At 46.4% G+C, this 288,358-nt stretch overlaps 1 protein-coding gene across 1 annotated transcript; it reads right to left on the minus strand.

The window, feature by feature from the left end:
- Positions 1 to 29,580: 29,580 nt before the first annotated feature.
- LOC141048874 (uncharacterized) lies at positions 29,581 to 213,633 on the minus strand. Its single transcript, XM_073544963.1, has 17 exons — positions 213,575 to 213,633; positions 187,299 to 187,386; positions 178,898 to 178,933; positions 113,039 to 116,243; positions 111,908 to 111,980; positions 110,159 to 111,312; positions 108,506 to 108,578; positions 104,791 to 107,838; positions 100,621 to 100,682; positions 95,793 to 95,956; positions 71,341 to 80,297; positions 70,318 to 70,379; positions 59,373 to 59,536; positions 38,294 to 43,927; positions 34,281 to 34,375; positions 30,831 to 30,906; positions 29,581 to 30,346 (listed from the first exon to the last, which is right to left on the minus strand). The coding sequence occupies exons 2-16, from the start codon at positions 187,339 to 187,341 to the stop codon at positions 30,850 to 30,852; spliced, it is 22,827 nt and encodes a 7,608-aa protein (XP_073401064.1). The 5' UTR covers positions 187,342 to 187,386; positions 213,575 to 213,633; the 3' UTR covers positions 29,581 to 30,346; positions 30,831 to 30,849.
- Between the last annotated feature and the right edge of the window lie 74,725 nt (positions 213,634 to 288,358).

Below are 288,358 nucleotides of genomic sequence, written 5' to 3' on the forward strand. Positions count from 1 at the left end.
AATGGTGACTAAAAGATCATGTTTGTGGAAAAAATACGAATTTTTTATTTTCACGCCCGGGCGTTATAAACTTCTGTGAAGCACTGGGGGGTTCAAAGTGCTCACCACACTTCTAGATAAGTTCCTTGGGGGGTCTAGTTTACAAAATGGTGTCATTTGTGGGGGGTTTTCACTGTTTAGGTACATCAGGGGTTTTCCAATCGCGACATGGTGTCCGATCTCAATTCCAGCCAAAAACGTCAAATGGCGCTGCTTCCCTTCCGAGCTCTGCCATGCGCCCAAATAGTGGTTTACCCCCACATGTGGGGTATCAGCGTACTCAGGACAAATTGCACAATAACTTTTAGGGTCCTGTTACCCTTGGAAAAATAAGAATTGAGGGTGAAAAGATCATTTTTGTGGAAAAAATATGATTTTTTAATTGTACGGCTTTATGTTATAAACTTCTGTGAAGCCCTTGGGGGTTCAAAGTTCTCACCACACATCTAGATAAGTTCCTTAGGGGGTCTAGTTTCCAAAATGGTGTCATTTGTGGGGGGTTTCCACTGTTTTGGTACATCAGGGGTTTTCCAATCGCTACATGATGTCCGATCTCAATTCCAGCCAAAAACGTCAAATGGCGCTGCTTCCCTTCCGAGCTCTGCCATGCGCCCAAATAGTGGTTTACCCCCACATGTGGGTTATCGGCGTACTCAAGACAAATTGCACAATAACTTTTAGGGTCCTGTTACCCTTGGGAAAATAAAAATTGGGGTGAAAAGATCATTTTTGTGGAAAAAATATGATTTTTTAATTGTACCGCTGTACGTTATAAACTTCTGTAAAGCCCTTGTAGCTTCAAAGTTCTCACCACATATCTAGATAAGTTCCTTGGGGGGTCTAGTTTCCAAAATGGGGTCACTTGTAGGGGGTTTCCACTGTTTAGGTATATCAGGGACTCTCCAAACGTGACATGGCGTCTGATCTGAATTCCAGCCAATTTTGCATTGAAAAAGTCAAACGGCGCTCCTTCCATTCTGAGCTCTGCCATGCGCCGAAACAGTTGTTCCCCCCCACATATCAGGTATCAGCATACTCAGGACAAATTGCACAATAACTTTTGCAGTCCAATTTCTCCTGTTACCCTTGGTAAAATGAAAAAAATTGAACCTGAAGTATTTTTTTTGTGAAAAAAAGTTAGATGTTCATTTTTTTTTTAAATATTCAAAAAAATTCATGTGACGCACCTAAAGGGTTAATAAACATCATGAATGTGGTTTTGAGCACCTTATGGGGTGCAGTTTTTAGAATGGTGTCACTTTTGGGTATTTTCTATCATATAGACCCCTCAAAGTGACCTCAAATGTGATGTGGTCCTAAAAATAAAATGGTGTTGTAAAAATGAGAAATCGCTGGTCAACTTTTAACCCTTATAACTTCCTAACAAAAAAAAATTTTGGTTCCAAAATTGTGCTGATGTAAAGTAAACATGTGGGAAATGTTAGTTATCAAGTTTTTTGTGTGCCGTATCTCTGTGATTTAAGGGCATAAAAATTCAAAGTTGGAAAATTGCGAAATTTTCAAAATTTTCGCCAAATTTCCGTTTTTCCCACAAATAAATGCAAGTTATTTGAATGAAATTTTACCACTAACATGAAGTACAATATGTCACGAGAAAACAATGTCAGAATCACCGGGATCCATGGAAGCGTTCCAGAGTTATGACCTCATAAAGGTACAGTGGTCAGAATTGTAAAAATTGGCCCGGTCATGAACGTGCAAACCACCCTTGGGGGTGAAGGGGTTAATTTTGCTTCTAATAAAATGTATGTGATTATAAATATTTCTGTTTAGGAACTAGTGGTGCGGAGGTCAATTTTTGTGTATCGAAAAACACAAAACTATAAATTAGACCCTATAAGAGGAGACTGGGAACCATCCCCATCATGTGCAGTCTGTGGGACACAATAACAGCGGCCATGAGGAGGCGCAGACTCCACCATCATTTACCTCAATTTCAGGGTAAATTATAGTAAATTTATCAGGCCAAGGATGGATGGAAAAGTGGAAAACGTCGCCAGTTTCTGCACAAGTATGGCTTCTGTAATAATATGCTATAATTGATGTATACAGCCCTTCATAAAGTCCTCGCCATACTGTAGCAGGTCAGGAAGTTACTACCATGTTGTCATTTATATATCTTATATACATGGCGGTGGCCGGCGGAGCTACACATGACACCAACACCAATATCTAGCGGCAGTGATTGGCGCTGGCTATAACCACTGACAATGGTGTGTAACTGGCGCAGTCCCTGTCAGGCGTCCATACGGCACCCTTCACCCTACCTCTCCTTCCCCATGAATGACACGATTGTAAATGTCAATATATTGCCTTGACAGCCAGCCCCCATCGGTGCCATCTTTGTACCCCCATGAACCCAGCCTACAGCTGCTGATATCTTAGATACAGCGACTGAATACGCTTAATGTGTGCATAGACTTATATAGACCCGATGCGTGCCTAAAGAGTGTAACTTTGATTTTATACATCAGTATAACTTTTTTTTTACAACATAGGAAAGGTACAGACTTTTTTTTAACCCTCTAACTCCTTCCCGACCAACAATTTTCCAATTCTAGTTTTTGATTGTTTTTCTTCCCTTCTCCCAAGAGCCCAAAATTTTCTATTTTTTCTGTAGACATAGCCATCTGAGGGCTTTTTTTTTTCCAGAACGAGTTTTAAATTTAAATAACATTCATTTTATTATGTGATGTTCTGGAAAGCGGGAAAGAAATTCCAAGAAGCAGCAAATTTACAAAAAAAAGCCCAGGTCTGCAATTGTTTTTTTTGTGGGCTCTTGTTTTTACAGCATTCATTATACGGTACAAATGACCTGGCAATATTATTCTCCATGTCAACACGATTATGGTGATACCAAACATTCATATATATTTTTTTCTTTTTACTTAAAGCAAACCTGTCATCAGGATTTTGCTAAGTAACTACAGGCATTGTCAGGTTGGTGCTGTTGCACTGATCAAAATGATACCTGGGTTGAAGAAATCCGTCTTGTGGTTGTTGTTGTTTAATCTTTGTTTGCAGTTTTCAGTTAATGAGATTCTCGTACTTCAGGGCGGGCCTATGGGCAGGGCTTTATTTGGTGCTCTGGCCTCATCTTAATCCTTGTGGGCTTAAATGAAAAGTCACTGAACCTTTAGTGATCTGCCCCCTATTTTGAATACTGCACTTACCACCCCAAAGCATGAGAATCTCATTAACTGAAAACGGCAAACAAAGATTAAACAACAACTACAAGATGCATTTCTTCAACCCAGGTATAATTTTAATCAGTGTAACAGCACCAACCTGACAATGCTGATAGTTTACTTAGCAAAATCCTGCTGACAGGTTCTTATAAGTGGTAAAAAATTATTTGGAAATTCATAAAAATTAAATTTGCCTATGTTCGATTTTCAAAGAACCATACATTTTACATTTTTAGTTGATAGGGCAGAAAGAGGACTTGTTTTTATTGATACCATTTTGGGGTGGATACAATGTTTTCATCATCTCTTTTTGGATTTTTTCAAGTGTATTGGTGGTTGAAAAAAACATTTTCACTTTATTTATTACTAGCTTGGCCCGTGCGAAATTTTCTCACATTGGTCGTTGGGGGCGCAGGCAATTTCAGAAAAAGCAAGCTGGTCAAATGTAAATAGATGATGAACACAGAAAGGTAAATTTTGTATATGTAGCTTGGTAATACAATAAATTGGTTTGATAAGTAGAGGCCAATAAAATGTCTTGCAATTGAGGTGCCACCTGCAGGTCATTGTGTCTTTCTGTAGGTTTATGAAAATAAATGTTTAAACTGTATTTAGTGATAAAATCATGAATGTGTGGTTTGTTTGGCTCTTTTCTTACTGAAGTGAGCAAGTTTACCTTTCAAATGGTGTATCATTTGTGAGTGTGGGTTGAAGTAATCAGCGAAAAAGCAGTACATGTATACAAATATGTTTGCTTATGTGACTCACCTGCAGTGAAGTGTGCAATTCTCCATTGTGCCTGAAATAGGCTGGGCAAGCACTTGAGCAAGCTGGAAAGACCCCAAGGCAAATTTTTGGATTTGTTTGTGATGTCTGTAAGCAGCTTTGTGGTAGTGTGCTTTGGGGTAGTGTGCTGCCACCTGCAGGTAATTTGACCTTTCAAATGGTGTATCATTTGTTTGTGTGGGTGGAGTATGAACAGAGCAAGTCTGCAATTCAATAGGCAGTGCATGTTTACAAATGTGTTTGCGTATGTGCCTCACCTGCAGTGAAGTGTGCAATCCTCCAATTTGGCTAAAATAGGCTGGGCAAGCTGGAAAGCCCCCAAGATAAATGTTTGGATTTGTGATGTCTGTACGCAGATTTGTGGTAGTGTGCTTTGGGGTACTGTTGTGCCACCTGCAGGTAATTTTTCCTTACTGCAGGTTTATGAAAATTAATGTTTAAACTGTATTTTGTGATCAAATCGTGGATGTGTGGTTTGTTTGGCTATTTTCTTGCTGAAGGGGGCAAGTTTACCTTTCCTATGGTGTATCATTTGTGTGTGTTGGTGCGGTATGAACGGAGATTATAAAGTAATCACCGAAAAACAGTGTTTAGAAATAATAGAATAGATTACGCCATTTACTGATTTAGTTTATTTTATATTTTGATAGATCACATTTTTTGGATGTAGTGATAACACACGTGTATTTTTTATAATTTTTTCATCTCTTTTGTGTTGACTGGGGAAAAAGATATATACCGTATTTTCCGCTTTGTAAGACGCACTTTTTTTCCCCAAAAATTTGGGGGGAAAACAGGGGTGCGTCTTACAAAGCGGACATGCCTTACCTAGGCTGTGATCGGGGGCGTCCGGCGGTTGCTGGCCGCTGCTGCGGGTGTGTCCGGTGCCGCGTTGTGTGCCCGTCGATGCCCGGGGCTCTGCCAACATTGTGCGACAGGCCAGAGCCCCGGCATTTCCTCAGTTCCCTGTGTGCTGGTAAAAAGATGGCCGCCGGCGCGTGCGCAGATGGGATCTCGGGACCCAGTTCTTGAGAGATGAGATTTGAAATCTCATCTCTCGAGAGGTGGGTCCCGAGATCCCATCTGCGCACGCGCCGGCGGCCATTTTCCCTGGGTTCCCTGTGTGCGCGCGGTGGTGCCTGCAAAAAAATGGCCGCCGCGCGTGCGCAGATGGGATCTCGGGATCCAGCTCTCGAGAGATGAGATTTCAGATCTCATCTCTCGAGAACTGGTCCCGAGATCCCATCTGCGCACGCGCCGGCGGCCATTTTTTTTTTACCGGCACTTCAGCGCACATATACAGGGAACCGAGGAAATGCTGGGGCTCTGGTCTGTCGAACAATGTCGGCAGAGCCCCGGGCATCGATGGGCACACAACGCCGCACCGGAGCACCCGCAGCACCGGCTTCCAACCGCCGGACAAGTGGAGAAACCTGACACCAGCACAAGACTCTGCAGCAGCAACAGCACACATCGGAGCCCCCCCTCATCCCTGAATGCGGCCTGCAGCATCACTCCACGCCTGCCTCCTCCAGCAGCGAGCCTGGGACCCCTCTACACCGCAGCCACCAACCCCGGTAAGCAATAAGATGCAAGGATTATAAGAGGCACCACCATTTTATTAAAAAATATTTTTTTCTTATTTTTCTCCTCAAAAATTGTGGTGCGTCTTATAATCCGGAGCGTCTTATAAAGCGAAAAATACGGTATGTTTTAATATTTTAAAAACTATTTATTTTTGTATGTTTTTACTGATAGTTTGTACTATACACTGCAATTGACATCCACAGGCTGACTCTCATAAGATTGACATCATAACATCCACGGGGGTCTTCAGCAGACCCCTGGCTGTCAAGCCAACCTATCAGGTTTTTTTATTTTGCCATCTTCATAGATGTATGAGAGCTTGTAATTTATGTGACAAGCTTCAGTTTTGAATGACACCTTTAATTTTACCATATAATGTACTGAAAAACTAAAAGGTTTTTTTTTCATGAAATCACATCCAATTTGCTTGGACATTTAGGCCGTATTTACATATTGTGTAAGTGCTCCTGTTTTTCTGCTGTGTTTAACTGTCCAAGCACAGTGGATGTGATTTCATGAAATCTGTGCCCACTGTGCGTCTACAGACGCTGCTGAACTGTGAAGTTGTGTTGCTTTTTATCTCTATAGGCTTCTATGTAGCGCCTAAAAAAAAAAAAGCGCATAAAAAACTGCAGATACTTTATAAGTGCAAATCAAAGCTTTTCTGTACTATAAAAATCACATTAAAAACATTGATTAACACCTGCAACAAAAACACATCAAATAAGGGTGAAAAAGCCTAAAAAAATGCAACAAAATGTAATAATTAGAGAAGATCGTTATTCCGTAGTTTGGTTCTAACATCTTCAAAAAAACAGTGTTTATGCAATGTGTGAAACCAGTCTTACATACACCTAAAGTGAGATGTCATATAGTGAAGCTTACATAAAAATGAAACAGTCTTGGCTGCTACGATTGTGAATAAGTGAACAAAAAATAAATCCATAGGTCCCAACTAGAGATGAGCATGACGTACAAATGACGTTGAACCAGCCCGGGCTAATTAAAAGGTGTGCCAGGGATGCTGGAAGGAAAGAGCTTTGCATGCCTCCCATCTAGCCTCCAGGTAGCACTCACCTGGATGGAGTTCACTCATCACGATCCTCTCATCTCTAGTCCCAGCCATCCTGGATACAGTGGACAGTCCTAGATTTGGGTCTGTGCCCTGTAGTCCCGAGCATCTGCTGAATGTCCTTCACTGTCACCACCCCTCTCGCATCTCCTCCTGCTATGGTAAAAAGAAATGGTAAATAAGTCTAGCTATGGCCGTGGTCAAAATTTGCACATAGCACACTGTATCAATTGTATCTTTTACGCCAGTCACTCGTACACCTAAGCTCCGCCCTACTCACCATGTGTTTTGCTCTGCTCCATCCAATACCTGACAATCGCCCTGTGTTGCCTTGTGTTGGTTGTGAGTCATAGAGGGCGCAGCAGAACTCTGCAGGAATTTGTATCCACCCTGCAGAGATTTGCATCCCTGCCCTATGATATATCAGGTGACTTCACCTCGCCTGAACATTGGTTCCTGGCATGCAAGCACCACTCACTCTTAGAAAAACTCCACTTCTGCACCACGTGCTCACCAGTCAGACATTAACAGTTCCCATCAAACACCATATCTCATACATAGCCATCAGGTTTTGTTTAGGCCGAAAGTCTTTTTAAGCCAGCACCACAACTTGGTAGTCATTTTTGGCAGTACCCTACTCTACTCTAACCTACTAAACATTTCTTAAAATATCCAATACTCTTTTTAGGTATATCTTTATTTTTCTTTTAGGGAATGAGTCACATACATTTTTTAAAATGACCAATAATGACACAAACAATGGGCAAATACTGTCATACCGTGACCAAACCACATATTACCATCACATAGTGACAAAATAATACCACATACAGGGACAAATTCCACCACACCATGATCAGACCACATATTATTATTATTTATTTATATAGCGCCATTAATTCCATGGTGCTGTACATGGGAAGGGGGGTTACATACAAAGTTATAGATATCGTTACATACAAAGTTATAGATATCGTTAACAGTAAACAAATTTACAATGATGGACTGGTACAGAGGGGTGAGGACCCTGTCCTTGCGGACTTACGTTCTTGCCACCACATAGTGACCGAATAATACCAAATACATAGTAACATAGATAGCAAGGCTGAAAAAAGACATTTGTCCATCCAGTTCAGCCTATATTCTGTCAGAATAAATCCCCAGATCTACGTCCTTCTAAAGAATCTAATAACTGTAAGATACAATATTGTTACGCTCCAGGAAGACATCCAGGCCTCTCTTGAACCCCTTGACTGAGTTGCCATCACTACCTCCTCAGGCAAGGCATTCCAGATTCTTACTGCCCTAACAGTAAAGAATCCTCTTCTATGTTGGTGGTAAAACCTTCTCTCCTCCAGACGCAGAGAATGCCCCCTTGTGACCATCATCTTCCTTGGTATAAACAGATCCTTGGAGAGATATTTGTATTGTCCTCTTTTATACTTATACATGGCTATTAGATCACCCCTCAGTCATCTTTTTTCTAGACTAAATAATCTTAATTTTGCTAATCTCTCTGGGTATTGTAATTCCCCAATCCCCTTTATTAATTTTGTTGCCCTCCTTTGTACTCGCTCTAGTTCCATTACATCCTTCCTGAGCACAGGTGCCCAAAACTGTACACAGTACTCCATGTGTGGTCTAACCAGGGATTTGTACAGAGTCAGTATAATTCTCTCTTCAAGTGTATCCAGACCTCTTTTAATGCACCCCATGATCCTGTTTGCCTTGGCAGCCGCTACCTGGCACTGGTTGCTCCAGGTAAGTTTATCATTAACTAGGATCCCCAAAAATACAATGAACAAATACTGCCACACCATGAGCAGACTACATAATACCACCACATAGTGACTGAATGCTACAATACTGATCATTAATTAAAAAACACAATACTAATATTATTATGAGTGCCATTATACACAGAAGCTCTGTACATAGTATACAGTGTATAGTGTCAGTGTACAGGTAATAGTGATTCACCAGTGACATTATACACAGGAGCTCTGTGTATAGTGTCAGTGTACAGGTAATACAGGGATCACCAGTGACACTATACACAGGAGATCTGTACATAGTATACAGTATTTAGTGTCGGTGTACAGGTAACACACTGACTCACCACTGACATCTCTAGTAGAAGATATTCATCTTCGCTTTGCTTATTCATCCAGCGCAGACTGCCATCACTTCTTCCAGCCAGGACTCGTCTCTGCAGAAAATAACATAGTTAATTAGAACACATTCCCCATTTTTTCCCCAACTTGTACACTACACCAGATGAAGAAAAAAAGCGACAGTGTAAACCTGCTCAGTAACAGGAACCCTCCACTGAAAGCAGCATCCTCAAAAGGAAATACATCACACAGTAATAATATACCTTAATTAGCCCTTCTAGCAATAATGTCCCACATCCTGGCACCTTCCTGTAATAATGTCCCACCATCCTGCTCCAATATGTCTCCATCCTGCCCCCCCATATGTCTCCTTCCTGCCCCCATATGTCTTCATCCTGTCCCCCATATGGCTCCATCCTGCCCCCTATATATGTCCTCTCATCCTGGCCCCATATGTCTCCATTCAACAATCCATATGTCTCCATCCTGCCCCCTCATATGTTCTCCCATCCTGCCTACCCATATGTCTACATCCTGCCTCCATATATGTTTCATTCATCTTGGTCCCATGACTCATTTTACTCCTCATATGTCTCCATCCTGCCCCCTCATATGTCATCCTGCCTCCTCATATGTCTCCATCCTGCTCCCTCATATCTCCATTCTGCCCCCCATATGTCTCCATCCTGCCCCCATATGTCTCCATCCTGCCCCCTCCTCATATGTCTCCTCATACTGCGGATTTCATTAAAAAAAAAAAAAAAGTTTCTCCTCTTCCTGAACCCAAAAACGCTGATGCTCAGGCACATGACGGTGACGTCATACGCCGCCGACCTCTGATTGGCTAGAGGCTCCAATTGCAGTGCAGGAAGCGGGTCCTCCACGGCAATAGATTGCAACTGAATGTGCTTCCAAGGACGCAGGCGGCGCTTGTGCTATGTGCATCGAGCCTTTGCTGCATGCACTGACATCAGATTGTCTGACCATATCTTTGTCTTTGCCCTCCTGTACCATGTCCCTGTTCCTCTGACCCTCTGGTTAGCTGCTTCAGTCCTGGGGACTGCCCTGCAGTGGTACCTGTTGTTTACCGGCAGCTCAGTCTATCTTCACCATCAGTGGCTCTAGTGAAGAGCCAGTAAACATTTAGTGGGTCCACACCAGTGTTACATTTCCTCTTTCTGTTATGTACAAATTGGGAGGTTTGGTGTAGCAGCAACATTCTTCTGATTTCTTACAAGATCTGTTATAACAGAACGTTCACCCTATGATTGTACGTTTTGATTTTTTGTAACATGAACATTTATTGGCTCATCATATTATGATTGCTGCTAATAAAGATGCAAAAGGATTCCAACTGCAGGGCAGAAATCATATCCAGCAACAGATGACTCAGCCACTTGTCCTAAGGTGCAATGGTATATGTTAAATACAGGTTCTGCCCCCTGCTGGTCAAACAATGCATAACAGCAAGTGTATGTACCGTATATCTGTGTACAGATAAATATGCCTGTATACAGATATGCACCTCTATCAGCCATAACATTAAATCCAGACCAAGGGCACAGCATTGTTTATACAATGACACTTGATCCGACTGGTTCAGTGCATCTTCATAATGGCAGGCCTACGTTATTCAGTATACAGTGTTCAGTGCCTTCCAAAAGTAGATGTGTGAGCTGAAGACAGGGTCATGCAGTTTCTGTTACCCCTGGCTATGATTGAAAGTTGCGCACAGAGATGCAACTATGATAGAAAACTGTCAGAATACACAGAGTATCACATCTCCCTGTGTATAGGGCTACAGAGGAAGCTCTGGGAAAACGATTTCTGATCCATGGAGGTTGCACCATACAACTTACTGGAGATAAAGCGTCTGCTGCTATATTCTGGTGATAGATGCCACAGGGCTTCTTTTAAGATTTTGTTGAGTCCACACTGAACTTTGTTAGATATAGTCTGGGATTTTTAGGTTTGACAATGTAACTAACCATCGTTTTCCTTATCCAGATGTTTTAGCCTGATTCATCATTTGCGACTTTTCAAAATATCACAAAATGTTTGTGTAAGCAGGTTGCGGAATGTGGTGACAGACAGAAGGCAGAGCAAGGGTTAACAAATTTAACAGTTTAATGAAACGGAATTAACTCCTCGCAGGGAGATAAATGGTTAACGGGTATATAGAAAGAACGACAAGTGCAGAACAATAGCAGTCCAGTTATTAAACTTATTGTGTCCTTTATGCTCCTCCACCGCAGATGATCCCGCTGGGGTAGTAGCACCGGCAACGGCCAGAAAGATGTCCACAGAGAGGGTCCTTTGAACGGTGATCTGTCTACTGGCGGCAGCGGTCGGTCTCTGGTACCTTCCGTTGAGCCCCTAGTCCATGAATTCGTGTGGCCAAAGCAAACCAGGCCGCAGCACTCTCGGAGTTGAATGTAAGATGACGTCCAGCAAATGGCAGGGAAGGCCGCAAATGAGTGTCCGGTATTCGGCCTTCTCTCCTCCGCGTGTGTGCAGTACTCAGTCTATGGGTGCACGGTACCTTTCTCTCCCTCGGCTCCGCTGGTAATCACGGGAGCCGACAAACGCAGCCTGTCGCAGCGCCGGTGCTCAGAAGGTGGAGCACGCTGCTCACACTGCTGCGCGCTGCCTGTTCGCGTCAAACTGCCTGTCACTGCGTGCACTTTTGCTTTTATCACACCCCTCCTACCCGGGTCATGAGATTGGTCCAGTCCCTCATTCCTTCCCCCGGGGAACATTGGAGGCAGCATCAAGAATTCCGGACCCAGCTCAACACAGGTACCTGCAGCCTGGTCTTCCTCCTTACATTTGCACAATTGTACTCCAGTCCTTTACTAGCGTATACTGTACATTCTGTCTAATTTCAGTTTGGCTCATTTATTATGACAAAGAAAATATGGGAAAATTTTCTCTATCAAAACTTAAAAATAGGATCCCAGAGTGCACCACAGAGATGTGAGAGCCTAATACATCGCTTTATCCTTATCTTATACAAAACATGCTTCTTTTCATGTTACATCTTGTTTAATGACTATCACAATATCTAACGTTTATATTATCCTCCTCAGCCTTCTGTTGTTTTATTGGAAAAATTATAGTTTACAGAGAAGATTTATTACTAATCTGCATGTTTATAGTATTAGTATTGTGCTACCACCGCCTGCTCTTTTTTAAGGGCTTTTCCTACCTCAGACACTCATGACTTGCTCCCATTTGAAGCCTTCCTGCTGTAGTCAGTTTTTGTTTTCCAGACCAACCACTGACTCCATGGACGTTTTCTTGCATCATACTTTGAGTATATGATTTAGTCAGTTGGTCAGAGAAGCTCCCCTGAGAGGGATGGATGAAGGAAGTGCTGCAGCAGACCTCAGTGACCTGGGTCTGCTGGCACAGGAAGGAGATATTCAGGAAGCCTAATTCTCCATAAGAAAGATTGATTAGTACGAAATGTAAGGAGAACTAAGGATTAGGGTTAGAGCAGAGCCCTTCCTCAAGTTCTAAGCGCATGGCCGGGGTCCGGTCCCCGAGGTTGTATGGATACTAATGGTCCTGCAGCAGACACCGGAGGAATAGAAGTTGTCACCACTTTATTCCCACACAAGACTTGGGAGCACAACAGCAACGAGAGTGAGCCGGGACTTAGTAGCAAGGAGTCCCCGAAGCAGGCTACAGCTGTCTGCCATACAAGTAGAGTTCATAGGAACATCTGACAGGAGGAACTCCAGTGTAACTCAGTACTGAGAGTACTTCACTATAGGCGCAAAAGGGAGATGTTCAGAAAAGGCACATATGTTGGTGGAGTGTTGGAACGGAGAACTTCATCTTGCCTGGATGTTGACTGAGCTCCTGAGCCGGAGGACACGGCACGGATGCGGGCACCTGTACGCACAACAGACTGTGAGTAAAGCTTTGGAACTACATGCCCTGGTGTCCTCCGCTTATTCCTGCGCCAACACCCTCAGCACTGCTACATCTCTGTGCTCAACATCACACTGTGCCCCTCTCCTCCCTAACTCTCTATCTACACTGCCCTGGGACTACAGCCCTGCCTGTGGAGGGCTACACCATCATTGCTGCACCATACCATCGGTCCCAGAGGATCTGTCTGCAGCGTCGGCTTAACATCTCCATTGCCGAACACCACAGGTGGCGTCACGAATCATTCACTCATAAACCTTATCCCCAACATTCAACCCCTTTTACAATAAACGCCCAGGGCCACGGACCTGGTCACAGCTGCCGTGACAACTCCCATTGAAATCCACCGGGCCCGGCTCCGAGTTCCCTGGCGACCCCTGGGGGCGATCCATAAGCCTCCGGGGGCAGGGTCCTCTCCCCTCTGTATCAGTCTGTTATTGTTAATTTGCTTACTGTAAGTGATATCTGTAATTTGTAGGTAACCCCTTCTCATGTACAGCACCATGGAATCAATGGTGCTACATAAATAATAATAATTTTACCTATGCATTATAAGAGCTGAAAGCTGCACTGTGATTGGTTGCTATGGGGAGTAAAGGCAGATTTTCTTTTAGACAGAGTTCTTAAGAGTGTGGTGGTGTATTTACCACAATTCCTTTCGGCATTTAGTAGTTGTGGTGGATTAAACTTCTGTGGCTAACAATGTGATCGAAATGGCTACAAGGGGGTGTCGTAATTCAAACTACAACTTTTGCTAATTTGCAGCTGTTTTGCAGTGAAGAAAAAACAAAATAACATTACGGACTTTGAAAGAAAAGTGTATTATGCATACTTTGGTGTAAAGCTAGGCGATCAGGACAAGCCGTGGGCTCCACATGTAGTGTGTTTTGCTTGGGTAGAAGAACTAGAACATTGGTCTAAAAGGAAGAAGGAGAGCTTTTGTTTGGGCGTTCCTATGATCTGGAGGGAACCACAAAATCATAGTAATTACTGCTACTTTTGTACATGCAACGTGGAGGGATTCAACCTTAAAAATAAGAAGGAACTTACAGTGCCTTGCAACAGTATTCGGCCCCCTGGAACTTTTCAACCTTTTCCCACATATCATGATTCAAACATAAAGATACCAAATGTAAATTTTTGATGAAGAATCAACAACAAGTGGAACACAATTGAGAAGCTCAACGAAATTTATTGGTCATTTTAAATTTTTGTGGAAATGCAAAAACTGAAAAGTGGGGAGTGCAATATTATTCGACTCACTCCAGAAGTTCATTGTGGATCTCTGAATGATCCAATGTTGTCCTTAATGACTAATGATGATAAATATAATCCACATGTGTGTAATCAAGTCTCCGTACAAATGCACCTGCACTGTGATAGTCTCAGGGTTCTGTTTGAAGCACAGAGAGCATCATGAAGAGCAAGGAACACAACAGGCAGGTCCGTGATACTGTTGTGGAGAAATTTAAAGCCGGGTTTGGATGCAAAATGATTTCCAAAATTTTAGACATCCCAAGGAGCACTGTGAAAGCGATCATATTGAAATGGAAGGAGTATCATACCACTGCAAATCTATCAAGACCCGGCCGTCCGGCTAAACTGTCATCTCAAACAAGGAGAAGACTGATCAGAGATGCAGCCAAGAGGCCCATGATCACTCTGGGTGAACTGCAGAGATCTACAGCTGAGGTGGGACAGTTTGTCCATAGGACAACAATCAGTGGCAAGAAGAAAGCCATTTCTCAAAGATATCCTTAAAAGTGTTGTTTAAAGTTTGCAACAAGCCACCTGGGAGACACACCAAACATGTGGAAGAAGGTGTTCCGGTCAGATGAAACCAAAATCGAACTTTTTGGCAACAATGCCAAACGATATGTTTGGCGTAAAGGCAACACAGCTCATCAACCTGTACACACCATCCCCACTGTCAAACATTGTGGTGGCAGCATCATGGTTTGGGCCTGCTTTTCTTCAGCAGGGACAGGGAAGATGGTTAAAATTGTTGGGAAGATGGAGCCAAATACAGGACCATTCTTGAAGAAAACCTGTTGAAGTCTGCAAAAGACCTGAGACTGGGACGGAGATTAGTCTTCCAACAAGACAATGATCCCAAACATAAAGCAAAATCTACAATGGAATGGTTCACAAATAAACGTATCCAGGTGTTAGAACGGCAAAGTCACAGTCCAGACCTGAATCCAATCGGGAATCTGTGGAAAGAGCTGAAAACTGCTGTTCGCAAATGATCTGCATCAAACCACATTGAGCTCGAGCTGTTTGCCAAGGAAGAATGGGCAAGAATTTCAGTCTCTTGATGTACAAAACTGATAGAGACATACCCAAAGCGACTTGCAGCTGTATTCACGGCAAAAGGTGGCGCAACAAAGTATTACGTTAAAGGGGCTGAATAATATTGCACGCCCCACTTTTCAGTTTTTGAATTTCCACAAAAATTTAAAATAACCAATAAATTTTGTTCAACCTCACAATTGTGTCCTACTTGTTGTTGATTCTTCACCAAAAATATCCATTTGGTATCTTTATGTTTGAAGCTTGATATGTGGGAAAAGGTTGAAATGTTCCAGGGGGCCAAATACTTTCGCAAGGCACTGTATGTACCCAGACTCCGGTTAGTGATTTGCCCTGTGCCTCACGGTCCAGCAATAGCTGTCCCTTCACCTCCGGATAAACTTAAAGATACACCTGATTCAGAATATTAAGAACAAGAAGAGAAGGATTCTGATTATGACTTTCACGCTAGTCCCAACGAGCCACAGCTTTTTTCACAGTTCAAATTAAATGGTTTAGGGCTGAGCCAAACGGCTGTATTTCTCGTGCGAGAATCGCATCGCATCACACTGCATGGATTGCCCTCTCCTGACCTGAGAAAGACAGTGTGATATATTTCTATGTAGCTGTCAAGCTCAGGTCAGGCGAGCAGACAGCCAGTACAAGTTTTACCATGTGATTCTCGCACGAGAAATACGGCAGTCTGTCTCTGTCCTTAGTCAGGGATTTGGACCTTCCTAAAGTTTCTGCAGAACTTTCAGGCTCTAGACTAAAGAAAAGAACGTGCTAGCTCCTGGTATCTGTTTTTTCATGGTACAGAAGCAGAGAAAAGGAATTCCTTCCATACTTTTCTCAAGATGGTGCTCTAGTGTATTTGGAATGATGTTCCTGGGCTGATGGAAAAATTTAACATTGAGTACAATATGAGAGAGTGAAGACTCTTTATTGATTAATCCAATTAGGGAGAGAGACAGGGAGGGAAAGATTTTTCCAGATCCAAAGTTTGTGTCTCCATTGTTTTCAGTGGGGTCTTTTGGGTTCTAGTTCAAGTTCGGGAACAGTTCTGGTACCCGAACCGAACTTTGCACAAAGTTCTGGTCTGTTACTAGAATCGCAACTTCCACGGGTCCGCTCAGACCCTAATCAGAATATCAAGGAGATGGAACGACAATACCAAGGTAGATGGAACGTGCAACAACGTAACTGGTTGGTAGTAGAGTTGAGCGACTTTTGGTTTTTTAGGGTCGCGTTTCGTTTCGTGAAACCCGACTTTTCCAAAAGTCGGGTCGAGCAAGATCGTCCGATTATAGGGAAAAGTCGGGGTTGTCCCGAAACACGAAACCCATTGTAAGTCAATGGGGAATAAAAGTCGGCAGTGAGAGGACAGGAAACACACCAACAGTGCCCATTTGAATGCCAAAAGCATCAATTCTTCTTACTTAAGCTTGTCAACCTTAATTAACTTCATAATACAAGTTACGCACTGAAAAATGGGGGTTATTTGGCTACAGTTGTGGGGGGGGAGGGCTGGCTCCAGGTTTTCATGTGCCCTGGGCGAAAGTGCGCCCCTTTAACACATACCACAACTCATCATGCTCCGATACGGCAGAGAAATAGCGGTATAGTACAATGAAAAATACTTCACTTTTTACATCTCATGACGAGGCCCATCTATTTCTCCATACAGAATCATTGGTCCCATATAATGTTTGAAACAGTATATGATGAGCTCCACATAATGCTACAGTGTATGTTGGTCCCCATGGATGAAGCTCCACTGTCTTATGGGCCCAAATAATGCTCCAAACATAATGGGCCCCATTTCTAATGCTCTAGTGTATAATGGGCCCTGTAAATGCTGCTCCAGTGTCTGATGTCCACCTTTGGAATGTTCCAGTGTATGGTGGGCCCCATCTATCATTCTCCAGAGTATAGTGCTCCCCAAAAATTGCTGTCCCAACATTGAAAACAATCAAATAAGTCTCCTCGCTAGGGAATCCCTGTACTTGTCTGGACTCCTCGTCGTCCCCATCTTCCAACTCACTGCACAGTATTTCAACTTTGCAAGTGCTGTGATCCTGAGCAAGCAGGGGGGGCCCACTCGTTGGCGACGGCACTGGCACAGGGCCCCTGATAGTACGGTGGTGTGTCTGATGGCGGGTGGGCCGAACCTGCACTTTCATCTGCAGCTTCCTCTTTGTCACCGTGTAAGATGGAACTGTATATGGGAAGGGTAATCTGAGTTTCATCAGGGTCAGATTCAGGCCGTGTAGCGTGCGAGGGGAATGTAGTGGTCTGGGTCAATGTAAGAGCAGATTCATCGAGCAGTGGCTGGGCATCAGTGCACTTGTGTCGCCCCCAGGAGTACGGTCGCCACAGTGGCATTACCTTCTTCCTAGGGAGTGTGATGTCATGCTTGGGAGCAACGAACGATCTCTCTAGCAGGTTAACTGATTGGGTGGCGTTATTCCCACGAGTCATGACCCTCCAAACAGCGTTCATGAAGGCAAAGTGTTTGTTTTACGTGGGCAGTATGGTTGCAAAGCTGAACCTTAAAGGAATGTCCAGAAGGGCACCACCAGGAGTGGAGCCTACGGTTAAATTCGACTCCACCTGGGAAACCTCAACCATGCCAGCTACAGAACAGATGCACACATTGCAAGCTTAATTCCGTTAACGAACGAGACTCCGTCATGCCCCGCGGTCCGAGTCCGGCTTACTAGAGGGACACGTGAGGCTCTGGCACATGAGATTGGCCAATAACTGGTGTGTCGTGCCCTTACATGTCCGTGGCTGCATGTGCGCTACACTGAAAAGGCCAGCGTTTGTCGCTTACAGGTGCAGATAACCCGCTGAACAACGTTAGTGATGGGGATCACTGATTACAATTATTACCCGCGAACAATGATTTCCCAGTAAGTGCAGGTCAACCGCAGTTCCGGAATTAGGCCTAACCGTCATTCCTGAAAAAATGAAAAACTTACGTGTGCAAACCACAGGTGCTGTAGCTTGCTTAACAGCTCGCCAGCCGTTCTCACGCCCAGTATGGATTGCACGTGATTGCACAAAGGTTAGAAAGGGTACCGTATCCCCAGATAACATGTATGGATAGTGTACACATTCAAAATATATGTCTATACATCAGGAGGCAGGCTCAGACGGTGTTAGACCCAGTATGGATTGCACGTGATTGCACAAAGGTTAGAAAGGGTACCGTATCCCCAGATAACATGTATGGATAGCGTACACATTCAAAATATATGTCTATACATCAGGAGGCAGGCTCAGACGGTGTTAGGCCCAGTATGGATTGCACGTGATTGCACAAAGGTGAGAAAGGGTACCGTATCCCCAGATAACATGTATGGATAGCGTACACATTCAAAATATATGTCTATACATCAGGAGGCAGGCTCAGATGGTGTTAGGCCCAGTATGGATTGCACGTGATTGCACAAAGGTGAGAAAGGGTACCGTATCCCCAGATAACATGTATGGATAGCGTACACATTCAAAATATATGTCTATACATCAGGAGGCAGGCTCAGACAGTGTTAGGCCCAGTATGGATTGCACGTGATTGCACAAAGGTTAGAAAGGGTACCGTATCCCCAGATAACATGTATGGATAGCGTACACATTCAAAATATATGTCTATACATCAGGAGGCAGGCTCAGACGGTGTTAGGCCCAGTATGGATTGCACGTGATTGCACAAAGGTGAGAAAGGGTACTGTATCCCCAGATAACATGTATGGATAGTGTACACATTCAAAATATATGTCTATACATCAGGAGGCAGGCTCAGACGGTGTTAGGCCCAGTATGGATTGCACGTGATTGCACAAAGGTGAGAAAGGGTACGGTATCCCCAGATAACATGTATGGATAGCGTACACATTCAAAATATATGTCTATACATCAGGAGGCAGGCTCAAACGGTGTCAGGCACAGTATGGATTTGACGGCCCAGACTACACAGCGGAGGAGCAGGGAGAGGTAAAGATTGCAAATGCTGGGGCCCTGCCCAAGCAAGGGGGGCCCACTCGTGGGCGTCGGTACTGGCACTGGCCCCTCATAGTACGGCGGTGTGTCTGACGGTGGGTGTGCACCACCACCGTCAGAGACACTTGATTGCACTATGAGGGACCCTGTGCCAGTGCCCGCGCCCAAGAGTCGGCCTACCCACCTGTCCAGGGCAACGGCACTCGCACGGTGTTGTGCGCTAGGTGGTGTCCCCGGCCATGGGGGGGAGGCAGCACAGTTAGGGAGTTTTAGAAAGTGGCATATGTTGATGTTGGACATTCAGCTGATGCAAAAGGTGAAATAGGTCAAGTCCCAGGAAGAGGTGGACCAAAGCAAGCCATTTTTCTGTCACCCTATGTGTCATCAGGGGAAGGTGGGACAAAATCCTTGGAAACCCATGCGTGGTTCATTTTAATGAAGGTTAGATCATCCACATTTTGGGTTGACAGACGGGTCCTTTTTTCTGTCAGGATTGATCCAGCTGCACTGAAGACTCTTTCCGATAGCACACTTGCAGCTGGGCAAGCGAGCTCCTAAGGCATATTGTGCCAATTCAGGCCAGGTGTCCAGTTTAGCGGCCCAATAGTCAAAGGGGAATGACCTGTGTGGGAGAACATCGATATGGGAGGAAAAGTAGTTTGTAACCATAGTTGACAACTGCTGTCTCCTGTCACTTTCCATCGATGCAGTATTACCAGTTGTGTGAGTGGTACTTGAAAAATCAGTCCACAACATTGTCATGAAACCCCTGTCTCCAACGCCACTTCTGCTGTATGCACCACGAACACCTCTGCCAAGCTGACCCCGGCCCATACGGCTCGTGTGAGAACCATCACCGCTGCTGTGTGCTGGGAATGCCTCAAGCAACCGATTTACCAGAGTTGCTTGCTTATTAGCCAATATTAGGTCAAGGTTCTCCTGTGGCATGATGTTTTGTAATTTGCCTTTATAGCGTGGATCCAGGATGCTGGCCAACCAGTAGTCGTCATCGTTCATCATTTTGGCAATGCGGGGGTCCCTTTTTAGGATCTGCAAGGCATAATCTGACATGTGGGCCAATGTTCCCGGTGTCAATGATGCACTGCGAGTGCTGGTTGGAGGAGCACTTTCTGGCAAATCCACATCCCTCCAGTCACGCACAAACCCTGTACCAGACCTTGCCACGTCAACATTTTCACTTGCCCCACGAGATGCATCCTCCTCCCCTAAGTAATCATCCCCATCATCCTCCTCCTCCTCTTCTTCCTCCACCTCGTCCAGGAGAGGTCCCTGAGCAGACAATGGCTGAATGTCATCAAGGATTCCCTCCTCCTCTTCCTCCTCATCAACATTGGCTGCAGAAGCCTGCTCCTTAAGGTGCGTCAAAGTTTGCATGAGCAGACGCATAAGTGGGATGCTCATGCTTAGGATGGCGTCGTCTGCGCTTACCAGCCGTGTGCATTCCTCAAAACACTGAAGGACTTTACAGAGGTCTTTCAGCTTCGACCACTGCACACCTGTCAACTCCATGTCTGCTCTCAAAGTGCCTGGCCGTGTATCCTCCCACAAATGCATTATGGCCTGCTTCTGCTCGCACAGCCGCTCCACCATGTGCAGGGTGGAGTTCCACCTTGTTGCAATGTCGATAATGAGGCGGTGGTTGGGAAGGTGGAGCAATCGCTGCAGCTTCTGCATACGAACGGAGTGTACAGGCGACCGGCGGATGTGCGCGCACAGTCTTCGCACCTTCTGGAGCAGGGCTGTTAACTCCGGATAATTTTTGAGGAAGCACTGCACCACCAGGTTCAAGGTGTGAGCCAAGCAAGGTATGTGGCTGAGTTTTGAAAGGGCTATGGCTGCCACAAAATTATGGCCGTTATCACTAACTACCTTGCCTGCCTCAAGATGTACACTGCCCAGCCATGACTCAGTTTGTCGCTTCAAGTACTCGGCCAGCACCTCGGCGGTGTGTCTGTCGCCCAAACACATCATCTGCAACACAGCCTGCTGACGCTTTCCACTAGCTGCTCGATAGGGGGACACCTCGTGTGCAACAGTGGCAGCTGCAGATGGAGTGCTCGTACGACTGCGCTCTGTGGACGAGCTTTCGCTTCTGGAGGAGGAGGAGGGTCGAACGCCTACAGCCAACTGTTTCCTATACCATGGGCTAGGCAGCACTGTCCCACCACCGCTGTCCCCTGTGGACCCTCCATCCACCACATTAACCCAGTGCGCAGTGATGGACACGTAACGGCCCTGGCCATGCCGACTGGACCATGCATCAGTTGTGAGGTGCACCTTTCCGCTCACTGACTGCTTGAGTGCATGGACAATGCGGTCTTTCACATGATGGTGGAGGGCTGGGATGGCTTTGCGAGAGAAGAAGTGGCGACTGGGTAGGTCATAGCGTGGTACTGCATAGGCTATGAGTTCGCGGAAAGCTGCGCTTTCCACCAACCGAAAGGGCATCATCTCAAACGAGATTAGTTTGGCAATGTGGGTGTTCAAACCCAGTGTACGCGGATGAGAGACTGAGTACTTTCTTGACCTACTCATAGTGTCTGGGAGGGTGAGCTGGACTTTTGAGCTGCATATGGTGGAAGTAGCGGTGGACAGGGCGGACTGAGAGAGGGTTGATGATGGTGATGGAGTTGGTGTTCTTTCTGATGGCCTAGAATCAGTCTTTCGTTGATATAACAGTGGGATTCCCTGACTGCTGTGGCCTTGCAACGACACCTCAACATTTGCTGCTGTGCTAACCGGTGGGCTTACAGTGGGGGAAACAATGTAGCGTTGCTGACTACCTTCGTTGTGATCAGTTGCACATGTGGCACTTGAGGTTTGGTGTTGTGTCCACGCTTGCAAGTGCATGCTGGTTAAATGTCTAAGCATGCAACTGGTATTCAAATTTTTCAGATTTTTCCCTCGGCTAAAGGTCTTTGCGCACTTCTTACAGATAACCTTGGCCTGATCATGAGGATTTTGTTCAAAAAAGTGCCACACTGCACTCTTCCTACTTTGGCAGACATTTTGCAGCCTAGCACGCTGTGATCTTTTGACCCTCTGGACAAGCTGTCCAGCAACTCTGTTGATTTTTGGAACCTGTCTTTGGAGTGCTCCGGGCCTGCCAGATAACAGCTGTTGCGATGTCGATGTCTGCTGTGGATGCTCCTCATCTGAGCTATTGGAAGCAGCACCCTCTTCCCCCAATGGATGCCAATCTGGGTCAACAACTGGGTTATCCATCACCTCCTCTTCAATGTCATGTGCACCTTCCTCTGTGTCACCGTGTATGGTGGTATAGTGTGCTGGAAGGGGCACCTGAGTCTCATCAGGGTCAGAATCTGGCTCTGTACACTGCGAGGACAATGTAGTGCTCTGAGTGAATGTACCAGCAGAATCATCCATCAGCGGCTGTGCATCAGTGCACTCCATGTCAGATTCATCTTGGCCTGGGTAATTCACCATTTGACTTGATAATCCAGGCATGGTATGTGAAAACAGCTCCATGGAGTAATCAGTAGTATGGCCTGCGTCATCCTTCAATCTTGGTTGGGGTGAAGGACACAAGGAAAGGTGTGGTTCATGAACATGAGCCTCCAATGACGACTCAGTGCTTTTACTTTTTACAACTGAAGAAGAGGAGGTGATAGAGCTGGAGGCTGAGTCAGCAATGTCAGGCTGGTTTCACATTTGCGTTTTTTTGCGCTGGAAAAAAACGCATACCCGCGCATGCGTTTTTTCCCCTATATTTAACATGGGTGCGCATACCTGCGCGCTGGTAAGCGCACGTATGCGATTTTCATGCGCTGCGTTTTTTTGGGGTGTGCGTTTGTATTTTCCAGACGCAGCATGTTGCATTTTTTGGCCCTGCAAAAAAGCGCATGTGCACGTATGCGCACGTTTTGCGCTAAAAATGGCCATTATAGCCTATGGATGCGCATACGTGCGCACTGGCATGCTCATGTATGCGTTTTTTTGCACATGCGTTTTTTTTTGTTAACCATGGAATTTAGGGGTTTGGGTTAGAGTTAGGGTTAGTTAAGGGGGTTTAGGGTTAGGGTTAGGGTCAGGGTTAAGTATGGTTTGGTTAAGGGTTAGGGTCAGGGTTAGGGTTAAGTATGGTTTGGTTAAGGGTTAGGGTTAGGGTCAGGGTTAGGGTCAGGGTTAGGGTTAAGGTTAAGTATGGTTTGGTTAAGGGTTAGGGTCAGGGTTAAGTATGGTTTGGTTAAGGGTTAGGGTTAGGGTTAAGTATGGTTTGGTTAAGGGTTAGGTTCAGGGTTAGGGTCAGGGTTAGGGTTAAGTATGGTTTGGTTAAGGGTTAGGGTTAGGGTCAGGGTTAGGGTCAGGGTTAGGGTCAGGGTTAGAGTCAGGGTTAGGGCTAGGGTCAGGGTTAGGGTCAGGGTTAGAGTCAGGGTTAGGGTTAGGGTCAGGGTTAGGGTCAGGGTTAAGGTCAGGGTTAGGGTTAGTTAGGGTTTAGGGTTTGGGTTAGGGTTAAGTATGGTTTGGTTAAGGGTTAGGGTCAGGGTTAGGGTTAGGGTTAAGGGTTAGGGTCAGGGTTAGGGTTAGTAAAGTCATGGTTTGGGTTAGTGTGAGGGGCCACCTAATGTTGGAAAAAAACGCAAACGCGGTAAAAACGCACTAAAAACGCAAACGCATAAAAACGCTGCGTTTTTTTCATGCATGCTCATAAAAATGCTTGAAAAAAACGCAGCAGTTGTATGCTTTTGTATGCGTTTTTTCAATGCGTTTTTTGTGGGAAAAACGCGCTGCAAAAAAAAGCAAGTGTGAAACTAGCCTAAGACAAAACTTTTTCCTGATGCTCTGGCTTTAAAAGCGGTTTGCCAACTCCTAGAAAACTAAGCCTTCGAAGCCTTATGGAGCCAGACGATGACGCAGGCTCAACACCTCCTGCATTCGGTCCTATTTTGCTCTTGCCACTACCATCAGATCCACCACCACCATCATTACCAGCTGCCAACCCCCGCCCAATTCCACGACCTCTTCTACCAGCCTTCCTCATTTTTGGTAGAAATGTAGACAAAATCCAACAAACTATATAGTAATGTAAAACAAGGTACAAGGTGTCTATAGGACAGGGGAGATTTTGAATTTCTGCTCACACTAGTGGACACTGGACACTTTTGGATTGTGTGAGGCCCACTGAATATCTGAGCGCTATGTCACAGGCTCAATGGCACAGCTGTGACCAAAGTGACTAGAGGATAAGTGAGATTTTTAATTTCTGCTCACACTAGTGGACACTGGACACTTTTGGATTGTGTGAGGCCCACTGAATATCTGAGCGCTATGTCACAGGCTCGATGGCACAGCTGTGACCAAAGTGACTAGAGGATAAGTGAGATTTTGAATTTCTGCAGACACTTGTGGACACTGGACACTTTTGGATTATGTGAGGCCCACTGAATATCTGAGCGCTATGTCACAGGCTCGATGGCACAGCTGTGACCAAAGTGACTAGAGGATAAGTGAGATTTTGAATTTCTGCAGACACTTGTGGACACTGGACACTTTTGGATTGTGTGAGGCCCACTGAATATCTGAGCGCTATGTCACAGGCTCGATGGCACAGCTGTGACCAAAGTGACTAGAGGATAAGTGAGATTTTGAATTTCTGCTCACACTAGTGGACACTGGACACTTTTGGATTGTGTGAGGCCCACTGAATATCTGAGCGCTATGTCACAGGCTTGATGGCACAGCTGTGACCAAAGTGACTAGAGGATAAGTGAGATTTTGAATTTCTGCTCACACTAGTGGACACTGGACACTTTTGGATTGTGTGAGGCCCACTGAATATCTGAGCGCTATGTCACAGGCTCGATGGCACAGCTGTGACCAAAGTGACTAGAGGATAAGTGAGATTTTGAATTTCTGCAGACACTTGTGGACACTGGACACTTTTGGATTGTGTGAGGCCCACTGAATATCTGAGCGCTATGTCACAGGCTCGATGGCACAGCTGTGACCAAAGTGACTAGAGGATAAGTGAGATTTTGAATTTCTGCAGACACTTGTGGACACTGGACACTTTTGGATTGTGTGAGGCCCACTGAATATCTGAGCGCTATGTCACAGGCTCGATGGCACAGCTGTGACCAAAGTGACTAGAGGATAAGTGAGATTTTGAATTTCTGCAGACACTTGTGGACAATGGACACTTTTGGATTGTGTGAGGCCCACTGAATATCTGAGCGCTATGTCACAGGCTCGATGGCACAGCTGTGACCAAAGTGACTAGAGGATAAGTGAGATTTTGAATTTCTGCAGACACTGGACACTTTTGGATTGTGTGAGGCCCACTGAATATCTGAGCGCTATGTCACAGGCTCGATGGCACAGCTGTGACCAAAGTGACTAGAGGATAAGGGAGATTTTGAATTTCTGCAGACACTTGTGGACACTGGACACTTTTGGATTGTGTGAGGCCCACTGAATATCACAGCGCTATGTCACAGGCAGAAATTGGCTAGTGTATCACAAACTACAAGGTGTATGTAGAATTGGGCAGAGTAGGAATCTCCCTAGAGTGCAGGTCTGTAAGAACGGAACATGTCCTCAACTTATTCTCACAGAGTGACACAGATAGCTTCACTGTGGCTGTGATAACAGCCGTTACACGGTACTGTGTGAGGAGCGTACACCGCTGTATGGTGTGAAAAAATGCACGCTCAGTACCTCAGCAGGACAAAAAAAAAAAATTGGGATTGCTTTTAAAAAAGCAGTTTGCAGCTCAGTACCTCAGCAGGACAAAAAAAAAAAAAATTGGGATTGCTTTTAAAAAAGCAGTTTGCAGAGCAGTGGGTAAACAGCAATGCAGCTGTCAGGAAGCCTTAGAAGGCAGCCCAACAACCAACACCACTGATACACCACAATATAGCCTCCCCTTGCACTGCACACACAGTGACTGGTGTGTTGTACAGGCACAATCGCTAGCAGCAGAAGCAGTTTTTTTTTTCTTCTTCCCTGCCTAACACTCTCCCTACAGAATCAGCAGCAACCTCTCCCTATGCTAAGATCGGCAGAATTAAGATGGCGGTCGGCGTGCACGCCCTTTTATACCCCCTGTGACGCCCACCAAAGCAAGCCAATCACTTGCATGCCCTTCAGAAAGATGGTGGTGACCCGTGCCTATGTCATCACGTTGCCCACAGTGTCCGTGGATCCTGATTGGCTGAAAAAGAGCGCAAAACAAACTTTTGAAACGCGACTTTGGCGCGTAAGTCGCCGACCTCATCCTAGGGTCAGGTTTCGTTTCATGAAACCCGACTTTGCCAAAAGTCGGCGACTTTTGAAATTTTTCGACCCGTTTCGCTCAACTCTAGTTGGTAGTAAATGATGTATGTTGAGTCAGAAGTGAATACACGGCTTCTAAACCCTCTGACCAATACTGGTATATAAACTGTCCACGTAAAAAGTTACCAGCGGAAGCACTTACATTCACCTCCGCTCGGGCCATTAAAAAGCACACCCACACGACTCTGCACATTAACGCACGGGACATTTTCCTACCCGGGGACCCATAACCTTCACAGGTAAATTGATTCACCTTTTCATGAGATAACGGATTATTTCCTGCTGGTCATTTCTTCTTTATATTTCATCTTTATATGCCATCTTTGACCGCTATATCAAACTTACTGTGACCGCTTATTTATGCATGTACCATAGTTTAGGATAGGTGTGAGTGTGTATACATATGCACTCCCTCAATGTTACAATAGGCACTTTTTGTTTGCACATCATATCTGCTTCTCTGTTAGCATACCTGTATAGCCTCCAAACATTAAGGAAGCTCCATATTCCTAAAAGTGAATTTATGCATGAGTATTTTTGTTTTTCTTTTTTTCCCTTTCCCTTTTCTTTTGGCTACCATACCCTAACGCCTTTATTTTTCATCATTTTTATTTATAGATCATTGGATAATTATTTAGGCACATGTGTATATACTGTATAGATATATTATTTTCTGAACATTGACTTATCCGAAAATAAAACATTATTAGTTTCACAGATGTTTCTTGAAAAAGGCTGTGTCATGCCGAAACGTTGAATCATTTACATTTGTATTCACTTTGGGTCTATGATTGTGAATTTTTCATATTGATGCATTAATACATTTTTGACCTTGAGTGCCGGAGTTCTACCATTTTATTGATCTTTTTTCTCCAGAGCACTTATTTTGCAGTGAGCACCCCATTTTCTCTATTTTTTATTTACTATGAGAATTATGAAGTCACATTTACACGTTCAGTATTTGATCAGTATTTTACATCAGTATTTGTAAGACAAAATCAGGAGTGGAACAATCAGAGGAAAAGTATAATAGAAACACATCATCACTTCAGTATTTTTCATTCACTCCTGTTTATGGCTTAAACATACTGATATAAAATACTGACCAAATACTGAATGTGTGAGAGTGGCCTTGGGCCTCTTTCACACGTCCAGATATTTCCGATACCGGAGATATCCGTGTGTCCGAGTGTATACGTGGTACATCCGTGTGGCAACCATGTGCTGCACGTGTGCTGCATCAGGACCACACGGACGGTCGCAGGGGAAGAAGCGGCTACAGTAAGCGCTGTTCCCCTGCCTGTGGTGCTGAAGCCGGCTGTCATTATTCTCTCCTGCTCTGATGGCAACAGCGAGCAGGGAGAATGAATGAAACACAAACCGAGGTGGGATCCCCCTTAGTTTTTGAACCAACCAGGCAAAACTATATAGGTGCGGGCTGCTATGCTCAGGCTGGTAAGGGACCATGAATATGCCCCCCCCCAGCCCAAAAACAGCAGCCCGCAGCTGCCCAAAAAAGGCGCATCTATTAGATGCGCCTATTCTGGAGATTTGTCGTGTTCTTCCCACTTGCCCTGTATCAGTGGCAAGTCGGGTCAATAAGGGGTTAATGTCACGTTTCTATTGTAAGGTGACATGAAGGCCGGGTTAGGAATGGAGAGGCGTCAATAAGACACCTATCCATTACTAATCCTAGAGTTACTCAAGGGTTAAATAAACACACACACACACACAATAATAGTAAGAAATTATTTTAATGAAAGAATACACTACACAGTTTTAAAATCTTTATTATACTCCTAATCCCATATCACAGGCCTTGATCTCCTGGAAAAAATACAAAATAAAAAAGCAGCAATATACCCATACCTGTCCGCCATACAGTCAAGTCCCACGGCACAAGGGGTTAATCAGTTTGCAGCCGGAGCGCTGCTAATGCAGCCGCTCCGACTGTAAACTACTGGGGAATAAATGGAAGCAGCGCGCACAGGCTCAGTGACAAGCTGTGATGTCACTGAGTCTATGCTCGCTGACAGGTGACACCTGAACTCCTGTGACCTCAGCACCATCATTTTTCCACGGTGCAGAGGTCACAGGAGTTCAGCTGTCAGCGAGCACAGACTCAGTGACGTCACCGCTTGTCACTGAGCCTGTGTGCGCTGCCTCCATTCATTCCCCAGTAGTTTACAGTCTGAGCGGCTGCATTAGCAGCGCTCCGGCTGTAAACTGATTAACCCCTTGAGATGGATTGCGCCATGGGACTTGACTGTATGGTGGACAGGTATGGGTATATTGTTGCTTTTTTATTTTGTATTTTTTCCAGGAGAACAATGGCTTCAATATGGGATTAGGAGTATAATAAAGATTTTAAAACTGTGTTGTATTCTTTCATTAAAATACCTTCTTATTGTGTGTTTATTTAACCCTTTACTTACTAAAGGATTAATAATGAATAGGTGTCTTATTGACAGGTGACATTAACCCCTTATTAATGACAGAAAAAATGAAATATATGAAATGTGAATAGCATAATGGCTTTTGGAATTGCTATTCACATTTCATATATTTCATATTTGATATGCCTTAATGCAATTGAGTGCAACCATTTCCTTATTTTGATATGTAAGCTGTTTTTCGGTATGCACCTATTCAGAATAGGATGTGCCGTCAGTTTTTTCTGTCATTTGTATGTTAGCTTTCTGACTGATCACTCCGCCCTTCATCAAGCTGTGATTTTAATTACATCCAATCACCTTTTTGGTTCCTATCTTCCTATAAATACAGGCTTTATCTTGTTATTAGCCAGTAGTTCACATGAGGCAGTTAGAATAGGGACCCGTTCAATGAGATCACCTTGACGTTGGTGAATGGGCTCACATCTTTTGGCCAAATTTTGTGCTAAGTATCTCATATATTTTTTTCCATATTCCAAAAGCCATTATGCTATTCACATTTCATATATTTCATATTTGATTTTCCTTAATGCAATTGAGTGCAACCATTTCCTTATATTAACCCCTTATTAACCCCACTTTCCACCACTACAGGGCAATTGGGATAAACCCGACAAAGCTCCAGAATAGGCGCATCTGACAAGGTGGAACAAATCCAATTTCTAATAAATCACAGGCTAGTTAAATCTTATGATTTCTGCATTTGTGTATTTGTATATACAAGATGTAATCCAACATTTCATGCCAGATTATCAAAATATATTACGTTTCTTGCTTTGATTATCATATTTTTTTTTATTTATAAGGCCACAGATTATAAAAATGATGAAAATGACATTTATATGTACAGATATCACGTTGCTCTCAATAAAACCTTTAAAAAAGAGAAATCATTCAATAAATAGACATATAAGATAAATAAATGAAGCGCTCATGGGTGTGCTTGTGTTATTCATCATGTGCAGCAGACGGGTATGATATTGTATGTAGAAATGAACAGTTGTCCTGTTTGTCATATGATGTCATGTGTGTGATATCTGACCATCCATTGACAAGGCCAAAACCACTGTAGACATTAGTGCAAAGCCACAGACCTGCATTACATTTCTGACCCTCCTTTCATCCCAGACATTTACCAGTGACCACAGCTATGTGCATATTACATGTCTGCAAAATGTGGGTGGTCACCAATACTGGAAGTGAATCTGGGGAATGGCAGAATCGTGATGCAGGGTCTTACTAGGAGATTATAGAGCAGAGGACGTATAATAATGGTCTTCATTTGGCATCTTTCCAGCTGTGGAAACAATAACTCTTAGAATGGCCTGATAGTCACAGACTGTATGGAGATTGTTTCTCTTTTCTCTTGTATTGCTAGTTTTCAGGTTTTTGGATTTATCAGGATCTCTGGATCAGAAGTTGTTCTTTCATTACTGTTGCAATGTTCTGTGAGACATATTGGACGTCTCTCGTTGCTGTTTGTCCCTTTTTTTCTGGTTTATCGGTTGATCAGTGAATCGCACATCAACATCTCTGCATGAAAAAAAAAAATTACATCACTGAATAAGATGGATACAGGACTGATATACCCGCCATTGTCTGTAGATTTGTGCATAAGCATAATTCCCAGCTGTTCTGTATTTTTGAGATATAGCCACATAATATTTGTCAATGTGGGTGAGGTTAGTGCAAAGTGACAATAAGCACGGTGGCTCAGTGGTTAGCACTGCAGCCTTGCAGTGCTGGAGTCCTGGGTTCAAATCCCACCAAGGACAACATCTGCATGGAGTTTGTATGTTCTCCCCGTGTTTGCGTGGGTTTCCTCCGGGTACTCCGGTTTCTTCCCACATTGTGAGCCCCATTGGGGACAGCGATGACAATGTGTGAAAACTGTAAAGCGCTGCGGAATATGTTAGCGCTATATAAAAATAAAGATTATTATTATTATAATAATCCGACTGGATCCTGACACAGTCACTTAGGACATGTGGGTAGAAACCAACAGAAATTCTCTTACCTTTGCAACTGTCAAAACTTTAGGTGGGGATCCGAACTTTAGGCAAGGTAAAGGACACAGTAGTGAATCTGGCAGCCTGAAAATAAAAAATGAGATGTATCACACTGGTATGGAAAAGAAAACCTGAAAAACAGCCAAGAATTATATGTGCCACTATTTTGGACCCTGTGCACCCTGTACTTCACATTAATCAGGTAATGTCATGAACCACACGGATCAGTACAGCAGACGGCACAACAAACACCAACAAGAGGGATGGAAAAAGGGAGAGGTAAAGGCCTTAACAATAGGGAAAGGGGGATGGGGCACCTCCTAACACAGCCTGTGCCTATCCTTAAGCTATCCTAATGCCCTATGCGGGTCCTTCCCCCTCCCCACCGTCACATGCCTTGTCCCTAGTTGTCACCTTACTATACCCTTGTTAGTGCACTGGCCGGCAAGGACGCTAGCATCACCACTGCAGATGGTGTAAACACAGGGGGTAGTGACAAGCACGAGACAGACAAAGATAGGGAACAATAAAAATTATCTTTCAAACTTCTGCTGCAAGCTCCACACAGCAGAGGATACGGAACCAGGACCTCACTCAGATGATACCCGCTAGCACCAGAGAGCTCCCAACTCCTTGGCTTGTCTCCAGAGAAAAACTCTATCACCAACAGTCAGCTGATGTGTCAGGTGACTATTTAAAGGATAGTGGGAGTGGTCACCACCCACATCAGCTGACCAGCAAACACAGCAGCTGCCAGCAAGGAAGCTGACATTAACCCTTGCTGACCCAGAAGGAAAAACCATGTTTAAGTTAAGCAGAACCAGAGCTGTCACTACTTCCACAAAAGTCTTGACAAGTAATCCCAGTATTAAATGAAGAGGGCAGTACATTATAATAACCTCTGTGTCTTTAGGACCATTGCTCATTGTCAACATTCAGAAGCTTCTTTCCTGATCTAGTCCTGCTCCACAGCTGATGGACTTCTACAATGTGGATGAATGTATGCCACTCAGGATGTGGTGCTGAAGAATGGGGTCCACTCTGTATCAATAATTATTATATAAATACTTGGCACTCAAAAAAACAGGGAAAATATGGATTTTATTTATAAGGCAATCCCAAAAATAGTAGTAATGTTTCGACCCTACAACATGAGCCTTTATCAAACTCAGGTTGCAGAGAAAAACGCGAGTTCCATATAGTATTTGTGCTATGTGTTGCGAAAAAATCACGTGGTGCTATGTGAATAATTTTCCTGACTTTTTCTTCAAATTATTTTTATTAATTGTATAGGGAAGGGTTACAATATACACTTGAGTGCCGAGCTTCTACAATGTATCAGTCTAGGTAAGGCCTTGTGCACACACTGCAGATTCTGCTGCGGATCCACAGCAGATTTGGCCGCTGCGGATCCGCAGCAGTTCTGTAGACAGTGTACAGTACAATGTAAGTTTATGTGATTTACAATCTGCTGTGCACATGCTGCGGTTTTTCCACCGCGGAAAAGCTGCGGTTTTGAATCCACAGAAATAAATGACATGTCAATTCTTTCTGCAGATTCCGCTGAGGTTTGCCACCTATTCCATTGTCCTGGTGTCAAAAACTGCAGGTGAAAACCGCTGGCCAATCCGCAGGTCAGATACAAATCCGCTGGTGAATCCGCAGCGTGTGCACATAGCCTTAAAGCTATCAGCCTGGTCTAGGACAGGGAAAGGATTTATACTGCTGCTTCTCCTACAGTAGCTTAGAGAATTGTTTACACTGGATACATTGTATCAGTTTTATCAGGCGTGTGAAATACTAGGCCGGTGAGTCTGACTTCTATACCAGGAAAGATCTTTGAACAAATTATTAAACAACATGTATGTCAATACCTGGATAAGAATGAAGTGATTAAACAGAGTCAGCATGGGTTTGTAACTAATAAGTCATGTCAGACTAATTTAATTTCCTTCTATGATGGTATTACTGATTGGGTGGATCAAGGAAATGCTGTAGATATAGTATATCTTGACTTCAGCAAAGCATTTGACAAAGTCTCTCATACAATCCTTATTGAAAAAATGACTAAGTATGGAATGGACAAGGCAACTGTTAGGTGGATTCATAACTGGCTTAGTGATCGGACCCAAAGAGTGGTCGTAAATGGCTGCACATCCAGTTGGAAGAATGTCTCAAGTGGGGTACCACAGGGCTCTGTCCTGGGCCCTGTATTGTTCAACATCTTTATCAACGATTTAGATGAAGGAATTGAGGGTAAACTGATAAAATTTGCTGATGACACAAAGCTAGGAGGGATAGCTAATACTAGAGAAGAGAGAGAGAGGATTCAAAAAGATTTAAATAAACTGGAGAAGTGGGCAGCAACTAACAGAATGGTTTTTAACAGGGAGAAATGCAAAGTACTACATCTGGGCAATAAAAATGAAAAAAGCATATATAGAATGGGAGGAATAGGGCTAAGTGACAGCACATGTGAAAAAGACTTGGGTATACTAATAGATCACAGACTGAATATGAGTCAACAGTGTGATGCAGCAGCAAAAAAGGCAAATGCAATTCTAGGATGTATTAACAGAAGCATACAGTCTAGATCACGTGAAGTAATTATTTCCCTCTACTCCTCTTTGGTCAGACCTCATCTGGAATATTGTGTCCAATTTTGGGCACCACATTTTAAAAAAGACATCAACAAACTGGAGCAAGTTCAGAAAAGAGCGACCAGAATGGTGACCGGTCTGCAAACCCTGTCTTATGAGGAAAGGTTGCAGGATTTGGGAATGTTTAGTTTGCAAAAGAGAAGACTGAGAGGAGACTTAATAGCTGTCTACAAATATCTAAAGGGCTGTCACATTGTAGAAGGATCAACTTTATTCTCATTTGCACAAGGAAAGACTAGAAGCAATGGGATGAAGCTGAATGGGAGGAGACACAGATTAGATATTAGAAAAAACTTTTTGACAGTTAGAGTGATCAATGAGTGGAACAGGCTGCCACGAGAAGTGGTGAGTTCTCCTTCAATGGAAGTCTTCAAACAGAGGCTGGACAGACATCTAACTGGGATGATTTAGCGAATCCTGCTTTGAGCAGGGGGTTGGACCAGATGGCCCAGGAGGTCCCTTCCAACTCTACGATTCTATGATTCTATGATTCTCCTACAGTAGCTTAGAGAATTGTTTAGACTGGATACATTGTATCAGTTTTATCAGGCGTGTGAAATACTAGAAATACTTTCCCTAGACGTGAAATACATTTTAAGGAACCATGTTGCCATAATAACTATTTAATTCTGCAGATCTGAGCTTTCCTATAAGGGAGAGGGTTCTGAGAGGCTCTCCCGTTTAGGAAATATGCAGAAGGGTTTGTTATAATGAGAAAGGTATAAAATGCTCCCCAAACTAAGCAGGGGGTAATCATCATTATATTGATAGGAGCCCCAGTAATATTTGTCTACATACCACAATAAAGCATACAGGTACAATAACGATAGCGACAATGGCCAGAACAATTAGGGCAATCCCAAAGGCAGGGATAGAGGCTGGAGCAGCAACTCCTGTAGAAAAACAAAATGGAGCAAAATTATATACATAATATACACCCCCAGAAGCTTTAATGTAAAACGGCGTAGGGGTTGGGGAGGTGCGACTGTACTAAGTCTATTCTTGGACTGCATTGCCCTATTTACTCAGGTGAGGTACCTACCTTTATGGGTTATCTTTAAATGTTTGCCTACTACTGGTACTTATGCTATATGTAATTTAACCATTGGCAGGTTTACAAATATTTAGCATTCATGCTTCCTTTCATTATTCACAATGCCTATGGTTAAACATTTCCTTGTTTAATACACATGACTGCTAAGTCCTGTTTCTATATATAATAATTAAAAGTTTACAATAGCACTTTATATCTTGGCAATACTAAAACTTATTTAGCTTTGATACTACTATTTTTACCTGTCTAAATTAGGCTCCATTCATTTGGGATTGCTGTGGGGTCAATAAATAGCCTCTCTGCACTTCCCCCCAGGAGGTCTTTTCACCACCTGTTAATTAATTGTTGTTTGTATTGATTTTAATTATTCATGTTAATAAAATCAATTGCATCTATTACCTAAGCTAGAATCTCTTTTTTTGGTTGACGGCCAAAAAAACCTAGCTGTTAGTGTGGCGCCCCTGAGGGTTCTGTCGCCACAGAGGTACTGCACCTCAACCAGAGGTGCAATTTCCCACTTCCCAGGTAAGGTGGATGCATCTCACAGAACTCTAACACCTGCATCCAACACTCACTTATAGCAGCAGGGCATCCTGGATGGACCCTAAAGGGGGCTTTACACATAGCGATATCGCTAGCAATATCGCTAAAGCGTCACCGATTTTGTGACGCAGCAGCGATATCGCTACATGTGATACTTACCTCCGACCGGCTCCCCTGCTGGTTATCGCTGATCGCACGAGAACGTCATGGGCCGTTTCTCGTCGGCCGCTTCCTGCTGGCACTGACGAGCAACGCGTAGACGCGGGCGGAGGAGGTCATCATCGCCGCATCTGACAGGCGAGTAACGACCGCTGCTCCGTCGCTGGTGAAATCTGCCTGTTTGGCAGCTCACTAACGACCATTTAATGATGCACCAGCGATCCTGACCGGGTCATATCGTGGTTGGGATCGCTGGTGCATCAATAAATGTAACGGCACCCTAAGGGAGGATGATCTCATCTCTGCTGGGTAAAGAAAGGGTGTTGGGAGGTGGGTGGAGCTAGTATGTTCAGAGGGGAGAAGAGAGTTAGGCCGGGGTCACACTAACCGACGCAAAATACGGTCCGTAGTTTACAGGCATAATACGGATGAATGACCCCTAAATAGTGCTCCGTATGTCATCCGTAAGCAAGGTGTGGTTGCGTATTTTGCGCATGTCTGCATCCGTATGTAATCCGTATGGCATCCGTATGCAATCCGTATGGCAAGATTTTCTCGCCGCCTTGCAAAATGGACATATAATGGAGCCCTATGACAGGGTTTCTAACAGAAACGAAAAAATAGATATAGACACATAGAATGCATACATATATATATATATACACACAAGTCATTGAGAAAAACATATATATATATATATTTATATTTCACATAGCAGAATAGCTGCTAATTAAATTGCCGGCTTCTATCAAATCATTCCCCAACCCGACATGAAATGACACATGGTTTACATTCAGTAAAGCATTTCATTTCATGTTTTTTTTATATGTCCCTGACTAATAATTAGATGAGGGTTTGTGTGCAAAATTTGGGAGTTGTAGTTGTTATTTTAAGGGGTTAATTCATTGTTAAAAAATGTGTGGGCTTCCCATTGCCCTGTAGCGGTGGTGAATGGGTTAATCTAACAAAGGGTTAATGTCACCTTACAATCAAATGGTGACATTAACCCTTTGTTAGATTAACCCACTCGCCACCACTACAGGGCAATGGGAAGCCCACACATTTTTTAACAACGAATTAACCCCTTAAAATAACAACTACAACTCCCAAATTTTGCACACAAACCCTCATCTAATTATTAGTCAGGGACATATTAAAAAACATGAAATGAAATGCTTTACTGAATGTAAACCATGTGTCATTTCATGTCGGGTTGGGGAATGATTTGATAGAAGCCGGCAATTTAATTAGCGGCTATTCTGCTATGAAGAACTCTGTGAAATATAAATATATATATATATGTTTATCACAATAACATGTACTGTATGTATATATATATGTATTCTATGTGTATATATCTATTCTTTCATTTCTTTATTAAACCTGTCAGTGTGAGTTTACTGTATAACGAAAAAAGTGGTTTGTTATTTGTTAGCCATTAAAAGGTATCATACCCACAAGATTCCTATTTTGTTTCTCTCACTGAGAGCACTTTATATATTTTTTAGTTTACTGTATAGCGCACTGAATTGCCGGATTTTCTAAACGACACCGGGTGCGTATTTCTCGCAAGTCACATGTGTGTTCCATGTGTAATGCGTATTTTTAGCGCGCCCATAGACTTGCATTGGCGTACTACGGGCGTAGTACGCTGACAATCGCAGCATGCTGCGATTGTCACGGACCGTAGAATACGGCCGAGAAATATACGGCTGTTGGGAGCTGCCCCATAGAGAATCATTTGTCCGTGTGTAATGCGTGCTTTTAACGCCTCTCACTCGTATTCCTCGCCAGTGTGACCCCGGCCTTAGAGCTAGATCAGTCTTCCCTGAGGGGAGGAAGTGAGAGGACATGTGCAGCAGCTCCCTGTCAGCAGGAGGTGCTGGGAGGGAAAGAGACAGAAGAAAGCTCCCTGAAGAAGGAAGGGGTCTTAGGGGCACGGATAAGCAACCATACTTTCCGTGGGGCCCGATCCATAAGCGGAGGGACCAGGTTGCACGGGTTTGCTGGCACCCTAGCCTAGTGGAGTGAACAACGGACTCAACTAGAAAGCCGGAGGTACAGTGCTGTGCAATTTAATTGGGACAAAGCATTTTTTTAAAGTAAAATCGTAAGTTGGTTACCAGTCAGTGATTCAAACCAGTTTTAACTGCTTTGAACAGGCACTCACACCTGTTCAAAGCAGTTAAAACTGGTTTGAATCACTGACTGGTAACAAACTTACGATTTTACTTAAAAAAATGCTTTGTCCCCATTAATTTGCACAGCACTGTAGAGGCACCTTTAGTGTACCTCAGCCACAAGCCACAGTTATCTTCTCCGGAAAGGCAGGCATAAGGTAGCAAGGGAACGCAGAGAGGACGTTACCCGATAAGGTCCGCGGCTGCTGGCCTTTAGACACTGACTGTGAGGTGCTGGGAAGGAAGAGGAGTAGAAATCAGCACAGAGACACGGCCAGGAAAGGAACACATTGAGGGGAGTTCTGGAAAGGTGTTCTCCATCTGCCTGGAAGTTTGCTGAATCTCTCACCTGGAGGACGCAGCACCAAGTGGGCATCTGTGCACACCAGAGCTGTGAGTAAAGCTTTGGAACTGCATTCAGCTATGTCCTCTGAATTCTTTCTGCAAAGCCTTCTCAGCACTGCTACATCTCTTGCCTAATACTACATCATCATCTCCCTCAACATCTTTCATCTGCCCTGGGACTAAGCTTTGCCTGTGGAGAGCTATTGCAACCCTGCTGCATCCCACCATCAGTCCCAGAGGATCTGCACTGCAGCGCTGGTCACCTCTGACCAGATACCACAGGTGGCGTCACGAACACTTTACTATAAACTCTTTATTTCCCCTGTAAATAACCCTTTTATTGGACGCCCAGGGCCACGGACAGGGTCCCTGTCACTGTGACACATCCCTTTAAGAACCGGCCAGTACCGAGTACCCTCGCTGCCCTGGCAGGCGATGCATTAGCAAATGGGTTTTCAATATATTTTTTGTTAACCAAAAATACTTTAAAAATTACCAGTGCTATGTATCTGTGTTACTGGTCTCTTTACCTTGTGGCTGATTTGATGCAGTTGGAGCTGAACTTTGCATTGTTGCCGTTCCCAGAGTTGGTGTTGCCGGTCCTGGGGTTGTTGCAAGCACCTGGGTTGTCGATGAGGGCACTGGGTTTGTTGTTGCACGTCGTGTGGTAGTTGAAGGCTCAGTGCTGGTGGGAGGCTGTGTTGTAGATGGAGGCTCAGTGCTGGGGGGAGACTGTGTGGTAGTCGGAGGCTCACTGCTGGAGGGAGCCTGTGTGGTAGTCGGAGGATCAGTGCTGGTGGGAGGCTGTGTGGTAATCGGAGGCTCAGTGTTGATGGGAGGCTGTGTGGTAGGTGGAAGCTCAGTGCTCGTGGGAGGCTGTGTGGTAGTTGGAGGTTCACTGCTGGTGGGAGCGTGTGTGGTAGTTGGAAGCTCAGTGCTGGGGGGAGGCTGTGTGGTAGTTGGAGGCTTAGTGCTGGTGGGAGCCTGTGTGGTAGTCAGTGGCTCAGTGCTTGTGGGAGGCTGTGTGGTAGTTGGAGGCCTAGTGCTGGTGGGAGGTTGTGTGGTAGTTGGTGGCTCAGTGCTGGTGGGAGGCTGTGTGGTAGTCGGAGGCTCAGTGCTGGTGGGAGGCTGTGTGGTAGTTGGAAATTGTGTGGTAGTTGGAGGCTCAGTGCTAGTGGGAGGCTGTGTGGTAGTCAGAGGTTCAGTGCTGGTGGAAGGCTGTGTGGTAGTTGGAGGCTCAGTGCTGGTGGGAGGCTGTGTGGTATTTGGACGTTCACTGATGTTGCGAGACTGTGTGGTAGTTGGAGGCTCAGTGCTTGTGGAAGGCTGTGTAGTAGTTGGAGGCTCAGTGCTGGTTGGAGGCTGTGTTGTAGTTGGAGGCTGTGTGATACTTGGAATCTCAGTGCTGGGTTGAACCTGTGTGGAAGTCGGAGGCTCAGTGGTCGTGGGAGGCTGTGTGGTAGTTAGAGGCTCAGTGATGGTGGGAGGTTGCATGGTAGTTGGAGGCTCAGTGCTGGGGGGAGCCTGTGTGATAGTCGGAGGCTCAGTGCTGGTGGGAGCCTGTGTGATAGTCGGAGGCTCAGTGCTGGTGGGAGGCTGTGTGGTAGTTGGAGGCTCAGTGCTGGTAGGAGGCTGTGTCGTAGTTGGAGGCTCAGTGCTGGTGTGAGCCTGTGTGGTAGTTGAAGGCTCAGTGCTGGTGTGAGCCTGTGTGGTAGTTGGAGGCTCAGTGCTGGTGGGAGGCTGTGTTTTAGTTGGAGGCTGTGTGGTAGTTGGAGGCTCAGTGCTGGTGGGAGGCTGAGTTGTAGTTGGAGGCTTAGTGCTGGTGGGAGGTTGTGTGGTAGTTGGAGGCTCAGTGCTGGTGGGAGACTGTGTTGTAGTTGGAGGCTGTGTGGTAGTTGGAGGCTGTGTGGTAGTTGGAGGCTCAGTGCTGGTGGGAGGCTGAGTTGTAGTTGGAGGCTGTGTGGTAGTTGGAGGCTCAGTGCTGGTGGGAGGTTGTGTGGTAGTTGGCGGCTCAGTGCTGGTGGGAGGCTGTGTTGTAGTTGGAGGCTGTGTGGTAGCTGGAGGCTCAATGCTGGTGGGAGGCTGTGTTGTAGTTGGAGGCTCAGTGCTGGTTTGAGCCTGTGTGGTAGTTGGAGGCTCAGTGCTGGTGTGAGCCTGTGTGGTAGTTGGAGGCTCAGTGCTGGTGGGAGACTGTGTTGTAGTTGGAGGCTGTGTGGTATTTGGAGGCTCAGTGCTGGTGGGAGGCTGTGTGGTAGTCGGAGTCTCAGTGCTGGTAGGAGGCTGTGTGGTAGTTGGAGGCTCAGTGCTGGTTTGAGCCTGTGTGGTAGTTGGAGGCTCAGTGCTGGTGTGAGCCTGTGTGGTAGTTGAAGGCTCAGTGCTGGTGGGAGGCTGAGTTGTAGTTGGAGGCTGTGTGGTAGTTGGAGGCTCAGTGCTGGTGGGAGGTTGTGTGGTAGTTGGAGGCTCAGTGCTGGTGGGAGGCTGTGTTGTAGTTGGAGGCTGTGTGGTAGTTGGAGGCTCAATGCTGGTGGGAGGCTGTGTTGTAGTTGGAGGCTCAGTGCTGGGGGGAGCCTTTGTGATAGTCGGAGGCTCAGTGCTGGTGGGGGGCTGTGTGGTAGTTGGAGCCTCAGTGCTGGTGGGAGGCTGTGTCGTAGTTGGAGGCTGTGTGGTAGTGGGAGGCTCTGTGGTAGTTGGAGTCTGTGTGGTACTGGGAGGTTGTGTGGTAGTGGGAGGCTGTGTGGTAGTGGGAGGCTGTGTGGTAGTGGGAGGCTTAGTGCTGGTGGGGGGCTGTGTGGTAGTTGGAGGCTCAGAGCTGGTGGAAGGTTGTGTGGTAGTTGGAGGCTCAGTGCTGGTGGGAGCCTGTGTGGTAGTTGGAGGCTCAGTGCTGGTGGGAGGATGTATGGTTGTCGGAGGCTCAGTGCTGATGGGAGACTGTGTTGTAGTTGGAGGCTGTGTGGTAGTTGGAGGCTCAGTGCTAGTGGGAGGCTGTGTGATAGTTGGAGGCTCAGTGCTGGTGGTAGTCTGTGTGATAGTCGGAGGCTCAGTGATTGTGGGAGGCTGAGTTGTAGTTGGAGGCTGTGTGATAGTTGGAGGCTCAGTGCTGGTAGGAGGCTGTGTCGTAGTTGGAGGCTCAGTGCTGGTGTGAGCCTGTGTGGTAGTTGGAGGCTCAGTGCTGGTGGGAGGCTGTGTTTTAGTTGGAGGCTGTGTGGTAGTTGGAGGCTCAGTGCTGGTGGGAGGCTGCGTTGTAGTTGGAGGCTTAGTGCTGGTGGGAGGTTGTGTGGTAGTTGGAGGCTCAGTGCTGGTGGGAGACTGTGTTGTTGTTGGAGGCTGTGTGGTAGTTTGAGGCTCAGTGCTGGTGGGGGGCTGTGTGGTAGTTGGAGGCTTAGTGCTGGTGGGAGGCTGTGTAGTAGTCGGAGTCTCAGTGCTGATAGGAGCCTGTGTGGTAGTTGGATGCTGAGTGCTGGTGGGAGGCTGTGTTGTAGTTGGAGGCTCAGTGCTGGTTTGAGCCTGTGTGGTAGTTGGAGGCTCAGTGCTGGTGTGAGCCTGTGTGGTAGTTGGAGGCTCAGTGCTGGTGGGAGGCTGTGTTGTATTTGGAGGCTGTATGGTAGTTGGAGGCTCAGTGCTGGTGGGAGGCTGAGTTGAAGTTGGAGGCTTAGTGCTGGTGGGAAGTTGTGTGGTATTTGGAGGCTCAGTGCTGGTGGGAGACTGTGTTGTAGTTGGAGGCTGTGTGGTAGTTGGAGGCTCAGTGCTGGTGGGAGGCTGTGTGGTAGTTGGAGTCTCAGTGCTGGTAGGAGGCTGTGTGGTAGTAGGAGGCTCAGTGCTGGTTTGAGCCTGTGTGGTAGTTGGAGGCTCAGTGCTGGTGTGAGCATGTGTGGTAGTTGAAGGCTCAGTGCTGATGGGAGGCTGTGTTGTAGTTGGAGGCTGTGTGGTAGTTGGAGGCTCAGTGCTGGTGGGAGGCTGCGTTGTAGTTGGAGGCTGTGTGGTAGTTGGAGGCTCAATGCTGGTGGGAGGCTGTGTTGTAGTTGGAGGCTCAGTGCTGGGGGGAGCCTGTGTGATAGTCGGAGGCTCAGTGCTGGTTGGAGGCTGTGTTGTAGTTGGAGGCTGTGTGGTAGTTGGAGGCTCAGTGCTAGTGGGAGGCTGAGTTGTAGTTGGAGGTTGTGTGGTAGTTGGAGGCTCAGTGCTGGTGGGAGGTTGTGTGGTAGTTGGAGGCTCAGTGCTGGTGGGAGGCTGTGTCGTAGTTGGAGGCTGTGTGGTAGTTGGAGGCTCAATGCTGGTGGGAGGCTGTGTTGTAGTTGGAGGCTCAGTGCTGGGGGGAGCCTGTGTGATAGTTGGAGCCTCAGTGCTGGTGGGAGGCTGTGTCGTAGTTGGAGGCTGTGTGGTAGTGGGAGGCTCTGTGGTAGTTGGAGTCTGTGTGGTACTGGGAGGTTGTGTGGTAGTGGGAGGCTGTGTGGTAGTGGGAGGCTGTGTGGTAGTGGGAGGCTCAGGGCTGGTGGGAGGTTGTGTGGTAGTGGGAGGCTGTGTGGTAGTGGGAGGCTGTGTGGTAGTGGGAGGCTCAGGGCTGGTGGGAGGTTGTGTGGTAGTTGGAGGCTCAGTGCTGGTGGGAGACTGTGTTGTAGTTGAAGGCTGTGTGGTAGTTGGAGACTCAGTGCTGGTGGGAGGCTGTGTGGTAGTTGGAGGCTCAGTGCTGGTGGGAGGCTGTGTGATAGTTGGAGGCTCAGTGCTGGTGGTAGTCTGTGTGATAGTCGGATGCTCAGTGCTGGTGGGAGGCTGTGTGATATTCGGAGGCTCAGTGATTGTGGGAGGCTGAGTTGTAGTTGGAGGCTGTGTGGTAGTTGGAGGCTCTCTGGTAGTTGGAGTCTGTGTGGTAGTGGGAGGTTGTGTGGTAGTGGGAGGTTGTGTGGTAGTGGGAGGCTGTGTGGTAGTGGGAGGCTCAGTGCTGGTGGGGGGCTGTGTGGTAGTTGGAGGCTCAGGGCTGGTGGGAGTTTGTGTGGTAGTTGCAGGCTCAGTGCTTGTGGGAGGCTGTGTGGTAGTTGGAGGCTCAGGGCTGGTGGGAGGATGTGTGGTTGTCAGAGGCTCAGTGCTGGTGGGAGACTGTGTTGTAGTTGGAGGCTGTGTGGTAGTTGGAGGCTCAGTGCTGGTGGGAGGCTGTGTGATAGTTGGAGGCTGTGTGATAGTCGGAGGCTCAGTGCTGGTGGGAGTCTGTGTGATAGTTGGAGGCCCTGTTCTGGTGGGAGGCTGTGTGGTAGTTGGATGCTGTGTGGTAGTTGGAGGCTCAGTGCTGGTGGGAGGCTGTGTTGTAGTTGGAGGCTCAGTGATTGTGGGAGGCTGAGTCGTAGTTGGAGGCTGTGTGGTAGTGGGAGGCTCTGTTGTAGTTGGAGTCTGTGTGGTAGTGGGAGGTTGTGTGGTAGTGGGAGGTTGTGCGGTAGTGGGAGGCTGTGTGGTAGGTGGAGGCTCAGTGCTGGTGGGGGGCTGTGTGGTAGTTGGAGGCTCAGTGCTGGTGGGAGCCTGTGTGGTAGTTGCAGGCTCAGTGCTTGTGGGAGGCTGTGTGGTAGTTGGAGGCTCAGGGCTGGTGGGAGGATGTGTGGTTGTCGGAGGCTCAGTGCTGATGGGAGACTGTGTTGTAGTTGGAGGCTGTGTGGTAGTTGGAGGCTCAGCGCTGGTGGGAGGCTGTGTGGTAGTTGGAGGCTCACTGCTGGTGGGAGGCTGTGTGATAGTTGGAGGCTCAGTGCTGGTGGGAGGCTGTGTGACAGTCGGAGGCTCAGTGCTGGTGGGAGGCTGTGTTGTAGTTGGAGGCTCAGTGATTGTGGGAGGCTGAGTTGTAGTTGGAGTCTGTGTGGTACTGGGAGGTTGTGTGGTAGTGGGAGGTTGTGTGGTTGTGGGAGGCTGTGTGGTTGTGGGAGGCTGTGTGGTAGTGAGAGGAGCTATGGTAGTGGGAGGTTCTGTTGTGGGAAGTTGTGTGGTATTGGGAGGCTCTGTGGTAGTGGGAAGCTGTCTGTTAGTTGGAGGCTGTGTGGTCGTGGGAGGCTGCGTGGTAGTGGGAGGCTGCGTGGTAGTGGGAGGCTGCGTGGTAGTTGGAGGCTGTGTGGTCGTGGGAGGCTGTGTGGTAGCGGTTGCTGGTCCCGTAGTAGTTTGTTCTATGATCGGTTCCATTGTGGGTATTGTTGCTTCTGCAAAAATAAAAAAATTGACATTTACAAACTGTTTTTCTCCTTTTGTTATTTGTGGATCTCACTATAAAATCTCCATGAATCTCATCCTGGATTATAAAGAGAATTATACAGATCAGACCTGGGCAAAGTGCGGTCTGTGGGCCACATCCGGCCCTCTGTCTGTCTCAGTTCAGCCCGTGGACCGAGACAGCCGTGGGGATGAAAACCTGAGGTCTGCACCATGCCCTTCTGCCCGCTATATCTTGTCCGCTGTCTCTCGCCCGCTGTCAGCATTGGTGGAGAAGGGGCCTCTGGCCACTTCCTCCACCAATCAACGTGTGAAACAGCTGACGCGATGACGTCATGTCATCGCGTCAGCGTGTACCGCCGGAGAGTCAGCACTCCGGAGGCAGAGGCAGAAGCAGGGCGCCTGGGACAGGACCGAGGTGGGTATGTGGTGTTTTTTTCCCATGTGTATGAATATGGGGGTGAACATGGGGATACTATGGTGGTGACAGCACATGGGGATTCTATGGGGGTGACAGCACATGGGGATTCTATGGGGGTGACAGCACATGGGGATTCTATGGGGGTGTCGTGCAGCACATGGGGATTCTATGGGGGTGACATGCAGCACATGGGGATTCTATCGGGGTGACGTGCAGCACATGGGGATTCTATGGAGGTGACGTACAGCACATGGGGATTCTATGGGGTGTCGTGCAGCACATGGGGATTCTATGGGGGTGACGTGCAGCACATGGGGATTCTATGGGGGTGACATGCTGCACATGGGGAGGCTATGGGAAGGCTGTATACTGTCATGCAATATATGGGGAGGCTGTCTGGGGCTCAATCAGTATATCGGGAGGTTGTCGGGGCCTCTTGCAGTATATGGGGAGGCTGTGTGGGGCCTCGTTCAGTATATGGAGAGACTTTAGGGCTCATGCTGTATATAAGAAGGCTGTGTGGGGCTCATGCAGTATATGGGGAGGCTGTGTGGGGCTCATGCAGTATATAGGGAGGCTGTGTGGGGCTGATGCTGTACATGGGGAGGCTGTGTGAGGCTCATGCCGTACATGGGGAGGCTGTGTGAGGCTCATGCCGTACATGGGGAGGCTGTGTGAGGCTCAGGCCGCATATCGTGGAGCCTGTGTGGGGCTCATGCTTTATATGGGGAGGCTGTGTGAGGCTCATGCCACATATGTAGTAGGCTGTGTGAGGCTCATGCTGTATATAAGGGGCTGTAGGGGGGTTAAAGATATATAGGGGGGTGTCAGCATACTTAATTCTGCTCAATATTAAGTGATACAATTAATATTAATAAATTAATTGATTAGAATTAATTTCAAGCTATTGGTTCGGCTCTCCACAGTCATGTTCAGTTCATCTCCGGTCAGGTGGGGTGGCTGTGCAGGCAGCTTCTCAGTCATTCCTCCGTGGTTTACAGCCGGGACGGTTGAATTAGCACCGGTCCCGGTTGTAAACTATTTAACCCCTTGAGATGGATTGCAGCGTGGGACTTGACTGTACGGTGGACAGGTATGGGATATTGTTGTTTTTTATTTTGGATTTTTTTTTTACAGGAGAACGATGGCTTCAAATGGATTGGAAGTGAAATAAATATGGAAAAAATGTGTTTATTTATTTCATTAAAAGTCTTTATTCTTAATGTGTGTGGTTTTTTTTAACCCCTTTCAGATGGATAGGTGTCTTATTGACACCTTTTCATTATTAACTAGGCTTAATGTCACCTTACAATAGCAAGGTGATATTAACCCCTTATTACCCCATATGCAACCCGCTACAGGGCAATGGGAAGAGAGCGGGTAAGTGCCGGAATTGGTGCATCTTACAGATGTGCCTTTTCTGGGGTGGCTGGGGGCAGATTTATTTTAGCCAGGGGGGCCCAAAAACAATGGTCCCTCTCTAGGCTATTAATATCTGCCCCCAGTCACTGGCTTGCCCTCTCTGCTGGAGAAAATTGCAACATGAGCCCACGCCAGTTTTTTCCATGAATTAATCCTTTAATTTAACACCTACAGCTCCAAAATTTAACACACACACTACTAACATTATTAGTGAGGGACATATATAAATCTAACGGATGTGCAATGGTTTACTGTATGTAAACCAAGTCTCACATCCTGTTGGGTTCTGTAATGATTGTACAGATGCCGGCAATTGAATTTCAACCTATTCTGCTATCTATATCTCTATGAAACTTAAATATATACAGTATATATATATATATGCTAGCTGAAGAGCCCGGCGCTGCCCGGGCATAGTAACTAACTACGGTTAGTTATAACAAATTATAATGATTATTCTGGACCGTGAAGAAGGCGGGTTCTACCGCTGAAACGCGTAGTCCTATCTGCACGACTTTCCTGCGTTATTGCTGTTTTGAACTGCTTGGACCATTGCATTTTAATGGATTTATGAATAAAAAGAAAAAAATTTTTAATAGCATCCTGGATTGCTCACGTTATTGCTGGACTTTGCTTTGTCGTTGTTTATATATATATACACGAGTGTAGATCCCCGCCCACTCCGCATAGCAACATTCACTATATCCCACATCATCCCGTCAGCCAGAGCCACCGGACTACTACCCCTAATATCCCACATCATCCCGTCAGCCAGAGCCACCGGACAACTACCACTAATATCCCACATCATCCCGTCACAGCCGCCGGACTACTACCCCTAATATCCCACATCATTCAGTCAGCCAGAGCCACCGGACTACTCCCCCTAATATCACACCTCATCTCGTCAGCCAGAGCCACCGGACTATTACCCCTAATATCCCACATCATCCCGTCAGCATGGGGTCAGAACCAGAGCACTGAGTGGAACAGTCCTAACTTCAAAACCGGGGATCCCTTTAAGAGAGGCCAGGCATCAAAACCAGGGCGCTGAGTGGATTTGCCCTGACTTCCATACCAATGATCCCTTTTATAGAAGCTTGGGGTGAGAATCAGAGTGCTGAGGGATTTACCCTAACTTCCATACCGGAGATCCCTTTAAGAGAGGCCTGGGGTCAGTACCAAAGCACATAGTGGATTTGCCCTCACTTCCATACCGGGGATCCCTTTAAGAGGGGCCTTGGGTCAGAACCAGAGCGCTGAGTGGATTTGCCCTAACTTCCATACTGGGGATCCCTTTAAGAGAGCCTGGGATCAGAACCAGAGCGGTTGAGTGGATTTGCCCTGACTTTCATACCAATGATCTGTTTAACCCCTTCCTGACATCCGACGTACTATCCCGTCCACGGTACCCGGGCCCGTATGACCGTGGACGGGATAGTACGTCTACCGCGATTAGCGGCGCCCACGTGGTGAGCGCCGCTAATCGCGGCCGGGTGTCAGCTGATTATCACAGCTGACACCCGGCACAATGTGTCAGGGGCGGTCACGGACCGCCCCCGACACGTTAACCCCTTGCACACCGCGACCAAGCATGATTGCGGTGTACCGGGGGTTAAAGGGAAGCATCGGCAGGGAGGGGGCTCCCTCCGTGCTTCCCTGAGCCCCCCACGGCAGCGCAATGTGCAGCGCTGCTGCGAGGGGCTCCTTTCCTCCAGGCCCCCGAATCCAAGATGGCGACGGGGGCCTGAGGAAGCTGGCTTCCTCAGTGCCTGCAAAGCGCAGGCATGAGGAAGCCTTTTGCAGTGCCTGTGTCAGATCGCTGATCTGTCACAGTGATCTGTGATGTGACAGATCAGCGATCTGTCACAGGACAGTGATGTCCCGCCTGGGACTATTTAATAAAGTAAAAAAAAAAAAAAAAAAAGTGTTAAAATAATTAAAAAAAAATCGCCAAATAAATTAGAAAAAAAAAAAAAATATTCCCCCAATAAATCAATTTTTTGGAAATAATAAAAAAAACAAAACAATAAAAGTACACATATTAGGTATCGCCGCGTCCGTAATGACCCGCCCTATAAAACTTTCCCATTAGTTAACCCCTTTAGCGAACCCCTTAAAAAATAAAAATAAAAAACGAAGCAAAATATAATGATTTATTATCATACCGCCAAACAAAAAGTGTAATAACGCGCGATCAAAAAGACGCATATAAATATCCATGGTACCGCTGAAAACGTCATCTTGTCCCGCAAAAAACGAGCCACCACACAGCATCATCAGCGAAAAAATAAAAAAGTTATAGCTCGCAGAATAAAGCGACGCAAAAATAATTATTTTTTATATAAAATAGTTTTCATTGCATAAAACCTACAAAAACATAAAAAAAGACCTAAATGAGGTATCGCTGTAACCGTACTGACCCGAAGAATAAAACCGCTTTATCAATTTTACCGCACGCGGAACGATGTAAACGCACCCCCCCAAAAGAAATTCATGAAACGCTGGTTTTTGTTCATTCTGCTTCCCAAAAATAGGAATAAAAAGCGATCAAAAAATGTCACGTGCCCGAAAATGGTACCAATAAAAACGTCAACTCGTCCCGCAAAAAATAAGACCTCACATGACTCAGTGTGTCAAAATACGGAAAAATTATAGCTCTCAAAATGTGGTGATGCAAAAACTATTTTACAATAAAAAGCGTCTTTTAGCGTATGACAGCTGCCAAATATAAAAACCGCCATAAATAGTAAATCAAACCCCCCGATATCACCCCCTTAGGTAGGGAAAAATAATAAAATTAAATAAAAAGTATTTATCTCCATTTTCCCGTTAGGGTAAGGCTGTGTGCACACGCTGCGGATTAGGTTCGGATTCATCCGCGCGGATTTTGTAAAATCAGCAGGTGAAACCGCAGGTCAAAAGACCTGCGGTTTTACCTGCGGACTGCTCTGCGGTTTTGTCCTGCGGTTTTTCATCTCTTCAATAGAGGAGATGGCAAACCGCAGGAGAATCCGCAGAAAGAATTGACATGTCAATTCTTTCTGCGGATTGAAAACCGCAGATAATCCGCGCGGAAAATTCCGCACCGTCTGCACTGCGGTTTTTGATTCCCATAGGGAATCATGGTACTGTACACCGCAGCAGAAACTGCTGCGGGTCCGCAGCAGCCAAAACCGCTGCGGAACCGCAGCAAAATTTGCAGCGTGTGCACACAGCCTTAGGGTTAGGGTTAGGGCTAGGGTTAGGGCTAGGGTTAGGGCTAGGGTTAGGGCTCAGATTAGGTTTAGGGGTGTGTTGGGGTTAGGGTTGGAGTTATAATTGGGGGTTTCCACTGTTTGGGCACATCAGGGGCTCTCCAAATGCAACCTGGCGTCTGATCTCAATTCCAGCCAATTCTGAGTTGAAAAAGTCAAATGGTGCTCCTTCCCTTCCAAGCTCTGCCATGCGCCCAAACAGTGTTTTACCCCCACATGTAGGGTATCAGCCTACTCAGGACAAATTGCAAAACAATTTTTGGGGTGCAATTTCTCCTGTTACCCTTAGGAAAATAAAAAATTGGGGGCAAAAATATCATTTTTGTGGAAAAAAATGATTTTTTTATTTTCACGTCCGAGTGTTATAAACTTCTGTGAAGCACTTGGGGGTTCAAAGTGCTCACCACACATCTAGATAAGTTCCGTGGGGGGTCTAGTGTCCAAAATGGGGTCACTTGTGGGGAGTTTCAATAGTTTAGGTACATCAGGGGCTCTCCAAACGCACATGACACCCGCAGACCATTCCATCAAAGTCTGCATTCCAAAACGTCACTGCTTCCCTTCCGAGCCCCGACGTGTGTCCATACAGTAGTTTTCTCCCACATATGGGTGTCAGCGTACTCAGGCCAAATTGGACAACAACTTTTGGGGGTCCAATTTCTCCTGTTACCCTTGGGAAAATGAAAAAATTGGGGACTAATTGATCATGTTTCTGGAAAAAATACGATTTTTTTATTTTCATGCCCTGGCATTATAAACTTCAGTGAAGCCCTTGGGGGTTCAAAGTGCTCACCTCACATATAGATAAGTTCCTTAGGGGGTCTAGTTTTCAAAATGGGGTCATTTGTGGGGGGTTTCCACTGTTTAGGTACATTAGGGGCTCTCCAAAGGCAACATGACACCCGCAGACCATTCCATCAAAGTCTGCATTCCAAAACGTCACTACTTCCCTTCCGAGCCCCGACGTGTGCCCATACAGTAGTTTTCTCCCACATATGGGGTATCAGCATACTCAGGACAAATTGGACAACAACTTTTGGTGTCCAATTTCTCCTGGTACCCTTGGGAAAATAAAAAAATGGTGACTAAAAGATCATGTTTGTGGAAAAAATACGAATTTTTTATTTTCACGCCCGGGCGTTATAAACTTCTGTGAAGCACTGGGGGGTTCAAAGTGCTCACCACACATCTAGATAAGTTCCTTGGGGGGTCTAGTTTACAAAATGGTGTCATTTGTGGGGGGTTCCCACTGTTTAGGTACATTAGGGGCTCTCCAAAGGCAACATGACACCCGCAGACCATTCCATCAAAGTCTGCATTCCAAAACGTCACTACTTCCCTTCCGAGCCCCGACGTGTGCCCATACAGTAGTTTTCTCCCACATATGGGGTATCAGCATACTCAGGACAAATTGGACAACAACTTTTGGGGTCCAATTTCTCCTGTTACCCTTGGGAAAATAAAAAAATGGTGACTAAAAGATCATGTTTGTGGAAAAAATACAAATTATTTATTTTCACACCCGGGCATTATAAACTTCTGTGAAGCACTGGGGGGGTCAAAGTGCTCACCACACATCTAGATAAGTTCCTTAGGGGGTCTAGTTTCCAAAATGGTGTCATTTGTGGGGGGTTTCCACTGTTTTGGTACATCAGGAGTTTTCCAAACGCGACATGGTGTCCGATCTCAATTCCAGCCAAAAACGTCAAATGGCGCTGCTTCCCTTCCGAGCTCTGCCATGCGCCCAAATAGTGGTTTACCCCCACATGTGGGGTATCAGCGTACTCAGAACAAATTGCACAATAACTTTTACGGTCCTGTTACCCTTGGAAAAATAAGAATTGAGGGTGAAAAGATCATTTTTGTGGAAAAAATATGATTTTTTAATTGTATGGCTTTATGTTATAAACTTCTGTGAAGCCCATGGGGGTTCAAAGTTCTCACCACACATCTAGATAAGTTCCTTAGGGGGTCTAGTTTCCAAAATGGTGTCATTTGTGGGGGGTTTCCACTGTTTTGGTACATCAGGGGTTTTCCAAACGCGACATGGTGTCCGATCTCAATTCCAGCCAAAAACGTCAAATGGCGCTGCTTCCCTTCCGAGCTCTGCCATGCGCCCAAATAGTGGTTTACCCCCACATGTGGGGTATCAGCGTACTCAGGACAAATTGCACAATAACTTTTAGGGTCCTGTTACCCTTGGGAAAATAAAAATTGGGGTGAAAAGATCATTTTTGTGGAAAAAATATGATTTTTTAATTGTACCGCTGTACGTTATAAACTTCTGTAAAGCCCTTGTGGGTTCAAAGTTCTCACCACATATCTAGATAAGTTCCTTGGGGGGTCTAGTTTCCAAAATGGGGTCACTTGTAGGGGGTTTCCACTGTTTAGGTACATCAGGAACTCTCCAAACGTGACATGGCGTCCAATCTGAATTCCAGCCAATTTTGCATTGAAAAAGTCAAACTGCGCTCCTTCCATTCTGAGCTCTGCCATGCACCGAAACAGTGGTTCCCCCCCACATATCAGGTATCTGCGTACTCAGGACAAATTGCACAATAACTTTTGCAGTCCAATTTCTCCTGTTACCCTTGGTAAAATAAAAAAAATTGAACCTGAAGTATTTTTTTTATGAAAAAAGTTAGATGTTCATTTTTTTTAAAATATTCAAAAAAATTCCTGTGACGCACCTAAAGGGTTAATAAACTTCTTGAATGTGGTTTTGAGCACCTTAAGGGGTGCAGTTTTTAGAATGGTGTCACTTTTGGGTATTTTCTATCATATAGACCCCTCAAAGTGGCTTCAAATGTGATGTGGTCCTAAAAATAAAATGGTGTTGTAAAAATGAGAAATCGCTGGTCAACTTTTAACCCTTATAACTTCCTAACAAAAAAAAATTTTGGTTCCAAAATTGTGCTGATGTAAAGTAAACATGTGGGAAATGTTAGTTTTTTGTGTGCCGTATCTCTGTGATTTAAGGGCATAAAAATTCAAAGTTGGAAAATTGCGAGATTTTCAAAATTTTCGCCAAATTTCCGTTTTTCTCACAAATAAACGCAAGTTATTTGAATGAAATTTTACCACTAACATGAAGTACAATATGTCACGAGAAAACAATGTCAGAATCACCGGGATCCATGGAAGCGTTCCAGAGTTATGACCTCATAAAGGTACAGTGGTCAGAATTGTAAAAATTGGCCCGGTCATGAACGTGCAAACCACCCTTGGGGGTGAAGGGGTTAATAGAGCCATGGGGACAGAATTAGAGAGCTGAGGGATTTGCCCTAATTCCGTACAGGAGATCCCTTTAAGAGAGCCTGGGGTCAGTACCAAAGCATTTGAAGGCAATTGCCCTGACTTCCATTCCAGGGATCCCTTTAAGAGAGGCCTGGGATCGGAACCAAAGCTCTGGATGGATTTGCCCTGACTTCCATACCGGAGATCCCTTTAAGAAAGGCCTGGGGTCAGTACCAAAGCGCAGAGTGGATTTGCCCTAACTTCTATACCAATGATCCCTTTAAGAGACCCTGGGGTCAGAACCACAGAGCTGAGTGGAATGGTCCTAACTTCCATACCGGGGATCCCTTTAAGAGAGGCCTGGGGTCAAAACCAAAGCGCTGGATGGATTTGCCCTCACTTCATACCATTGATCCCTTTTAAGAGGGAAGAGGTGCCTATGGGATGGAGGATTTGTGATGGGGATATGGGCAGGGAGGGGGGGGGGATTCATTTCTGTCATGTACTCACTCCTCCTTTCTGGGGGCAGACAATGGCCGGGAGCTTATGCTCCCAGGGATGCTAGATTTCTCCCACCAGGTCAGTGTCTGCTGAGGTGTTGTCAAGTGGGAAAACTTGCTCATAGCAACCAATCACAGCTCAGCTTCTTTTAACCAGCTCTGGTGAAATGAGAGATGCTTAGTGATTGGTTGCAAGGAAAACTGTTGTTAATAGCAACCAATCAACGCTCTGCTTCTTTTGAACAGCTCTGGTGAAATGCAAGATGCTTCGTGATTGGTTGGTGATACACACATACATACATACATTCACTTTTATATATACAGATATATACCTATACTATGTGTATACATGTATTCTATCTATTTTATTTTAACCAGTCAGTGTGATTTTACAGTATCGATTTCCCTCGCATGTATAATACGGGTGAGAAAAAAACGGATGATGGGAACTGCTCCATAGATTAACATTGGTCCGAGTGCTATGCAATTTTTTTCTCGCATGGCACTCATCTGTATTTCTTTCTATTGCGACTCCGGTCTTAGGGGGATTCAGGTTCATGGGTCCTCGGCTTTAAAGGGAACCCGTCACCAGAAATACTGCTGTTAACCTGCAGATATGCTGTTAATCTGCCGATTATCAGTGTTAGGCCGGGGTCACACTGGCGAGGAATACGGACGAGTGAGAGGCGTTAAAAGCACGCATTACACACGGACCAATGATTCTCTATGGGTTTGCTCCCAACAGCCGTATATTTCTCGGGCGTATTCTATGGTCCGTGCCAATCGCAGCATGCTGCGATTGTCAGCATACTACACCCGTAATACGCCAATGCAAGTCTATGGGTGCGCAAAAAATACGCATTACACACGGACCACACATGTGACTTGCGAGAAATACGCACCCGGTGTCTTTTAGAAAAGCCGGCAATTCAGTGCGCTATACAGTAAACTCACACTGACAGGTTTAATAAAAAAAGAAAGAATAGATATAGACACATAGAATACACATATATATATATATATATATACACATACATGTCATTATGACAAACATATATATATTTATATTTCACAGAGTTCTTCATAGCAGAATAGCCGCTAATTAAATTGCCGGCTTCTATCAAATCATTCCCCAACCCGACATGAAATGACACATGGTTTACATTCAGTAACGCATTTCATTTCATGTTTTTTTATATGTCCCTGACTAATAATTAGATGAGGGTTTGTGTGCAAAATTTGGGAGTTGTAGTGGTTATTTTAAGGGGTTAATTCGTTGTTAAAAAATGCGTGGGCTTCCCATTGCCCTATAGTGGTGGCGAGTGGGTTAATCTAACAAAGGGTTAATGTCACCATTCGATTGTAAGGTGACATTAACCCTTTGTTAGATTAACCCACTCGCCACCACTATAGGGCACGAAAACCTTAGACCAGCAGGGCACCCACTATGACCCCTGCTTGGTTCATGAAGGGTGCTGGGAGGTGGATGGAGCTTAGTTTGCACTAGAGAGCAGTAAAACTGATAGGATGTCAGGATCAGTTCCCTAGAGGGGGAAGCAAAGAGAGGATATTTATGCAGCAGCCTCCTGTGAGTTGGAGCTGCTGGGGAAGAAGAGGAACAAAAGGATTAGTTCTTCAGAAGGATAGAAAGGAAAGGACGGAACATGTGGTGGAGAACTAGGACTGGAGCAAGAGCAGAGCCCTTTCCCTAAGTTTATGCGCCAAAGTCCGGGCGCCAGTATCCAAGGCTGTTTGAATGCTAATGGTTCTACAGCAGAAACTGGAGGAATAGAAGTTGTCACCACTTTATTCCCACCTAAGACTCGGCGACTCAGAAGCAACGTGTGTGAGCCGGGACATGATTGCGAGGAGTCCCTGAAGTAGGCTACAGCTACCTGTCATGCAAGTGGAGTTCTAAGTAACAGCAAGAAATAGGAACTTGAGTGTAATTCATAACTGCAAGCACTTTAGATTAGCGCTATTAAGGAGATGTTCAGTAAAAGCACAAACGGAAGGGAGTGATGGAAGGGAGTGCTCCATCTGCCTGGGAGTTGGCTGAGCCCCTCACCTGGAGGACACGGCACTGAAGGGGGCACCTGTGTAAGTCAGACATGTGAATAAAGCTTTGGAACTGCATTCAGCTGTGTCTCTGCCTTCTTCTTGCATATGCCCTTCAGCACTGCTACATCCCTTGCGTGCACACTACACCATCTACCTCAACATCTACTACAACTGTCCTAGGACTACAGCTCTGCCTGTGGAGAGCTATTACACCTCTGGTGCATCACACCATCTGTCCCAGAGGATCTGCACTGAAGCGCTGGTCCCCTTCTGACCAGATACCACTGGTGGTGTCACAAACTTATCTACACATAAACTTTATTCAGCATCAATCCTCTTATTTTACATGGACACCCAGGGCCACGGACTGGGTCGCTGCCACCGCGACACATCCCCTTTAAGACACCGGCCCAGTACCAAGTAAACCCCACAGCCCTGGGGGTGATCCATATAGTTTTTATTAGCATTAAAAAAAAGTGCACAAAACTGCTAAAAAAAAAAAAAGGTCATATGCACTGCAAATGCCAAAACACTGTGCACATGTTCAGTCTTTTTGAACTTCTTTCATCCTCCTTAGGCCATGTGCACATGCTGCGGTTTTTGCTGCGTTTCTGCTGCAGTTTTGACCGCAGCAGAACTGCAGCAGTTCTGCAGCCAGTGTACAGTAGCATGTTATCCTATGGGATTAACATTCTACTGTGCACATGCTGCGGATTTTTACCTGCGGAAAAGCTGTGTTGCTTTTTTTTTTCCGCAGCATGTCAATTGTTTCTGCGGATTCTGCTGCGGTTTGCCACCTATTCCATTGTCCAGGTGGCAAACCACAGGGCAAAACCGCAGGCCAATCCGCAGGAAAAACCACAGGTCATTTTACCTGCGGTTTTACCTGCGGTTCCGCAGATATGAATCCGCAGACGAATCTGCAGTGTGTGCACGTAGCCTTAAGCTTCAAAAGCCACAAAGCAGTTAAAACCTTAAATGTGCAACAAAAAAAGATACAAAAGACACCAAAAAGATGCTTCAGTAAAAACACCAAACACCTCCTGCATTTCCTGAAGCATCTTCCTATTGCAAAACTTAGCGGGTACCCGTTATCTAAAACAGGGTTCCCCAACTCCAGTCCTCAAGCAATTATCACCTGAGCAATACTTAGACTAAGTGCACACGCTGCGGATTAATCTGCAGATTTTTCTGCGCGGATTTGGCAAAATCCGCAGGTAAATCCGCAGGTCAAAAGACCTGCGGTTTATCTGCGGATTAGCCTGCGGTTTAGCCCTGCGGTTTCACACCTCCACAATGGAGAAGGTGTGAAACCGCTGTGGATTCCGCACAAAGAATTGACGTGCTGCGAATTTGAACCCGCAGCAAATCCGTGTGGAAAAATCTGCAGCATGTGCACAGCGTTTTTTGTTTTGCATTGATTTTCATGGTACTGTACAATGCAGAAGAAACTGCTGCGGATCCGCAGGGCCAAATCCGCTGCGGATCCACAGCAGAATCCGCAGCGTGTGCACATACCCTAAGGAAATCCTGAAAACATGATCTGTTGGTGGGCCTTGAGGACTGGAGTTGGGGAACCCTGGTCTGAAAGATGCTGTTTGCACATATCCAGAGTTGGGGAACCCTGGTCTGAAAGATGCTGTTTGCACATATCCAGAGTTGGGGAACCCTGGTCTGAAAGATGCTGTTTGCACATATCCAAAGGCTGCAAATATAATTCTTCACCAATAAGAATATTATTTATTTGAAATTTTCTGTCTTTTTTACTTGTATTATCTATATAGATTTTTATGGCCAATGTGAAATGCAGAAGCTTTAGAAAATAAAGATCTCCACCACACCTGGAAAAGGCATCTAGTCTCATGGGTGCCCCGTGTCCATGGCTAATCTTCACCTCTCTGTGTTTATACAGTCCTGGGCGCCACTGCAGATAAACTCTGTGTTAGCACCTTGTCTGTAGCAGCACCCAGGAGTGATGAGAAACGCAAGCTGCAGGAACATGGCGAGGAGAGTATCTACAAAGTCTGGTCTGGAGTTTCAATTCTTTGTGGACAAGTTGATTTTTATTGAAGTAAATAAAACAAGAATCAATGTATAAAAAGTGGTAAATGTGTCTGGTACGTCACCTTTTTACAGCAAAATATTAGTCCACTATAAACTTCATCAGCTGTTACGTGTGGATGCATGAACTAAATTCTTGTATTAGAAACTAATTCTAATACAATTAAGGCAAAAAAGGCCACAGACACAAAAGGAAGATGAAGAAAAATATGAGCTAATGCATAGGTTTAAAATAAATAAATGCGATCAGAGTCTGCAGAAAACTATCAGCGCAAATTCAACTTCCAAGTAGTTCTAAATGAAAGCTATAGTTTTCTCCATAAACAAGCAGTATAATGCTGGGTCCATATGAGTGTATGCAAAATACACTTTCCTATCTGAATAACTATAATGTGTCCATTAAACATGCACGATATACGGATGGTAACTCATATGTGATCTGTTTAATAGCCATTGACTTATAATGAGCGAGTCTGATCCAGAATATGGATTAAAAGAGAGCATGCTGCGATCTTTAACACATAGACCATCAGACCATGTGTAACACCCTTCATGTGAACCAGCTCTTGACTTACAGTGCATAGTGTGCTTGATACAACAAAAAGTAATAGGAGCGGAAGCTCACCAACGTGGTCAAATAACATATCCACTGAAATAGTGCTGAGCGGCAGGTGCAGTGTTCAGCCGGCAGATTTCAGTGGTAATAGGCAATGGAAGAGAAATACAGCACATCCATCCATAGAAAATATAAAAGAGTTAAGCTACTGTTGGTCCATTAGATTAGAAAAACACATACACATATAAAAACATAATCTGATGCATTTTGAACGGTGAACCGCTCTTAGGTCGGTATCACACGTCCTGATATTTCCGGTACCGGAAAAAAAATGGTGCCAGAGATATCTGTCCGTGTCTCGTGAATGTGATTTTTGTGGCACATGTTTGGCAACCGTGTGCAGCATCAGTACCACACGGACGGCCAGGGAAGTAGCGCTACAGTAAGCGCTGTTCCCCAGCGGCAGGTGCTGAATGTGGCTTTCATCCATCTCCCCTGCTCACTGGCAGGACAGCTTCAGCACCCGCCGCCTGGGAACAGCAGCTTACAGTAGTAGACAGTGTGCACTGTTCTCCGTGTGCATGTGTGTAGGATGTTTTGCGGCCCGTGTGTCCCGGTAAACATGGACATGTCTGCGTGTTTTGCACACGGACACATGGTCCGTGAAAACACGATGACATGTGCATAGACCCATTCATTTGCATACCAGTGTCTCTGGTACGTGAGAAAACTGTCACTACACGTACCAGAGACACTGACGTGCGGAAACGCTTAGCGGTAAAAAACGCAGCATGTTCATTAATTTTGCGGAATCGCCCGCGATTCCGCATACCATCCATTCTATGGGCAAAAACGCATGGAAAAACGCTTGACAATCGCGTCAAAAACGCGTGTCAAAAATCGCATGCGTTTTTCATTTCAAGGGCATGCGTTTCTGCTCAGGAAAAAAATGCTGCAAAAACGCAACGTGGGCACATAGCCTTAAAAAGTATCAGATAACAACAATTCATTCAGCATTTTTACTGCAATTTTCCCCATTAGGCTGGAGTCACACTGGCGATAAAAACGGTCGAATACAATGCAATAAAAATCGCATTGCATTCTAACCCATTTTATTCTATGGGACAGCTCACATCATGCGATTTTTTATCGCATCCGATCGTCGGACCGAGACAATCACAGCATGCTGCGATTGTCACCGATTTTCGGATCGGATTCCTCAATGCAAGTCTATGGATGCGATAAAAAAACGCATGAAAAACGCACCACACGTGTGACTTGCGATTAAATCGCACGACTTCTCCAAGTCAAAAGAATAGAGCATCAGGCATTGGCATTGGATGTCAATTTGATGCTTAGATGCGAATAAAATCGGTGCCTCGCCGGAAAATGGGATGACAGACGGATATCTGGCCAAGAATTCTTTGTGCGATTTCGTACCGTTAAAATGGGACCAATGTTTTATTGGTTGTGTGTGACTCCAGCCTTAAGATCAAAATGTCTTAGCATCAGAACTGAGTAATTTCCACTGCAGTTTTCTGACCATTGCCTGAATCTTTCATGCAGAAAAAAGTGTCAAAGCTACATGTGAACATACTCTAAGTGAGGGCACATATCTGTATATTAGGGTTTGCAACTCGAGACAAAAATTAATTCTAGGGATACACTGGAAAAGCTGCTCTCAGTCTTCCTGAGATTCTATATACAATTACATACAGGAAGTTTTCTGTAGAGGCTGAAGTCAGTGAGGCCAGAACCTCCACCTCACCTAAATCGTCCAAAAATTGCCTGCTCGAAAATCGAATATCATAAAAAGAGCCTGGTTGGTATTTATTGGGGGTCTGGTGTGGGGTCTGTTTTTGCTTTTGGAGTTAAGTTGTGACTGTGACATAGTTCTGAATAATCCCAGCGTAGACTTACCTCTAGACTGAATACTCTGAGGATCAATCAGTAAATCACCCATGGTGTTCGGTGGGGTCGTCTTTTTCAGTTCTGCAGCGACTTTATCCACCATCTGTCTGTGGGTCGGGGTTACTGTCTCATTTTCAAATTCTACATCCATGAAGGTCACTAAGGAACCGTTCCTGCAGAAAGGATCCGGAAGAGTCAGGTTAAAAGTGTGGAGCATCCAGTGTATTGTATGTGACAGTAGAATGGGGGATGTAGAGGAGAATTATTCCATGAGAAAGGTTCTCCTACACCAAAGCCTACATATTCTATGTAACTTATTTAGGACTAAAGGCCCCGTCACACACCGCGATCTCACTACTGAGATCGCTCATTTTGTGAAGCCACAGCGATCTCACCACCGAGATCGCTGTGTGTGACGGGGATCAGCGACCGACCCCCCCCCCCGCGCCGGGTATCACTGATCATGCACTATCGTCCTGGGCCGTTTTTTGATCGCTGGTCTCCCGCTGGCCAGCACGCATCGCTGCGTGTGGCAGCGACAGACCAGCGATCAGCGACGCTGGACGCTGGTTTCCAATATAAACATCGGGTATCTAAGAGCCACGCGGATCTTAGAAACCCGCTGTTTACCTTAGATACCAGCGTGCACGCTGGTTTCCAAGGTAAACAGCGGGTATCCAAGAGCAGCGCGGCTCTTAGATACCCAATGTTTACATTGGAAAAGGAAACCAGCTTGCTCACTGGTCCTGATCGCTGGAGTGGCTGTCTAACGATGTCCCAGTGATCCCATCCATGCCGGATCGTTGGTGGGATCGCTGGGACATCGTTATGTGTAACGGGGCCTTAACTTTGTTTCTTTGCATCCCGCCTCCACCAGTCATCCTCACACCCATCAACCTTCCATGAACTAGACATTTTCCTGCGACTATTCCTATTGCAGAGCTGCAGTCTGTTTTACCTGAGGACAAGAAGTTGCAGCCATACTTGTCCTTTTTGGTGGCCATCACTTCTGTATTTTTCATCCACTCCTGATTTTGGCTTACAAATATTGATGCAATGTACTGACCAAATATTGAACGCGTGAATGTGGCCTTAGACTGCATTCCCACGATGAGCTTTTAGTGAGTTTTTGACGCTGCAGAATTTCTGAACCATTTCTGCACCTATTATTTAAATTCGGTTACTTGTGGACTTTCATTGCATTTTTAACAAATTTTTTGACGCTGCGTTTTTTGTCTCTTTTTGGAGTGTGATGCTTTAAGGAAAGCTGTTTTTGATGCTTCCTGGTATTTGGCTTTGACAAAACTTTATTGATATACAAAGGTGTGGATTACATGGGTTTTTTTTATGTGTTTCTGCAGCGGAAACACGTTAAAATGTACGTGCATTTTTTGCCTGCAGATTTTACTAGTCTAATGCAAGTCCATGGGGAAAATTCGCACAGAAAACTTGGCATACCCGCAATAGAAATTGACTTTCTGTCGATGTGAAAAACGCACACCGCAGGTCAGTTTACTCTGAGTACAAAAAATCACAGTGGGAATGAGATTTCTATAAATCCCATCCACTTTTCTGAAACTGTAAGATGCTGTAATTTTGATGCAGGAAAAATATGCAGCATCAAAAACACACCAAAAGCTCATTGTGGGAACATAGCCTTACTTTCTTCTACATGGAATTACTGCATGATTCAATTCAGGGTTGGACTGAGCCACCGGAGAACTAGAGGATTGTCCAGTGGGCCCAGGCACTAACACCTGCTGGCATATAGGGCCGGCAGCTACCTAGGGCACCTGCTGCTCCAGGGGCCCTCAACCAGTGGCATGTTGCTAATAGCGGCACACCATGCAGCTGCTATGGGGCCCGTGAGTCAGGGGGGCCCACCTGGTGCCAGCGGAGCAGCAGCGGATTACAAGAGGCAGAAGCCGGCTGCTGCGGCTAAAGCCTGTCCCTGCTGCTAAAGAGAAATGAATATTCACTCTTCCCAACACCCACATGGGTGTGGAGAGGGGTGAATATTCATTGCACTTTAATAGCGGGCAGTGTTAGCCGCAGCTGACTGCTATCAGGGCCCGCAGCTCACACGGCCGCTATGGGGCCCATAAGTCAGGAGGTCCCTCTCCAGCGCTGCATCCCAATGTGCGCCGCATTCAACTATATTGGCATCATAGATGCCGATACAGTGGAAAGCAATAATGCAGGAGTGAACGTCAGATGACGCTCCCTCTCCCATCATTCCCCTCTGTCTCTTACACAGCAGGTGTGCGATGACGTCACTTCATTGCGTACCTGCTGCGTGTTGGGCAGACGACAGTGCAGCTGCTGATACTGGAGCAGAGCAGGAATCAGCGTGGGAACGAGGAGGAGAGGTGAGTATTGTGTTTGTTATATATCAAATATATATATATGTATATATATGTATATATATATATATATATATATATATATATATATATACACACTCACTGGCCACTTTATTAGGTACACCATGCTAGTAAGGGGTTGGACCCCCTTTTGCCTTCAGAACTGCCTCAATTCTTCGTGGCAGAGATTCAACAAGGTGCTGGAAGCATTCCTCAGAGATTTTGGACCATATTGACATGATGGCATCACACAGTTGGCGCAGATTTGTCGGCTGCACATCCCTGATGCGAATCTCCCGTTCCACCACATCCCAAAGATGCTCTATTGGATTGAGATCTGGTGACTGAGGAGGCCATTTGAGTACAGTAAACTCATTGTCATGTTCAAGAAACCAATCTGAGATGATTCGAGCTTTATGACATGGCGCATTATCCTGCTGAAAGTAGCCATCAGATGTTGGGTACATTGTGGTCATAAAGGGATGGACAGGGTCAGCAACAATACTCAGGTAGGCTGTGGCGTTGCAACGATGCTCAATTGGTACCAAGGGGCCCAAAGAGTGCCCAGAAAAAATTCCCCACACCATGACACCACCACCACCAGCCTGAACCGTTGATACAAGGCAGGATGGATCCATGCTTTCATGTTGTTTACGCCAAATTCTGACCCTACCATCCGAATGTCGCAGCAGAAATCGAGACTCATCAGACCAGGCAACGTTTTTCCAATCTTCTACTGTCCAATTTCGATGAGCTTGTGCAAATTGTAGCCTCAGTTTCCTGTTCTTAGCTGAGAGGAGTGGTACCCAGTGTGGTCTTCTGCTGCTGTAGCCCATCTGCCTCAAAGTTCGACGCACTGTGCGTTCAGAGATGCTCTTCTGCCTACCTTGGTTGTAACGGGTGGCAATTTGAGTCACTGTTGCCTTTCTATCAGCTCGAACCAGTCTGCCCATTCTCCTCTGACCTCTGGCATCAACATGGCATTTCCGGCCACAGAACTGCCGCTCACTGGATTTTTTTTCTTTTTCGGACCATTCTCTGTAAACCCTAGAGATGGTTGTGCGTGAAAATCCCAGTAGATCAGCAGTTTCTGAAATTCTCAGACCAGCCCTTCTGGCACCAACAATCATGCCACGTTCAAAGGCACTCAAATCACCTTTCTTCCCCATACTGATGCTCGGTTTGAACTGCAGGAGATTGTCTTGACCATGTCTACATGCCTAAATGCACTGAGTTGCCGCCATGTGATTGGCTGATTAGAAATTAAGTCTTAACACACAGTTGGACAGGTGTACCTAATAAAGTGGCCAGTGAGTGTATATATATATATATAAATCAGTGAGTCCTGGTGGCCATAAGACTGTAGGACTGCGGGGCTGGATTATATTCTGTGGGGGGGCTACAATATATTCCATGTGGGGCTTTATTATATTGTGTGGGGGGGGGGACTGCATTATACTTTATGAAGGGTGCTGCATTATTCCATATGAGAGGGGTTGCATTATACCCTATGGGGGGGCTACATTGTATTTTGTGGGGGGAGGTATGCATTATATTCTGTCTGAGGACTGCATCATACCAAATGAGGGGGCTGCATTATATTCTGTGGGGGGCTGCATTATATCCTATGCGAGCTAGCCATACCGTACAGAAATAAAAGGGCTAGGAACAGGAGAACACCAATGTGGCTAAATAAGGATGTAAAAAGGGCAATAAATAACAAGAACAAGGTTTTTAAGAAGCTAAAACAAGAAGGCAATGAAGAAGCATTAAAAAGTTATAGAAAAAAAAATAAAATGTGTAAAAAACCAAATACATTTAGCAAAAGTGGAAACTGAGAGACTCATTGCTAAGGAAAGTAAAACAAACCCCAAACTATTCTTTAATTATATAAACAGTAAAATGATTAAAATTGATGGTGTCGGCCCTTTAAAGAACAATGAGGGAGAAATCATAGAGAGCGATGTGGGAAAAGCAAATGTTTTAAATACTCTTTTCTCAACAGTGTTCACACAGGAAAAGGATTTGCCAGGGGAAATGCAGAGTGATAATGTAAACTCCCCATTAAGTATTACCTGCCTAACCCAGGAAGAAGTGCAGAACCGCCTTAGTAAGATTAAAATTGACAAATCACCAGGCCCTGATGGCATTCACCCTCGGGTATTAAGGGAGTTAAGTAATGTGATAGACAGGCCTCTATTCCTTATATTTAAAGACTCTATAGAAACAGGGTCTGTTCCTTTTGATTGGCGGCAAGCAAATGTGGTACCAATATTCCAAATGGGGTGTAAAAGGGAACCTGGAAACTATAGGCCGGTAAGCTTAACATCTGTTGTGGGTAAAATTTTTGAAGGGTTTCTAAGGGATACCATTATGGAATATCTCAATGTTAATAAATGTTTAACTCCATATCAACATGGATTATGAAGGATCGTTCCTGTCAGACTAACCTGATCAGCTTCTATGAGGATGTAAGCTCTCAAATGGACCAAGGAGAATCATTGGATGTCATTTATCTCGACTTCTCTAAAGCATTTGACACTGTCCCACATAAAAAGATTGGTAAGTAAGAGGAGAAAGCTTGGGCTAGGGGAAAATGTGTGTAGATGGGTAGGTAGCTGGCTTAGTGATAGAAAACAAAGAGTGGTTATTAATGGGGCATACTCAGATTGGGCCAGGGTTACTAGTGGGGAACCACAGGGTTCTGTATTGGGCCCCCTACTATTTAAAATATGTATTAATGATCTAGTGGATGGCTTACACAGTAAAATATCAGTATTTGCAGATGATACAAAACTATGTAAGGTAGTTAACTAGTGTTGAGCATTCCGATACCGCAAGTATCGGGTATTGGCCGATACTTGCTGTATCGGAATTCCGATACCGACTTCCGATATTTTTTCAATATCGGAATTCGGCATCGGAATCGGAAGTTCAAAATGATTGACAGCCTGACGTCATCATGATGCGCGGTGTGTGCGCATCATGATGCGCCGTCATTTCGGGCCTTCCGGGGGTCTCTGCAGGCCTGCCGGGGGGCTGTGTGGACTGCCCGGGGTCTGTACCGGCCTGCCGGGGGGCTGTGCCGGCCTGCCGGTGGTCTGTGCACCCTGTGGGGGTCTGTACCGGCCTGCCGGGGGGCTGTGCCGGCCTGCCGGGGGGCTGTGCTAATGTCCGGGGGTCTGTGCAAGCATCGTCCGATGGGACAACAAGTCCCATCGGGCGATGCCTGCTACCATGACAGTGATTGACACATTAGCCAATGATGGGACAGTAGTAGTCCCATCATCCGGCTAATGTGTTAAATGTTAAAAAAAAAAATAAAAATAAAATACTACATGCATGCTACATGCATGCTACATGCATGCTACATACATACTACATGCTACATACATACTACATATATACTACATGCATGCTACATACATACTACATGCTACATACATACTACATATATACTACATGCATGCTACATACATACTACATGCTACATACATACTACATATATACTACATGCATGCTACATACATACTGCATGCTACATACATACTACATGCTACATACATACTACATGCTACATACATACTACATATATACTACATACATACTACATACATGCTACATACATGCTACATACATACTGCATGCTACATACATACTACATACATACTACATACATACTACATGCATGCTACATACATACTACATACATACTACATGCATGCTACATACATACTACATACATACTACATGCATACTACATGCATGCTACATACATACTACATGCTACATACATACCACATACATACTACATGCTACATACATACCACATACATACTACATGCTACATACATACTACATATATACTACATGCATGCTACATGCTACATACATACCACATACATACTACATGCATGCTACATGCTACATACATACTACATATATACTACATACATACTACATACATACTACATACATACTACATGCATGCTACATACATACTACATGCATGCTACATGCATGATACATACCACATACATACTACATACATACTACATACATACTACATGCTACATACATACTACATGCATGCTACATACATACTACATGCTACATACATACCACATACATACTACATACATACTACATACATACTACATGCTACATACATACTACATGCATGCTACATACATACTACATGCTACATACATACCACATACATACTACATACATGCTACATACATACATACTACATACATACTACATGCTACATACATACTACATATATACTACATGCATGCTACATACATACTACATATATACTACATGCATGCTACATACATACTGCATGCTACATGCATGCTACATACATACTACATACATACTACATGCTACATACATACCACATATATACTACATACATACAATACATTCATACAATACATACATAGACATACAGTACATATAACATAGAGTAACATACTTACCAATACTTGTCACATTGTTCCCCGAAGCCATTGTCTTTTCCGGAATAAATATTAACATAACAAACCACAAAAATACTCACCCACGATCCGAAGCAGTCCACGAGTGTGTCCCACGACGATCTTGGGTAGAGAACGGCAGCATCAGATGATGCTGCCGTTCTCTACGGGCTGCAGGGATCCAATGACGGAAGGTAGGTATCCTTCCGCACTGTATTCCTCCGCCACTTAAAAAAAAAAGTCCCTAGTCTCACTTTATGCCATTGCTGCGTGGGAATTCACCCAATTCACCCAATTCACCAAACAATTTTGCCCCTATCTACATAATGGGGAAAAAGTGTGTGTATCAAGCCCAGCCCCTCATTATGATGTCATAATGGTTGCCATAGCGACACTGATGTCATCATAGGTTGCAAGCCCCGCCGCTCATTATGATGTCATAATGGTTGACTATGGGATGGAGGATGTGTGATGGGTATATGGGCACTGGACGATGGGATGGAGGATATGTATGACGGGTATATGGGCACGGGACTATGGGATGGAGGATATGTCATGGGTATATGGGCACTGGACTATGGGATGGAGGATATGTATGACGGGTATATGGGCACAGGACTATGGGATGGCGAATATGCATGATGGGTATATGGGCATGGGACTATGGGATGGAGAGTATGTATGATGGGTATATGGGCATGGGACTATGAGATGAAGGATGTATGATGGGTATATTGGCATGGGACTATGGGATGGAGGATGTGTGATGGGTATATGGGCACTGGACGATGGGATGGAGGATATGTATGACGGGTATATGGGCACGGGACTATGGGATGGAGGATATGTCATGGGTATATGGGCACTGGACTATGGGATGGAGGATATGTATGACGGGTATATGGACACAGGACTATGGGATGGCGGATATGTATGATGGGTATATGGGCACGGGACTATGGGATGGAGGATATGTATGATGGGTATATGGGCATGGGACTATGAGATGAAGGATGTGTGATGGGTATATGGGCACTCGACTATGGGATGGCAAATATGCATGATGGGTATATTGGCATGGGACTATGGGATGGAGAGTATGTATGATGGGTATATGGGCATGGGACTATGGGATGGAGAGTATGTATGATGGGTATATGGGCATGGGACTATGAGATGAAGGATGTGTGATGGGTATATTGGCATGGGACTATGGGATGGAGGATGTGTGATGGGTATATGGGCACTCGACTATGGGATGGAGGATATGTATGATGGGTATATGGGCACGGGCCTATGGGATCGTGGATATGTATGATGGGTATATGGGAACGGGACTATGGGATGGAGGATAATTATAATTTGCTATAACTAACCACAGTTAGTTACTATGCCCGGGCAGCGCCGGGCTCTTCAGCTAGTATATATATATATGAACAGGTGTCAGCCAGATACCCTAATTACTAACATGGTACATAAAGAGTTAAAGACACAAACCCACACACATATACACACACACATACACACACACAGTGACCAGCCTATGTAGGAGCATTAACATAATTAACCTACATATGCTGTAACAAAACAGCAACTGTCAGATATCTGTGTGAAATGCAATATCTGTTTATTTAAAAAAGATAAAATAAAAAAAATTGTGCGGATTTTCATAACCCGCAGAGGAAAAGCCGACGGCTGAGGGCTGATGTTAATATTCTGGGAAGGAACTCATAAAAAATAAAGGTTCCCAGGCTATTATTATCAGCTCACAGCTGTTTGCTTAGCCTTTACTCGCTAGTTTACAGGGGAACCCCAGAAAAAAAATTGACATGGGGTCCCCATATAAAATGGAACCAACAAAGGCTAGGCAAACAGCTGTGGGCTGATATTAATAGCCTGGGAAGGGGCCATGGATATTGGCCCCTCCCAGACTAAAAACATCAGCTCTCAGCTGCCCCAGAAAAGGCGCATCTTACAGATGCACCAATTCTGGCACTTATCCTCGCTCTTCCCTCTTGCCCTGTAGCAGTGGCAAGTGGGGTTCATATTTGTGGGGTTGATGTCACCTTTGTATTGTTGGGTGACATCAAGCCCACAGGTTAGTATTGGAGAGGCGTCTATAAGACACCTATCCATTACACCTATCCATTACATATCACTATGGATAGGTGTCTATAAGACACCTATCCATAGTGATATTGTATAAAAACAGACACCCACAATAAAGTCCTTTATTTGAAATAATTACACAGACTCTTTTATTGAATCTTAATTTACCATACTTACTGAACGCCTAATCCCCGATGCCCTCATCTCCTGCAAACAATCAAAAAATAATAAACCAACATATAATATTATCCTGTCCGACGTAGTCCATTTAATACCGAGTGTCCCATGGAGATGTCACCGGGCCGCCGGTGATACACTGACAGGAGGTAATCGCTTTCGCAGTGTATCACTGAGCCGCCGTGTTTGAGAGTTCATCAGAGTTCATCAGCTGATCAGCTCCGGTGCTCTCACAGCACTACCTCTGTGTGAGAACTTTCTCACACAGCGGTGCATAAGTGAGAGCACCGGAGCTGATCCGCTGATGAACTCCCGTGAACTCTCTCATGGCGGCTCAGTGATACACTGCATAAGCAATTACCTTCTGTCAGTGTATCGCCAGCAGCCAGGTGACATCTCCGTGGGACACTGTATAAAATGGACTAAGGGGCACAGGGAGTATATGATGGTTTATTACTTTTGATTGCTTGCAGGAGACATGGGCGTCAGGGATTAGGTATTTTCGAGTATGTATTTTGTATGTGAATATGTATGTAATTATGTAAATGTTTTGATTTTTTTACAACTGAACAGAAGTGGCAGATGATGAAACTATTCTCCCATCATCTGCTCATGCTGTCTCTGTATATGTGACAGCAGACAATGCCGGATGGGAGTAGTAGTCTCACCAGACAACATCTAAGTACAATCACTATGGGCTGTTGGTCTCATGGGTGCAGAGACCCGCAGACAGACAGACACACACACACACACACACACACACACCAGGAGACACCCGCAGACAGACACATACACACCAGGAGACACACGCAGACAGACGCACATATTTTCAGCCCACACACTCTTCCTCCTTCTGACATCATTTCCTTTGACAATTCTGCAGCGTTTTTGGCAACAAATCTGCAGAAAATACACAAACCTTTTTACACCTGCGTTTTTGCTGCAGATTTGATTGACTCAATTGAAGTCAATGAGTCAAAAACGCTGCAGAAATGCAAAAAGAATTGACATGCTGTAGAAAATAAAACACTGCAAATACGGACGGAAATTTACGGATCATGTGCACAACACTTAAGGATTGTCATTGCATTACCTTGCATAAATATTCCATTGCTGTTTTTGGACCATTTACAAGCGTAAAAAAACGCTGTGAAAACGCATCAAAAACGCATCGTGTGCACATAGCCTTATAGTCTGCAGATATATGAAGCCGCAGCACACGCTCAACCCACAGGTCATTATAAATTCTGCATGTTGTGCTGTCGATAAAGAAAAGGGGACAAAGGACACCTACATTATTCATTATGGGGGTCACTACATTTTAATATTAACCACCAGTAATCTGTCTTATGGGCCGATGCACGTGGCTTTTACACCTTTGTTCTAATATTAAAAATTGTTCTATGAGTGACTCTCTTTATTTTCACTATATTCATGATGTCATTTGCACCTTTTTTGTTTTTCTTGGTTGTGTTTGTGTTTTTCTTTCAGCATTATGGAGGTGGTTTTGGTCTAGATGTTTTATCCTTAGTCATCATTTTTTACTTTTCAAAACGTCACATTTTTTTGCGAAATTGTACCCTACAAAATCTGTTAAATAATTTTGAACACTTGGACACTAATGTGCAACATTTTAAGACTCATTTTAGCTTGTGTGACATTTTATTCTGAAAAAGCGAAAGAAAAAAAAACAAAAAAGAAGCATCTTTGAATTTCCATTAATTTATCAAATTTTGTGAGTCCATTTTGTTGAATTGTGGGCAAAATTGTAACAAATTCTTCACACTTATACTGTATATAATAAATATAATAAATACTTACATGAATTCTATGCTCCATAGGTTTTTATAGAAGGAAAAAAAGGTCTTTAAAAATCTCGGCACCTGTAGAGAGATGAAAGGAGAGAAGGATGAGAGCTCCAGTAATGGCAGTGGGAATACTCTCATCATCCTGTGTTGTAGCTTCTAGTCTGCTCTGCTGCGGTCTATACTCCTAGACATGACTGACACAGCAGATAATGAACATGTAACTACAGGAAGAGGAGATGGCACAAAACTTGTTGCAAGTCTATTACATCTGTTCATATCAGTCGTAGATTTCATTATTATAACTGTCAAACAGGTGAAAATGCAAAACATCAGTGATATCACGGTGCCTTTTAATGAATTTATTTCACCTCCCATCTTTTACTGGTTTAGAAAAATATCACTATTCAGCCTCATTCAGACGTCTGTATAAACAGTCTGACTGTCATCCGTGATTTGTTTCCAACTTTCATCTGTGTTTGGTCCGTGTGTCAGAGATTTTACCGTCAAGGTTCATCAGTTATTTTCACATATGAAAAAAATAGATTACAAAGCTTCTCCTATCTATAACTATGTTAATCATGGGCAGCCCATGGACAGCTCTCACCGATGCCATCCATGTGCTCTCCATGATTTTCACTGACCAAAGATTCTATGGGTAATTTTGATCTATAACTCAATCAACAATGGACATGTCCCTGGGATTTCTATGAGAACACAAAGTGCCCAAAAAAACACAGACATGTGAATAGCACCACAGATTTTAATAAGTACGTGTATTATCTTTGAAATTCACAGATGGAGCATGTACGAGATTCTTGGACATCTGAATGTGGCCTTAATGCATGTGATTTACAATAATCCATTAAACTAGATGAAAATCCCAACAGAGCACAAGGTCAGATGTAAGATTATAATCTGACGTATATCTGCCTGGATATACATGGTATAACAACAATTCCCTATGAAATATATATGGACAACATCCTAACAATGTGATTAAGGAAAAGATTATGGAAATTAATTCATTGTTACTTACTTCGTTTCTTATTTCAGTGGACTGTCTGTTATAGTCTTCAGATGATGTGTTCCTGAGACTGACCGTATATGTTCTGTTTACAATCTTGAACTGTAATGGACATATGTATTTAGCAGTAGTGGTTGTTGGCAGAATAGTTGTTGTAGGCTTAGTACTGGTGGGAGGCTGTGTGGCAGTTGGAGGCTCAGTGCTGGTGGGAGGCTGTGTGGCAGTTGGAGGCTCAGTGCTGGTGGGAGGTTGTGTGGTAGTTGGAGGTTCTGAGGTAGTGTGAGGCTCTGTGGTAGTTGGAGGCAGTGTGGTAGTTGGAGATTGTGTGGTAGTTGGAGGCCCTGTGCTAGTGGGAGGTTGTGTGGTAGTTGAAGGCTCTGTGGTAGTGGGAGGTTTTGTGGTAGTTGGAGGCTGTGTATTAGTTGGAGACCATGCGGTAGTGAGAGGCTGTGTAGTAGTAAGAGGCTGGGTGGTAGTTGTAGGCTCTATGGTAGTGGGAGGCTGTGTGGTAGTTGGAGGCCGTGTGGTAGTGAGAGGCCGTGTGGTAGTGAGAGGCCGTGTGGTAGAGGGATGCCGTGTGGTAGTGGGAGGCTGTGTGGTAGTTGGAGGCTGTGTGTTAGTTGGAGGCTGTGTGTTAGTTGGAGGCTGTGTGGCAGTGGGAGGCTGTGTGGCAGTGGGAGGCTGTGTGGTACTTGAAGGCTGTGTGGTAGTTGGAGGCTGTGTGGTAGTTGGAGGCTGTGTGGTACTGGGAGGCTGTGTGGTACTGGGAAGCTGTGTGGTACTGGGAAGCTGTGTGTTAGTTGGAGGCTGTGTGTTAGTTGGAGGCTGTGTGGTAGTTGGAGGCTGTGTGGTAGTTGGGGGCTGTGTTGTAGTTGGAGGCTCTGTGGTAGTGTGAGGCTGTGTGGTAGTTGGAGGCTCTGTGGTAGTGGGAGGCTGTGAGGTAGTAGAAGACTGTGTGGTAGTTGGAGGCTGTGTGGTAGTTGGAGGCTGTGTGGTAGTTGGAGGCTGTGTTATAATGGGAGGCTCTGTGGTAGTGGGAAGCTGTGTGTTAGTTGGAGGCTGTGTGTTAGTTGGAGGCTGTGTGTTAGTTGGAGGCTGTGTGGCAGTGGGAGGCTGTGTGGTAGTTGAAGGCTGTGTGGTAGTTGAAGGCTGTGTGGTAGTTGGAGGCTGTGTGGTACTGGGAGGCTGTGTGGTACTGGGAGGCTGTGTGGTACTGGGAAGCTGTGTGGTAGTGGGAGGCTGTGTGGTAGTTGGAGGCTGTGTGGTAGTTGGAGGCTGTGTTGTAGTTGGAGGCTCTGTGGTAGTGTGAGGCTGTGTGGTAGTTGGAGGCTCTGTGGTAGTGGGAGGCTGTGAGGTAGTAGAAGACTGTGTGGTAGTTGGAGGCTGTGTGGTAGTTGGAGGCTGTGTGGTAGTTGGAGGCTGTGTTATAATGGGAGGCTCTGTGGTAGTTGGAGGTTGTGTGGTAGTGGGAGGCTCTGTGGTAGTTGGAGGTTGTGTGGTAGTGGGAGGCTGTGTGGTAGTTGGAGGCTGTGTGGTGGTTGCAGGCTGTGTGGTACTTGGAGGCTGTGTGGTAGTGGGAGGCTGTGTGGTAGTGGGAGGCTGTGTGGTAGTGGAAGACTGTGTGGTAATTGGAGGCTGTGTGGTAGTTGGAGGCTGTGTGGTAGTGGGAGGCTTTTTTGTAGTGGGAGGCTGTGTGGCAGTTGGAGGCTGTGTGGCAGTTGGAGGCAGTGTGGTAGTTGGAGGTTGAGTGGTAGTTGGAGGCTGTGTGCTAGTTGGAGGCTGTGTGGTAGTGGGAGGCTGTGTGGTAGTGGGAGGCTGTGTGGTAGTTGGAGGCTGTGTGGTGGTTGGAGGCTGTGTGGTGGTTGGAGGCTGTGTGGTGGTTGGAGGCTGTGTGGTGGTTGGAGGCTGTGTAGTGGTTGGAGGCTGTGTGGTAGTGGGAGGTTGTGTGGTAGTTGGAGGCTGTGTGGTAGAGGGAAGCTGTGTGGTAGTTGGACGCTGTGTTATAGTGGGAGGCTCAGTGGTAGTTGGAGGTTGTGTGGTAGTGGGAGGCTGTGTGGTAGTGGGAGGCTGTGTGGTAGTAGGAGGCTGTGTGGTAGTTGGACGCTGTGTTTTGGTGGGAGGCTCTGTGGCAGTTGGAGGCTGTGTGGTAGTTGGAGGCTGTGTGGTAGTTGGAGGCTGTGTGGTAGTTGGAGGCTGTGTGGTAGTTGGAGGCTGTGCTGTAGTTGGAGGCTCTGTTGTAGTGGGAGGCTGTGTGGTAGTTGGAGGCTCTGTGGTAGTGGGAGGCTGTGTGGTAGTGGAAGGCTGTGTGGTAGTTGGAGGCTGTGTGGTAGTTGGAGGCTGTGTGGTAGTGGGAGGCTTTTTTGTAGTGGGAGGCTGTGTGGTAGTTGGAGGCTGTGTGGTAGAGGGAAGCTGTGTGGTAGTTGGACGCTGTGTTATAGTGGGAGGCTCTTTGGTAGTTGGAGGTTGTGTGGTAGTGGGAGGCTGTGTTATAGTGGGAGGCTGTGTGGTAGTGGGAGGCTGGGTGGTAGTTGGAGGCTGTATGGTAGTGGGAGGCTGTATGGTAGTTGGAGGCTGTGTGGTAGAGGGAAGCTGTGTGGTAGTTGGACGCTTTGTTATAGTGGGAGGCTCTGTGGTAGTTGGAGGTTGTGTGGTAGTGGGAGGCTGTGCGGTAGTGGGAGGCTGAGTGGTAGTGGGAGGCTGTGTGGTAGTGGGAGGCTGTGTGGTAGTTGGAAGCTGTGTGGTAGAGGGAAGCTGTGTGGTAGTTGGAGGTTGTGTGGTAGTGGGAGGCTGTGTGGTAGTGGGAGGCTCTGTGGTAGTTGGAGGTTGTGTGGTAGTGGGAGGCTGTGTGGTAGTGGGAGGCTGTGTGGCAGTTGGAGGCTCTGTGGTAGTGGGAGGCTGTGAGGTAGTAGAAGACTGTGTGGTAGTTTGAGGCTGTGTGGTAGTTGGAGGCTGTGTGGTAGTTGGAGGCTGTGTTATAATGGGAGGCTCTGTGGTAGTGGGAAGCTGTGTGTTAGTTGGAGGATGTGTGTTAGTTGGAGGCTGTGTGTTAGTTGGAGGCTGTGTGGCAGTGGGAGGCTGTGTGGTAGTTGAAGGCTGTGTGGTAGTTGAAGGCTGTGTGGTAGTTGGAGGCTGTGTGGTACTGGGAGGCTGTGTGGTACTGGGAAGCTGTGTGGTAGTGGGAGGCTGTGTGGTAGTGGGAGGCTGTGTGGTAGTTGGAGGCTGTGTTGTAGTTGGAGGCTCTGTGGTAGTGTGAGGCTGTGTGGTAGTTGGAGGCTCTGTGGTAGTGGGAGGCTGTGAGGTAGTAGAAGACTGTGTGGTAGTTGGAGGCTGTGTTGTAGTTGGAGGCTGTGTGGTAGTTGGAGGCTGTGTTATAATGGGAGGCTCTGTGGTAGTTGGAGGTTGTGTGGTAGTGGGAGGCTCTGTGGTAGTTGGAGGTTGTGTGGTAGTGGGAGGCTGTGTGGTAGTTGGAGGCTGTGTGGTGGTTGCAGGCTGTGTGGTACTTGGAGGCTGTGTGGTAGTGGGAGGCTGTGTGGTAGTGGGAGGCTGTGTGGTAGTGGAAGACTGTGTGGTAATTGGAGGCTGTGTGGTAGTTGGAGGCTGTGTGGTAGTGGGAGGCTTTTTTGTAGTGGGAGGCTGTGTGGCAGTTGGAGGCTGTGTGGCAGTTGGAGGCTGTGTGGTAGTTGGAGGTTGAGTGGTAGTTGGAGGCTGTGTGCTAGTTGGAGGCTGTGTGGTAGTGGGAGGCTGTGTGGTAGTGGGAGGCTGTGTGGTAGTTGGAGGCTGTGTGGTGGTTGGAGGCTGTGTGGTGGTTGGAGGCTGTGTGGTGGTTGGAGGCTGTGTGGTGGTTGGAGGCTGTGTAGTGGTTGGAGGCTGTGTAGTGGTTGGAGGCTGTGTGGTAGTGGGAGGTTGTGTGGTAGTTGGAGGCTGTGTGGTAGAGGGAAGCTGTGTGGTAGTTGGACGCTGTGTTATAGTGGGAGGCTCAGTGGTAGTTGGAGGTTGTGTGGTAGTGGGAGGCTGTGTGGTAGTGGGAGGCTGTGTGGTAGTAGGAGGCTGTGTGGTAGTAGGAGGCTGTGTGGTAGTTGGACGCTGTGTTTTGGTGGGAGGCTCTGTGGCAGTTGGAGGCTGTGTGGTAGTTGGAGGCTGTGTGGTAGTTGGAGGCTGTGTGGTAGTTGGAGGCTGTGTGGTAGTTGGAGGCTGTGCTGTAGTTGGAGGCTCTGTTGTAGTGGGAGGCTGTGTGGTAGTTGGAGGCTCTGTGGTAGTGGGAGGCTGTGTGGTAGTGGAAGGCTGTGTGGTAGTTGGAGGCTGTGTGGTAGTTGGAGGCTGTGTGGTAGTGGGAGGCTTTTTTGTAGTGGGAGGCTGTGTGGTAGTTGGAGGCTGTGTGGTAGAGGGAAGCTGTGTGGTAGTTGGACGCTGTGTTATAGTGGGAGGCTCTTTGGTAGTTGGAGGTTGTGTGGTAGTGGGAGGCTGTGTTATAGTGGGAGGCTGTGTGGTAGTGGGAGGCTGGGTGGTAGTTGGAGGCTGTATGGTAGTGGGAGGCTGTATGGTAGTTGGAGGCTGTGTGGTAGAGGGAAGCTGTGTGGTAGTTGGACGCTTTGTTATAGTGGGAGGCTCTGTGGTAGTTGGAGGTTGTGTGGTAGTGGGAGGCTGTGCGGTAGTGGGAGGCTGAGTGGTAGTGGGAGGCTGTGTGGTAGTGGGAGGCTGTGTGGTAGTTGGAAGCTGTGTGGTAGAGGGAAGCTGTGTGGTAGTTGGAGGTTGTGTGGTAGTGGGAGGCTGTGTGGTAGTGGGAGGCTCTGTGGTAGTTGGAGGTTGTGTGGTAGTGGGAGGCTGTGTGGTAGTGGGAGGCTGTGTGGCAGTTGGAGGCTGTGTGGTGGTTGGAGGCTGTGTGGTAGTGGGAGGCTGTGTGGTAGTGGGAGGCTGTGTGGTAGTTGGACGCTGTGTTATAGTGGGAGGCTCTGTGGTAGTTGGAGGTTGTGTGGTAGTGGGAGGCTGTGTGGTAGTTGGAGGCTGTGTGGTAGTGGGAGGCTGTGTGGTAGTGGGAGGCTGTGTGGTAGTGGGAGGCTGAGAGGTATGTGGAGGCTGAGCGGTAGTGGGAGGCTGTGTGGTAGTTGGAGGCTGTGCTGTAGTGGGAGGCTCTGTGGTAGTTGGAGGCTTTGTGGTAGTTGGATGCTTTGTGGAGGTGGGAGCGAGAGTAGTAGTGGGAGGCTGAGTGGTAGTTGAAGGCTGTGTGGTAGTTGGAGGCTCTGTGGTACTTGGAGGCTGTGTGGTAGTGGGGGGCTCTGTAGTAGTTGGAGGCTGTGCTGTAGTGGGAGGCTCTGTGGTAGTGGGAGGCTGTGTGGTAGTGGGAAGCTGTGTGGCAGTGGGAGACTGTGTGGTAGTTGAAGGCTGTGTGGTAGTTGAAGGCTGTGTGGCAGTGGGATGCTGTGTGGTAGTTGGAGGCTGTGTTGTACTGGGAGGCTGTGTGGTAGTGGGAGGCTGTGTGGTAGTGGGAGGCTGTGTTCTAGTTGGAGGCTCTGTGGTAGTTGGAGGCTGTGTGGTAGTTGGAGACTGTGTGGTAGTTGGAAGCTGTGTGGCAGTGGGAGGCTGTGTGGCAGTGGGAGGCTGTGTGGTACTTGAAGGCTGTGTGGTAGTGGGAGGCTGTGTGGTAGTTGGAGGCTGTGTGGTAGTTGGAGGCTGTGTGGTACTGGGAGGCTCTGTGGTAGAGGGAGGCTGTGTGGTAGTTGGAGGCTGTGTGGTAGTTGGAGGCTGTGTGGTACTGGGAGGCTGTGTGGTACTGGGAAGCTGTGTGGTAGTTGGAGGCTGTGTGGTAGTTGGAGGCTCTGTGGTAGAGGGAGGCTGTGTGGTAGTTGGAGGCTGTGTGGTAGTGGGAGGCTGTATGGTATTTGAAGGCTGAGTGGTAGTTGGAGGCTGTGTTATAGTGGGAAGCTCTGTGGTAGTTGGAGGCTGTGTGGTAATGGGAGGCTGTGTGGTAGTGGGAGGCTGTGTGGTAGTGGAAGGCTGTGTGGTAGTGGGAGACTGAGTCGTAGTTGGAGGCTGTGTGGTAGTTGGAGGCTGTGTGGTAGTTGGACGCTGTTTTGTAGTGGGAGGCTCTGTGGTAGTTGGAGGTTGTGTGGTAGTGGGAGGCTGTGTGGTAGTGGGAGGTTGGGTGATAGTGGGAGGCTGTGTGGTAGTTGGAGGCTGTGTGGTGGTTGGAGGCTGTGTGGTAGTTGGAGGCTGTGTGGTAGTGGGAGGCTGTGTAGCAGTTGGAGGCTGTGTGGTAATTGGAGGCTCTGTGGTAATGGGAGGCTGTGTTGTCGTTGGAGGCTCTGTGGTAGTGGGAGGCTGTGTGGTAGTGGAAGGCTGTGTGGTAGTTGAAGGCTGTGTGGTAGTGGGAGGCTTTGTTGTAGTTGGAGGCTGTGTGGTAGTTGGAGGCTGTGTGGTAGTTGGAGGCTGTGTGGTAGTTGGAGGCTCTGTGGTAGTGGGAGGCTGTGTGGTAATTGGAGGCTCTGTGGTAGAGGGAGGCAGTGAGGTAGTGGGAGGCTGTGTGGTAGTGGGAGGCTGCGTGGTAGTTGGAGGCTGCGTGGTAGTGGGAGGCTGTGTGGTAGTGGGAGGCTGTGTTATAGTGGGAGGCTGTGTGGTAGTTGGAGGTTGTGTGGTAGTGGGAGGCTGTGTGGTAGTGGGAGGCTGTGTGGTAGTTGGAGGCTGTGTGGTAGTTGGAGGCTGTGTGGTAGTTGGAGGCTGTGTGGTAGTAGGCTGTGTGGTAGTTGGACGCTGTGTTATAGTGGAAGGCTCTGTGGTAGTTGGAGGTTGTGTGGTTGTGGGAGGCTGTGTGGTAGTGGGAGATTGGGTGGTAGTGGGAGGCTGTGTGGTAGTTGGAGGCTGTGTGGTGGTTGGAGGCTGTGTGGTAGTTGGAGGTTGTGTGGTAGTGGGAGGCTGTGTAGCAGTTGGAGGCTGTGTGGTAGTTGGAGGCTCTGTGGTAGTGGGAGGCTGTGTGGTAGTTGGAGGCTCTGTGGTAGTGGGAGGCTGTGTGGTAGTGGAAGGCTGTGTGGTAGTGGAAGGCTGTGTGATAGCGGGAGGCTTTGTTGTAGTTGGAGGCTGTGTGGTAGTTGGAGGCTGTGTGGTAGTTGGAGGCTGTGTGGTATTTGGAGGCTGTGTGGTATTTGGAGGCTGTGTGGCAGTGGGAGGCTGTGTGGTAGTTGGAGGCTGTGTGGTAGTGGGAGGCTGTGTGGTAGTGGGAGGCTGTGTGGTAGTTGGAGGCTCTGTGGTAGAGGGAGGCTGTGAGGTAGTGGGAGGCTGTGTGGTAGTGGGAGGCTGTGTGGTAGTTGGAGGCTGCGTGGTAGTGGGAGGCTGTGTGGTAGTGGGAGGCTGTGTGGTAGTTGGAGGCTCTGTGGTAGTTGGAGGCTGTGAGGTAGTGGGAGGCTGTGTGGTAGTTGGATGCTGTGTTATAGTGGGAGGCTCTGTGGTAGTTGTAGGCTGTGTTCTAGTTGGAGGCTCAGTGGTAGTGTGAGGCTGTGTGGTAGTTGGAGGCTCTGTGGTAGTGGGAGGCTGTGTGGTAGTGGGAAGCTGTGTGGTAGTAGAAGGCTGTGTGGTAGTTGGAGGCTGTGTGGTACTTGGAGGCTGTGTGGTGGGAGGCTGAGTGGTAGTGGGTGGCTCTGTGGTAGTTGGAGGCTGTGTTCTAGTTGGAGGCTCAGTGGTAGTGTGAGGCTGTGTGGTAGTTGGAGGCTCTGTGGTAGTGGGAGGCTGTGTGGTAGTGGGAAGCTGTGTGGTAGTAGAAGGCTGTGTGGTAGTTGGAGGCTGTGTGGTAGTGGGAGGCTGTGTGGTAGGTAGAGGCTGAGTGGTAGTTGGAGGCTGAGTGGTAGTTGGAGGCTGTGTGGTAGTGGGAGGCTGTGTGGTAGTGGGAGGCTGTGTGGTAGTGGGAGGCTGTGTAGTAGTGGAAGGCTGTGTGGTAGTTGGAGGCTGTGTGGTAGTGGGAAGCTGTGTGGTAGTGGGAGGCTGTGTAGTAGTGGGAGGCTCTGTGGTAGTAGAAGGCTGGGTGTTAGTTGGAGGCTGTGTGGTAATGGGAAGCTGTGTGGTAGTGGGAGGCTGTGTGGTAGTGGGAGGCTGTGTGGTAGTTGGAGGCTGTGTGGTAGTGGGAGGCTGTGTGGTAGTGGGAGGCTGTGTGGTAGTTGGAGGCTGTGTGGTAGTTGGAGGCTGTGTGGTAGAGGGAGGCTGAGTGGTAGTTGGAGGCTGTGTGGTAGTGGGAGGCTCTGTGGTAGTTGTAGGCTGTGTGGTAGTGGCAGGCTGAGTGATAGTGGGAGGCTGTGTGGTAGTGGGAGGCTGTGTGGTAGTGGGAGGCTGCGTGATAGTGGGAGGCTGTGTGGTAGTGGCAGGCTGTGTGGTAGTTAGAGGCTGTTTGGTAGTTGGAGGCTGTGTGGCAGTGGGAGGCTGTGTGGTAGTGGGTGGCTGTGTGGTAGTGGGAGGCTGTGTGGTAGTGGGAGGCTGTGTGGTGGTTGGAGGCTCTGTGGTAGTTGGAGGTTGTGTGGTAGTGGGAGGCTGTGTGGTAGTTGGAGGCTGAGTGATAGTGGGAGGCTGAGTGATAGTGGGAGGCTGAGTGGTAGTTGGAGGCTGTGTGGTAGTTGGAGGCTGTGTGGTAGTTGGAGGCTGAGTTGTAGTTGGAGGCTGTGTGGTAGTTGGAGGCTGTGTGGTAGTTGGAGGCTGTGTGGTAGTTGGAGGCTGAGTGATAGTGGGAGGCTGTGTGGTAGTGGCAGGCTGTGTGGTAGTTGGAGGCTGTGTGGTAGTGGCAGGCTGAGTGATAGTGGGAGGCTGTGTGGTAGTGGGAAGCTGTGTGGTAGTGGGAAGCTGTATTGTAGTGGCAGGCTGTGTGGTAGTTGGAGGCTCTGTAGTAGTTGGAGGCTGTGTGGTAATTGGAGGCAAGGTGGTAGTTCTTGGTCCAGTGGTGGTTGCTGGTCCTGCAGTAGTTTGTTCTGTGCTCGGTTCCATAGTGGGTATTGTTGCTTCTACAGAAATTAAATAATTGACATATACAAACAGTTTTGCTCCTTTTGTTATTTGTGGATCTCACTATAAAATCTCCATGAATCTCATCCTGGATTATAGAGAGAATTAGGGTGTGTGCACACGCTGCGGATTCTGCTGCGGATCGGCAGCGGTTTTGGTCCTGCGGATCCTCAGCAGTTTCTGCTGTGGTGTACAGTACCATTAAAATCAATGAAAAATTAAAGTCGCTGTGCAGACTGCGGATATTTCGGCGCAGATTTGCTGCGGTTTGGCACCTGATCCATGACAGGTGTCAAACCGCAGGGGAAAACCGCAGGCTAAACCGCAGAAAAACTGCAGATAAACCGCAGGTCTTTTGACCTGCGGATTTACCTGCGGTTTTTGACAAATCCACGCTGAAAAACCCGCAGGACAACCTGCAGCGAGTGCACACACCCTTATACAGATGATTCCTATAGTTACTCACCAATTACTGACATGGTCACTATTTATCTGATTGCTGGAGCTGTGAGAAGACTTTGTATTGTCTTAGGTTATTTTCACATTTTTTAGACAACACGTTCCTGGCTTTGTTGTGGCTTCTGACCTAAATCTTGAAATTCGGGATTTGGGCAGAACCACGATGAAGCCATTGACTAATAAGATGGAGTCACTTTGTTCTCTGTCTTTGCCGGACACTGATGACACAGAGAAATTCCGTCTGTCATATTATTGTGAATGGCTCCATTGGGGATTCTGCCCAAACCTCATATTTCAGGGCTTCAGTGGAGCTATATTCACGTGTGGCCCAAACGTAATGTGAACACTGCCTTAGATCTTGGAGTGATCCAGATCACCAACCACATTAATAACCACATTTCTTTATTCATGTGAACGTTGAGTTGATTTGGATTCAGCTGGTTTTGTCTTAAAGATTAGACCAGGAATTGCTATTATTAGATTAGTCATGTGCAGCAGCCTCAAGCCTTGTTCACATTGAGTTTTCTGCACTGCATTTGGGGGTTCCACCTGAATCCCCCCAAAATGGGATTTAGACCTGACACTCAACGGTACCATAGACTGCATTAACACAAACAGAAATTAATTCTTTAAGTTTTTAATGGGTAGAGATTTTGTTTTTGTGCCCAACTGAAATGATGGAACTTTTAGAAATTGAACTCCATTTATGTTAGTGTAGAGACCTTTTTGCCTTTCTGTTAACTTAGAATAAAAGCCCAACCAGAATCTCAATTTGCAGACACAGAGAGTCCCTCGTCAGTGGAAATTATGACTTTTCAGATTGCTACTTCCAATAGGTGGCGCTACAGCATAAGTGCTCTTACTCTCCAAAGAGGAAATTTGCATATTTAATTTATCAGAGGATCATACATGGCGTATAAGGGTATGTGCACACGTTGCAGATTTTGATGCGTTTCTGCAGCGTTTTTGGATGTGCGGAATTGCCTCAGATCCGCAGTGCGTTGTGCACACAATGTTAATCAATGGGAAATACAAAAACGCTGTGCACATGCTGCGGAAAAAAATGCGCGGAATCGCAGCATTTCATTTTCCACAGCATGTCAATTCTTTGTGCGGAACTGCAGCGCTTGTGCACCCAATGGCTTGCATTGAGTTGGGCACATCCCCAGCAAAACTGCAGGTCTAAAAAAGATCTGAGGTTTTGCTGCGGATGAAACGCTGCAGATCGGGAGGAGTGAAGTGTGTGGGCGGAGTGTGTGCGGTGACTGTGTGCGTGTATAGTGTGTGGGCGGTGACTATGTGCATGTATGGTTTGTGCGGGGCACTGCATGTATGTGTGCGTAGTATAGTGCGTGCTGGGCTATGTGTGTGTGGTGCGCGTGTGTGGGGGGGTTGGCGGGTATGTCCGGGGGGTCTGCGGCTTTTGTCGGGGCTGCCCGGAGGTCTGCGGGGCTGACCGGGTGTTGCCGGGGGCTGTGTGTGTGTATATGTATGCAGGCATCGTCCGATGGGACTACAAGTCCCATCAGGCTATGCCTGCTACACTGACCGTGAGTGACACAATAGCCAGTGATGGGACAGTTGTAGTCCCATCATCCGGCTAATGTGTTGAATGTAAAAAAACATACAGAACATACATTACATAATACATACAGTACATACAGTACATATAACATACAACACATAACATACTTACCAATCATCTAGTTCCCGACAGCCTCGTTTCCTTTAATAAAAGTAAAATAAAAAAAACAACCTTTCCGCCGCAGTCCAGTTAACTACGAGTGTCCCACGACGATCTCCGGTGTAGAGCACTGATCACCCGATGTCAGTGCTCTACACGGCCTCCACGATGTACTGACAGCGGAGGTAATCCTCCGCGATGTATATCCCTCCGCCGCCTGGAGAGAGTGAGGTCACTTATTCTCTCACTGGCAATGCTAGTTGAGAAAATTCCCATGCAGCATTGCTGGAAAGTGAGAGCCTGAACTCAGGTAACCTCAGTGATGCACTGAAGGAGCCATTGTCTCCTGTCAGTGCATCACTGGGAGGCCCTATAGCGCAGTAACATCACCTGATGGGGAAATCATCGTGGGATACTCGTTATTAATTGGACTGCGTCGGACAGAGAGTGTACGGTTGGTTTATTTTTTTACTTTTTATTATAGGAGACCGAGGGTGTCGCATGGATTAGGCATGCAATAAAAATATGAAAACCGTGTGGTGTTTTATTTAATTAAAATACTTTATTCTTATGTGTGCTTTTTTAACCCTTTCAAACTGTAAGATTAATAATGGATAGGTGTCTTATTGACGCCTCTCCATTATTAAGCGGGCTTAATGTCACCTTACAATAGCAAGGTGACATTAACCCCTTAGAACCCCATATGCCACCGCTACACGGCAGTGGGAAGAGAGGGGCTTAGTGCCGGAATTGGCGCATCGTACAAATGCGCCATTTCTGGGGCGGCTGGATGCTGGTATTTTTAGCCAGGGGCTGCCGTCAATATCATGGCCCCTTCCTAGGCTATGAACATCAGCCTGAAGCTGTCTGCGTAGCCTTTCTGGCTATAAATTATAGGGGGACCTCAGATAATTTTTTTGGGGGGTCCCCTATTTTAATAGCCAGTAAAGGCTAGCTGCGGGCTGATATTCATAGCCTGGGAGGCTCCATGGGTATTAACCCCTTCCCAGGCTAGAAATATTGGCGCCGGCCGTCAGCTTTCCCCCTCTGGCGCAGAAAATTGCGCGGAAGCCCACACTACCCACACTATTTTTTTCCCGATGTTTTTTTTTAATTAAAGAAATTGCGGGAACATTATGTGTGTGTGTCTTTAACTACTTATGTACCATTTTATCTAGCTATCCCATATATATCTATCTATCACATACAGTATATATCCCATATCTATCTATCATCATCTTTCTGCCTATCTATTATCTTCTATCTATCTAATATATATCCCATATCTATCTATCCCATATCTATCTATCTATCTATCTATCTATCTATCTATCTATCTATCTATCTATCTATTATCATCATCTGTCTATCTATCTATTATCACCTTCTATCTATCTAATATATATATCCCATATCTATCTATCTATTATCATCTATCTATTATCATCTTCTATCTATCTATCTATCATATCCCATATCTATCTATCTATCTATCTATCTATCATATATCCCATATCTATCCTCTTTCTCTCTATCTTATCTTCTGTCTATCGATCCCATATCTATCTATCTCTCTATCACATATATATCCCATATCTATCATCTATCAGCTATCTTTCTATCTTCTATATATCTAATATGTATCCCATATCTATCATCTATCTATCTATGTAATACAGAATAAATCCCATATCTATCCCATATCTATCTTCTATCTATCTATCTATCTATCCCATATCTATCTATCGTCTATCTATCAATCACATATATATCCCCTATCTATCATTTATCTACAGTATCAGCTATCTATCTATCACATATATGCCCCCTATTATCTATTTATCTATCTATTGTAAGTTCCTACCATGTGAGTGGACGGGGATTACTCGTTTTGAAGGTCTTTGAGGTAAACACTGACATGCTCAGGGTTTAAACGAGTCCATTTGGTTTATTATTTAGACAGTTCCAGCAGCCATTACACTGTCCGTTAAACATTCAGTTTTAACACATGAACACAGTGTCTCACTGAATAATACTTCTCACTCACCCCAGTCAGTATAACACACGGTTGTCAAGACCGTTACCTGTTGGATCGCCACACAGGTTCTCGGATCCCTCTTCTCCTCAGAGGTATCCGATAAGCATCAGTTCACACACAGTCTCTTTCTGACCCCGGTCTGTATCACATGGTTTTCAAGACCGTTACCTGTTGGCCACGCAGGTTTTTGGATCCCTCTTATACACAGAGGTATCCTGTAAATCAGTGGATCTCAAACTCCAGTCCTCACGGACCCCAACAGGTCATGTTTTCAGGATTTCCATAGTGTTACACATGTGAGAGAATTCATGATGCCTTGATGATACATCCATCACCTGTGAAATACTAAGGAAATCCTGAAAACATGACATGTTGGGGTCCGCGAGGACTGGAGTTTGGGAAACGCTGCTGTAAATCCTTCTCACTGACCCTGGTCACTATCACACGATTTTCAAGACTGTCCGCTCCTTTTAGCTCAGACTCGCCGGCACGGCTTCCCCAGGCTATGCGACGTCTGAGCCTGGAACATGGGAGTTCTGTCCGGGCTGACAGACTCCTAACACACTCTCCCAGACTCCCACATGTGCAACACACCTTCCTTAGATAGCCTGTAACCACTCCCAGTTAACTATCAGATGGGCTAGTCACATGTTCATGACCTCATCACAGGTCCTCCAAATTCACAACCACACACATATCTTCAGATAAAACGGGGTACAGAGAGCCCCTCACAACGGAGTGGAGCACATGGGTAGCCAGACCCTCCCAACTCTCATAGCTACCCGTAGCCCGGACCCAAATGCGAACAACAACTACTTACAAATGTACGTACACTTAAGAAAATACTCCAGGCTACATCACAGGGAGCTGCTATCCCTGTTATACATATCTCCTATTAACCACATGACAACCAGTCATACCACATATTTCCCCCCTCTGTTCAAACTTGTGGGGTTGAACACTTGTCATATCCCAGGGACCTCGAAACAGAGAACACACGTTACTTTGCCCCATCCGTCGAGAGAACTGTCTCAGTCGGTTTTGGGCGTCATTCACTGTCATACCATTGTTAGGCCTCACCCGCCCCCCCAGCGGTTATTGTGTCGGCCTTGGACTTCAGCACTTGAGTCACTTTCAGTCTGTGTCACCAAACCATTTTTAGTCACCACACTTCCCAAAAGTGTCCCTTCACGTAACCTTTCTCTCCATGGCCACCTCCCACGGTTGTTGCAGTCATAAGCCCCACGTCCAGTCGGTCCTACTGGCTGATGTGAGTCTGATCCTCTGTTACCACGTCCTCTACCGTGTCTCCTGTCTTTGCTATTCAGCTCTGAGTTAACAGTGAAGTCACTATCTCTACCCCTCTGTGCTTCAGACGTCCACCGTACCTAAAACGAAGAATGGTACCATACCCTTTTCCCTGGGTATCTGATCTTCATGGTCACCTGGAATACTTAGCTTCACCACTCCAGACTTATTCACCATCTCTTGAATGGCTCGACCATTTTTCCCAATGACTTTCCTCACCATAGCAATAGGTACGTGTATTACATGTTCCAGAAGCCTCCGAACTTTCCTCACATGCTCCAGCCACTTAGCAGCTTCTTCATTCTCCAACTGGATCAACCACTTCGTCCGCACACATCTCCAATGCTGGTCACTCAGGACAGCTACTCTTTTTGCTGTGACACTAGATGTGGACAGTACCACTAACTGTTTATCTTCCGGAGTCCAATACACCTTACACGCCCCCGCAGCCTTCTTGAAATCTTCATGCATAGACTCCCTGGCACATGCTTCTCGCATGTGTTCGGGTACCTCTATCACACACTTGAAGAGCGAGGTCTCATTCTCTTCATGGACAGCCAGCTCCCGCTTTGCCATAGACCTTTCCATCAAGACATCTGCCTCGACTGGTTGATTGTCTTGTTCCGCCCTCAGGGCAAACTTTTCCTCAGTTTCACATTCTCCAAGACCGCTTGCCAAGATGGGCCTTTGCAGCTCCGCCTCATAATCACTTCGGCACTGCCGCTGTAAATCTGCAACTCCCAACTTCTTCTCTTGCATTAGACCTCCTAATGCTTCCTGGAGCACCTCCATATCTTTCACTATAGCTTTGTTCATAGTTTGACAAGCTGACAGGTGACCTCTGAGCTCAGAGACTTCCTTCTCCAGCTCATCCACTCTGTGCTCAGCTGCTTGCCTTAGGACCCTTTCTTGTTCGACATTCTCTTTTACAGTCTCTTTAAGCATATCTATTGCGTAACCCTGCTCTCTTTTGGCCAACACGTGTCGCGCCATAACTTCTTTAATTAGATTTTCAGATGGGCTCTCTTGCCCACCCACACTCTGCCTCTTCAGAGTTCCACCTGTTCCTGCATCCGCAGGTTCAAATCTCTCTCGACTCTCAGTAACTTCAGAGAACTCCAGCTCTTCAGCATCAGGTACTCCGGAGCCTTCATCATACTGAGCCATTTCACCCTTTCAGACGTCAGACTACTACAGGTCTGTTTTAATTCCAGCCCTACCTCTGTGCAGGGATTTGTCAGAGATATAGTGACCTCCTTTTCAAGGACAGTAACCTGATCTGTATCTGACCCTGTCTCTCCCACATCATCTCTCTTCTCAGATGGTGTAGCCTGTCCCGCCTTTCCGTGGCCCCTGCGACAAGAGGAATATTTATTATTCTTACTCGATTCCACCTTACTGCACTCTCTTTTCCTGGCGTTTGAGTCACAGTCTGAATTGGAGTCACCCCCACTCACCCTGTCATCCTGGAACAGCAAGTCCCCACTTAAACAGGTGTTGGACCCCTTTCCTGGAGCTACCCCGTTTCCCACAGTCACACGTTTGGTCACCCCAGCGAAGTCCCCGAGTTGGTCAGACCCACACTTTCTCCCGGGCACCCAGAACCCTGGTAAAAAAAATCATGGACCCACTGATCCACAGCAAAAATACCTGCACACATGCTTCTTGGACCGTTGCCCGCATTCTCCACCAATTGTAAGGTTCCACCATGTGAGTGGACGGGGATTACACACTTTGCAGGTCTTTGAGGTAAACACTGGCACGCTCAGGGTTCAAACGAGTCCATTTGGTTTATTATTTAGACAGTTCCAGCAGCCATTACACTGTCCGTTAAACATTCAGTTTTAACACATGAACACAGTCTCTCACTGAAAAATACTTCTCACTCACCGTGGTCAGTATAACACATGGCTGTCAAGACCGTTACCTGTTGGATTGCCACACAGATTCTCTGACCCCTCTTCTCCTCAGAGGTATCCGATAAGTATCAGTTCACACACAGTCTCTTTCTGACCCTGGTCAGTATCACACAGTTTTCAAAACTGTTACCTGTTGGCCACGCAGGTTCTCAGAGCCCTCTTATCCGTAGAGGTATCCTGTAAATCCTTCTCACTGACCCCGGTCAGTATCACACGGTTTTCAAGACTGTCCGCTCCTTTTGGCTCGGACTCGCCGACACGGCTTCCCCAGGCTATGCGACGTCCGAGTCTGGAACATGGGAGCTCTGTCCGGGCTGACAGACTCCTAACACACTCTCCCACATGTGCAACACACCTTCCTTAGATAGTCTGTTACCACTCCCAGTTACCTATCTCATGGCTAGTCACATGTTCATGACCTCATCACAGGTCCTCAAAATTCACAACCACACACATATCTTCAGACAAAATGGGGTACAGTGAGCCCCCCCACAACAGATTGAGGCACATGGGTAGCCAGACCCTCCCAACTCTCGTAGCTACCCGTAGCCCGGACCCAAATGTGAACAACTACTTAAAAATTTACGTACACTTAAGAAAACACTCCAGGCTACATCACAGGGAGCTGCCATCCCTGTGATACATACTTCCTATTAACCACCAGTCACACCACACTATCTACTGTATCTAGCTATCTATTATCATCATCTCTCTATCTGTCTATCTGTGTGTGTAATGGAGTGTGGGTTGGACAAATATAAAAGAGGAGGTTGGACAAGAAATGACATCACAAATCTTATTTTTGTTAAATAACATATCTTTATTTAGCTTAAAAAAACGCATACAAATCCGCATGAAAAAAACTCATCAAAATGTATCAAAACTGCATCAAAAACGCACCTGCGTTTTCTGCCAAGAAGTGCAGATTCTGTGCAGAAAATTCCACAGGCTAATCTGCAACGTGTGCCCATACCCTAAATCTCCTCACTCTGTTATACCAGGTTTGGCTTGTCACTCTCCACATGGAGAAATGTTAGCCCTTAAATCCCAGTCTTATGCCTCTGACCTAGACAAATCAGATCTCATACTTTGCACTGAAGAGGAGGAATACCTCAAAACATTGTGTCTGCAAATTGAGATTCTGTTATTTCTTTTATCCTAAGTTATATTGCAAGGCTCGTTAAAGGGTTAATATTGACTTTTAGGATTGCTACATTCCAGTGTAATTTGATGTGTTTTTGATGCAGACTTGATGCAGATTTCATGCTTTTTTTTCATGCGGATTTGTATGTGTTTTTGTAAGCTAAATAAAGATCTATTATTTAACAAAAAAAGAATTATGATGTCATTTCTTTGTCCAACCTCTTATTTTACATACTCCATTGAAGAATAATGTTTACACACACAGATAGATACACAGACAGACAGACAGACAGACAGATAGATAGATAGATAGATAGATAGATAGATATATAGATAGGGTTAGGGTTAGATAGATAGACAAAGACCGTGTTGTGAGGTCAAAACGTTGCACCACTTGGTGCTGGATTAAAGCCCACAATTTTTCCTTGAACTGGAGTGCTGCCTGATTTTTTTCCATTTATATTTTGCGTTGCACAACCGCATTACTCAGAAAGCATTGCACCCAAAATCTGCTCAAGTTTGTGCTGCTAGTTGTCTTTTCTATTTAGATAGATGGATAGATACAGTATATCTATAGATACATATATCCATCTATCTACAGATATATCTATCCATCTATATCTATCTATCTATCTATCTGTCTATCGATATATCTATCGATAGATAGATGGATAGATGTATCGATAGATAGATAGATAGATAGATAGATAGGTGGGTAGATATATCTATTGATAGATGGATAGATAGATAATACCAAGCCTGATATTTAGTAATAAACATAATAAAATGGTACATAAAGAGTTAAGTAAAGACACACACATACACACACACACAAAATCTGCGTTCGGCTGGGGTCACACTTGCAAGAAACTCGCATGAGTCTCGCACCTCAATACCCAGCACTGACGCAGGCACTCAGACCAGAGTGTGTAGCTGCATAGAAATACATGCAGCCGCATACTCTGGTCCCGAGTGCCGGCGGCAGTGCCGAGTATTGAGGTGTGAGGCTCGTGCGAGTTTCGCACAAGTGTGACCCCGGACTTAAACGCAATATCTGTTTAGTTTAAAAAATAATTGAAAAAAAAAAAAATGACGTGGGCTCCCGAGCAATTTTCTGCACCACAGAGGGAAAGCCAGCGTCTGGGAGATGATGTTTATAGCCTGGAAAGGGGTTAATGCCCATGGATCTTCCCAGGCTATGATTATCAGCCCGCAGCTGTATATTTAGCCTTTACTGACTATTAAAATAGGGGGACCCCCCCAAAAAATGACATGGGGTCCCCCTATAACTAATAGGCCAGAAAGGCTTTGCAGACATCTGTGGGCTGATATTCATAGCCTAGAAAGGGGCCATGGATATTGGCTCCCCCGGCTACAAACACCAGCTCTCAGCTGCCCCAGAAATGGCGCATTTCTAAGATGCGCCAATTCTGGCACTTAACCTCTCTCTTCCCACTGCCGTGTAGCGGTGGCATATGGGGTAATATGGGGTTGATGTCACTTTGTATTGTAAGGTCACATCAAGCCCAGTTAGTAATGGAGAGGCATCAATAAGACGCCTATCCATTACTAATCCTATAGGTGGTAAAGGGTTCAAAAAAAGACAGCCAGAAAAAAGTATTTTAATGAAATAAAACACTAAATACAGTTTTCCCAATTTATTGTATGCCTAATTCCTGCAACGCCCTCGATCTCCTGCAAAAAAAATAAAAATAATAAACAAACACAAATACTCCCTGTTCCGACGTAGTCCAATTAATAACAAGTGTTTCACGACAATCTCAACTGTAGAACAGTGACATCGAGTGATGTCACCGCTCTACAGATCCTCCCGCGATGCACTGACAGGAGATAATGGCTCCTGCAGTGCATCACTGAAGAGGTTACTTGAGTTCAGGCTCTCACTTTACGGCAATGCTGTGTGAGAATTTTCTCACACGGCATTGGTGGTGAGAGAATGAACTTAGGTGACCTCTCTCCTGGCTGCGGCGGAGTGATACATTGCAGAGGATTACCTCCAACTGTTAGTGCATTGCGGAGGCCCTGTAGAACACTGACATCACCCGATGCCAGTGTTATACATGGGAGATCGTCGTGGGACACTCGTTATTAACTGGACTACAGCGGAAAGGTATGTATACAGTGACTTGCGAAAGTATTCGGCCCCCTGGAACTTTTAAACCTTTTCCCACATATAATGCTTCAAACATAAAGATACCAAATGTAAATTTATGGTGAAGAATCAACAACAAGTGGGACACAATTGTAAAATTGAACGAAATTTATTGGTTATTTTAAAATTTTGTGGAAAGTCAAAAACTGAAAATTGGGGCATGCAATATTAGTCGGCCCCTTTAACTTAATACTTTGTTGCGCCACCTTTCGCTGCGATTACAGCTACAAGTCGCTTGGGGTATGTCTCTATCGGTTTTGTACATCGAGAGACTGAAATTCTTGCCCATTCTTCCTTGGCAAACAGCTCGAGCTCAGTGAGGTTGGATGGAGATCGTTTGTGAACAGCAGTTTTCAGCTCTTTCCACAGATTCTCGATTGGATTCATGTCTGGACTTTGACTTGGTCATTCTAACATCTGGATACGTTTATTTGTGAACCATTCCATTGTAGATTTTGCTTTATGTTCAGGATCATTGTCTTGTTGGAAGACAAATCTCTGTCCCAGTCTCAGGTCTTTTGCAGATTCCAACAGGTTTTCTTCAAGAATGGTCCTGTATTTGGCTCCATCCATCTTTCCATCAATTTTAACTATCTACCCTGTCCCTGCTGAAGAAAAGCAGCTCCAAACCATGATGCTGCCACCACCATGTTTGACAGTGGGGATGGTGTGGTCAGGGTGATGAGCTGTGTTGCCTTTACGCCAAATATATCGTTTGGCATTGTTGCCAAAAAGTTCGATTTTGGTTTCTTCTGACCAGAGCACCTTCTTCCACATGTTTGGTGTGCCTCCCAGGTGGCTTGTTGCAAACTTTAAACGACTCTTTTTATGGATATCTTTGAGAAATGGCTTTCTTCTTGCCACTCTTCCTATGGACAGACTGTCCCACCTCAGCTGTAGATCTCTGCAGTTCACCAGAGTGATCATGGGCCTCTTGGCTGCATCTCTGATCAGTCTTCTCCTTGTTTGAGATGAATGTTTAGAGGGACGGCCGGGTCTTGGTAGATTTGCAGTGGTATGATACTCCTTCCATTTCAGTATGATCGCTTGCACAGTGCTCCTTGGGATGTTTAATGTTTTGGAAATCATTTTGTATCCAAATCCAGCTTTAAACTTCTCCACAACTGTATCCACGGACCTGCCTGTTGTGCTCCTTGGTCTTCATGGTGCTCTCTGTGCTTCAAACAGAACCCTGAGACTATCACAGAGCAGATGCATTAATACGGAGACTTGATTACACACAGGTGGATTATATTTATCATCATTAGTAATTTAGGACAACATTGGATCATTCAGAGATCCACAATGAACTTCTGGAGTGAGTTTGCTGCACTGAAAGTAAAGGGGCCAAATCATATTGCACGTCCCACTTTTCAGTTTTTGACTTTCCACAAAATTATAAAATAACAAATAAATTTAGTTCAGCTTCACAATTGTGTTCCACTTGTTGTTGATTCTTCACCAAAAATTTACATTTGGTAACTTTATGTTTGAAGCATGATATGTGGGAAAAGGGTGAAAAGTTCCAGGGGGCCAAATACTTTTGCAAGGCACTGTAGGTTGGTTTATTATGTTTATTTTTATTACAGGAGATCGAGGGCTTCGGGGACTAGGTGATTGGTGAGTATGCACTGTATGTTATATGTATGTACTGTCTATACTGCCTGCTTTGTTTTTTTTACTACTGAACACAGCCATTATCTGATGGGACTACTGTCCTATCATTGGCTAATGCTGTCACTGTCATACGTGACAGCATTCATGGCAGGATGGGAGCAGTAGTTCCATCAGATGATGGCTGCCTACACAGACACGCACACACCAGCACACACACAGGGACACACAGACCCGCACACACACACATACATTCAGTCCCCCGCACACAGACATGCACACAGACTCCTACCACACTCTGCCCACACACTCTTCCTCCTCCCGATCTGCAGCGTTTCTCGCACCCAAATCCGCAGATCTTTCTTACATCTGTGGTTTTGATGCGGGTGTGCCTGACTCAATGGAAGTCAGTAGGTGCAGAAACGATGCAGATCCGCAAAAATAAGTGACATGCTGCAGAAAATAAAACGCTGCAAATCTGCGCTGATTTTTCCACAGCATGTGCACAACAATTCTTAACTTCACATACTGTAGATTAACACTGGTTGTGCACTACACTGCAGATTTGATGCAAAGATTTGGTCCAAAATTGCTGCGTAAACGCATCTAAATCCGCAACGTGTGCACATAGCCTTATGCTTTGAAACCCATAAAGTAGTTAAAACCTTAAACGTTCAGCAAAAAAGATACAAAAGAAACCACTGGAGCCATAGGCGGAGGAGGACATGACTTGGGGATGGGTGGACCTTTACTCCTGCAGCATTTTTGGTGTAGTGGTATAGATTTTTAAGCACGAGGGATGTTGCTTTCAGAGTAAGAAGCCCAGTATGTCTGTGCCTGGTGGGTTACTGTGAGGAGGGTGGGGATTATATAGAGCAGGAAATCTGTGTCTCTCTCTCTCTTTCATGCACAGGATGAACAGGAGGAAGCATTTCCCGCCCACCCGCCCTGTTTATAATCATTGTCCTAAAACGTTTTAATTATTGCTTGTATGATGAATGCTTTATTGTATTTTTGAACTTACCATTGTATATTTTGTTCCAGGTTCAATTTTATCATGGCTATAAAGAGTTAACGGCATTAACCTTCTAAGCCCAAGGGAAGGGCAATCCTTCAGCCATGGTTCCCTAGAGGTTTCCTCCACAGGGGGTTTTTCCTCTCCTGAGTGCTGTAGGATGACTCTTTGTGAGTCAGAGGTTTGCCAAGTTAGTCCCCTTAATGCTTTTGCAGGGACTTCTAGTTTATAAGTTTACTAAAATGATTTATAAAAAAAAAAAAAAAAAAATGGTGTCAAATGTGAATTTATAACCCGTCACAGCTTTGCGGTTTAGGAGTCAGGTGGAAGTTGCAGGCAAGTTAAGGGGGACTCATTTTAACTAATAGAGGATGTAAAACCTCATGGTGGTGAACAGGCTCGGCTTTGGTGGCCAGCCTCAAGGACGTTGTAATGGTAACGTCAATCAGGGGCGGGCACAGTGGTTAAGCACAGGAGTGAGGATAATAGGGTCATTGGTGCCCTGAAAGTTTACTGGCTCTGCTTGAATGGCAAGCCAGTGCGTGCCGCCCCTTTATGGCTGTCTGGCCTGGTTCTGTATGTCAGAAGCTGGGGATATCACAGGACTTGTGAATCCCAATGTACTAGCACTTCACCTGACTCCTAATGTGATTGTTTTAATCCTGTGATTTAAATAAAGCTGTGGCCATTTTGACAACCAATATAATGTGTTGTGTATTTATTCTAGTACCTAGGTTTACTGTAGTTATGGTGGTTTTAAGATGGAGTGGGGGTCCGTCCCATATCCATAAGTCAAGATGCTTCAGTAAAAACACCACCTGCAACATATTTCTATTGCAAAACTTAGCAAGTACCCTGTTGTCTAAAAAATGCTGTTTGCACATATCCAAAGGCTGCAAATATAATTCTTCACCAATAAGAATATTATTTATTTGAAATTTTCTGTCTTTTTTACTTGAATTATCTATACAGATTTTTCTGGCCAATGTGATAATGCAGTTTTACCACATCTAATGAAAGTGTATGGGTAATTTACGCAGCGGAGACTGAGCATCTTCGCTACATAAATTGACATGCTGGGGTCTCGAAAGACGCGCATGTCCGTCTCTGCTGGTGAGCCGCAGGCATAGTGGGCATGGGATTTCTTGAAATCCCATCCACTATGCTGTAAGGCTATGTGCCCACGTAGTTTTTAGGTGGTGCGGATTTTGTTGTAAAATCCGCAGGTAAATCCGCAGGACAAAAGTCCTGCGGTTTATCTGCGGATTAGCCTGCGGTTTTGCCCTGCGGTTTCACACCTCATGATGGATAAGGTGTGAAACCGCAGCGGAATCCGCACAAAGAATTGACATGCTGCGGATTGTAACCAGCAGCAAATCTGCACGGAAAAATCCGCAGCATGTGCACTGCGTTTTCCAGTTTACCATTGAAAACAATGGTACTGTACAACGCACCTAAATCTGCTGCGGACCCGCAGCTGCAGAAACGCTGCGGATCCGCAGCAGAATCCGCACCGTGTGCACATAGCCTAACAGTTGGACGTTGCAGGATGGACCCAGCGTCCAACCCGCAGCATTTACTGACTGTATGCAAATACCCCAATATATCTGCAAACAGGAAATCACTTTTTTTTCTTTCCCAGAAGCCAACTTTCAATTAGTTTTATGTCATGCGGCAAAAAAAAAAGCATGCAATGAAAAAACACATCAAAAACACATGTAAAAAACGCATAAAAATGCAGGTGAAATGCCAGTGACCTCAGATGCAGATATGGTGCAGATTTCTGCTGCGTCAAATCCTGAGCAAATACTGAGCCATTCCTGATCGTGTGCACATACCCTAAGTGAGGGCACATATCTGTATATTAGGGTTTGCAGTTTGAGACAAAAAATAATTCTAGGGATACACTGGAAAAGCTGCTCTCAGTCTTCATCATAAATCAGATCCAATAAACAATTACATACAGGAAGTTTTCTGTAGAGGCTGAAGTCAGTGAGGCCACAAATTACCTGCTTGAACATCGAACATAATAAAAAGAGCCTGGTTGGTATTTATTGGGGGTCTGGTGTGGGGTCTGTTTTTGCTTTTGGAGTTAAGTTGTGACTGTGACATAGTTCTGAATAATCCCAGCGTAGACTTACCTCTAGACTGAATACTCTGAGGATCAATCCATAAATCACCCATGGTGTTCGGTGGGGTCGTCTTTTTCAGTTCTGCAGCGACTTTATCCACCATCTGTCTGTGGGTCGGGGTTACTGTCTCATTTTCAAATTCTACATCCATGAAGGTCACTAAGGAACCGTTCCTGCAGAAAGGATCCGGAAGAGTCAGGTTAGAAGTGTGGAGCATCCAGTGTATTGTATGTGACAGTAGAATGGGGGATGTAGAGGAGAATTATTCCATGAGAAAGTTTCTCCTACACCAAAGCCTACATATTCTACATTGCAGATTTGCACGTGCATATTTATGTCACTTATTTAGGACTAACTTTGTTTCTTTGCATCCCTCCTCCACCAGTCATCCTCACACCCATCAACCTTCCTTAAACTAGACATTTTCTTGTGACTATTCCTATTGCAGAGCTGCAGTCTATTTTACCTGAGGAGAAGTTGCAGCCATACTTGTCCTTTTTGGTGGCCATTGATGGTAATTTTGATCACCTGCTCACTTATATACAAGTTTATATTAAGTCTTAGGCCGGGTCACGCATGGGAGAAACTCGCATGATTCTTGTGCGAGTCTCTCTCATGAACACCCGGTACTGTCGCGCCACTCGGACCGGAGCGTGTGGCTGCATTTATTTCTATGCAACCGCACGCTCCGGTCCCAGTGCCGGCGGCAGTACTGGGTGTTCATGAGAGAGACTCGCACAAGAATCATGCGAGTTTCTCGCATAGGTGACCCCGGCCTTACTGTCCTCTTTGTGGCATGACTGTACGATTCAAAGTGAGTTACAGGAACGGCCAAGCCAAAAGTGTCCAGTGTTTTAATTAATGGTTTGCAGTAATATGAAGCCACAGCACACGCTCAACCACCGCTCATTATAAACCGGCGGCTCTCCTGACCCGAACATGACAGCATGCATTTCTATGCCGGTCTCACACTCAAATCAGGACAGCGCCTTCCAGACCGGGCATTGCGGTGCCATCATCATCCGTTATACGGCCGTCTGACTACGCCAAAACCAGGACTGGAACAATCAGAGGAAAAGTATAATAGAAACACGTCATCACTTCTGTATTTTTCATCCACTCCTGATTTTGGCTTGCAAATATTGATGCAATGTACTGACCAAATACTGAACGCGTGAATGTGGCCTTAGACTGCATTCCCACGATGAGCTTTTGGTGAGTTTTTGACGCTGCAGAATTTCTAAACCATTTCTGCACCTATTATTTAAATTTGGTTACTTGTGGGTTTTCATTGTATTTTTAACGCATTTTTTGACGCTGTGTTTTTTGTCTCTTTTTGGAGTGTGATGCTTTAAGTAAAGCTGTTTTTGTTGCTTCCTGGAATTTGGATTTGTCAAAATTTTATTGATATACAAAGGTGCTGTAAGATGCTGTACTTTTGATGCAGCAAAATTTTGCAGCATCAAAAACACACCAAAAGCTCATTGTGGGAATATAGTTTTACTTTCTTCTACATGGAATTACTGTATGATTCAATTCAGGGTCGGACTGACCCACTGGAGAATTGGAGGATTGTCCAGTGGGCCCAGGCACTGACACCTGCTGGCATATAGTGCCGGCAGCTACCTAAGGCACCCACTGCTCCAGTGGCCCCCAGCCAGTGGCGGGTTGCTAATAGCGGCACACCATGCAGTTGCTATGGGGCCCGTGAGTCAGGGGGCCCACCTGGTGCCAGCAGAGCAGCAGCGGGTGACAGGAGGCAGAAGCCAGCAGCTGTGGCTAAAGCCTGCCCCTGCTGCTAAAGAGAAATGAATATTCACTCTTCCCAACGCCCACATGGGCATGGAGAGGGGTGAATATTCATTGCACTTTAATAGCGTGCAGTGTTAGCCGCAGGCTAACACTGACTGCTATCAGGGCAGGCAGACCAGGGCCCCCGCTACTCAGGGGCCCGCAGCCCACGCAGCTGCTATGGGGCCTGTAAGTCATGGGGGCCCCGCTCCAGCGCTGCCCCCCAAAGTGCGCCACATTCAACCGTATCGGCATATGGGGCTACATTATATCCTATGAAAGGGGCTGCATTAAATTCTGTGTGTGTGGGTGCATTATACCCTATGAGGGGGCTGCATTACACCAAGTGAGGGGGCTGCATTTTATTTTGTGAGGGGCTGCATTATACCCTATGAGGGGGACTGCATTATATTCTGTGGTGGGCTGCATTATACTCTGTGGGGGGGCTGCATTATACCCAGTGAGGGGGGCTGCATTATATTTTGTGGGGGGCTGCATTATACCCTATGATGGGGGCTGCATTATAGTCTATGAGGGGGGCTGCATTATATTCTGTGGGGTGTTGAATTTTATTCTGTGGGGCTGCATTATACCCTATGAGGTGGCTGCATTATACTCTGAGGGGGCTATATTACACTACATGAGGGGGGCTGTATTATACCCTATGAGGGGGTACATTATATTCTATGGGGGGCTGCATTATACCTTATGAGGGGGTTGCATTATACTCTAAGGGGGCTACATTATATTCTATGAGTGGGGCTTCATTATACTATATGAGGACTGCATTATATTCTGGGAGATGGTTACTTTACATTCTATGAGAGGGCTACCCCAACAACCCCTGTTACATAATTAAGATTTGTACTATCTTATATTATACCTTGATATTAGTGTGTTTTACCGGACAATTGGTGGTCTTGTATTTATTTCTATGTAGCTACATAGTGGGCCCCAAGAATGATTTTATCTTTATGACCTAAGGTGCTCCAGTCCGACGCCGATTCAATTGGAATCACAGGGGTCCAGTGGTTTATTTAAAGCACCACCTCAGTGTTTGTTTTTACACCGCTGAAATGGTGCTTTAAAGGGAATCTGTCACCCATTTTAAGTGATATCATGTAAAGATATCACCCAATTGTGCATCCCATAAGGATTCTATTAGGACTTTTGATTCCCCCCGACCCCGCACCTTTGATGCATAAATACCTTTTTAATCTTGGTGGAGATGTATGGAAGTCACCGTGGTCCGGTCCGATGGGCGGGGTTTATTCGCCTTCTCCCCCCCCTCCTCGGCTTGCTGAACGTAATCTTCATCTGTGAATATCACAGATGCCGTAGTTTTCCGCGCTTGCGGATTGAAAAGGCCTCCGGCACTTGCGCAGTATGCTTTGCCCAACTGTGGGCAAAGCATATAATCGGTACTGCGCATGCGCTGATATTTTTCAGCGCAGTCTATGCCCCGGAAGTGTGTCCTGCATGTGAAGACTTCCGGGGCATAGACCGCACTGAAAAATACCGGGACATGCGCAGTACCGATTATATGCTTTGCCCAAAGCATACTGCGCAAGCACCGGCGGCCTTTTAAATGCGCAAGCGCGGAAAACTACGGCATCTGTGATATTCACAGATGAAGATTATGTTCAGCAAGCCGAGGGGGGGGGGGCGAATAAGCCCCGCCCATAGGACCAGACCGCGGTGATTTCCATACATCTCCACCAAGATTAAAAAGGTATTTATGCATCAAAGGTGCGGGATCGGGGGGAATCAAAAGTCCTAATAGAATCCTTATGGGACGCACAATTGGGTGATATTTTTACATGATATCACTAAAAGTGGGTGACAGATTCCCTTTAAATGTCATTCTCCTGCTCCCTGTCTCTTACTCAACTACCGCAACCTTCCTCCTTTTCCAGCGTCACTCCCGTCGGTCTCTGACAAAAAATGACCTGCCGGCAGCTCCAATATTTAATGGTTCGGCATAGACGTCACTTTTCAATACATCTCTATGACAGCCTCGCTCTGGTCTTGTTCTGGCGTCATAGACTTGTACTGAACTCTTGTGACGCACACACACTCTTCCTCCTTCTGACATCATTTCTTTTGAAAATTCTGCAGCATTTTTGGCAGCAAATACGCAAACCTTTTTACAACTGCGCTTTTGCAGCAGATTTGACTGACTCAATTGAAGTTAATGAGTCAAAAACGCGGCAGAAACGCAAAAAGAATTGACATGCTGCAGAAAATAAAACACTGCAAATATGGACGGAAATTTACGGATCATGTGCACAACACTTCAGGATTGTCATTGCATTATCTTGCATAAGTATTCCTTAGCGTTTTTTGGACCATTTACAAGCGTAAAAAAACGCTGTGAAAACGCATCAAAAACGCATCGTGTGCACATAGCCTTATAGTCTGCAGATATATGAAGCCGCTGCACACGCTTAACCCACAGCTCATTATAAATTCTGCATGTTGTGCTGTTGATGAAGAAAAGGGGACAAAGGACACCTACATTATTCATTATGGGGGTCACTACATTTTAATATTAACCACCAGTAATCTGTCTTATGGGCCGATGCACGTGGCTTTTACACCTTTGTTCTAATATTAAAAATTATTCTAAGAGTGACTCTCTTTATTTTCACTATATTCATGATGTAATTTGCACCTTTTTTAGTTTACTCGGTTGTGTTTGTGTTTTTTTTCATTCAGCATTATGGAGGTGGTTTTGGTCTAGATGTTTTATCCTTCGTCAACATTTTTTACTTTTCAAAATGTCACATTTTTTGCGAAATTTTACCCCAGTACCCTACAAAAGCTATCAAATAATTTTGGACAGTTGGAGATTAACGTGTGACATTTTAAGACTCATTCTAGCTTGTGTGACATTTACTCCGAAAAAGCGAAAAAAAAAAAAGAAGCAGCTTTGAATTTCCATTAATTTATCAAATTTTGTGAGTCCATTTTGTTGAATTGTGGGCAAAATTGTAACAAATTCTTCACACTTATACTGTATATAATAAATATAATAAACACTTACATAAATTCTATTCTCCAAATGTTTGTAACGTAGAAATTAATATTTATTAAAAATCTCATCACCTGTAGAAAGATGAAAGGAGAGAAGGATGAGAGCTCCAGTAATGGCAGTGGGAATACTCTGTGTTGTAGCTTCTAGTCTGCTCTGCTGCGGTCTATACTCCTAGACATGACTGACACAGCAGATAATGAACATGTAACTACAGGAAGAGGAGATGGCACAAAACTTGTTGCAAGTCTATTACATCTGTTCATATCAGTCGTAGATTTCATTATTATAACTGTAAACAGGTGAAAATGCAAAACATCAGTGATATCACGGTGCCTTTTAATGAATTTATTTCACCTCCCGTCTTTTACTGGTTTAAAAAAATATCACTATTCAGCCTCATTCAGACGTCTGTATAAACAGTCTGACTGTCATCCGTGATTTGTTTCCAACTTTCATCTGTGTTTGGTCCCTGTGTCAGAGATTTTACCATCAAGGTTCATCAGTTATTTTCACATATGAAAAAAAATAGACTGCAAAACTTCTCCTATCTATAACTATTTTAATCATGGGCAGCCCATGGACAGCTCTCACCGATGCCATCCAAGTGCTGGACGTGATTTTCAATGACCAAAGATTCTATGGGTAATTTTGATCAGTAACTCAATCAACAATACACTGCGTGCGGAATTATTAGGCAAGTTGTATTTGAGAGGATTCTTTTTATTATTGAACAACAACTATGTTCTCAATCAACCGAAAAGACTCATAAATATTAAAGCTTAATATTTTTGGAAGTTGGAGTGGGGTTTTTTTTAGATTTGGCTATCTTAGGAGGATATCTGTTTGTGCAGGTAACTATTACTGGGCAGATTTATTAGGCAACTTAATAAAAACCAAATATATACCCATCTCACTTGTTTATTTTCAGCAGGTAAACCAATATAACAACACAACATTTAGAAATAAACATTTCTGACATTCAAAAACAAACAAAAAAAATCAGTGACCAATATAGCCACCTTTCTTTACAATGACACTCAAAAGCCTTCCATCCATAGATTCTGTCAGTTGCTTGATCTGTTTACGATCAACATTGCGTGCAGCAGCCACCACAGCCTCCCAGACACTGTTCGGAGAGGTGTACTGTTCTCCCTCCCTGTAGATCTCACATTTTATGAGGGACCACAGGTTCTCTATGGGGTTCAGATCAGGTGATCAAGGGGGCCACGTCATTATTTTTTCTTCTTTTAGACCTTTACTGGGCAGCCACGCTGTGGAGTATTTGGATGCATGTGATGGAGCATTGTCCTGCATGAAAATCATGTTTTTCTTGAACGATACCGACTTCATCCTGTACCACTGCTTGAAGAAGGTGTCTTTCAGAAACTGGCAGTAGGTCTGGGAGTTGAGCCTCACTCCATCCTTATCTCGAAAAGGTCCCACAAGTTCATCTTTGATGATACCAGCCCATACCAGTACCCCACCTCCACCTTGCTGGCGTCTGAGTCGGAGTGGAGCTCTCTGCCCTTTACTGATCCAGCCTCGGGCCCATCCATCTGGCCCATCAAGAGTCACTCTCATTTCATCAGTCCATAAAACCTTAGAAAAATCAGTCTTAAGATATTTCTTGGCCCAGTCTTGATGTTTGATCTTGTTTCTTGTTCAAAGGTGGTCGTTTTTCAGCCTTCCTTACCTTGGCCATGTCCCTGGGTATGGCACACTTTGTGCTTTTTGATACTTCAGTATCGTTGCAGCTCTGAAATATGGCAAAACTGGTGGCAAATGGCATCTTGGCAGCTTCACGCTTGATTTTCCTCAATTCATGGGCAGTTATTTTGCGCCTTTTTTTATTAACACGCTTCTTGCGACCCTGTTGGATATTTGCCATGAAACGCTTGATTGTTCGGTGATCACGCTTCAAAAGTTTGGAAATTTCAAGACTGCTGTATCCCTCTGCAAGACATCTCACAATTTTTGACTTTTCAGAGTCCGACAAATCTCTCTTCTGACCCATTTAGCCAAAGGAAAGGAAGTTGCCACCACACCCCTCCTCATTAGAGATAGAAATCACCTGATTTACATAATTGGCAGTTGGCTTTCAAGCCTATACAGCTTGTAGTAGGACAACATGTATAAAAAGGATGATGTGATCAAAATACTCATTTGCCTAATAATTCTGCACATGGTGTAAACATGTCCCAGGGATTTCTGTGAGAACACAAAGTGCACAAAAAACACAGACATGTCTGTAGCACCACAGACTTTAATAAGTACGTGTTTTATCTTTGAAAATCAGGGATGGAGCATGTACGAGATTCGTGGATGTCTGAATGAGGAGGCCTTAATGCATGTGATTTACAGGAATCCAATAAACTAGAACAAAATACCAACAGAGGACAGGGTCAGATGTAAGATTATAATCTGCCGTATATCTGCCTGGTAATACATGGTATAACAATAACGCCCTATGAAATACAGTGTTGGCCAAAAGTATTGACACCCCTGCAATTCTGTCAGATAATACTCAGTTTCTTCCTGAAAATGATTGCAAACACAAATTCTTTGGTATTATTATCTTCATTTAATTTGTCTTAAATGAAAAAACACAAAAGAGAATGAAGTAAAAAGCAAAACATTGATGATTTCACACAAAACTCCAAAAATGGGCCGAACAAAAGTACTGGCACCCTCAGCCTAATACTTGGTTGCACAACCTTTAGCCAAAATAACTGCGACCAACCGCTTCCGGTAACCATCAATGAGTTTCTTACAATGCTCTGCTGGAATTTTAGACCATTCTTCTTTGGCAAACTGCTCCAGGTCCCTGATATTTGAAGGGTGCCTTCTCCAAACTGCCATTTTTAGATCTCTCCACAGGTGTTCTATGGGATTCAGGTCTGGACTCATTGCTGGCCACCTTTGAAGTCTCCAGTGCTTTCTCTCAAACCATTTTCTAGTGCTTTTTGAAGTGTGTTTTGGGTCATTGTCCTGCTGGAAGACCCATGACCTCTGAGGGAGACCCAGCTTTCTCACACTGGGCCCTACATTATGCTACAAAATTTGTTGGTAGTCTTCAGACTTCATAATGCCATGCACACCGTCAAGCAGTCCAGTGCCAGAAGCAGCAAAGCAACCCCAAAACATCAGGGAACCTCCACCATGTTTGACTGTAGGGACCGTGTTCTTTTCTTTGAATGCCTCTTTTTTTCTCCTGTAAACTCTATGTTGATGCCTTTGCCCAAAAAGCCCTACTTTTGTCTCATCTGACCAGAGAACATTCTTCCAAAACGTTTTAGGCTTTTTCAGGTAAGTTTTGGCAAACTCCAGCCTTGGTTTTTTATGTCTCGGGGTAAGAAGTGGGGTCTTCCTGGGTCTCCTACCATACAGTCCCTTTTCATTCAGATGCAGACGGATAGTACGGGTGGACACTGTTGTACCCTCGGACTGCAGGGCAGCTTGAACTTGTTTGGATGTTAGTCGAGGTTCTTCATCCAACATCCGCACAATCTTGCGTTGAAATCTCTTGATAATTTTTCTTTTCCGTCCACATCTAGGGAGGTTAGCCACAGTGCCATGGGCTTTAAACTTCTTGATGACACTGCGCACGGTAGACACAGGAAGATTCAGGTCTTTGTAGATAGACTTGTAGCCTTGAGATTGCTCATGCTTCCTCACAATTTGGTTTCTCAAGTCCTCAGACAGTTCTTTGGTCTTCTTTCTTTTCTCCATGCTCAATGTGGTACACACAAGTACACAGGACAGAGGTTGAGTCAACTTTAATCCATGTCAACTGGCTGCAAGTGTGATTTAGTTATTGCCAACACCTGTTAGGTGCCACAGGTACGTTACAGGTGCTGTTAATTACACAAATTAGAGAAGCATCACATGATTTTTCGAACAGTGCCAATACTTTTGTCCACCCTCTTTTTTATGTTTGGTGTGGAATTATATCCAATTTGGCTTTAGGACAATTCTTTTTGTGTTTTTTCATTTAAGACAAATTAAATGAAGATAATAATACCAAAGAATTTGTGTTTGCAATCATTTTCTGGAAGAAACTGAGTATTATCTGACAGAATTGCAGGGGTGTCAATACGTTTGGCCAACACTGTATATATGGACAACATCCTAACAATGTGATTATGGAAAAGATTATAGAAATGACTCATTCCTACTTACTATGTTTCCAATCTCAGTGGACTGTTTTTTATAGTCTTCAGACGATGTGTTCTTGAGACTGTCCGTATATAATCTGCTTGTAATACTGAATCTTAATGGACATATGTTTTTAGCAGTTGTGGTTATCTTTGGCAGAATAGTTGTTGTAGGCTTAGTACTGGTGGGGGGCTGTCTGGTAATTGGAGGCTCAGTCCTGGTGGGCGGCTGTGGGGTAGTTGGAACCATAGTGCTGGTGAGAGACTGTGAGGTATTGTGGGACTTTGTGGTAGTGGGGGACGGTGTGACAGTTTGAGATGGTGTGGAAGTGGGGGACGGTGCGATAGTGGGAGACTGTGTGGTAGTCAGAGACTGTGTGGTAGTGGGGGACAATGTGGTAGTTGGAGATGGTGTTGTAGTGGGAGACAGTGTGGTAGTTTGAGACAGTGTGGTAGTGGAAGACGGTTTGGTGGTGGGAGACGTTGTGGTAGCAGGGGACAGTGAGGTATTGGGGGATGGTGTGGTAGTAGGGGACGGTGTGGTAGTTGGAGATGGTGTTGTAGTGGGAGACAGTGTGGTAGTGGAAGACTCTGTGGTAGTTGGAGACTGTGTGGAAGTGGTATACTGTGTGGTAGTCAGAGTCTCTGTGGTAGTGGGAGACTGTGTGTTAGTCAGAGTCTCTGTGGTAGTGGGAGACTGAGTGGTAGTGGGAGATTGTGTGGTAGTGGGAGACTGTGTGGTAGTGGTAGACTGTGTGGAAGTCAGAGTCTCTGTGGTAGTGGGAGACTGAGTGGTAGTCAGAGTCTCTGTGGTAGTGGGAGACTGTGTGGTAGTGGGAGACTGTGTGGTAGTCAGAGTCTCTGTGGTAGAGGGAGACTGTGTGGTAGTGGGAGACTGTGTGGTAGTCAGAGTCTCTGTGGTAGTGGGAGACTGAGTGGTAGTCAGAGTCTCTGTGGTAGAGGGAGACTGTGTGGTAGTGGGAGACTGTGTGGTAGTCAGAGTCTCTGTGGTAGTGGGAGACTGTGTGTTAGTGGGAGACTGTGTGGTAGTCAGAGTCTCTGTGGTAGTGGGAGACTGTGTGGTAGTGGGAGACTGTGTGGTAGACAGAGTCTCTGTGGTAGTGGGAGACTGTGTGGTAGTGGGAGACTGTGTGGTAGTGGGAGACTGTGTGGTAGTCAGAGTCTCTGTGGTAGAGGGAGACTGTGTGGTAGTGGGAGACTGTGTGGTAGTCAGAGTCTCTGTGGTAGTGGGAGACTGTGAGGTAGTCAGAGTCTCTGTGGTAGTGGGAGACTGTGTGGTAGTGGGAGACTGTGTGGTAGTCAGAGTCTCTGTGGTTGTCGGAGTCTCTGTGGTAGTGGGAGACTGACTGGTAGTGGGAGACAGAGTGTTAGTGGGAGACTGTGTGGTAGTGGGAGAATGTGAGGTAGTGGGAGACAGTGTGGCAGTCAGAGTCTCTGTGGTAGTGGGAGACAGTGTGGTAGTGGGAGACTGTGTGGTAGTGGGAGACTGTGTGGTAGTGGTATACTGTGTGGTAGTGGTATACTGTGTGGTAGTCAGAGTTTCTGTGGTAGTGGGAGACTCAATAGTAGTGGGAGACTGTGTGGTAGTGGGAGACAGTGTGATAGTGGGAAACTGTGTGGTAGTCAGAGTCTCTGTGGTAGTGGGAGACTGTGTGGTAGTGGGAGACTGTGTGTTAGTCAGAGTCTCTGTGGTAGTGGGAGACTGAATGGTAGTGGGAGATTGTGTGGTAGTGGGAGAATGTGTGGTATTGGGAGACTGTGTGGTAGTGGGAGACAGTGTGGCAGTCAGAGTCTCTGTGGTAGTGGGAGACAGTGTGGTAGTGGGAGACTGTGTGGTAGTCAGAGTCTCTGTGGTAGTGGGAGACTGTGTGGTAGTCAGAGTTTCTGTGGTAGTGGGAGACTGTGTGGTAGTGGGAGACTGTGCAGTACTCAGAGTCTCTGTGGTAGTGGGAGACTGTGTGGTAGTTGGAGACTGTGTGGTAGTGGTATACTGTGTGGTAGTCAGAGTTTCTGTGGTAGTGGGAGACTGAGTAGTAGTGGGAGACTGTGTGGTAGTGGGAGACAGTGTGATAGAGGGAAACTGTGTGGTAGTCAGAGTTTCTGTGGTAGTGGGAGACTGTGTGGTAGTGGGAGACTGTGTGTTAGTCAGAGTCTCTGTGGTAGTGGGAGACTGAGTGGTAGTGGGAGATTGTGTGGTAGTGGGAGACTGTGTGGTAGTGGTAGACTGTGTGGTAGTCAGAGTCTCTGTGGTAGCGGGAGACTGAGTGGTAGTCAGAGTCTCTGTGGTAGTGGGAGACTGAGTGGTAATCAGAGTCTCTGTGGTAGTGGGAGACTGTGTGGTAGTGGGAGACTGTGTGGTAGTCAGAGTCTCTGTGGTAGTGGGAGACTGAGTGGTAGTGGGAGACTGTGTGGTAGTGGGAGACTGTGTGGTAGTGGGAGACTGTGTGGTAGTGGGAGACTGTGTGGTAGTCGGAGTCTCTGTGGTAGTGGGAGACTGTGTGGTAGTGGGAGACTGTGTGGTAGTCGGAGACTGTGTGGTAGTGGGAGACTGTGTGGTAGTCAGAGTCTCTGTGGTAGTGGGAGACTGTGTGGTTGTCGGAGTCTCTGTGGTAGTGGGAGACTGACTGGTAGTGGGAGACTGACTGGTAGTGGGAGACAGAGTGTTAGTGGGAGAATGTGTGGTAGTGGGAGACTGTGTGGTAGTGGGAGACAGTGTGGCAGTCAGAGTCTCTGTGGTAGTGGGAGACAGTGTGGTAGTGGGAGACTGTGTGGTAGTCAGAGTCTCTGTGGTAGTGGGAGACTGTGTGGTAGTCAGAGTTTCTGTGGTAGTGGGAGACTGTGTGGTAGTGGGAGACAGTGTGATAGTGGGAAACTGTGTGTTAGTCAGAGTCTCTGTGGTAGTGGAAGACTGAGTGGTAGTGGGAGATTGTGTGGCAGTGGGAGACTGTGTGGTAGTGGTAGACTGTGTGGTAGTCAGAGTCTCTGTGGTAGTGGGAGACTGAGCGGTAGTCAGAGACTGTGTGGTAGTGGGAGACTGTGTGGTAGTGGGAGACTGTGTGGTAGTGGGAGACTGTGTGGTAGTGGGAGACTGTGTGGTAGTGGGAGACTGTGTGGTAGTGGGAGACTGTGTGGTAGTGGGAGACTGTGTGGTAGTGGGAGACTGTGTGGTAGTGGGAGACTGTGTGGTAGTCAGAGTCTCTGTGGTAGTGGGAGACTGTGTGGTAGTGGGAGACTGTGTGATAGTCGGAGACTGTGTGGTAGTGGGAGACTGTGTGGTAGTGGGAGACTGTGTGGTAGTCAGAGTCTCTGTGGTAGTGGGAGACTGAGTGGTAGTGGAAGACTGTGTGGTAGTGGGAGACTGTGTGGTAGTCAGAGTCTCTGTGGTAGTGGGAGACTGTGTGGTAGTGGGAGACTGTGTGGTAGTCAGAGTCTCTGTGGTAGTGGGAGACTGTATGGTAGTCAGAGTCTCTGTGGTAGTGGGAGACTGTGTGGTAGTGGGAGACTGTGTGGTAGTGGGAAACTGTGTGGTAGTCAGAGTCTCTGTGGTAGTGGGAGACTGTGTGGTAGTGGGAGACTGAGTGGTAGTCAGAGTCTCTGTGGTAGTGGGAGACTGAGTGGTAGTCAGAGTCTCTGTGGTAGTGGGAGACTGTGTGGTAGTGGGAGACTGTGTGGTAGTCGGAGACTGTGTGGTAGTGGAAGACTGTGTTCTAGTGGGAGACTGTGTGGTAGTCAGAGTCTCTGTGGTAGTGGGAGAATGTGTGGTAGTGGAAGACTTTGTGGTAGTCAGAGTCTCTGTAGTGGGAGACTGTGTGGTAGTGGGAAACTGTGTGGTAGTCAGAGTCTCTGTAGTAGTGGGAGACTGTGTGGCAGTGGAAGACTGAGTGGTAGTCAGAGTCTCTGTGGTAGTGGGAGACTGAGTGGTAGTGGGAGACTGTGTGGTAGTCAGAGTCTCTGTGGTAGTGGGAGACTGTGTGGTAGTGGGAGACTGTGTGGTAGTCGGAGACTGTGTGGTAGTGGGAGACTGTGTGGTAGTGGGAGACTGTGTGGTAGTGGGAGACTGTGTGGTAGTCAGAGTCTCTGTGGTAGTGGGAGACTGTGTGGTAGTCAGAGTCTCTGTGGTAGTGGGAGACTGAGTGGTAGTGGGAGACTGTGTGGTAGTCAGAGTCTCTGTGGTAGTGGGAGACTGTGTGGTAGTGGGAGACTGTGTGGTAGTCGGAGACTGTGTGGTAGTGGGAGACTGTGTGGTAGTGGGAGACTGTGTGGTAGTGGGAGACTGTGTGGTAGTCAGAGTCTCTGTGGTAGTGGGAGACTGTGTGGTAGTCAGAGTCTCTGTGGTAGTGGGAGACTGTGTGGTAGTGGGAGACTTTGTGGCAGTCAGGGTCGCTGTGGTAGTGGGAGACTGTGTGGTAGTCAGATTCTCTGTGGTAGTGGGAGAATGTGTAGTATTCAGAGTGTCTGTGGTAGTGGGAGACTGTGTCCTAGTGGGATACTGTGTGGTAGTGGGAGACTTTGAGATAGTCAGAGTCTTTGTTGTAGTGGGAGACTGTGTGGTAGTGGGAGACTGAGTGTTAGTCAGAGTCTCTGTGGTAGTGGGAGACTGTGTGGTAGTGGGAGACTGTGTGGTAGTGGGAGACTGTGTGGTAGTCAGAGTCTCTGTTGTAGTGGGAGACTGTGTGGTAGTGTGAGAATGTGTGGTAGTCAGACTCTCTGTGGTAGTGAGAGACTGTGTGGTAGTGGGAGAATGTGTGGTAGTCAGAGTCTCTGTGGTAGTGGGAGACTGTGTGGTAGTGGGAGACTGTGTGGTAGTCAGAGTCTCTGTGGTAGTGGAAGACTGTGTTCTAGTGGGAGACTGTGTGGTAGTCAGAGTCTCTGTGGTAGTGGGAGAATGTGTGGTAGTGGGAAACTGTGTGGTAGTCAGAGTCTCTGTAGTAGTGGGAGACTGTGTGGAAGTGGAAGACTGAGTGGTAGTCAGAGTCTCTGTGGTAGTGGGAGACTGAGTGGTAGTGGGAGACTGTGTGGTAGTGGGAGACTGTGTGGTAGTCAGAGTCTCTGTGGTAGTGGGAGATTGTGTGGTAGTGGGAGACTGTGTGGTAGTCGGAGACTGTGTGGTAGTGGGAGACTGTGTGGTAGTGGGAGACTGTGTGGTAGTGGGAGACTGTGTGGTAGTGGGAGACTGTGTGGTAGTGGGAGACTGTGTGGTAGTGGGAGACTGTGTGGTAGTGGGAGACTGTGTGGCAGTGGAAGACTGAGTGGTAGTCAGAGTCTCTGTGGTAGTGGGAGACTGAGTGGTAGTGGAAGACTGTGTGGTAGTGGGAGACTGTGTGGTAGTCAGAGTCTCTGTGGTAGTGGGAGACTGTGTGGTAGTGGGAGACTGTGTGGTAGTGGGAGACTGTGTGGTAGTCAGAGTCTCTGTGGTAGTGGGAGACTGTGTGGTAGTGGGAGACTGAGTGGTAGTCAGAGTCTCTGTGGTAGTGGGAGACTGAGTGGTAGTCAGAGTCTCTGTGGTAGTGGGAGACTGTGTGGTAGTGGGAGACTGTGTGGTAGTCAAAGTCTCTGTGGTAGTGGGAGACTGAGTGGTAGTGGGAGACTGTGTGGTAGTGGGAGACTGTGTGGTAGTGGGAGACTTTGTGGTAGTCAGAGTCTCTGTGGTAGTGGGAGACTGTGTGGTAGTGGGAGACTGTGTGGTAGTCGGAGACTGTGTGGTAGTCGGAGACTGTGTGGTAGTGGGAGACTGTGTGGTAGTGGGAGACTGTGTGGTTGTCGGAGTCTCTGTGGTAGTGGGAGACTGACTGGTAGTGGGAGACAGAGTGTTAGTGGGAGACTGTGTGGTAGTGGGAGAATGTGTGGTAGTGGGAGACTGTGTGGTAGTGGGAGACTGTGTGGTAGTCAGAGTCTCTGTGGTAGTGGGAGACTGTGTGGTAGTGGGAGACTGTGTGGTAGTGGGAGACTGTGTGGCAGTCAGAGTCTCTGTTGTAGTGGGAGACTGTGTGGTAGTGCGAGACTGTGTGGTAGTGTGAGAATGTGTGGTAGTCAGAGTCTCTGTGGTAGTGAGAGACTGTGTGGTAGTGGGAGAATGTGTGGTAGTCAGAGTCTCTGTGGTAGTGGGAGACTGTGTGGTAGTGGGAGACTGTGTGGTAGTCAGAGTCTCTGTGGTAGTGGAAGACTGTGTTCTAGTGGGAGACTGTGTGGTAGTCAGAGTCTCTGTGGTAGTGGGAGAATGTGTGGTAGTGGAAGACTTTGTGGTAGTCAGAGTCTCTGTAGTGGGAGACTGTGTGGTAGTGGGAAACTGTGTGGTAGTCAGAGTCTCTGTAGTAGTGGGAGACTGTGTGGCAGTGGAAGACTGAGTGGTAGTCAGAGTCTCTGTGGTAGTGGGAGACTGAGTGGTAGTGGGAGACTGTGTGGTAGTGGTAGTCTCTGTGGTAGTGGGAGACTGTGTGGTAGTGGGAGACTGTGTGATAGTGGGAGACGACTGTGTGGTAGTGGGAGACGACTGTGTGGTAGTGGGAGACTGTGTGGTAGTGGGAGACTGTGTGGTAGTGGGAGACTGTGTGGTAGTGGGAGACTGTGTGGTAGTGGGAGACTGTGTGGTAGTGGGAGACTGTGTGGTAGTCAGAGTCTCTGTGGTAGTGGGAGACTTTGTGGTAGTCAGGGTCGCTGTGGTAGTGGGAGACTGTGTGGTAGTCAGATTATCTGTGGTAGTGGGAGACTGTGTGGTAGTGGGAGAATGTGTAGTATTCAGAGTGTCTGTGGTAGTGGGAGACTGTGTCCTAGTGGGATACTGTGTGGTAGTGGGAGACTTTGAGATAGTCAGAGTCTTTGTTGTAGTGGGAGACTGTGTGGTAGTGGGAGACTGTGTGTTAGTCAGAGTCTCTGTGGTAGTGGGAGACTGTGTGGTAGTGGGAGACTGTGTGGTAGTGTGAGAATGTGTGGTAGTCAGAGTCTCTGTGGTAGTGAGAGACTGTGTGGTAGTGGGAGAATGTGTGGTAGTCAGAGTCTCTGTGGTAGTGGGAGAATGTGTGGTAGTCAGAGTCTCTGTGGTAGTGGGAGACTGTGTGGTAGTGGGAGACTGTGTGGTAGTCAGAGTCTCTGTGGTAGTGGAAGACTGTGTTCTAGTGGGAGACTGTGTGGTAGTCAGAGTCTCTGTGGTAGTGGGAGAATGTGTGGTAGTGGAAGACTTTGTGGTAGTCAGAGTCTCTGTAGTGGGAGACTGTGTGGTAGTGGGAAACTGTGTGGTAGTCAGAGTCTCTGTAGTAGTGGGAGACTGTGTGTCAGTGGAAGACTGAGTGGTAGTCAGAGTCTCTGTGGTAGTCAGAGTCTCTGTGGTAGTGGGAGACTGTGTGGTAGTGGGAGACTGAGTGGTAGTCAGAGTCTCTGTGGTAGTGGGAGACTGAGTGGTAGTGGGAGACTGTGTGGTAGTGGGAGACTGTGTGGTAGTGGGAGACTGTGTGGTTGTGGGAGTCTCTGTGGTAGTGGGAGACTGAGTGGTAGTGGGAGACTGTGTGGTAGTGGGAGACTGTGTGGTAGTGGGAGACTGTGTGGTAGTCAGAGTCTCTGTGGTAGTAGGAGACTGTGTGGTAGTCAGAGTCTCTGTGGTAGTGGGAGACTGTGTGGAAGTCAGAGTCTCTGTGGTAGTGGGAGACTGTGTGGTAGTGGGAGACTGTGTGGTAGTCAGAGTCTCTGTGGTAGTGGGAGACTGTGTGGTAGTGGGAGAATGTGTGGTAGTCAGAGTCTCTGTGGTAGTGGGAGACTGTGTGATAGTGGGAGACTGTGTGGTAGTCAGAGTCTCTGTGGTAGTGGAAGACTGTGTTCTAGTGGGAGACTGTGTGGTAGTCAGAGTCTCTGTGGTAGTGGGAGAATGTGTGGTAGTGGGAGACTGTGTGGTAGTCAGAGTCTCTGTGGTAGTGGGAGACTGTGTGGTAGAGGGGGAATGTGTGGTAGTCGGAGACTGTGTGGTAGTGGGAGACTGTGTGGTAGTGGGAGACTGTGTGGTAGTGGGAGACTGCGTGGTAGTCAGAGTCTCTGTGGTAGTGGGAGACTGTGTGGTAGTGGGAGACTGAGTGGTAGTCAGAGTCTCTGTGGTAGTGGGAGACTGAGTGGTAGTCAGAGTCTCTGTGGTAGTGGGAGACTGAGTGGTAGTGGGAGACTGTGTGGTAGTGGGAGACTGTGTGGTAGTCAGAGTCTCTGTGGTAGTGGGAGACTGAGTGGTAGTGGGAGACTGTGTGGTAGTGGGAGACTGTGTGGTAGTGGGAGACTGTGTGGTAGTCAGAGTCTCTGTGGTAGTGGGAGACTGTGTGGTAGTGGGAGACTGAGTGGTAGTGGGAGACTGTGTGGTAGTGGGAGACTGTGTGGTAGTGGGAGACTGTGTGGTAGTCGGAGACTGTGTGGTAGTCGGAGACTGTGTGGTAGTCAGAGTCTCTGTGGTAGTGGGAGACTGTGTGGTAGTGGGAGACTGTGTGGTAGTCGGAGTCTCTGTGGTAGTGGGAGACTGACTGGTAGTGGGAGACTGAGTGGTAGTGGGAGACTGAGTGGTAGTGGGAGACTGTGTGGTAGTGGGAGACTGTGTGGTAGTGGGAGACTGTGTGGTAGTCAGAGTCTCTGTGGTAGTGGGAGACTGTGTGGTAGTCAGAGTCTCTGTGGTAGTGGGAGACTGTGTGGAAGTCAGAGTCTCTGTGGTAGTGGGAGACTGTGTGGTAGTGGGAGACTGTGTGGTAGTCAGAGTCTCTGTGGTAGTGGGAGACTGTGTGGTAGTCAGATTCTCTGTGGTAGTGGGAGACTGTGTGGTAGTGGGAGAATGTGTAGTATTCAGAGTGTCTGTGGAAGTGGGAGACTGTGTCGTAGTGGGATACTGTGTGGTAGTGGGAGACTTTGAGATAGTCAGAGTCTTTGTTGTAGTGGGAGACTGTGTGGTAGTGGGAGACTGTGTGTTAGTCAGAGTCTCTGTGGTAGTGGGAGACTGTGTGGTAGTGGGAGACTGTGTGGTAGTCAGAGTCTCTGTTGTAGTGGGAGACTGTGTGGTAGTGCGAGACTGTATGGTAGTGTGAGAATGTGTGGTAGTCAGAGTCTCTGTGGTAGTGAGAGACTGTGTGGTAGTGGGAGAATGTGTGGTAGTCAGAGTCTCTGTGGTAGTGGGAGACTGTGTGGTAGTGGGAGACTGTGTGGTAGTCAGAGTCTCTGTGGTAGTGGGAGAATGTGTGGTAGTGGTAGACTTTGTGGTAGTCAGAGTCTCTGTAGTGGGAGACTGTGTGGTAGTGGGAAACTGTGTGGTAGTCAGAGTCTCTGTAGTAGTGGGAGACTGTGTGGCAGTGGAAGACTGAGTGGTAGTCAGAGTCTCTGTGGTAGTGGGAGACTGTGTGGTAGTGGGAGACTTTGTGGTAATGAGAGTCTCTGTGGTAGTGCAAGACTGAGTGGTAGTCAGAGTCTCTGTGGTAGTGGGAGACAGTGTGGTAGTCAGAGTCTCTGTGGTAGTGGGAGACTGTGCAGTACTTAGAGTCTCTGTGGTAGTGGGAGACAGTGTGGTAGTGGGAAACTGTGTGGTAGTGGGAGACTGTGTGGCAGTCAGAGTCTCTGTGGTAGTGGGAGACAGTGTGGTAGTGGAAGACTGTGTGGTAGTGGGAGACTGTGTGGTAGTCGGAGCTTCTGTGGTAGTGGGAGACTGTGTGGTAGTGGGAGACTGTGTGGTAGTGGAAGACTGTGTGGTAGTGGAAGACTGTGTGGTAGTGGGAGACAGTGTGGTAGTCAGAATCTCTGTGGTAGTGGGAGACAGTGTGGCAGTGGAAGACTGTGTGATAGTCAAAGTCTCTGTGGCAGTGGGTGACTGAGCGGTAGTGGGAAATTGTGTGGTAGTGGGAGACTGTGTGGTAGTGGTAGAACTTGTGGTAGTCAGAGTCTCTGTGGTAGTGGGAGACTGAGTGGTAGTCAGAGTCTCTGTGGTAGTAGGAGACTGTGTGGTAGTGGGAGACTGTGTGGTAATCAGAGTCTCTGTGGTAGTGCGAGACTGAGTGGTAGTCAGAGTCTCTGTGGTAGTGGGAGACTTTGTGGTAGTCAGAGTCTCTGTTGTAGTGGGAGACTGTGTGGTAGTGGGAGACTGTGTGGTAGTGGGAGACTGTGTGGTAGTGGGAGACTGTGTGGTAGTCAGAGTCTCTGTGGTAGTTGGAGACTGTGTGGTAGTCAGAGTCTCTGTGGTAGTGGGAAACTGAATGGTAGTGGGAGACTTTGTGGTAGTGGGAGACTGTGTGGTAGTCAGAGTCTCTGTAATAGTGGGAGACTGTGTGGCAGTGGGTGACTTAGTGGTAGTCAGAGTCTCTGTGGTAGTGGGAGACTGTGTGGTAGTGGGAGACTGTGTGGTAGTGGGAGACAGTGTGGTAGTCAGAGTCTCTGTGGTAGTTGGAGACTGTGTGGTAGTCAGAGTCTCTGTGATAGTGGAAGGCTGAGTGGTATTGGGAGACTGTGTGGTAGTAGGAGTCTCTGTGGTAGTGGGAGACTGTGTGTTATTCAGAGTCTCTGTGGTAATCAGAGTCTCTGTGGTAGCGGGAGACTGTGTGGTTGTGGGAGACTGTGTGGTAGTCAGAGTCTCTGTGGTAGTGGGAGACTGTGTGATAGTCAGAGTCTCTGTGGTAGTGGGAGACTGTGTGGTAGTGGGAGACTGTGTGGTAGTCAGGGTCGCTGTGGTAGTGGGAGACTGTGTGGTAGTGGGAGACTGTGTGGTAGTCAGAGTCTCTGTGGTAGTGGGAGACTGTGTGGTAGTGGAAGAATGTGTAGTAGTCAGAGTCTTTGTTGTAGTGGGAGACTGTGTGGTAGTCAGAGTCTCTGTGCGAGTGGTATTGGGAGACTGTGTGGTAGTCAGAGTTTCTGTGGCAGTGGGTGACTGAGTGGTAGTGGGAGACTTTGTGGTAGTGGGAGACTGTGTGGTAGTCAGAGTCTCTGTGGTATTGCGAGACTGTGTGGTAGTCAAAGTCTCTGTGGTAGTCATAGTCTCTGTGGTAGTGGGAGACTTTGTGGTAGTGGGAGACTCTGTGGTAGTGGGAGACTGTGTGGTAGTGGGAGACTGTGTGATAGTCAGAGTGTCTGTGGTAGTGGGTGACTGTGTGGTAGTGGGAGACTGTTTGCTAGTGGGATACTGTGTGGTAGTCAGAGTCTCTGTGGTAGTGGGAGACTGTGTGGTAGTCAGAGTCTCTGTGGTAGTGGGAGACTGTGTGGTTGTGGGGGACTGTATGGTAGTCAGAGTCTCTGTGGTAGTGGGAGACAGTGTGGTAGTCAGAGTCTCTGTGGTATTGGGAGACTGTGTGGTAGTTGGAGATTGTGTGGCAGTGGGAGTCGGTGTGGTTGTCAAAGGCTGTGTGGTAGTTGGAGACTCAGTGCTGGTGGTAGGCTGAGTGGTAGTTGCTGTTGGTCCTGTGGTGGTTGATAGTGGAGTAGTAATTTGTTCTGTGCTCGGTGCCATAGTGGATTCTGGTCCATCTGAAAAAAAAAAAAACCTGACAATTACAAACTGTTTTGCTCCTTTTGTTATTTCTGGATTTCACTATACAATCTCCATGAATTTCATCCTGTATTATAGAGAGAATTATACAGATGATTCCTATACAATGTTGGCCAAAAGTATTGACACCCCTGCAATTCTGTCAGCTAATACTCAGTTTCTTCCTGAAAATGATTGCAAACACAAATTCTTTGGTATTATTATCTTCATTTAATTTGTCTTAAATGAAAAAACACAAAAAGAATTGTCCTAAAGCCAAATTGGATATAATTCCACACCAAACATAAAAAGAGGGTGGACAAAAGTATTGGCACTGTTCGAAAAATCGTGTGATGCTTCTCTAATTTGTGTAATTAACAGCACCTGTAACTTACCTGTGGCACCTAACAGGTGTTGGCAATAACTAAATCACACTTGCAGCCAGGTGACATGGATTAAAGTTGACTCAACCTCTTTCCTGTGTACTTGTGTGTACCACATTGAGCATGGAGAAAAGAAAGAAGACCAAAGAACTGTCTGAGGACTTGAGAAACCAAATTGTGAGGAAGCATGAGCAATCTCAAGGTTACAAGTCCATCTACAAGACCTGAATGTTCCTGTGTCTACCGTGCGCAGTGTCATCAAGAAGTTTAAAGCCCATGGCACTGTGGCTAACCTCCCTAGATGTGGACGGAAAATAAAAATTATCAAGAGATTGTGCGGATGTTGGATGAAGAACCTCGACTAACATCCAAACAAGTTCAAGCTGCCCTGCAGTCCGAGGGTACAACAGTGTCAACCCGTACTATCCGTCGGCGTCTGAATGAAAAGGGACTGTATGGTAGGAGACCCAGGAAGACCCCACTTCTTACCCCGAGACATAAAAAAGCCAGGCTGGAGTTTGCCAAAACTTACCTGAAAAAGCCTAAAACATTTTGGAAGAATGTTCTCTGGTCAGATGAGACAAAAGTAGAGCTTTTTGGGCAAAGGCATCAACATAGAGTTTACAGGAGAAAAAAAGAGGCATTCAAAGAAAAGAACACGGTCCCTACAGTCAAACATGGCGGAGGTTCCCTGATGTTTGGGGTTGCTTTGCTGCCTCTGGCACTGGACTGCTTGACGGTGTGCATGGCATTATGAAGTCTGAAGACTACCAACAAATTTTGTAGCATAATGTAGGGCCCAGTGTGAGAAAGCTGGGTCTCCCTCAGAGGTCATGGGTCTTCCAGCAGGAGAATGACCCAAAACACACTTCAAAAAGCACTAGAAAATGGTTTGAGAGAAAGCACTGGAGACTTCTAAGGTGGCCAGCAATGAGTCCAGACCTGAATCCCATAGAACACCTGTGGAGAGATCTAAAAATGGCATTTTGGAGAAGGCACCCTTCAAATATCAGGGACCTGGAGCAGTTTGCCAAAGAAGAATGGTCTAAAATTCCAGCAGAGCATTGTAAGAAACTCATTGATGGTTACCGGAAGCAGTTGGTCGCAGTTATTTTGGCTAAAGGTTGTGCAACCAAGTATTAGGCTGAGGGTGCCAATACTTTTGTCCGGCCCATTTTTGGAGTTTTGTGTGAAATGATCAATGTTTTCCTTTTTGCTTCTTTCTCTTTTGTGTTTTTTCATTTAAGACAAATTAAATGAAGATAATAATACCAAAGAATTTGTGTTTGCAATCATTTTCAGGAAGAAACTGAGTATTATCTGACAGAATTGCAGGGGTGTCAATACTTTTGGCCAACACTGTAATTACTCACCAATTACTGACATGGTCACAATTCTGATTGCTGGAGCTGTGAGACGACTTTGTATTGAGATCTTGGTTGGTTGAAATTCACCATCCACATCAATGTCCACATCTAGTAGATTTGATTGAATCATGTGTGAACAATGATGTGAATTCGGATTCAGGGATTCAGCATTGCTAATGCTAAACCTCTGCCCTCTTGCTTAGGCGCAATATGTTGAAACGGCAAATGTCCTTGTAGTAGTCATTTTCAGCTGTATGCAGCCGACAATACTCACTTACAGTTAGGTCCATATATATTTGGACAGAGACAACATTTTTCTAATTTTGCTTCTAGACATTACCACAATGAATTTTAAACAAAACAATTCAGATGCAGTTGAAGTTCAGACTTTCAGCTTTCATTTGAGGGTATCCACATTAACATTGGATGAGGGGTTTAGGAGTTTCAGCTCCTTAACATGTACCACCCTGTATTTAAAGGGACCAAAAGTAATTGGACAATTGACTCCAAGGCTATTTCATGGACAGGTGTGGGCAATCCCTTCGTTATGTCATTCTCAATTAAGCAGATAAAAGGCCTGGTGTAGATTTGAGGTGTGGTGCTTGCATTTGGAAGGTTTTGCTGTGAAGGAAACATGCAGTCAAAGGAGCTCTCCATGCAGGTGAAACAAGCCATCCTTAAGCTGCAAAAACAGAAAAAACCCATCCGAGAAATTGCTACAACATCAGGAGTGGCAAAATATACAGATTGGTACGTCCTGAGAAAGAAAGAAAGCACTGGTGAACTCATCAATGCAAAAAGACCTGGGCGCCCACGGAAGACAACAGTGGTGGATGATCGCAGAATAGTCTCCATGGTGAAGAGAAACCCCTTCACAACAGCCAACCAAGTGACCAACACTCTCCAGGAGGCAGGCGTATCAATATCCAAATCTACCATAAAGAGAAGACTGCATGAAAGTAAATACAGAGGGTTCACTGCACGGTGCAAGCCACTCATAAGCATCAAGAATCAAAAGGCTAGACTGGACATTGCTAAAAAACATCTAAAAAAGCCAGCAGAGTTCTGGAAGAACATTCTTTGGACAGATGAAACCAAGATCAACCTCTTCCACAATGATGGAAAGAGAAAAGTATGGTGAAGGCGTGGTACAGCTCATGATCCACAGCATACCACATCATCTGTAAAACACGGCGGAGGCAGTGTGATGGCTTGGGCATGCATGGCTGCCAGTGGCACTGGGTCACTAGTGTTTATTGATGATGTGACACAGGACAGAAGCAGCCGAATGAATTCTGAGGTATTCAGAGCCATACTGTGTGCTCAGATCCAGCCAAATGCAGCCAAACTGATTGGTCGTCATTTCATACTACAGATGGACAATGACCCAAAACATAAAGCCAAAGCAACCCAGGAGTTTATTAAAGCAAAGAAGTGGAATATTCTTGAATGGCCAAGTCAGTCACCTGATCTCAACCCAATTGAGCATGCATTTCACTTGTTAAAGACTAAACTGCAGACAGAAAGGCCCACAAACAAACAGCAACTGAAAACCACCGCAGTGAAGGCCTGGCAGAGCATCAAAAAGGAGGAAACACAGCGTCTGGTGATGTCCATAAGTTCAAGACTTCAGGCAGTGATTGCCAACAAAGGGTTTTCAACCAAGTACTAGAAATGAACATTTTATTTACAATTAATTAATGTGTCCAATTACTTTTGGTCCATTTAAAAACAGGGTGACACATGTTAAGGAGCTGAAACTCCTAAACCTTTCATCCAATGTTAATGTGGATACCCTCAAACCAAAGCTGAAAGTCTGAGCTTCAACTGCATCTGAATTGTTTTGTTTAAAATTCATTGTGGTAATGTCTAGAACCAAAATGAGAAAAATGTTGTCTCTGTCCAAATATATATGGACCTAACAGTATATAGCGCCATTAATTCCACAGCGCTTTATAGACATTATTGTAACTGCCCCCATTTGGGCTCACAATCTAGATTCCCTATCAGTATAATAATAATAATAATAATAATAATAAATTTTATTTCTATAGCGCCGACATATTCCGCAGCACTTTACATTTCAGAGGGGACTTGTACAGACAATAGACATTACAGCATAACAATAATCACATAGATCATAACAGATACCAAGAGGAATGAGGGCCCTGCTCGCAAGATTACAATCTACAGTATGAGGAAAAAAAGGGAGACACACAAGGTGGGTGTAAACAGTTGCCCTGATTGTATGGACCAGCCATAATGTTAAGTGTGTAACAGTACAGACACAGAGGGCTAATGGATGTATAAAGCATGTGGGAACATGATGCGGGGAACCTGGTTATGGTAAATTTTGGCTGTGCCACACAGGGATAGATTAGGTTAATGTGTTGAGGCGGTAGACCAGTCTGAATAAATGAGCTGTAACAATGGATGCTTCTTTCATTCCACCTGAGGAAGACAGCTGTGACCGTAGAAACGCGTTGTGGGTATTGGAGGAAGAATAAAAGCTGATTTTTAAAACCTTTTTTTATGGTTTCTGCCTCTCCTTTAGCGCTCCTATAGACCGCTTTGCTGCAGCTTTTTAAATGAGTTTTCAGGGCACGCTTAAAATTGTGGGGATTGGGGACTAATCGCATTGACCTGGGAAGTGCATTCCAAAGAATTGGCACAGCACGTGTATAGTCTTAGAGATGGGAGTGGGAGGTTCTGATTATTGTGGATGCTAACCTCAGGTCATCAGCAGAATGGAGGGCGCGGGTAGGATGGTATACTGAAACAAGGGAGAAGATGTAGGGTGGTGCTGAGCCATGGAGAGCTTTGTGGGTGAGGGTAATAAGATTGTACTGGATTCTGGAGTGGATGGGTAGCCAGTGAAATGACTGGCACAAGGTAGAGGCATCGGTGTAAGGATTGGCGAGGAATATGATCCTGGCAGCAGCATTCAAGACAGATTGGAAACCAAATCTACTGATTGTTTGACCAATAGGGGCATTGTACAAAGAGAAGAGGAGGGGGCCTAGGACTGATCCTTGAGGAACCCCAACAGTAAGGGGAAGATGAGAGGAGGAGCCAGCAAAAGATACAGTAAATGAGCGGTCAGAGAGATAGGAGGAGAACCAGGAGAGAACGGTGTCCTTGAGGCCAATGGAATGGAGAATAGTGAGGAGGAGCTGATGATCCACAGTGTTGAATGCTGCAGAGAGATCCAAGAGAATTAGCATGGAGTAATGACCATTTGATTTAGCTGTTAGTAGATCATTAGAGACTTTTGTGAGGGCAGTTTCAGTAGAGTGTGAAGAGCGGAAACCGGATTGGAGAGGGTCGAGAAGTGAGTTATCAAAGAGATAGCGGATAAGACGGGAGTGGACCAGGCGTTCCAGGAGTTTAGAGATGAAGAGAAGATTAGAGACAGGTCTATAGTTAGCGGCACAGTTTTGATCGAGGGATAGTTTTTAAGTAGTGGATGCATGATGGCATGCTTAAATGAGGAGGGAAAGATACCAGAAGAGAGTGAGAGGTTAAAAATTTTAGTTAGGTGAGGGGTGACAGCAGGGGAAAGGGACTGGAGGAGATGTGACGAAAATGGGTCACTGGTGCAAGTGGTTGGGCGAGAAGATGCAAGGAGCCTGCTTACTTCTTCTGTGACTGGTTCAAAATCAGAGAGTGAGCTAGATGCAGAGGGGGAGGGAGGACAGTGCATGGTATGAGGTGATTGGGAGATAATTTCCTGTCGGATCTGGTCAATTTTTTCTTTGACGTAATTGGCCAGATCATCAGCTCGAAGCTCCGTGGTTGGGGCCTGTACTCTTGGGTTGAGTAGAGAATGAAAAGTGTCAAAGAGATGTTTATGGTTATTGGACAGTGAGTTGATGAGGGTGTTGAAATAGGTTTGTTTTGAGAGGTGAAGGGCAGTGTTGTATGTTCGAAGCATAAACTTATAATGGATGAAATCTTCGGGTAGGTTGGATTTTCTCCACAGACGTTCAGCGCACCTGGAGCACCGCTGCAGGAAACGTGTTTGCAGGGTGTGCCAGTGTTGTCGCCGTCTGTGTTGTGGTGTTCTAAGTATAGGAGGTGCAAATTCATCTTTGTCTTTGGAGTATGGAAGGAAATCCACGCAAACACAGGGAGAACATACAAACTCCCTGCAGATGTCCTTGGTGGGATTTGAACCCAGGACCCCAGCGCTGCAAGGCTGCAGTGCTAAGCTCTGAGCCACCGTGCTGAAATTAAATCATGAATGATTGTAATATGATCAGTCCAATTCAGCAGCCTCAGGCCTATAACTTTGAATATTAATAAGCCGTCGCTGAATTATGTCATCTACTGTACATATTTTTCATAAGCATGAAGGAGAATATCAGATTGTTCTTGCATTTCATTTCATAGATTCCTCATGCTGATTCCATACTTGCCAGACATAGGGTTTCTCTGTGCTCTGAAAAGTTGCAATATATTTATTTCTGATTAGCTAAATAAAGGTATTACTTATATCAGGGGTCTAAAACTGAAGTGAGGTCTGGGTCCACTTAGAAAATTTCCATTATGGCACTGTGCATTGTTAAATTTTGGTAGGGATGTTACAGCGACAAAGTTAGTTCGTTTAAGGTTTGCTCTATGTAGCTGCTACATCATTGTGTCATACAAGAAAATATGCATCTCCTATGTGTAGTGGCCTCTGCCAGGTCCTGCAGGACAACTCATGATTAAAAGGTTAGGGGCTGTTCTGCAATACTTGTCAACAGCTGCTACACATTGAATGGAGCTGGGATCAGTATCTATGTTTAATGCGTTTACATTCAGCGGCCGCCGGACCTATTGTCAGCTATCTTGAACAGCGATACGCTTGGGGTTTTCCTCCATTGACATCCTCATCTGACACTGCTCCCTATAGTCTTAGATTCAACAGCATTAATAGTTTGATACATCTAACAACATTATTTTACTTATGTCTTTGTTTTACAATTAGTCAGTTACATAGGTATATCTAACTATTCACTATATAGGGTGGTCTTTATATTTGTATGTGTACTTTATCTTGCGGCTCCTTCTTTTGCCCTTTCACTGTGTCAACAACCTCTGGGAAGCCAAATAATAGCCTTGTTCTCTGCCACTATGGTGGCTTGTTAGTCTAAACCTGACAGGTTTAACTCCTTCCCAACATTTGCAGTATGTATATATCATGGTCGGGAAGGGTCGGGAACAGAGGCGAGACTTCCGTGGACGCAGGGGTCGCAGCTGCGACGGGGCCTGGAGTGTTTAGGGGCCCGATCGTAGAGCTGCAGCCGCTCATTGGCTGTGCAGCTCCTTGCTTTGAGTGGCTGCCAGGCTGCGGTGCAATTGGCCTGACGCGCGATGGCTGCACACAGGACCTGTGATGAGGTCAAAGGAGGGGAGGAGTCAGGGGTCACATGATTAGGAGCCTCGTGTATGCAGGACTCTGCTGACCTGGTTGTCATGGTGCACTGCTGGATGAGGGTAAGTTTATGTGTGGGGTTAGGAGGGGTTTACAGGGTGGATGTAGTAGAGCCGTGTGTGTATCAGGTGTATGGAGCGCAGCCATGTGTGTATGGGGTGTACTGAGCGGAGCTGTGTGTGTACGAGGTGTACGGAGCGGAGCCGTGTGTGTACGAGGTGTACGGAGTGGAGCCGTGTGTACGAGGTGGGCGAAGCCGTGTGTGTACGAGGTGAGCTGAGCCATGTGTGTACGAGGTGTACGGACGGAGCGGAGCCGCTTGTGTATGAGTTGAGCAGAGCCGTGTGTGTACGAGGTGAGCGAAGTCGCATGTGTATGAGGTGAGCACAGCCGTGTGTATGGGGTGTATGGAGCGGAGCCATGTGTGTACGAAGTGTACGAAGCGGAGCCGCCGTGTGTGTACGAGGTGAGTGGAGCCGTGTGTGTACGAGGTGTACGGAGCGGAGCCGTGTATGAGATGAGTGCAGCTGTGTGTGTATGGGGTGTACGGAGCGTAGCCATGTGTGTATGAAGTGTACGGAGCAGAGCCACATGTGTACGAGGTGAGAGGAGCCGTGTGTGTACGAGGTGGACGAAGCGGAGCTGTGTGTGTACGAGGTGTATGGAGCGGAGCCGTGTGTGTACGAAGTGTGCGGAGCCGCGTGTGTACGAAGTGTACGGAGCGGAGCCGCGTGTATACGAGATGAGTGGAGCGGAGATGTGCGTGTATTTTGGCATGGGGGGCCCCATTTGAAAGATCGCACCGGGGCCCATAACTTTGTAGTTACGCCACTGTTCGGGAAGTATGGTACTTCTCGACCAATTGCAGTATATACAGTGGGATAAATAAGTGCTTGTGATACCCTGCCAATTTTGCAAGTTTTCCCACCTTCATAAAATAGAGAGATGTGTAATTTTTATCGTAGGTACACTTCAACTGTGAGAGACAGAATCTAAAAATAAAATCCAGAAAATCACATTGTATGATTTTTAAATAAATAAATTGCATTTTAGTGCCTGAAATAAATATTTAATCACCTACCAACCAGAAAGAATTCTGGCTCTCACAGACCTATTAGTTTTTCTTTATGAAGTCCTCCTACTTCTGCACTCATTACTTGTGTAATGATACTATGAAAATGCTCACCTTCAAAGTACCTTTCTAGAACTTTACACACACACACACACACTGAGCTCTGCTACTACCATTTTTGTAATTGTTGTACATTCTTCAATTGTCTCGTGTTGTATTTTTTTTTATACCTTTTGCAAACACTGCCTACTTTTTTGGAGTAAAATATAAAATTACTAGCTTTGTTTCTCCTTGCTCTATAAGTACTGTCACATCCTCTGAAGTGAATTATGCTACTAATTTGGGCTAGCTCCAGACCCATTATTAATTAAGAAATTGGAGCTGGTGGCAGCTAAGTGTGTTGTGGACTTGTTGGGCAAAGCTGGCTGTGATGGAACGGGTTTTATAAGCGTATTGCCTGGCTGCGGCTAGTAGTTATTATATTTTCCTCGCTGCAGCGTGCCTAATAGCCAGTACACATCCAGGCGGCCCTTCTGGTGACTAATTATCCTATGTGCAGTTCCCTGACTGACCTGAAGGTAAGGGGGGTGCCGGAGAGCTGCAAGTTCCAAACCGGAACTGGAAAGTGGTATATACATAAATCCCTGTGGTTCAAGACAGATTGGTGGCAGTGGTGGGCTAAATAAATATATTCTCCCTGCAACTGAGATATTTGTATGTGTCTTTACTCACAACCTGTATTAATTGCATCTGTTTGAACTCGTTACCTGTATGAAAGACACCTGCCCACACACTCAGTTAATCACACTCCAACCTCTTCACCATAAACAAGATGAAAGAGCTGTTTAAGGACACCAAGGACAAAATTGTAGACCTGTACAAGGCTGGGATAGGCTACAGACAATATGCAAGCATCTTGGTGAGAAGGCAACAACTGTTAGCGCAATTATTAGAAAATGGAAGAAAGACAAGATGATTGTCAATCTTCCTTGGTCTGGCACTCCATGCAAAATCTCACCTTGTGGGGTAAGAATGATTCTGAGAAAGGTCAAGAATCAGCCCAGAACTAAGTGTGAGGGCGCCTAGTCAATTACCTAAAGAGAGCTTGGACCACAGTCTCAAATATTACTGTTAATATCACGCTATGCCGTCATGGATTAAAATCCAGCACGGCACACAAGATCCCCCTTAAGCTAGCACATGTCCGTATCCATTTGAAGTTTGCCAATGACTATCTTAATGATCCAAAAGAGGCATGGGAGAAGGACAGGTGGTCAGATGAGACCACAATAGAACTTTTTAGTATTACTATTATTATTTATTATTATAGCGCCATTTTTTCCATGGCGCTTTACATGTGAGGAGGGGTATACATAATACACAACAAGCACAGTAATCTTAAACAATACAAGTCACGACTGGTACAGGAGAGAGGACCCTGCCCATGAGGGATCACAATCTACAAGAGATGTATCAGCTCTACTCGCCGTGTTTGAAAGAAGAAGAAGGATGGACACAACCTCAAGAACACCATCCCAACCGTGAAGCACGGTTGGGGAAATATCATACTGTGGATGTGCTTTTCTACAAAGGAGACAGGACAACTGTATTGTATTGAAGGGAGGATAGATGGGGCCATGTATTGCGAGATTTTGGCCAACATCCTCCTTACCTCAGTAAGAGCATTGAAGATGGGCTGTGGCTAGGAGGACTTCCAGCATAATGACGTGAAACACACAGCCAGGGCAACTAAGGGGTTGCTCCGTAAGAAGCATGTCAAGGTCCTGGAGTGGTCTAGCCAGTCTCCAGACCTGAACCCAATAGAAAATCTTTGGAGGAAGCTGAAACTCAGTGTTGCCCAGCAACAGCCCCAAAACCTGAAAGATCTGGAGAAGATCTGTATGGAGGAGTGGGCCAAAAATCACTGCTGCAGTGTGTGCAAACTTGGTCAAGAACTACAGGAAACATCTGACCTCTGTAATTGCAAACAAAGGTTTCTGTACCAAATATTAAGTTCTGTTTTTCTATTGTATCAAATACTTATTTCATCCAATAAAATGCAAATTAATTATGTAAAAATCATACAATGTGATTTTCTGGAATTTTTTTAAGATTCTGTCTCTCACAGTTGAAGTGTACGTACGATAAAAATTACATACCTCTCCATTCTTTGTACGTGCTTTGTGAATATTTTTCCCAGCAATATGCGCTCCCGATGGATGATGATGGAATACAATATTCGGATTCAAAGATGATTTTTATTTTAAACTAGAACACAACCGGTTTCGACTTCTTAGAGTCTTCCTCAGGTATAATGTGATGCATATAAACAGATCTATCTGAACACATTTTATAGCAGATCTCCCTGCATGTCATTGTGGGTGTGGGCTGAAAGATCTGTTTTTCAGACACACCCAGATACTCAGATATGCAGGATTTTGCACTCTGAGGAATCTAACAAAACTCATATACCAAATGAATCTTATACACAAATTTTTTCACACACTCAAAAAAAAAACACGGAGGTAATTTTACCCAGTCTGGAGACCTGCTCACTAGTAGCGTCCCCAATACAGGTACAAAAGAAAAATCTGATTACAAAGTATATTCCTCCACCACCGTTGCCATCCTCAAAAAGAAAAGGAGGACCAGAGGTCCTAGAGAGGGGGAGAAAAGAAAAAAACTCTGGTCCTTCTAAAAGAAGGAGGTATATAAAAGAGAATAATACTGAACGGAATATAGGGAATAGTACGATAAAATTATTTAATTTATCAAAGCATCAACTTTCTAAGGCTGAAGAAGCAATTCTATCTAAAGGTCTGGGCTTTTGTCCCACACAAAGAGCCAGGTCTTTTGATTTATTTCTAGATCTAAATAAGTATGTCTGCAAATTAACACTTATTAGACATTTTGCTATTATGGATTAAACAGCAGGGTGTAAAGACAAGGATGAAGTAAAAACTCTTGTAAAAGCGGATACCATACAACCCAGCAAAAGTATACATAGAAATGTCTGTCCCAAATCTAATTTTAACCCCACTCCACCATCGAGGTAGCCATTTGGATACTTTTTATGCTTTATTATCCGAGGAATTTGTGGGATTAAATAAGACTAGAGAAAAAAACTATACAAAAAGGGAAAACAGATAATATGATGACATTATACTTGAGGAAAACTCTAAGAAGTCGAAACCGGTTGTGTTCTAATTTGAAATAAAAATCACCTTTGAATCTGAATATCGCGTTGCATCATCATCCACCAGGAGCGCATATCACTGGGAAAAATATTCACAAAGTATTATCGTCTATGAAAGCACTGTCTATTGCTCTCACTAGTTCCCAGATCTTTGCAGCAAACTGAATGAAAAGAGGAATGGAGTGATCCATGGATTGGATCTATACGCAATATCCCAAGACACCTTAAAGGTAAGTGGATTCACACTGAGTACATGCTTTTGGAAACCAACTACTACACTTAGAAGCCTGCGCTTCCCATTTCTCTCCCTATAATCCCGTTTCATTCTTTGTACATGGGAAAACTTGCAAAATCGTCAGTGTATCAAATACTCATTTTCCCCACTGAGTACGTCATGGCGATCACCCGTACACAGGAGACTGTGCGCGGGTGTAAGGGGGTTACAGAAATTGTCCTGAACTTCTAAACTTTTCCCCCGGTATAGTGTATATACTTGTATTATTGTATATATTTTGTTGGCTCCTAGCAAAATGTACAAAATCTGCTATGTAGATATGTGTTAGGGAATGTGTAGTGTACTAGATGGGGTGTTATAGGATTGCTTAGTGTAGGACATGTAAATGGTTAACCATAGGGGTTAGCTGGGTTTAAGGCAGAAATAGGGTCTTTTAGAGTCAGTCAGGTCTAGGTAGCCCAAAGTGCTTGGGTGGGCTAAATGCCTGAGCTACTCAGCACCTCGCAACGTTCAAGTAGGAGCCCAGCCATCCAGAGTAAGTGGGACAGCATAGCCTCAGTAAGGGCAACGACAGCATCTACAGGACCTTGGGATACAGAAGAAGTCACCGAAGCATTGCAGGGCAGGTCGCTCGCCATGTGGCAGGTCATTGCTTGGGCTGATGCCCTCAGAACCGGGGCAAAACGGCTGAGGGAACACCTGTATACAGTGAGGCTGACCAGAGAGGACGCTGAGGGGCCGTTGGAAACAGTCCAACCCAGGAACATGCAGTGTGACAGGGAGAAGAGTGCAGGGAAAGATGAAGTAACATGTAACATACAAGCTGTTGAAAATGTTGCAACGGATCTGGTTGAGCTGTGAAGTCATGAAAGTAAAGTTTTCTGTATTGAGTTGCACCTGGACTGTGTCTCTGTTTATTCAGAAGCGGCCGGAGGTGACCATAAGTAATGGAGGACATACCCTGATGACGCAGGGGACAGTGAAGCAAGTAATCTGACAGTGGAGCGTGATTTTTATGCATTGGAAGACCAGGCCACACAAGGCCCGATGAACTCAGCCACGACTATGGCCCTGGCTGACCTCTATACGGGTGATCGCTGCCAGGTGTCAGCTGCCCACACCTCTCCCAGCACTTTAACGATCACAGCATTTAGCAGGCATGCAGAGGGAGGTGAGCTGCTCTGCCCTCCGATCGGCACCCCCCTGCGACGACATCTGGGTCACTAGAGCTGGCAAATATGCTACATCATGCTCAAATCATGGTGCAGCAAGTTTGTCTGTCATTGCAGCGCTGACAGTTTGTAAAGCATTGCAATGCTCCTCCATTGCTATGCTTTATAAGCGATCAGATGGTAAAAAGTCCCATAGTGAGACCAATTAAAAAAAGTGATATTTTAAAAAAATATCTAAAAATAATAGTAAATATATATATATATATATATATATTACCCATAAATAAATATTTTAATGAAAAAAAGGACACATTTGATATATTTGATATCACCGCATCCGACTTATAAAACTGTCCTAATAGTTAACCCCTTTAGAGAACACTGTTAAAAAAAAAAAAAAAGCGAGGCAAAAAACAATGCTTTATCATTATACATCAAACAAAAAGTGGAATAAAGCACGATCAAAAAGATGAATGTAAATAAGTGTGGTATCTGAAAACGTCATCTTGTTCCACAAATAACAAGCCACCATACAGCACCATGAGCGGAAAAATAAAATAGTTATAGCGATGCAAAAATAATAATTTTTTTCTATAAAATTGTTTTTATTGTGTAAAGGCGCCAAAACATAAACAAAAATTAAATAAATGTGGTATCACTGTAATCGTACTGACCAAAGAAATAAAGCTGCTTTATCAATTTTACCACACATGAAATGGCATTAAAAAAACAGCTCTTGAATTCCTGGTCTTGCTCATTCTACTTCCCAAAAATCAGAATAGAGAGCGATCAAAATGTCATGTGTCCGAAAATGGTAACAATAAAAACGTCAACTAGTCCCGCAAAAAATAAGCCGTCGCATGACTCTGTTGGCCAAAATATGGAAAAATTAGAGCTCTGAAAATATGGCGATGCAAAAAATAGTTTTTGCAAAAAAAGCATCTTTTAGTGTATGACCACAGTCAAATATAAAAACACAATATAAATCTGGTATCGCTGAAATCGCACCAACCTGAAGAATAAAGTCGTCTAATCACTTCTAACACACGAGGAATGGCATAAAAAATAAATAAAACCAATTCTTCACCTGCTGTTGATTTGTTCTTTCCGCCTACCAAAGATCGCAGTAAGGTTCAGCTCACATTTACCCTGCGCTCTATGGTGAACGCTTACTCTGGGGTTTCTGTGTAGATCTCTAAAATACGTGATTGAGACAGAAACCCTGGCAGAAGATTCCCTACAGTGAGGCAGATGGAGGCAGTGTTGACGCCTTCTAACCTGTTATCCGGCAGTGTCCATCTTTTTAGCCGTGCATAAAAGTGCTGTCAGCCTCAATTTTGTGCACCACTGATAAAAAGAACAACAGTGGCCAGACGGAGTCCAGAGTAACTCTGTTGCCTTGTTATAGTGAATGGATCCTTCGAGGGTTTCGTCTGAATCACGTCATTCTGAGATTTAGATGGAAACCCTGATGTAAGTGCTCAGAGTTCCGGATAAATGTGATCCCAAATGTTATGTAAAATGTTCTCAATAAAACTTTAATTCGATCCACAAAAAGCAAGTCCCCACTCAGGTCAGTCATCTGTTAACAAAAATATAGGGAGTTTCCACGTTACTGGTAGTATGGTACTCGCAGGTATGCAGGATGCAGTGATGAGCCGGAGACAGAGCAAGGGCTAAACTAGACTTTTGTATAAGTAAAGAGGAAAGCTAAGGCTGGTTTCACATTGGCGTTTTTTAGCGCAGTGCATCGTGCGCGTCCATGCACATGCACCATGCGCCCCTATGTTTAACATGGAGGGCGCATGGTCTAGTGTTTGCAAGCGTTCATATGCGTTTTCGTGTGCATGCGTTTTTTGGTAGTGTGCGCCTAGGCGCGCCAGACGCAACCTGTTGCATTTTTGGGTCCGTCCAACGGCATAAAAAACGCATGCGCACAAATGCGCCAAAATAACACATTACATTCTATGGGAACGCAGGCGTGCGCATGGACAATCGCTTGAAATCGCATGCATTTAAAGAGTTAACATGGCTACAAACTGGTTAAAACGCATGCGCCTAAAAAAACGCAAACGCATGATGCGTTTTTTGTATGCGTTTCTATTGCGCATGAAGCACAGTGCTAAAAAACGCTAATGTGAAAGTAGCCTTACAGCGGTTTTTCCACGCAGGGAATCCAGATCCAAATACACAGATAACAAAATGCTAAACAGTACGGCGAGGGGTGATAACTATATGGTCACGCTATGGCCGGCTACGGGTCGTTGGATTAACTAAAACGCAAACAAAATGTCACTTATCGACCTCTGACGTCCTGCAGAGTTGTAGTCCGGGAGATGTCTGTTCAGCGTCTCAGCCGCCGGGTCCAGCCAAAGAAGAGTTGTCGCAGGCTTCGGGCGTTCCCACGCCCTGGTGCTGGGGGAATGACACAGGCCCCAGGCTGGTTCCCCTCCGCCGGGATTGCCTCGTCGGGCGGTGAGGCAGAAGCAGCAGCAGGTCAGGCCGCGCAGGCAGCAGCCGCGGTATGGAGCGTGACAGTTGCGGCCGCGGGTCTGGGGGTGCAGGCCGCAGCCACGGTATGGAGCGTGACAGTTGCAGCCGCGGGTCTCACTGTACAGGCCGCAGCCACAGTATGGAGCGGGGCAGTGGCGGCCGCGGGTCTCGCTGTACAGGCCGCAGCCGTGGTGTGGAGCAGGGCAGTGGCGGCCGCGGGTCTTGCTGTATAGGCCGCAGCCGAGGTGTGGAGCGGGGCAGTGGCAGCCGCGGGTCTCGCTGTACAGGCCGCGGGTCTCACTCAGTCTTCTCCTCGTGCTGCTTGGCACCGTCCTCCCTCTCGGTCAGGTGAGCCTTCGCCTCCCTTGTCTTGAAAATGCTGACTCGCTCCTGCTCTGGGACGCCGCTTAAGCTCCTCCCTCCAGTCTCTTGTCTCCCACGTCTCTCTCTCTGCCGAGTCCCTCCGGCTCATCTCCACCGCTCGTTTTATAGTTGCCCCGCCTTTTCTTTGTCCCTGCCCCATGTTTCCTGATTGACTGTTGGTCCTGACCTGTTATACATTCCCCTGGGAACGTATTTCCCGGGAACCTGGGTGACAGCCCCCCTAGTTCCGGCCCGGACACACAGCGGGCCCTTTTTCCAGGGCTCCCTCCCCTACAGTAGCATAAATGCTCTGTAAAAGTTAAATGAATCCTCGCCCCATCTAAAACAAATTCAGCAAATTCTGTGCTCCCAAATTGAAATGTCCCTTCCCTTCTTAGCCCTATTGTGCCTAATCCACAGTTAGCATCTATGTTTGGCATTTCTGTAGTGATGACAGCATGCCTAATTTACAGGTGCAAGAGCTAGGCACAATGTACGGGAACTACAAAGTACTGGTCACTACGATGTACTGAAGACTACAATGTACTGTCACCACAACGTACTGGGGACTAAAATGGAAGTTTATAATTTTCACTCCGCAACATCCACTGCTGCTTGCTTCTGAAAAACACCAATGGAGTCAAAATCGTCACTACACCTGTAGATAAATTCCCAAAGGGGTATAATTTCCAAAATGGCCTAATATGAGGGGGCATTCTGCTCTTCTAACACTTAGGTTCTGTACTTTATATGGAGTATGTAAACTATTCTAGGACAATCTGCACTCCAGGAGGCAATTAGCACTCCTTACCTCCAGAGTTTCGTCGTATGGTTAATATTGTTAACTGGGGTCCCAATTGTTCTAAGAAATGTCTTGCTTCTGTATCTGTGTCATCCGTCAGTCTGGAGGGTATTCCGGAGTACCTGAAGGACTTTGAGGATGTGTTCTCCGAAAAGGAGGCAGAGGTTCTACCACCACACCACCCATTCGATTGTGCTGTTGATCTTGTTCCTGGTGCCAAATTGCCCAAGGCCCCTCTGTACAATCTCTCCGGCCCTGAGCGGGCTGCTATAAAGGAGTATATCTCTGATAGCCTTCGTAAAGGGCATATTTGAGCATCTGTTTCCCCAGTGGTGGCGGGGTTCTTTTTTGTTAAGAAAAAGGATGGTGGTTTACTCCCATGCCTCGATTTTCGAGAATTGAATCAAATCACTGTAAGGAGCACTTATCCCCTCCCACTTATACCTGATTTGTACAATCAATTGTCAGGAGCCAGGTGGTTCTCTAAGTTGGACCTCAGGGGAGCATACAATCTCATCCGTATGCGGGAGGGGGATGAGTGGAACACCACCTTTCTCACCTCTGAGGGTTTGTTTGAGAATTTGGTTATGCCCTTTGGCCTGACTAACGTGCCAGCAGTATTCCAGAATTTCATCAATCATGTTTTCTTAGATATTATTGGGTGTGTCATGGTGGTTTATCTGGATGATATCCTTATATATTCTTCTGATAAACAGAGTCACATGGGTCACCTCCGTGCTGTTCTCCAGAGGCTCAGGGAGAACTCATTCTTTGCTAAACTGGAGAAATGTTCATTTTTTGCTCAAGAAGGAGAAGGTCAGATGCGGGTTCACTCGTACCCGCTCCCACAAGGCTTACTTTGTCAGAGGGTCCCACAACCCAGTCACCTCCTGAACCTCCTTCCTCCATTCTTCAGCGCGGAGTGGTAGTGGTTGCAGTTTCCTTGGCGTTGGAGCAGGAGATTCGTGAGGCCCAATCTCTTGCTCCTCCTGCCATACCTAATAATAAGTTCTTCGTGCCTGTCCAGTATCAGTTAAGTGTGCTTCAGGAGTTCCATGATTCGGCTCTGAGTGGGTATCCTGGAATCTCGGCCCAGCGTACAGCCATCGCTAGGCTGTTTTGGTGGCCCTCGTTGGCTTCTGACGTCACTGGGTTTGTATCCTCCTTCGAAACTTGTGCCCACGCAAAAACCTCCCATAACCGGCCGGCCGGGGAATTGGTGCCACTGCCAATTCCAGATAGACCGATGACTCATCTGTCCATGGATTTTATCACTGATCTTCCCCCCTTAATGGCAAAACTGTGATCTGGGTAGTTGTTGACAGGTTCAGTAAACAGGCGCATTTTGTACCATAGGCAGGTCTTCCTAATGCTGAGACTCTATCAAAACTATTCATTGAGCATATGGTCCTATTGCATGGTGTGCCTGTCAGTGTGGTGTCTCATAGAGGGGTGTAGTTTGTGTCGAAATTCTGGAGGGCTTTTTGTAAGAGGCTGGGTATCAGTCTGACCTTTTCGTCGGCCTATCATCCCGAGACCAACGGTCAGACTGAAAGGACCAATCAGTCTTTGGAGCAGATATTGTGATGTTTTGCCACGTCTAGACAGGATGATTGATGCTCTTCGGTACCCATGGCAGAATTCGCTTTCAATAATCGTGTCGATCAATCCACTGGTACTTCCCCGTTCTTTTGCAACTATGGGTTTCACCCTCACTTTGGTGAGTTTTCCAGGCTGGATTTGGGGTGTCCAGGGGCTGATTCAGCCTTTCAGCAGTTGGAGGAGGTCTGGAGGGAGGTTCAGAGAAACATTGGGGAGGCTCAGGTCAAGTACAAATTTTTTGCGGCTAAACGACGTTCGGTGGGGCCAGCTTTGCAAGTGGGGATAAGGTATAATAATAAATAATAATAAATTTTATTTTTATAGCGCCGACATATTCCGCAGCACTTTACATTTCAGAGGGGATTTGTACAGACAATAGACATTACAGCATAACAATAATCACATACAGTAGATTATAACAAATACCAAGAGGAAAGAGGGCCCTGCTCGCAAGCTTACAGTCTATGAGGAAAGAGGGAGACACGAAAGGTGGGTGGTAACAGTTACCCTGATTGTATGGACCAGTCATAATGTTAAGTGTGTAACAGTACAGACACAGAGGGCTAATGGAGGCATAAAGCATGTGGGAACATGATGCGGGGAACCTGGTTATGGTAAAACTTTTGGCTCTGCCACACAGGGATAGATTAGGTTAATGTGTTGGGGTGGTAGGCCAGGTATGGTTATCCACCAAAAATATAAGGTTGGGGATTCCTTCTAAGTTGGGTCCCAAGTTTATTGGTCCTCATGAAATTTTAGAGGTGGTTAATCCTGTGGCCTTTCGCCTGCGCCTGCCTTTATCTTTGCGGATCCCCAATGTGTTCCATAAAGCGCTTCTGAAGCCGTCCGTGTCCTCCTCAGGTGAGTCCCCTTCACATATGCCACCTGTTGTGGTGCACGGCCAGACTGGGTATGAGGTGGAACGGGTTGTGGATTCCCGTATGCTCCGCCGTTCTCTTCAGTATTTGGTCCATTGGAAGGGTTACGATCCTGAGGACCGGTCGTGGGTGTTGGCGCATTCGGTCCATGTGGGTCGGTTGGTCAGGGCCTTTCATGCTCGTTATCCAGGTAAACCTGGGGGTCCGGTGGCCCCCATTGAGAGAGGGGTACTGTCATGATCCAGGCCAGGGTTTGTTTCTTGTAATTATCTCCCCGGTCTAGTCATGCGGGGATTAACCTTCTCTGCCTTGTTTTGGGTACTGTGTGGCTATTTCAGTCTGCTGTGGCCTGCAAACCAATGTCAGTGATAGTGCATGCTCCAAGGCTAGAGCAGCTGACCCCTTGATACCGTGTCTTGTCCTCTGCCAGTTTACTCTGTTCCCGTGACTTCCCTTTCCTGCCACCCCACTTGTCTTAGTGGGTCGCCTCCGTCCCAGGGCTGTGGGGTACTCGGTACCGGTCCGGTGTCAGGGGGGATGTGTCACAGCAGCGGTGACCCGGTCCATGGCCCTGGGCGCCCAATAAAGTGGTGGTTTAATGTAATGATTTATATGGATAGTTCGTGACGCCACCCGTGGTGTTTGGCAAATAAGATGTTAGGCCAACGCTGCATACAGATCCGCTGGGACTGATGGTGTGTGCAGCATAGATGGTAAAGCTCCCCACAGGTGGAGCTGTAGTCCCAGGGCAGTGTAGGCGCTGGTGTCCAGATGTAGCAGGGCTGAGTGTGTCGGCGCAGAATGAATGGAGGACACCCGAGGTTGTAGTTCCAAGGCTTTACTCTCAGTCTGTAGTGCACCCCTGTGCCTGCCTCCGTGCCGTGTCCTCCGGGTTAGAGACTCGGCCAACCTCCCGGCAAGATAGGATCCTCTCTACCCACACTCCGCCAACGTGTACCTTTCTGAACGACTCCTCCAATGCGCCTTTGAGTGCGAAGCACTCCAGTACTTATTTACCCTGGAATGCCTCTCTTTAGATGTTCCTAGAACTCTACTTGTATGACAGACAGCTGTAGCCTGCTCGGGGACCTCCTCGATCCTGGCTCTCTATTCAGTTGCTGTTGTGTCCAAAGTCTTTGATGGGAGTAGTGCATTTACTGCCAACTACTCCACCGGTGTCTGCTGCAGAACCATAAGTGTTCGTACAACCTCGGAGACCGGGCCCCGGCCTTGCGCTGGAACCTATAGGCTGGGTTCTCTCTCTATAACCCACGTCCTCTCTGTTCCCTTCTCCTTCATTCTGTGCTTATCCTTCTTTCTTATGGAAACTGCAGTTTCAGGTCTACGTCTCTTCTCCTTCCTTTCCGTGCCAGCTGGCTCAGGTCACTCATTCCTCCATCCCTTCTTCCAGGGATTTTCACTCCTCACTGAGTGACTGTCCTCTCCTACTCCGCCTGCCTTCTCTGCAGACTGACCTACTGATTGAACTGAACTCCAGTCCTACACTTTCCCCTTCTTTTATATCTAACTCCACCCACCTCCCAGCACATCTCGTGTTACGAAGCAGGGTTCCATGAAGGGTGCTCTGCTACCCTGAGCCTGAAGCTGCAATGTGGTCCTGCTGAACTATCCTGTGTGTGGGATGCGGATGTTGGAGTGTGGCAAGGAGTTCCCACCTTACCTGGATGGTGGGGCACCACACCTTAGGAGAAGGTGCAGTACCTCTGTGGCGACCGAGCCTCAGGGGTGCCACATTAGTGTTCGCTCCCTGTGCTTGGACCTCTTGGTATGAGACCCGGCTTGTCTTCTGACCTGTTCGACTGTCTCACGTCTCGGTTAACTCTGCTCCCGTCGTGGCTCTGATTTCTGGCATGTATTTGACCACGTGTATTGCTGTGACCTCTGGTACTTCTGTTCCTGTTTCTGACTCGGCTCATCTGACTACTCTTTCGCCACCTGCTGGTGCCTGTGCTGCTGCCCAGAGGTGCTACGCTGTGTGTGCAACCTCTCTTCCCACACCAGCATCCCCTGGTGGAGGTTGAGCTATATTGCACTGCAGCAGCATTACACTTCCTTTCTGAGCCCTGCTGTGCACCCAAAAAGTAATTTTCCCTCACTTATGGGGTATTTGTGAGGCGCCCCCAGGAGTATGGCGGCCACAGTGGCATTGCCTTCCTCCAGGGAGGGTGATGTCAGGCTTGGAAGCACTGAAGGGTCTCTCTGACAGTTATTCATTTTCATGCAACACAGTTCCCACTCCAGGCCAGCAGAGGGAGCTCTGAACCAGGATTGGGGGAGGAGCGCGCTCTGAGGGCCAGGAAGGGAAAATAGTTAGTGTGAGGAGGGCAACATGTGTAGACGTGTGGAGAGAAGCTGGAGGTCGAGCTGGGAAGAGAGAGCTCCCTCCCAGTGATGGCGCATGATCTGGAGCCTGGTCTCCACGGTTGTAATACTGAAGGTCCTGCAACAGAAACCAGAGGAATAGGAAGCTGTAAATGCTCTATTCCCACCTAAGACTCGGAGGCACAACAGCGACTGGTGAGCCAAGAGAGAAAGAGGGCTACAGCTGTCTGCTATACGAGGTAGTTCTAAGAGAAGATAAGAAGGTGGAACTTCAGTGTAACACTTTACTGCATGTACCTCAAGCCAGCGCTAGGAAGGAGACTACACAATCCATCTGATAGAGAGATCCCGGAGTTGCTTCCAGGCTAGCCTGCTCCTGTGCCATCTGTAATCAGGACCCTGGAGTGCGTTTGCCAAGTAAAGGAAAAGAATCTGCACCCTGTTGTGTCCTTGCCTCCTTCCTGCAACATCCTCAGCACTGCTACACCTCTGTGCCAAACACTGCACCTTCTTCCTAACCATGTATCTACACTGCCCTGGGACCAACAGCCCTACCTGTGGAGGGCTATCACATCATTGCTGCACTACACCATCTGTCCCAGTGGATCTGCTTGCAGCGTCGGCTTAACACCTCCCTTGCCGAACACCACAGGTGGCGTCACGTATCATTTACAAACTTTATTCCCAACTCAACCACTTTTACATGGGTGCCCAGGGCCACGGACCGGGTCACCGCTGCTGTGACATTCCCATCTGAGAGACCGGCCCAGTACCGATTACCCCACTGCCCTGGGAGGGCGACCCATCTGCGTACTCAGGAGAAATTGCAAAACAAATTTTTGGGTCCATTTTTTCCTGTTACCCTTGTGAAAATAAAAAATTTGGGGCTAAAAAAACATTTTTGTAGAATAAATGTAATGTTTTTAGTTTCATGGCTCAACGTTATAAACTTCTATGAATCACCTGGGGGTTCAAGATGCTCACCACATATCTAGATAACTCCTCTGAGGCGTCTAGTTTCCAAAATGGTGTCGCGTGTGGGGGGTTTCCACTATTTAGGCATATCAGGGACTCTCCAAATGCGACATGGCGTCTGCTCATGATTTCAGCAAATTTTGCATTCAAAAAGTCAAATGGTGCTCCTTCACTTCCAAAACCTGCTGTGCGCCCAAACAGTAGTTTTCATCCACACATTGGGTATCAGCGTACTCAGGAGAAATTGCACAACAAACTGTATGGTGCAATTTCTCTTGTTACCCTTGTGAAAATGCAAAATTTGTGGCTAAAATCATTTTTTTGAGAAAAATGTGATTTTTTTTATTTTCATGGCTCAACGTTATATACTTCTGTGAAGCGCCTGGGGGTTCCAGGTGCTCACCACAAATCTAAATAAGTTCCTTGAGGGGTCTAGTTTCAAAAATGATGTCACTTGTGGGAGGGGTTTCCACTGTTTAGGCACATCAGAGTCTCTCCAAACGCCACACTTCCACTAATTATTCCAGCAAATTTTACATTAAAAAAATCAAATGACACTCCTTCCTTTGCAGAACCCTGCCCTGTGCCCAAACAGTGGTTTTCACCCACATATGGGATATCAGCGTGCTCAGGAGAAATTGCACATCAAATTTTGGGGTCCATTTTCTCTTGTTACCTTTGTGAAAATAAGGGGTGCAGTTTTTGAAATGGTGTCACTTTTGGGTATTTTCGGTCATATAGATGCCTCAAAGTCACTTCAAATTTGATATGGTCCCTAAAAAAATGGCTTTGTAAATTTTGTTGGAAAACTTTTAACCCTTATAACTTGCTAATAAAAAAATAATGTTTAAAAACTTGTGCTGATGTAGTGTAGACATATGAGAAATTTTATTTATTAGCTATGTTTTGTGATATAACTCATTGATCTAAGTGCAAAAAATAAAGAAAATTCCAAAAAAAATTTCAACAAATTTTCATTTTTTTACAAATAATTGCAAGTCTTATAGAAGAAATTTTACCACTGCCATGAAGTATAATATGCCACGAAAAAACAATCTCAGAATCGGTGGGATCCGTTGAAGCGTTCCAGAGTTATTACCTCATAAAGTGACACTGGTCAGAATTGTAACATTTGACGTGGCCATGAAGGTGAAAACGGGCTCAGTGGTGATGGGGTTAATGCACAGCCATACAAAAGAATGGCAGTGCATTAGACCAGAGAACAATATGTAAAATGTTCACTTTCCATGATGGGACATAATAAGGCTATGTGCACACGCTGCGGATTCACCTGCGGGTTTTTCCGCGCGGATCCGCAGGTAAAACCGCAGGTAAAGTGACCTGTGGTTTTCCTGCGGATTTGCATGCGGTTTGACACCTGGACAATGGAACAGGTGCCAAACCGCTGCGGAATCCGCAGAAAGAATTGACATGCTGCGGTTTGTAAACCGCAGCAAAACCGAGCGGAAAAAAACGCAGCGTGGGCACAGCGGTTTTGAAAACCCATAGGATAACATGGTACTGTACCATGTCTGCAGAACTGCTGCGGATCCGCAGGGCCAAAAACGCTGCGGAACCGCAGCAGAATCCGCAGCGTGTGCACATACCCTAAAGAGGTAAAAAAAAAATAAAAAAATAATCAAAAAAAAATTTTTCACTATTAAAAATCTTTTTTTTGTATATACAAAAAAAGCCGCCACTAAATAGTATCACTGTGTTTGGAATGGCTGGATTTAAAACTGTCCTATTATATAATCTATATGGTGAATGCCGTAGAAAAGTATGAACATGCACTGAATATTTCAGCTCATCCAGTAAAAAACAAACCCTCATATACCACTGTTAGCAAAAAAATGTGTAGGTCTCCGATTATGAGGGGGCTAATCTAAAAACTTTCTTTAAAAAAAAAAAATAGCTTATAGTGGGCAAATGAAGCAAAATAAAAAAAACTTTTATAAATCTGGTATTGCTGAGAACGTACTCACCTGAAGAATAATGTTGGCTTGTGCACCTTTGTACGGCGATCAAACATGCTATTATTGCACTTGGGAGAAAGTGTATATCACATTGTGGGATCCATTTTCTCCTACTGCTTGTTGCGCAAATGGAAAATTTGGGGCTAAAGCAACATTTTAGTAGAGAAGTTGGATAAAACCTAGGTTAAAAAAAATTACCAATCTTTCTGTGTTCAGAATACAATAAAGATCCATCTAGAAAATTTTGGAAGCTTTTTAAAAAAGAACAATCCATATACCTAATTTGGATGTGTCCGTGTGTCTGTGCACAATGAGTCATCCCAGAGGCCGGCTGGCAAATTTTAGCCTTGGGGGCAAGCACAATGCAGTGGCCCACTGTGACGCGGCCCTTCTGTCACCCCTTTTTTCGAATATGAGCTGCCTGCACCGACATCAGGGGCTTATCTACAGCATTCTGTAATGCTGTAGATAAGCCTCCGATGTAACCTGCAAGACAAGAAAAATGAGTTAGATTATACGAACCCAGGGGCGGTCCGGGTCCGGACCGATGGGTGTCGCTGTCCTGTCCAGCGCCTCCAATCTTCTAACGGTGACGTCCTCTTCTTTCCTTCCTGTCGTGGCTCCTGCACAGGCGCACTGCTCTGCCCTGTTGAGGGCAGAGCAGAGTCCTGCAGTGCGCAGGCGCTGGGAGAGGTCCGGTGCCTGCGCACCGCAGTATTCTGCTCTGCCCTCAACAGGGCAGAGCAGTGCGCCGGAGCCACGACAAGAAGGAAAGAAGAGGACGGCATAGCATGAAGATGGGAGGCGTCGGACCACAACACCCATCGGACCAAGACCGGACTGCCCCCCCGGTGAGTATAATCTAACGTGTTTTTCTTCTCTTTCAGGTTAAATCGGGGGCTTATCTACAGCATTACAGATAAGCCCCTGATGTCGGTGCCGGCAGCTCATATTCGAAAAAAGGGGTGACAGATTCCCTTTAAGGATTCGGTCTCCTGTAGTAGCACTTGCGTATTGCACATGTGTGACAGAAGTACACCTTCTAACAACCCATTTCATAAAAATGGTTGAGGAACAATAAATACTTATCAATAGAAAAAAGGCTCTGTTAGTGTATCACCACCGAAAACATAAGTGCTCAATTAACAAATTTATTTCTCCCATTTGCTTCATATCAGCATGTCAGCCAGGGGTCCACAGCATACCATAACATTGATATCAGCACAAATCCTGCCATGCTGCAGGTCCAGCTCTCTGAACCCTCGGCACACTATACCACCACCGTCAGTACATGGTAATACTACCGTAATTTTACTAAATTATTGGCAGTGGTTGTAGTAGTGCCTATACAACCAGACGATAATTAAAGAGACCACCACATCAAATCCCTGTCCTGGGCAGCCCATTCTCCAGACCTGAACCTCACTGAAAACCTCTGGAATGTAATCAAGAGGAAGATGGATAGTCACAAGCCATCAAACAAAGAAGAACTGCTTACATTTTTGCACCAGGAGTGGCATCAGGTCACCCAAAAGCAGTGTGACAGGCTGGTGGAAAGCAGCCAAGACGCATGAAAGCTGTGATTAAAAATCATGGTTATTCCACAAAATACTGATTTCTGAACTCTTCCTGAGTTAAAACATTAGTACTGTTATTTCTAAATGATTATGAACTTGTTTTCTTCGCATTATTTGAGGTCTGAAAGCACGCGAACCGGAGGCAGGAAGAGAAGCACAGTGACAGGGAATAGGACGAGGAGAGTAAGTGGTGTTTTTTTCCTTATGTGTATGGGCCATTTGGGTGGGCATGGGGAGGCTATGGGGGTGACGACATGGTGCTGCACACCTGGGGTGGGTGACGACATGGTGCTGCACACCTGGGGTGACATGAGGGGGTGATATGGTGCTGCTGCTTTACATGGTGTATATAGGGAGGCTGTGTGGGGCTCATTCAGTATATATATGGGGAGGCTGTGTTGGGCTCACGCTGTATATAGGTAGGCCGTATGGGGCTCATGCAGTATATGGGGAGGCTGTGTGGGTCTCATGCAGTATATGGGGAGGCTGTGTGGGTCTCATGCAGTATATGGGGAGGCTGTGTGGAGCTCATGCTGTATATATAGGGAGGCTGTGTGGGTCTCATGCCGAATATAAGGGGCTGTTGGGGGCGCTCATACAATATACTGAAGGGGCTGTGCTGGGGTGACATGAGGGGGTGATATGGTGCTGCTGCTTTACATGGTGTATATAGGGAGGCTGTGTGGGGCTCATTCAGTATATATAGGAAGGCTATGTGGGGCTCATGCAGTATATATATGGGGAGGCTGTGTGGGGCTCATGCAGTATATGGGGAGGCTGTGTTGGGCTCACGCTGTATATAGGGAGGCCGTATGGGGCTCATGCAGTATATGGGGAGGCTGTGTGGGTCTCATGCAGTATATGGGGAGGCTGTGTTAGGCTCACGCTGTATATAGGGAGGCTGTATGGGGCTCATGCAGTATATGGGGAGGCTGTGTGGGTCTCATGCAGTATATGGGGAGGCTGTGTTAGGCTCACGCTGTATATAGGGAGGCTGTATGGGGCTCATGCATTATATGGGGAGGCTGTGTGGGGCTCATGCAGTATATAGGGAGGCTGTGTGGGTCTCATGCAGTATATGTGGAGGCTGTGTGGGGCTCATGCTGTATATATAGGGAGGCTGTGTGGGTCTCATGCCGCATATAAGGAGCTGTTGGGGGCGCTCATACAATATACTGAAGGGGCTGTGCTCGGGTTCAAACGATATATAGGGGGGTGTTGGCATTCTTAATTCTGCTCAATATACAATTCTGATACAATATATATTAATAAAATTATCAATAATATAATAATTATAAAATATCAATATTAATATTGAGAAGAATTAATTTTGGCCTATTGGTTTGGCCCTCCACGACAGTCATGGTCTCTCATGTGGCCCCTCAGGAAAATTAATTGCCCACCCCTGTTATAGAGGGTCACATCCACATTACAGAGGGTCACATCCACAACACAGAGGGTCACATCCACATTATGGAGGGTCACAAACATTATAGTCAGTCACATCCACATTGTAGAGAGTCACATCCACATTTTAGAGGGTGACATGATGTGACCCTCTAAAATGTGGATATGACTATCTAACATGTGGATTTGACCCTCTGAAATGTGAATGTGGTCCTCTAAAATGTGGATGTGGCCCTCTAAAATGTGGATGTGAGCCACTGTAATGGGGAGAGAGAAAGAACAGTGAGAAAGAAAGAAAGAAAAAAAGAAAGAACAGAGAAAAAAGAAAGAAAGAGGGTAAAGAAAAAAAGAGGGTTAAAGAAATAAAGAGGGTAAAGAAAGAAAGAACAGAGCGAAAGAAAGAACAGAGAGAGAAAGGAAGAGGGGAAAGAAAGAACAGAGAGAAAGAAACAGAGATAAAAAGAAAAAAGAAAGATTAGAGAAAGAAAGAACTGAGAGAGAAAGAAACAGAAAGAAAAAGAAAGATTCTATAAAGATACTATAGCAGCCCGGCTCCCATTGTAATGCCCACTTGAGCCTCCCACTGCAGGACATATCATGGCCGACATCCCCGCTGTCTGCGCTGTCGGAGGACACAGTGATGGATCTGAAGCATTCCCTGAAGTGCCTCCATGGTTCCGTCACAATCTCCTCCTAAAATTACCTAATTTCTGGTCAGCTTCTAGCACGTCATTTCCGGTGGAACATCACGTGCAAATTTTAAAGTGATCCTCGGGGCTTCGCCGTGTACTCCTGTGTCCGTGGGAAAAGCTCCCAGCCGGGGCAGATTCTCTCTCAAAATCGGGACTGTCCCCCTGGATCTGGGACAGTTGGGAGGTATAAATGCTCCCCACCATACACCTTGTACATGCATGGCCCCGCACTCCTCATACACACACGGTTCCGCTTTCTATGATTTGTACACACACGGCTCTGCTCCGTACACCTCGCACACATGGCTCCACTCAGTACACACATGGCTTCACTCTGTAAACCTCGTACACAGGCGGCTCCACTCCATACACACGCGTATCCACCCGGTACACACATGGCTCTACTCTGCTCCGTACACACACGGCTCAGCTCCGTACATACAGGGCTTCGTTTCGTAAACCGCGTGCATACGCGGCTCCGCTCCATACAACCCATACACACGGCTCCGCTCCGTACACACATGGCTCCGCTCCATACACATGCGGCTCCACTCCGCACACCCCATACACACACGGCTCTGCTCCGTACACCTTGTACACATATGGCTCCATACACCTCGTACACACACGGCTCCGTTCCGTACACCTCGTACACACGTGGCTCCTCTCCGTACACACGCGGCTTTGCTCCGTACACCATGTACACATATGGCTCCGCTCCGTACACCTTGTACACACAGGGCTCCGTTCAATACACTTCGTACAAACGCATCTCTGCTCCGTACCCCTCGTACACACGGCTCCACTCCGTACACCTCGTACACATATGGCTCCGCACGCCTCGTACACACACGGCTCCGCTCCGCACGCCTCGTACACAAGCGGCTCCACTCTGTACACACGTGGCTCTGCTCTGTACACCCCGTATACATGTGGCTCCGCTCCGTACATCCTGTACACACGCGGCTCTGCTCTGTACACCCTGTAGACACGCGGCTCCTCTCCGTACACCCCGTACACACGCGGCTCTTCTCCGTACACCCTGTACACACGCGGCTCCTCTCCGTACACCCTGTACACACGCGGCTCCTCTCCGCTGTACACACGCGGCTCTTCTCCGTACACCCTGTAGACACGCGGCTCCTCTCCGCTGTACACATGCGGCTCTTCTCCGTACACCCTGTAGACACGCGGCTCCTCTCCGTACACCCTGTACACACGCGGCTCTTCTCCGTACACCCTGTACACACGCGGCTCCTCTCCGCTGTACACACGCGGCTCTTCTCCGTACACCCTGTACACACGCGGCTCCTCTCCGCTGTACACATGCGGCTCTTCTCCGTACACCCTGTAGACACGCGGCTCTGCTCCGTACACCCTGTACACACGTGGCTCCTCTCCGTACACACGCGGCTTTGCTCCGTACACCATGTACACATATGGCTCCGCTCCGTACACCTTGTACACACAGGGCTCCGTTCAATACACTTCGTACAAACGCATCTCTGCTCCGTACCCCTCGTACACACGGCTCCACTCCGTACACCTCGTACACATATGGCTCCGCACGCCTCGTACACACATGGCTCCGCTCCGCACGCCTCGTACACAAGCGGCTCCACTCTGTACACACGTGGCTCTGCTCTGTACACCCCGTATACATGTGGCTCCGCTCCGTACATCCTGTACACACGCGGCTCTGCTCTGTACACCCTGTAGACACGCGGCTCCTCTCCGTACACCCCGTACACACGCGGCTCTTCTCCGTACACCCCGTACACACGCGGCTCTTCTCCGTACACCCTGTACACACGCGGCTCTTCTCCGTACACCCTGTACACACGCGGCTCTTCTCCGTACACCCTGTACACACGCGGCTCCTCTCCGCTGTACACACGCGGCTCTTCTCCGTACACCCTGTAGACACGCGGCTCTGCTCCGTACACCCTGTACACGCGTGGCTCTTCTCCGTACACCCTGTACACACACGGCTCCTCTCCGCTGTACACACGCGGCTCCTCTCCGCTGTACACACGCGGCTCTGCTCCGTACACCCTGTAGACACGCGGCTCTGCTCCGTACACCCTGTACACGCGTGGCTCTTCTCCGTACACCCTGTACACACACGGCTCCTCTCCGCTGTACACACGCGGCTCCTCTCTGTACACCCTGTACACACGCGGCTCTTCTCCGTACACCCTGTACACACACGGCTCCTCTCCGCTGTACACACGCGGCTCTTCTCCGTACACCCTGTAGACACGCGGCTCTTCTCCGTACACCCTGTACACATGCGGCTCCTCTCCGCTGTACACACGCGGCTCTTCTCCGTACACCCTGTACACACGCGGCTCTTCTCCGTACACCCTGTACACACGCGGCTCCTCTCCGTACACACACGGCTCTGCTACATCCACCCTGTAAACCTCTCCTCACTCCACTCATAAACTTTACCTCATTCAGCAGGATGACAAGCAGCACAGCAGCGTCCTGTAGTCACTGAGGGCCCTGATCATGTGACCCGACTCCTCCCCTCCTGTGACCTCATCACAGGTCCTGTGCACACAGGAGAAGAGATTAGAGAGCTACACTACTGCTTCAATCCCAGCGTGCCGCAGGCTGCCACGGCAACGCCGCAACGCGGCCTCAGCCTGGAGTCAGTCCTTCCCCGAGCTGAGTCTGCTCTGTGTGTGGCCGGCCGCTCACTCTCCTCTCCACTACCACGGTCATGTTTTTTCAATCATGATGTATGTACACGCTGCGGCTGCTGGGCAAGCGGCGCGGGCGGCCCTGTCGGATGCTAACTAACCGGCCCGGGGGGCAAATGCCTCTCTGCCACCCGGCCCAGCCCGCCCCTGAGTCATCCACAGCCCAACCGTCTGTCTGGGCGCAATGAGTCATCCACAGCTCAACAGTAACTTAGGTATCCATAGTTACTACCACAAGCAGCTAACTGACTATATGCATGGGCGTAACCATGGATACCTCTAGCAGCTGACTATATGCATGGGTGTAACCATGGATACCTAAGTACTGTAAGGCCCTGTATAGGAGTTAAGTGACATCTAATAAGGAGAGGAGCTCTCCCTGGTGACGAGTTAAGGCATAAGCCTTTTTTGAACGTTAGCCTGTGAGGCAACACTGAGAGGCAACATTGTGAGGCTGTAACCCAAAGTTGAAATAAATTGCTGAAAACCAGATTTGGTTGCACGAGTATTTAAAATCAAACTCCAAGCCGTGCTTAACGAGATTTTGAAAAAGCGGGGGGGCGTGGCCTGGACCTCATGTAGAGAGGACGTGGAGTGAGAGAGCTCCTGCCTAGATCCGACAATACATCCTGATTACTGGCGAGTCTCACTGACCTGGAGGGCTGCAATATCTCCTTGGGCGTCTGGGAAGCAGAGGATCCTTGTGCCATGCCGAACCGTGCTGGTAAATGGTGCTGGCAAACAACAAGCCGGCATGTAGTGGAGCGATGGGGACGGCTGGCAGGCTGGAGCGATTTGCAAGGGTGCCTCCTGCTGCTGCTCGGTCAACCGGTGCACGGGCTGAGGCGACTGCAACATGGAGCTGGAGGATCGTGTATCCAAGGAGGGAGCAGTGAGTAAACTCAGCCCGGTGTGCTCTTCATCCCAGCACATGCAGACACCGAAGCTTGTGCTGGAGGGGGGGATGGGGAGCGGCCAGAGTCTGTGCCTGCGGAGCCCACACTGAGAGAAATCCTTGCAGCAGTTAACTCCTGCAGTACCACACTGGCCATTCTAAGTAATCAAATGGAGACTGTCACCAAGGACATGGCCAGTATCAAACAAGAGCTGCGGGGAGTGACTGCCAGGGTAGGAGAACTAGAGGAACGTGTTGGTGTGACTGAGGACAAATTGCCACCAATGGCACGGGAGTTGGGAAAAGCCACGCAAAATATTACAATACTGCTGAACAAGTTGGACGATTTAGAGAACCGCTCCCGTAGAAGTAATCTGCGACTGGTGGGGGTTCCGGAGAAGGCAGAGGGGACTGATTCACTGGGCTTTTTGAAAAATGGCTAATGGACACCTTTGGCAAAGATGTTTTGTCCCCATTCTTTACTATTGAGAGAGCACACAGGGTCCCTGCGCGTGCCCCCCGCCAGGGGCACCCCCACGTCCCATCTTGCTCAAGCTCCTGCACTTTAAAGATAGAGATGCTATCCTGCGCAGATCCAGAGATATTAAGGAACTTGCTATTAATGGGAGGAAAGTCTCCATTTTCCCTGATTTTTCTATGGAGGTGCAACGTAAAAGGGCGCAATTTATTGAGATTAAAAAACGCCTACGTGACTTACAGGTGTCATATTCCATGATGTACCCTGCTAGACTGCGGATTGATGTGAATGGAGAAACGCACTTTTTTGATATGGCGGGGGCGGCGTTGTCCTGGCTGGATATTAATGAGAGGTCCATGAGGAGGAAGAATACTTGAAGTTCCCTTTTTTGCCGCCAGGTGTTATTATTTATTTTTGTCTAGGACGCTATGCTGGTATAATTACTACTGTTCATTCCATTTCGGATCCAGGGCGGGAGCTGACCAGATTGCTGTGGACACTCGATACGGTGACAAGCTGCGGACCCTTCTCCCTGCATGGACTCTGGGCGAGGTTTCTAGCCCAGATTCTCTCTATTTGGGAGAAATGTGCAAGTTACACTTGTTTTTGAGGGCAGGGGCGTTGTGCACTGGTGTGCGGTGCTCCCTCTCCCTCTTTTGTTTCCTTTGTTTTTTTTGTTTTTTTCGTTTATTGTATTTCATAATTGATCTGTGGGATGTGGCGTGCGTCAGCCGTGTCACCCAATTCATTGTATCGGGGGACGGTGGAGATTGCCTTTCTCCCTCGGGAGTGGAGTATGCTCCGAATTATCATTTTTTAGTCTGCTCTTATGGCGATATCACTTAATATTGTAGCGTGGAATGTTAGGGGGCTCAGGGATGCAAATAAGAGATGTGCTATATTTACTAATATGCAGAAGTTTCTCCCGGCTATCCTTTGTATATCTGAGACCCACATGGTGAAAGATAATGTTCATTGGCTGAGAAGGGGGTGGGCTGCACATGAATATCATTCCACGTACTCGACCCATGCGCGGGGTGTCAGTGTGCTGGTGCACAAGTCCATCCCGTTCTCATGTACTAAATCAGTGGTTGACCCTGGGGGCAGATTTGTATGTTTGCTTTGCACGTTATATGGTATACAATTTATTTTGGTTGCAATATACATCCCCCCGCCCTATTCAGTCGAACCAGTAAAAAGAATCTTGTCTATATTAGACTCCTTTCCCCCTGCGCCGACTCTTCTAATAGGGGATTTTAATACATATTTGCATCCCTATATGGATAAGTTGCATTCGGGAAATATATCAGAAGATGCAGCCTCAACCTCATTTGCTAAAACATTGGTGGAACTGGGTATGGTAGACCTTTGGCGTGCCCAAAACCCCACAGCCAAACAGTTTTCCTGCTACTCTAGCTCTCACCACACTATGTCATGGATAGACCTAGCCATTGGAAACACACTCATGACTCCATATGTACAAACGGTAGCCTACCTGCCTAGAAGTGTATCTGATCACTCGCCACTGCATGTCACGCTTTCATGGGGACACCCCCTCACCCTGTCTAGACCTATCTGGAAACTTTATCCCTTCTGGATCCAGCTTATAGGGGGATCCTTGCATGATACCATTCTATAATATTTTCAACTTAGTGAGTACTCTGCAACATCACACATAGTCTGGGATTCCATGAAAGCCTATGTCAGGGGCTTATATATTAGAGAAATAAGCACACGAAAAAGCCAAAATAGACGCTACACCCGGGGCCTGATCCAGGAGGTGTCTGTTGCGGAGGCTGCGGTGGTGCTCAACCCGACAGAGGAAACTAAAAAAACTCTAGAGAAGGCACAAACGTCACTCAAGGAAAATCTCATGTCGGCGGCAGCAAATAAACGTTATTTCCTCAAACAAAAATATTTCATAGAGGGGGAGGGAGTAGGACACTTATTAGCGACGGTCATTAGAGCACAGGATGGATCTTCATATATCAATAGGCTAAAAGCGGACTTGGGTGATCCTGTAACGGACAGTGTAGACATAGTGAGTGAGATAAGGAGGTATTATATGCGACTATACACATCAGATTGCAGTCTCACGGAGACTGAGATTGAGCAGTATTTGGATGCTCTCTCTCTCCCCACACTGGCTGATAATGATAGGGATTTGCTGCATCGGGATATCCTGTTGGAGGAGGCGCTTGGTCAGATGCAAAATGAAAAGGCTCCGGGAACGGATGGCCTGCCTGGCGAGTTTTACAAAACCTATGCACCCTTACTGCTACCTAAACTACTTAAGGTATTTGAAGAGGCTGAAAGGCAGAGGGTCCTCCTGCCATCTATGAGGGAAGCTTTGATAGTTTTAATATTAAAGCCCGGAAAAGATCCAGAGATTCCAGGTTCATATCGCCCGATTTCCCTACTACCAACAGATGTTAAATTATTGGCCAAGCTACTCACCAATAGGATGTCCCGAGTTATCTCATCTATTATACAGAATGATCAAACGGGATTTATCCCAGGCAGAGCCACATCTATAAACCTTAGGAAACTATACTTGGGGATTCAACATAGTTCTGAGGAGCTGGGGGGGAAGAGCAATTTTGTCCTTAGACAAGGCGTTCGATAGTCTAGAGTGGGGTTTTTTGTGGGCGGTCCTTCGGAAAATGGGTTTTGGACACAGATTTATAAATTGGGTGAGGCTGCTGTATTACTCGCCGGTGGCGAAGGTTAGGGCTAAAGGCAGGGTCTCTGAGTCTTTTCCTCTTGGGAGGGGTACTAGACAGGGGTGCCCGCTCTCGCCCCTGCTATTTGCTACTGCAGTGGAGCCATTAGCAGTTGCAATTCGGAAGTCCAGGGAAATAATGGGATTCAGGTGTGGAACCGTGGAGTTGAGGATATCATTGTACGCGGATGATCTACTTTTATATTTAGACAGGGTACATTCCTCGATCTTGCCGGCAATGGAGGTCATTTGAGAATTTGGGTTGAGGTCTGGCCTTCGGATTAACTGGTCCAAATCGGCTTTAATGCCGATAGACCCTCTCCCGGCGGATTTCTCAGATTTGCAGATACCGGTCCCTGTAGTTCGGGAGTTTAAGTATCTGGGAATAATTGTTAGTCCAGCCCCGAAGGATTTTAGGGCTCTAAATCTGGAACCCCTGTTGCAGCGATTTAGAGCAAAAGTACATACTTGGTGTCGCCTGCCGTTGTCGAATATTGGTAGATCTAATTTAATCAAAATGGTATTGATGCCACAATTATTATATTTGATACATAATTCTCCGGTGTGGATCTGTAGGGAATTTTTTGCAAAAATAAATACATTATTCCGGGAACTAATTTGGAAGAAAAAACAGGCTAGGATTCGCTTGGAGATGCTACAGCGAGGAAAGGAGGAGGGAGGTTTGGCGGTGCCAAACCCATACATATACTATATAGCCTCCCGGATGCAACATCTTAGGGGTTAGGGTAGAGACGGAGCGTATGATAACGGTGGTGATATTGTGAGAGAAGGATCGGTGTGGAAATATCTGGGGTGCCGGTTGGAGGTGGGACGACGGCAGATAAATGGGGCACGATACCCCACGTTGGCTATGATTTTCAAGGTGTGGGATAGAGGTAAATCTCTTTTGAAGATAAATGGGCCTACGGAGTTCTGGCCATTGTGGCGGAATCCGGATTTGCAAGAGATTAAAAAACTAGTGGGGTTCGGAAGATGGGAAGATAAAGGGATTTTTCTGGTGTCACAAATATTGCAAAATAATACTCTTAAGAGTTTTGAACAATTGAGAACAGAATTTCACCTCCCACATGTCTTCTTTTATCAGTACTTACAGCTGAGACATGCATTGGAAAAACAGAGACGGACAAATCCGGTGATAGTGACACATAATCAAACACTACATATGCTGCTTACATCTGAGTCCTCTAAGGGTCTTATCTCTGAATTATACAAAAGATTATTGCCTGCCCATCTGGAGACATATCCACTGACTGCTGCTAAGAATAAGTGGGAACGGGACGTTGGCCCCCTGACGGAGGACCAATGGTCCGACATTCTAGAACAGGTCCCTAAACTGGCGGTTTCTGAATGCCAAAGGCTTTCGCAAATATATCTCATTCACAGGGTATATAAAACACCCAGCTTATTATTTAAAATGGGACTTAGGCCCAATACGCAATGTGTTAGGTGTGGGCAGGATGATGCCCACTTGATGCATGTTATGTGGGAGTGTGGGCACATTGGGGATTTCTGGAGGCAGACCCTGGGACTCATAGCCCGGGTATACCATATTACAATACAACCGTCACCTCGTCTATGCTTGTTGAATTTGTGGGAGGGAGGGGTTGACCCGGACTCTGCAGTGGCCCTGGGAGTAGCACGCATCCTGTATCAGGCAAGAAAGATACTGGCATATCATTGGTTGGATCCTATGCCACCAACAATGTCAGAGCTTAAAAATAAACTAAATAATGTCATTAGATTGGAAAGGGGGGCTTATTTAAAAAGAAAAGCATTGAGAAAGTTTTACAAAATTTGGCAGCCATGGATGGAGTCACCGGGTCTCCCCTCGGGCGCATTGGTACAGGACGCGATGTTGGACCAGTTACTGTTGTGCTTGCAGTGATAGGGTGCTTGGGGAGCAAAAATAAAGTCTAGTGTCCTTTGTGGAGAAGCAGATTTTGAGTGGCGCGATGGGAGGGAGCTGGAGGGGTCGGACCTGATGTCCAAAAGGGGCGGGGGAGGGGGCGAAACATGATGCGGAGTGGCGCGGCTGGCAGGGGTGGTTTTCCCACTGAACTGAGGCATTGCTGTATAATTTTGATTTTTGATTATTTGTGGAGCCATGTTGTTTGTAGGCTCAATTTATACAAATAACTGTTTTGAGATTTTCTCCTTTCTATTTATTCTTACGCAGGAAGAATTTTACCCTTTAAATAATATCTGCTTTCAATGTAATTCTTTACTAGCTATATAAGATGTCATATTCTTTCTGTATTGATTCCTGAATGTTTAATAAAAAAGATCTGATTCAAAAAAAGATTTTGAAAAAGCACATTTTTGGACGTGTAGTTGCCTATGTGCATGTAATGGAATTTCAAAAGCGTGGACTACCACACGCTCACATGCTCTTAATCCTCGGAGAGGAAAATAAACCGAGGGACAAAGAAAGAACTGACGAATTGGTCTCTGCTGAAATCCCAAATGGGACAGCAAATCCAAAACAGTGATGAAGCACATGATTCATGGCCCATGTGGCGAGGAACAACCTGGTGCTATATGAATGACAGATGGTCAATGGGCAAGAAAATTCCCAAAGGATTTTAATACAGAGACAAACCCCAATGTTGATGGTTACCCACAGTACCGTCAACGCAATACTGGGAAAACCAGACGAGGAACGTGAGAAATCAACAATAGATGGGTAGTTCCATACAACCCCTATTTATTACTCAAGTACAATTGCCATATCAATGTTGAGATATGTGCTTCAATAAAAAGTGTTAAGTATCTTTTCAAATATGTATACAAAGGGCATGACTGTATAGAGTCATAGAAAAACAATGATCAAAAGGCGATAGTCTTATAAAAAATATAATTTTTATTAGAACACATCATTAAAAATCATACTGCCAATTATTTAGAACCATAGATAAGTACAAGACACTCGTCACTCACAATACACATATGACGCGCCGGATCCAGAAAAAACAGCTGCCTTAAAGATAATCAGCAAATATATGAGGTGCCAACTCAAATGGCTCCCACAGGTGGTGATAAAAGAGGCTTTAATCAGTGAAACCCTTAATATAGCCTGTTAACAGGTTGCAAGCATATCTTGGTGGACGATATTATACAAAATTATTAGCCATAATGAAACAATCAACCCCTCCTATGTGGCATCACCTGTAATAGGTCAATATTAAACACCCCTATTGCACACCTCCCGGTAACACTTCACTATTCCATAACAATATTCAACTTAGGTAACACCTCTCAGGCAACTTACACATACCGCATTGTCTAACACTTTGCCTGAATTTAGACATACAGTATATTTATCAGCAAAATGGCTGCCACTCATAAGGTGTATGGGAAATAACGCCGCCTTTACAGCACACTATCGTTCTAAATAATTGGCAGTATGATTTTTAATGATGTGTTCTAATAAAAATGATATTTTTTATAAGACTATCGCCTTTTGATCATCGTTTTGCTATGACTCTATGGGTAATTGATGATAGGCTGCAGTAATCCAGCCATATACATGGTTATTTAACCATGTGTGGTCGTCAGATTTTTTTGTATGTAAAGGGCATGACTGTGCCAATACCAAGTTTGATACATTAAACTGGAATGAACCAGCCATGTACCTAGATTCTCAGTATATAAGCGCTCCTGAGGGCATGTGGAGAATCAGAAAAAATAAAATGCATGATGCTTCACATACCATTAAAAGGCTGGCTGTGCACCTTGAAAACATGCAGCAAGTGTTTTTTGAAGATGGCAAAGAGGATATGGTTATTTCGGACTCAAAAGCCTCTACACTGCAAGCTTATTTTGAGCTAAACAGAGCTGACGTTTCCGCCCATCAGTATTTGTACAGTGAAATCCCTGAACACTATGTCTGGGATAGAAATGCTGTACCAGAAGGATGGAAAAAATGTTGGGCTCAATTTGTGCTGACTTAAGGACTGTTAATGGAGTCGTACATGACACGTTTAAAAATGCATGCATTGATTTTCATCTTTTGGAAGACGATTCCCAATGGGAAGACGGTATAACGGATGCAATCACTTTCAAAATGCCCTACCAACTTCACGAATTATTTGCTATAATTTGTGTATATGGGGAACCAGCTAAGCCATTGGCATTATGGCAAAATTATAAAACCGAATTTATAGAGGATTACACCAGGCGGTATACTCCAGAAATTGCTGAGCAACTGGCTCTTCGTGATATTAACCCCTTACCTACAATTGACGTAATATTCCGTCCATGTGACCATGGACCTAATTACCATGGACGGAATATTACGTCATCGCGATCAGCGGCGCCCACGTGGTGAGCGCCGCTGATCGCGGCCGAGTGTCAGCTAATTATCATAGCTGACACCCGGCACAATGTGTCAGGGGCGGTCACGGACCGCCCCCGACACGTTAACCCCTTGCACACCGCGATCAAACGCGATCGCGGTGTACCGGGGGTTAAAGGGAAGCATCGGCAGGGAGGGGGCTCCCTCCGTGCTTCCCTGAGCCCCCCACGGCAGCGCAATGTGCAGCGCTGCTGCGGGGGACTCCCTTCCTCCAGGCCCCCGAATCCAAGATGGCGACGGGGGCCTGAGGAAGCTGGCTTCCTCAGTGCCTGCAAAGCGCAGGCATGAGGAAGTCTGCAGCAGTGCCTGTGACAGATCGCTGATCTGTCACAGTGATCTGTGATGTGACAGATCAGCGATCTGTCACAGGACAGTGATGTCCCACCTGGGACAAGGTAATAAAGTAAAAAAAAAAAAAAAAAAAGTGTTAAAAATAATTTAAAAAAAATCGCTAAATAAATTAGTTAAAAAAAAAAAAATATTCCCCAATAAATCCATTTTTTGAAAATAAAAAAAAAACAAAACAATAAAAGTACACATATTTGGTATCGCCGCGTCCGTAATGACCTGCCCTATAAAACTGTCCCATTAGTTAACCCCTTTAGCGAACCCCTTAAAAAATAAAAATAAAAAACGAAGCAAAAAATAATGATTTATTATCATACCACCGAACAAAAAGTGCAATAACGCGCGATCAAAAAGACGCATATAAATATCCATGGTACCGCTGAAAACGTCATCTTGTCCCGCAAAAAACGAGCCACCATACAGCATCATCCGCAAAAAAATAAAAAAGTTATAGCTCGCAGAATAAAGCGATGCAAAAATAATTATTTTTTATATAAAATTGTTTTCATTGCAAAAAACCGACAAAACATAAAAAAACGACCTAAATGAGGTATCGCTGTAACCGTACTAACCCGAAGAATAAAAACGCGTTATCAATTTTACCGCACGCGGAACGGTGTAAACGCACCCCCCAAAAGAAATTCATGAAAAGCTGGTTTTTGTTCATTCTGCATCCCAAAAATCGGAATAAAAAGCGATCAAAAAATGTCACGTGCCCGAAAATGGTACCAATAAAAACGTCAACTCGTCCCGCAAAAAATAAGACCTCACATGACTCGGTGGGTCAAAATATGGAAAAATTATAGCTCACAATATGTGGTGATGCAAAAACTATTTTTACAATAAAAAGCGTCTTTTAGCGTGCGACAGCCGCCAAACATAAAAACCGCCATAAATCGTAAATCAAACCCCCCGTTATCACCCCCTTAGTTAGAGAAAAATAATAAAACTAAAAGAAAATGTATTTATTTCCATTTTCCCGCTAGGGTTAGGGTAGGGTTAGGGCTAGGGTTAGGGCTAGGGTTAGGGCTAGGGTTAGGGTTAGGGTTAGGGCTAGGGTTAGGGCTAGGGTTAGGGTTAGGGATAGGGTTAGGGCTAGGGCTCAGATTAGGGTTAGGGGTGTGTTGAGGTTAGGGTTGGAGTTATAATTGGGGGTTTCCACTGTTTGGGCACATCAGGTGCTCTCCAAAGGCAACATGGCGTCTGATCTCAATTCCAGCCAATTCTGCGTTGAAAAAGTCAAATGGTGCTCCTTCCCTTCCAAGCTCTGCCATGTGCCCAAACAGTGTTTTACCCCCACATGTAGGGTATCAGCCTACTCAGGACAAATTACAAAACAACTTTTGGGGTCCAATTTCTCCTGTTACCCTTAGGAAAATAAAAAACTGGGGGCAAAAATATAATTTTGCGGAAAAAAATGTTTTTTTTATTTTCACGCCCAGGCGTTATAAACTTCTGTGAAGCACTTGGGGGTTCAAAGTGCTCTCCACACATCTAGATAAGCTCCGTGGGGGGTCTAGCTTCCAAAATGGGGTCACTTGTGGGGAGTTTCAATAGTTTAGGTACATCAGGGGCTCTCCAAACGCACATGACACCCGCATACCAATCCATCAAAGTCTGCATTCCAAAACGTCACTACTTCCCTTCCGAGCCCCGACGTGTGCCCATACAGTAGTTTTCTCCCACATATGAGATATCAGCGTACTCAGGACAAATTGGACAACAACTTTTGGGGTCCAATTTCTCCTGTTACCCTTGGGAAAATAAAAAAATGGGGACTAAAAGATCATGTTTGTGGAAAAAATACGATTTTTTTATTTTCACGCCCGGTCGTTATAAACTTCTGTGAAGCACTGGGGGGGTTCAAAGTGCTCACCACACATCTAGATAAGTTCATTAGGGGATCTAGTTTCCAAAATGGGGTCACTTGTGGGGGGTTTCCACTGTTTAGGTACATCAGGGGCTCTCCAAACGCAACATGACACCCGCAGACCATTCCATCAAAGTCTGCATTCCAAAACGTCACTACTTCCCTTCCGAGCCCCGACGTGTGCCCATACAGTAGTTTTCTCCCACATATGAGGTATCAGCGTACTCAGGACAAATTGGACAACAACTTTTGGGGTCCAATTTCTCCTGTTACCCTTGGGAAAATAAAAAAATGGGGACTAAAAGATCATGTTTGTGGAAAAAATACGATTTTTTTATTTTCACGCCCGGACGTTATAAACTTCAGTGAAGCACTGGGGGGTTCAAAGTGCTCACCACACATCTTGGGGGGTCTAGTTTCCAAAATGGTGTCATTTGTGGGGGGTTTCTACTGTTTTGGTACATCAGGGGCTTTCCTAATGCGACATGGTGTCCGATCTCAATTCCAGCCAAAAACGTCAAATGGCGCTGCTTCCCTTCCGAGCTCTGCCATACGCCCAAATAGTGGTTTACACCCACATGTGGGGTATCAGCGTACTCAGGATAAATTGCACAATATCTTTTAGGGTCCTGTTACTTTTGGAAAAATAAGAATTGAGGGTGAAAAGATCATTTTTGTGGAAAAAATATGATTTTTTAATTGTACTGCTGTACGTTATAAACTTCTGTGAAGCCCTTGGGGGTTCAAAGTTCTCACCACATATCTAGATAAGTTCCTTGGGGGGTCTAGTTTCCAAAATGGGGTCACTTGGGGGGGTTTCCACTGTTTAGGTACATCAGGGGTTTTCCAATCGCGACATGGCGTCCGATCTGAATTCCAGCCAATTTTGCATTGAAAAAGTCAAACGGCGCTCCTTCCATTCTGAGCTCTGCCATGCGCCGAAACAGTGGTTCCCCCCACATATCAGGTATCAGCGTAGTCAGGACAAATTGCACAATAACTTTTGCAGTCCAATTTCTCCTGTTACCCTTGGTAAAATAAAGAAAATTGAACCTGAAGTATTTTTTTTGTGAAAAAAAGTTAAATGTTCATTTTTTTTTTAATATTCAAAAAATTCCTGTGACGCACCTAAAGGGTTAATAAACTTCTTGAATGTGGTTTTAAGCACCTTGAGGGGTGCAGTTTTTAGAATGGTGTCACTTTTGGGTATTTTCTATCATATAGACCCCTCAAAGTGGCTTCAAATGCGAAGTGGTCCCTAAAAATAAAATGGTGTTGCAAAAATGAGAAATCGCTGGTCAAATTTTAACCCTTATAACTTCCTAGCAAAAAAAAATTTTGGTTGCAAAATTGTGCTGATGTAAAGTAAACATGTGGGAAATGTTATGTATTAAGTTTTTTGTGTGCCGTATCGCTGTGATTTAAGGGCATAAAAATTCAAAGTTGGAAAATTGCGAAATTTTCAAAATTTTCGCCAAATTTCCGTTTTTTTCACAAATAAACGCAAGTTATTTGAATGCAATTTTACCACGAACATGAAGTACAATATGTCACGAGAAAACAATGTCATAATCACCAGGATCCATGAAAGCGTTCCAGAGTTATGACCTCATAAAGGTACAGTGGTCAGAATTGTAAAAATTGGCCCGGTAGTTAACGTGCAAACCACCCTTGGTAGTGAAGGGGTTAATGAAGCGCTCTTAAGCAATAAAAAGTCCTGTGCTGACTACGGATTGCCAACTCCAGTAAATGTTCCAGATGAAATACTGGACCAACTGAATTATGCTGTAATAAAGCAGGAGGCTGAGCAATTGAAAGCTATGCTTAATGAAGCTCAGAAATCAGCTTTCGATGCAATTATGCAAGCAGTCAATGCTGCATCACAGCCAGAAGACACTAGCTCACACTGCTTTTTCTAGACAGCCCAGGAGGCAGTGGGAAGACATTTTTGTACAACTGCTTGCACAAGACACTACAAGCAGAAAAGAAGTCTATTTGCTCTGTAGCCTCTACTGGATGGGCGGCTACATTACTACAAAACGTTAGTACCTACCATTCCAAGTTTGGCCTTGGAATTACAACAAATGAGACCACAGTGTCAAAAATTAAGCCGACCTCACTTCAAGCAAAGGAGCTTATGGAGTCATCTGTCGTTATTTGGGATGAAGTAACAATGACTCCCTGTTTTAATATGAACGCTGTGGATAATTTGTTCCAAGACATATGTGGAAAAAAAAACAATTTGGTGGAAAAGTTTTCATAAACGGTGGTGACTTTCATCAAACCCTACCAATAGTGGAAGGTGGAAAAAGAGCCCACATTGTACGGTCCACCATTAAATACTCAAAATCCTGGAATCAGTTTTCACGATTCCAGTTACATCAGAATATGAGAACGTCTCACGATGAAGTTGAGTACAACTCATGGTTACTCAAACTTGGCAATGGAGAGTTGTAAAATGAATATGGTCTACCAGAAGACACAATTGAAATCCTGAATTCTTTTATTGAAGAGGGTGATTTAATTACAGCTATTTTTGGTGACTCAACTGAGATTACCCATGCAACTGTAGAAGCAATTGCCAATAAAGCAATTCTTACACAATTGAATGATGACGTTTATGCCTTGAATTACAAAATTCTTAGTCAAGTTCAAGGTGAACACTCAACATGTCGCTCTGTCGACACAACTGCGGAAGAGGAGGGTGTGATTCTCACAGATTACCCTGTAGAGTTTCTTAACTCTTTGAATCCCACTTGGTTGCCTCCTCATGAACTAAAGCTGAAACCAGGAGTTGTAATTTTGCTCCTGAGTAATCTTAACAGAAAGCGTGGCCTTTGTAATGGCACAATTCTTTATGTGAAAAGCTTAAAAGCAAACGTTATTCATGCTGGAAAAGCAAAGGGTCAGACAGTTCTTAAGGCCCCGTCATACATAGCGACTCACCAGCGATCCCGACAACGATATCAACGTGTCAGGATCGCTGGTGAGTCGCTAAATGATCGCTGGTGAGCTGTCAAACAGACAGCTTCACCAGCGATCAGGACCAGCGACACCGAGCGCGTGGCGTCACTGTGTACTTTAGTGAGTACGTGAGTCTCTTAGAAACCTGATGTGTACCTTAGTTACCAGCTCCCTGCATCAGCGCGCTGGTAACTAAGGTACACAGAGGGTTTCTAAGCACAGCGCAGTGCTTAGAAACCCTGCGTTTACCTTAGTTACCAGCTGATCGCTGGTCTCCCGCCTGTGACACGCAGCTATGTGTGTCCAGGGCTTTCCTACAGTGATTAGCGATACCGACAGGGGGGGCCAGTCGCTGATCGCTGTCACACACAGCGATCTTGCTGGTGAGATCGCTGTTACGTCACAAAACTTGTGACTCAGCAGCGCGAGATCGCTATGTGTGACGGGGCCCTTATACCAAGAATTGACCTGATTTCCAAAGATAAAAACTTGCCAGTCCAGATGCGACGGCATCAGTTTCCTGTCCTTGGATATTGTAGGAATTTATTTGCCTCTCCCAGTGTTTTCACACGGGCAGTTATATGTGGCTTTGTCCAAGGGAAAGAAAAGTCAACAAACAAAGGTCAAAATATTTGAGACCCAGAAGCAAGGTAAACTTATTCCTAACGTTGCCAAATGGTTTAAGGCCCCGTCTCACATAGCGAGATCACTAGCGAGATCACTAGCGAGATTGCTGAGGCGTCACCGATTTTGTGACGCAACAGCAACCTCGCCAGCGATCTCGTTACGTGTGACACTTAGCAGTGACCAGGCCCCCGCTGCGATGTCGCTGATCGTGCTCGAATGTCCTGGGCCATTTTTTGATCGCTGGTGTCCCGCTGGCCAGCGCGCATCGCTGTGTTTGACACCGACGAGCGACCTCGTTAGCGACTCAGAAATCATGGAAGCAGGCAGGAGTCGTCAGAATCGCTGCTGTGTGACAAGTTCCCAACGACCGCCAAGGTCATTATACAGATCGCTGGATCGTTGCTGCGCCGTTGAGTAAATCTGACTGTTTGACATCTTACTAGTGACCACTTAGCGACGCACCAGCGATCCTTACCAGGTCGTATCGTTGTCGGGATCGCTGGTGCGTCGCTAAGTGTAACGGTACCCTTACTGTCAACTGTGTGTACATAGAAGTCTTTTATTAAGATTTTTAACAATGGTAAAAGCCCAAAAATTTTGTACACAAAAGCGGGACTAACTCCTAGCCGTGGTCTACGGATCAAACATTGGGCATGGGCAGGGCCTTGGGGCAGATCGAGGTGCACTCAACCATGTGAAATAGCTTACGCTCAGGAACATTGAGGGATAGCGCTATCTGAGCACACAGCTCCTTCCTCAGGGGGCGCTCCTGAGGAAGGAGCAGTGCGCTCCGAAACGCGCGTTGGGATTAGGCCGATACCTCTGTCTCCACCGCTCCCAGGTAATGACACCTTATTTATAATGATTTGTGGTACACTGCATTTATTATGAGCATGTGCTCTGAGATGGCTTCTCCTGTGCCATGTTAGGGAGTTTTTGCAGTGTCTGACTATAATTATTAGCACTTGCTATGTGATGGTTTGTTGATATAGTTATTGACTACTGTATTTACAATAATGTCTTTTTGACCTCCCAGAAAGGTGTTTGCCTATTATCCTTTGTATTTATGTATAAGGCTGGGGTCACACTAAACGACGCAAAATACGGTCCGTAATTTACACGCGTAATACGGCTGAATGATCCCTCCGTAGGTCATCCGTAAGCAAGGTGCGGTCGCATATTTTGCGCACCCATAGGCTTGCATTGGCGTACTACGGGCGTAGTACGCTGACAATCGCAGCATGCTGCGATTGGCACGGACCGTAGAATACGGATGAGAAATATACGGCTGGTGCGAGGGACCCCATAGAGAATCATTGGTCCGTGTCTAATGCGTGGTTTTAGCGCCTCTCACTCGTCCGTATTCATGTCTAGTGTGACCCCGGCCTAAGGCTAATTATCCTGGGGCTACGTTGCTGGGGTATTTGGCCTCTTTCCTATTGGGCACGCTTGTCCTTTACTCCTCTCATTTCCATGCACTGTATTGTCCAATTTTATAAGTACTACCAATAAAATGCTATCTTTTATGGATTTTTTGACTGCTTGTGCTTTTGTTTGATTTTCAGTAGAATTGCAGTTGTCCTGTTATAGTCCTTTTCATATATACATATGTGGTTAACCATTCCTTTTGATCTATTTGGCTATGTGATCTATAATATCTTTGGTTTCCACATATACTATGTCTACTACAATTTTGCCTCATAGCTGTGGTGTAGATATTAAGAAAAGCACTTTTATGTTAATGATTTTTTTCCAGGCTCTGGGGCATGCGGTGCCTTGAAGAAATCTCTACCTCCTCTCTTCAGTACAAAACCACATCACTTCCATACACGTCACACTGCCTTGTGACGTGCAGTTGTGCATCGCCCAGAGTGGGGTTCTCAGATCGCCGGGCAGCGTTGGATTCAGGGGGTGTCGGGGATGGCAGCCGTACCCGGTGCCTGTGCTTCGGTGACAGTGAAATAGGGATTAAAAATAAAAAGATAAAAAGGAAAACAAAAATTAAAAATAAGAGTTCATGACACCAGTTTGAGTGTTTGGCTGTAAGATGGCCGGCACAGCAGATGATCCCTGAGGGGTACATGATGTTGGCAGTGCAGGTGTTTAACCCCCCTCCAACTAGGGCTGGCCCCCAGAGATAGTGATAGAGGTAGATGGTGCAGCGTAATAAGGCAGGAGACAAGAAAAGTCACTTTATCATTTACTGAAGTCCAGATGCAGTTTCAGAGGATGGAATACAACTCTCACCAGGTATACAGTCTGCTCTGCACTGTTAGGAATGGCAGAACGCACTAAAATAAAAAAACTAATAAAGTGCGTTCGCCGTTCGGGGTCCACCGTGCAGTAGGTGATATAACTGCTGCTAAGTGGTGACAGGAGCAATATGGCGGAGGTGCGCACCGGGTTAAACTTCACCCAGGTGCGCAGAGCAATCTTTGTTGAGTCACAGAGATGCCAAACACAAGGCAAATACAATAGGGCTGAGTCTGTTAAAGTCACAGCACAGTGCTCAGAAAGTAATGGCCGGAGTGAGCCTCCCGACCCCCCCCCCCGGGAGGAGGCGTGGGCGGAGGCCATCATGACGGGGGGTTGGAAGTTTAGCGAGAGAAGGGTTAAAGGGGAGGGGGAGCTGGGGGGGTATTTAGGACGGGGGCTGGGGGGTGCCCGCCCTCTGTTCCTGTTATCCCAGCTCCAGAATAGTCCCAAGAACTTACCTGGATGTCGGGAGTGGACCGGGCCCTGGACAGTCTGCGGGTGGCAGCGGCGGGGCAGCCTCCTGGATGGCTGGAGGCGCAAGTGGCTGGCCTGCTACAACCAGCGCCAGCGCAGGCCGAGGTGAGGGAACGGAGGCCCAGGTGGACGCGGCCTCCGGAGTGGCTATCCCCCGACACCGCTCCACGGGCCTCGCGTCGCCATTGGAGCCCCTCCCGGGACCTTCCAGGCCACGCGCCGGTACCTTCCCCATCAAGAGGGGCGTGGCCTGGGAGGAATCCAAAAACGCGGCGAGGCTCTGCGGCGGCGTCCGGACCTTCGCCCCGGGGCAGGAAGGGGGCGGGGCCGGCGCGCGCCCGACATCCGGCAGCTCCTTCGGGGGGCCGCGGCGGTGGTGGACGTGCCGCGCGGCCTGCCCCAGCCAGCGGTTCGGTCGCTGGAAGAGAGGCGGCCTGCCGGGCGGCAGGGCCGGGTCCTTTTGGGTCCCCCAGCAGTGAGGGGGAGCCGGTTGGAGCGGGGGGGCGCTGCTGCGGTGTCCCTGCGGCGGCGCATGCCTCTGACCCCCCGAGGATGTGCCACAGCCCTGTGGCTGCAGCGGGACCGGAGTGCAGCCCGGTGGAGTCGCGGCCGGCTGCCAGAAGATTCGAGCGGAGGACGATGTCGGGCTCCCAGTTGGCGTGGGGGGCCCAAGGCAACCGGGTGCCTAGTGATGGGTCGGCGGAAATGACTTTCGGCGGGGGGGGCAGGACGCTTCTGCTATGAGGGTACCGCGGCCCGGTTCCGTCAGGGGGTCCAGGCCTTCCACCCCGGCTCAGGCTGCGGGGGTGTCCGGGCCGCAACGAGGAGGCGGTGAGTTCGCCGGCAAGAGGCGCGAGGTCCACGAGACGTCAGGGGATCCAGGATTTCCGGCAGGAGGGCACACAGCCCCCTCGCAGCCTGGTGAGTATGTGTCTATGTCCCCTGTTTGTCACCCGCTATTGTCGTTGTCAGTGGTGGTAGGGGGCCCCTTAGCTGAATCTAGGGGCGGTGGGTTCGAGGCTGGGTTGAGCAGTTCAGGGTCGGCCGGGGGAGTATGTGATATGCTGGCGGATGTGCGTAGCTTGCTTTTACGTTTGGAGCACGGTTTTGGGGGGGTCGTCACCGGTAGCAGCGTGGGTTGGGCCACTGGGTGGCGGGTCGGCGGGTCAGTGCGCGGCTGCGTCGGGCCCTAGTGTTGGCGAGCCGGTGTCAGTGTCGGTGCAAACCGATAAAGAAAAGGAGTGTCGTGTGCGTCTGGATGATCGGGCACATGGCGAGGTGTATGTGTGCTTTGAGGGTTCGTTGGGGGCCCATTTAAAAAAGGAGGTGAAAGAGCGGATTTGGAAGGATGAATACGTGGAAATATTTTCGCTATTGCCTCTTGAGAAGTTTAATCTGAATAAAAGTAAGAAAGAGGATAGCAAAAAGGAGGAGGAGGAAAAGCGGAGGTGGCGCTTGATTCCTCAGACATTCGTGAATTGGCAGCAGGCTTTTGCCATTTTGGCGAGTGTTATTGGGGAACAGGCCCCCGATAATTGCTCCACGTTATTTTGTTATTTGGATGCTATTGGGGAAGCTTATAGAGTATATGGCGGTCAGGCATGGATGCGGTATGATGAGCAATTTCGTCAGAGGAAGGCTGTGCGTCCGGCAATCCGCTGGGACCAAAAAGACATTGGTTTGTGGATGCGTGTGATAGCGCAAAATAAGTCTGGGAGTTCCTTTCATGGGGGGGCTGAAAGCACCAGCCAGAATAGCAGCACTTCCGGCTCTGCGAGTGGCGGGGGTCATGGGCAGTCGGGAACGCACAAGGCGGGGTTGTGCTGGCAGTTTAATGACGGCCAGTGTAAGTTCGGGGCCAATTGTAAATTTAAACACCTCTGCTCAACCTGCAATGGTGCTTCACACGGGGCATCAAAGTGTTTCAAGAAAGGGAAGTCAAAATCGGGTGGGGGTAATTTGCAAGGGGGAGACTCCAGTGAATCTGGAAAGGATGGTCCCCTATCTAAATAGATACCCTGATAGGGTAAGAGCGGGGCTGTTGTACTCAGGATTTAAGGAGGGTTTTCGCATTCCGGGTCCTCCGTTTGAAATCCCGTTTGTTTTAAAAAATTTGCGCTCTGCTTTGGAGCATTCTTCAGTTGTTTCGGAGAAGATCCGGAAGGAAGTTTTGTTGGGTCGCATGGCGGGCCCTTTCGCGTCCCCTCCTTTTCCGAATTTGGTTGTTTCTCCGTAGGGGGTGGTTCCGAAGAAGGAGCCCAATAAATTTCGGCTCATTCAGCATTTGTCTTACCCTCGCGGGAGGTCGGTTAACGACGGTATAGATCCGGAGATTTGTTCAGTGGTATACTCTTCATTTGATGAAGCGGCAAGTTGGATCCGAAAATGTGGTCGCGGTGCCCTTATGGCTAAGACGGATGTTGAATCCGCTTTTCGTTTACTTCCGGTCCACCCAGAAAGCGTGAGGTTGTTGGGCTGTTTTTGGGAAGGCAGGTTTTTTGTAGATAGGTGTTTACCTATGGGTTGTTCTTTGTCTTGTGCGTATTTCGAGGCTTTTAGTTCTTTTCTTGAGTGGGTCGTGTGCGACGTTTCTGGTTGTGATTCGGTGGTTCATTATTTGGACGATTTCTTGTGCATTGGCCCGGCGGATTCTTCACGTTGTCTCAGGATTTTGAAAGCGATTGAGTGGGTTGCGGATCGGTTCGGGGTCCCGCTGGCGCCCGAAAAAACTGAGGACCCCAGTACGTGTTTGCGTTTTCTGGGGATTGTTATTGATACTGTGGAATGGGAATTTCGATTGCCGGAGGACAAGCTGGAAGATTTGAGGTGTGAGGTGGTTCGTGCACGTCGGTTGCGTAAAATATCGTTGCGGGATCTTCAGTCGCTGTTGGGAAAGCTTAACTTCGCTTGTCGGGTGATGCAGATGGGTCGAGTTTTTTCACGTAGGCTGGCTAGCGCTACTTCGGGGGTTCGGGCTCCTCATCATTTTGTGAGATTGTCGGCGGAGCTTAGGGCTGATTTGGTGGTCTGGGAGTCCTTTTTGGAGGAGTACAACGGTTGTTCGTTGGTAATGGCTGATGTGGTTGGTAATGATGCTTTGGATTTGTTTACGGACGCGGCGGGTGGATTCGGTTTTGGTGCCTATTTTGGAGGGCAGTGGTGCGCCGCTCAGTGGCCCGCTGCTTGGGTTTCGGAGGGGTTGGTGCGTAACATCACGTTGTTGGAGATTTTTCCGATTCTGGTGGTGGTACATTTGTGGGGTCAGGATTTTCGGAATCGGCGCATTCGTTTTCACTGTGACAATATGGGGGTCGCGAGTGCGATTAATGGTCTTACTGCATCGTCCCCTCCAGTGGTCAGGGTTTTGCAGCAGTTGGTGCTATCATGTTTGTCTTTGAATGCGCATGTGACTGCGACGCATGTGCCTGGAGTGACGAACGAGATAGCTGACTCTCTCTCTCGCTCGCAGTGGGATCGTTTTCGTTCCTTGGCTCCGGAGGCAGAGTTCGAAGGTCTGATTTGTCCGGAGGAATTGTGGAGGGTGGCTTACGAGCCGTGGAGTCACTGATTGTATCGTCCTTGGCACCGAAAACCTGGGAGGCCTACCGTAATGTGTGGCATATGTGGGAAGAGGTCCTTTCGGCTGGCGCCACCAGTGTGGTCAGGCTTGAGCAAGAGGGTCTGTTGTTGTCATGGTTGGGGCAGGGCGCAAGCGACGGGTGGTCTCGTGCAAAGGTGACACGTTTGTTGGCCGGATTGTCTTTCGGTTTTCGGTTGCGCGGGTACAGGGATTTGACAAAAACGTTTCTGGTGAGACAGGTGGTAAAGGTTTTCACCGTTTCCGAGGGGGGGGTGATTTAAGGCGGCCCGTGTCGTTTAATATGCTGGAGCAATTGGGACTGGTTCTGGGATCGGTATGCACAGAGGGTCATGAGGTTGCGTTGTTTCGTCTGGCTTTTTCCTTTGCATTTTTTGGGGCGCTGCGGATTGGGGAACTCGTGTCTCACAACAAAGAGTCTATGTGTGGGTTGTTGGCCAGGGATGTGGTATCTGGTTCCGGAATGTGCCCGGTTCAGTGTTTGCGTAATTTTTGGGACCTTCGTCCCAGCCGGGGTGGATCTTTGTTGTGTCACGCAGACAGTGGTAGTCTGTCTCGGTATCAGTTTGGCGCAGTGTTTAAGAAGTCAATTAGGCTTTTGGGGTTGGATGATTCTCGGTTTGCCTCTCATTCTTTTAGGATTGGGGCAGCGACTGAGGCAGCTGAGCGTGGTTTGGGGCCCTCTTTCATACAGCGCATCGGCGGGTGGAGGTCTAATCGCTATCGCAGTTATGTTCGGCCTTCCGGTGTGCAGGAGGCGGGCCTGGTCGGTGGGGTTAATGGGGTCGAGTGACTGTTTCAGGGGTGGAGGGTTATTTGTTTGCGATCTGTTTTTCTGTGAGTGTCGTTTTGTGTTTCAGGTGCGGAACCGCTGCTGGTCTGGATATTTGGTCACTCCTTTGTTTATTGGGGAGCGGTGAGAGCTGATGTCAGAAAAGCTGGTAGACAGTTTGGAATTTCCAGAACGGCGGCGATGGTGCGGTGGATCGGTTTTCAGGGCCTGGCGTGGCGTCGGGTGTTGCCGGAAATTCATGAGTGTGTCCGATTGGACCGGGCACCAGAGGTACTCGTTATTCATGCTGGGGGTAACGATCTGGCTGTCCGTCCCTTTCGGGAATTGATCAAGGACATTAAGCAAGATTGCTTGCGGTTGTGGGTAAACTATCGGGGGATCACGATTGTGTGGTCGGAGATTGTGCCGCGTAGGCGTTGGTGGTCCATGAGATCGTTGGAAAAGGTCAACCGGGCCAGGATCTAGGTTAACAGAGCGGTGTCTGCTTTTGTAGTTAAAAATGGGGGAGTTGCCGTGCGACATTTCGATTTGGAAAAGGGTGAGGGCGATTACTGGTTGGCGGACGGAATTCATTTGAATGCAGTGGGTTCTGATATTTGGGCTCTTGCTCTTCAGGAGGGTATAGAGAAGGCTGTCGCTTGGCGGGTTGTGGGGGTCTCGGGTCATTGAGGTGTTCAAAGGCCCCTCGTTGTGGCGGTTGTGGGGGAGGGGGGAGTCCTTGAAGTCGGTGGAAATTGGTTTTGGAGACTCTGTGGGTAGGGTCTCCTTCGTTTAAAGGTATGCTGGTCGTGATCTGGTGAAAGGTGGATGGTGAGTTTCCGTCGGAAGAGGGCGGAGCTAGAAGGAGTTTGTGGACAACATCTATTGGTGTGCTGGTGCTCCCGAGCCTGTGGGGTAACGGCTGGGAGCAAATGGTCGAGGGTTGTTCACTATATATTTTGGGCTATTTCACCATGATCTTGTGGCTTCAAGGACTTCTCCTTCCAGGGTTAAATTCATTGTACTCATGTTATTGATGATACAGTGTTATTGTTTGTTTGTTGTTATAATAAAAGGCTGCTGTGGCCATAAAATTCCAAAAGAAACACCGGTGTCTGTGTATTAGTTGGCGCCGAGGTGGGGGTGGTGATTTTATGGTCACGGTGGGGTTAGTGGGGGTAAGTAAAGGTTATCCCCACGAGGTAAATACTTGACAATGCCAACGTCAAGTAATGGCCGGAGTGAGCCTCCCGACCCCCCCCGGGAGGAGGCGTGGGCGGAGGCCATCATGACGGGGGGTTGGAAGTTTAGCGAGGGAAGGGTTAAAGGGGAGGGGGAGCTGGGGGGGTATTTAGGACGGGGGCTGGGGGGGTGCCCGCCCTCTGTTCCTGTTATCCCAGCTCCAGAACAGTCCCACCCTCCCTCCCTTTTTTCTGTTGAGACAGTGGTGCGTGATTCTCTTCTGGGTCATGGCGGTTGTGGGGGAGGGGGGAGTCCTTGAAGTCGGTGGAAATTGGTTTTGGAGACTCTGTGGGTAGGGTCTCCTTCGTTTAAAGGTATGCTGGTCGTGATCTGGTGAAAGGTGGATGGGGAGTTTCCGTCGGAAGAGGGCGGAGCTCCAAGGAGTTTGTGGACAACATCTATTGGTGTGCTGGTGCTCCCGAGCCTGTGGGGTAATGGCTGGGAGCAAATTGTCGGGGGTTGTTCACTATATATTTTGGGCTATTTCACCATGATCTTGTGGCTTCAAGGACTTCTCCTTCCAGAGTTAAATTCATTGTACTCATGTTATTGATGATACAGTGTTATTGTTTGTTTGTTGTTATAATAAAAGGCTGCTGTGGCCATAAAATTCCAAAAGAAACACCGGTGTCTGTGTATTAGTTGGAGCCGAGGTGGGGGTGGTGATTTTATGGTCACGGTGGGGTTAGTGGGGGTAAGTAAAGGTTATCCCCACGAGGTAAATGCTTGACAATGCCAACGGCATGGTTGCACACACGGTATCAGGTCACAGGAGCAGAGCCAAGGACAGCGGGACTGCGTCCCTCTAGACCTACCGTGTGTGCGACGTCGCAACTGCAGACGCCAAGGAGTGCTGCTACTGCAGCGCAGCGTGGGACACTGCCGCTACACGACAATGCTAGTACGCAAGCGCAATGCCGGATGCTAGCAACTGTGGATGATGAAGCAGAGGCGCGCTGGCGCTGGTACTAAACTCAATCCCTAACCACAAACGTAATATCAGAGGGTAAGGGTTTCAAATGAGTCATTCACCAGAATCATGCATCCATGCTCATTCACACAGCAGCAAGTATGACTATACTAGCGCATGGCGGAACAGCCATGCACGCCTTTTATAGCAGCCGGGACCTTCCAGAAGCCTCCAGATCTCCGAGCTGGACCAATGAGATCTGAAGCAGGACCAGAGCACATGACTCCCGATCCCCAATGGGAGATCGTCTCATGAGCATGCTCAGAAGACGGACAGAAGGACTTAGCCTTTGGAGAGATTTGCTGCAAGGCAATCTCCTCTGCAGTAGATAAACAGCAGGAGACTGCAGAATGTGAGGGTCTGGATTCCTGCAGAGCCAACGCAGGAATCTGACGCCTAACATGCACAATGGAAGTTATCTCTCTCTGCCGTGATTCAGTATAAACTCCCTGCTTTTCTAATCCCTTCAGGGACAAAGGTTTCCTGGAGTCTGAAACTTCCAGTACAGCCACGTATTCACTGTGTTTTCTCCCCCGGCAACTCGCAGCGTGAATCCTATGTGAAGCACGTGTTTGTTCTTGCACAATCCCTCACTGATTCTCTGTTGCTATGGAGTTCCTGGGAAAAACACTTCACTGCTGGTTATGCATACCACACAGCATCTCAGCTTACCACCCAACTCTAGAAGCCTGGATGGCCTAGGGACTGATGCCCTCCATGAACATTCTCCATTTTCTTTTCACACACTATCTTCACTGACTAACTAAGCCCCTCCCCTCCCAGTTAGGGTATCTGTGCAAAGCTCTAAGATTCAGGCAAAGTAAGGGAGCGGGGTAAATTTTGTGTGCAGTTGTCTCCAGCAGAGAAAGCATAACTCCCATCATTTACAATACACACATAAAATAGTATATATTTGACCATTTTGTGACGACACAGACACAGGGCACCACAGTTGCATTGCCGTAATCCTGCGTATGCAACATGCACTCGCACAGTTATTATTACCTTAACCGCCATTCTATGGGCAGTGTTTTTATCCTGTTTCTGTGTAGGCGCCCTCGAGTCACTGCACAGTAGCACTATTAAGAGCGGCATCTGAATTGTTACTGAGATCAGGGATAACTCAGGTCTCAGCACATGCAGCAGGAGCTCAGCTGTGTATAAGGTCAGACTTGCAAGAGCAATGCGAGAAACTCGCTCCAATCTCTCGCATCAATACCCGGCACTCGGACCGGAGCGTTCAACAGCTGCACACTCCGGTCCTGAGTGCCGGCGGCAGTGCCTGGTATTGATGCAAGTTCTCTCATTGCTCTCGCAAGTCTGACCCCAGCCTAACAGGCAGTCTCTGCTACAGATAGCACAGGCTCAACTCCAGTACCTGCGCCATCCCAGTGACTGCTTCCTGTAAGTTAGGGAGTTCAAGTTTGGAGTACGAAGTGAGCAGTGCTGCCTAAAGGGTGATCCATAGTAAGAGAAGAGTAAGGCGAGGGACAGTGTGACTCTAAATAAAAGTGGAGAAGATACTTCCGTTTCCGTCGCCATCGTGGCTACAGCGGGGTGAGGGAGCTTCGCGCTCCAGCCTGAAAAAGAGCGACTTGAAACAGACCACCGACGCATGCTACTCGCAGGAGTGGTGACCGCTGATGCCTTCGCATACCGGGGGCACCGTGGACCGCTGGCTCCGAAGCACGAGCGGCCAGAGCAGAGCTGCGGGAACACGAGAAAAGACTAGAGAGTTTCCCAAGATGGCGGCGGCTGCAGCGGTGTCGCAAAGCGGGAAGCACAAAAGCAAGGGAAACCCGGAGGCACAGCTGAAAACAACCAGGACAGAGCGGGGAGAGGCAGGGGGAACGTGCTTAAGCCCCAAAGAAGACCGCCGGCCGGAATCACCAGGCGGGGAAGGCCCTGTGACAGGGATGCTCTTCCAGGGAGACTGCAGGGAGCTGGCAAGAGAGGTGGCTGGGTATCTCACGGGAGATATAAAAACCGCAGTGAAGGAGGCGGTAAAAGATGCCCTGAAAGAGATCCGCGAAATTTCAGGGCAACATGCCGGCAGGTTGGAGCAGCTGGAACAGAGGGTGTCGGATTTGGAGGATAGAACAATCCAACTTGAACAGGAACTGGAGACGTCCCGGAAACAGGGCACTTGGATGAGGGACAAACTTGAGGACCTAGAAAATAGGTCCCGAAGAAACAACCTGCTATTAGTGAGGCTGCCCGAATCTGTCACATATCAGCAGCTCAAAAACATTTTTGAACAAGAATTACCTAAAGCCCTAGGAGTACAAGACAAATGCAAGGTGGTAAGAGAACACAGGGTGGGCCCGCCTGGAGGGAGCTTGGCGAGAGACGCGCGTCTGCGTGGAGTGGGACGTGACGACCAACACACCCAGAGACCTAGTCATGGAATTGCGAAATATTTGGACTTTAAGGATAAGGAAAAAATTCTGTGCCTTTTTAGAGCCAGGCGACAACCACTCATACTTCAGGGGCATAAGATTGTCATCTTTGAGGACTTTTCGACAGAAGTTACTAAAAAACGCAGGGCCTTCAGTGAGGTCTGCAGCCTCCTCTACAAGAAAGGCATTCAGTTCCAGCTACTTTACCCTGCTGTCCTCAAAACGAGACACACAGATGGCTTCTTTAAAGTTTGGAGGGATTCCAGTGAAGCTACGAGAGACTTCATGCCATCTCCCGCGGGATCTCCTATTGGACATCGCAACGAGGAGAGGGAAAGTGAGGACAATGAAAGCCGCCCAGATCGTCCGAAGATATGAGAGCTTTATCGGAACAGCATCTCTACTGGGACAATTCCAGGCAGGAAGGTCGTTCTGACGCTGTTGGTAGTTGCTGTGCTTTGATCTTCGCAGGGTTGCATGAAAGTGAAGAAGGTCTCGCGAACTTTTGAGTTATCATAGCATGCTCATCTGGACACGTAGATATACAGTATGATGATTGCATTCTATATGTTTTCGATTTTATGTCTTTTATGGTTCGTTCAAATCTTATTGCCGGTACTTTAACTGCGTCAAATTGATCGGGCTAGGGAGAAGGTACTGGAGGACCATGATGGAAAAAATGGAAGTACTAGTGATACACATGGCAAGGGAGGGAGGGGCAGAAGGGGAAGGAGATGTTGAAAATGTTTTTCACGCTGGGGTATTTAGTTTGGGGAACAGTTGGGTTGGGATTGTTATGTGCTGTAGTACCTTAGATGCTTTCGTCAAGCTTTGGTTCACTTTTTACATCACATCTGGGGGTGGACTTTGGTTACCCTGTCCAATAACTTATACACAGACATTTTGTTTGTTATTGAGACACATCGTTATCATGAATGGTTAAAATCATAACATGGAATGTTAAGATTCTCAAGACCCCAGAAAAAAGGTCCCTGGCACTCAGGCATCTGAAAAGATTACGGGCTGACATAGTTCTGCTTCAGGAGACAAACTTACCCCAACATGATATGTTTCGCATGCACAGACTTTGGGTGGGAGAGGTTATGGCTCAGGAGCCAGGGGAAGACAGGCAGGGGTGATCATTCTGGTCAACAAAACACTTCCACACAAACTGGTAACGTACCAGCATGACGATCAAGGACGTCACGTCCGAGTGGTCCTAGAGACTCCTAGCGGAACACTGGACATTCATAATGTTTACGCCCCCAACTCGGCTAGGGATTTGTTTTTTCGGACCCTTTGCACCTCAATTATGACTTCTGGCGCGCATAACTTGATCATTGGAGGAGACATGAATGAGGTTATGATGGAATCAGAGGACAGATCGAGATGTGGGAGGGGGGAAGTAGCTCTGACTCAGGGAGGGGAAACTCTCCTTTGTGAAATTTTGCAACTTAGGCTACTTTCACACTTGCGTTTTTTTGCTGCGTGTTTTTTGCGCACACAAACGCATGAAAGAAACGCATCATGCGTTTGTGTGCTTTTTTTCGGGTTTTGCTGCGTTTTTTTAAAAAAAACGCATGCTTTTCTTGCGCATACGTGCGCATTACAATGCGCACGTATGCGTACCCATAGACTACAATGGGTGTTTTGCTGTGAGAAAACGCATTGCGTGCGCATGCGTTTTTTGGGGGCAAGTCGGACGCACAAAAAATGCAACAGCATGCATTTTGTGTGCCCGAACGCACACTACAAAAAACGCATGTGCATACAAATGCGTACAAACGCATGTGTATGCGCACGTAAGCGCACCCCATGTAAAATATAGGGAAAAAATGCATGCGTTTTTTTGCACTAAAAAACAGCGCAAAAAAACGCAAGTGTGAAACCAGCCTGACCTACTGACTATAGATGTATGGAGACAACAACACCCGATTGAGTGGCAGTACACCTATTATTCACACCCGCTTAATTCATAGTCTCGTATTGACCTGTTCTTAGTTAGTGAGAGCCTAACTGCAAAGGCTAAAGAGGTCGAGATAGGTGATCTAGTCATTTCCGATCATGCCCCAGTTATCCTGACACTATTCGATATACACCCAAAAGACTCAGATATAATATGGAGGTTCCCTCATTTTTTAAAAAACGACAAAGACTTCGCCAAACTGTTGGGAGAGTGGTGGTCAGAGTATTTGCTCCAAAACTACCAGTCTACAACGGATCATGCACTACTCTGGGAGGCTGCTAAAGCCATTCTCAGAGGTAAAATCATAGCATATACCTTAGTGATAAAGATGAGAGTGACCGACCAATATTTAAAGACAAGTAACTTTGTCAGACAAGCGTACAATAAGTTCCAATAGCACCCTCTCGAGGTTAATAAAAGAGCTTGGCTGGAAGCGAAGGTAGAATTTGACACGTGGGTTAGAAAGAAGGAGATGATGGGGAGGTCTTTGAGCGATGCTGAGTTCCATAGGTTTGGAGACAAAGCGGGACGCATGATGGCCAACCTAGCCAAAGATAGACGCCCAGGGACCCAAATAGCAGCACTTAACAGGATGACTCCATAATGACTAATCCACGAGAAATAAACAGCATTCTGGGGAGATTTTACGCTTCTCTGTACGAACCACGATGGTCTGATCGACAACAGGAACGGAGATGGCTGGAGAGCATGGAACTCGCGCTGATCTCTGAAAGTGATCTATCGGAGCTAAACAGGGACATAACGGAGGAAGAGATTTCTGGGGTTATCGGGGATTTGAATATACATAAGGCCCCTGGCCCGAATGGGTTTGATGCCAGCCTCTATAAAATTTTGAAGGAACAGCTTGTCCCGCACTTAAAGAATCTATACAATGATTTCTTAGGGGGTCGAGCCATTTCTTACCATATGAACACAGCATATATTAAACTGATCCCTAACGGCGATAAACCCATGGATAACCCGGCCAACTTTCGCCCTATTTCACTGATTAATCAGGATCTAAAAATTGTGGCAAAAATTATGGCAGACAGACTGGCAGGGATTCTTCCTATATTATTGGGACCTGAACAAGCGGGATTTGTGAGGGGGAAATCGGCGGTGGGGAACATAAGACGATCAATGATGGTGCTGGAGGCGGTGAGGATGGGAGAACATAAGGGAGGAGCTCTGGCCATGGTCATGTTAGATGCAGAAAAAGCATTTGATAGTGTGGGGTGGCCATGGTTGGAGCAGGTGCTGGACAAGTTTGGAGTGCAAGGGGGATTCAGAAACTTCTTGTCCTCAATCTACACTAATCCCAAAGCCAGAGTTCATACACCGGGGTTTTTGTCAGACATAATACCTTTGGGAAGAGGCACAAGAAAGGGCTGCCCCCTTTCGCCGCTACTGTTTAATTTAGCCATCGAACCACTTGCCAGGTTTATTAATGCGGGTTCAAGTTTCCAGGGGATTAAAATGGGCAAAAGAGAGATAAAATCTAGTTTCTTTGCGGACGACATTATCCTTTATATGGCAGACCCAAGTAGAGATCTTCCTAGATTGTTGAGGGAGCTGGATACCTTTGGAGAGATGTCGGGGTTTAGGCTTAATAAAACTAAATGCGAGGCTTTGTTTCTTACTCATAGGCCTCAAGGAATTGGCCAGCTAAATCGGGGACATGCCTTCATACATGGTATACCAATAACAAACAAGGCAATAAAATATCTGGGGATTTTTCTGGGAAAAGACACAAGGGATATCTATAGACTTAATTATGCCCCCATTATAAATAAAATTATACAAGAATTAAAAAGATGGAAAGACCTGCCACTGTCGCTCTTGGGAATGAACTATTTGATAAAGTGGAGAAGATAATGAGTCACGAACCCTAGAGCTTGTAACGCAGAAGGAAACGGGCCTAAACAGGAATGAGTATGTGGAACAAGTGGGAGTCTCGAGTGCAAGGGTTCCAAGGCACCAGTAGTGGAAGAAAAAGGACGCAGAACCAAAGAGCAAGTAAGGAGACACTGTAGTGTTAAAGCTGGGTTGTGGCCAAGTGCTGTCCTGTAAACTCCAGAGGAAGAATACTATGTGGAAAATGCCTCGTTATGTAAGGTAAACTTGCATAAGACGTTGCACCCGCTATCCCTTGTATATAACCATTAACAAGTTACCCTTCAGTTGAGAGTTTATTTTGAAAAGGTGGTCTCCATTATAGAACTGTGACACATCCTGTCCTAGCACGCCCACAACAATGGTTACTTTCAGCTTGCACAGGCGTAATGCCCTCACAGCACAAGTCCACAGATTCAGGCAGGACTCACACTTTCACATAACTCGCTGGGACGCTGAGGACGAGTGCCTCGCCCGTGACTACAGCCTCAATACTGCATCACAATCTGAGCAGTTAAATTGTTGACATTAGCCGCCCTGCTGAAGGGGATCTAATAATATAGACATTGTATAGCACAATTGTCTCTGTGCGGTAGTATCTATATTGTGCAGCTCTGCTGTTATTTTTGCAGAGCTGAATTAATTTTGTTTTCGATTCTGTTTATGTATTCTTATCATGTGAAAAAAATATAGAAAAGTAAACCTTAACTGAAATGAAAGCACTGAATAATAAATCGCCAAGAGATAAAAGAAGACTATGCTGCTATAAGAGATCCTCTTGAAATAGGTTGGGCACCCATCCCGGTAGGTCTACTTTATTGTTGGATGGTGATAACTTGTGCAGGACTCACTCCTCCAGAGCAATGGCACCAATAACAAAAAAAGTATTGTAACTTCCATCAAATCCTCTAGAAAATTTGGTGGAAGGCTGTGTGTTAGTTGGAGGCTGTGTTGATGGGAGGCTGTGTGGTAGTTGGATGCTCAGTACTGGTGGGAGGTTGTGTTTTAGTTGGATGCTCAGTACTGGTGAGTCAGTGGGGTATTGTCAAGAGAAAGATGAGAGACACCAGACCCAACAATGCAGACGAGCTAAAGGCTGCTATCAAAGCAACCTGGGCCTCCATAACCCCTCAGCAGTGCCACAGGCTGATCGCCTCCATGCCACGCCACACTGACGCAGTAATTGATACAAAAGGAGCCCCGATCAAGTATTGAGTGCATTTACTAAACATACATTTCAGTAGGCCAACATTTTGGAATTTAAAATCATTTTTCAAGCTGGTGTTATAAAGTATTCTAATTTACTGAGACAATGACTTTTGGGTTTTCATTGGCTGTAAGCCACAATCATCAATATTAAGAGAAATAAACACTTGAGATCATGCTGTTTGTAATGACTCTATATAATATAGGAGTTTCACTTTTTGCAGTGAAGAACTGAAATAGAACATCAACTTTAGTGTTGATGGGAGGCTGTGTGGTAGTTGGATGCTCAGTACTGGTGGGAGTCTGTGTGGTAGATGGAGGTTCAGTACTGGTGGGAGATTGTGTGGTAGTTGGAGGCTCAGTGTTGGTGGGAGGTTGTGTGTTAGTTGGAAGCTCAGTACTGGCGGGAGTCTGTGTGGTAGTTGGAGGCTCGGTGCTGGTGGGAGGTTGTGTGGTAGTTGGAGGCTCAGTGTTGGTGGGAGGTTGTGTGGTAGTCGGATGCTCAGTACTGATGAGTCTGTATGGTAGTTGGAGGCTCTGTGTTGGTGGGAGTCTGTGTGGTAGTTGGAGGCTCTGTGCTGGTGGGAGGTTGTGTGGTAGTTGGAGGCTCAGTGCTGGTGGGAAGCTGTGTGGTAGTTGGAGGCTCAGTGTTGGTGGGAGGTTGTGTGTTAGTTGTAGTGTCAGTGCTGGCGGGAGTCTGTGTGGTAGTTGAGGCTCGGTGCTGGTGGGAGGTTGTGTGGTAGTCGGATGCTCAGTACTGATGAGAGTCTGTATGGTAGTTGGAGGCTCTGTGTTGGTGGGAGTCTGTGTGGTAGTTGGAGGCTCTGTGCTGGTGGGAGGCTGTGTGGTAGTTGGAGGCTCAGTGCTGGTGGGAAGCTGTGATATTTAAAACATGGTTCAGAACTTTTGATTTTTTTACTTAAATTTTCTCAACTTACCAGTAGTCGTTTGTGCGTCTGCTCCCAGGCTCAAAGCTGTATACAGAAAAATATAAATCATCTATTAGCTGTTTGATGTGAAATGTTATCTACATATCATCTATATTTACAGGTGCTTCTCACAAAATTAGAATATCATCAAAAAGTTAATTTATTTCAGTTCTTCAATACAAAAAGTGAAACTCATATATTGTATAGAGTCATTACAAACAGAGTGATCTATTTCACATGTTTATTTCTGTTAATGTTGATGATTATGGCTTACAGCCAATGAAAACCAAAAGTAATTATCTCACTAAATTAGAATAATTAACAAAAAAACACCTGCAAAGGCTTCCTAAGCTTTTGAAAAGGTCCTTTAGTCTGTTTCAGTAGGCTTCAGACCAGAGGCGTGACTAGAACTGATTGGGCCCCATAGCAAACATTTAAACGGGGCCCCCTCAAAGACACACACCCTCAAAGACACACCCCCTTCAAGACGCACCCCCTTCAAGACGCACCCCCTTCAAGACGCACCCCCTTCAAGACGCACCCCCTTCAAGACGCACCCCCTTCAAGACGCACCCCCTTCAAGACGCACCCCCTTCAAGACGCACCCTCTTACCGATAATGCATACTAGAGTCAATTGTTACCAAACACCTCTGCAGAAAAGACTGGGCTGGGCTGGCGCTGAAGAAAAACAATAAAATCCGTGGGCGAGGCAAAAAATCATCAGGCTGGCTGAGTGGCTGGCATTAACTAAGCTGAGACAGTGAGAACTATATTTCCCAGAGGTCCATGCGGCAGGCAGCTCTGCAGAGAGCTAAAAGACAGCGAGGGCACAGGGTAGGGGCGGGACTGAACTAGTCTGAAGCAATACACTGGCTGCAGGCAGGGAGGCGGGCCCAATATGTGCTTCGCTCCGCACAGCAGGCACAGAAATGCAGCGTAGGCTGCGAAATCATTCATAGACAGTACACATTTTTTTCCGCCGGGTCCCCGGATCCCCTACACTACATGCACCGGGCCAGCGGGCCCCCAAGACAGCGTTGGCCACAGCACCCGCCGGAGCGCCGCAGACGCAGTAATGTACTTAATTGCCAGGGGCTGGCTGGCACATTTTAGCCTTGGGGGCAAGCACACAGCCCATGAGTAGCGGCCCATTGTTAAAAAGGTTGTCCGATCTTAAGCTACAAGTCTAAAGTCACTATATGTGAATCCTCACATCATGTGCGCTGTGAGGATTCTCTGGTGCTGGCGGTGGGAGCGGGCACTTATGTGATCAAGTATGTGATGTGTATATTCCCGGCCATATTACAACTAGACTGTTTCTGGCGTTGCTCAATACAGGTGTAATAAGTGGGGCCGAGCAAGGCTAGTTGTCATGTATGCAAATCACATACCGGCAGTCACACGCCCGTCGAATCACGACAGCACTGCGAGCAATGTGAGGATTCACGAGTCTGCAGTCACAGAGTGTCTTGTAACTTAAATCTGGACAACCCCTTTAACATGTTTACCTCCGGCTGCTTCATAGGCTATATGCCTACTACTGTATTGCCTGTCTGAGAGCTGTTCAATGAAAAACCTGATGATACTGGGATCAGCTCAGATGAGCGTTTCTATTGATCAGACAAATCACATATTATGCTCATGTATTATTAATTTTACACAGGATATACATTTTCAGATATGTAGTAAAGCAAAGTATGCTATGCTTCTCATCATTACCTAGGATTTTTTTTTCCAATGCTCTATACTGGTCACACCTGAACCTGCCTACAGAACCTCAGATATCACATATGGAGCTATATAAGTTTCAGTTTTAACATAGCCATGAAGCACATTATGGTTTGCTACATGTGTACATGATCAGAACCAGTAGTAGAATGAAGTGACAGAACCGTCAGTAGATACATGCATCAACAGAACCACCGACAAGCAGATAAATATAGCACCAGAACCCCCACCAGTAGATGAATGCAGGGCCAGAGCCACCATCAGTAGATGAATGCGGCAACAGGACCAACATCAGTAGATGAATGCAGGGTCAGAACCACCATCAGTAGATGAATGCAGCAACAGAACCACCATCAGTAGATGAATGCAGCAATAGAACCACCATCAGTAGATGAATGCAGGGCCAGAACCACCATCAGTAGATGAATGCAGCAATAGAACCACCATCAGTAGATGAATGCAGGGCCAGAACCACCATCAGTAGATGAATGCGGCAACAGGACCAACATCAGTAGATGAATGCAGGGTCAGAACCACCATCAGTAGATGAATGCAGCAACAGAACCACCATCAGTAGATGAATGCAGCAATAGAACCACCATCAGTAGATGAATGCAGGGCCAGAACCACCATCAGTAGATGAATGCAGCAATAGAACCACCATCAGTAGATGAATGCAGGGCCAGAACCACCATCAGTAGATGAATGCAGCAATAGAACCACCATCAGTAGATGAATGCAGGGCCAGAACCACCATCAGTAGATGAATGCAGCAATAGAACCACCATCAGTAGATGAATGCAGCAACAGGACCACCATCAGTAGATGAATGCAGCAACAGGACCACCATCAGTAGATGAATGCAGGGCCAGAGCCACCATCAGTAGATGAATGCAGGGCCAGAGCCACCATCAGTAGATGAATGCAGGGACAGTGTCACCATCAGTAGATGAATGCAGGGTCAGAACCACCATCAGTAGATGAATGCAAGGTCAGAACCATCATCAGTAGATGAACGCAGTAACAGAACCACCATCAGTAGATGAATGCAGGGCCAGAACCACCATCAGTAGATGAATGCAGGGCCAGAACCACCATCAGTGGATGAATGCAGGGCCAGAACCACCATCAGTAGATGAATGCAGGGCCAGAACCACCATCAGTAGATGAATGCAGCAATAGAACCACCATCAGTATATGAATGCAGGGTCAGAACCATCATCAGTAGATGAACGCAGTAACAGAACCACCATCAGTAGATTAATGCAGCAATAGAACCACCATCACTAGATGAATGCAGGGACACAGCCACCATCAGTAGATGAATGCAGGGTCAGAACCACCATCACTAGATGAACGCAGTAACAGAGCCACCATCAGTAGATGAATGCAGGGTCAGAACCACCATCACTAGATGAATGCAGGGACAGAACCACCATCAGTAGATGAATGCAGGGTCATGAATACCATCAGTAGATGAATGCAGCGACAGAACCACCGTCAGTAGATGAATGTAACGTTAGAACCACAGTCAATAGATGAATGCAGCACCACGCTTATTACAGTGGTCAATTTCAGTGTTAGATCAGCCCCATGATACACTTGTATGACATGAACATGGAGCTCCCAGTATGTCCTTAACTATGGTAAGAAGATACTGGGATTTGCTGCTACCTTTATCATCAGACAGCGGACCATACAGGAACCTCACTACTTATGAGATGTAGTCAGTATTAGAGATATCACTGAATTGGCACCCTTACACCAGATACAAATCCAACCAATTACCGTAATTGCAAAAATCACTGACTGTGGTGGAAAAATAATAAAACTTAACTTTTAATAAATTGTGAATAAAATATATCAAATCTTCCACCGTGCTTATGTGCAGTCTGTCCAATCAACCCCTACCACAAGAGGGGGTCATAAAGGACACTAATATAATTATACAACTTTGTATTCATGGACTCCAAGACACCCTTTAATGAGGGAAAATCTCACTAGGCATCCTTTTTTAAGGGAAGTGTTTAACAATTGTTGCATATATGGATATACTATATATGGATATATCATTGCATCATTCCCAATCATTAATAGCCAATTTTTACACTCCAATATCCATAGACTAAAGTGCTAATGCTATTGCACATTGTCCCCAATAGAATAACGGAATCTCCCTAATACAGTGTCATCCGTTGACTACACAAAGGCTCCTTTGCCCAATTGAAACAGATGCCAGCGAGTGACCGAATGATTTATCTCACTCACTCAGTCCGTAGATGTCACCTCTCATATGCACATGCTATCCCCTTATTCACATGGGAGTAACATTAATACAGTCTGCCAGTATAGTGAGCCATAAAGTTAAGGCTCTACCACATCCCGGCAATTTTGCCTCATCCCCGTACTCATAATGGGATTAATATGTCCACAATGTGCCTGAGATGTTAAGCCGTGATAATAAGCTCTGTCACATCTCAGCAATGTTGCCTCAACGCGTATCATATTAGGGTACATCAGGAGGCTTAGCCCTTTTGCTGTGCGCTTATGATTTTACAACGGCGCAAAATACTCCTGGCCACGATGAGAGCCGCGTGCGGCGGCATGGACGCCGAGCTTTTATAAACAACGCGCGTGGCTCTCGTCATGGCCAGGAGTATTTTGCGCCGATGTAAAATCATTATACTGCCAACAAAGTATAAATATCTACCATGTTGTGCCCCTGACTAAATAATTGCCCTTCAATGTGCTTCCTGCACAGAAAGTCCCCCAAGACTGTCTCTCTCCATAATATCCCTCCCACACCACCCTTCTCCATAATATACCCCCTACACTGCACCTCCCCATAATATACCCCCTACACCACACCTCCCCATAATATACCCCCTACACCACACCTCCCCATAATATACCCCCTACACCGCACCGCCCCATAATATACCCCCTACACCACCCCTCACCATAATATACCCCCTACACCACACTTCCCCATAATATAACCCCTACACCGCACCTCCCCATAATATACCCCCTACAGCGCACCTCCCCATAAGATACTCCCCACACACTGCACCCCTCCCCATAATATACCCCCCACACCACCCATCTCCATAACATACCCCCCACACCACCCCTCTCCATAATATACCCCCTACACCGCCCCTCACCATAATATACCCCCGCACATGCCGCCCCTCCCCATGATAAATGTCCCTCTCCATAATATCCGCCCTATACCACCCCTCTCCAAAATATCCCCTTCGCTGACTCTCCCTATAATATACCCCATACACCACCCCTCTCCAAAACATACCTCTCTATCCCATAATATCCCACCTACACCGTCCCTCTCCATAATGATTGTCTCCATAATGTCTCCCACATACTGCCCCTAGTCTCTATAATGTCCTCCCTCCACACTGCCCGTCTGAACACACACATACACACATTCACTTACACATACTCATACACACACACACACACACTCACTTACACATACTCATACACACACACACATACACTCACTTACACATACTCATACACGCACACACTCACTTACACATACTCATACACACACACTCATACACTCACTCACTTACACATACTCATACACACACACACTCACTTACCCATACTCATACACACACTCATACACACTCACTTACACATACTCACACACACACACACACACTCACTTAAACATACTCACACACACACACGCACTCATACACACACACTCACTTACACATACTCATACACACACACACTCATACACACACTCATGCACACACACACACACTCACTTACACATACTTATACACACACGCGCACTCATACACACACTCATACACACACTCACTTACACATACTCATACACACACACACACTCATACACACACTCACACACTCATATACACACTCACACAAACACACTCATACAGACACACCACACTTACACACACTCATACACACACACTTTCATACACACAATGCTGTGCGGCTGCCCTTGTGGACTAACACCATGGATTCATGCCCCATACCTTATGCACAGCAAATGACAGTTCTCCAATCTTCAGCAGCTCAGCTCTGACTCCGGCTCCTCATTGGAGCGCTGCTGCTCACCATTCTTCCCGCTGGCCGCCTTGTCCCCGCCTCTTCTGCCCTGCTCTGCGTCGCCAGCAGCAGTGTGAGGAGGTCGCAGCATGATGACCTCATCACTCTGCTGCACGCTAGGCCGCGGAGCAGCAACAACGGCGATGCTCTGCTCTGCCACGTGGCCCAGCCCGCCATTGTTAATTGCACTACCGGGTAGCACCGATCGGAGCCGGGGACCCGGGCCCCTATATGGGCCGGGCCCCAAAGCAACCGCTTTGGCTGCTATCCCGGTAGTTACGCCAGTGCTTCAGACTCATGGAGAAGACTGCTGACTTGACAGATGTCCAGGAGGCAGTCGTTGACACTATGCACAAAGGAAGTAAATTTTGCATTTCATTTGGAAATCGCGGTCCCAGAGTCTGGAGGAAGAGTGGAGAGGCCACAATCCAAGCTGCTTGAGGTCTAGTGTGAAGTTTCCACAATCAGTAATGGTTTGAGGAGCCATTTCATCTGCTGGTGTAGGTCCACTGTGTTTTATCAAGACTAAAGTCAGCGCAGTCGTCTACCAGGAAATTTTAGAGCACTTCATGCTTCCCTCTGCTGACAAGCTTTTTGGAGTTGGAAATGTCATTCTCCAGCAGGACTTGGCACCTGTCCACACTGCCAAAAGTACCAATACCTGGTTTGAAAACAATAGTATCACTATGCTTGATTGGCCAGCAAACTCAAGTGACCTTAACCCCATAGAGAATCTATAGGGTATTGTCAAGAGGAAGATGAGAGACACCAGATCCAACAATGCAGACGAGCTGAAGGCTGCTATCAAAGCAACCTGGGCTTCCATAACCCCTCAGCAGTGCCACAGGCTGATCGCCTCCATGCCACACCACATTGACGCAGTAATTGATACAAAAGGAGCCCCGACCAAGTATTGAGTGCATTTACTGAACATACATTTCAGTAGGCCAACATTTTGGAATTTAAAATCATTTTTCAAGCTTGTGTTATAAAGTATTCTAATTTGCTGAGATAATGACTTTTGGGTTTTCATTGGCTGTAAGCCATAATCATCAACATTAACAGAAATAATCACGTGAAATAGATCACTCTGTGTGTAATGACTCTATAGAATATATGAGTTTCACTTTTTGCATTGAAGAACTGAAATAAATTAACTTTTTGATGATATTCTAATGTTGTGAGAAGCGCCTGTCTTTTTATGTAACCAGTCTCAGTGCTGGATACTGCAAGACCATAATATTGCTCATTTTTGTCTCTCAAGATCAATCAGTTCATGAAATTGGTCTGATTTGGCCCAGATATTTTGCTGATTAGAACCAATTCTCATGTTCCTTATGTGCTATAATTATCCTTCTACAAAATCTCTCTATTCTATTAGAGTTGTCTTTCAGATACTGTTCACACGCTACAACTATTGTGATTAGAAGTTGAGATGAGCGATCTTGTTTGGAAAACATTCGCCAATCTCAAATTTGGAGCGAACGTTGCACATTTGGATTTATGTTTGGATTCCCAAGTATTTTTCCTAAAAAAATAGGCAAAAGTCGGCCAAAGTTCGGTAAATTACCAAATTCACGAATGGCTCTTTCAGATGTCAGTGTTTCTGGTAGCAGCATGGGCCGTAAATGTCCCTCACATGTGCACACTGATGACACACGGATGACATACCTGTTACTGTGATACATACCAGCGCCTGGAAATCAGCAGTACTGCATGCACTGTTCCAGGCACTGAGTGCTGAAAAAGACAGCTCATATCACTGTCCCCTGCTTGTGCTGCAATCAGCTATAGCAGGGGAAAATGTTGAGCTGGGGACTGGTATCCTCAGGCTGGTAAGGGGCCATGCATATCCTTCCCCCACAGCCTAAAAATAGCAGCCTGCAGCTGCCTCAGAAAAGGCGCATCTATTAGATGCTCCAATTCTGACGCTTTGCCCGACTCTTCCCACTTGCCCTGTGGTGGTGGTAAGTGAAATGGGGCTTTATCAGATGACTATTGTTCACCATGGATTACAGTCAGAAAAACTCTCAAACTTTGTGACTAACCCATCATTCTTGAACAAAATTCAACTGTATATTAAAATTGCTTTAACAGAAAATATAAAATCCCAGTCTTGTGCTTAAGTGTTAAAGGGAACCTGATATGTCCAAAAAATGCTATTTGCATGTAGCTATAGGGTTAATTTGCAGGTAAATAGCATTAAAATCATGCTTGGGTGTCTTACTGGAGGAGCAGCTACAAGCAGAAAATAAACTTATGAGCGGTTTTGCATTTATTCATCAAACTTTTAACCTGGATAAGACCCTATTGTACTCTTGTATTTTTGTATTAGTTTTTATTATAACTCATCATATAGTGAGGGATCATAAAAACCAATAGGCTGTTTCTGATGATACTTTCCTTGAAAGGTAGAGGGCTTCATGTTTCAAAAATGCTGAAGGAGGGCCCTACACAATGATTTCAGGTTTCAAAAGTTTTGGAATTTTTGAAAGGATGGAGGTGGTGCAAATTTGTGAAAATTTCTCTTTCAGGACCTAGGTCCAGTGAAAAGATTTATCCACTTACCTGCTAGGAGCAGCCCGAGCTTGGCGAGCTCCTTCCAGTTCATTCTGAGATCAGAGTCTCAGAGCTTTTCCTTCTGTGTCCCCAGTATCTGTGGATGCATCAATGAAAAATCCAGGTAAGTTTAGTATTAACACTCACACAGGCACAACTTAAGAGTACGTGCACACACTGCGGATTGCAGAGCGGATTTGGCCGCTCGGATTTTGTAAAATCCTCAGGTAAATCTGCAGGTCAAAAGACCTGCAGTTTTACCTGCGGATTGCTCTGCGGTTTTGCCCCGCAGTTTTTCATCTCCACAATGGAGGAGATGGCAAACCGCAGCGGAATCCGCAGAAAGAATTGACAGCAGAATCCGCAGCGTGTGCACACACCCTAAATGTTTCCTAATAGAAAAAAAAAAGAGAAAAGTGTTCCTTGTGACTTATGGTTTTCACATTTTATTGCACCTTTTTCCTTCCAAGGATTGCCTAAGTAAATAGAACTTCTTTTTCTGATCTTTAACCCCTTTACCCCCGAGGGTTGTTTGCACGTTAATGACCGGGACAATTTTTACAATTCTGACCACTGTCCCTTTATTAGGTTACTAGCTGTTTCCAGCCAGCTAACGCTCGGCACGCTCAGTGCTATCTAATTAACGCTGCTGGTGATTAAACTAAAGTAAATAATGACAACATTCAATAGTGCTTACACAGGTGGTAAATTAAATTAAAATGAAGTTAAAAACAATAATAATCGTTAAAAAATCTGAATAATACTATGCGGATGCAATTAAATGTATGTTTACCTTGGCTGAAGTGGTTGAATTACATAGAAAGGAAGAGCTGCATGTGGTAATGTGGGGGGGCGGAGCCTCGTGTGGTAATGTGTGGGAACGGAGCCTCGTGTGGTAATGTGGGGGGACGGAGCCTCATGTGGTAATGTGGGGGGACGGAGCCTCATGTGGTAATGTGGGGGGACGGAGCCTCGTGTGGTAATGTGGGGGGACAGAGCCTCGTGTGGTAATGTGGGGGGGCGGGATTATGTGTGGTAATGTGGTGGGGGGTGGGATTATGTGTGGTAATGTGGTAGGGGGGCGGGATTATGTGTGGTGATATGTTGGGGGGTGGGATTATGTGTGGTGATGTGGGGGAGCGGGATTATGTGTGGTGATGTGGGGGGGCGGGATTATGTGTGGTAATGTGGGGGGAGGTGGGATTATGTGTGGTGATGTGGTGGGGGGCCGGGATTATGTGTGGTGATGTGGTAGGGGGGCGGGATTCTGTGTGGTGATGTGGTGGGGGGCCGGGATTATGTATGGTGATGTGGTGGGGGGCCGGGATTATGTGTGGTGATGTGGTGGGAGGGCGGGATTGTGTGTGGTGATGTGGTGGGGGGGCGGGATTGTGTGTGGTGATGTGGTGGGATTGTGTGTGGTAATGTGGTGGGGGGCGGGATTGTGTGTGGTGATGTGGGGGGGCCGGATTGTGTGTGGTAATAGGTGGGGGGCGGGATTGTATGTGGTAATGTGGTGGGGGCGGAGCTACTGTGCAGGGGGCGCGAATAGTGAGTAATCACGATGCCTCTAAGGCTATGTGCACACTGTGCAGAATTACCTGCGGGTTTTTCTGCACAGAACTGCAGGTAAAATGACCTTATTGTCACAGCGAGGGTAAGAAACAGCATGCTTTAAATCTTTCAAATTTTTCAATCTATGCTGTTATATAAGTAATGGACCATAGGGGACCCATCGCTAAAATAGGAAACAATGGTGTGGAGTACTGTGGAAACTGTTTGGGTAAGAATACAAGGACAAAACAATGGAAAGGACACCATTGTAGGCATTTACTACAGGCCGCCTGTGCAAGCTGAAGATATGGATGAACTCTTTATGCATCATATGGCCAAGTTCTCCAAAAAATATGACATAGTTGTCATGGGAGATTTCAACTATCCAGACATTTGTTGGGAATCTCTCTCAGGCAAAACTAACAGGTCAAGGAAATTCTTATCCTCTCTTGCTGACAACTTTATCTTCCAAAAGGTAGGGGAGAAAACAAGGGGAACTGCTACCTTGGATCTAATCCTTACAAACAGGGAGGAAATGGTTGAGGAGGTAAAAGTGGCTGCGACCCTAGGAGGTAGCGACCATGCTATTTTAGAATTTTGGATAACTAGAGGAGGAAGACCTGTGAAGACTCAGACGTCAAGGTTAGATTTCAGAAATGCAGATTTTAAGGGATTCAGAAAGAGAATTGGAGGGATCCAATGGCTGGATATCCTTAAAGACAAAAATGTCCAGGAAGGATGGGAAATCTTGAAAAATGAAATTCTCAAAGCACAATTGTTAACAATTCCAAAAAGAGGGAAGAATAGGAAGCATTTAAGGAAGCCAGGATGGATGAACACAGAACTTAAGCACATGCTAAAAAGGAAGAAAAAAATGTTTATAAAATGGAAAGAGGGAGGCATATCTAAAGAAGAATATAATGCTGTCTGCAGAACCTGCAGGGCACAAATCAGATTACGTAAAGCTGACAATAAATTGAGGCTTGCAAGAGATGTCAAAAGCAATAATAAAGGATTTTGGGCATATGTCAAAAGTAAAAGAAAAGTCAAAGATGCTATAGGATTTTTACAGGATGAAAATGATGAAATGGTAAGACAGGATGTTGAGAAGGCCTAACTTTTAAATTCCTATTTTGCATCTGTTTTCTCTCAGAAAGGAAATGTAACATCAACTATTCTTTACTGTCCTATTAAGGGAATAGAAGAATCCAGGATATCTATAAACAGAAAGATAGTGAGGAAACACTTAGCTAACCTAAATGAATTCAAGTCTCCAGGTCCAGATGAATTACACCCCAGAGTACTGAAGGAGATAGCAGAAGAAATTTTTGAACCCCTCTCCATAATCTTTGAAAATTCTTGGAGAACAGGAGAAGTCCCAGAAGACTGGAGAAGAGCAAATGTTGTTCCTATCTTCAAAAAGGGGAAGAAGGTGGACCCAGGCAACTATAGGCTGGTGAGTCTGACTTCTATACCAGGAAAGATCTTTGAACAAATTATTAAACAACATGTATGCCAGTACCTGGATAAGAATGAAGTGATTAAACAGAGTCAGCATGGGTTTGTAACTAATAAGTCATGTCAGACTAACTTAATTTCCTTCTATGACGGAATCACTGATTGGGTGGATCAAGGAAATGCTGTAGATATAGTATATCTTGACTTCAGCAAAGCATTTGACAAAGTATCTCATACAATCCTCATTGAAAAAATGTCTAAGTATGGAATGGACAAGGCAACTGTTAGGTGGATTCATAACTGGCTTAGTGATCGGACCCAAAGAGTGGTCGTAAATGGCTGCACATCCAGTTGGAAGAATGTCTCAAGTGGGGTACCACAGGGCTCCGTCCTGGGCCCTGTATTGTTCAACATCTTTATCAACGATTTAGATGAAGGAATTGAGGGTAAACTGATTAAATTTGCTGATGACACAAAGCTAGGAGGGATAGCTAATACTAGAGAAGAGAGACAGAGGATTCAAAAAGATATAAATAAACTGGAGAAGTGGGCAGCAACTAACAGAATGGTTTTTAACAGGGAAAAATGCAAAGTACTACATCTGGGCAATAAAAATGAAAAAAGCATATACAGAATGGGAGGAATAGGGTTAAGTAAGCACATGTGAAAAAAGACTTGGGTAAACTAATAGATCACATACTGAATATGAGTCAACAGTGTGATGCAGCAGCAAAAAAGGCAAATGCAATTCTAGGATGTATTAACAGAAGCATACAGTCTAGATCACGTGAAGTCATTATTTCCCTCTACTCCTCTTTGGTCAGACCTCATCTGGAATATTGTGTCCAGTTTTGGGCACCACATTTTAAAAAAGACATCAACAAACTGGAGCAAGTTCAGAAAAGAGCGACCAGAATGGTGACCGGTCTGCAAACCCTGTCTTATGAGGAAAGGTTGCAGGATTTGGGAATGTTTAGTTTGCAAAAGAGAAGACTGAGAGGAGACTTAATAGCTGTCTACAAATATCTAAAGGGCTGTCACATTGTAGAAGGATCAACTTTATTCTCATTTGCACAAGGAAAGACTAGAAGCAATGGGATGAAACTGAATGGGAGGAGACACAGATTAGATATTAGAAAAAACTTTTTGACAGTTAGAGTGATCAATGAGTGGAACAAGCTGCCACGAGAAGTGGTGAGTCCTCCTTCAGTGGAAGTCTTCAAACAGAGGCTGGACAGACATCTGACTGGGATGATTTAGCGAATCCTGCTTTGAGCAGGGGGTTGGACCAGATGGCCCAGGAGGTCCCTTCCAACTCTACGATTCTATGAAATACGACACACGGGTCCAATATATAAGAATATTAATACTTTATTAGTGAACAGACAAAAGGGAGATGTGGGGGACAGGCAAGTGGAAACATAAAGTGCAACAGTGCGAACAAAGGCGCGCGTAGCCAGACAAATTTTTTGCGGGACAAGATGCTGTTTTCAGCGGTACCACCTTTATTTATATCCGTTTGTTTGATTGCGTGTTATTCCACTTTTTGCTCGGCGGTATGATGATAAAGCATTGTTTTTTGCCTTTTTTATGGTGTTCACTAAAGGGGTTAACTAATTGGACAGTTTTATAGGGCGGGTCATTACGGACGTGGCGATACCAAATATGTGTACTTTTATTGTTTAGATTTTTTTTACTAAAATATTTATTGCTGGAATAAATATTGTTTTTTTAAATTAATTTTAATATTTTTTAAAATATTTTTACAATTATTTAATTTTTTTTTTTTTAATTTTATTTAATTCTTATTTGTACACTTCGTCCCACTATGGGACACTCATTTGGTGCAGGCTGATCACTTCTATAGCATGCAGATCTGCATGGTATAGAAGCTGTCAGCGCTGCAGTTCCTATAGCACTGACCTGAGAGACTTCCTTGCTATCAATGCGCATGACAGGAAGTCCCTCAGGCCTGGAGACCCGGATGTCGTCGTGACTACATCGGGTCTCCATGGCAGCGATCGGGACCCTGCAGCATGCCGCGGGGTCTCCGATCCTAAATCAGAGGGGCTGTCTGCCCCTCTGCAGCTGCTGGAACACTGCGATCATCTTTGATTGCAGTGTGCCTGGGATTAAAGTGCCGGGTGTCAGCTGTGAAACAGGGGAATAGTATGTCATATGGTAGAAAGGGGTTAAAAATGATTAGAAAACAGTTTTGGCATCAGTGAGTTTGATAAGAACTGGTGATTCATTATTATGATCCTGAATTTATACACACTGAGGCATCTAAAAACATATACAGTGGGGCAAAAAAGTATTTAGTCAGTCAGCAATAGTGCAAGTTCCACCACTTAAAAAGATGAGAGGCGTCTGTAATTTACATCATAGGTAGACCTCAACTATGGGAGACAAACTGAGAAAAAAAAATCCAGAAAATCACATTCTTATTTTCCACCATAATATGCAAATAAAATGAAAAAAAAAAACAGACAATGTGATTTTCTGGATTTTTTTTTCTCAGTTTGTCTCCCATAGTTGAGGTCTACCTATGATGTAAATTACAGACGCCTCTCATCTTTTTAAGTGGTGGAACTTGCACTATTGCTGACTGACTAAATACTTTTTTGCCCCACTGTATGTGACATGCACAAGTGTGAACAAGTCGGTCAGACAATGCCCACATCACCCAATGGCTGAAATACAACAAGAAAGCACAAAATGACATTTGCAAAAAATACTCTGCAGTAAAAAACATAAAAGTAATCAGCAAGTGCTGTGTAACAAATACAGGGTATTTAGTCGATATGTTTTTTGCAAAAAATATATAGCAAGCTGCTTCACCACGTCACGGTAACCCTTCACGAAGCAGTCCCTATCTAATGTATTTAAAACCTGACCATCTGAACAGTGTCTAAGTGAACAGGATACAGACAGGCACCTCATAGCATACGGGCTTGCGGTGTGAGACAGCTCATTTATGTGCATGTCACACAGGAGAGGGGTGGGGTCTCCCAAACCATGCTGAGCAAGGAAAAAACGGATTAAAAACATATATTTGACATGCACAAGTGTGAACAAGTCGGTCAGACAATGCCCACATCACCCAATGGCTGAAATACAACAACCCGTATGCTATGAGGTGCCTGTCTGTATCCTGTTCACTTAGACACTGTTCAGATGGTCAGGTTTTAAATACATTAGATAGGGACTGCTTCGTGAAGGGTTACCTTGACGTGGTGAAGCAGCTTGGTATATATTTTTTGCAAAAAACATATCGACTAAATACCCTGTATTTGTTACACAGCACTTTCTGATTACTTTTATGTTTTTTACTGCAGAGTATTTTTTACAAATGTCGTTTTGTGCTTTCTTGTTGTATTTCACACTGAGGTATCTGTAAAATTACAATCTCACAAAATTAGCTTTTTCTGTTTCTTAGATAGATAGAAAAAAAATTGAGCAGAGAGCAGCACCTGAACAATGGCAATAGTTGGGTACCAGTCCTTATATTAGAAAAATCAAAGAAGCAGCACACCATCATTTTAGTGCCAAAAAAGCTATTTTAATAGCCCATTTGTGCCCGACGTTTCGGCTCTTGTGTGTGAGACTTGAAAAAGGAAATGGAAATTTGACCCACTCCTAAATTTAGAAGTAGAAAAATACATATATACACATATGTATGAAATATCAATTAGATAAACAGACAAATAGATTTAAAGAAAAAGAGGATTAGGAAAATTTAGTCATTTGGTGAATACATAGCATTATTTATCCTGTACTGAGTTACATCCTGTATTATACTCCAGAGCTGCACTCACTATTCTGCTGGTGCAGTCACTGTGTACATACATTACATTACTGATCCTGATTTACATCCTGTATTATACTCCAGAGATGCACTCACTGTTCTGCTGGTGCAGTCACTGTGTGCATACATTACATTACTGATCCTGAGTTACATCCTGTATTATACTCCAGAGCTGCACTCACTATTCTGCTGGTGTAGTCACTGTGTACATACATTACATTACTGATCCTGAGTTACATGCTGTATTATACCCCTGAGCTGCACTCACTATTCTGCTGGTGCAGTCACTGTGTACATACATTACATTACTGATCCTGAGTTACATCCTGTATTATCCCCCAGAGCTGCACTCACTGCTCTGCTGGTGCAGTCACTGTTTACATACATTACTGATCCAGAGTTACATCCTGTATTATACTCCAGAGCTGCACTCACTATTCTGCTGGTGCAGTCATTGTGTACATACATTACATTACTGATCCTAATTTACATCCTGTATTATACCCCAGAGATGCACTCACTATTCTGCTGGTGCAGTCACTGTGTACATACATTACATTACTGATCCTAATTTACATCCTGTATTATACCCCAGAGATGCACTCACTATTCTGCTGGTGCAGTCACTGTGTACATACATTACATTACTGATCCTAATTTACATCCTGTATTATACCCCAGAGATGCACTCACTATTCTGCTGGTGCAGTCACTGTGTACATACATTACATTACTGATCCTAATTTACATCCTGTATTATACCCCAGAGATGCACTCACTATTCTGCTGGTGCAGTCATTGTGTACATACATTACATTACTGATCCTAATTTACATCCTGTATTATACCCCAGAGATGCACTCACTATTCTGCTGGTGCAGTCACTGTGTACATACATTACATTACTGATCCTAATTTACATCCTGTATTATACTCCAGAGCTGCACTCACTATTCTGCTGGTGCAGTCATTGTGTACATACATTACATTACTGATCCTAATTTACATCCTGTATTATACCCCAGAGATGCACTCACTATTCTGCTGGTGCAGTCACTGTGTACATACATTACATTACTGATCCTAATTTACATCCTGTATTATACCCCAGAGATGCACTCACTATTCTGCTGGTGCAGTCATTGTGTACATACATTACATTACTGATCCTAATTTACATCCTGTATTATACCCCAGAGATGCACTCATTGTTCTGCTGGTGCAGTCACTGTGTACATACATTACATTACTGATCCTGAGTTACATCCTGTATTATACCCCAGAGATGCACTCACTATTCTGCTGGTGCAGTCACTGTGTACATACATTACATTACTGATCCTGAGTTACAGCCTGTATTATACCCCAGAGCTGCACTCACTATTCTGCTGGTGCAGTCACTGTGTACATACATTACATTACTGATCCTGTACTGATCCTGAGTTACATCCTGTATTATACCCCAGAGATGCACTCACTGTTCTGCTGGTGCAGTCACTGTGTGCATACATTACATTACTGATCCTGAGTTACATGCTGTATTATACCCCAGAGCTGCACTCACTATTCTGCTGGTGCAGTCACTGTGTACATACATTACATTACTGATCCTGAGTTACATCCTGTATTATCCCCAGAGCTGCACTCACTGCTCCGCTGGTGCAGTCACTGTGTACATACATTACTGATCCAGAGTTACATCCTGTATTATACTCCAGAGCTGCACTCACTATTCTGCTGGTGCAGTCACTGTGTACGTACATTACATTACTGATTCTGAGTTACACCCTGCATTATACTCCAGAGCTGCACTCACTATTCTGCTGGTGCAGTCACTGTGTACGTACATTACATTACTGATTCTGAGTTACACCCTGCATTATACTCCAGATCTGCCCTCACTATTCTGCTGATATAGTCACTGTGTACAAATGTGGTGCCCCCAGGAGCATGGCCGCCACAGTGGCTTTGTCTTCCTCCAGGGAGGGTAATGCCAGGCTTGGAGGCAGTGAAGGGTCTCTCCAGCAGTTTACCTATGCATGCAACACAGTTCCACTCCAGGCCAGCAGGGGGAACTCTGAACAGGAATTGAGGGGAGGAATGCTCTCTGAGGGCCAAGAGGAAGGAGTGGTCACGTGTGCAGACGTGGAGAAGAAGCGCGGAGATTGAGCAGAGAGGAAAGGCTCATCTCCAGTGAGAGCGCATGAACTGGAGCCTGGTCTCCACAGTTGTACGGATACTAACGGTCCTGCAACAGACACCAGAGGAGTAGGAGGCTGTAAATGCCCTACTCCCATCTAAGACTTGAGGGCAAAACAGCAGCTTGGATAGGGAGCCGGGACTCAGGAGAGAGGAGTCCCCGAGATAGGCTACAGCTGTCTGCCATGCAAGTAAGGTTCTTGGGAACACGTGTTAGGAGGAACTCCAGTGTAACTCAGTACTAGGAGTACTTCACACTTAAAAGAGCTAGGAAGGAGACTGCACAGCCCATCTGCTGAGAGAGCATCCCTGAGCTGCTTCCAGGCTAACCTGCTCCGGTACCATCTGTAATCAGGACCCTGGACTGCATTTATCAAGTAAAGGTACAGAAATTGCATTCCGCTGTGTGTCTGCTTCCTACTTTCCCGGCACTGCTACATCCTCGTGCCGACTACATCTACACTGCCCTGGGACTACAGCTTCCCCTGTGGGGACCTTTTACATCTTTGCTGCACCATACTATCAGTCCCAGTGGATCTGCATGCAGCGTCGGCTTAACATCTCACTTGCCGAACACTACAGGTGGCGTCACAAACTATTCCATTAACTACAAACCACCATTCAACACCCCTGATCACTTGGGCGCCCAGGGCCACGGACCGGGTCACTGCTGCTGTGACACATCCCCCTGACACCGGCCCGGGACCGAGTACCCCACAGCCCTGGGAGGGCAACCCACATACATTACATTACTGATCCTGAGTTACACCCTGTATTATACCCAGGGGTGAACCTAGCCTATCTGCTGCCTGAGGCAAACACAAGGATGTCAGCGCTATCACAAGCACATACAAGAACAACACGTAAGTATCTAGAACAAGGGTCAATAATGGCAATGGTAGGCCTGGCACAGGGTCGGACTGGGACAAAAATGAAGCCCTGCCACACAAATTCCACCAGCCCACAAACTATAGCACTCCTCACCCCGATCAGTGAATTTTTGCTATACTTTGTCGTCCCCTCATCACTCTCTTTAAGGAGTTATTTGAAGAGCCACATGTGAATGGCACCACAGTGCGTATGACTGACCACAGCTCCATTTACATGGTGCTCTTCAAAGCTACATTTCCCAGGATCATGGGGGTCCCAGCAGTCAGATCCACAACAAACAGAAAGTCATCCCCTATCCCCACATAATGCTCCATACAGTATTATGGGCCCCATATAATGCTCCATACAGTATAATGGGCACCATATATTACTTCATACAGTATAATGGGCCCCATATATTACTGCATATAGTATAATGGGCCCCAGATATGACTTCATACAGTATAATGGGCCCCATATTTTACTTCATACAGAATAATAGGCACCATATATTACTGCATACAGTATAATGGGCCCCATATATGACTTCATACAGTATAATGGGCCCCATATATTACTGCATACAGTATAATGGGCCACATATATTACTGCATACAGCATAATGGGCCCCATATATTACTTCATACAGTATAATAGGCCCCATATATTACTGCATACAGTATAATGGGCCCCATATATGACTTCATACAGTATAATGGGCCCCATATATTACTGCACACAGTATAATGGGCCCCATATATTACTGCATACAGCGTAATGGGCCCCATATATGACTTCATACAGTATAATGGGCCCCATATATGACTTCATGCAGTATAATGGGCCCCATATATTACTTCATACAGTATTATGAGCACCATATATTACTGCATACAGTATAATGGGCACCATATATTACTTCATACAGTATATTGGGCCCCATATTTTACTTAATACAGAATAATGGGCCCCATATATGACTTCATACAGTATAATGGGCCCCATATATTACTTCATCCAGTATAATGGGCCCCATATATTACTTCATACAGTATAATGGGCCCCATATTTTACTTCATACAGAATAATAGGCACCATATATTACTGCATACAGTATAATGGGCCCCATATATGACTTCATACAGTATAATGGGCCCCATATATTACTTCATCCAGTATAATGGGCCCCATATATTACTTCATACAGTATAATGGGCCCCATATTTTACTTCATACAGAATAATAGGCACCATATATTACTGCATACAGTATAATGGGCCCCATATATGACTTCATACAGTATAATGGGCCCCATATATTACTGCATACAGTATAATAGGCCCCATATATTACTGCATACAGTATAATGGGCCCCATATATGACTTCATACAGTATAATGGGCCCCATATATTACTGCACACAGTATAATGGGCCCCATATATTACTGGATACAGCGTAATGGGCCCCATATATGACTTCATACAGTATAATGGGCCCCATATATGACTTCATACAGTATAATGGGCCCCATATATTACTTCATACAGTATTATGAGCACCATATATTACTGCATACAGTATAATGGGCACCATATATTACTTCATACAGTATATTGGGCCCCATATTTTACTTAATACAGTATAATGGGCCCCATATATGACTTCATACAGTATAATGGGCCCCATATATTACTTCATCCAGTATAATGCGCCCCATATATTACTTCATACAGTATAATGGGCCCTATATATTACTTCAAACAGCATAATAGGCACCATATATTACTTTGTACAGTATAATGGGCCCCATATATTACTGCATACAGCATAATGGGCCCCATATATAACTTCATACAGTATAATGGGCCCCATATATGACTTCATACAGTATAATGGGCCCCATATATTACTTCATACAGAATAGGCACCATATATTACTTCGTACAGCATAATGAGCCCCATATATTACTGCATATAGTATAATGGGCCCCATATATTACTTCATACATCATAATGGGCACCATATATTACTTTATACAGTATAATGGGCACCATATATTACTTCATACAGTATAATGAACCCCATATATTACTGTATACAGTGTAATGGGCCCCAAATATTATTTCATACAGCATAATAGGCCCCATATTTTACTTCTTACAGTATAATGGGCCCCATATATTACTTCATACAGTATAATGGGCCCCATATATTACTTCATACAGCATAATAGGCACCATATATTACTTCATACAGTATAATAGGCCCCATATATTACTGCATACAGTATAATGGGCCCCATATATTACTGCATACAGTATAATGGGCCCCATATATTACCGCATACAGCATAATGGGCCCCATATATTACTTCATACAGCATAATGGGCCCCATATATTACTTCATACAGTATAATGGGCCCCATATATGACTTCATACAGTATAATGGGCCCCATATATGACTTCATACAGTAAAATGGGCCCCATATATTACTTCATACAGAATAATAGGCACCATATATTACTTCATACAGCATAATGGGCCCCATATATTACTTCATACAGTATAATGGGCACCATATAATACTTCATACAGTATAATAGGCCCCATATATTACTTCATACAGCATAATGGGCACCATATATTACTTCATACAGTATAATGAGCCCCACGGTGGCTCAGTGGTTAGAGTCCTGGGTTCGAACCCCACCAAGGACAACATCTGCAAGGAGTTTGTATGTTCTCCCCGTGTTTGCGTGGGTTTCCTCCGGGCACTCCGGTTTCCTCCCACACTCCAAAGACATACTGATAGGGAATTTAGATTGTGAGCCCCACCGGGGACAGTGATGAAAATGTGTGCAAACTGTAAAGTGCTGCGGAATATGTTAGCGCTATATAAAAATAAATATTATTATTATTATATATTACTGTATACAGTATAATGGGCCCCAAATATTATTTTATACAGCATAATGGGCCCCATATATTACTGTATACAGTATAATGGGCCCCATATATTACTTCATACAGTATAATGGGCCCCATATATTAATTCATACAGTATAATGGGCCCCATATATTACTTCATACAGTATAATGGGCCCCATATATTACTTCATACAGTATAATGGGCACCATATATTACTTCATACAGTATAATGGGCCCCAAATATTATTTCATACAGCATAATGGACCCCATATATTACTTCCTACAGTATAATGGGCACCATATATTACTGCATACAGTATAATTGGCACCATATATCACTTCACAAAGTATAATGGGCACCATATATTACTTCATACAGCATAATGGGCACTATATATTACTTCATACAGTGTAATGGGCCCCATATAATTCTTCTACCCAAACCCCGCTGTTCTGGTCTCCTCAGTGTATTCTGATCCTCCGCACTGCTTGGCACAGGGACATCATTAACTTTACCTATATAATTGTCCACTTGGACTGATAGTAATAGTGATTTGTTTGTACCATGTTGTCTGGCGCTGGCCCACTTTATGGGGGTGCTCAGGGCATATGATTATACACCAGTAAAAAGTATGAGAGGCTCAATGTGACCAGTGCCACCTAGTTTCCTACCCCTCTTATTCGACTCGTACTGTGGGCACACTGACTTGTACTGAGGAAAAGAAAGAAAGAACAGAGAGAAAAAGAAAACAGAGAGAGAAAGAACAGAGAGAGAAAGAAAGAGGGGAAAAAAGAAGAGAGAGAGAAAGAAAGAGGGGAAAGAAATAAATAACAGAGAAAGAAAGAAGGGAAAGAAACAGAGATGCAGGACATATCATGATCCGCTCACATGGCCAGCATCCCGAGTCCACGGCGATCCTGCTGTCCGCGCTGTTGGGGAAGGATACGGTGATGGATCTGAAGCATTCCCTGAAGTGCCTCCATGGTTCCGTCACAATCTCCTCCCGAAATTACCTCATTTCCAGTTAGCTTCTAGCACATCACTTCCGGTGGAACGTCACGTGCGAATTTTAAAGTGCTCCTCGGGGCTCCGCCGTGTACTCCTGTGTCTGTGGGAAAAGTAAGCTCCCAGCCGGGGCAGTGGGGCAGAATCTCTCTCAAAATCGGGACTGTCCCGCTGGGAGGTATGAATGCTCCCCACCATACACCTTGTACACGTATGGCTCCGCATACATCATACACACACGGTTCTGCTTTTTATGCCTCATACACACACGGCTCCATTCTGTACACCTCGCACACACACAGCTCCACTCCGTACACACATGGCTCCACTCCGTAAACCTCGTACACATGCGGCTCTGCTCCGTACACCTTGTACACACGTGGCCACGCTCTGTAAACCTTGTACACAAATGGCTCCACTCCGTAAACCTTGTACACATGCGGCTTTGCTCCATACACCTCACACACACGCGACTCTGCTTCGTACACCTCGTACACGTGCGGCTCTGCTCTGTACACGTGTGGCTCTGCTCTGTACACCTCGCACATGCGCTGCTCTGCACACCTTGCACTCACGCTGCTCCGCTCCGTACACATGGCTCCACTCCGTGTACACACACGGCTCCACTCCGTACACATGCGGCTCTGCTCCTTACACCTCGCACACACGTGACTCCGCTCCGGACACCTCGCACACATACAGCTCCGCACACCCCACACAGCTCCGCACACCCCACACACTCGCGGCTCTGCTCCGTACACCTCGCACACACACGGCTCCGCTCCGTGTACACATCTCTGCTCCGTACACCTCGTACACACACACAGCTCCACAACGTACACCTCGTACACGTGCAGCTCTGCTCAGTGCACCTCCCACACGCGCGGCTCCGCTCCGTACACCTTGTACATACACAAGGCTCCGCTCCGTACACCTCGTACACACGCGGCTCTGCTCCTTTCACCTTGTACACATGCGGCTCCGCTCCTTACACCTCGTACACACGCAGCTCTGCTCCTTACACCTCGTACACACACGGCTCCACTTCTTACACCTCGTACACACGCGGCTCCCCTCCTTACACCTCGTACACACGCGGCTCCGCTCCTTACAGCTCGTACACACGCTGCTCCGCTCATTACACCTCGTACACACGTGGCTCTGCTCCTTACACCTCGTACACACGCGGCTCTGCTCCTTATACCTCGTACAAACGCGGCTCTGCTCCTTACACCCCGTACACACGCGGCTCTGCTCCTTACACCACGTACACACGCGGCTCTGCTCCTTACACCTCGTACACACGTGGCTCTGCTCCTTATACCTAGTACACACGGCTTCGCTCCGTACACCTCGCACACACCCAGCTCCGCTCCGTACACCTCGCACACTCGCGGCTCTGCTCCGTACACTTCGTACACACACACGGCTCCACTCCGTGTACACACACTGCTCCACTCCGTACACATCTCTGCTCTGTACACCTCGTACACACACACAGCTCCGCTCCATACACATCTCAGCTCCTTACACCTCATACATGTGCAGCTCTGCTCGGTACACCTCACACACTCGCGGCTCTGCCACATACACCCTGTAAACCCCCCTGACCCCACAAATAAACTTCCCTCATCCAGGACGATGACAGCCAGCACAGACAGCAGAGTCCTGCATAAAACAAGGGCTGATGAGCACAGGACCTGTGATGAGGTCATAGGAGGGGAGGAGTCAGGGTCACATGATATCCGGATTGAAGACGCTACAGATGAGGAGAGGAGCGACTACAAGACCTGTGATGAGGTCCCAGGAAGGGAGAAGTAAGGGGTCACATGATCAGGGGGCCCCTGACTCCTTCCCTCCTGTGATCTCATCAATTACAGCCTCTTGCACGACCGCAGCACCAGCAGAGGCTAAATTGTAGGTGCTGCGGGTAGAGCCTGCACTCACTATTCTGCTGGTGCAGTCACTGTGTACATACATTATATTACTCATCCTGAGTTACATCCTGTATTATACTCCAGAGCTGCACTCACTATTCTGCTGGTGCTGTCACTGTGTACATACATTACATTACTGTTCCTGAGTTACATCCTGTATCTCTTTTATTATAAAAATATCAAAAACACATTCCAGAAATCAAAAACCACGATACATGAACTAAAATTAACCACACTGACATACAAAAAACTTGTGCAAATATGCGAGCTTACGACAGACCGTCTCTGTAGAACTTAGTGCAGTGTCTCCAGGCTATGCAGCCTGAGGGACCCCCAGCAGGAACCTCCTAAAAAAAACAAAAACAAACAAAAATCCATTCCTTCACATTCAACCCTATTCACACCTTCACTCATTCTCCCATTCATTCCTATATACTGGATTTTAAACAGGAAAGTAAACACTTTTTCTGGCCCACTGCCTTAAACAAAAAAAACAGCTATCTTGGCAGACCCTCAACTACTTCCCCTCAACACAGCAAGAAACCCCCCCCCCTTTTTTTCCTTTTTATTTTTTAAATTTTTTTTTTTTTTTCCCTTTCCACCACCCACACCACAGGTCCACAAGTTCGTAGCCTTTTCCACACCTAGGTCCATGAAAGTTTATGGCCTCAGAAAAAAAAAAGCACTTCAGGGTCCAAGAAAGTTTATGGCCCGTCTCTACGTTTCCTTATATGTTTCACATGGTCCTTGGTGTAGTTCCCAGGCCATCTTCCTTCTCATCTTCGGCCCTTGATTTCTCAGGGTCCTTTCCAGGGTCCAAACTTCCCCCCTCCCCCCGCAAGAAACCCCCACCCAACCTGACTGTACCCCTTCCCCCTTTCCTAACTATAATATATACATTTTTTAAAATGCACCATCCTAACGACATACATACAATATACATATACACATACACAAAAAGCACTTATAATACACCTAAGATACGACCTGCTTATATAACCAGTGATATTACCCAAGCAATCATATTAACCACATTTCAAAAAAAAAAAAAACCTTGCCACAGGCCCAAGTTTGGTGCCTGCAAGCCCAATATCCATTAAATTTCGTGCTTCCAAAACAAAAGCTAAAGTGACATGCACCAGCCCAACACCAGGAAAGGAGTTCTGGAGGCCCTATCCCTCACTAACACATTCACCCTGTCCCTCAACAACTAAGACTGTCCCTACTTCTGTCCCTAAAGAAACTGTCCCTTTCTGTCCCTACCTGCCCCTACTCTACCTAACTTATCATAACTAACTCTCTATCTGTCCCGCAGTGCCTGTCCCTCCCTGTCCCTATCTGCCCCTACTTCTGTCCCTAACACACCCAGTGAAAATTATGCTATCCCTACCCTCATTCACACGGAGATAGCTCTCCCTTGAGTGCGTTTTTAAAAGGAGAGGCCTCTCCAAAGCCAAGAGGCCTTCCTCACACCCAACCTTTCGAACTCCAAAGAATGGACCTTCACCAGGTCACCCAAGATGTTTCCTACCACCTCATCCCTTGGGAGGGTTTTTTCCGCGTCGAAACTAGGCACCGTGCATACCAAGTGTAGAACCTAACCACTACACTGACTAGGAATAAAGTGCACGGGTCCCGGCCACCCAGGGATCTGAACGCTCCATAGGCCCACTCAGCGTAGGAGAGGGACGCCAGCCGCGGCCAACGTATGGAAGCACCCACCCTGTTGTAAACCTCTGCATTAAAGGGACAATGAAGCAGGAAGTGCTCCATGCTTTCCAGCACGTCGCCACACTCCTCGGGACAACCCCGATCATCGGATTTTCTGCACTTCAAGTTATCCTTTACATACAGCCTCCCGTGGAAGCAACACCAGGTCAAGTCCCAAAACTTCATGGGGATTCGCTTAGAATTTAAAAGCCCCAGCCCGACCTCCAGATCCCGGCCTGGGCAATCCTTAAGGGACAGGGGGCTTCTGGAAATGGGTCAACAGGACCCTCCTGTCAAGGCATTGCCTCGACATGGTCCTGATTTCCCACATTCCCAGACCCCACCGGCGGATCACCTTCAGAACCGGGGTAGCGTAAGCCGGGAGATGCCCATGAGGTGTACGTAGGTCCTTCACCCGCCCTCCTGTCTCCCATTACTGGAAGAAAGGCCAAAGCCAACCCTTGCAGGAGACTACCCACGGAGGAGCCCTCTCTTGCCAGAGGTTGGAGATGTTAGTCTTAAGAAAGGTGTTTACTATAAACACCACCGGGTTGACCATACCCAACCCGCCTAGTCTCCTTGTACGGTATGTAACCTCCCTCTTGATTAGGTTAAGCCTATTCCCCCATAACAATTGGAAGAACAGGCTATAGACCCGTGTCCAAAGAGGTTCCGGCAAGATGCACACACTGCCCAGGTATATTAATAAAGGTAGCAGAAAGCCTTTAGCCAGGGCAACCCTTTCCCACAGGGTTAAAGACCAACCCTTCCATTGGTCCACCTTTTGGGCGGCGATCTTAAGTCTGCCCTCCCAGTTTTGCTGGGGGTAATCCCCGGGGCCAAATTCGATGCCTAGAATTTTGGCGGTGGCCTGGGGCCCTGGAAGGGTGACCGGGAGGTCAAAACTAGGATCTCCCCCTCCCAGCCAGAGACTTTCACACTTATCCCGGTTGATCATGGACCCGGATGCCTCCGAGTAGCGCACTACCTCCGACATGACCCAGTCCGCCTCCCCTCTCGAAGATACGAAAAGGGAAACATCATCGGCGTACGCCACCACCCTCAGAGAGGACCCAGAGCCCGCCCGGTCCATCCCGACTCCCACCAACGGTCCACGATCTACCCTCCTTAGGAAGGGATCGATCGCGAACACGTATAAAAGCGGGCTCAGTGGACAGGCCTGACGGACCCCAGAACCCACCTGAAAAGGGCGACCTGACCAACCGTTCACCAGTGGAAAAGTCTCAGCCCCTTGGTACAAGATCTCAAACCATTTTACAAACCTCCCAGGCAGACCATACCTCAAAAGGACGGACCAGAGGTACTCGTGGTTGACCCGGTCAAAGGCTTTCGCTTGATCTAATGACAGCAAGTACCCCTTCCAGTGACCTGCCCTACCCTGCTCCACTGCCTCTCGGACACCGAGCACAGCACTAAAAGTACTGCGGCCTGGAATAGAGCAATGCTGGGCCCCTGAAAGGAGCCGGGGTGCAAACTTCACCAACCGATTAAACAGCACCTTGGCCAGGACCTTCCGGTCCATATCGAGAAGCGCTATGGGACGCCAATTCTCGATACGGGACGGATCCTTACCCTTTGACAGAATAATGAGGGCTGACTTCCTCATTGAGTCGGGAAGAGTGCCCGAGGAGAGACACTCATTAAATACCCCTGTCAAGAGGGGGACCAAGGAGTCCCTAAAAGTCTTATAGAACTCGGATGTTAAGCCATCCGGACCTGGCGATTTCTTGGGCCGAAGCCCTTCAATGGCCAGTCTCACTTCCTCTTCCCTGATTTCTTCTGCCAAAACACCAAGAGAGGGGTCACCCCCTGGCTCAGGGACGGCTTCAGCCAGGAAAGCCGACATCCTGTCCCGATCCAGATCCTTCTTTTCCAAGAGGTGTGAGTAGAAGGATCTGACCACCTCCAGGATCCCTGATTTGGATCTGTTCAGGGATCCCGTACTGTCGATCAGTCCTGTTACCATCTTACAATTCACTGACATCTTACAGTTTCTGTAAGGGTCGGGCGAGCGGTACTTCCCGAAGTCCCTCTCAAAAACTAAAGATGTGTGCCTATCATACTGACACCTCTTGAGTAAAGATTTCACTCTGGAGATTTCCTCACGGTCACCTCCAGTCGAGACAAGCTGCTCGAGTTTCCTCCCCAGGGCCTGGTACAAGCGGTGCCTGTTCAGACTCCTGAGGTTCGAGAGCTGACGGAAGAACCCCGCCACCCACTTTTTGAAGATCTCCCACCACTCTGACTTACTACTACAGAGATCCAACAGCGGTACCTGGCTCTTAAGAAAATCCTCGAAGGATTGTCTCACCTCCGCTTCTTCCAGCAGGGACGAATTGAGCTTCCACAGCCCTCTTCCCATCCGAGGAGTCTCTGCAACATTCAGAGAAAAGAAAATTAGACAGTGATCCGAGAACTCCACCTCAACGGCGGACACAGCAGAAAAGATGGCGTCCTCCTTTAAAAAAAACCTGTCTATTCTAGACCTACTGCTACCCCTATGGTAGGTGAAACCCCCGTGACCTGGGGTGTGCCAAATGTGGACATCCACCAGGCGAGCTTCACTGGCTATGCTATTCAACGCGACGCTATCATAAGCCAGGCGATCTCTGGGACCCCCCCGGTCACGGGACCTCATAATGGTGTTGAAGTCCCCACCGAAGACCACCTGTCGGCTCGTAAAAAGAAAGGGCTTGATCCTCAGGAAGAGACATTTGCGGTCCCACTTGGACTGCGGGCCGTAGATGTTGATGAGCCGGAGCTCTTGTCCCCTCATGAAGACATCTAGGATCAGGCACCTCCCCATTTCCAACTCAGTAACCCATCGGCATTCAACAGCTGCAGTCTTAAAAAGGACTGCCACCCCGCTATACGGCTCGGCCACAAGAGACCAGTATGAGGGCCCGCACCTCCACTCCCTCCATGCTTTATAGACGGCCCCCATGTCTGTTAGTCTGGTCTCTTGCAAGAATAAAATTTCTGCCTCAATCCGGGAGAAAAAAATCAAAGGCCGTAAAGCGAGCCGCATCTGACTTGATGCTGGCGACATTAATGGACGCCAGCGTCAACGGGGCGAGTTCAGCCATCATGGGTGATCGAGTTGGATGGCCAATTTCTTCCCTACCCCGCTATCACCTCCACCTGGGGAGGGGTCAGACACCTTCCTCTTCAGGGAAGCTCCCGACGTGTCCATCCCACTCCCCTGGTGTCCTCGCCCCCGGGTTCCAGGTCTATCCCCCCCTCAGGAGGAACAGTGCCCCCTGAGGGACGGACTCCGCCACCCCCTGAAGGACCCTCCGGTGTTGTCCCCGGCCCAGCACCCTCGTCTTGCTGCTCATCATCTGAACCTCCGAGGGCGCTGAACCGGTTGGAGAGTCTGATCAGAGGGGGGTCAGCGGGCCCTTCCGTATGCACCCTGGTGGTCGGGGGCGGGGGGGACTTTGAAGGCTTGTCAGCCTTCTTCCCCCCCGTTTTGCGCTTGGCACGCCTGGTTTTGCCACCTGATGCTGTAGGCTGCTCTTGAACTTCCTCATCAACACTTTCATACTGAGAGGAATTGTCCGAGTCAACCGCTTTCTCCTCTCTCTCTATCCTCCTGATCTCCTCACTCACCGCACTCTCCCCCAGGGCCTCAGAGGCTTTGGCCACGGGCCTGGAGGGAGGAGCAGGCATCACCCCGGTTGCCCGAGGCTCCACCTGTCCCTTACCTCCCTGGCGCTTTTCCTGCCTCCGCTGGTACGCGGGGCCCCTTGCAGCATTGCCCTTCCTCACTGACCCCTCAGCCCTTCCTCCTCCGCCACCACCTGCCACAGCAGAAGAAGCGCCACCGGGGGTTGCTCCCCCACGGTCTCCCCCCACCGGGCCTGCGGCGGCATTAGAGAAAGAGCGAGGGCAGCGGCTGAGAGGGTGACCTAGGTCACCACACAGGTGGCACCGAATATCCTTACACAAGGCGGCCAGGTGACCTACCCCACCACACAACGCGCACTTCTGCACCTTGCAGTTGGCGCTGAAGTGGGTGGGGTCACAGCACTTGTGGCAGACCTTCGGTTGCCCCCGGTAGATCAGGATCCTGTCCCTTCCCAGGAACGCCGAGGAAGGGATGTGGGTGACCGTGCCGCCGGAAACCTTCAATTTGACCATGAAGGTCCAGCCCCCCGACCAGATGCCGAACTTGTCCCTGTTCTTTTTTGGGACCTCGGTGACCTCCCCGTAACGGGAAAGCCACGTCATGATGTCCACGCCTGCGAGAGACTCGTTACATGTAACCACGGTCACTCGCTTGACGGAATTTTGGCGAGACACCGCTTGAGCCACGAAGTCTCGCCATCCGGGCTCTTCTCGCACCAGCTCGTAATTTGACCAAAAGAGCTCAAGCCCCTCTGGCCTCATGAAGCTGACGTCGAAGAAGCGGGACACCGAAGGGTGTATCAGGGCAAAGATGTAATTCGCCCCGAAGCCCATCTTAAGGAGGAGCTCCACCACCTTGCTCCTAGGTGGACAAGCTTCACTGCCCCCCCACCTAAGACGGACCACATTCCTTATTGGTGGCCCCTGCCCGGCTGTGGGGAGAGACCAAACAGTCCCTCCCTCCCTTTGATTTTGGAAGGCAGCAAGGCCGTGTCTCTCTATCCAGAAAGACAAGTCCACTGTCCTCCCCTCTACCACTATTGATCTATCTCCCCTTTTGAGAGCCTCCAGGAAATGGCAGTGCGAAACGCCGTCCCTGGAGCCCGGAGGCGAGGAGACCCCCCCAGGACCACCCCGACCCCCAGCCGTGGCCCCCGCATAATTGCGTTGGGGTCTCGCGGCCAGAGGGGCAGACGGGCCAGCCCTCCCACCACTACTACCACTTGTGCTAGCACCCTCATTCGTCCTCCCAGTCACTCTCCCATTCACTCTTTTATTATTTGCATTCACCCCAGCATTCACTCCAGCACATTCACCAACATTCACACTAGCACTCACGCCCTCATCCATGTCACTCATATCACCATTCACTTCAGCAAACATCTCCTCAAATATGTCCACTCCGCTTTCGTACTCACTCTCACTCGCACAATTGGTGTACATAGTAATATTATTTACATTATTTACATTTACTAAACCAGTGCAGTTCCTCTCTTTGCCTGCTGGTGGCCCTGAGCTCTCTTGCTGGGAGCTACTCCAGCTCCTGTCCAGGAGCGCCGCCGCCCCTTTAAATGCCTCAGTGCTGATGACACCATGCACCCTGCCCTGGCTGGGCCTAGGAGCAGCAGCAGCTCCTGATTTCAACTCCATTTTTTTTTTTTCTTTTTCCGAGTTTTGTTTACTCTGGGCAGGGACGGCCTCTGGCACTGCTCCCTGCCCTGCACTTTTCTTCACCCCCGCCGCCGGCTTGCCAGGGAGCGCCAGAGCCCCCGCACCCTCAGATGAAGGTAGGTGGGCCGGGGACCCCGACAACTCCCCGCCAGCTTTTGGGGGCAGCACAGCATTACTTGGAAGGGTGGGTGGGACAGAGGGCAGTGAGCCCGCCGTGGCCACGCCCCCCCACTGGTTGCAGCCACCCCAGGAAGAGCCGCGGCCCCTTGTGAGGCCATGGCCCCCCGGGTGACGTGAGCACAGCGGGCGGAGCCGCGACCACTGAGGCCATGCCCCCCCCGCCAGTCACGGCCACCACGGGCAGAGCAGCGACCCCTTGCGAGGCCACGCCTCCCCGGGTGACGCAGACGGGACGACGGCCGAGGAGGACACGCCCCCCCCGCATGCTGCAGCCTTTGCAGGCCGGGCAACCACCGCCGCCACCCTATGCCCACCACTTGAGACAGGCAAGGCCGGCCACTCCCCCTCGTCACCCAGCAGTGGCGGAGCCCCCCGCATGGACCCCTTTTTGGGTCGATGTGCCGGAGACCCCGCTCTCACCACGGGCGCCGACATGGGAGCGACCAGCACTTTGCACCGCCTCAGCTGCTGCTTGATGTTCTGTTCGCCCTTCCTAGGCTTCTGGACCCCCACTAGCGATCCAGACTTAGCGGATCCGTACGTGGGGGGTCCAGAAGCCCCAGCACTCGCCGCCGGAGTTGCGGCCCTGGCTGTACCAACTTTACCTGGTGCCAGGCCAGCCCCCCTGCCACCGAGGGCTGAGCCCGGACACCACCACCAACACAACAACCAGCACCGACCTCCATGTCGCTGCCCTGGTCTGAACTGTCACCAGATGCGACAGTCAGGTCACAACAGACATCTCTCTCCCCGCTCCCTCGCTGCGGACCCACCACAGGGCCCGAGCCGGGGTGGGTAGCGGGTTCCACACAGCGGGACAGAGGGGCCCCGGGAAGAGGAGCAAAAACCAGTTGTTCCTCCACGCCTTCAGAGGCCTTATGCCTGCGCCTCCTGTTTCTCCTCTTCCCGGTTGCCTCATCCTCTGGGCAGACTTCATACCCAAACAACAGCGTGCCAAACCGTGCTGGGGATTCCGTTTGCCGTACTTGTTTAAGGATGAGGCAGCCCCCCTCAGAACTACTCCCGCTCCCTCCATCCTCCCCCTCGCTCCCGCTTTCCTCCGCGTTACTGGAATCCAGCGGGAGGGCCACCTGCTCGGGGGCTATCCCACTGTATGTTACCTGGCTCACACTGGTGTCCGCCAGGTCTTCAGGTGGAGGCGGCCCGGGTGTGGTGTGGGCGCCATCTTGCTCTTCCTCCTCGCTTTCCTCCACCTGGATGGTGACTCCTGACCCCCCAGGAGACCCACCGGCCATGGCCCTGAACCGGTCCTCGTTGTGCAGCTTCTCCTGGAAAGGGGCCGCTGCCGGCCATGATGGTACTTCGCCGGTCCTCCAGGGCCAGAATCTCCCCTTTCAGCCGCTTGACTGTGGTGGCGACCTCCGCTCTCTTTGAGGCAGGGAGCCTGTTTTTACTGATGACCCGGGCTCCCTCCAACTCCCCCCGGAGTCTCCTGAGCTGCTTGCCGGCCTCCTCGTACTCGGAGAGGTGGGCATGGATGCGGGAGGCGTAGGTGGTAGCCGGCTCTCCCGTAACCTTGGAGCCCCAGATGTTAAGGGGGGGCCCCGCCTCACCTCTGCCGGCTGCTGCATCTCCGGGGGAAGGGCCCGCCACAGCCTTCACTTCAGGGGTCCCGGACCCTGGAGCCTTGCGGCCCCCTGAGGTCCGCTTTTTCCCCATCCCTGGGACTGGCTGGCTGTGCCTTGGGCCTCCTGTTGGTGGATGAGGCCCCCCACCCCCAGCTGGCTTGCTGGGGGGTGGGAGCCAGGGGCACAGCCCCGGCGCTCAGTCCCAGGGAGAGTCCTCTTTCCTGGGAAGGGGGCAGATGGAAAGTCCTTGCAGGAAAAAAACCTCCCTTCCCAGGAGCTTAGCAAAACCCTGGCCTGCAGACACTCAGCTGCGACGCTCCTCCTCTTCCTGGGTGTGCCCAGAGCTGCACTCACTATTCTGCTGGTGCTGTCACTGTGTACATACATTACATTACTGTTCCTGAGTTACATCCTGTACTATACTCCAGAGCTGCACTCACTATTCTGCTGGTGCAGTCACTGTGTACATACATTACATTACTGTTCCTGAGTTACATCCTGTACTATACTCCAGAGCTGCACTCACTATTCTGTTGGTGCAGTCACTGTGTACATACATTACATTACTGTTCCTGAGTTACATCCTGTACTATACTCCAGAGCTGCACTCACTATTCTGTTGGTGCAGTCACTGTGTACATACATTACATTACTGTTCCTGAGTTACATCCTGTACTATACTCCAGAGCTGCACTCACTATTCTGCTGGTGCAGTCACTGTGTACATTCATTACATTACTGATCCTGAGTTACATCCTGTATTATACTCCAGAGCTGCACTCACTATTCTGCTGGTGCAGTCACTGTGTACATACATTACATTACTGATCCTGAGTTACATCCTGTACTATACTCCAGAGCTGCACTCACTATTCTGTTGGTGCAGTCACTGTGTACATACATACATTACTGATCCTGTACTGATCCTGAGTTACATCCTGTATTATACTCCAGAGCTGCGCTCACTATTCTGCTGGTGCAGTCACTGTGTACATACATTACTGATCCTGAGTTACATCCTGTATCTTACTCCCCATGATTCAAGTATCAAATATCAAATTTTCAGCATTAGCTGCTTGTTCGGTGTCAGATGATATAGTAAGGATCGCTTCCCCTTGTATTACATGAGGTTTGCTAAAGCCTGTTTCACACTTCCGTTTTTTAAAATCCGTCAAAATCTGTTGTTTTCCGTAAAAAAACGGATCCGCCATTTTTTGCAGGATCCGTTTTTTTTGTCCCATAGACTTCCATTACGGTTACCGCGGATCCGTCAAAAAAACGGATCCGTTTTTAAAAAACCGGATCCGTTTGCATCAGTTTCCGTCAAAAAACGGAAACGGATCCGTTTGGCGGACACAAAAACGGAAGTGTGAAACAGGCGTAAGCAGTTAGACAGTATATCTATCCATACACTTGCTGACTGTAGTTGCCGATAATAACATACAGCCAAGATGTAACAACTTCAGCTCTGGGATATAATCTGGGCTTTTTTCTTAATGTACTTTAACTGCAAAGTAGGTATTCATTGCATTACGTACATTATATATATCCTCCTAATAGTCCAAATTAAAGCACAGTGGACCATTGAGTTTGGATATGTAAATATTATTTGCTATCTTTTCTCAGATACTGTTCCAGGAGCTTTAAGTAAAATAACTTGGAATAAACAAATCATTTTCCAGGAATAAATAACAAACAATGAGATTTTCCATCCTCACCTGAGTGCTTATACCCCCTGTATAATCCTCCTGGCTGATAAAGGGAAGTGTGAGGCCTGGAAGGCAACAATGGCTTAAATAAAGGGGGCAGTGCCAACTAGTTACATGAGTCAGGTACCTGCACAGAATATCATCCCCTTTCCCTGCTCACACCTGACACTGGGATGCAGGAATAGCAGGACATCTCAATTAGTACAGTCATCACCATTATAAAATGGAATACAAGTATGTGAGGAATGAGAGAAAGAAGCAGAGACAACCCCAGGCGGGGCCACAGCTCCTGTCACAGTTATCTGGGTGCAGCCTGCGGGAAGTGAGAGGGCAGCTCTGTGATTGGAGTTAGGTCACCGAGGTTATTGGGAGACCAGGGCTGGAGATGAATGGGACAATGTCTGTAACAACAGAGAAAGTTCCATGTTACATTTAGAACCTGTCACATTATAGGAGAGATGTTGCCTGCCCTTGTGCACAAGAGGGGCCATCACTCAGCCATAAGAGTTAGGGTACGTGCACACGCTGCGGAATCCGCTGCGGATTAATCCGCACGGATTTTGCAAAAACCGCAGATAATCCGCAGGTCAAAAGACCTGCGGATTATCTGCGGTTTTGCCTGCGGTTTGGTCCTGCGGATTCACTATCTCCACAATGGTGGAGAAAGGAACCCGCAGCGGTTTCCGCAGAAAGAATTGACATGTCACTTCTTTCTGCGGATTCAAAACCACAGCAAATCCGCACGGATTTTTCCGCAGCGTCGGCACAGCGTTTTTTTTTCCCCATTCATTTGAATGGTACTGTACACCGCAGCTAAAGCTGCTGCGGGTCCGCAGCGGCCAAAACCGCTGCGGAAACGCAGCGGAATCCGCAGCGTGTGCACGTACCCTAAGGGTATGTGCACACTTTGCGGTTTCTGCTGCGTTTCCGCAGCGGTATTGGCTCTGCAGAAACGCAGCAGATTCTGCTGCGTTGTACAGTACCTTTATTTCCTATGGAAATAAAAAAAAGCTGTGCACATGCTGCGTTTTTTTCCGCGCGGTTTTGCTGCGGTTTTCAAAACGCAGCATGTCAATTGTTTGGTGCAGAAACGCTGCAGTTTTACACCTCATCCATTATGAGGTGTAAAACCGCAGGGCAAAACCGCAGGCAAAACTGCAAGTCCTGCGGACTTACCTGCGGTTTTCTCTACAAAATCCGCAGACAAAAAACTATGTGTGCACATACCCTTATAATATTTGCATTACTGCAACTCCGTTATGAAGTTTTTGGTTGGGTATTCCTGACTTTCAATTCTTGCTATATATAATTGTGGCTGTCAGGATGTAATAGCAGAAAAATAGTTTTTTTTAATACATATTCTTTTTTAGCCTGTGTACGGAATGTTTCAGCCCAGTTTACTTTGTCCTTTTTGAGTACATGAATTATTTGCATACACGGGCTGATAAAATCTTTATTCTTCACCTTTTCTGAACTAGAAGGCTGTTTTTTTTTCTAAAAAATTGTCTCTGAACAGCCATTGAGCTCAGTGATTGGCTATAGCAGTGACTTGTGATGTCAGCCTGACATCATTAATGCAGCCAAAACCTTGTCGTTTGCTTCCAGTAACCCTGCTGCCTGTCAGTGGTCTTCATAAGGTCGCCTGTTTGCCTGCAGCTTCGAGTAACCCTGCTTCCTGTCAGTGGTCTTTAGGGCTTGAGGTGTTTGCCTGCAGCTTCCATGGTATTCAGACTTTCTGACAATGAAGATGAATAGTCCAGCTGATCCAAAAGGCTGATTTATTCCAAAATTCTAATAAAATGACATGCTGCATATATCCTATATATATTTTTTTAAAAACAAAATTAAAAGTGGACAATGTGCTCACAAAAATATGTCAGAATTCTGATTCCCCTGCAATCTGCTGCATTTATTAATGCATACACAGGTTTTTTGTTAAAAAATGGTATAAAATTAAGATAATCAAATGTTAGTTTTGGCTGTACGGGGGTCTGATGTGCACCAGTATCATTCAATATGAGCTACTGTGATGGCTTTGGTGCAGTTTTGGGACATTCTAGTTCGAGTCTGCGCTGTTTACAAAATTTGCTAGATTTCCCTAGTTTAGCTTATAATGAGTCTCCCTCCCTTAATGGAATACTATTTTATTTGGGCCCTGGGTGAAAGAGTCTCATTGAGCCCCTTTAACACATACTGCGATTCAAGATGCACAGTTAAGAAATATAGGTATAGTACAATTCCAAACATTTCACTTACTTCTTACATTACATGAGTGATATCTGTTGAAAATTCTACAATAGCTCTGAAACCGGTTAATCCTTGTAGTGCAGACTTATCATTTTAGACCGGACAGTATAGTCCTCCATACAGTATTATGGGCACTACATAGTCCTCCTTACTGTATTATGGGCACCACCTAGTCCTCCATACTGTATTGAAGAACCACATAGTCCTCCATACAGTATTATGGGCACCACTTAGTCATCCATACACTATTATGGGCCCCATATACTGCTCCAAACAGTATAATGTGTCCCATATTATGCTCCATACAGTATATTGGCTCCATATAATGCTACATACAGTATAATTGGCCCCATATAAGGCTCCATACAGCATAATGGCCCATATAATTCTCCAGTTTATAATGGCCCCATATAATGGTCCATATAGTATAAAATGGCCTCATATATTGCTCCATATGTAATGGCCCAATATATTGCTTCATACAGAATAACGGGCCCCAAATACTTCTCCATACAGTATATTGGTCCCCTTATAGTGCTCAATACAGTATATTGGCCCCATGCAATATAATGGGCCCATATAATGCTCCATACAGTATAATGAGCCCCATATGTTGCTCTATACAGAATAATAATGACCCCATAGAGCGCTCCATCCAGTATATAATGGCCCCATAAAGTGTTCTAAACAGTATAATGGGCCCCATATATTGTTTTAAATAAAAACTTAAATAATCAAATGCTCACCTCTCCTCTGCTGTCGCTTCAGAGCAGCACAGCTTTTCCGCGAAGCTCCAGGAAGGCTTCTCATTCCAAAATGTGCGCAGCCAGCAGGGCCGGTGCACAATGCTTCATTACATCCTGGGGCCGGTGAGCAGAAGCACAAGAGGGAGGGAATTCGGACTGGGTCTGGGCCCCCCTCTTTACTTCTGCTCACCGGGCCCCGTAAAACAGTAAGGGTACTGCCCTGATGGATCCCCTGATATTCTGCTCCTAAAACTCCAGCAATTGTTCTCACTTCTCAAACAGATACAAACTGTTGTAAAAAAGACAGGATGTTACACAACGCAAAATGAAGAGAGTTCAGCTCCACAAACTGTAATTCTTCACATAAACAATTAGGAGGACATACACAGACAACTATACAAATTCACATGAGCCGCATCAATGCGTTTCAATTGTCTGCATACCCTTAATCGAGATGCAATCACAGTGAGCTGGGTTTTATTTTATCAATGTTACACAATGGTTGGGTTTCAAGGGAGGTCCATGCTGGCCAGCAGAGAGGCAAATAAAGCAGCACAGTCAAAGCAGGGAGAGCAAACTAGCCCAACACTGTGACCAGGAGACCTTGGAAGATGAGGCCATTATCCTGATAGAATGTTCCTCCATATATTCTCACTAGTGAGGGACAATAATTTTATAAGAATCTCTGACCTCTTCCTCCTTGGAGGGGAAAGAGAAACTATACATTTAGGTGAGTAAAGTTATGTGCACACAACGTCTTTTTAAGGCGGATTCCACATGAAAAACGACCACAGATCCGCCGAAAAAGTGAACATAATGGACAGCAATGAAAAAGCGACATTGCTGTGCACATGATCAGTGTTTAGTTATGTCTTTTAACCATTTCAGCATCTTTTCCTTGAACTTTTAACAATAAAGATGTAATCAGTTCATTCTTCCAAATGAAGCTCAGGGGTTTACAGCAGCAGATAGGAGCCAGAAGACCACAGCGTCTGATTTCTCCTACTCATGCACTGCTTAGATCCACTTCATTTTCATATTAAATGGTGTAAATTTATTTTAGCAGTGCAGGTGCTAAATCTGCTCAGTTGAGAGCTCCTGGAGCGTTAAGGCTCTCAGCTGTGCACTGTTAGCCACTCCCATCTCCTATATCATCTAGGTCCTGGATAGCACTCATTGTCAGAGCAAGCTATTTATGTTGCATGGCTGGAGGTTGTTGTTGGTTATCATTGGAGAAAGCATTTGGTGGATTTATCTGAGACTGTTTCTAGGTTTTGGGTGTGTGATAATTCCCTTTATTCTCCATTTTGGTTTAACCCCATTCTCAACTCCCAGGTGCATTCCACTGTTGTATGTGTGAGTACATTTATATGTTTGGTATTTTTTGTTACCCCTGTTCGTATTACCTTGATAGTTTGGTGGGTGTACTATGGTACACTACTACTCCCCTCTTCCCTGCGTGGGGGAAGGGTACAGACTGAGGATGAATCCAGGAGCTAAGGAGTGGTATGTGGCCCCAGCATCTTCACCATCAAAAGTAATTCAGGGAGCAGGGCGAGCTAGGGCGCACCTAGCGTTGGGGACAGGAAAGGAGTCGCTGATTAAGGGACACCCCACAACAGATTAATGACAGAAGCTGCCTGCTTTCTCTAATTAAAGTCACAGGAAAAAGATGGCAGAAAAAAAGCTGGCAAACTCGACAGCAAAGAAACTTAAGATAAAATAGCAATGACTTTTTCCTGAATCAGCTTTCCCTACAAAAACCTCAGAGGCTTTGTGTTTGGAATTAAGATATCATGTGCACATACCCTGAGGAGAAAACACAGTGGGAATAGCAGCACAATACATTTATGCTTGTCATAGAGAGGAAGATGCTGTTCCTTGCTCTTACTGGGTTTGTACCTGTCCCTCATTTGTAGATGTACCACATACTTTGGTAATGCTAAATTGCATTTGATCCTGCCAAAAAGCTGATTTTAATTTGAACTGGGAATATTGATTATAAGTAGATTGCAGTATATATTAATGTAATGTAATGATGAATGCTACACTGTTCTTCATAAGAATGCAGTGAGGTATGTGATAATTTCCTCCCTTTGTTAATTGATTTCGTTGCATTAACTTGTGACTAATGGTTTTTCTAGGAGTCTTCAGCCTTCACCCTGATCCATCATGTCCATAGCTATATATAGGTTAAAGTTAATGTAGACAAGATGTTACCTGTGTCAGGACAAGATTTGGGTAACAAAGGTTATTTACTCTCATTGCTTCAGACATAACTGCCCTTTCCAAAACCTTTTCTCAAGTCGAGACCCTAATTAATCACTAATGTGATGGAGCAGAAGCAATGGTGAACTAGTGTCCAATGGGCCCCATAGCAAACTTTATTCTTCAATTTCAGTGATTGAATCTCATATACACATTACATACATATACACATTAACTTCCTGGCTGATGTCTTGAGATGTTGATTCAGTATTGCCACATAATCTTCTTTTCTCGATGCCATCTATTTTGAGATGTGTACCAGTCCCTCCTGCAGCAAAACAACCCCACAACATTATGCTGCCTCCCCCGTGTTTCACAGTTGGCATAGTGTTCTTAGGTTTCAAAGCTTCTCCCTTTTTCCTCCAAGCGTATCGATGGTCGTTAAGACCAAAAAGTTTAATTTTGGTTTCATCAGACCACAGGACATGCCTCCAAAAATTATGGTCCTTGATCCTGTGTGCACATGCAAACATTAATCTGGCTTTTTTGTTTCTTTTTGAGTAATGGCTTCTTCCTAACAGAGTGGCCTTTCAGTTCATGTTAATACAGTACTCGTTTCACTGTGGATATTGACACACTCTTAGCAGCTCCCGCCATCATCTTCACAAGGTCTTTTACTTTTGTTCCTGGGTTGATATTTAGATGTCGGAACAAAGCATGTTCATTTCAGGGACACAAAACCCATTTCCTTCCTGAGAGGTATGGTGGCTGAACTTTCCCATCTTGTTTGTGCTTGTAAGAGAATGGTTAGCTATAATATATTGAGCTACCATGATGAGCCAGGCAGCCATCTTGTGAAAGTTAGGAACCAACAAATACAACTTCTAGAAAAGAGCTAATATGATGTACTTCGGAAAGGCAGATGGAGGATGTAAAATGAGATCATGCCCATTAGCAAACCTAGCAGATGTGCATACAGGTAAATTGGATCAGCCTCAGGGCAATGAGGGAATAGAACCAACGAATATATGGTCAATATGTGTATTTGTGATAGTGTTAGTAGAAAACAGACTTCTACAATTGTCAAATGTATGAATTTATGGGTTTAGTCTAAAAGCAATAATAAGATTAAAGACAGTAGTTAGAGATAATATTGAATTCTATGGGTTTTTAGTGTGGTTTGGTGAAAAGTTAATTAATGATGTAATATTGTGTCACTTCTTCCTTTGTCCAAAAAGCACCTGTTTCTTTTCTGCAATATGATGTAACCATATATACGCCCTTTCGTCATAATATTTATACAGCTTTCTTTGTTCGCATTATGTATAAAAGGGCACCTATAGGCATCGGGTTCCTGTTGCTGCACAGCAAGAATCCCAAGCCTTGCATTCAGCAGTCTCCCATTCCTCTCTGTCCACAGAGGAGGCTGCTCAGCAGACTCGTCGATCCAGGTGCTCTGCTCAGACTAGCACTGTGGGTTTGGTTGCTGCTGTCACCTCTGGTCCAGCTATAGCAACGCATGCTGGTCAGCAGCGAGCTACTCCTGGGACTAAGTCCTCCTTTCGGTCTGAGCATGCCCGTGGGACGATCTCTCATTGGAGATCGGAGGTCACATGCTCAGGTTCTTCTCCAACTTGGACTGGACCATCAGGAAGGTCCCGGAAGGACGCTGCTATAAAAGGTTTGCATGGCCGCTCGGCCTTGCGCTAGTATAGACAGTAATTGGTAGTGATGTGTGTGATGATGGATGCTTGTGAACCGCTGAATGACTCATAATGAAACCCTTTCCCTTTGATACGCATGTTGGCAGGGTTTAGAGTCCTTAGTCAGCTCCGAGTGGTGGCACTGCAGTGCTTCCAGCTTCTCTCACTCGTTATGCCAGAGAGTGTCATCTGCACGAGACACCTCTGTACCACATACGCCGCAGTGCCCGTCTCAACAGTGCCATGCGCAGTTACTGTGCTTTCCAGCGCTAAGCTTAGGCTGGCTAGTGGCATCTGCCAGGGCGGCGCTGTACGCACGCAGTGCATTAACACAACTGTCGGCTGCACCCTGTGACTGCTAACAGGGCACAACGTTTCTCTAGGCTTAATCCCTGGCGCCGCAGGAGCGGTTCCCTAAGCCGTAGTCTGTGAGGTAACAGGCTTTGGCGTCTTTCTGCGGCTCTGTGTTGTAATAGAGTTCGCTCCTGCGCACACCGGGTCAGCGGTTACTCCACCGGTGTTCAGCTAGTGTCCGCCATTACCAAGCAGCAGTTTACCATCTCTGCACGGTGGACTCCGGGTTGCGATCGCACTTTATTATATTTTATATTTAGTGTGATCCGCAACCCTAACAGTATACTAGCACCAGAGTCTAGCTCTAATGGCGTAAGAGCTGCGACTTTTTGCGTGCATCTGGCAGCTGGAGGGCAGGTTGGCGGCTCTTGAGCGTCCAGCCTCAGCTGCAGATGTTACCGCGGTCGCGCTCCAGGCAGCCACTGAGGCTGTCTCCCATGTGTCCACTGCCATCCCTGTCCCAACTTTGTCCCACCTCCAGCTGCCCAAGAAGTTCTCTGGCGATAGTGCATCATGTAGGGGTTTCGTGAGCCAGTGCTCTATAAAGCTAGAGTTGCTAGCTGCACGATTCCCCCACGAGTGGGCTAAGGTGGGATTTATCATTTCCCTCTTGTCGGACAGGGCATTGGAGTGGGCCACACCGCTGTGGGAGCGTGGTGATTATGTGGTGCAGAGTGCCACTCTGTTCTAGGCCACTCTGAAGCAGGTCTTCCATGACACCACGCTCCGGCTGCTGGCATTATCGCAAGGCTCGTCCTTGGTCAGCCACTTCGCCATCCAGTTCAGTACACTGGCCTCTGAGTTATAGTGGCCAGATAAGGTCCTCATACCGGTGTTCTGGAGAGGCTTGGCTGACCATGTGAAGGACGCCCTGGCCACCAGGGAGGTTCCCGCCACACTGGAGGAGCTCATCACCGTCTCCACCCGTATTGACCTTCACTTTACCGAGCGAAGGTTGGAGCGGTCCCAGTGTAGGCAGAGGATTAGGTTGGCACCTAGTTTTGCTAAACCTCTGGGATCTTCCAATTGGGCGTCCGAGCCTCAGGGGGCCATGGAGTCTACTTGCGCAGGATCCAGGTTTCGGTCTGCTCAAGTACCTGTAGTCTGTCCTGTTTGCCGACAGTCTGGTCACCTTGCCAACCGGTGTCCACAGCGGTCAGGAAAATGCTCGCCTCTAGTGGTCATAGGAGGGGGCTCGCTAGAATCAGCGGCGTTTTCCTCCAAGCTGACCTTTAAAGGAACACTTGAGGCTGGTTCTTCCACTCTGGCGGTGGAGGTTTGCGTGGACTCCGGAGCGGAAGGCAATTTCATGTCTTCAGCCTTTGCTCAACGGCATGCAACACCCCTGGTTATGATGGCCAAGCCAGTCACCGTCAGGGTGGTGAACGGAGCGACTCTACCCTCTCAAATTACCCACCAGACAGCCCCGTTGATACTATCGGTGTCTCCGTCTCATCAGGAGACGATATCCCTCCTCGTCATGCTTGAGGATATTGATCAGGTCCTCTTAGGGGTTCCCTGGTTACGGTTCCACTCTCCCCATATAGAGTGGTCCTCGGGGAGGATTCTCGGTTGGGATAAAGCCTGTGAGGGTAGATGTCAGAGGGAGTGTGTTCAGGTTGCTTCCATCGAAGTCCCCGCAGATCTTTCCTCTCTCCCCAAACACTATCAACAGTATGCAGACATGTTCTCCAAAAGGGCGGCGGAGACTGTTCCGCCCCATCGCCCCTGCGACTGTCCTATTGACCTCTTGCCTGGTGCTGAGCCTCCTTGGGGTCGAGTCTATCCCCTTTCTCTCCAGGAGACAGAGGTCATGTCTCAATATATCAGGGAGAATCTGGCAAGGGGATTCATTAGGAAGTCAGTGTCACCAGCAGGGGCGGGATTCTTCTTCATCCAGAAGAAAGGAGAACTGCGTCCCTGCATCGATTACAGGGGTCTTAACGCTATCACCGTTAAGAATAAGTACCCACTGCCCCTGATATCGGAGCTGTTTGATAGGCTACGGGGAGCGAGAGTGTTTACCAAACTCGTTCTGCGGGGGGCTTACAACCTGGTTCGCATCCGTGAGGGGGACGAGTGTTAGACGGCATTTAACACCAGGCATAGGCACTATGAATACCTGGTGATGCCCTTCGGGCTCTGTAATGCTCCGGCCGTCTTCCAAGACTTTGTGAACGATATCTACCGGGGTATGTTTACCACATCGGTAGTAGTCCATCTGGATGATATTCTCATCTACTCTCCAGATATCGACTCCCACCGGAGAGATGTTCGCAAAGTTTTCGACCTCCTGCGGGCAAACTCCCTCTATGCCAAGTTGGAGAAGTGTGTGTTTGAGCAGGAGTCCTTGCCTTTCCTGGGTTATATCATCTCCGCCCAAGGATTGGCCATGGATCCTGCCAAGCTACAGGCGGTGATGGATTGGAAGGAGCCCCATTCTCTCAAAGCGGTGCAGCGCTTTATGGGGTTCATAAACTACTACCGCCAATTCATCCCCCACTTCTCGACTTTGGTAACCCCCTTGGTGGCCCTCACCAAGAAGGGCGCTGTTAGGAGTGGCGGAAGGCACTAAAAAAAATAAATAATTAAAGTGCTTTCGCCACTCGGGGTCCACCGTGCAGTGGATGGTAAAACCGCTGCTGGAGAGGCAGAGCACTAATATGCACAGGGTTCTAACTCACCCAGGTGCAGTAAGGCAAGCTCTGTTAAGAGACACAGAGTTGCAAGGAAAAAACAATACAAAATGGTATTGCTGAGCCTGTTAACAGCACAGGATCTCAGCGGCACATGTGCGTTAGCCGGAAACTGGAGTAGTTAAATATAGTCACTACAACCGGGCGGACTTACAGTGTACACGTGTGCTCGGCGTCACAACTGTGAACGCCTGGACAGGCTGCAACCGCAAATATCGCAAGCGCGATGCAGGACGCTAAGGTGCTGGAAGATGGAGCTTGTGCGCGCTGGCGCTAGCGCAGGTGCTGACTGAATTCCACTCACTCACACAGGCGTATTATCAGAGGGAAGGGGTTTCTTAATGAGTCAGTCACCAGACCAAACATCCGTCACCATACACACAGCAGCAGTATAAAAATACTAGCGCATGGCATAGCGGCCATGCGCACTTTTTATAGTGTATGGGACCTGCAGGAAATCTCCAGAGCCCTGAGCTAAGCCAATGGAATCAGGAGCAGGACCTGAGCACCTGACTCCTGAACTCCAATGGGAGCTCGTCCCATGGGCATGCTCAGAAGCTGGGAAGAAGCACTTAGCCTCTGGAGACAAATGTGAGAACCTGGGTCTCAGCATAGGCATAGAAGGACCTAGATTCCTAACATTACCCCCCTCCTAGGGCCCCCTCCTCCCTGAACCCTCCGATGCACCAGCCCATGCCAGACAGTGGCACAGAGCTCAGACTCATCAAAAGACGAGCCTGGTGTCCTGGTAGGTGAAACCGAAAACCGGGACATGCGGATGATATCAGGGGAGGCCAGGTCACCAGGTCTCAAGAGGGACACCCGGGAGACAATGGGAGCGGGAGTTTTAGGAGAAGGCCACGTAACGGCGGGCGTAGCTACACTCCGTTCAGGAAGGCTATCCCGAGCACATAGGGTGCATGCCCGAATGAACTTTTTTACGTCCTGAGCCCTGTGCGGCCACCAATACGAACCGGCCAGAGACTTCGTGGTCTGCATATAGCCTCGATGGCCATCCGCATTGGGCGCGTGTGCCCACGCGAGGACTTTAGACCGCTGGCAAGGAGGGACAAAAGCCTCACCTACCGACTCATAGTCAGACCACTGCGGGGTGCTGTCTTCCGGAGAAACAGCGGGTAGATGATGACAACCACATATGGACTCTTGAGCCGGACATGTCTCAGAAATGGCGCGAGACACTTCCATGGGCTCGGGTGGCGGAACCTCTGGCTCGGGCAGATCCAGAGGCTCAAAAAATTTGGGAGCCGGGGTACCTCTCCATTTGGAGTGAGCTCGCTCCAAACCACGCTCCGAAAAGCGGAGGTCAATCCGCGAGGAGATTGATATTAACTCCTCGAGACTGGTAGGAATTTCTCTCGTGGAGAGAGCATCCTTTACATGCTCCTCTAATCACTTCCAGAAGACAGGAATCAGAGCCTTGTCGGACCACTCCAACTCGGACACCAGTGTCGGAAAACGGACGGCGTATTGACTGACCGAGAGTGATCCTTGAGACAAGGAGAGCAGTTGGAGAGAGGTATCGTGTGTAACCCGTGGACCAAGAAACACCTGCTTGATAGCAGTTAGCAGATTAGCGGCGGTCCGGATATCCGGGTCACCACGCTCCCATAGTGGCGTACTCCATTCCAGCGCCTTGCCCGACAGTAGGGATATAATAAAGGCCACCTTGGCCCGTTCTGTAGGGAACTGCGCAGCCAGCAGCTCCAGGTGAATCGAGCACTGGCTGATAAAACCTCTACAGGAGGCGCCATCCCCAGAATATTTTTCAGGCAATGGGAGGCGGGTAACTGTCGGCGCAAGGGCAGACATGGACATACGCCCTACCGCGTCCGTGAGTGCTTGGACAGCAGCATCTGTGGCCTGCGAAGCTGCGAGAGCTCTCTCAAGGGTAGCCAAGCGAGTCTCGAGCTGTCGCACGCACTGCAACAGTTGCTGCTGGTCTGCCATCTCCAGCCAGACCCTGGCGCTAGTATTATGTTAAAAGTGGTGGAAGGCACTAAAAAAAATAAATAAAGTGCCTTCGCCACTCGGGGTCAACCGTGCGGTGGATGGTAAAACCGCTGCTGGAGAGGCAGAGCACTAATATGCACAGGGTTCTAACTCACCCAGGTACAGTAAGGCAAGCTCTGTTAAGAGACACAGAGTTGCAAGGAAAAAACAATACAAAATGGTATTGCTGAGCCTGTTAACAGCACAGGATCTCAGCGGCACATGTGCGTTAGCCGGAAACTGGAGTAGTTAAATATAGTCACTACAACCGAGCGGACTTACCGTGTACACATGTGCTCGGCGTCGCAACTGCGAACGCCTGGACAGGCTGCAACCGCAAATATCGCAAGCGCGATGCAGGACGCTAAGCTGCTGGAAGATGCAGCTTGTGCGCGCTGGTGCTAGCGCAGGTGCTGACTGAATTCCACTCACTTACACAGGCATATTATCAGAGGGAAGGGGTTTCTTAATGAGTCAGTCACCAGACCAAGCATCCGTCACCATACACACAGCAGCAGTATAAAAATACTAGCACATGGCAGAACGGCCATGCACACTTTTCATAGTGTACGGGACCTGCCGGAAATCTCCAGAGCCCTGAGCTAAGCCAATGGAATCAGGAGCAGGACCTGAGCACCTGACTCCTGAACTCCAATGGGAGCTCGTCCCATGGGCATGCTCAGAAGCTGGGAAGAAGGACTTAGCCTCTGGAGACAAATGTGAGAACCTGGGTCTCAGCATAGGCATAGAAGGACCCAGATTCCTAACAGGCGCAAATTCCAAGTTGTGGTCGGTGTCTGTCTCCAAGGCCTTCTCCTCCATTAAGTCCCTTTTCGCTAGCGCTCCCATTCTATATCGCCCCGATGTAGATAAGCCCTTCATACTGGAGGTGGATGCCTCTTCCGTTGATGCTGAAGTGGTCATTTTTCAGAAGGACACACAAGGTCGGAAGCAGCCATGCTTCTTTTTCTCCAAGACTTTCACACCGGAGGAGAGGAATTATTCCATCGGGGACAGGGAGTTGCTAGCGATGAAGTTGGCCTTTTTGCTGTGGAGACACCTTCTGGAAGGGGCTCGCCACCCTTTCCAGGTGCTCACTGACCACAAGAACTTGGTGTATTTGCAAACGGCCTAGAGGCTGAACTCTCGCCAGGCCCGATGGTCCCTATTCTTCTCCCGGTTCCATTTTACCCTACATTTTCTCTCCGGGGAGAAGAACGTCCGCATCGATGCTCTTTCTCGCTCCGTGGTGTCACCCTAACCCTAATTCTAACCCTAACCCTAATTTTAACCCTATCTCTAACCCTAATTCTAACCCTAACCCTAATTCTAACCCTAGCCCTAACCCTAGACCTAACCCTAACCCTAGCCCTAACCCTAGCCCTAATGGAAAAATGAAAAAAATATATATTTTCTTTATTTCATTATCTTTGCCTAACTAAGGGGGTGATAAATGGGGGGAGTTATTTACTATTTTTTTTATTTTGATCACTATAAGGCTTCGTTCAAACGTAGCGTTTTTTTTGCGTTTCCGCTGCGTTTTTTAAAGCTCGATTTTGCCGCGAAAACGCAAAAAAAAGCATCCCACGCAATCCTATGGGATTCCGCAATGCTGTGCTAATGCTGCAGAATTTTCCACGGCAGAATCGCATCGTGGAAAAATACGCAGCATACTCATTAATTTTGTGGAATCGCGGGAAAATCCTGAAAATCCGCACAAATAGGAATGCATTGTTCTGCTTACTTTCCGCATGTGGCTGTGTCCACCATGCGAAAATTAAGCAGAACATTTTCGGATGGTACCCACGGTCTGGAGGAGATGAGATTCTCCTCCAGGCTCTGGGTACCATATCCCTGTAAAAAATAGAATTAAAATAAAAAAATCGTCATATTCTCACCTTCCGATGTCCCTCGCAGCGTCAGCAGGCTTCAGCGATGCTCCCGGAAGGTAACGTTCCCAGTGATACCTTGCAACAATGACCTTTCATAATGTCGCGGTCTCGAGAGACCGCGACATCATCAAAGGTCATTGTCGCAAGGCATTGCTGGGAACGGGACCTGCCGGCTGCATCGCGATGATTGGGGACGCTACGCGGGACGTCGGAAGGTGAGATAAACACGAATTTTAATTGTTTTAATTATTTTTAACATTATATATTTTACTATTGATGCTGCATAGGCAGCCTCAATAGTAAAAAGTTGGTCACACTCCTCAAACACTATGTTTGACGAGTATGACCAACCTGTCAATCAGTTTTCCAAGCGATGCTACTGATCGCTTGGAAAACGATAGTATTCTGCAAGTTAATTATGCTTGCAAATCGTTAGTTTTTCCGCGGGAAATAGATGAGAATTTAAAATGCGGTTTTCTCACATATTTCCTGCGGAATGGAATTCCGGAATTCCTGCGAAAATTTCCGTGGCAATTCCGGAACGTGTGCACATAGCCTGATAGTTTATCATAGTGATCAAAATGAATGAATGGAATCTGCCAGCCGGAGCCTGCAGATCGGCGGCGGGCGCACTGCGCATGCGCCCGCCATTTTCTTCCAGATCCAAGATGGCGGCGCCCACCGGAGGAGGCAGGAGGAAAGCAGGACCACCGGGAGGGAATCCACAACCACCGGGAGGTACCGGGGGGATCGAGGACCTTATTTCTCTTTCCTCTGATATGCAATCACAATGGAAGAAAGAGAAATTCATTGAAAAATTGCGGCTTTTTTTTCCGGTCGCCATTATAGGGTTAATAACGGTGATCGCAAAAGCTGGGTCGGTAAAAACCGACCCGATTCATGTTCTCTGGGGTCTCGGCTACCCCCGGCAGCCAAGACCCTGGAGAAAATCTGACACTGGGGGGCGCTATTTACTTTCTCCACAGAGCCGTGAATTAACGGCGCTGTGGTTTAAGTACCCTTAACTACCGCCGTTAAAAGGCGTATCGGCGGTCGTTAAAGGGTTAATCTAAAACAGGAAAGGTTTATTCTTATTTCATGTCAGAAAAACATGCAGATGTGTCTTTTTATATAGTGTATGTAAACTTCTGGTTTCAACTGTATATTCACATTACACACGTCTTGTATTTTAAAAAGTGAACTCAAAGCCAAGGTATAAGAATGTACAAAATAATTTTCTTTATTCTACTACAAAAAATTACACATAAAACAGCAAGACCGCTGGGATAGGCGAAAACTTTTTTAAGGGGGAATTACCCTCTTATTGTGCACTGCACCATCACAGTCAACACCCTTAAGGTACTGTCACACTAAGCGATATCGCTAGCAATATCGCTATAACTTGTGACGTTATAGCGATATTGCTAGCGATATCGCTGTGTCTGATACTTACCTACAACCCGCTCCCCCGCTGGTTATCGCTGATCGCGCGAGAACGTCCTGGACTGTTTCTCGTCGTCAGCTTCCTGCGGCGCTTCCTGCTGTGAAGACGAGCGATGCGTGGAGCCGGGCGGGAGGACGCAGGATCGCCTGGTGTGACAGGTAAGTAGCGACCCCCGTCCCCAGCGATGTCGCTGGTGAGATCTGCCTGTGTGGCAGCTCTCTAGCGACCACTTAGCGATGTACCAGCGATCCTGACCGCGTCATATCGCTGGTCGGGATCGCTGGTACATCGCTAAGTGTGACAGTACCTTTACATGCTTACTACAGTTTTTGAATATCATTGTCAGGCAGACACTGGAAAGCTCCATGATTAATGCCACTGACACAGCACTGGAGACTGACTTGCTAAACCACAAGTTTCACAAGCAGTTACCTGGCAATGTCCTTTTTATTTGGTTTATGTAACTGTGAAAATTGAGGTTAAGAAAAAAATTCTCCATTCGCCAATTGGGTTGAACAGAGGTGTCAGAGTTGATTAAATATTCAGCGATAAGAACAAAGCTGTTCATCGTTAATTGTGAACTAAAGTTCCTGGTAAACTTGCTGAGCACAATGGATTAACTTGCTTGTGAAGTTTGACAACTGTAATCTGACTAATCCCTAACAATATAAATATCTAGATATTTGCATTGAGTTCAGCTGTGCTGTAGCGGATATGAAAATTATTGTATGTGCTACCTAAATGTCAGGTGAACACTGTGAAGCCACAAAAAGGGGTGAACAAAGTGGACTTTAATGAATATATCTGGTATAATAATAAGTTCCGCAATTAGATGTGTTCAAAATTATTTTCCTGTGCTGAGATAATCTTGTAAATGTGCCCCAGCCATGTACTGTCTTATCTTCTATGACCGATCATGCAGAGATGCTCCAGCTCCTGGTCAGGGGAGGAAGAATAAGAGAGTATACAGACAACACAGCAGGGGCTCGCAGCTGCTTCTTTCTGTTAGGTTATGTGGCGCCCCTGAGGCTCGGTCGCCACAGAGGTACTGCACCTTCTCCTAAGGTGTGGTGCCCCACCATCCAGGTAAGGTCAGAACTCCTAACCATGCTCCAACACCTGCACCCCCCACACAGGATAGTTCAGCAAAGCCACATTGCGGCTCTTGGCTCAGATGGTAGCAGAGCACCTTTGGTGGTTCCCTGCTTGGAACACGAGATGTGCTGGGAGGTGGGTGGAGTTGAGAGTACATAAAAGAGAGGGAAAGTGTAGAATTACAGGTTAGTCTGACAGGAGGTCAGAGGGAGAGCAAATCACCTGGAGAGGAGTGAGGATCCCTGGAAGAAGGGATGGAGGAAGAAAGAAAGACAAAGTACGGAACGAAGGAGAGAAGGGAACAGAGAGGATGTGGGTTGGAGAGAGAACCCTGCCTTAAGGTTCCAGCGCAAGGCCGGGGCCCGGGCCCCGAGGTTGTATGAACACTAATGGTTCTGCAGCAGACACCGGTGGAGTAGTGGGCGGTAAATGCACTACTCCCATCTAAGACTTGAGGGCACAACAGCAACACGGATAGAGAGCCGGGAGTAAGGAGTCCCCGAAGCAGGCTACAGCTGTCTGCCATGCAAGTAGAGTTCTTGGGAACATCTGTCAGGAGGCATTCCAGGGTAGCTAAGTACTGGAGTGCTTCACACCACAAGGCGCTATAGAGGAGACGTTCAGGAAGGCACATGTTGGGGGAGTGTTGGAAGGGAGCATTCCATCTTGCCTGGAGGTTGATTGAGCCTCTGACCCGGAGGACACAGTAAGGAGGCAGGCACCTGTGTGCACTACGGACTGTGAGTAAAGCTTTGGATCTACAAGCCCTGGTGTCCTCCATTCATTCTCGCACCAACACAACCAGCACTGCTACATCTGGGTACCAGTTTCTACATCGCTTGTGCCTCTCCTCAAGCATCACATCTACACTGCCCTGGGACTACAGCTCCACCTGTGGGGAGCTGCACCATCTATGCCGCACACACCATCAGTCCCAGAGGATCTGCATGCAGCGTCGACCTAACACCACACTTGCCGAACACCACAGGTGGCGTCACGAACTATTTCACTAATTACAAATCACCATTCAACACCCTTATTACTTGGGGCCCAGGGCCACGGACCGGGTCACTGCTGCTGTGACAAATCCCCCTGACACCGACCCGGTACTGAGTACCCCACAGCCCTGGGAGGGCGACCCAGTAACACATTTCCCTACCTGATCTATCACATGAGCAAGTGTTTCTGCTGCGTCTCTAGCCCTCTACGCTCATCATAAGTCCAGTCAGTGATGTAGGAGCTCCTACATATATTCTGTATGTCCATCTGCAGTCTAAATTTAATGTATTCAATATTTGCATGCATCTCAGTGCTTGCAGACGATGGTAAATTCTTTTGTTTGTAGATAGGTAATTAGATAGATAAAAAATAAAGAAAGTAGGCTGCATTCAAATATGGGAAACTATCATAAGTCAAGTGAAACTTTTAATAAGCCGTATGTGCAACAGGCAAAGTTTTGGCTCCACAGAGTCTTTCTACGTGACATTATACAAGAGGTTCAAGATTCAAGATTCAAAGAAGCTTTATTGGCAGGACTAAATACACATTAGTTTTGCCAAAGCAAGTGTACAAAAGGGACTAGGGATAGGGACTGTAGGGATGTTGGGTAGGGGTTGTAGGAAAGGTGGGTGGGAGCAGATCCAGGGTGGGGCTATAGAAGTCCATGGCATAGGGAAGGTGGATGGGGGCAGATCCAGGGTGGGGCTATAGAAGCCCATGGCATAGGGAATGTGGATTGGGGGTTGGGGCAGATTCAGGATGGGGGCTATAGAAGTCCATGGCATATCATAGTTCTCTTTCTCGCAGCCTATGGTATGCGCTCACATATTGCGCTGCTATCTCCACTGCTCTCTCTTCTTCCCCCAGCAGGATATATGTTTTCTCTTCCTCCTTCATGGTGATGAAATCAGGGAAGAGGTGTGAGAGTCTCCTGAAGTGAGTGTCCCTCACTGCTGAGTATTTGGAGCAGTGTAGCAGGAAGTGGGTCTCATCCTCCAGGGCCTCCTGGTCACAGTGTTGGCACAGTCTTTCCTCCCTGGACTTGTAGCTCTGCCTGTGTCGGCCGACTTCGATGGCCAGACTGTGGGCACTGAGTCTATACCGGCTTAGGATCTTGCGGTCTCTGGGGTCCGGGAGTTTCTCCAGGTATGGGGCCAGTCTGTAGTCTCTCTGTAGACTCTGGTACGTGGTCAATTTCTGTGAGCTGATGATGTCATTCTTCCAGTCGCTTATGTACCTCTCCTGGCCTTCGTCTACCATCTTCCTGATTCCAGCTTTTGTCAGGTTGTTGTGATTGGTGTTTTGGTCAGGTTGGGTTTGGGTAGGCTGTTCCGAGGATCCTGGTTTTTCTGTTTCACCTACATGTGTCAGGGCTTTATGGTGATGGGAGCTTGGATTGCTCCTTTGTAGGTGAGCCCGGAATGACAGTGCCCTCTTTAGAACCGTTAGGTGTAGAGGGAATCTGCCCAGCTCGGCCCGGCAAGCACTGTTGGAGGTGCTCCGATGGACTTGGAGAAGGTGCTTGCAGAATTCCAGGTGGAATATTTCTGTTGGGCTGGAATCCCACCTTGACCAGTCTGGGTAGGTGTGAGGACCCCAGACTTCGCTGCCATACAGGAGGATTGGGGCGATGATAGAGTTGAAGATTTTTAACCAGACCCTCACTGGTGGCTTCAGATGGTAGAGTTTCCTTCGGATGGCATAGAAGGTTTTGCTGGCCTTGTCTTTCAGGGTCTGTATGGCTTGTTTGAAGCTCTACTTCTCTCATTATACAGCATTTGTCGGCTCCCATTGACACAAATTAAATATAGACGTCAACAATGAAGCTTATTTATGAATCATAAGTGAAATATGAGCATAATGAGATAGAAAATAGAGTGTATGTATAGAAAATTCTTACAGGCAGGAAATGTAGAGTCGATAGCAGGTAACGAAGTTGGAAAAATAGGCAGCTTCTGTCTTAGACTGGGGTCACACTTGCGAGTGTGATGCAAGAAACTCGCATGAGTCTCTCAAATCAACACCCAGCACTGCCGCCAGCACTCGGGACCAGAGTGTGCGGCTGCATAGAAATGCATGTAGCCGCATGCTCCGGTCCGAGTGCCGGCGGCAGTGCCAGGTGTTGATGCACGAGACTCGCACGAGTTTCTCACATCACACTCGCAAGTGTGACCCTGGCCTTAGGCTCCTTTCGCTTTTATGGATCCCTATTGATTTCCTTTAGAGATGAGTAGATCAGACAAGATGTGACTTTGTCTATTCACGCAGGTATTACTGGGAAATTCGATTTGCAGGGAAGTTAGTCTTTGCGAACTTAACCCCTTCCCGACATGCGTCGTATATATACGGCATCGCTGCAGCTGCTTTCCCGCAAACCGCTGTATTTATATGGCAATGTGAGCATGCAGGTTCACACTGAGCGCCATCGCGATCGAGTCCGGATGTCAGCTCTAAGTGAAAGCTAACACCCTGGAGCGATGCCCACGATCGGTTAACACTGATAACGGTCATTTACCCCTGTGATGCCTCTGTCATTCGTGACAGCGACATTGCGGGAAATCGTAGAGAGAACCCCTCTGTGCTCCCATCGGCACAGTGTGATGGAAATGTGTTGTGTCGATGGTCTCCATGGTGACCCTGTGTGAGCTTGTGCTCTGAGCATGACCTGACAGGTCACCGTCCCTGGGTGACCTCGCGGCCATCTTTAGGGGTCACCCAGGGACGGTGGCCTGTCAGGTCATGCTCAGAACACGAGCTCACACGCCTCCTCCTTGCATGTCAGATGCTGCTCTAATACTCTTGCAAAGCATTAGATCAGGAATCAGTCAGAGTGAAGTTGATGTCCCATCCTAGGACAATGTAAAAATGTAAAAAAAAAGTAAATGAAAATTGTAAAAAAAAATTTTTTTAAAAACCACATGATAAAGAACAAAGAAAAAAGAACAAATATGAATCCAATAAATTTATTTATGTAAAAAAATATAAAAAAGTACACATATTTGGTATCGCCGCGTTCAAAACGACCCAGCCTATAAAACTGTCCCACTAGTTTACCCCTTCAGTGAACACCATTAAAAAATAAATAAAAAATGAGGCAAAAAACTATACTTAATCATCATACCGCCGAAAAAAAAGTAGAATAAAATGGGATCAAACAGACCAATCTAAATAAGCATGGTATCTCTGAAAATGTCATTTTCTCCCGCAAAAAATAAAGATGCCACACAGCTCCGTCAGCAGAAAAATAAAAGTTATATCTCTCAGAATTAAACAATGTGAAAATAATTATTTTTGCAATAAAATCCTTTCTATTGTGTAAAAGCGCCAAGACATGAAAAAAAATATTTAAATGTGGTATCGCTGTAATCATACTGACCCAAAGAATAAAGCTGCTTTATCAATTTTACCATATGCGAAACGGCGTAAAAAAAAAAAATTATTCCTGAAATCCTGTTTTTTGTTCATTCTGCCTCCCAAACATCAGAATAGAAAGTGACAAAAAATATCATGTGCCCAAAAAGGCATCTAATTGCTTATACCGCACAAGGATTAACACAAAGTGAACGTAACAATACCTATATATCATAGAGTAACAGGTCAGTTAATATATATATTGTGAATGACATATAGGTGCTAAGTGCATGTGTGGCGCCCCCAGGAGTATGGCCGCCACAGTGGCTTTGCCTTCCTTTAGGGAGGGTAATGCCAGGCTTGGAAGCAATGAAGGGCCTCTCTCGCAGTTAATCTATACATGCAACACAGTTCCCATTCCAGGCCAACAGAGGGAGCTGTGAACCAGGATTGGGGGAGGAGTGCTCTCTGAGGGCCAGGAAGGGGACAGTTAGTTAGTGTGAGGAGGGTGAAGTGTGCAGACGTGGAGAAGGAGCTGGTAGATTGAGCAGAGAGGAAAGGCTCATCTCCAGTGACAGCACACGAACTGGAGCCTGGTCTCCATGGTTGTAAGGACACTAATGGTCCTGCAGCAGACACCAGAGGAGTAGGAAGTTGTAAATACTCGACTCCCACTTAAGACTCGGAGGCACAACAGCACGGTGTGAGCCAAGAGAGAAATAGCGGCTACAGCTGTCTGCCATACGAGGTATTCAGAGAAAAGATAATAAGGAGGAACGTCAGTGTAACTCAGTACTGGATGTCCCTCAAGTGAGCGCTAGGAAGGAGACTACACAACCCATCTGCAGAGAGGGAGATCCCTGAATTGCTTCCAGGCTAGCCTGCTCTTGTACCATCTGTAATCAGGACCCTGGACTGCATTTGCCAAGTAAAGGTAACAAAACTGCACCCTGTTGTGTCCTTGCCTCCTTCTTGCTACCTTTCCGGCACCGCTACATCCCTGTTCCTACCACTGCACCCTTCCCGCAATATTCATCCACCCTGCCCTGGGACTACAGCTCCACCTGTGGGGAGCTATCACATCTTTGCTGCGCCATGCCATCAGTCCCAGAGGATCTGCATGCAGCGTCGGCTTAACATCTCCCTTGCCGAATACCACAGGTGGCGTCACGAACTATTCATTTAATCAACTACATTCCACCATTCGATCTCCCTTTTTCTTGGTCACCCAGGGCCACATACCGGGTCACCGCTGCTGTGACATTCCCATCTGAGAGACCGGCCCGGTACCGAGTACCCCATAGCCCTGGGAGGGCGACCCAACTTGGTGTCACGAACAGGATTACGGAGCCCGGCAACCCTGGGTCCTGTGTGCCAGAGACTGTATTGTGTACTGTGAACTGTTGGTGCCATTGCCGCCATTATCCCGCTGCTTGGCGCGCGCAGGAAAACAAAAGAGGCGGGCCTTCGTGGGTGGAGCCTGCAGGAGAGCGCGAAGCAGTGAGGTCCCGCGCGGGAAGAGGAAAAAGCGTGCGAGAAGTGGGAGGCCTACAGCCCAGAACATCGGGCCTGCGAAGCGGCCGCCGGTAAGCTTACTCAACCCCCGGCCCTGGCTAACGTTAACTGGGGGGGAAGAGGATGTCTGCGCCACGCAGCAATGCAGCGGCGGACGCCGCCGCCAACCTCTCAGCGCCGCAAGATGATGGATCCAATGTGGCTGCGGCTCCGATAGTGCCCACTGCAGCAAGTCCCCATAATGCCGCTGTCTATGCCCTACCTTCCGGGAGCAGCATGGCTACCGCAGTATTCAGGGGAGTCACATACCCTGAGTGAATTCAAAGAGAGACTGTGTAGTTTGTTTGAAGTATACCCCCTGTCTGAAAGCCAGAAAGTGAACATCCTTATTGGACAGCTAACGGGTGCAGCACAGACAAAGATGAAAGCCTGGCAGAACACTGACAAAGACTGTTGCCAAGATTCTGGCCAACCTGAGAAACACCTTTGACACCCGCGCCGCAGTTGAAATCAAGATGAGATTCTTTGGATACAAACAGAAAGTGCAGGACAGTATACGGGACTATGCTCTTAACCTGCAGGAGGCGCTGCGAGCTGTCAAGCAAATTGATCCTGACAGTGTGAAAGAGGAAGACAAACTGTTAAAGGAGCAGTTCATTGAAGGACTCATATCCAGTACCCACAGAGGACAGCTGCGCATCATCACCCTGCAAAACCCTGATTTGGACTTTTCTGATTTCAAGGACAGGGCTATTCGGGTACTGCAGGAACCAACTGTCAACTGCCCAGCGCCCCCTAGGCGCCCAGCGGTCACCTACCACCAGGAAGCAACATTTTTCCCTTCCATCCCTGTGGAGGCTGATGCCCAGACTCTGGATAAAGACCCAGCTGCAGATCTACGTCTTCAGGTCCAGGAGTTGACCAAAGGAATGGCTGCACTTACTAAAACTGTGCAGTCCCTGCAAGTGTCCTCCAAGGAGAAGATCCAGCTCGCCTCCAGTCCAGAGGATGTCCCGTGGCTCCGGAAGAAGAGGATTCCGCCACTCCGAGGAAGAAACAACGATCGCTATGACCAGGACGGACGTCCCATCTGTTGTAACTGCCACAGGACAGGCCACATCGCCAGGTTCTGTCATTTAAGCGAGCAACCCCTGGGGCAGAGGGCCAACCCCCGGGAATAGGATCCCCAGGCCCAAAGAACTGGAGAGCCAAGTATGTTGGAGGGAAACCAATCCTTCCAGTGGTGATTGACGGCATTCCCCTGAACGCTTTGCTGGACACTGGTTCCCAGGTGACCACCATTCCATACATTCTTTACAAGAGGTACTGGGCTGGCTCTGAACTTACCCATGGCCCAACTGATGAACTGACAGTAGTTGCCAGTAATGGCCAGTCTTTATCCCAAGTAGGATGTAAAGAAATTACTGTTAAAGTGGGTAGAGTAAAGTTAAAATCTCAAGGTCTGATAGTTGTGGATATTGATCGACGTGAATGTAGTCCCATGATGACTCTTGGTACCAATGTAATTGAAAACTGTCTTTCCGAGGTTATTGTCTTGTTGCAACAGGTGGCTGAGACTGCTGGTTCCGGTGAACAACGAGTCCTGCAGAAGGAGATCAGAGCCCTGATGCAAAGACAACAGGTAGAACTCTCTGGCGGAGAAATTGGCAGCGTCAGATTGAGTGATACTTTCCCCATTGCAATACCCCCCAGATATGAAATGTTGATTTGGTGTCGGGCAGCTATAGGTCTCAGAGGAAAAGACTACCAGGCATTGGTAGAGCCAGTATACTCTGAGAGCAGGCCCACTGTCCTGACAGCCAGAGGGGTGGTTGATGTACGTAAAGGGAGAGTACCTGTACGCCTCTTGAATTGTGGGGAGGAGGAGGCCATAATACCTCGATATGCCACAGTTGCTAAGCTGCTTACTGTTAGTAAGAACTCATTGCAGGCAGCAGAGCCCTTGGTCTCATCTGACCAGGTGGAGGACAATGGCTCTGTCAAGCAGCTGGAGGAGTGGTGTCAGCAACTGCAGGTGGGGACTGACTCTACATCTTTATACCAGAAAAATGGGGTTTACAGAGTGACCCAGGAGTATGAGCGGGTATTTAGTAAACACCCTCTAGATTTTGGGAAGGCAAAAGGGGTTCAGCATCATATCCCCACTGGGAATCATCCACCCATAAAAGAAAGGTACCGGCCTATACCCCCAACACAATACCAATGTGCTAAAGGTATGTTGAGAGAGATGAAGGAAGCTGGGGTTATCAGAGACAGTTGTAGCCCCTGGGCAGCTCCCATAGTTTTTGTAAAGAAAAAGGATGGTACCATGAGAATATGTGTTGATTACAGAAAAATTAACAGCATTACACATAAAGATGCCTACCCATTACCTAGAATTGAGGAATCATTAGCTGCACTTAAAACTGCTAACTACTTTTCCACCTTGGATCTCACTAGTGGGTATTGGCAGGTTCCCGTGGCAGAGGCAGACAAGGAGAAAACAGCATGTACCACTCCAATGGGTCTCTGTGAGTTCAACTATATGCCATTCGGGCTCTGCACCGCCCCAGGAACATTTCAACGGCTGATGGAGTGCTGCCTGGGACACATGAACTTTGAGACAGTCCTGTTGTACCTTGATGATGTCATTGTTTTCTCCAAGACTTATGAAGACCATCTGGAACACCTGGCTGAGGTGTTTGAAGCCTTGTCCAACTTTGGCCTGAAGGTGAAGCCTTCCAAATGCCACCTCCTGAAGCCCAAGGTACAGTACCTCGGACATGTGGTGAGTGCAGAAGGTGTGGCACCAGATCTGGACAAAGTCATAGTCATCCGGGACTGGCCGAAACCCAGCAACCTCCATGAAATACACCAATTCCTTGGACTGGTAGGCTACTACCGAAGATTCATCAAAGGCTTTACTGAAATAGCCACTCCTATGCAAAATCTTCTGGTGGGACAGTCGAAGAAGACCAAACAGAAAAATTCCACCTTTGAATGGACTGAGGAGTTGGAGAGATCCTTCACTCGACTGAAGATGGCTCTCACAGGTGATGAAGTTCTGGCCTACCCAGATTCTGACAAACCCTTTGTGTTGTACACTGATGCCAGCAACGTGGGACTTGGAGCAGTACTGTCACAGGTACAGAATGGCAAAGAAAGAGTGATCTCTTATGCCAGCAGGAATCTTCGTCCTACTGAAAGGAACCCTGACAACTACAGTTCCTTCAAGCTGGAGTTCCTTGCCATAGTCTGTGCTGTCACTGAAAGACTCAAGCATTACCTACCTTCAGCCAAGTTTACCATCTTCACGGACAACAATCCGTTGACTCACTTGGAAACTGCAAAAATAGGTGCACTGAAGCAGCGATGGATGGCTCGGCTGTCTAACTATGAATTTACTATCAAGTACCGAGCAGGGCACAAGAATGCCAATGCTGATGCGCTGTGCAGAATGCCTAATCTGCCAGATGCCGGAGAAGTCCCTGAGGCTCTTGAAGAAATAGAGTTACCTCCCTTCCACTGGCCAATTGCGGCCCAACGTGCCCAAGGAGTGAGAAACAGGCGGTCTGGCTTGAAAGAGGTCACCCTAAATCCATTGCCCCGTCATGACTGGGCAAAAACGCAGGATAGCGACCCCACAGTCCGCCTGGTGAAGGAGCTACTGTCACAAGCTGACTCACGCCCAGAGTCGGATGCTCCTGACGAAACCCAGCAGTTGTGGAAGGAAAGAGGCCGGCTGTTCATCTATGAAGGAAAACTGTGTCGGAGGAGTATCAATGCCCGCACTCATGAGCTGGTCTGGCAGGTGGTAGTCCCAAAGAGAGAGGCATCAATGGTCTTGGAAGCATACCACAATGGAGCTGGACACTTCGGTTGGAAGAAGTTGGAAGCCTTGCTCCGGGAGAGATTCTACTGGGCTGGTATGAGGAAAACCATTGAAAAGTGGTGCCGGGAGTGTGGACAATGTAACCTGCGCAGAAGGATCGAAACAGCCAGAGAGCTCCTCTGCAGCCAATAGTAACCAAACAGCCACTCGAGTTGGTCGTCCTGGACCATGTGAAGCTGGTCCCAAGCTGGTCAGGCTACATCTATGCTCTCACCATCGTGGATCACTACTCAAGATTCCTGGTAGTTTTGCCTGTTAAAGATCAAACAGCCAGGACCGCAGCCAGAGCATTCCAACAGCACTTCTGTAGACCACATGGATATCCTGAGCGAGTGCTTACTGATCAAGGTCCCGCTTTTGAGGCAGAAGTGTTCCAGGAATTCTGTAACTTGTATGGTTGCAAGAAGATCCGGACAACATCCTAGCATCCACAGACCAATGGAAAGTGTGAGAAGATGAACCAGGTAGTAATTGACATACTGAAGAAATTGCCTTTAGAGGAGAGAAATCTGTGGCCAGAAAAGTTGCCAGATCTGGTGGACCTCTACAACCATATTCCGGTGAATTCCACCAACTGTACGCCAGCCTACCTAATGAGAGCAAGACCTGGTAAGCTGCCTATTGATTTGGACATGGGAGTCCTTACACCTGAAGTAACATCACCAGATGCTGACTGGGATACAGAAAGACAACAACAGTACCGTAGAGTACAAGAGTGTGTGGAGAAGAGTCTAGCTCAGGCAAGACAAAAACAAGAAAGGCACTACAACCAACATGCCCCTGCAGTTCCCTTGTCACCAGGAGAACAAGTCTTAAAAAGGAAAAGAAGATTGCATAAATTGGATGACCAATGGGAAGCTGAACCTTACACCATTCTACCCTCAAACTTTGACAACATCAAAGTATGCCTTATTAGTAAAGATGGAGGAGAAACTTCGGCAGCAATATCAAGCGACCATCTGAAATTGTGCCCTGACCTATTGAAGGAAAGAATGGAAGAACAGAACAACATCCAACCCTTAGAGGAAGAAGAGAAGGTCAGCACTATACTTGGAGAATTCCCTGCAAATTGGACTAAAATAAATGATGCCATAGTGGTGCCAGTGTTAACATTTCCCCAACTGGTAGTACCAGAAGAAGTGATTCCAGAGAACTCTGAAAATCAGGAAGTTCACGCAGCAGATACCGCACCAGCAGTGGAGCCAGAGAACCCTCGCCCTGCCAGTGGTGAATCTGTCATGCCCACAGTGACTCTAAGAGCTAGCAGACGCTTACTACCCAGTTTACACGCAACACCAGTAGTTAGACCCAGACAAACAGTTCAGTCCATAACAGTACCAGTATTACGCAGATCTACCCGTACCACTCAAGGTGTACCACCCATCAAATTCCGTATCTAAAATAAGTTAAAGTAATGTAACTGTTAACATGTAAATACGTAACTGTTCAAGTTTTGTGCCTACAGATAATCTGTAAGAGTTCCTTTTGAATTTTCCACTTGTTTTTATGGACACTGAACCACAGGACTGTGTGTGGTCACTACTTTTGTATATAGTTTACCATTTGCCCAGGAATGGACCATGGACATTGATGCTGGACTTATCATCATAGGATTATTTCTGGAGCTCTTGGTTTTTGTAAAATTTTTCCTTTTTACAAATCTTGTACAATTGTTTACTTTGTTTATTTCTTAATATGTTTTATATACTTTTCATCAGCCCAGGAGTGCTGACTTGCACTAGGGGGGAATGTGGCACCCACAGGAGTATGGCCGCTACAGTGGCTTTGCCTTCCTTTAGGGAGGGTAATGCCAGGCTTGGAAGCAATGAAGGGTCTCTCTCGCAGTTAATCTATACGTGCAACACAGTTCCCATTCCAGGCCAACAGAGGGAGCTGTGAACCAGGATTGGGGGAGGAGTGCTCTCTGAGGGCCAGGAAGGGGACAGTTAGTTAGTGTGAGGAGGGTGAAGTGTGCAGACGTGGAGAAGGAGCTAGTAGATTGAGCAGAGAGGAAAGGCTCATCTCCAGTGACAGCGCACGAACTGGAGCCTGGTCTCCATGGTTGTATGGACATTAATGGTGCTGCAGCAGACACCAGAGGAGTAGGAAGTTGTAAATACTCGACTCCCACCTAAGACTCTGAGGCACAACAGCACGGTGTGAGCCAAGAGAGAAATAGCGGCTACAGCTGCCTGCCATACGAGGTATTCAGAGAAAAGATAATAAGGAGGAACATCAGTGTAACTCTGTACTGGATGTCCCTCAAGTGAGCGCTAGGAAGGAGACTACACAACCCATCTGCAGAGAGAGATCCCTGAATTGCTTCCAGGCTAGCCTGCCTTTGTACCATCTGTAATCAGGACCCTGGACTGCATTTGCCAAGTAAAGGTAACAAAACTGCACCCTGTTGTGTCCTTGCCTCCTTCCTGCTACCTTTCCGGCACCGCTACATCCCTGTGCCTACCACTGCACCCTTCCCGCAATATTCATCCACCCTGCCCTGGGACTACAGCTCCACCTGTGGGGAGCTATCACATCTTTGCTGCGCCATACCATCAGTCCCAGAGGATCTGCATGCAGCGTCGGCTTAACATCTCCCTTGCCGAACACCACAGGTGGCGTCACAAACTATTCATTTAATCAACTACATTCCACCATTCAATCTCCCTTTTACTTGGGCGCCCAGGGCCATGGACCGGGTCACCGCTGCTGTGACATTCCCATCTGAGAGACCGGCCCGGTACCGAGTACCCCACAGCCCTGGGAGGGCGACCCACATGAATGGTAGACTATTCAAAAATTAGAAAAAAGGAAAGAAAGCCTCGAACTTGTGGTCAAAAAGGAAAACACCAGGACTGGTAAATATTTCAATAAAATTACCTTTATTAAACAACAATGGTAAATGGTAGCACTACATCAAAAAATGTGCCTGTGTTACAGGCCAGATTAACCCCCCGGCCAGGCCAGGCCAGATTATACCCCAGGTATATTCTGGCTTAAGCCAAACTATACTCCTGGGTATAAATTGGCCTAGGCCAGATTATACCCCTCTGGGTCAGAATATACCCCAGCTGCTGTAGATCAGTTTTTTCACGCTTTTGAGAAGCATCAAAAACGGGGCCCAAGGTAGCACACAGGAGCAGAGACAGCGAACGGGTTCCCAGGCAGCACACGGGGGGGTCCCAGGCAGCGCACAGGGCCCCAGGCAGCACACAGGGACAGAGACAGCAAACGAGTTTCCTGGCAGCACACGGGGCCCCCAGGCAGCGCACAGGGGTCCCTGGCAGCGCACAGGGCCCCAGGCAGGAAACAGGGGCCCCAGGAAGCGCACAGGGCCCCAGGCAGCGCAATGGGGTCCCTGGCAACGCACAGGATCCTAGGCAGCACATGGGGGCCCCAGGAAGCGCACAGGGCCCGGGCAGCACACAGGGCCCCAGGCAGAGCACAGGGGCCACAGGCAGCACACAGCTCCCCAGGCAGGACACGGGGGCTCCAGGCAGTGCACAGGGGCCACAGGCAGTGCACGGGGGCCCCAGGCAGCAATCGGGAGCCCCAGGCAGTGCATGGGGCCCCAGGCAGCACACAAGGGCAGAGACAGTGAGCGGGGTCCCAGGCAGCACACGGGGCCCCAGGCCCTGCACAGGGCCCTAGGCAATGCACAGGGGCCCCAGGCAGTGCACAGGGGCCCCTAGCAGTGCAAAGGGCCCCAGGCAGCATACAGGGGCCCCAGGCAGCACACATGGGCAGAGACAGTGAACGGGGTCCCAGGCAGCACATAGGGCCCCAGGCAGCGCAAAGGGGCCCCAGGCAGTGCACAGGCCCCCATGCCGAACACAGGGGCCCCAGACAGCATACAGGGGCCCTTGGCAGTGCACAGGGGTCCCAGGCAGCGCACAGGGGGCAGAGACAGCGCACAGGGCCCCAGACAGTGCACAGGGGAGCAGAGACAGCGTGCAAGGGGGGAGAGACTGTTTTTGCCCCTGTGCGCTGTTTGTGCCCCCCGTGTGCTGTCTGGGACCCCCTGTGCGATGTTTGGGACCCCCTGTGTGATGTCTGGGGCCCCGTTCTTGAGTATATCAATCCTGTGCGATGTCTGGGGTCCCTGCGCGATGTCTGGGGTCCCTGTGCGATGTCTGGGGCCCCCGTGTGATGTCTGGGGCCCCGTGTGATGTCTGGGGGCCCCATTTGCTGCCTGGGCCCCCGTATGCTGCCTGGGACTCCTGTGTGCTGCCTGGGGCCCTGTGCACTTCCTGTGGCCCCCGTGTGCTGCCTGGGAATCCGTTTTCTGTCTCTGCCCCTGTGTGCTGCCTGTGGCTTCTGTGTGCTGCCTGGGGCCCTGTGCGCTGCTTGGGGCCCCTGTGTGCTGCCTGGGAACCCGTTTGCTGTCTCTGCTCCCCCCCGTGTACTGCCTGGGGCCCCGTTTTTGATGGTTCTCAAAAGCGAGAAAAATCTGATCTACAGCAGCTGGGGTACATTCTGACCTGGAGGGGTATAATCTGGCCTAGGTCAATTTATACCCCGGGGTATAGTTTGGCCTAGGCCAGAATTTATCCGGGGTATATTCTGGCCCAGAGGGGTATAATCTGGCCTAGGCCACTTTAACCCCGTGTATATTCTGGGCGGGGGGTTAATCTGGCCTGTTACACCGGTACTTGAAATATAAAATTAATTACACATAAAATAATAAAAACATACAATGACAAAAAAGGATGGCAGACGAAAAAAGAGGGGTAAAAAATTGAATAAACACATATGAGTTACAGTCACATAAATAAGGCCCCAAATAAATAAAAAAGGACCGGAGAGGGAGGAAGAGGACAGAGTCATAAATTGTTGTCAGAAAAAAACATAAGGGAATGTATTAATAAAATGGGATATGAAGTGTCAAGATGATTATGGTTATTAGATATCAATATTGCCAATGCTATTTTCACAAAAAAAAATGAAAAAAAATTATATACATAATATAAGAGGCCTATACCTTTAAGGTCCGCTGGTTCAAGTACAGAGTGGACCCGTCTGGGGATCCATTTGTCATTTTCTTCTGCTTTTCACCCACAGTCTAATGGGCAGACTGAATGAGTTAACCATAATCTAGGGACGTTTCTCAGGTGATTTGTTTCTGAAAATCAGGAGTACTGGGTTACATATTTACCGTTAGCTTTGTTCATTGTAAATAATCGTTGTCATGAATCGTCCAATACGTTCCTGTTTTTCGTGGAATCTGGATTCAATCCTCAGTTTAGTTCTTTTAATGGTAATCGCCCTTCTAGATTACCAGAGGAAGAACGGTTTTCATCTTCTGTTTCTACCATATGGCACGGGGTTACGAATAATTTGAGGGAGACGGGATCCGAATATAAGATTGTGGCTGATTTGGAGACATTTGGTGGGGACCTGTGTGTTGGTGACTTGGTGTAGCTGTCCTCTAGGAACATTAAGCTAAAGGTTCTGTCTTGGAAACTGGGTCCCAAGTTTATCAATCCTTATAAGATCATAGCCATCGTCAATCCCGTAGCATTTCGCCTTGCCTTATCACCTACCTTTAAGATCTGTAATGTATTTCATAGTTCTCTCCTCAAAAAATATATTGCTTCTTCTGTACCATCACCTCTACCACCATCTCCTGTCATTGTCTATGAGTTTCAGGTTGCGAAGATGTTGGACTCCCATCTTGTTCGCTGGTCGCTTCAGTATCTGGTACATTGGAGGGGGTATGGTCCTGAGGAGAGGATGTAGGTACTAGCATCTGATGTTCATGCTAGACTGGTGCAGGCTTTTAACCTGGCACACCCTGATAAGCCTGGTCCTGAGGTTCCAGAGGTCCCTCGTAGAAGAGTAGGTACTGTCACGGGGTTGCCGCGACAGTGTGGAGTAACAAGCACCTGATTGCTCCTACTCCAGCACTGAGAAGAAGCACTTCTTCATTTTAAATGTGTTTATTTCTTCTGGCAGAACAGGGGTTAATCGGCCATGTTGGAAAACCCTGTGCTCACAGCTGTGCTCGGTTACCCACTCCTTTTCCCTTTATAATCTGGGCTCTGTTACTAATCCTTGTCAGAGCTAGTATTCGCTGCATGGCTATTGGTGGGAGAGGAGTACATAAGAGAAGGAGAGTTGAAGGAGTTATTAGCGACTGCTGTTTGGTTTGTGTGCATGGTAATTCCTTATCCTTTTCTGTTTTGGTTTATTCCCCTAACTTCACACCCCGGAGCATTCCTGTGTTACATGTGAGTGAATATTTTGTATACCTGGAGTTTTCTGTTAACCCTTGTCTGCATTGCCTTGTTTGTCGGGTTGGTGTACGACAGTGCACAGTAGCGCCCCTTCTTACTTGAGTGGGGGAAGAGAACAGACGGAGGGATAACTTAAGAGATAAGGCAAGGGCGAAGGCCCCGGAATCTTCACCATCTGAAGAATACCAGGGAGCAGGGTGAGCTAGGGCGCCCCCTAGTGTTAGGGACAGGGAAGGAGCCCCTGGTCCCGGGTTACCCGACAGCTGTGTTGTGACACTCTCTAGTCTGTTCAGGGGCACAGGCGTCTCTCCGTTTTTCCTGCTGTACACTGCACATCTTCGTTTTTAGGTGAGGTGTTGTGTCAACCTAAGCTCTCTATGAAGTAATTGTATAAAATGATGGTTAGTCATAAACTCTAGGCATAATACTTAATACAGGCACAATTCTCCGTATTTTATGTACACTGTCTCTCTATTGGCCTTTCTTACCAGGTTTAATTCTAGAGAATACACGTTGATGATCATGAGTTGTACATCAGAACATCAGAAAGTGCTCACAATGGATCTAATTATACATTGCATCAGAATGTGACTAGAGAGCAACACATAGTATAGACTGATGTACTGTAGGCTGTAATTAATGGTGTAACTTTAATGACCATTTGTGTAGCCGGCATCTAAGTGAATTACTTACAAAACTTTCATTGATATTTAATATTATGTATACAATAACATTCAGCTTGAGATGCAACTCTGGTGACTGGAAGGTTATATAGCAAAAAATGTATCCGAGAGAAAGGACTCCAAGAAAGATTTATTGGATCAATATGCACAAACCTGTTTACAGTTTCTCACAACATCCATCAGAAAACTGAGTGCAGCTCTGGAGTAAAATGCAGTATGTAACTCAGGATCAGTAATATAATGTATGTACACAGTGACTGCACCAGCAGAATAGTGAGTGCAGCTCTGGAGTATAATACAGGATGTAACTCAGGATCAGTACAGGATTAGTAATGAGGTCTAAGAGGTAAGGTTTCTCCTTGTGGAGAGTGACATACCAGCTCTGCCTTGTCAAGGTAAGGAGGCTTATTCGCCATGCAATGCTCCTCTGGGAAAATAATATGCAAATTGCCTCTTTAGGGAGGAAGAGGACTTGAACTCTATAGCGCCACCTGTTGGTAGTAGCGATCCTACAAGTCACAATCAACCCTTTAACGAGTCTTGTAATATGACTTAGGATAAAAGCCAAATCAGAATCTCAATTTGCAGACACAGTGTTTTGGGCTGTTGGCCCTCGTCAGTGCAAAATATGAGAACTGATTTGGCTAGGTGAGAGGCTCTGGACTGAGGTCTAAGGGGTAAGGTTTCTCGCAAATTGAGATTCTGATTTGGCTTTTATCCTAAGTCATATTACAAGACTCGTTAAAGGGTTGATTGTGACTTGTAGGATCGCTACTACCAACAGGTGGCGCTATAGAGTTCAAGTCCTCCTCCTCTCTGAAGAGGCAATTTGCATAGGATCAGTAATGTAATGTAAGTACACAGTGACTGCAACAGCAGAATAGTGAGTACAGCTCTGGAGTATAATACAGGATGTAACTCAGGATCAGTAATGTAATGTATGTACACAGTGACTGCACCAGCAGAATAGTGAGTACAGCTCTGGAGTATAATACAGGATGTAACTCAGGATCAGTAATGTAATGTATGTACACAGTGACTGCAACAGCAGAATAGTGAGTACAGCTCTGGAGTATAATACAGGATGTAACTCAGGATCAGTAATGTAATGTATGTACACAGTGACAGCACCAGCAGAATAGTGAGTACAGCTCTGGGGTATAATACAGGATGTAACTCAGAGTCAGTACAGGATCAGTAATGTAATGTACGTACACAGTGACTGCACCAGCAGAATAGTGAGTGCAGCTCTGGAGTATAATACAGGATATAACTCAGGATCAGTAATGTAATGTATGTACACAGTGACTGCACCAGCAGTATAGTGAGTGCAGCTCTGGAGTATAATACAGGATGTAACTCAGGATCAGTAATGTAATGTATGTACACAGTGACTGCACCAGCAGTATAGTGAGTGCAGCTCTGGAGTATAATACAGGATGTAACTCAGGATCAGTAATGTAATGTATGTACACAGTGACTGCACCAGCAGTATAGTGAGTGCAGCTCTGGAGTATAATACAGGATGTAACTCAGGATCAGTAATGTAATGTATGTACACAGTGACTGCACCAGCAGTATAGTGAGTGCAGCTCTAGAGTATAATACAGGATATAACTCAGGATCTGTACAGGCTACGTGATATATACACCCAGTGGATCCACTAAAATAACTGCAGTGAATTCACAAAGGAAGACATTTATTTACGGTATGAAGTTGTAGTTCCTCAAACTGTCTGTATCAGAAAGAAAAAAACATGATTGTGCCAAAACGGGGACACACTACCCATATTTTTGTATGATTTTGGAATATTGTAGTGTAGGTGGCTACAATATATGCTCCTTGTGAATGGCCTCTGTGATATTTGTTGTACTATAGAATATAATACAGCTGGGTTGTGGCAGGCGTTAAGTTCAGGAGTCACTTTCTTACTTTCATTGCTCCATCAAGTCATTTGATGTTAATGTAATCAATTAATAAAAAACGCCCATTACAAAAACATCTAAGCAATGTCTGGAATTATTAGAGCCTTTAATAATATGCAAATCACTTAAATTAAATCACTTAAACAAGTCAATAAAAGTCAGTTACAATGTAATAAGGCGGATTTAATTGTGAACATAGTTTTCTAGAATCAAATTGCTTTAGGTCATCTGAAACTGCTCTTTCAGGTTTCCAATAAATTTCTTGTCATCACGCATGAGCACTGTGCCTGAGCTCTAGAATATTAATCCAGAAGGATTACTCCTGATATTACTCCTGATATTCAGGATTATTAAAAAATACACTATTACTTTCTTTCAAGACACAACCTATTAAATAGGTGTGGGTGCATTTCTGAAAGAAGATGGACTTTTTTTTAATCTTAGACAACCCCTTTAAATCCTTAACCCCCTGGCCATTTTCCGTTTTTGTGCTTTGGTTTTTTACTCCCCTTCTTCTGAGAGCCATAGCTTTTTTATTTTTTGGTCAATATGGCCATGTGTTTTTGCGGGACAAGTTGTACTTTTGAACAACACCATTGGTTTAACATATCGTGTACTGGAAAATGGGAAAAAAATTCCAAGTGCGCTGAAATTGCAAAAAAAAGTGCAATTCCACAGTTGTTGTTATTTTTTTGTTATCATGTTCACTAAATGCTAAACCTGACCTGGCATTATGATTCTCCAGGTCATTATGAGTTTACAGACATCAAACATGTATAGGTTCTTTTCTATTTAAGTGGTAAGAAAAATCCAAAATTTGTAAAAAAAAAAAAAAAAAGGCGCCATTTTCCAAGACCCGTAGAGTCTCCAGTTTTCCTGATCTGGGGTTGGGTGAGGGCTTATTTTTTGGGAGCTGAGCTGACGTTTTAATTGATATTATTTTGGTGTAGATACGATCTTTTGATCACCCGTTATTGCATATTGTTGCAAAGTAGCTGCGACCAAAAAAACATAATTCTGGTTTTGATTTTGATTTTTTTTCTCGTTACGTCGTTTAGCGATTGGGTTAATTCTTCCTTTATATTGATAGATCGGGTGATTCTCAACACAGCAATACCAAGTGTATATTGGATTTTTTTTATTGATTTATTTTGAATGGGGTGAAAGGGGGGTGATTTGACCTTGTATACATTTTTATTTTTTTAATATTTTTAAAACTTTTTTTTAACTTTTTGCATGCTTCAATAGTCTTCATGGGAGACTAGAAGCTGCAGTACTTTGATTGCCTCTGCTACACACAGTCGATGATCAGATTGCCTGTGTGTAGTTGAAATGCTCACTTGCTAAGAGTGCCGACCACGGGGAGGCGCTCATAGCAAACTGGCAATGGCAACCATAGAGGTCTGCTGCAGATCTCTGGTTGTCCTGCCGACCCATCGGTGACCCGCGATCATGTGACGGGGTCACCGATGGGTGGGATTAGTGACGCACTTCCTGTAAGCGCGAGTTAAATGCCTGTGTCAGAGATCAACAGCAGCATTTAACTAGTTAACGATCCACCCGCAGCTGTTGTGGGCACATGTCAAATGTATAGAGCAACTGTCATGTGCCCAGAAAGGTGCGGGCTCCGGTGCACCAAACAGGGAGTCCAACATGTGTGTACTATTACGCCACATGTCGGAAAGGGGTTAAGGGTGCACATTCAGGCCAATGTCTCCTGACATTAAACCAATGTTGTCCAGATATCACATCATGACACTTACAAACTTACTTATAGATACATAGCATGGCTGTAAAAAACCATTACCAAAGAAGAAGAGAACCATATACTATAAAATTTATTTTTTATTTATTCCAATATTAAAAAATCCATAAAATGCTACTTCAGCATGATCACAGCAATTATACCTTAAAATAAGGGGACACCAGCCACCAGTACAATATAAATCAAAAGAAGCGTGGGACAAGCGGAAGAAGCAAGCGGGCAAAACGCGCGTCGGGGCGCAGGGAGTCACCGCCACAGTCTTATATCTTACCTTTGGTAAATTAAGTAAGTAACTCCATTGTGATTTGCATAATTAGTTGTAGCGGGGACTGGATATACATTTCCTTTTTGCCATTTAGCTATTTGCTGGGCCTTATTGGGTGGGAAATGGATTGTGTCATGGTATAGGGATAATTATGTATGGGGACATAGGGATTTTTATGGAGATGCTTTTTGCACTGATTTAATAATATAAATCACCATTGTTCCCCACATTGAATTGTGAAATCCCTGGTTGTGATGACTCAATGATTTTTTCTTACTTAAGATTTAAATTTATGTGTCCAGCTTATACTTTTTGTACCACACTTCTTTTGATTTATATTGTATTGGTGGCTGGTGTCCCCTAATTTTGGGGTATAATTGCTGTGATCATGCTGAAGTAGCATTTTATGGATTTTTTAATATTGGAATAAATAAATAAGTTTTATAGTATATGGTTCTCTTCTTCTTTGGTAATGTTTTTTTACAGCCATGCTATGTATCTACAATGTCTCATGACAGTAGATTTTCTTTTCCAAGAGAATCGGGTCCATTATGTAAATGACACTGTGATCAAACTCTGATCAGATTTTGATAAGTGTCAGCTTTATGTAATCTGATTCTCTCGGATGAGCGAATCATAGCACACTGTCAGGAGACGATAGAGAACAAAATGTCTCCATTCTGTGAGTCAGTGGAAATAGGACTGCACTTAGATGCAATGTGATGATTTCCACGCACCCATAGAATTGAATAGGTGCTTGCCATCAAATTTGCACAGCAAATCGCATCATGCTGCAAATTCTTTCACTGACAAAAGAATCAAGAATCATCACTGCCCAACTGAATAACACTGGTCTGAGTTCAAGAAAACATCGGATAACACTCGTCAGATGCATACGCTTGTGTGAACGAGCCCTCTAAATGAGCCTCATCTTCGATCTTTGTTCAGAATGAATATCTGTCACAAATAAGTCATATGTGAACATGCTCCAAAACTCGTCCTCATCTAATAATATTTGGGGACTTAACTCAGTTTTCAGCTCCCCAAAAGTCACGCACTCGCTACTTTGTCCAATGCCATTCGCGGTCCATCAATATCAGTATTGTGACCGCTGGAGTTAATAAGCAGTAGACGATAATCTGGAGCCTTCATATTCCATCTAAGCAGTAGAAGCCAGACCAGTATAGAATTCCCATGCACCATTGATGAGTATGTGCTTCTCAGCAAGGTCTTCCACTAGGTCAAAGAACAGCAGCAAATGCAAAGATTTCTGAGGCACCATAGAGACCTTTGTAAAAATCAAATCTTTATTGCCAAAATATTTAAAACATCACAGCAGTCAGGAGAGAAAAATAGAGATTTTTTTTGGGCCAAATGGCCTTTCTCAAGCCTAAAATACACTCACTGTATTTTAGGCTTAAGAAAGGCTATTTGGCCAAAACATTGCTCTATTTTTATCTCCTCATTACTGTGATTTTTTTAAGTGCCAGAAGAAGCAAACCAGGACCAGAGCATCAATGAGCACTGTTATACTTCACTGAGCTACCACCATGCTTCACTGTAGTCATCACTGAGCCACCACCATGCTTCACTGTACAGTAGACATCACTGAGCCACCACCATGCTTCACTGTACAGTAGACATCACTAAGCCACCACAATGCTTCACTGTAGGCATCACTGAGCCACCACCATGCTTCACTCCAGATATAACAAAGGCCCTAGCATGATTCACTGTAGAAATAGTAAGAAAGAAAATCATGGGAAATAAGTGCGTTTCGTGCTTATATGTGTGATCTGGTTTTAATTGATATAGGCAGTATGAAAAAATAAATTCTCACCTTTTGTGCAATGCAAGCAAGCATAATAATGTGCAGACTGCTGCTGACTGGTCTGGTTACAACATCACTTCCTCTGAGCGCAAAATGTCACAGGCTGAATATTGACAACAGGGAGCCAGAGCGTTCTTCTTTCATCATTGTATAGCTCCTGTCGTGGGCAGTGCACACAGCAATTGTATTTGTGTCTGATAGACGCAAATACAATTGAGTGCGGGGAGGGAGCGATGACCGGGGCACAGGCAGAGAGAGAGGGGTGAGTGGTATAAGTGACTGACATCGCTCATGTGGCGCCCCTGAGGGTTCAGTCGCCACAGAGGTACTGCACCTCCTCCTGAGGTGTGGTGCCCCACTATCCAGGTAAGGTGGAGACACCTGACCACGCTCCAACACCTGCATCCCACACAACATAGTAGTGTAGCAAAGCACCCTTTGGTGGCTCCCTGTTTGGAACACGAAGTGTGCTGATAGGCGGGTGGAGTTTAGTTTGCACCAAAATAGCGGGAAGAGTTTAGGATGGGGTCAGTCTGACAGTCAGTGGAAGAGAGAAGATCCCGAGTGGGATGGATGGAGGGAAGTGCTGCAGCCCACCTCAGTGACCTGGGTCCGCTGGCACAGGAAAGAGACATTGATAGAAAGCCTGACTCTCCATAAGAAGGAAGGATTTGTACGGAACGTAAGGAGAAGAGGCCTAAGGATTAGGGTTAGAGGAGAACCCTTCCGAAGTTCACAGCGCAAGGCCGGGATCCAGTCCCCGAGGTTGTATTGATACTAATAGTCCTGCAGCAGACACCGGAGTAATAGAAGTTGTCACCACTTTATTCCCACACAAGACTTGGGGGCATAACAGCATCGTGAGTGAGCCGGGACTAGGTAGTAAGGAGTCCCGGAAGCAGGCTACAGCTGTCTGCCGTACAAGTAGAGTTCATAGGAACATCTGACAGGAGGAACTCCAGTGTAACTCAGTACTGAGAGTACTTCACATAGGTGCAAGAAGGGAGACGTTCAGAAAAGGCATATGTTGGCGGAGTGTTGGAAAGGAGTACTTCATCTGGCCTGGAGGTTGACTGAGCCCCTGACCTGGAGGACACGGCACGGATACGGGCACCTGTACCTTCAACAGACTGTGAGTAAAGCTTTGGAACTACATGCCCTGGTGTCCTCCACTTATTCACGCATCTACACTCTCAGCACTGCTACATCTCCGTGCCTGACCCTACACCATCTACGTCTCTCCCTCACCGTCACTTCACCTACTCTGCCCTGGAACCATAGCCCTGCCTGTGGAGGGCTACACTATCTTTGCTGCACCACACCATCTGTCCCAGAGGATCTGCTTGCAGCGTCGGCTTAACACCTCCCTTGCCGAACACCACAGATGGCGTCACTTTTCATTTACAAACTCATCAACAATTCCCCTTTTACAATGGAGCCCCAGGGCCACGGATCGGGTCACAGCTGCCGTGACAACTCCCATTGAAGCTCATCGGGCCTGGTACTGAGTACCCCACAGCCCTGGCACGAAGGCGCTCCACTCACCTCCGTAGTTACTTCCCGTCTGTCACTGTGCTGGATGACTGCGGCCACAGCAAGATGTCAGGAGACCGCAGACATTCGGCAATTTTTTTTAAAGTGCGTCCCCCTCAGGTAGTCAGGAAGTGGTGCCCTAGGCAGGTTCCTAGCTTGCCTACCCCTTGTCCCAGTACTGTTTGGGGTGTATTCATTTTTGCATCAATTAATTTGTGTAAAACTGAAGATTTTGTGATAAATGTTATATTAATAACCTTACATTTTTATTACGGGTTAAAAAATATTCTATGAAACAGAATTGTCAAAATTTTGGAAATTGTTCATGTATTCAGTGAGATATTGAATAAAATCTTACTTATCAAAGGGGGTGTAATGATTTATGCTTTGCGGTGGGGCCAGTGTATAGTATACATTATGCTCATCCGTATGTTCACAGTGCTCTGCTGTGTTGTGGACTCACAGAAAGAGCAGTCAGAGAGAACAGGCTTGTATTCAGGCTATAAAAGAACCAGGCCTCGTCGCCCACAGCAACCAATCACAGCACAGCTTTCACTTTCCCTCAGCAGACATGGAAGCTGATCTGTGGTTGCTATGGGGGATCAGTCTGCGTTGGTCAGTGAGGCCTCCGCTACACAGTGAGTCTTTCCTGTGACATTGTTCATTGTGTATAATTTAATTTTGCTACTAATAAAATGTATGTGATTATAAATATTTCTGTTTAGGAACCAGTGGTGCGGAGGTCAATTTTTGTGTATCGAAAAACACAAAACTATAAATTAGACCCTATAAGAGGAGACTGGGAACCATCCCCATCATGTGCAGTCTGTGGGACACAATAACAGCGGCCATGAGGAGGCGCAGACTCCACCATCATTTACCTCAATTTCAGGGTAAATTATAGTAAATTTATCAGGCCAAGGATGGATGGAAAAGTGGAAAACGTCGCCAGTTTCTGCACAAGTATGGCTTCTGTAATAATATGCTATAATTGATGTATACAGCCCTTTATAAAGTCCTCGCCATACTGTAGCAGGTCAGGAAGTTACTACCATATTGTCATTTATATATCTTATATACATGGCGGTTGCCGGCGGAGCTACACATGACACCAACACCAATATCTAGCGGCAGTGATTGGCGCTGGCTATAACCACTGACAATGGTGTGTAACTGGCGCAGTCCCTGTCAGGCGTCCATACGGCCAGGTTTGGACTGGCCCACCAGACAACCGGAGAATCTTCCGGTGGGCCCTGGCTTCTCCCTCTGGAGAGTTCATAGTGCAAACCTTGCAGTTGCTATGGGGCTCTGCAGTGGGGGAGAAAGTTGGGCCCTCAGAATGAAATCCTCCGGTGGGCCCAATGTTCTTCAGTTTGACACTGCATACGGCACCGATCACCCTACCTCTTCTCCCCCATAAATGACACGATTGTGAATGTCAATGTATTGCCTTGACAGCCAGCCCCCATCGGTGCCATCTTTGTACCCCCATGAAGCCCAGCCTACGGCTGCTGATTCCTTAAATACTGCGGCTTAATACTCTTAATCTGTGCATAGACTTATATAGACCTGATGCGTGCCTAAAGAGTGTAACTTTGATTTTATACATCAGTATAACTTTTTCTTAGAGTATAGGAAAGGTACAGATTTTTTTTTAACCCTCTAACTCCTTCCCAACCAGCAATTTTCCAATTTGTGTTTTCGCTTTTCTTCCCTTCTTCCAAGAGCCATAGCTTTTCTATTTTTTCTGTAGACGTAGCCCTCTGAGGGCTTGTTTTTTTCCAGGACGAGTTGTACATTTAAATAGCAACATTCATTTTATTATGTGATGTTCTGGAAAGCGGGAAAAAAATTCAAAGAAATACGAAAAAGCCCAGTTCCACAATTGTTTTATTGTAGGCTCTTGTTTTTACAGCATTCATTATGTGGTACAAATGACCTGGCAATATTATTCTCCATGTCAACACAATTATGCTGATACAAAACATACATAGTTGATTTTTTTTTTTACTTAAAGCGAACCTGCCATCAGGTGTCAGAAACACCGCACTACACTCGCTCACTGAGCCAGTGCGCGTGTCCTGAGTACAGAAACAGTGCTAAAAGATACCTGTGGAGCAGGCAGCAGAGGTGACAATGCGTGCTTCAAGCTATGGGTGTCAGGAACCTGTCAGCGCCGGAAAGTAGAGATGCACAGGACCTGCAGATGCTGAAGTTAGCAAGCTGGCACAGGACCTAGGTCATGTGACTGCAAGGGGGTGGGGCTTAGCATCCTGCTTTCAGAGATGACAGGACACCATACAACAACTCAGAGTCAGGCAAAACGAAGGTCACACACAGTCCAGGCGAACGAGGCTCAGGAGGGACAAACAGACGGGTGGTCAGACAAAGCCAAAGGTCATACACAAGCGGGCGACGTGGTACCAAGGGGTCGGGCAGAGAGAAATCGGGTCAAAAGCAGAGAGTCATACACGAGAGGTAGCGCAGTACAAGAGGGACAGGCAGAACTCGAAACAGGGACAGAACCAGATCAAAAAAACAAATAAGCAAGCAAGATATCAGGCACAAGGCACGCGTACGCACAAGGTCAACTAACTCAGCTGAGGGCAGGAGTATAACTGACACTGGGCCTAGGTCCAGTGAGCATTAAATAGCCGCCCTCTGCCGGAGAGAGGCGGAATAATTAACCCACAGTCTGATCAGGACGGGCCAAAGCGAAACCCAGTCCTGGATCATGACATCAGGATTTTGTTAAGTAACTACAGGCATTGTCAGGTTGGTGCTGTTACACTGATCAAAATGATATCTGGGTGGAAGAAATTCGTCTTGTGGTTGTTGTTGTTTAATCATTGCTTGTACATTTAGGCCGTACTTACACGTTGTATAAATGCTGCTTTTTTCTGCTGCTTATTTTGCACAGAAATTCTGCTGTGTTTAACTGTCCAAGCATACTGGATGTGATTTCATGAAATCTACACCCACTGTGCATCTACAGACGCTGCTGAACTCTGAAGTTTTGGTGCTTTTAATCTCTATAGGCTTCTATGTGGCCCCTAAAAAAACACACGTAAAAAACAGCAGATACTTTTTTAAGCGCAGAATCAAAGATTTTATGTGCTATAAAAAACACATTTAAAATGTTGATCAACCCCTTCCTGACATATGACTTACTCTCTCGTCCATGTGCCCTGGGCCTTAATGCCCATGGACGGGATAGTACTGTACGTCATAGTGATCAGCTATGGTACCGCTGAAAACGTCATCTTGTTTCGCAAAAAATGAGCCGCCATACAGCATCATCAGCGAAAAAATAAAAAAGTTATAGCTCGCAGAATAAAGCAATGCAAAAATAATTATTTTTTTTATATAAAATAGTTTTTATTGTATAAAAGTGCCAAAACATAAAAAAATTATATAAATGAGGTATCGCTGTAATCGTACTGACCCAAAGAATAAAACTTCTTTATCAATTTTACCACACTCGGAACGGTGTAAACGCCCCCCCCCAAAGAAATTCATGAATTGCTGGTTTTTGTTCATTCTACATCCCAAAAATCGGAATAAAAAGCGATCAAAAAATGTCATGTGCCAGAAAATAGTACCAATAAAAACGTCAACTCGTCCCTCAAAAAATAAGACCTCACTTGACTCTGTGGGCCAAAATATGGAAAAATTATAGCTCTCAAAATGTGGTGATGCAAAAACTATTTTTTGCAATAAAAAGCGTCTTTTAACGTGTGTCAGCTGTCAAACATAAAACCCCGCTATAAATAGTAAATCAAACCCCCCTTTATCACTCCGTTAGTTAGAGAAAAATAATAACATTTAAAAAATGTATTAATTTACATTTTCCCATTAGGGTTAGGGCTAGGGTTGGGATTAGGGTTAAGGTTAGTGTTGGGATTAGGGTTAGGGGTGTGTTGAGGTTAGGGTTGGAGTTAGAACTGGGGGGTTTCCACTGTTCAGGCACATCATGGGCTCTCCATACACGACATGGCGTCTGATCTCAATTCCAGCCAATTCTGCGTTGAAAATGTCAAACGGTGCTCCTTTCCTTCCAAGTTCTGCCATGCACCCAAACAGTGGTTTACCCCTACATATGGGGTATCAGCCTACTCAGGACAAATTGCACAGCAACTTTTGGGGTCCAATTTCTCCTGTTACCCTTGGGAAAATAAAAAATTGGGGGCAAAAATATTATTTTTGTGGGAACAAAACATGATTTTTTTTATTTTCACTCCCGGGCGTTATAAACTTCTGTGAAGCACTTGGGGGCTCAAAGTTCTCACAACTCATCTAGTTAAGTTCCTTGGGGGGTCTAGTTTCCAAAATGGGGTCACTTGTGGGGGGTTTCCACTGTTTAGGCACATCAGGGGCTCTCCAAACGCGACATGGCGTCCAATCTCAATTCCAGCTCATTTTGCTTTGAAAAAGTCAAACGGCGCTCCTTCCCTTCTGAGCTCTGCCATGCGCCAAAACAGTGGTTTATTCCCACATATGAGATATCAGCATACTCAGGACAAATTGCACAATAACTTTTGGGGTTCTGTTTTCCTTGGGAAAATAAAAATTGGGGGTGAAAAGATCATTTTTTTGGAAAAAATATGATTTTTTAATTGTACAGCTGTATGTTATCAACTTCTGTGAAGCCCTTGGGGGTTCAAAGTTCTCACCACACATTTAGTTAAGTTCCTTGGGGGGTCTAGTTTCCAAAATGGGGTCACTTGTGGGGGTTTCCACTGTTTAGGCACATCAGGGGCTCTTCAAACGCGACATGGCGTCCGATCTCAATTCCAGCCAATTTTGCATTGTAAAAGTCAAACGGCGCTCCTTCCCTTCTGAGCTCTGCCATGCGCCGAAACAGTGGTTCCCCCCCAACATATCAGGTATCAGCGTACTCAGGACAAAAAAAGTTAAATGTTCATTTTTATTTTTAACATTAAAAAAATTCCTGTGAAGCACCTGAAGGGTTAATAAACTTCTAGAGGCTGTGTGCCCACGTAGCGATTTTTAAGCATTTTTGCAGCGATTTTCGTCGCGAAAACGCTGCGAAAACATTTAAAAATCATGTACAGAACGCACCCCATGCATTCCTATGCCATTCCGCAAATGCTGTGCTAATGCTGCGCTTTTTTCCGCGGCGGAATCGCATCGCGGAAAAAATCGCAGCAAAATCTTTTGTGCGGAATCGCAAAGAATTGCCGCGATTCCGCACCCATAGGAATGCATGAGAATCGCTTACTTCCCGCATGTCGCTATGCCCACCATGCGGAAAGTTAAGCGTCTCATGTGCGGTTGGTACCCACGGTGTGGAGGAGAGGAGACTGTCCTCCAGGCCCTGGGTACCATATCCCTGTAAAAAAAAAAAAAAAAATAAAAAAAAAAATCGGGGTATATTTACCTTCCGGCGTCACGCGCTGCATTCCCGGCCTCAGCGTTCCCAGTAATGCCTTGCGAAACCTGTGATGACGTATTCTCGAGTGACTCTAGCGGTCTCGCGAGATCGCTATAGCAACGCGAGACCAACGTTATCACAGGTTTTTACATTTTTTTAGCATTTTAACATTCTATCTTTTACTATTGAGGCCGCATAGGCGGCCTCAATAGTAAAAACCTGGTCACACTTGTCAAACACTATGTTTGACGAGTGTGACCAACCTGTCAATCACTTCCAAGCGATGCTTCAAATCGTTTGGAAAGTGCTTGAATATCGCACGCGAAAATCGCGGCAAAATCGCGAACATAATCGCGGTAAAATCGCGCGGAAAAAAACGCGCGATTTCTGGGAAGGAGTCCGGTTTTTAGTGTCCGGAATAAAACGCTACGTGGGCACGTAGCCTGAATGTGGTTTTGAGCACCTTGAGTGGTGCAGTTTTTAGAATGGTGTCACTTTTGGGTATTTTCTATCATATAGACCCCTCAAAGTGACTTCAAATGTGATGTAGTCCCTAAAAAAAAATGGTGTTGTAATAATGAGAAATCGCTGGTCAAATTTTAACCCTTATAACTTCCTAACAAAAAAATATTTGGTTCCAAAATTGTGCTGATGTAAAGTAAACATGTGGGAAATGTTACTTATTAAGTATTTTGTGTGTCATATCTCTATGATTTAAGGGCATGAAAATTCAAATTTGGAAAATTGCGAAATTTTCACCAAATTTCTGTTTTTTTCACAAATAAACGCAAGTTATTTGAATGAAATTTTACCACTAACATGAAGTGCAATTTGTCCCGAGAAAACAGTGTCAGAATCACTGGGATCCATGGAAGTGTTCCAGAGTTATTACCTCATAAAAGGACAGTGGTCAATATTGTAAAAATTGGCCTGGTCATTAACATGCAAACCACCCTTGGGGGTAAAGGGGCTAACATCTGCAACAAAAACATATCAAATAAGGGGGAAAAAAGCATAAAAAATTCAACAAAATGTAATAATCAGAGAAGATTCCTATTCTGTAGTTTGGTTCCAACATCTGCAAAACACAGCATTTATGCAATGTGTCAAACCGATCTTACCGATGCCTAAAGTGAGATGTCATATAGTGAAGCTTACATAAAAATGAAAACGTTCTGACTGATATGATTGGGAATGAGTGAATAAAAGATAAATCCATAGATCCCAACTACGTAGAGATGAGCACGACGCACGAATGACGTCGCACCAGCCCGGAATAATTGAATGCTGTGCCAGGGATGCTGGAAGATTCACTGATTCCCACTATAGGCACGGAGAGAAGAGTCTAAGATCTCTGAAAAAACGATAAAATAAGATATATAGAGGTATATATTTTGTATTTATTTTATCATTTTTTCAGAGATCTTAGTCTGAAGCGATATATTTATATTTAGTAAAATTAATTCCATTTATTATCTCTTGATTATTTTCCTCCGAAATCTTGTGATACAATCAGGTTTTTAGCTTTTCTCCCTTTTTATACAATTTTTCTTTTTTTCTTCTTTTTACAAAAGATTTTAATCAATTAATCAACACACAGTGTTTAAAATATACATTTTTTATTAAGATATATTTTTTCATGAGACATTCTGTTGACTTTTCTGAGGATATTAAACTAATGAGGATTTCTTTTTGGAAAGTTTGTTCAGCTTTTCGTGATTTGGTCCAGTGGATTGAATGTCCTGTTGGTTCTTTGTCGGGTTTTTTTCCGATTGGCTCGTGTCCCTCTTTTTTTCTCTTTTTTTCTCTTTTTCTCCCCCTTTCTTCTTTTTCTTCGATTTTTGATATATATATTTTTTCTGGTATACATATCATATATATATTTTATCTGTTAATTAAATAAAGAAACAATGTTATTTTATATAAAATTGAATGATCGGTTACAACCATGTGAAAAGTGTATACGTCACAGTATGAACTTTGACTTTTTTCCAAAAATCATGTCACTATTGGCGCCAGTTTTTTTCAAATGTCAAGTGTATTTAATGTGCAAGCAACGCAATTTTTTCCTGCATATCATCCTCTGAGGAAGAAGTTATCTGTACTTCGAAACACGTTGGCAACACGAATGAAACATCAATCTGTCAATGCACGAGTAATTGTGTGTTATATCAAGCAGCGCACTAAATCCATAAAAAAGTTCTATTAAACTATAGGGATGCTGGAAGGAAAGAGCTTTGCAGGTCTCCTATCCAGCCGCCAGGCAGCACTCGCCTGGATGGAGTCCCGTGAATCGATGCACTCATCTCTAGTCTCAGCCGTCTTGGATACAGTGGACAGTCCTAGATTTGGGTCTGCGTCCTGTAGTCCCTAGTGTCTGCTGAATGTCCCTCACTGCCACCACCCCTCTGACATCTCCTCCTGCTATGATAAAAAGAAATGGTAAATAGATGTGGCTATGGCCGTGGTCAAAATTTGCACATAGCACACAGCATCATTTGTACCTGTTAGGCCAGTCACTCGCAAGCCTTCTAAGCACCGCCCTACTCACCATGTGTTTCGCTTTGCTCCATCCGATACTTGACCATCGCCCTGTGTTGCCTTGTAATGGTGAAGCGATAGCCGGGGGACCACCACAATGCAGGGAGACTACAGTACACAAGATGAGGTGCAAGCAACAAAGGGTTAATTTATTTACAGGCAAGGAATGCAGTGTTAGGAAAGTGTAAACAGGGGTATGCAATGACATAAAGCAATTTACAAAAGTGAAATTCTCTAGCTGGACCGTACAAATGGCACGGAGCACCAACTATTACAGTGCAAAAGGCAAAACAATACAATAAAGTACATTATGCTGCTACTCTAACTATAACCTATCTGGCTGCTGCTACTCCGGCTGCATGGCTACCGTGCTCTGTCTATTGCAGCCTATCCTAAGCCCTAAACATGTGCACACACAGGGTTAACACTCACAGTAGTTGGTATCTCAGTCCATTCCTGGGGGCCCCTGAAGCTTTGCAAGATGGTGCGCACTTCTTCCTGGAAGCTCTGTTTTCCTTGTGTGCAAGTTCAATGATGCTCCTAAGAACGATGGATTCCTCCTCTGGGTTCCTTTCTTGTCTTTTCTTCGTGGCTTCTCACGGCAAGACAGGGTAAGCCACCTTTTAAACCCCAGAATAGTTTACAAAGTCACAGTCTCAGACTAAACGTTCTTTTCCTCACAGCTCACGCAAGCACACCTGCTTCCTGCATAAATCTTGGGTCTCTTCTACACACAGAAAAAGCAGCACCTCCCCTCTGTAGTCTAGCAGATGAAACCAAACAGCCTTTACAGCAGGGAAGCGCAGAATGTCCCACTGCTCTAACCAAGGGAGTGCTGTCTCTTAAAGGGGCAGCTTGTCTCTACTGTCCATAGCACTGCAACCCTTTAAAACAGGTTGTGAGTCATAGGGGGGCACAGCTGAACTCTGCAGGAATTTGTATCCACACTGCTGAGATTTGCTTCACCGGACTATCAATATATCAGGTGACTCCACCTTGCTTGAACGTTGATTCCTAGCATGCAAGTACCTTGTGTATGAACTCCTCAATAATGGCAACATTTTTTATTCTTCCATCATCTCTCCACACACTCTTATAAAAACTCCACTTCTGCACCACATGCTCACAATCACACATTGACAGTTCCAATTGAACACCATCTCACACATAGCCATTAGCTTTTGTTTTGGCCAAAAGATTGTTTTAAGCCTCCACCACAAGGTAGACTTTTTTGGCAGCACCCTACTCTACTCTAATGTAGAGCAGGGACGAGGGACAGGGAGTCTCCACGTTAGTATCCAGCTGGAATCCAAATGAGTTTGCTAGTATGTGTCTGGTGGGTGCCGATCCTGCTCGTGCATTTACCAAACATAGGAAAAGGAAAGGATGTGTTTCCGGCACAACAACCAGTTAAAGGGAATTTATCACCTCATTCTTGCCCTATGATCTGTAGCATCGCTTGGAGAACTGACTGACAGGTTGGTCTGTTATGATGAGTCATCGAAGGAGGAAAAAACAAAATACTAGCTAAGTCCAGAAAAACCAGAGAGGTTGGCAGCTATCGGATTGCAGACCCCTGAACCTATCCACAACAACTAGCAGTAGCCGTGGGGGGTTCCTACGGTGCCCTAGACCCCTCAATCACAGCCGGAGAACTACATAGCCTAAAGACAGAAAGGGGAAAAACTAAACTGCCCCAGAGCAGACCCCAAAGCAATAGGCAGCCCCAACATATAATGATGGTGAAGCAAGATGAAAACACTAACACAGATAGAAAGATAGGTTGAGCAAATGATGGGGCCCAAGCTAACTAAATAGGACAGGATAGGAAAGCTGCTGTCTGCCATCCGCAAAAACCCTATCCAAAATGAGCCAACCGACTGATAGGAAAAACAGGCCCTGAAGTCGCTATGCTTCAAAAGACTATATCAGCACTCAGGTATATTCTGAAGACAGAGCAAAAGATCAACAGATCAGAGACAAAAATGGAATTCAGCTCACCCCCGGCCGGGGATGGCAGAACTCCCAAAAAACAAGGCAAAACAAAAACAAAACTGAAGAGTACAAAGCAGAGCAGAAAAACAGCTTTGAGACGCAGGAATCAGACTGGTCTCCAAGAATCCAGCAGGATCACCAGCAAGGCAGAAGGGCGTCGGCTGCCTTATATCCAGTCCTCAACTCCAGCCACCCAGTCATCATCTAGCTGCCCAGGTGTTTGGTAATCAGCCTCACTACCTTCCTTCACCAGAGGAGGGAGTTCATCAGACCTCAATGGTGAAGGGAAAAATGAACTCACAACATTGGTCACACTCGTCAAACATACTGTTTGATGAGCGTGACCAACTTTTTACTATTGAGGCTGCCTATGCAGCATCAGTAGTAAAAGATAGGATGTAAAAAAATAATAAAAAGTAAAAAATATTGTTATTCTCACCTTCCGACGGCCCCCGATATTCTTCCCGCCTCTCTCCACGCTCCAGGCATCTTCCAGTCCCAGTAATCCTTTGCTCGAATGACTGTGAGATGTCGCGCTCCCACGATGTCATCGCGAATGACTGCGAGATGTCGCGCTCCCGCGAGACCGCGACGTCACCGCGGTCATTCGCGCAAAGGATTACTGGTACCGGAAGATGCCTGGAGCGTGGAGAGAGGCGGGAAGAAGATCAGGGGCCGTCAGAAGGTGAGAATAACAATATTTTTTATTTTAATTCTATTTTTTACAGGGATATGGTACCCAGAGCCCGGAGGACAGTCTCCTCTCCTCCGGACCGTGGGTACCATCCCTAAATGTTCTGCTTACTTTTCGCATGGTAGGCACAGCCACATGTGGAGAGTAAGCCGAACAGTGCATTCCTTTGTGGGCAGAATCGTCGCGATTCCGCAAAATAATGAGCATGCTGCGTATTTTACCGCGATGCGATTCCACCGCGGGAAAATCCGCAGCATTAGCACAGCATTGCGGAATCCCATAGGATTGCATGGGATGCTGTTTTTTGCATTTTCGCTGCAAAATCACGCGTTTAAAATCGCTGCGAAAACGCAAAAAAAGCTACGTGTGAACCCAGCCTTACAGTCCTTCCATTCCAGTAAACGTAAACATGACATCTTCTGTACAGTCACTGGTCTGGCCCTGCCACTTCGTGTCCTGCACGTTCTCTGATTATCACAGCTGACACCCGGCACAATGTGTCAGAGGCGGTCACGGACCGCCCCCGACACGTTAACCCCTTGCACACCACGATCAAACATGATCGCGGTGTACCGGGAGTTAAAGGGAAGCATCGGCAGGGAGGGGGCTCCCTCCGTGCTTCCCTGAGCCCCCCACGGCAGCGCAACGTGCAGCGCTGCTGCGGGGGACTCCTTTTCTCCAGGCCCCCGAATCCAAGATGACGACGGGGGCCTTCGGGGGCCTGAGGAAGCTGGCTTCCTCAGTGCCTGCAAAGCGCAGGCATGAGGAAGCCTTCTGCAGTGCCTGTGTCAGATCGCTGATCTGTCACAGTGATCTGTGATGTGACAGATCAGCGATCTGTCACAGGACAGTGATGTCCCACCTGGGACTATTTAATAAAGTAAAAAAAAAATAAAAAAAAGTGTAAAAATAATTTAAAAAAAATCGCCAAATAAATTAGAAAAAAAAAAAAATATTCCCCCAATAAATCCATTTTTTGGAAATAATAAAAAAAAAAAACAATAAAAGTACACATATTAGGTATCGCCGCGTCCGTAACGACCCGCCCTATAAAACTGTCCCATTAGTTAACCCCTTTAGCGAACCCCTTAAAAAATAAAAATAAAAAACGAAGCAAAAAATAATGATTTATGCCAAACAAAAAGTGTAATAACGCGCGATCAAAAAGACGCATATAAATATCCATGGTACCGCTGAAAACGTCATCTTGTCCCGCAAAAAACGAGCCACCACACAGCATCATCAGCGAAAAAATAAAAAAGTTATAGCTCGCAGAATAAAGCGATGCAAAAATAATTATTTTTTATATAAAATAGTTTTCATTGCATAAAACCGACAAAAACATAAAAAAAGACCTAAATGAGGTATCGCTGTAACCGTACTGACCCGAAGAATAAAACCGCTTTATCAATTTTACCGCACGCGGAACGGTGTAAACGCACCCCCCCAAAAGAAATTCATGAAACGCTGGTTTTTCTTCATTCTGCGTCCCAAAAATCGGAATAAAAAGCGATCAAAAAATGTCACGTGCCCGAAAATGGTTCCAATAAAAACGTCAACTCGTCCTGCAAAAAATAAGACCTCACATGACCCGGTGGGTCAAAATACGGAAAAATTATAGCTCTCAATATGTGGTGATGCAAAAACTATTTTTACAATAAAAAGCGTCTTTTAGCGTGCGACAGCCGCCAAATATAAAAACCGCCATAAATAGTAAATCAAACCCCCGTTATCACCCCCTTAGTTAGGGAAAAATAATAAAATAAAAAAAATGTATTTATTTCCATTTTTCCATTAGGGTTAGGGCTAGGGTTAGGGCTAGGGGTGTGTTGGGGTAGGGTTAGGGCTAGGGTTAGGGTAGGGTTAGGGTTAGGGCTAGGGTTAGGGTTAGGGCTAGGGTTAGGGCTAGGGTTAGGGTTAGGGTTAGGGCTAGGGGCATGTTGGGGTGCGGGTTGGAGTTAGAATTGGGGGTTTCCACTGTTTGGGCACATCAGGGGCTCTCCAAATGCAACATGGCGTCTGATCTCAATTCCAGCCAATTCTGAGTTGAATAAGTCAAACGGTGCTCTTTCCCTTCCAAGCTCTGCCATGCGCCCAAACAGTGTTTTACCCCCACATGTAGGGTATCAGCCTACTCAGGACAAATTGCAAAACAATTTTTGGGGTCCAATTTCTCCTGTTACCCTTAGGAAAATAAAAAATTGGGGGCAAAAATATCATTTTTGTGGAAAAAAATGATTTTTTTATTTTCATGTCCGAGTGTTATAAACTTCTGTGAAGCACTTGGGGGTTCAAAGTGCTCACCACACATCTAGATAAGTTCCGTGGGGGGTCTAGTGTCCAAAATGGGGTCACTTGTGGGGAGTTTCAATAGTTTAGGTACATCAGGGGCTCTCCAAACGCACATGACACCCGCAGACCATTCCATCAAAGTCTGCATTCCAAAACATCACTACTTCCCTTCCGAGCCCCGACGTGTGCCCATACAGTAGTTTTCTCCCACATATGGGGTATCAGCATACTCAGGACAAATTGGACAACAATTTTTAAGGTCCAATTTCTCCTGGTACCCTTGGGAAAATAAAAAAATGGTGACTAAAAGATCATGTTTGTGGAAAAAATACGAATTTTTTATTTTCACGCCCGGGCGTTATAAACTTCTGTGAAGCACTGGGGGGGTTCAAAGTGCTCACCACACATCTAGATAAGTTCCTTGGGGGGTCTAGTTTACAAAATGGTGTCATTTGTGGGGGATTTCCACTGTTTAGGTACATCAGGGGCTCTCCAAACGCACATGACACCCGCAGACCATTCCATCAAAGTCTGCATTCCAAAACGTCACTACTTCCCTTCCGAGCCCCGACGTGTGCCCATACAGTAGTTTTCTCCCACATATGGGGTATCAGCATACTCAGGACAAATTGGACAACAACTTTTAAGGTCCAATTTCTCCTGGTACCCTTGGGAAAATAAAAAAATGGTGACTAAAAGATCATGTTTGTGGAAAAAATACGAATTTTTTATTTTCACGCCCGGGCGTTATAAACTTCTGTGAAGCACTGGGGGGTTCAAAGTGCTCACCACACATCTAGATAAGTTCCTTGGGGGGTCTAGTTTACAAAATGGTGTCATTTGTGGGGGGTTTCCACTGTTTAGGTACATTAGGGGCTCTCCAAAGGCAACATGACACCCGCAGACCATTCCATCAAAGTCTGCATTCCAAAACGTCACTACTTCCCTTCCGAGCCCCGACGTGTGCCCATACAGTAGTTTTCTCCCACATATGGGGTATCAGCATACTCAGGACAAATTGGACAACAACTTTTAAGGTCCAATTTCTCCTGGTACCCTTGGGAAAATAAAAAAATGGTGACTAAAAGATCATGTTTGTGGAAAAAATACAAATTTTTTATTTTCACGCCCGGGCGTTATAAACTTCTGTGAAGCACTGGGGGGGTCAAAGTGCTCACCACACATCTAGATAAGTTCCTTAGGGGGTCTAGTTTCCAAAATGGTGTCATTTGTGGGGGGTTTCCACTGTTTTGGTACATCAGGAGTTTTCCAAACGCGACATGGTGTCCGATCTCAATTCCAGCCAAAAACGTCAAATGGCGCTGCTTCCCTTCCGAGCTCTGCCATGCGCCCAAATAGTGGTTTACCCCCACATGTGGGGTATCAGCGTACTCAGGACAAATTGCACAATAATTTTTAGGGTCCTGTTACCCTTGGAAAAATAAGAATTGAGGGTGAAAAGATCATTTTTGTGGAAAAAATATGATTTTTTAATTGTATGGCTTTATGTTATAAACTTCTGTGAAGCCCATGGGGGTTCAAAGTTCTCACCACACATCTAGATAAGTTCCTTAGGGGGTCTAGTTTCCAAAATGGTGTCATTTGTGGGGGGTTTCCACTGTTTTGGTACATCAGGGGTTTTCCAAACGCGACATGGTGTCCGATCTCAATTCCAGCCAAAAACGTCAAATGGCGCTGCTTCCCTTCCGAGCTCTGCCATGCGCCCAAATAGTGGTTTACCCCCACATGTGGGGTATCAGCGTACTCAGGACAAATTGCACAATAACTTTTAGGGTCCTGTTACCCTTGGAAAAATAAGAATTGAGGGTGAAAAGATCATTTTTGTGGAAAAAATATGATTTTTTAATTGTATGGCTTTATGTTATAAACTTCTGTGAAGCCCATGGGGGTTCAAAGTTCTCACCACACATCTAGATAAGTTCCTTAGGGGGTCTAGTTTCCAAAATGGTGTCATTTGTGGGGGGTTTCCACTGTTTTGGTACATCAGGGGTTTTCCAAACGCGACATGGTGTCCGATCTCAATTCCAGCCAAAAACGTCAAATGGCGCTGCTTCCCTTCCGAGCTCTGCCATGCGCCCAAATAGTGGTTTACCCCCACATGTGGGGTATCAGCGTACTCAGGACAAATTGCACAATAACTTTTAGGGTCCTGTTACCCTTGGGAAAATAAAAATTGGGGTGAAAAGATCATTTTTGTGGAAAAAATATGATTTTTTAATTGTACCGCTGTACGTTATAAACTTTTGTAAAGCCCTTGTGGGTTCAAAGTTCTCACCACATATCTAGATAAGTTCCTTGGGGGGTCTAGTTTCCAAAATGGGGTCACTTGTAGGGGGTTTCCACTGTTTAGGTACATCAGGGACTCTCCAAACGTGACATGGCGTCCAATCTGAATTCCAGCCAATTTTGCATAGAAAAAGTCAAACGGCGCTCCTTCCATTCTGAGCTCTGCCATGCGCCGAAACAGTTGTTCCCCCCCACATATCAGGTATCTGCGTACTCAGGACAAATTGCACAATAACTTTTGCAGTCCAATTTCTCCTGTTACCCTTGGTAAAATAAAAAAAATTGAACCTGAATTATTTTTTTTATGAAAAAAAGTTAGATGTTCATTTTTTTTTAAATATTCAAAAAAATTCCTGTGACGCACCTAAAGGGTTAATAAACTTCTTGAATGTGGTTTTGAGCACCTTAAGGGGTGCAGTTTTTAGAATGGTGTCACTTTTGGGTATTTTCTATCATATAGACCCCTCAAAGTGGCTTCAAATGTGATGTGGTCCTAAAAATAAAATGGTGTTGTAAAAATGAGAAATCGCTGGTCAACTTTTAACCCTTATAACTTCCTAACAAAAAAAAATTTTGGTTCCAAAATTGTGCTGATGTAAAGTAAACATGTGGGAAATGTTAGTTTTTTGCGTGCCGTATCTCTGTGATTTAAGGGCATAAAAATTCAAAGTTGGAAAATTGCGAAATTTTCAAAATTTTCGCCAAATTTCCGTTTTTCTCACAAATAAACGCAAGTTATTTGAATGAAATTTTACCACTAACATGAAGTACAATATGTCACGAGAAAACAATGTCAGAATCACCGGGATCCATGGAAGCGTTCCAGAGTTATGACCTCATAAAGGTACAGTGGTCAGAATTGTAAAAATTGGCCCGGTCATGAACGTGCAAACCACCCTTGGGGGTGAAGGGGTTAATAATCATAATTGCAAGTTAGTTTTATGATTTAATGAACCTAGTAAGAAAGCCAAACAAAAAACAAGTGTGGGATCGCACTTTTTTGCACTTTCACCGCACTTGGAATTTTTTCCCCGTTTTCTAGTACATGACATGGTAAAACTAATGGTGTTGTTCAAAAGTACAACTTATCCCACAAAAAAAGCAAACCCTCACATGGCCATTTTGACAAAAAAATAAAAGAGCTATGGCTCTGGAAGAAGAAGAGCAAAAAATGAAAATGCAAAATGAAAAATATCTCTGGTCGTTAAGGGGTTAAGAGAATTAGTCACATACGTTTTTTAAAATGACCAATAATACCAAATACAAGGGACAAATACCACCACACCAGACCACATATTACCACCATATAGTGACTGAATACTACAATACTGATCATTAATTAAAAACACAATACTAATATTACCATAAGTGCCATTATACAAAGGAGATCTGTACATAGTATACTGTTATGAATGAGTCATCGGAGGAGGAAAAAACAAAAACACAAGCTAAGTCCAGAAAACCGGAGAGGTTGGTAGCTAGCGGATTGCAGACCCCTGATCCTATTCACCACAACTAACAGTAGCTGTGGGGGGTTTCTACGGTGCCCTAGACCCCTCGTCACAGCCGGAGAACTAAATAAGCCTGAAGAAAGAAAGGGGAAATCTAAACTGCCCCAGAGCAGACCCCAAAGCAATAGACAGTCCCCAACATGTAATGTCGGTGAAAAACAGATGAAAACACAAACACAGACAGAAAGACAGACTGAGCAAACGATGGGGCCCAACTAACTAGATAGGAAAGGACAGAAAAGATGCTGGCTGCAATCCGCAAAAACCCTGCCAAAAATAATGTCCAACACGTCTGATAGAAAAGGCCCTGAAGTCACTAGACTTCAAAATCACTATATCAGCATTCAGGTATATTCTGAAGACAGAGCAAAGAGATCAACTGATAAGAGACAAAAATGGAGTTCAGCCCGTCCCAACCAGGGCAGGCTGAACACAAACACTAAGTAAACAGACAAAATCTCATGGAAAAATAGCAGAGCAAAAACTTAGCTTTTAGTAGACAGGAACTAAACTGGATGCAAGAGCTCAGAGCAGAAAGGATCACCAGCAACCCTGCAGGGCATTGGCTGCCTTATATCCACTCAGAGATTCCAGATGTCGAATCACACTCCGCCTGTTCAGATGACAGGTTCTTCCCATCCCAATCAATTTCACTACCTCTCTTCACCAGCAGAGGGAGTTCATCAGACATCAAAGGTGAAGGGGAAAATGAACTCACAACAGTATACAATATTTAGAGTCAGTGTACAGGTAACACACTGACTCACCAGTGACGTCTTTAGTTGAAGATATTTATCTTTGCTTTGCTTCTTCATCCAACGCAGACTGCCATCACTTCTTCCAGCCAGGACTCTTCTTTGCAGAAAATAACATTGCTGTCAGAGACACCGCACTACACTTGCTCATAGAGCCAGTGCACGTGTCCTGAGTACAGAAGCAGTGCTAAGAGTTACCTGGGGAGCAGGGCAGCAGAGGTGACAAAGCGTGCTTCAACTAATAGTGTCAGAGAAGCCAGAGAACTCAGATTATGGCAAAGCAGAAGTCATGCACGGTACAGACCAGCGAGGTACAGAAGGGATAAACAGATGGGAGGTCAGACAAAGCAAAAGGTCATACACAAGATATCAGTACAGTACCAGGGAGGAGACAGAGCGGATAATCAGGGCCAAGCAGAGATCAAAACCAAACAGACATAGGAGTTACCAGGCAGAATCCAAAGCGATATCCAGGGAACAGACCGAGTCATACACAGAGAATCAAGCAACCAGAACACAGCACTAACACACTCAGGGGTCACCACACAATGCCAAGGGCAAGAGTATAACTGATAGGGTTGGGAGCGTCCTGAGGCTATAAGAAGCCTCCCCCAGAACCAGGGAGAGGCCACAATCATAGCCCCAGGCGTGCAGGTAAGCCTGCATCGGGATCACAACCTTTAACCCCAGAAATGCCAGTCATCAGCACTGGTTCCAAACATTAACCCCACGTGTGCGAGTCAAACCCGCACTGAGATCTTGACAATACTCCCCTCTCAACGGGGGGCCTCTGGACCCCCAGGCTTGCCCGGGTACTTAGCATGGAAAGCCCGTACCAGGCGATCAGCATGCATCAACCGGGCCGGTACCCAGGACCTGTCCTCCGGTCCATACCCCTTCCAATGGACCAGGTACTGTACCGACCGCCTTACCAACCTGGAATCTACGATATGACCAACCTCGTACTCCACCTGCCCCTCGACCAAAACAGGAGAAGCAGCAGACTCGGAGTCTCCCCGGACTGCTTCAAAAGGTTTCAGTAGAGATTTGTGGAAGACGTTAGGGATCTTGAAAGAGGGTGGAAGGCACAGCCTATACGCCACTGGATTGATTTTTTCCACAATCTTGTACGGGCCAATGAATTTGGGTCCTAACTTGGCTGACGGAATCTTTAACTTAATGTTTCGTGTGGAGAGCCAAACTTTCTCTCCCACCCGAAACATGGGACCAGGTGTTCGTTTCCTGTCCGCGAAAAACTTATTCCTGCCTTGAGACCTGGATATACGCCGCTGGACTTCTGTACAGTGTATCTTTTAACCGCTGAACAGAGTCCTCAGCCCCCGGGCACCCCGAATCCAGACGAGAAAACTCACCAAAATGAGGACTGAACCCATAGTTAATCAAGAAAGGGGACCTACCAGTGGATTGACTCACCCGACTATTGAAGGCAAATTCAGCCAACGGCAGTGCATCGCACCAGTCACTCTGTCTAGCAGAGGTTAGACACCTGAGGATCTGTTCCAGGGACTGGTTAGTGCGCTCCGTCTGCCCATTGCTCTCAGGATGGTATGCAGACGAAAAGGACAGAGACATACCTATTTTTTTGCAGAAAGCACGCCAAAACTTAGCCACAAACTGCACACCACGATCAGACACCACATTCAGGGGTACCCCATGCAACCGGATCACATGCTGCACAAACAACCTGGACAACGTCTCAGCTGACGGTAGTGCGGACAGGGGTACGAAATGAGCCTGCTTAGAAAACCTGTCCACCACTACCCATACCACTGTATTACCCTTAGATGGAGGGAGATTGGTAACAAAATCCATGGATAAGTGAGTCCATGGCCTTTCGGGCACTGCCAAGGGTATCAGCTCCCCTGCCGGCCGGCTATGAGAGCTTTTAGAACGAGCGCAGACCCCACAACCAGCAATGAATTTTTTTATGTCCGAACCAAGGGTAGGCCACCAAAAGATCCTAGCCACCGCCAGACGTGTGGCTGAAATACCAGGGTGAGCACTCAGCTTGGATTCATGGAACTCCTGCAAGAGTTTCAGGCGAAGTTGCTCTGGGACAAACAACTTCCCCTCCGGCTTGGCCGCCGAGGCCTGCGACTGGGCCCCCTGAATTTCCCGTTCCAATTCAGATGAGACCTCTGCTATCACAACCCCAGGGTGAAGAATGGAGGACGGTGGCTCAGGGGGCGACACCGGCTGAAAACTGCGTGATAAGGCGTCAGCCTTGACATTCTTAGACCCTGGACGAAATGTAATTGTAAACTGAAAACGGGAAAAAAAAAGTGACCAACGGGCTTGTCTGGGCATTAGTCTTTTAGTAGACTCAATGTACGACAAATTTTTGTGATCCGTGATCACCGTAACCGGGTGACTGGCCCCCTCCAAAAAGTGCCTCCATTCTTCAAACGCCAATTTGACCGCAAGAAGCTCTCTATTGCCTACGTCGTAATTTCTTTCCGCAGCAGAGAACTTCTTGGAAAAGAAAGCACATGGCCTGAGGTTGGTTAGAGTGGCAGGCCCTTGGGACAACACCGCCCCCACCCCCACCTCAGAGGCGTCCACTTCCACGACGAATGGTTTGGACGGATCTGGCTGCACTAACACAGGAGCAGACATAAAACATTTTTTCAGCGTCGCAAAGGCCTCTTTTGCGAGCGAGGACCAATTTCTCACATCCGCACCTTTGCATGTTAGATCCGTGAGAGGTTTGACCACTTGCGAAAACCCCCGGATAAATTTGCGGTAATAATTGGCGAACCCCAAGAAGCGCTGAAGACCCTTAAGATCTCGGGGTTGCACCCAATCCGCAATGGCCTGCACCTTCTTGGGGTCCATGCGAAAACCCTCACCGGATACAATTAACCCCAAAAAGGACAACTCTTGTACACAGTATACACATTTTTCCAATTTAGCATACAAATGATTTTCTCTCAGCCTTTGGAGCACAGTTCGTACATGTTCCAAATGAGAATACATGTCGGGGGCATATATCAAAATATCATCTAAGTAGATAACGACAAAACGACCAATGAGATCCGAGAATACCACGTTGATGAAATTCTGAAATATGGCAGGGGCGTTGGTAAGACCAAACGGCATGACTAAATTTTCAAATAGTCCCTCGGTCGTGAGGAACGCGGTTTTCCATTCATCCCCCTCTCGGACCCTTATCAAATTATATGCCCCCCGAAGGTCCAGTTTAGAAAACCACTTTGCCCCTGATAGTTGGTTACATAAATCCGGAATCAACGGAAGGGGGTACGTATTCCATACAGTAATTTGATTAAGCTCCCGGAAGTCGAGACAGGGACATAACCCGCCATCTTTTTTCTTTACAAAAAAGAAACCTGCTGCCACAGGTGAGACTGAAGGACGTATGTGTCCTTTGCGCAGACTTTCAGTAATGTACTCCTTCATAGCCAAGCGCTCAGGACCGGACAAATTAAACAGACGGGCTTTGGGTAATTTAGCCCCCGGGACCAGCTCAATAGCGCAGTCAAAGGGTCTATGTGGCGGTAACGTCTCGGCCTCGCTTTCGGAGAATACATCTTCGAAGTCCTTCAGGCATTCCGGAATACCTTCCAGCTCGACAGATGATACAGACACAGATTTAACAGGTTCAACCAGCAGTGCGGATTTATCATACAACTCAAAATCATTAAACCCCCATTGTACAATCTCCCCCATTTTCCAGTTAATAACTGGGTTATGGTGTTGTAACCAGGGCATGCCCAACACCAACCCTGCAGGTAGATTGTCCAGCACAAAACAACTTATGTTTTCCACATGAGTAGCGCCCACTCTGAGCGAAAACACATCAGACATAAAGCGAATTCCCTCCTTAGTGAGGGGAGATGAGTCAATGGCCATCACCTTGATCGGAACCTTGAGCCTAACTGTCCCTATCTTGCAGTGTGTGACCAACTGGGAGTCAATAAGATTAATAGATGATCCGCAGTCCACGAAGGCTGTAGAGGAAAAAGAACTACCATCCACAAACAGTTCCACAGGCAGTACTACTTTAGAAAACAAGGAAAATGGTACCTGAGGGTCTAAGCAGCCTCCCCGTTGACTACCCAGACCTAGTCGTTTCCCGCCGACCGGGTTTGAAGACGGGCAATTCGGGCACTCCCTTTTCCAATGTCCCGTTTTACCGCAGTAAAAGCATAACTGCTTGTCCTTCCGGCGTTTCCTCTCCGTATCCTTCAGGGAGAGGGCGCCTACATCCATGGGCTCAGGGGCAGTCTCTTTTCCACTGGGGAATAATGGAGTATCCACCTGCATCACCCCTCTGGCCCGCAGCCTGCGGTCCATCCGGATGGCCTGGGTCATGGCGTCCTCGAGAGAGTTAGGTGGGGGATGTAACGCCAAGGCATCCTGCAGCCGCTCGGACAAGCCTCTGCGAAAGAGTCCTCGGAGTGCAGCGTCGCTCCAAGAGACCTCTGCCGCCCAGCGGTGGAACTCAGAACAAAACCACTCAGCTGAGTGTTTCCCCTGACAGACACTCATCACCATGTCCTCTGCCAATCGCACTCGGTCAGATTCATCATAAATGTGCCCGAGGGCCTCAAAGAATGCGTTCACTGACATACGTTCAGGAGCAGAGGAAGACAGTGAGAAAGCCCATGCTTGCGGAGCCCCCCGAAGTAGGGAAATAATGACCCCCACCCTCTGGAACTCATCCCCGGAGGAGCGGGGCCTTAGAGAAAAAAAAAGCTTGCATCCTTCTCTGAAAGACCTGAACTCCTTTTTATCCCCTGAGAAAAGGTCTGGTAATTTGACCGGAGATTCAGGGGACGCTAATGACACATCCCTACTAGAGTTGAGCGATACCGTCCGATACTTCAAAGTATCGGATCGGAATGGATCGGCCGATCTTAAAAAAAAGTATCGGTATCGCCGATTCCGATACCGGAAGTCCCATTCAAGTCTATGGGACTTCCGGTATCGGAATAAGAAAAATCCTGTTTTTCCCTTGTACAGCCTCTCTGGGGTCTGTACGGGCCTTTCGGGGGGCTGTGCCGGCCTGCCAGGGGGTCTGTGCAGGCTCCGGTGGTCTGTGCCGGCCTGCCGGGGGGCTGTGCCGGCCTGCCAGGGGGGCTGTGCAGGCTCCGGTGGGCTGTGCCGGCCTGCCGGGGGGCTGTGCCGGCCTGCCGGGGGGCTGTGCAGGCTCCGGGGGGCTGTGCCGGCCTGCCGGGGGGCTGTGCAGGCTTCGGGGGTCTGTGCAGGCATCGTCCGATGGGACTACAAGTCCCATCGGGCGATGCCTGCTACCATGACAGTGATTGACACATTAGCCAATGATGGGACAGTAGTAGTCCCATCATCCGGCTAATGTGTTGAATGTAAAAAAAAAAAAAAAAATTACATGCTACATACATACAACATGCATACTACATACATGCTACATTCATACTACATACTACATACATGCTACATTCATACTACATATATACTACATGCAACATACATACTACATACATACTACATGCAACATACATACTACATATATACTACATGCATGCAACATGCATACTACATATATACTACATGCTACATACATACTACATATATGCTACATACATACTACATATATACTACATGCATGCTACATACATACTACATATATGCTACATACATACTACATGCTACATACATACTACATATATACTACATGCATGCTACATACATACTACATGCTACATACATACTACATATATACTACATACATACCACATACATACTACATACATACTACATACATACTACATGCTACATACATACTACATATATACTACATGCATGCTACATACATACTACATGCTACATACATACTACATATATACTACATACATACTACATACATACTACATGTATGCTACATACATACTACATGCTACATACATACTACATATATACTACATGCATGCTACATACATACTACATGCTACATACATACTACATATATACTACATGCATGCTACATACATACTGCATGCTACATGCATGCTACATACATACTACATACATACTACATGCTACATACATACCACATATATACTACATACATACTACATACAATACATTCATACAATACATACATAGACATACAGTACATATAACATACAGTAACATACTTACCAATACTTGTCACATTGTTCCCCGAAGCCATTGTCTTTTACGGAATAAATATTAACATAACAAACCACAAAAATACTCACCCACGATCCGAAGCAGTCCACGAGTGTGTCCCACGACGATCTTGGGTAGAGAACTGCAGCATCAGCTGTTGCTGCCGTTCTCTACGGGCTGCAGGAATCCAATGACGGAAGGTAGGTATCCTTCCGCACTGTATTCCTCCGCCACTTAAAAAAAAAAAAAGTCCCTAGTCTCACTTTATGCCATTGCTGTGTGGGAAATTTCCACGCAGCAATGGCATAAAGTGAGACTAGGGACTTTTTTTTTTTTTTAAGTGGCGGAGGAATACAGTGCGGAAGGATACCTACCTTCCGTCATTGGATTCCTGCAGCCCGTAGAGAACGGCAGCAACAGCTGATGCTGCAGTTCTCTACCCAAGATCGTCGTGGGACACACTCGTGGACTGCTTCGGATCGTGGGTGAGTATTTTTGTGGTTTGTTATGTTAATATTTATTCCGTAAAAGACAATGGCTTCGGGGAACAATGTGACAAGTATTGGTAAGTATGTTACTCTATGTTATATGTACTGTATGTCTATGTATGTATTGTATGAATGTATTGTATGTAGTATGTATGTAGTATATATGTGGTATGTATGTAGCATGTAGTATGTATGTAGTATGTATGTAGCATGCATGTAGCATGCAGTATGTATGTAGCATGCATGTAGTATATATGTAGTATGTATGTAGCATGTAGTATGTATGTAGCATGCATGTAGTATATATGTAGTATGTATGTAGCATGTAGTATGTATGTAGCATGCATGTAGTATGTATGTAGTATGTATGTAGTATATATGTAGTATGTATGTAGCATGTAGTATGTATGTAGCATGCATGTAGTATATATGTAGTATGTATGTAGCATGTAGTATGTATGTAGCATGCATGTAGTATGTATGTAGTATGTATGTAGTATATATGTAGTATGTATGTAGCATGTAGTATGTATGTAGCATGCATGTAGTATATATGTAGTATGTATGTAGCATGTAGTATGTATGTAGCATGCATGTAGTATGTATGTAGTATGTATGTAGTATATATGTAGTATGTATGTAGCATGTAGTATGTATGTAGCATGCATGTAGTATATATGTAGTATGTATGTAGCATGTAGTATGTATGTAGCATGCATGTAGTATGTATGTAGTATGTATGTAGCATGTAGTATGTATGTAGCATGCATGTAGTATATATGTAGTATGTATGTAGTATGTATGTAGTATGTATGTAGTATGTATGTAGTATATATGTGGTATGTATGTAGTATGTATGTAGTATGTATGTGGTATGTATGTAGTATGTATGTAGTATGTATGTAGCATGTAGTATGTATGTAGCATGCATGTAGTATGTATGTAGTATTTTTTTTTTATTTTTTTTTTTAACATTTAACACATTAGCCGGATGATGGGACTACTACTGTCCCATCATTGGCTAATGTGTCAATCACTGTCATGGTAGCAGGCATCGCCAGATGGGACTTGTAGTCCCATCGGACGATGCTTGCACAGACCCCCGGACATCAGCACAGCCCCCCGGCAGGCCGGCACAGCCCCCCGGCAGGCCGGTACAGACCCCCACAGGGTGCACAGACCACCGGCAGGCCGGCACAGCCCCCCGGCAGGCCGGTACAGACCCCCACAGGGTGCACAGACCACCGGCAGGCCGGCACAGCCCCCCGGCAGGCCGGTACAGACCCCGGGCAGTCCACACAGCCCCCCGGCAGGCCGGCACAGCCCCCCGGCAGGCCGACAGAGACCCCCGGAAGGCCCGAAATGACGGCGCATCATGATGCGCACACACCGCGCATCATGATGACGTCAGGCTGTCAATCAACTTTGAACTTCCGATTCCGATACCGACTTCCGATATTGAAAAAATATCGGAAGTCGGTATCGGAATTCCGATACAGCAAGTATCGGCCGATACCCGATACTTGCGGTATCGGAATGCTCAACACTAATCCCTACCCCCAGAACCAGAAGCCCCTGCATCGACACCCCCCTGCACAGTAACCACCAACTGTTGCTGGGTCTGGGCCATCGTGCGTTGTTCCACATTGAGCTTATGGAACATTTGGGTCAGGTGCTTGACCTGATCAGCCAAGGCTTGTATGGGATCCATGAGGATAACACACACTTTTTTTTTTTTTTTTTTTTTTCTTCAGAAAAAAACCCAAAACTGAATAGGTCAGTCATAATGTCAGAGACACCGCACTACACTTGCTCATAGAGCCAGTGCACGTGTCCTGAGTACAGAAGCAGTGCTAAGAGTTACCTGGGGAGCAGGGCAGCAGAGGTGACAAAGCGTGCTTCAACTAATAGTGTCAGAGGAGCCAGAGAACTCAGATTATGGCAAAGCAGAAGTCATGCACGGTACAGACCAGCGAGGTACAGGAGGGATAAACAGATGGGAGGTCAGACAAAGCAAAAGGTCATACACAAGATATCAGTACAGTACCAGGGAGGAGACAGAGCGGATAATCAGGGCCAAGCAGAGATCAAAACCAAACAGACATAGGAGGTACCAGGCAGAATCCAAAGCGATATCCAGGGAACAGACCGAGTCATACACAGAGAATCAAGCAACCAGAACACAGCACTAACACACTCAGGGGTCACCACACAATGCCAAGGGCAAGAGTATAACTGATAGGGATAGGAGCGTCCTGAGGCTATAAGAAGCCTCCCCCAGAACCAGGGAGAGGCCACAATCATAGCCCCAGGCGTGCAGGTAAGCCTGCATCGGGATCACAACCTTTAACCCCAGAAATGCCAGTCATCAGCACTGGTTCCAAACATTAACCCCACGTGTGCGAGTCAAACCCGCACTGAGATCATGACAATTGCTAACTAGAGCGCATTCTCCAATTTTTCCCCACCTTCTACACTACGCCAGATGAAAAAAAAGCGACAGTGTAAACCTGCACAGTGACAGGAACTCCCCAACTGAAAGCAGTATCCTCAAAATGAAATACATCACAGCAGTAATAATATACCTTAATTAGCCCTTCTAGTAATAATGTCCCACATCCTGGTACCTTCCTGTAATAACATCCCCCATCCTGGTCCCCATGTGTCCCATATGTCTCCTTCTTGCCCCCATATGTTCTCCCATCATGCCCCCATATGTTCCCATCTTGCCCCCATATGTTCCCGTCCTGCCCCATATGTCTCTATCCTGCCCCCATATGTTCTCCCATCCTGTCACCCCACATGTCTCCCTCCTGCCCCTCATATGTTCTCTTATTCTGCCCCCATGTCTCAATCCTGCCCCCCCATATGTCTCCAACCTGCCACCATTTATGTTCTCCCATCCTGCCCCCCATATTTCTCCATCCTGCCCGCTATTTATGTCCTCTCCTCCTGGTCCTATATGTCTCCATTTTGCCTTCCCCCATATGTCTCCATCCTGCCCCATATGTCTCCATCCTGCCCGTCCACATGCCTCCATCCTGCCCCCAAATATGTCTTCATCCTGCCCCCCACGTTTCCATCCTGCCCCTCCAAATGTCTCCATCCTGCCCCATATACAGTATGTCCTCTCATCCTTCCCCCATGTAACTTCATCCTGCCCCCATATGTCTCAACCCTACCTCAATATATCTCCATCCAACCCTATATGTCTCCATCCTGCTCCATATATGTCCTCTCATCCTGTCCCCATATGTCTCCATCCTGCCCCCCCATATCTTCTCCCATCTTGCTCCCATTTAAGTCCTCTTATCCTAACCCCATGTCTCCATCCTGCCCCACCATGTCTCCATCCTGTCCCCTCACATGGCGGTGACATCATTCGCCGTCGACATCAGCTGCTGACCTCTGATTGGCTAGAGGCTGCAATTGCAGTGCAGGAAGCAGGTCTTCCACGGCAATAGATTGCAACTGAGCATGTAACCAAGGACACACGTTCAGTTACTGAGTGAACCGCCGAAACCTGCCCCTGGAGCCCAGCAAGAAGGAGGACCCAGACCGGGCCCCATATGCCAGTAAGCGCAGTAATGCCCTGATGGCGGCCCTGGTGCAAGGTGTATTGAGCCTGTGCTGCCTGCAATGACCTCAGATTGTCTGACTACATCTTTGTCTTTGCCCTCCTGTACCAGGTACCCTTGCCTCTGACCCTCTGGTTAGCTGCCACAGTGCTGGGAACTGCCCTGGAGTGGTACCTGTTGTTTACTGGCAGCCCAGCCTATCCTCACCATCAGTGGCTCTACTGAAGACCCGGTAAACATTTAGTGGGTCCACACCAGTGTTACATTTCCTCTTTCTGTTATGTACAACTTGGGAGGTTTGGTGTAGTAGCAACATTCTTCTGATTTATTACTTGATTTATGATAACAGGACGTTCACCCTGAGATTGTACGTTTTCATTTTTTTGTAACATGAACATTTATTGGCTCATCATATTATGATTGCTGCTAATAAAGATGCAAAAGAATTTGAGCTGCAGGGCAGAAATCACATCCAGCAACAGATGACTCAGCCACTTGTCCTAAGGTGTAATGTCATATGCTAAATACAGGTTCTGCCCCCTGCTGGTCAAAGAATGCGAAACATCAAGTGTATACCGTATATATCTGTGTACAGATAAATATGCCTGTATACAGATATGCACCTCTATCAGCCATAATATTTAAAACCAGGCATAGGGCACAGCATTGTTTATATAGTGACACTTGATCCAACTGGATCAGTGCATCTCCATAACGGCAGGCCTACATTATTCAGTATACAGTGTTCAGTGCCTTCCAAAAGTAGATGTGTGAACCGAAGACAGGGTCATGCAGTTTCTGTTACCCCTGGCTATGATTGAAAGTTGCGCACAGAGATGCAACTATGAGAGAAAACTGTCAGAATACACAGAGTATCACATCTCGCTGATCCATGGAGGTTGCACCATACAACTTACTGGAGATAAAGTGTCTGCTGCTAATATTCTGATGATAGATGCCACAGGGCATCTTGTAAGATTTTGTGGAGTCCACACCGAACTTCGTTAGATATTGTCTGGGTTTTTTAGGTTTGACAACGTAACTAACCATGGTTTTCCTTGTCCAGATGTTTTAGACTGATTCATCAATTGCGACTTTTCAAAATATCACAAAATGTTTGCACAATTGTACTCCAGATCTTTACTAGAGTATAAATTCTGTCTAATTTTATTTTGGCTCATTTATTATAACAAAGAAAATATGTGAAAGTTTTCTCTATTAACCCCTTCACTACCAAGGGTGGTTTGCACGTTAACTACCGGGCCAATTTTTACAATTCTGACCACTGTCCCTTTATGAGGTCATAACTCTGGAACGCTTCAACGGATCTAGGCGGTTCTGACATTGTTTTCTCGTGACATATTGTACTTCACTTTAGTGATAAAATTTCTTCGCTATAACTTGCGTTTATTTATGAAAAAAACGGAAATATGGCGAAAATTTAGAATATTTTGCGATTTTCAAAGTTTGAATTTTTATTACCTTAAACCAGAGAGTTACATGACAGAAAATAGTTAATAAATAACATTTCCCACATGTCTACTTTACATCAGCACAAATTTGGAAACAACATTTTTTTTTGTTAGGAAGTTATAAGGGTTAAAAGTTGACCAGCGATTTCTCATTTTTACAACAAAATTTACAAAACCATTTTTTTTAGGGACCACCTCACATTTGAAGTCACTTTGAGGGGTCTATATGGCAGAAAATACCCAAAAGTGACACCATTCTAAAAACTGAACCCCTCAAGCTACTCAAAACTACATTCTAGAAGATTATTTACCATTCAAGTGCTTCACAGGAGCAGAAGCAACATGGAAGGAAAAAAATAACATTTAACTTTTTAGTCACAAAAATGATCTGTTAGCAACAATTTTTTAATTTTCCCAAGGGTAACAGGAGAAATTGGACCCCAAAAGTTGTTGTCCAATTTGTCCTGAGTACGCTGATACCCTATATGTGGGGGGGGACCACTGTTTGGGCGCACGGCAGGGCTCGGAAGAGAAGCAGCGCCGTTTGACTTTTTCAACCTAAAATTGGTTGGAATTGAGATTGGACGCCATGTTGCATTTGACGAGCCCCCAATGTGCCCAAACAGTGGAAACCCCCCACAACTGACCCCATTTTGGAAACTAGACCCCCTAAGGAACTTATCTAGATGTGTGGCGAGCACCTTGAACCCCCTGGGGCTTCACAGGAGTTTATAACGCCCGGGCGTGAAAATAAAAAATCATATTTTTTCCACAAACATGATCGTTTAGTCCCCAATTTTTTATTTTCCCAAAGGTAGCAGGAGAAATTGGACCCCAAAAGTTGTTGTCCAATTTGTCCTGAGTACGCTGATACTCTATATGTGGGGGGGACCACTGTTTGGGCGCACGGCAGGGCTCGGAAGGGAAGCAGCGCCGCTTGACTTTTTCAACCTAAAATTGGCTGGAATTGAGATTGGACACCATGTTGCGTTTGACGAGCCCCCAATGTGCCCAAACAGTGGAAACCCCCCACAAGTGACCCCATTTTGGAAACTAGACCCCCTAAGGAACTTATCTAGATGTGTGGTGAGCACCTTGAACCCCCTGGGGCTTCACAGGAGTTTATAATGCCCGGGCGTGAAAATAAAAAATCATATTTTTTCCACAAACATGATCGTTTAGTCCCCAATTTTTTATTTTCCCAAAGGTAGCAGGAGAAATTGGACCCCAAAAGTTGTTGTCCAATTTGTCCTGAGTACGCTGATACTCTATATGTGGGGGGGACCACTGTTTGGGCGCACGGCAGGGCTCGGAAGGGAAGCAGCGCCGCTTGACTTTTTCAACCTAAAATTGGCTGGAATTGAGATTGGACGCCATGTTGCGTTTGACGAGCCCCTAATGTGCCCAAACAGTGGAAACCCCCCACAAGTGACCCCATTTTGGAAACTAGACCCCCTAAGGAACTTATCTAGATGTGTGGTGAGCACCTTGAACCCCCTGGGGCTTCACAGGAGTTTATAACGCCCGGGCGTGAAAATAGAAAATCATATTTTTTCCACAAACATGATCGTTTAGTCCCCAATTTTTTATTTTCCCAAAGGTAGCAGGAGAAATTGGACCCCAAAAGTTGTTGTCCAATTTGTCCTGAGTATGCTGATACTCTATATGTGGGGGGAACCACTGTTTGGGCGCACGGCAGGGCTCGGAAGGGAAGCAGCGCCGCTTGACTTTTTCAACCTAAAATTGGCTGGAATTGAGATTGGACGCCATGTTGCGTTTGACGAGCCCCTAATGTGCCCAAACAGTGGAAACCCCCCACAAGTGACCCCATTTTGGAAACTAGACCCCCTAAGGAACTTATCTAGATGTGTGGTGAGCACCTTGAACCCCCAGGGGCTTCACAGGAGTTTATAACGCCCGGGCGTGAAAATAAAAAATCATATTTTTTCCACAAACATGATCGTTTAGTCCCCAATTTTTTATTTTCCCAAAGGTAGCAGGAGAAATTGGACCCCAAAAGTTGTTGTCCAATTTGTTCTGAGTACGCTGATACTCTATATGTGGGGGGGACCACTGTTTGGGCGCACGGCAGGGCTCGGAAGGGAAGCAGCGCCGCTTGACTTTTTCAACCTAAAATTGGCTGGAATTGAGATTGGACGCCATGTTGCGTTTGACGAGCCCCTAATGTGCCCAAACAGTGGAATCCCCCACAAGTGACCCCATTTTGGAAACTAGACCCCCTAAGGAACTTATCTAGATGTGTGGTGAGCACCTTGAACCCCCTGGGGCTTCACAGGAGTTTATAACGCCCGGGCGTGAAAATAAAAAATCATATTTTTTCCACAAACATGATCGTTTAGTCCCCAATTTTTTATTTTCCCAAAGGTAGCAGGAGAAATTGGACCCCAAAAGTTGTTGTCCAATTTGTCCTGAGTACGCTGATACTCTATATGTGGGGGGGACCACTGTTTGGGCGCACGGCAGGGCTCGGAAGGGAAGCAGCGCCGCTTGACTTTTTCAACCTAAAATTGGCTGGAATTGAGATTGGACGACATGTTGCGTTTGACGAGCCCCCAATGTGCCCAAACAGTGTAAACCCCCCACAAGTGACCCCATTTTGGAAACTAGACCCCCTAAGGAACTTATCTAGATGTGTGGTGAGCACCTTGAACCCCCTAGGGCTTTACAGGAGTTTATAACGCCCGGGCGTGAAAATAAAAAATCATATTTTTTCCACAAACATGATCGTTTAGTCCCCAATTTTTTATTTTCCCAAAGGTAGAAGGAGAAATTGGACGTCAAAAGTTGTTGTCCAATTTGTCCTGAGTACGCTGATACTCTGTATGTGGGGGGGACCACTGATTGGGCGCACGGCAGGGCTCGGAAGGGAAGCAGCGCCGCTTGACTTTTTCAACCTAAAATTGGCTGGAATTGAGATTGGACGCCATGTTGCGTTTGACGAGCCCCCAATGTGCTCAAACAGTGGAAACCCCCCACAAGTGACCCCATTTTGGAAACTAGACCCCCTAAGGAACTTAACTAGATATGTGGTGAGAACTTTGAACCCCCAAGTGTTTCACTAAAGTTTATACTGCCCAGGCGTGAAAATAATAAATCCTATTTTGTGCCCACAAAAATGATCGTTTAGTCCCCAATTTTTAATTTTCCCAAGCGTAACAGGAGAAATTGGACCCCAAAAGTTGTTGTCCAATTTGTCCTGAGTACGCTGGTGCCCCATATGTGGGGGAAAACTACTGTTTGGGCACACGTCGGTGCTCAGAAGGGAAGAAGTGACGCTTTGGAATGCAGACTTTGATGGAATGGTCTGCGGGCGTCATGTTCCGTTTGAAGAGCCCCTGATGTGGTTAAACAGTAGAAACCCCCCACAAGTGACCCCATTTTGGAAACTAGACCCCCTAAGGAACTTATCTAGATATGTGGTGAGAACTTTGAACCCCCAAGTGTTTCACTAAAGTTTATACTGCCCAGGCGTGAAAATAAAAAATCCTATTTTGTGCCCACAAAAATGATCGTTTAGTCCCCAATTTTCAATTTTCCCAAGCGTAAGAGGAGAAATTGGACCCCAAAAGTTGTTTTCCAATTTGTCCTGAGTACGCTGGTGCCCCATACAGTGGGGCAAAAAAGTATTTAGTCAGTCAGCAATAGTGCAAGTTCCACCACTTAAAAAGATGAGAGGCATCTGTAATTTACATCATAGGTAGACCTCAACTATGGGAGACAAACTGAGAAAAAAAAATCCAGAAAATCACATTGTCTGTTTTTTTTTCATTTTATTTGCATATTATGGTGGAAAATAAGTATTTGGTCAGAAACAAGCAATCAAGATTTCTGGCTCTCACAGACCTGTAACTTCTTCTTTAAGAGTCTCCTCTTTCCTCCACTCATTACCTGTAGTAATGGCACCTGTTTAAACTTGTTATCAGTATAAAATGACACCTGTGCACACCCTCAAACAGTCTGACTCCAAACTCCACTATGGTGAAGACCAAAGAGCTGTCAAAGGACACCAGAAACAAAATTGTAGCCCTGCACCAGGCTGGGAAGACTGAATCTGCAATAGCCAACCAGCTTGGAGTGAAGAAATCAACTGTGGGAGCAATAATTAGAAAATGGAAGACATGCAAGACCACTGATAATCTCCCTCGATCTGGTGCTCCACGCAAAATCCCACCCCGTGGGGTCAGAATGATCACAAGAACGGTGAGCAAAAATCCCAGAACCATGCGGGGGGACCTAGTGAATGAACTGCAGAGAGCTGGGACCAATGTAACAAGGCCTACCATAAGTAACACACTACGCCACCATGGACTCAGATCCTGCAGTGCCAGACATGTCCCACTGCTTAAGCCTGTACATGTCCGGGCCCGTCTGAAGTTTGCTAGAGAGCATTTGGATGATCCAGAGGAGTTTTGGGAGAATGTCCTATGGTCTGGTGAAACCAAACTGGAACTGTTTGGTAGAAACACAACTTGTCGTGTTTGGAGGAAAAAGAATACTGAGTTGCATCCATCAAACACCATACCTACTGTAAAGCATGGTGGTGGAAACATCATGCTTTGGGGCTGTTTCTCTGCAAAGGGGCCAGGACGACTGATCCGGGTACATGAAAGAATGAATGGGGCCATGTATCGTGAGATTTTGAGTGCAAACCTCCTTCCATCAGCAAGGGCATTGAAGATGAAACGTGGCTGGGTCTTTCAACATGACAATGATCCAAAGCACACCGCCAGGGCAACGAAGGAGTGGCTTCGTAAGAAGCATTTCAAGGTCCTGGAGTGGCCTAGCCAGTCTCCAGATCCCAACCCTATAGAAAACCTTTCGAGGGAGTTGAAAGTCCGTGTTGCCAAGCGTAAAGCCAAAAACATCACTGTTCTAGAGGAGATCTGCATGGAGGAATGGGCCAACATACCAACAACAGTGTGTGGCAACCTTGTGAAGACTTACAGAAAACGTTTGACCTCTGTCATTGCCAACAAAGGATATATCACAAAGTATTGAGATGAAATTTTGTTTCTGACCAAATACTTATTTTCCACCATAATATGCAAATAAAATGAAAAAAAACAGACAATGTGATTTTCTGGATTTTTTTTTCTCAGTTTGTCTCCCATAGTTGAGGTCTACCTATGATGTAAATTACAGACGCCTCTCATCTTTTTAAGTGGTGGAACTTGCACTATTGCTGACTGACTAAATACTTT

This window comes from Dendrobates tinctorius, unplaced genomic scaffold (genome assembly GCF_039654945.1).
Source record: "Dendrobates tinctorius isolate UK_male_01 unplaced genomic scaffold, ASM3965494v1 ptg000138l, whole genome shotgun sequence".
NCBI classification, from domain to species: Eukaryota; Metazoa; Chordata; class Amphibia; order Anura; family Dendrobatidae; genus Dendrobates; species Dendrobates tinctorius.

Coding starts and splice junctions, on each gene's coding strand:
- LOC141048874 (XM_073544963.1), bottom strand. CDS start 187,341: ATGAACTGGAAGGAGCTCGCCAAGCTCGGGCTGCTCCTAGCAG. Junction 178,934..187,298: donor GCTCGGGCTGCTCCTAGCAG/GTAAGTGGATAA, acceptor TTCTGTATACAG/CTTTGAGCCTGGGAGCAGAC. Junction 59,537..70,317: donor CTATGGAGCATAGAATTCAT/GTAAGTATTTAT, acceptor TCCTTTCTGCAG/GAACGGTTCCTTAGTGACCT.